Below are 262,135 nucleotides of genomic sequence, written 5' to 3'. Positions count from 1 at the left end.
GCACGCCTTTAATCCCAGCACTCGGGAGGCAGAGGCAGGTGGATCTCTGTGAGTTAGCCCCAGGACAGGCTACAAAGTTACAGAGAAACCCTGTCTCAAAAAATAAAAAAATAAATAAAAATGTATTGGAACAATGAACGAAATGACTCATGGGGCAGTCTCAGGTAGAGAGGGCACATTCAGAAGGGACATGAGCTATGCCTGCCCAGTTTTACCAACCCTACCGAGGCACTCTAACAATGCATTAAAAAATTAAAGGAACATGGGACTGGAGGAATAGCTCAGATTTGAAGAGGCAGAGGCAGGTGGATCTCTGTGAGTTCAAGGCCAGCCTGATCTACAAAGTGAGTTCCAGGACAGCCAAGGATAAGAGAGAGAGAGAGAGAGAGTGTGTGTGTGAGAGAGAGAGAGAGAGAGAGAGAGAGAGAGAGAGAGAGAGAGAGAGAGAGAGAAAGAGAGAGAGAGAGGCCATCCTGACTCAAAAAAAAATCAAAAAGCAAGCCTTATTCTTTCAGGGTTCTAGCCTAGCCTCCTGGGAAGAGAGGTACAAAGCATCTCGGGGGATTGGGTTGCACACACACACACACACATACACACACACACACTCTTCACAGCAGCCTCTGGCTGGGCTCAGATGTCCATCACAGGTCCCACACCACCCCTCTGTGCCTGCCTTTGCTCACTGTCTGAAGGCCTCAGAACAGACCAGGGGAGTAAGGAGTAGCTATGGGATGATGCATAGCCCGGCCCCAAGCTCCTCTTTTCTGTGGCTTTCTACTGTGCAAGACGTACAAAGCCGGGAGCAGGGGATGGGGGAGAAGATTGGCACTGTGCCACATAGGCTGCAGAGGCTGCTCTCATTCAAGTATGGCTCCTTTCTCTTCCCGAGTCACCACACATGCCCACCTGGCACGCTCAAGTGCAGATCCCCATGCTGAATCACAAACCCATAGCCGGATGTAATACCCACTCAACCCACTCATGCCCGTGCAGAAGTTGCCCCCCCAGGAACAGGAGGTCCCAAGTATCCCTGACCTTCAGTTCTCACCCCTGGAGCCCCACACCTCCCCAAGGCTGGGCAGCTTGTAGGAGATGAAGGCTGCTGTGGAGGCCAACAGCTGAATTTCCACCATGACTAGCAAGCTGGTCTCTACGCACTGGGAACTCTCCATAATCCTCTGTTCTTTCTGGGAGTTCCCGGCTTTCCTTCCAAATCTCCAGAGCTTGGAAAATTCAGTTCAGAGTCTGTAAGTCTAATGTCAATGAATTCTGAAGTGCAGATGGTCAAGGAAGAGGAAAAAACAGCTGTCAGTCTTAGGACTGGAGTCTTCAGGAGAGGTAAGAGAAAAGGTGATTCCTTCAGATCCCACCTCCTGACCATTCTGGGGAGAGGGCGCTGGCTCCTGGAGCTGAAAGCCTGGATCTCCAAGTCTGGGCCCTCCGGAAAGCCAGAGCGGGCCAGGAGAGCCAGGAGACGTGCTAGCTGGCACCACCAGCATAGCGTCCCCACTCTGGTCTTAATTCTCTGAAGGGAGCAACCAGGAGAGGCTGGAGTAAAGAAACAGGGAGAAGTCTGTGAGGGTAGAGAGCAGGGCTGGTCTATAGGGCAGGACTCAGGCCCTGGCCAGCACAGCAAGATAAGCCTGGGAGTGGGCAGTTTCTCTGCGCTCGCCTTCCTAGTTCATTGGCTCCTTGGAGTTCATTTATCTCCAGCCAATTGGCAGGGGCTTGGCCTAGTCCCCAGAAGCTTACAAGGAAAGCAGAAAAAAAAACAAAAAAAGGGGTGGGAGGCAGGACCGAGGGAAATATGCACAGAGAACCCACGAAGGCTTGTGCATGTCTGAGTTCTGCAATGTTGTCACCTACTATAACCTGGGAAGTCCAATAACTCCCTAAACCTGATCCAGCTTCCATAAAGGATGATGCTTCCAAAGACTGTCATGAGAACGCCACCCAGTCTAGGAAGAATCACAACAGTCATGATAGTCCCAGCAGGGGGGTGGCAGAGACAAGCCCATGGCCACTATAACTAAACTAGCCCCTGCGGCCCTGGGGTTTCTAAGTCTTTCTGAGGAGGCTGCTCTCTCCTGGCTGGCCTGCCTGACCTAGTTGAGAAGTGACCAGGAGAGAGAGATAAACACTCAGACAAATAAGGACCAAAATGAGAATAGAGATTGGGACAGGACAGCAAGAAAGGGTCTAGCACATAGCAGGGCAGTTGGTGTGCAGTAGACACGCAACAAGTGTTGGCAGAGTCAGTTTAGAGGCAGAAGAGGCGATGCCATCCATCTGGGCATCCTCAGGACAGGTTGGGCAGAGACATCAATAGCTCCAGGAGGCAGAAAGGATAGGGACTTAAAAAGAGCAGGCAACCCGGAAAAGCCAGAGCCAGATGCCATGAGGCTGCTTCAGAACCAGCCCCACTAAGGCAGCCTCATTCCGCGACCTACCCGCCTTGTCTGGGTCCCCAGGTGCTGTCATTTCTCAAATCATTTCAGTCTTCACTTTTATCCTGTCGTCTTCTGCTGTCACCTCCTCTGGCTCCACAAAGAGTTCTCCACCTCCTGCAGCATCTTGTGGAGTGGCGGGTCCAGAGCGGACTTGACTGACTTCCGCCTCCTGCTCCGGCTCCCGCTCCGGCTCCCGCTCCGGCTCCGGCAAGCCTGGGGCTTTCTGCAGCTCCATGTATAGCACGTAGGCATCACTGCGGGACACATACTCCCATCCAGACTCTTGAACGTGGAAAAGGTCCACTGAGCCCCCTGAATAAGCATCACGGTGGGTGGCATGGGCCACAGCACAGCGGGCCAGAGTATAGGCTTCCTGAATGGTCATGTCATAGTGGTAGCTACGGTCAAGCACACCATAGGCATACGGAGATCCAGAGCCCACAGAGAAGATGTCTCCCTGCAGACAAGTGCCATCGCTGTAGACATAGAAGAGGGCAGGGCCAGAGTGGTCCCAGCCACACAGGGCTGTGGCCACACACAGATCCAGACCCCGGTAGCGGGACATCATAGTTGACAAGAGTTTGGCTGTGCCCGCCACACTGGGCAGCTGACCTTCCCTCAGTTCCCGAAGTCGCAGCTCCCGCTGTAATACCCGATACCATGTGACACAATCAGCAGAGGTGCCAGAGGTGGTACCCAGAAGGTGCCGGTGCACAGGGATGACCTTTCGTGAGGCCGGACATGCCACATAGCTGCCACAGGAGGAACGAGTGTCAGCTGCAGCGATGACACCGTGAAGGAATCGAAAAGCCAGGGTGGTGGTGCCATGAGCCAGTCTGGGGCCATAGATCTGCAGGAAAGTTTGAGGGTCACAGCCCCGAGGCACAGCCCAGCCACCAGCCTCAGGCAAATGGGGGGATAGCCCCTGGGTATCAGGAACCTGCCACTTGCAGACATCCTGCAGAGCCATCTCTGAGGCTGAGTGTAAGTTGGAAGGAGTCAGGCAGCATTTGAGGCTTGGGTCAGAAGGGGAGAAGGACGCCGTTGAGAAGCTGGACCACAGCCAGAACTGGTGGTAAATGAGACTTTGTGAGGCTTTGTTGCTCCCGATCTCAAGTCAGGCTTCTGGATTGGTTGGTAAAGCATCTCCACCCACATCAGAGAACTGCCAAGAGGAGAGAGAATGTGCCAGCAGAGGTTCTGGCGCTGGGGAGACGCCACCTCTCAGTCACCTAAGAGTCTCCTGTCTGTCAACCTCTATCTGCCCAGCAGGGGTAGGGGTGGGGATTAGGGTAACTGCAGAGAAGAGTGGATGCAAGAGGAAGGAGCGAGGCTGCATCCTCCTTGGCTTTGCTGTGGGACATTAGGCAAGCAAAGACTTCCAACTCATGGCAAGATGGAGGTGTAACAAGCCGGGCGGTGGTGGCGCACGCCTTTAATCCCAGCACTCGGGAGGCAGAGGCAGGCGGATCTCTGGGAGTTCGAGGCCAGCCTGGTCTACAAGAGCTAGTTCCAGGACAGACTCCAAAGCTACAGAGAAACCCTGTCTCGAAAAACAAAAACAAAAACACAACAACAAAAAAAAGATGGAGGGGGCTGGAGAGATGGCTCAGTGGTTAAGAGCATTGCCTGCTCTTCCAAAGGTCCTGAGTTCAATTCCCAGCAACCACATGGTGGCTCACAACCATCTGTAATGAGGTCTGGTGCCCTCTTCTGGCCTTCAGACATACACATAGACAGAATATTGTATACATAATAAATAAATAAAATATTAAAAAAAAGATGGAGGTCTAACATGGACTGTGTTAAACACAGAAAAGACGGGAGTTTCTGTTAGAGGGAAAAGGAGAAGACTTCAACACCTCCCCGAAAATCAGGATACTGAGGGGTAAGAGTGCCAGAACATGAAAGTTTCTCTTCTGCTTTGGGGACAAAGGGGTCCTTCTGTGTGCACACAAAGATGGCATTCCTAGGTTGGGACGATCACTAGTAGGTAGATAAAAGCACTTGCTTAGCAAGCCTGGCAACCAGAGTTTGAGCCTCAGAACCCATATTGAAAAGCCAGATGCCAACCCTCAGGAGGCTCAAGGTTGGCCTTGAGCTGAGAGATCCACCTGCCTCTGCCTCCTGAGGGTTGGCATCTGGCTTTTTTTTTAAGATTTATTTATTTATTATGTATACAACATTCTGCCTCCATGTATGCCCACACACCAGAGGAGGGCGCCAGATCTCACTACAGATGGTTGTGAACCACCATGTGGTTGCTGGGAATTGAACTCAGGACCTCTGGAAGAGCAGACAGCACTCTTAACCACTGAGCCATCTCTCCAGCCCCGGCATCTGGCTTTTTCATGTTCTAAGGCTCAAACTCTGGTTGCCAGGCTTGCTAAGCAAGTAAATAATTTGTTCATTTTTCAAAAGATGGCCTTCCTAGGTATCCATGGAGCTTATAAGTGCAGTATTTGCCTAGATGCCCAAACTGGCATCACAAAAATGATAAAATAATAATCTGAAGGCATCCATATGTAATGATACATACCTATTATCAATTCCAGCATTCCAGGCTCAGATGGGAGGCTTGTGAGTTCCAGGCCAGCCAAAAGACTCTACCTCAGATAAACAAGTAAACAAACAAATAACTTTTAAAATAAATACTATAGGGAGCTGGAGAGATGGCTCAGTGGTTAAAAACACTGGCTGCTCTTCTAGAGGACCTGGGTTCAATTCCCTGTACCCACATGGCAGCTCATGATTGCCTGTAGTTCCAGTTTCAGGGGATCTGACACCTTCACACAGCAGGCAAAACATTAGCATGCACGAAATAAAAATTAAAAAAATACTACAAAGTTTCAGACTCTCTGATGTGGGATGTCCTTCTGTATATGTGTTGCTTTTATTGGCTGATGAATCAAGTTGTTTCAGCCAATGGCTTGGCAAAGTAAAGATAGGCAGGAAATCCGAACAGAGATAGAAATAGAGTAGGCAGAGTCAGGGAGATGCCGTGTAGCCACCAAAAGAGAAAGATGCCAGAACATTACTGGTAAGCCACAGCCTCTCATGGCGATACATAGATTAATAGAAATGGGTTAACTTAAGACATAAGAGCTAGCTAGAAATATGCCTGAGACATCGGCCAAACAGTGCTGTAATCGATATAAGTTCTTTGTGATTATTTGGGTCTGGGTGGCAGTCTCTGTTTACAGTTCTCTGTAAGAATGGAGTGAAATCCTCCTACCTCATGCCATCATCGAGTCGGGCCGGGACAGCTGATGGTCTCCTAAGTGGACACTCAGAGGCATGCAGATCTCTGTGAGTACAAGGAAAGCCAGGTCTACATAGAGAGACTCTGTCTCAAAAAAATAAATAAAAATAAAAAAAATAAAAGAAAATAAAATTAAAAAATAAGTCCACTATTGTGGAATATTTGTTTAACTAGGCAAAGATGTGTTACATTTGTTTACCATGCATTTGCCTAACTATGTAAAGATTCGTTTCATTTGCATTAAATAAAACTAACCTTGGCTCAAAGAGGCAGAATTGGCAACTAGCTGACAGGAAGTAGAAGGGAGAAGTGTAGTGTGGCTTTTGTTGGTTTGGGTTTGACTCTTGGAGACAGGGTTTCTCTGTGTTACAGCCCTGGCTGTCCTGAAATTCACCCTGTAGCCCAGGGTGGCCTCAGACTCAGAGATCTGCCTGCCTCTGCCTCCTGAGTGTAGGGTTTAAAGGTGTGTGCCACCTCCGCCTGGCAGTAGCATGAGTTTTTAGTTGGGGTGGTGTGAAAGAAGGAAGAGGAAGCCAGCAAAGAGAGAAAACTAGACAGCTGCTTCTCTAACTCTCTGAGCTTGCAGGTTTTCACCCTAGCCTTTGAATTTCAAGTTTTATTAGAATGATAGAGTTTTAGTTAAAGCTACCTTCAGCAGCAGAAACAGAGCCACCGTCTGGGGGAATGGAATCCACCCAGGCTAAGGCCTTAGTAGCCAGTGGCTAGTAGTTTAAAGGACAGCCACTGTGATAAAGGGAAAATAGCATTTTGGAGCTTCACATTGGGTGCCAAATGTAGCGGGCTTTCTTGGACTGCTAATCAGCTTCCAAATCATGACACCGAGATTTATTATAATTATGAATGCTCAGCCTTAGCTTATGCTTGTCCCATTAGCTCTTATAACTCATTTTAACCTGTCCGTCTTCTACATCTTGTCTTGAGGCTTTTTACCTTACTTTCATTCTGTATACCCTGCTCCTACTGCTTTTCCCATGTCTTACTGGCTGGTAACTGCCTGGCTGGCCCCAAGCATCGCCTCCTTTTCCTCCCTCATTCTCCCCTCCTCCTATTTATTCTCTCTGCCCAGCTGCTCTGCCTATTTCTCTACTGCCTAGTTATTGATTGTTCAGCTTTTAATTAAACCAAGCAAAGCAACACATCTTTACATCATTGAACAAATGCAATGTAAACAAACGTAACCCGTCTTTGCCTAGTTACAGTATATTCCACCACAGTCCACTATCGGCCAGTCCAAATCCATCCCACAATCTCTTTTCTTTCTATTCCTAGCACATTTTCTACTTCTGCTCCCCCTGTCTCCAGAATTTAAATCCTATTCCTCAATGTCTGGTTTAAGTGCCATGCATTCTGAAATCCTTCCCCAGTATGAGCTTAAAAATGTAAAGTTGTGGCTTGAAGAGGGGGGTTGATTTCAGTGTTTTGTTTTATTTGTTCGTTTGATTTTTAATGTGGAGCCAAGGTGCCTCTGTTCAGTTTGAGCTATCACAAAACTCACCGTGTAGTTAGCTAATTTAGATTCACTTTGAACTCTCCTTCTAAGCGTGTGCCATCACACCCAGTATTTCTCATTATTGCTGCTGTTTTGGGGAGTGTTGTTTTCTGTGGGTTTTGTTTTGTTTTTATTTGTTTGTGTGTTTGTTTGTATGGTTATTTATTTATTTATTTATTGTGTACTCTGTTATCACATATCAGAAGAGGGCACTAAATCTTGTTAGAGATGGTTGTCAGCCACCACATGGTTGCTGGGAATTGAACTCTGTTCCTCTGGAAGAACAGTCAGTGCTCTTAACCTCTGAGCCATCTCTCCAGCTCCCCCCACCCCATTTTTTTTGAGATGGTTTCTCTGTGTAGCTTTGGAGCCTGTCCTAGAACTCGCTTTGTAAACCAGGCTGGCCTTGAACTCATTGAGATCCATTTGCCTCAGCCTCCCAAGGGCTGGGAACAAAGGTGTGCACCACCACTACCCAGAGTTTTTCCTGTTTTGTTTTGTTATGTTTTTGAGACAGGGTCTCACTACGTGGACCAGTTGGCCTTGAACTCACAAAGATCTCCCTGCCTCTGCCTCACCTGTGCTGGGATACTGTTTTGGTTTTGAGGCAGGATCTTGTTCTGTAGATAAAGCTTGCCTTCAACTCCCTCAGTAGCCCATGTTTGCTTCAAACTCACTATCCTCCCGCCTCTACTTCTTTTTTTTTTTTTTTTATTGATTTTTCGAGACAGGGTTTCTCTGTAGCTTTTGGTTCCTGTCCTGGAACTAGCTCTTGTAGGCCAGGCTGGCCTCGAACTCATAGAGATTCCCCTGCCCCTGCCTCCTGAGTGCTGGGATTAAAGGCGTGCGCCACCACCACCCCGGCTCCGCCTCTACTTCTTAAGTGAAACTCTGTCCTCTGGACAGGATACAACTATTGCCTTCTTGAATGAGAGTAGATGTGATTGTTCATATGACATCCTCCCAAGATGATGAGAAAGGGAAACAGTGTTGGAGAGACCACAGGGAGGGGGCACACACCAGGCTCTGACTCTCCCAAAGGGACAGTAAGCAGTTCACAGTTGTGTATGTGTTTTTAAAACTAATTTACTCATTTTGTTTTATGTATGAGCATTTTGCCTGCATTTAGTATGTATACAACATTCATGCTTGGTGTCCATGAAGGTCAGATGAAGGCAATGTCTCTCCTGGAACTGGAGTTACGGATGGTTCTGAATCACCATGTAGATGCCGGGAATTGAACCCACAACCTCTGTAAAAGCAGACAGTGCACTTAGTTGCTGAGTCATGCCTCCAGCCCCCAGTTAACAGCTGTTGGGGAAAGAGACTATTATTTGGTAGTATAGCTTCTATTAGTTGCCCAGGTTCCTATAAATAACCACTTAGTCAGGCACCTCTAAGTAACCACATGTGAGCTCATTGGGTCACCATGCTAGACCTGGGTGACTAGTTCTTTGGTCTGTCCATGGTGCTCCATGTGGAGTGATAGACAGACATTTGTTCATATCTCTCCAGGAAATGGCATGCAACATGCAAACATACTGGTAAGGCTCTGATTTTGAGGAGCAATGGAACCCAAGTGGACCCCAGATCTCCTTATCAAAACCATTTGCATCACTTGTTCCAGTGGACCTGTATCTATACTGACCTCAACACCTCTGAACTAGAACACTTGTTGACGTCTTTGTAGGACAACAAGACTGAGTCTCCAGCTAATTAGTTAGAGAGTGACAACCTTTAGGACCAGGAAACTAGTTCAGGAGAGCATTTCAGGACCTAGGGACTAAGACACTGAAGGTGAGCTGGCAAGATGGCTTAGCAGGTGGGGGCTCCAGACACCAAGCCTGAAGACGAGCTTGATTTTCAGAACCCACATGGTAGATGGTCAGAAATGCCCCCTGCAAACTGTCCTCTGACCTCCACACCCCCCCCCACACACACGCGGGAAGAGAGGTGGGGTGAGAGAGAAATAATATGGAATTGAAATTTTTTGTTTGTTTTGGAGCCTGGGTCTCATTATGTGACTGTAGCTGGACTCAAATTTTCTAGTTAGACCAGGCTGGCCTTGAATTCACAGAGTTCCACCTGTCTGCTTTCCAAGTTCGGGGATTAAAGATTTAAAGCACTACACCCAGTTTAAACTTTAAAAAAAGAAAAAGAGCTGGGCAGTGGTCATGGTGCTTGCTTTTAATCCCAGCACTCGAGTGGCAGAGGCAGGTGGATCTCTGTGAGTTCAAGGTCAGCCTGGTAGAGAGAGAGAGAGAGAGAGAGAGAGAGAGAGAGAGAGAGGGAGAGAGAGAGAGAGAGAGAGAGAGAGAGAGAGAGAGAGAGAGAGAGGGAGGGAGGGAGGGAGGGAGGGAGGGAGGGAGAGAGAGAGAGAGAGAGAGAGAGAGAGAGAGAGAGAGAGAGAGAGAGAGATATCCAGGGCTGTTACACAGAGAAATCCTGTCTTGAAGAATCAAAAAAAAGAAAAAGAAAAAAAAGGAAGAAAGGAAAGAAGGGAAGGGAGGAAGGAAGGACAAACCATTCAAAGCAGTCAGAGGACTGGATACATTACAGAAGTGATTGCAAAGAACACACACGCAACAGGAACTTTGCCTCTCTTTTTCCCTGTGTGTGTGGCAGGGGTATGTGGAAGGCTGTGCATGTGTTGCGGGATATTCAACCACACTGTGAACCCTGAGTTTGCGTTTGTGTTAATTATATAAAATCAGCCTTGTGTCAGGAAGCAGAGCCAGTAACTAGCTGATAGAAAGTAATCATAGAGCCGGGCGGTGGTGGCGCACGCCTTTAATCCCAGCACTCGGGAGGCAGAGGCAGGCGGATCTCTGTGAGTTCGAGGCCAGCTCTGGTCTACAAGAGCTAGTTCCAGGACAGGAACCAAAAGCTACAGAGAAACCCTGTCTCGAAAAATCAAAAAAAAAGAAAAAAGAAAAGAAAGAAAGTAATCATAGAGAGTCTGAGGGTATCCGGAAGATGGGTAGAGATACACAGGAAGTAGTAGGGAGGAACTTTAAGCATGGTGGTCTTTTTTAGTGTGGTGGAGTGGAAGGATGCCCTCTTTCTGAGACACCAGAGAAGAGTGAAGGTCAGCTAGTTGCTCCTCAACCTCTCTGAGTTGGCAGGTTTTCACCCCAGTCTCTGACTCCCGAGTCTTATTGATAAACAGACTGACAGAGAGTTAGTAAAAAGTACATTTGTCAGGCGGTGGTGGCGCACGCCTTTAATCCCAGCACTCAGGAGAAAGAGGCAGGCGCATCTCTGTGAGTTCAAGACCAGCCTGGTCTATAAGAGCTAGTTCCAGGACAGGAACCAAAGCTACAGAGAAACCCTGCCTCAAAAAAACAGAACAGAACAAAACACTACATTTGGTGGCATCAGGAGGGGGATCCGGTGGGATGTAAAAGTCCTGCCAGGTGGCTGTCTGAGAAGCTAGTCGGGAACTGCAGAGCTGCCGTCTGGCTGAAGCAGCAGCTTCGGTGCAGCCACTGTGCGGAGGAAAAACAACATGCAGGTGTGTGCATGTGGGGGTCCATGTGGAACAGATTCCCATGTCCTGCTCTATCTCTGCACCGTATTCCTTTGAGATAGGGTCTCTCAACAAAACTAAAATGCTGGTTTTCTCCCCGTCTAGCTGACCAGCAAGCATCTGGGATCGACTTGTTGCTGTTGCCCAGCACTGGGGCTATGGGTGCTCATGCCCACACCCAGCTTTTTAGCTTAGTGCTGGGGCTCCAAACTGAAGTCAGTTCCAGCTCTCTCACTGTGTCCTCTCACAAGCCCTACCCTGCATTTCCTCCACTACCTAAGTGTGAGACGGATAAAAATCCTCTGGCTGTAGGATTCGGAAAAGGTTGCCAGGTTTCAGCATGGAAAACACTGCACATGCCAAGGCTGTAAGAGAGGACCGCCTGAGCTGGGCAATGAAGGAACACTGAATTTAGATACGGATAGCTGGATCCAACAAGCAAGGCTAGACGCCGACTTCATAGACCCACAAAGCAGGAAGCAACATTTCGTACACGTTTCTACTTCTTGACTTGTTATCATTCCCAAAAGTGTTGAGCGGTAAGGGTGGGGGGAGGGGGGAAGAAGAGGCCGTGAAACATCGCCTGTTCCTGATGAAGCCAATCTTGGCAGGCTGCAGTCGGATCTCCGGCTGCATCTTTATGGACCCACAACTCTCCTTCAGAGTCTCACATGTCAATTACTACTGATTTAATGTCAGGTGCGAAGGAAGGCATTGTGGCACGTGCCTTTAATCCCAACACCTGGGAGTCAGAGTTCAAGGCTAGCCTGGTCTACATAGTGAGTTCCAGGATAGCCAGAGTCACACAGAGAAACCCTGTCTTGAAAATATAAAAAACAAATAAAAAAAGTAGGCACTAAACTGAGACTATCCTTTTTCAAGTAACCAAATGGTTTGTTTTTCAATCTTTATTTTATTTGCCTTACAGGCAATCTATTACTAAAAATTCTCTGGGCGGTGGTGGCGCACGCCTTTAATCCTAGCACTTGGGAGGCAGAGGTAGGCGGATCTCTGTGAGTTCGAGACCAGCCTGGTCTACAAGAGCTAGTTCCAGGACAGGCTCCAAAACCACTGAGAAACCCTGTCTTGAAAAACCAAAAATAAAATAAAATAAAAAAATAAAAATTCTCACTAGAAGGTGGAAGAGAATCTTAGAAACTGGTTACTTTCAGCAGGGTGAGGTGAGTGCCTTTAATCCCAGCACTTTGGAGGCAGGAGGATCACCATGATTTCGAGGTTAGCCTGGTCTACATAGCAAGTTCCAGCCCTATATAGTGAGACACTGCCCCCCCACCAAAAAAAATAATAAATAAATAAAAAACAAAACAAAAGTCTTTGAAGGAATAGCGACCCTGGTGTGGTGGCTCAGGTTTGCAATCCCATAATTCTGAGACAAGGCAGGAGGGCCTGTAGAGTTGGAGGGTAGACTGGGCCACATTAAGTGAGTTTCAGGATATAGAATATGACCATTTCAAAAACCAAAAACACAAAAACAGCTGTGGTATGAATGTTATTTAAAAAGAAGCAGTGCTGTTGCTGTTTGTTTCCGAGACAGTTTCTCTGGGTAGCCCTGGCTGTCCTGGAACTCGCTTCATAGACCAGGCTGCCTCTGCCAACGGAGTGCTGGGGTTAAAGGCTTGTGTCACCGAGGAGGTGTCTAGTTTGTTTTTACCACAAACTAATGCGACTGAATTAATACCATAAGAAAATGGCCTGAAAACAATTATTTTAACCAGAATTGGGAAGGGTGACCTTAAAAAAAATGGCAACCCCTCGTTGACAGGGTTTTTAGAAACAGATGCAGCGTGTAACCTGAACCTGGGTCTGGGCGGCGACCAAACGCCAGAACCCAAGTTGGATTCTCAAGCAGTCACGCCCTTCTCAAAGATGGCCCTCACTCAACGAGAACGTAGCAACCACTCTCTAGGAATCTGAAGTTACTCTGTGGGTACTACCTCGATGACCAAAGTAAAAAACGGTAGTCGCATCCTTTTAGCGTTCGTTTCCGCCCTTCCTGGGTGAAATCAGCCCGGCGCAGGCACGTGGAGGCGTGGTTGCCCGGAGTAAAAATGGCCCCCTCCCTATAGACTTCCTGGGACGTGAAGCTGTGACAGGGCGGCGCTGCCCGTCCGTTCTTCGGAGGCGGTCTCAGAGTTAGTTCCTGTTGCCCTCACTAGAGATGGCGCTTGCTAGCGTGTTACAGCGGCCTTTGCCGGTGAACCAGCATGGGTTTTTTGGACTCGGAGGTCGCGCAGATCTGCTGGACCTGGGTCCGGGGAGTCCCGCTGATGGGCTGAGCCTGGCCGCGCCCGGCTGGGGTGTCCCCGAGGACCCGAGGATCGAATTGCTTCATGGAACCACCACCCTGGCCTTCAAGGTGCTCAGTCAGCCGCCCTGCGGCTCACGCCTCTCGGGCATCCCAGCAGGAACCGAGGCGGGCGGAGGTTCGGTCCTCTCACCCCGACCTTTAGCGGTTTCGCTGTCTGATAATCTTGAAAAAGGGGAGGTGGGAGCGGGGGCGGTGAGGGAAGGAGACCGGGACTGTCTGGGTCATGGCTCCTAGGGGTCCCCGTTTGTCCCTGTTCAAGAAGGAAAGCGGCGGTAACAGCGAACCGTGGCGGCGGAGGGAAAACTGTTGTAGTGGTTCACCAAAGGTTTTACAAACTGGGGGTCCCCTCCCCGGAGCTTGATGAAGTCCGAGCACTACTGTAGTGGGTGCCAAACAATTAAGGTCCCTGTGCCACCTCTAAATAACTAGTTGTGGCTCTTCGGCGAGTCTTTAAAGATTCATTTATATTTTAAATAATTTTATTTCATATGCATTAGATTTTGCTTAAATGTACGTCTGTGTGAAGGTGTCAAGTCTTCTGGAACTATAGTTACAGACAGTTGTGAGCCGCCATGTCGTGCTTGGAATTGAACCCAAGTCCTCTGGAAGAACAGACAGTGCTCTTAACCACTGCGCTATCTCCAGCCCGATTCATTCTTATTTCTGTGTGTTTTGCCTTTATGTGTATTCACTACGTGTGTAGTGCTCGCAGAGGGGAGAGAGGGCATCGGATTCATTGGAATGAAAAGTAAATAAGGCTTGTGCACACCCACTAAGGTGTACGTGTGTGCTGGGAACTGAACTCGACCCTGAAGAACAGACTAGACAGTGCTCTTAACCACTGAGCTAACTCCTAGTGCTCTTAGGGGAATCTTATTTCTTCATATGTGAAGTGAGTAATCTGGTTATTCTCAAATCAGAGATTGCTGTTAAACCCAAATGACATTTAATATGTGGACTCGATTACACAATCCAAAAAGATACAGAAAGATATTCTGGTTTTACATTAATACAAAAAGAAGTATTGGAAGTATTAGTGGTCTTATGTGGCCTCTTTTGTGTTTTCTCTGACTTGAATCAGTTTCGCCACGGAGTCATTGTTGCAGCAGATTCCCGGGCCACAGCAGGTGCTTACATTGCCTCCCAGACCGTGAAGAAAGTGATCGAGATCAACCCCTACCTTCTGGGCACCATGGCTGGGGGTGCAGCCGACTGCAGCTTCTGGGAGCGGTTGTTGGCTCGGCAATGTCGAATCTATGAGCTTCGCAATAAGGAACGCATCTCTGTCGCCGCGGCCTCCAAGCTTCTTGCCAACATGGTGTATCAGTACAAGGGCATGGGGCTGTCCATGGGCACCATGATCTGTGGCTGGGACAAGAGAGGCCCCGGTGAGTTGTTGGAGCTATGTGCTCCTTGGCGTGGACCCTACAGTGGGGCGGGGCTAAATGGATAGGTGAATTAAGGGCTTTTAGTGGATGCTGAGGATTGTGTGTTAACTGGGTTCTTAGCTTTTCCTTCCCTCTCCAAGGTAAGGTAGGCATTGTGCTGTATAGGAAAGGGCATGGAGTTAGACTTGCTGTGTCATTCATTGTCTCGGTCAGCTGACCTCAGGTTACCTTGTCTCTTAGCCTATTTCTTCATCTCAGCTGGTTGACTGAGCTGTCACAGTGGTTGAGTGTAGTGAATATAAAGCAATAAGTACAGCGACGGGCACATTTTCCTCCTTCCCCATACAATAAACTGTGAGGACTAGAAAACAGCTATATTTGAGAATTCAGTTGACTGAATGGATAAACTCTAGGCAGTTTTTTGGGGGGTTGCCGGGGGGTGGGGGCAGTTGGGAAAGGATTTCTCTGTGTAGCCCTAGCTGTTCAGGAACTCACTCTGTAGACCAGGCTGGCCTCAAACTCAGAAATCCACCTGTCTCTGCTTGCCGGGTGTTGGGATTAAAGGTGTGCACCACCTGGCAAGCTCGCGTTTTCTAACAGGACAAAAAAGTGAGCTGCACACATAATTTCAAAATTTCTCATGAGTACATATATATATATTAATATACTCTTATATGTTTTATATTAAGCTTTTTACATTGTTTTATTTTATGTGCATGGTGTTTTATCTGCTTATATGTCTATGCACCACAGTGCATGTCTAGTGTTCAAAGAGACTAGAAGAGGGTGTTGGATCCCCTGGAATAGAGTTACAGACAGTTGTGAGCCACCATAGAGTGCTGGGAACCAAACCAGGACCTCTGCAAGAGGAGCCAGTGTTCTTACCCATAGAACATTTCTCCAACCCCATTTTTAAAAATTTTAAGTTGGCAGAGGCAGATGGGTCTCTGTGAGTTTGAGGCCAGCCTGGTCTACAGAGCAAGTTCCTGGACAGCCAGGGCTACACAGAGAGATCCTGTCTCGAAAAACAAAAAAACAAACAAAAAAGAAACCAAAAACTTTTAAGTTACATTATTTATTTCTTATGTATATGTGAGTTCAAGAAAGCACCCATCCCAACACCTACATGTGGGATTCAGAGGATAACTTACGGGAGTCGGCTCCCTTATTCTATGGAATAAATCCAGGCCTTTGGGCCTGGCGGTAAACAGCAGTCACAGCTGAGTACCTCACTGACCCTCAACGTAAACAACAGAGAAGCCAAGTGATCACAGCTGTGATCTTAGCCCTATGGAGGCTAAAGCAGGAGGGTCAAGAGTTTAAAGCCAGCCTAAACTGTATCGAACCAGGACCGCCTGGGCCACACGGTGAGATTGAATCAGAAATATAGAAAGCTAGTGGAATTGGTTTATAGTTAATATCAAATTCCCAAACTATTTCTCAGTGGCGGTGGTTACATTCAGCCACTTGTCACTGTGTTGGTGGTAACACTCAGCTGTATAGTTGCCATCTCTGTTTCATTTAGTCTTTGGCCTAGAAGGAGCCCTCCCTTGCAGCCCTGGGGTTCTGTTTTAAGTGTTACCTTCCACCATGCCTGAAGGTCCTGTGTTTGGACTGTCCAGCACTCTTGCCTTTTGGACTTGCCGGTAGAACAGGATGGTTTGGATAATGGAGGAGAGATGGCTGGCATGGTGCTTGCACTCTGGGGAGCTCAACAGGAAATTTGATTCTGTCTTTCTCCAATTTTTAAAAAAATTATCGGTGGTGCTGCATATGCCTTCAATCCCAGCAATCAGAAGGAAAAGGCAGGCAGATCTCTGTGAGTTCGAGGCCAGCCTGGTCTACAAGAGCTAGTTCCAGGATAAGTTCCAGAACTATACAGAGAAACCCTATCTCAAAAAAAAACAAAAGAAAAAAAGTTATTTTGTTTCTTTGTGAGTTTCTCTGTGTGTGAGTGTTTGCATATGTGTATATGCATGTGTGTATGTGCACCGCTTATGAGTTTCTCTGTGTGTGTTTGCATTTGTGTATATGCACCGCTTGTGAGTTTCTGTTTTCATGTGTGTATATGCGTGTGTGTGAGTGTTTGTATGTGTGTATATGCACCGCTTGTGAGTTTCTCTGTTTTCATGTGTGTATATGCATGTGTGTGAGTGTTTGTATGTGTGTGTGTGTGTGTGCACCATTTGCACTTCCAGTGCCTAAGGGGGCCAGAAGAGGGCGTTGGGTCCCTAGGAACTGCAGTTACAGACACTTGTGAGCCACCCTGTGGGTACTGAGAACTGAACCTGGGTCCTAGCAAGAGCAACAAGTATTCTTAGCTGCAGAACAGTCTTTCCAGCCATTTTGTTTTGTTTGAAACAGGATTTTCTGTAGCACAGGCTAGCCTCAAACTCAATTCATAATTATGGCTGACCTTTAACTCCTGGTCCTCCTGCCTACACTGCCCAAGTGTGCTGAGATCCCATTATGGTGGTGGTGTACGTGCGTGCGTGCGTGCGTGCGTGTGTTGGTAGATAGAAATCAAACCCAAGGCCACCTGCACATGCAAGACCTATATTCTGCAGAGCTACATCTTTGTTGAGAAGATGAGAAATCGCCTTGGAAGATGAATGAGATAGCAAGGAAATGATGGTCTTTCTCCTTTTATCCCTACTCACCTCGTCTCCTTTTCCAGGCCTCTACTATGTAGACAGTGAGGGGAACCGGATCTCTGGAACTGCCTTCTCAGTGGGTTCTGGCTCCGTGTATGCTTATGGGGTCATGGATCGAGGCTACTCCTATGACCTACAAGTGGAGGATGCTTATGATCTGGCCCGCCGAGCCATCTACCAAGCCACCTACAGAGATGCCTACTCTGGAGGTTCAGTCAACCTCTACCACGTGCGGGAGGATGGCTGGATCCATGTCTCCAGTGACAATGTCGCTGACTTACACGACAAGTATAAAGAGGCTGTCTTCTGAAGGAAAGCGGATGTGGCCGTCTGCACCTGTTTGGGGGCTCCTACTGGTTACAATAAATAATAGCACTCGTTCCATAGTGAAGCCCACAGTTATTTCAGTACCTCTTGTAAAGCTCTGAAACATTGTGTGTTCACAGTTGATGGGCTCCTGATGGATGCATTAGCTGTTTGTTTTACTCTCTTGGATGCTAAAATTACACTACTCTTCAACCTTGGCCTCTGTTGCATCTTTTGTCCGTCCTTCAAGCACTTTACAGGCAAACGAGCCAGGACGGTGGGAGAGAAGGCACTGTAATTACAGGAGACAGCGGTGCGGAGTCGTGTCTGCTGCATACATAATGTCCTCGCTCATGAAGCTAATAGCGAGGCAGGAGAGCGGCAGGAGGAGGCAGAGGCTTCCTGCTTCAGTTTGTGCAGATGAAAAGTTGATGAGGTGGAAAGATACACAGGGATGTTCCAGCCCGGGCTGCAGAGGGGTGGGGGCAGGAGGACGCCATACACAGTGTAGAATGATAACCCCCACCTGGAGAGACGGGTTTCTTTGTGTAACAGCCTTGGCTGGCCTAGAACTTCCTGTGTAGACCAGGCTGGCCTAGAATTCGCAGAGATCCACCTGCCTCAGCTTCCCAAGTGTTATGATCAAAGGTGTGCGCCACCACACTCAGCCTAATCTGGGATCTTGGGAAAGAAAGGCTTGAGCCCCGAGAAAGTGGACATGTGGGCGAAGCAGAAGCCTTGGTGATGCTGTTCTGGATGATGAATGTGTGGCTGGAGGGGAGAAGGTGGGAAAGTCCCTGCTGAGCACACAGGAAGCTGACTCCACACACCCAGCTTTGAGGGGCTCTGTGACTCAGGATGGCAGAGGTGGGATATGAGAAAAGACCACCAGTTAGTCATATTCTGGTTTAGAAGGCAGGCAGGCTCTTCTCCCATCTCAGCAGGATGCAGTTTGTGTTCTGATTGATGAGGCTGTCCTTAGGAACTGATGGAGCCTTGTTAATTGCATTTGTCAAGTGCAGGGAAATTGTGAATCAGTGAGACTGGAGAAGAGAGTCCGGGAAACAAATGACTTGTGCCTTGGGAGATGCATTTTGTCGTGAAGTCTCTGGAGCCTGAACCACCGAGCATGGACCAAACAGACTGTACTTTTAAAATGAGACTATTTTGGCTGGGATGTAGGTCAGGTGGTGGAGTGAATGTCTAGCATTTGCAAAGCCCTAGGTTCAAACCCCAGCAGCACATAAAAACCAGTGTAGTTGTGGGCTTCTAATCCCAGCTCTTAGGAGGTAGAGGCCACTCCCAGCTACATCATAAACTGGATGTCAGCCTGATGTCGCGAATTAGGTCGGTACAATAAGTAACCGGGCTAGCTCAAGAGTAACAGGAATACTTTAATGGTTAAAGAGGGGAAACTTATACTATAAGAATGGGAGTTCCGAAATCCAGTAGGTACCGCGCAGAGAGAGCACCCACCTGCATCTCCTGGTTTTTCTACCTGGGCTCCAGGTGGCCACACCCTAACTAGATGTGACTGGTTGATAGTTTCCCCATCAGCCTGAGATACATGAAACTTTTTTTTTCCTTTTTCTTTTGGTTTTTCAAGGCTGGGTTTCTCTGTGTAGCCCTGGCTGGCCTGTAACTCATTCTGTGAACCAGGGTGGCCTCAAGTCAGAGCTCCTCCTGCCTCTGCCTCCCGAGTGCTGGGATTAAAGGTGTGTACCACCACTGCCTGGTTTTTATTATTATTATTATTTTTAATGATTTATTATTTTATGTGCTCTGCTGTTTTACCTGTGTATCTGCGTGAGGGCATCAGATTCCCTGTAACTGGAAAAGTTGTGAACTGCCCTGTAGGTGCAGAGAATTGAACCCCAGGATCCCTGGAAAAGCAGCAAGTGCTCTTAACCAGTGAGCCATCTCTCCAGCACTGAAACCTAGTCTTTAAATAAAAATAAATTTAGGCCAGGCAGTGGTTGTGCATGCCTTTCTTTAATCCCAGCACTCAGGAGGCAGAGGCAGACAGATCTCTGTGAGTTCGAGGCCAGCCTGGTCTACAAAAGCTAGTTTCAGGACAGACCCCAAAGATACAGAGAAACCCTGCCTCGGGGGGGGGGGGAAGATTTACAAAAAACAAGGGGCTGGAGAGATGGCTCGGAGGTTGAGAGCATTGCCTGCTCTTCCAAAGGTCCCAGCAACCACATGGTGGCTCACAACCATCTGTAAAGAGATCTGGTGCCCTCTTCTAGCCTGCAGGCACACATGCAAACAGAATACTGAGAATACTGCATACATAATAAAAAAATCTTAAAAAAAAACCAGCTGGTTAGTGGTGGCATACATCTTTGATCTCAGCACTCCTGAGGCAGAGGGAATTGGATCTCTGAGTTTGAGGCCAGCCTGGTCTACATAGCAAGTTCCAGGATAGCCAGAACTGTTTCACAGAGGAGAAACCCTACTTTTGAAAAACCAAAAATAAATAATTAGAGAAATAGAGTCTGTGATGGTTGCTCATGCCTTAAATTCCAGCACTTGGGAGGCAGAGGCAGGTGGATCTCCATGAGTTTGAGGCCAGTCTGGTCTACAAAGTGAGTTCTAGGATAGCCAGGGATGTTATACAGAGAAATCCTGTCTCAACAACAACAACAAAAATAGGACTGGTGCCGGGCGGTGGTGGCGCACGCCTTTAATCCCAGCACTCGGGAGACAGAGGCAGGCGGATCTCTGTGAGTTCGAGACCAGCCTGGTCTACAAGAGCTAGTTCCAGGACAGGATCCAAAGCCACAGAGAAACCCTGTCTCGAAAAATCAAAAAAAAAAAAAAAAAAAAAAAAAAAATAGGACTGGAGAGATGGATCAGGAGTTAAGAGCACTGACTATTCTTCCAGTGGACCTGGGTTCAGTTCCCAGCACCCACATGGCAGCTCACAACTGTCTGTAACTGCAGTTCCAGGGGACCTGACATGCATGGCAAAACAACACATATAATAAATAAAGACAAATTGACTCAGGTGGTGGTGCACACCTTTAATCTCAGCACTCAGGAAGCAGAGGGAGTTGAATCTGAGTTTGAGGCCAGCCTGGTCTTCAGCTAGGGCCGAATAGACCCTGTCTTGAAAAAAACAAAAAACAATAATAAATCAATATTTTGTTTGTTTTGTTCTTTTTTTTTTTTTGGGTTTTTCAAGACAAGGTTTCTCTGTGATTCCCTGGCTGTCCTGGAACTCTGTAGACCACACTGGCTTAATTCACAGAGGCTCGCCTGGCTCTGCAGAGCTGGGATTAAAATCCAGTGTTGCCACCACCTGGCTATAAATCAGTCTGTGCAGAGTCCTGTAGGAGAGAAAAGGAAAGCCTGTAGACCTGTGTATGCTCTTCTGGAACATCTCTTATTCTAACCCAGGTCTGTGGTACAAAGCCCATTTAGTGGAGGTCAATTGGTAGGTTTTCTGGGAAGAAATGAGGAGGTAAGGAAAGTCTGTTAGTTCTGTGAGGCTAGAGATGGGACTCAGGTTAAGAGCACTTGCTATTCCTGCAGAGGAACCTGGCTCAGTTCTCAGCACCCACATCAAGCCGTTTACAGCTTACTGCATTTCAGTGAATACAGTGCCTCTAGTGTCGAGGGTACCTGGTCTCACATGCACCTACCTACACGTACATACACAGTTAAAAAATGTTAGCCAAGATGGAGAGATGGCTCAGCGGTTAAGAGCACTGACTGCTCTCCCAGAGGTCCTGAGTTCAATTCCCAGCAACCACATGGTGGCTCCCAACCATCTGTAATGAGATCTGGAGCCCTCCTCTGGCCTGCAAGCATACATGCAGACAGAACGCTATACATAATAAATAAGTTTCTAAAAAAAAAAATGTAGCTGGGCAGTGGTGGCTCACGCCTTTAATCACAGCACTCGGGAGGCAGAGGCAGGCGGATCTCTGTGAGTTCGAGACCAGCCTGGTTTACAAGAGCTAGTTCCAGGAAGGCTCCAATGCTACAGAGAAATCCTATCTTAAAAAAAAATAATAATAATAAAATATTAGTCAAGTGGAATCATGTACTCATTTTATCAAAGAACTTGGGGCTGGAGAGATGGCTCAGCGGTTAAAAGCATTGCCTGCTCTTCCTAAGGTCTTGAGTCCAAGTCCCAGAAACCAGACTGTTTCCAATGATGGGATCTGTTGTCCTCTTCTGTCTGGTGCCCACTTCTGTCATTCAGTCATATATGCAAATGAAGTACTCACATACATACATAAATAAATCTTAGAAAACAAAACAGAAATAAAAATAAATACAATTTTTTTAAAATTGTTAGTTTCGGAACTGGAGAGATGGTTCAGTAGTAAAGAGCTCTGGTTGCTCTTTCTGAGGACCTGGGTTCAATTCCCAGCACCCCCCCATAGTGGTTCACAACCATCTGAAATACCAGTTCCAGGAGGCCCAACTTCCTTTACCTCTGCCAGCACTAGGCACACACCTGGCAGTACACGTACATCTATGTAGGAAAGATAGTCATACACATACATCTAAAAACAATGAAAGATGCTGCTTTCTAAGCCATCAGTAGCCCCCTTGTACGCCTGTCTGTTCTCGCTGGGGGAGACGCTGCTGTTGACTGCATGCACCAGTTCAGGGACTCTCCAGACTCCCTCCTGATACAGCGGGCCTGACAAAGGAAGATGGAAGAGAAATTGCCGTAATAACTGAAAGATTGATTTCTCGTGGCAGTTCACATTTCCGAGAGACAAGGCTCTTGAAGGGACGGCTGACATTTTTCCTCCCTCCACATATAGCTCAGTATCACCAAAATCTGAGTCCTCTGGGTTAGTCAGAGGTCTAAGCAGGATAAAAAAAAAAAAAAGCAGGCACTCCTGGAGGTCTGTGCACTCCCTCGCTTGCTTGCAAGCAGTGCAGGGTAAAGACTGGAAGTGCCTGACGGCAGCTGCACGTCAAGCAGGCAGGGGCTGTGGGGGTAGAGAGTGCTGCAGGGGACCACGGAGGGGGTGGGGCCTCACAGTTACTGAGTGTTCCCTAGTAGGCAAGACTGAAAGGTCACTGTCTCTTGATATCCTCCTCAGCTAGCAAATGAGAAAACTGTCAAAGCCATTTGGGGAAAGGAAAGTCACATCCTCTGAGGGGAAGTAAAACAACTGATTGATTCTGGCCCACAGAATCCACGTGGCATGCTGGGGGAATTAAGAGGAGAGATGAAACCTGGAGCCCTTGTGTCCCCTGTCTCCTAGCACTTAAGAGGTAGAGGCAGGCCGTGCAGTGGTGGCGCAGGCCTTTAATCCCAGCACTTGGGAGGCAGAGGGAGGCGGATCTCTGTGAGTTCGAGACCAGCCTGGTCTACAAGAGCTAGTTCCAGGACAGGCTCCAAAACCAAAGAAACCCTGTCTCAAAAAAGCAAAAAAAAAAAAAAAAAAAAAGGTGGAGGCAGGATTAGGAGCCCTTGTGTCCCCCTGTCACCTACCACTTAAGAGGTAGAGGCAGGATTAGGAGTTCAAGGCTGCCCTTGTCCATGGAGCAAGTTTGAGGCTACCCTGGGTTACATGAGACCCTGTCTCAGAAACAGTGGCAGCAAAAGAGGTCGCATGGAGAATAAACCTGAAGTGAGGCAGACAAGGGGGCTCTGCAGGGAAAATGGGGACAGTTGTGAGGGGAGTAAGGGGCTGTTCCTCTTGTGCCCAGAGTGACGGGAGTACTGGGTCTGTCACAATCTATTTTAGTGGGTACTATTCGGTGGTTTTGGTTTTTTTTTCCCTCTTATTTTGCTGTTTTCTTAGAAGATTCCCCTCCTGCCAGGGCCATAATACCAGAATAAAAATGACTAGCAAGCACTGACCGTATGATACAAGGACTTTATGATTTAAAATATACATATCTTGCAACCAAGCATTCCACAGCTTTGTGTTTGTTTCTTGCTTGTTTTAATAAGTTCTGCTTTCCTCAGGAAGCCAGAATCATATTGGGAAAGCTCAAGCATAGTAGGCAAGAAGAAAGTGCCAACACAGCAACCAGAACCACCCCAGGGGCAGCTGCTCCTTCTCCCTGACCCAGGCTGCTCCTCCTGTTTCCTCCTTAGCCTGTGGTGGTCCTCATCCCTCAGAGCTCCACCAGGCCAGGCCTCAAAGCCAAGTTCTGGCTTCCAGGGGCTATGCCCTACCGAAGCTTTAAAAAAAAAAAAAAACCTAAAATATCTGCTTAGCATTTGTTAGTGGGTCAGGCAGAAGAAATTCTACTCACATCAGCTTCTTGGTTTATTTAACTCAACTCATTTCTCCCAGAAGCTTTTTCCTGTGAGTTAGGTGCTTGACCTGACTCGGTGCTCAGCCCTGCCTCATTCCGGGTAAGCTGTCACTAGACACGAATTGCTGACCTAGTTTATTTAAAAGAAAGAAGATAGTCGTGGGTTCAAGGCCAGAGAGATGGCTCCCAGATGATGGATTACAGGCATCATATCCCCAGTTTCGGGGGATATGCTGCCCCTTTCTCCCCACCTCCCACCCCCAAATAAAAGAATTCTTTTTCTTTTTTCTTTTTTTTTTAAAGTATCCATGGATTCAGTCTCATCAGATGCCCCCCCCCCGGGTACTCGCCTTTACTTGATTTCCCCATCCTGCTCTGCTTTCTTGCTTTACCAATTTTTGGGGATTCGGGAGATGCTCATTGGATGCTTGGAAGCAAGGCTGATGACCTGAGTTGGAACCTCCTGGAACCCACATGGTAGAAAGGGAGAACTGACTCCTGCAAGTTGTCCTCTGACCTCCACACCAGCTGTATATCACACTCTCACACAATAAACGAAAACTAATTTGTGCATGTGTGTGTTGTGTGCGCGTGGGTTGAGGTCAGAGGACTTGGTGTGTGTGGGCTCCTAAGCCATAGTGCGCATGTGGAAGTGTGTCAGAGGACAGCTGGGGTGTCCCTCCTTCACTGTCTGGGTGCTGAGCCATCTCTCCACGCCATCCGTCTCTCTAACTGGAAAAAAAATCCTCTTTGGGGAGTGGAAGGGTGTAGCTCAGTTGGAGAATGTGTGCTTATTTAGCATGAGCAAGGCTATGAGAAAGAAAAAAAAAGCAAAACAATAAAAGTAGTAGTTTAGTCCACAGAATCTGTTTGTTTAGTGTGTGTGTGAGCCCATGAACTGGTGCAGGGTGTAAACATGCAGGTGGACATACATGCGAAGCCAGAGATTGGCCTCAGCAGCCATCCCTTGGTAGCTGGCCACCCGGCTTCTCTCACTAGTATCGCATAGATCAGGTTCCTAGGGCTGGGCCAGCAAGACTCAGGGATCTGCCACCTCTACCTCCACAAGGCTGCGGTTCTGTGTACAAAGCCATGCCCAGCTTTGTGTGTGGGTGCCAAGGATGGAACTCAGGTCATCTGGCTTAAGCAGCCTTTTCCTAGCCCCACTCCACAAAGTTTAAATAAGAAACAGTCAATAAGCAAGCACTGCAGGTAGATCTTAACAAGAAGAGGCGGTCACCACTCACTGTGGTCACAGAGGAAATAATGGAGGGCGGAGAAGGAAGCTAGACACATCAGAGGTAAGGACAGGAAAGTAACAGAGTAACGTGGATGTAGCAAAGATGGAGAGAGACCCTGGCAGGCAGAGCTGGACCAAGGGTTTGGGGGAGGGAGGTGGTAAGAAGACGGAGGATGGCGGCAGAGTAGACGCTAATGCACTGTGAAACATGTTCCCCTGGAGACAGATACATTGTAGCCACACATACTGACATGCCTGTGTGTACTGTCACAGTCCCTTATACTCTGCGAGAAGCTGTGTTAACACTGCTCGTGCCAAGTAGAAAGGTTTGTAGTTTGTAGTCCCTTTTCTTGCTCTTCTATGGCTGGTTGTCCTGGAACTTGCTCTGTAGACCAGAGCTGGCCTAGAACTGGGAGATCCACCTGCCTCTGTCTCCCGAGTGCTGGAATTAAGGGTGTGCACCACCACCGCAAGGCTAGTTGTTGGGTTTTTTTTTTTTTTGTTTTGTTTTGGTTTTTTTTCGAGACAGGGTTTCTCTGTGGTTTTAGAGCCTGTCCTGGAACTAGCTCTTGTAGACCAGGCTGGTCTCGAACCTCCCGAGTGCTGGGATTAAAGGCGTGAGCCACCACCGCCCGGCTGATTTTTTTTTTTTTTTGGATACTTTTGAACAGTTTATTGGGATGCTCCTAATGCCTCAGTATCTCTTAGCCAAACATAACACACACATAACTAGGCCCTTTTTTTTTGTTTTTAAAAAAATCTTTTAATGCTTTTATTTTTTTAAAATATTTATTTATTATGTATACAATATTCTGTCTGTGTGTATGCTTGCAGGCCAGAAGAGGGTACCAGACCCCATTACAGATGGTTGTGAGCCACCATGTGGTTGCTGGGAGTTGAACTCAGGACCTTTGGAAGAGCAGGCAATGCTCTTAACCTCTGAGCCATCTCTCCAGCCCTTAATGCTTTTATTTTTTAATTTAATTTTATTTTATGTGCATTGGTGTTTTGCCGCATGTAAGTCTGTGTGGTGTTTGGTTCCCTAGAACTGAAGTTACAGACAGCTGCGAGCTGCCATGTATGTGCTGGGAATTGAACCTGGATCCTCTCTGGAAGATCAGTCAGTGCTCTTAACCTATAAGCTATCTCTCCAGTCACTATATAATTTTACTTTTGATGTCTGTGGTTGTTTTGCCTGCAAGTACATCTGTTGGATGGGCTGGAACTGGAGTTACAGGTGATTGTAATCTGCAATACGGGTGCTGGGTAGCAGACCTGGGTCCTTGGAAGAGCAGGCTCTTAAGAGAGTGCTCTTAACCAGTGAGTCATCTCTCCAGTCTTCCCTTCCTCTCTTGAGACAGAATCTTCTGCCATAGCCAGGTAGCCAACCAGGCTGATTTAGAATTCAATATGTCGTCCAGATTGGCCTCGAACAGGTGACAGTAAACCTGTCATTCTCCCAAATGCTGGGATTACAAGATTCAGCCACCATACCTAGCTTCCCATTTTCTTATATAAACTCATAGGTCAGGGGTTCAAGTGAGGTGGGGAAGACAGGAAGTCCCAGGAAGACTGAGAAAGGCCATGGGTTCAGATACTAAAGAAAATAAATAGGTATAAGCAGGACTTGACGTTATCCTTGGGGACTAAGATGGAGAGGGTACCAGGTGTGGTGGCTCACACCTTTAAACCCTTCACTTGGGGGCAGGGCAGAGGTAGGTGGATCTCTGAGTTTAAGGCCAGCCTCGTCTAACGAGCTAGTTCCGGGACAGCCGAGGATCCACAGTGAAACCTTTTCTCAAAACAAAACAAAAAACAAACAAAAAAACCAACAACAACAACCGAAAGAATTTAGTGCCCAGTGGGAGACATCGCTTGCTCAGTTCGTGAAGGCCGTCAAACCTGCAGACTTGGCTTTTATCCTCTAGACCCACAAGGTGGAAAGGAGAGAACCGACTCCTGCAATTGTCTCCTTAGGCACACAGACGCTGCGGCACGCGAGCGCCCCCACAATAAATATCTGTGTTTTACGTTTTACGTGTGTGTGTGTGTGTGTGTGTGTGTGTGTGTGTGTGTGTGTGTGTGTGTGTGTGGTGCGAGCGTTTTAGAACAAGAAGGTGCGGTGAGACCAGTTTATGGGCTGCTTAAATCCAGGTTTAAGCAAGGGTCTACATACACGAAGACATTTCTGTTTCTTCAGAATATGGTGTTAGTCCAGTAGGGGACCGAATCTAGCTGGGGCTGTACAAAAACAAGCCCCAAAGTGTAAAGCCCGGTGTAAGGCTACTTTGCCTTTCACTTAGCCAGCGTTACACTCATCAGTGATCACGTAGAGGTGGGCTGCTAGGCAACATGTGTGACCCAGAGACATTGGGTTGAGGCCCAGGCCCCCCACCCTGACGCTCAATCCCAGTCTAGAAGGTCACAGGTAAGGAGCTACTTCGCCGAGTTTGGCAAAGTCAGAAGGCGCTCAGTCACAGGGCTGTTCTTCTGGGTCTGGTTTTACAGGGAAAAAGCGAGACACGAAAGGTGAAGGGTGAGAGAGGGGAGGACACAGCGCAGCGCGTCCAGGTCCGCGAGCCCGCGGCCCTCGGGGGCCCCCCGGGCGGACGCCTCGGGCGCGGCGCGTGTGCTTGCGGGCGGGGCGGCCGGCGGCCAATCCGGGGGGGCGTCCGGGAAGGGGCGGGGCTTGCGAGCTCCGGCTCCGCGAGTCCTCCTCTTTTGCACACACACGAATACAAAGAGCCATACGACCTTCGGGTATCCTTTTTCCATTTTTTTTTCTCCTTCATCTTGCGTGTGTTTTCAGATTTTTTTAAAAAACCGAGATCTGTGGCAGTGCTGGGGTGAGGAAAGTGTTGCTAAGGGGAATTTGCTCTTTTCCCCATTTCTTTTTCTGTCTCTCTTTCTCTTTCTTTTTCCTGGTCAAGGTTTAAAAATATACCAAGTTGAGAAGCAGGATGGTCGTGTGCAACCGTTTCCAGACAAATTTACAGAGAATTTTTTTTTCTTTTTGCTATCACATTTAAAGGACTGGTAAATTTTGTGCTTGAAGGATTTTAAATTTTAGTCGCTTGGGGAAGTATAGATTTGTTTTTAATCGGGCTAAAGGGATAATGTAAATTTCTACCACAGGCAACAGAGAGATTTGAGGCGCCCTCACAAAGCCGTTCCGGCATGCGTTTTACACACACTCCCTCAGAACCAAAACCAATTGGCGAGGATGTGGCAAGTGTGCAAAACCAATAGATTTAATATACTGGGATTTTATAATCGGGACACTCTTTTCCCTGGAGAGAAGGGAAAGCCCTCTGACGGTGTGTCTAGCACACAGAATTTCATGAGGACGTGTGTGTGTGTGTGTGTGTGTGTGTGTGTGTGTGTGTGTGCGTACTTAAAGCAAACCACTTCATACTGATTATTCTTTGTGTATATGTAAAGTATGTGTATATGTGCCATATCAGATTTTATTTTTCAAGTGTTTTCCTTTGGTTTTATGTGTGTAAAACAAACCCTACGATGTAATTTTTTTTTCCTCTTGTGTTTCCAAATGTGATCAAAACAGGATTTCATATGCCAAGTAAAGCTTAGAGGAAATCCTGCCCTTGGCTTACTTAAGAACTTCCATCCTATTGGAATTTACCTTATTTTCTGCTCCTCTTTTGCTCAGATTAGTGAATAATTAAATAATTGCCCCAAAGCATGCAGTCAGACTGCCTGGCAGATGATGGTAGGGAAGTTATTCGAGCTGTAAAGTCATTCGAGCCCCCTGCAATAGCTTGTAAGTGCTTTTGCCTTCTTACTGTTTCTCGTCCTTAAATGTACAGCTGTGTATGTTTTGGCCTCTGCCAGTAGTTTTGTAGAGAGATGTTCAAAGAGGAATTTTCTGGCTTTTTAACAAAGTGGACTTTTATTGGTTGGGATTTGTTTGAAAAACTCCAGAGGTAGGAAAGTGGGGGTGAAAATTGTCTAGTTCAGTTATCGAACTGTTTGGGGCGGGGCAGGGGGGCAAGAGGAGTCAACCAAAACATAGGAGGGATAAAAAATGCAACGCGATTTTATGTTCTGTAAATGCGAAGCTTCCCCCATATCTCGCAAGTTTCGGAAAAGAGTGCGTTAAAGTCCTCTTTCCCTGGGGCAGAGCCTCCCCTTCCTAGGCAGCTGTGTGGTGTGACGGCCTAATCAGGAGTTATACAGGATATACCTCTGTTCAGTCTGTATTTGAAAATTGTGTGAAAACATTAGTGTATGCGGAGAGACGTCACAGATGTAACCGGGAGAGTCAAGTCCAAGTTCTCACTACAGACCTCTTAGCTAAGTGTTGTATGCACAGTCTTTAAAGACACCTAAGCAACACCTGCAGTAAAATTGCTACCGGGTCTTAAATTCATAAGGAAAATGGCTTTGCTTGGATTCTATAGACTTTCTATTTATACTAAGTGCGTTTTTATTCCCCAACAAGACCTTCCACAAGTTTAGACTGGCATTTCTTTGAAATGTAAAAGATTCTATGGACCTTAATGATCACAGCAACGATGATAATTTTTATGCTACTCTTTTAAAATCTCAGGCACCACGGCAGGCTGTCACCTACCACGTAGTTCCTTAAGAGTAATTGCCAGGCAGCTTAGGCATTCGGATCTTGCAGCCTCGGCTCATCGCCTAGGAATCCCTCCCTCCCTCCCGTGGACTGGCTTGTTTGATATGACACTTTTACCAAAGCAAAGCAAATCTATAGATTTTGCTGAGAATCTAACAGTAAAAGATGCAAACTGAACTAAAGAGGAAGGAAATGCTACTTTGCAACTATTATCTAAGAGATCTGTAACTAAGGCAGGCAGGAACCCAAAATCAGCCCGGCCAAATGTATGAAAACACTCTGCGGCCTCCGTACTTCGGTCGTGTACACACAACTGTAGAGCAGGACGTAGCAAAAGCGAGTAAACAGCCAAAATGGCGCCTGGCGTCCTTGAAAAAGCCTCCTGGTCGTGTCCCTCCCTGAGAGGGCCCCTCCCTTCCCGGATAGTTGAGTGACAGGAAACTGAAGCCAATAGCGTCCCTGGTCCTGCACCCCTTTGGTTCAATGGCCTATCAGCGCGAGCCGGAGGGCGAGCGGGGCGGTGCCCCCACTCGTGTGTGCGCGCCGGCGGGTACACGGACGCCGCCTTGTCGCGCTCCTGCGGCACACGGGTGGAGCGGTCCTGGAAGCGTGGAGCTGGGCTCCGGGTGGGCTGGGCTGTCCTTGAGGTCCACTCGTGAGTCCCCAAGGGCGGGCAGACCCCGCCCTGGAGCTGCGCTGCCTCCCTGGGAATGCTGCGCCGGGGCTGCGCCCGTCTGGGTCAGCTTTGACCGATCACCACCATTAACCGAAGGCGCTGCGTGCACGAGATAAAAGCCCTGGGAGTTAGTTTCACATTTTTCCGTTTCTCCACAAATACAGTAAAGTCCTCAATGTCAGGTATATTCTAGGGAAACGGAAATCTTAATCTTACCTCGCTGCACTTTAGCCTGTTAATTTTTTTTTAAAGACTGCCATATTGACTTGAAAATTCTTGTGACAGAGCATAGTGCCTGTAACTCTAGCTCTTTAGATGCTAGTGCAGAATTGCCATGGTTTTGAAGCCAGCCTGGTCTGCGTAGTTCCAGGCCAGTAAAAGCTGGAGAGTTGACTCAGCCAACATATAGGACTCTGGTTTAGTTCCCAGCACCCACATGGTGGCTCATAGGCATCTGTAACTCCAATCCCACGGGAACCAGTGCCCGCTCTGACTTCCCTTGGGTACCAAGCATGTCTGTGGTGTACTTACATGTACATAGGCAACACATAAAAAAAAAATCTAAAAAAATTTAAGGAAAAAGGAATTACATGCTGAATTCTGTCACAAAAGAATGGAGGGGAAAGGCACCCCCCACACACACACGCAAATTCTTCTCTCAGGAGGAGAGAAAAGGAAGAGAATGCAGTTTCCAGATTACACGGAAGGCTGTAGTGTAAGAGCCGAGGCTCTGCCTGGCCTCTCTGTTTTGTGCTTGGTAATGAAGTCTTAGATATCTTGTAGATCATTAGACCCTTTTGTTTGCTTGTTTGGTTTTTGAGACAAGGTTTCTTTGTGTACTTCTGGCTTTCCTGAAACTACCTCTGTAGACCAGGCTGGCCCTCTGCTTCCAGAGTGCAGGGATTAAAGGTTTGTGCCATCACCACCCGGCCTAGACTGGTCACTCTTAAATTATAGAGAAAGTGTATTTTATGGTAACTGCTCATTTGCGGTTGTTGTGTGGTAACTCCTTTCTGATAGGAACGGGTTTTAAGAAGACCATTTTGTTCCTCGAAATGGAGGCAGCAGTACTGACCAGCTGAGGAGGAGCTTTAAGTGATGAGTTCCTTTTTATTTCCAATAGTGAAGATTATAATAGGAATTGCCTATCACATTTAAGAAAGTTCATTTCTGTCCTGACCCTGAATGAGTCAAAGGCGCCTTGTAAGAACATATGTCCGAAGAATACCAAATCACACCCAGCTATTAAATAGTGAAAAACCTTTTATTTTTCATAGTTTGGAGGTAAACTCAATCATGTAGAAAATTCAGACTCAGAATGAGAAGAAAGCAAGCAGAGGAACTGCGAAAAATACGATATATTTAGTCTGAACAGAAATGCGTGTGGCCTGGGAAGAAAGGGTAGTTCAGATGATGGATGGCCTCCCCTGAACTGTTGTACATAGAGGTGAAGTTTTCATTTTTTGTGGGTTTTTTGGCTTTGGTGTTGGTGGTTATTGTTGCTGCTGTCTTTAGTATATGTATATTTTTGTTTGTTTGTTTTGTTTTTGTTTTTTTTAGACAGGGTCTCTCTGTGTAGCCCTGGCTGTCCCGGAACTTGCTCTGCAGACCAGGCTGGTCTCAAACTCATAGAGATCCACCTGCCTCTGCCTCCTGAGTGGTCAGATTAAAGGTGTGCTGTGTGTGTTTCTTTTACTCTGGACTGTTCTGGACTGCGGCTGTTCTGCTCAGACTTGCTCCACGTTCAAGGCTGGTCATACCATGGCTGTTCTGTCTTCGCCTCCCTAGTGGTGAAACTACAAGGACTCTCCAAGCCCAACTCAATTCCTTTTTTCCCAATCCCAGTTTTCTCATCTCTGCCTGTTTTATTTGTATAGAGATTATAACAGGGCCTGAAGAGATGGCCCGGAGGTTAAGAGCACTGTACTCTTCTAGAAGACCTAAGTTCACATCCCAGCACCCATGTCAGGCGATTCACAACTAACTGCAACTTCAGCTCATGGTCCCAGTGTCCTCTCCTGCCTCCCAAGGAAGGCTACCATCCTCAACACACACGTACACACAAATAAATAATTTAAAAAGTTTAAAAAAGATTGCTCATATAAAAAATACCTACAGAGATCTATGACATACTGACAGAGGGTCAGTACCCCACAAATAACAGCTTGATAATATTATAGTTATTGTTCCTACCACCGACATCAACCCTAACTCTAATTTGCTTGTTCTGGGGGTTGTTCTTGAGACAGAGTTTCAATATATATCCTGAGTTGGCCTGGAACTAGCTAACATAGCCGAGGCTGGCATGGAGACCCACCTGCCTCTACCTCCTGAATACTGACTGGGATCGAGGACGTCTTGTCACCATGCCCAAGATGAATTTGTTTGAACTCCTACTGATTCTTTTTTTTAAAGATTTATTTATTTATTATGTATACAACATTCTGCCTCCGTGTATGCCCACACGCCGGAAGAGGGCGCCAGATCTCATTACAGATGGTTGTGAGCCACCATATGGTTGCTGGGAATTGAACTCAGGACCTCTGTAAGAGCAGTCAGTGCTCTTAACCACTGAGCCATCTCTCCAGCCCCTCCTATTGATTCTTTGTGGGTTTCACATCATGCACTCGGAGCTCACTTATCTTTGTCCCCTCGAACCTGCCCTCCCGACCCCAAAATCAAAACCAAGTTTAAAAGAAAAACTAGAAACAAAACCAAAGAAACAAAAACAAACAGCCGGGCACTCGGGAGGCAGAGGCAGGCAGATCTCTGTGAGTTCGAGACCAGCCTGCTCTACAAGAGCTAGTTCCAGGACAGGCTCCAAAACCACAGAGAAACCCTGTCTGGAAAAACCAAAAACCAAAACAAAACAAAAACAAACAAAAAAACCACAACAAACAAACAAAAAGGAGACTCTTGTTGTGAAAGCTTAGTGTGCCCGTGGAGACACAGTTCACCCTTTAGCAGCAGGACACCATACTGTTAGTAGACAAGTGACAGGAATCGGAGAGAAAAGGAGGAAACAGGTCTTCATTTTCTTCCGTGGTCTTTTCTTTCCAGGTGTCCTCTCTGTTCTGTCACCTGGGTTGCAGGGGGTGGGGGGTGGGGTTGGAGATGTCCTTGCTTGGGTGCAAGAATGCCTCGAATTCCCTGAACCTGTACTCATCAGAGTCTTTGCTCTGCTTCTATTTCAGTGAAGGCTGCTATGTATTTAGGAAGCACGGGACCCGCCAACAGAAGGCTGAGGAGGAGCAACCAGGGACTTTGAGTGTCTTCATCCACTAGCTTCCACAGATCCCACAGTCTGGAGCCCCAGCCCTGCTGACCACCTTCCATGAGAAGGGAAAGTGGATCTTGAGGCCATTGCTTACCTGGTGAAGGCCAGATCTCTGGAACGCTTGTGAGGCCGTCGGGCGGTGTACCCAGTTATCTGGAACGCTTGTGAGGCCACCCAGCAGTGTGCACCCGGTTATCTGCAACACTTGTGAGGCCGTCCGGCGGTGTACCCAGTTATCTGGAACGCGTGTGAGGCCGTCCGGCAGCGTGCACCCGGTTATCTGGAACGCTTGTGGCTGTCCGGCGGTGTACCAGGTTATCCGGAACCCTGGTAAAGCAGTCTAGCTGAGTGCACGCAGTTATCTGCCTCCATCAGCTATGTCCTTCAGCGCCACCATTCTCTTCACCCCGCCCAGTGGCAGTGAAGCCAGATGCTGCTGCTGTGCCTGTAAGAGTGAGACTAGCCAGGGCAGCTCCGGTTCTCAGGGTGGGAATCCTCCTGCCAGCACCCCTATCACAGTGACAGGACATGGCCTGGCAGTTCAGAGCACTGAACAGCTCCTGCATATTATCTACCAGCGGGTGGACAAGGCAGTGGGTCTGGCTGAGGCGGCCCTGGGTCTTGCTCGCGCCAACAACGAGTTGTTAAAACAGCTCCAGGAAGAAGTGGGTGAGCTACGGCAGGGGAAAGTGTGCACCACCGAAGAAGATGGGGAGAGCCGGGCCCGCAGCCCACCACCTGAGGAGCCTGGACTGCTCAAGGGGAGTCCGGGGGAAGCCTGCAAGACACTCTCTGCCATGGAGGAGGAGTGTGACAGCGTGGGCAGTGGTGTGCAGGTGGTGATCGAGGAGCTGCGGCAGCTGGGGGCTGCCTCCACCGTGGGGCAAGGGCCTTTGGGCTTCTTCGCAGCCCCCCAGAGAGATCTGCGGCTCCCGGGATGTGCTCTGGCTGCGGTAGAGGGAGCCCCTCTGCTCAACCCCGTAAGTACCTCTCACCCCCGTGTGGTTGATCTGCCCGTGGGGGATAATGAATCTATGCCCTCCTCTCTTTGACTCTTTAGCCCATTCTTTCACCTGTGTCCCTCATAACACATAAAACAGAAGAGCGCCCACCAAAGTTCCCTCCACTTTCATGAATATCATAGCCATATTTCCACCCAGAGCCTTTTGGCCGGAGGCCGTTTTTTTGGTGCAGGAAGTGACGTGGTGCTTCCCACCTTCTCAAGGGCTCCATCACGGCCTCTTTTCCACAGCAGTCCCGGCTGCTCCACCAGCTCCGCCTTTCCTGGCGAGAATGCCTGCCATGCACAGACGGCTCGTTCATATTTTATCACGGCCTTCATTTTGCCAAGAAGGGCTTCAGAGCAGAGATGAAGTGCGGAGAGGAAGAGGGGCCAGGGCGGAGCGCGCCGCGGGGTGGGGGTGGGGGAATAAGGATACTAAAGGCAGGTAAAGGGAAGAAGTGGAACTGTGGGGTTTGAAGAAGGAGGAAAAAGTAAGGAAGGAGCATAAAAGAAAAGTAGAGCTAAGAGATCAAGAGAAATGCTGGTGGCTTGAGAGATGGCTTCGCAGTTAAGAGCACTGGCTGAGGTCCTGAGTTCAGTTCCCAGCAACCACATGGTGGTTCACAATCATCTGTAATAGGATCTGATACCTTCTTCTGGCTTGCAGGCATAAATACAGACAGAAGCCGGGCGGTGGTGGAGCACGCCTTTAATCCCAGCACTCGGGAGGCAGAGGCAGGTGGATCTCTGTGAGTTCGAGGCCAGCCTGGTCTACAAGAGCTCGTTCCAGGACAGGCTCCAAAACCACAGAGAAACCCTGTCTCGAAAAACCAAAAAAAAAAAAAAAGAGCTAGTGCCAGGACAGGCTCCAAAGCTATATGCACTCGTACCTAAAAAATAAAAATAAAATAAATAAAAGAGGTAGATCTAAGCCTAGCAGTGGTGGCACATGCCTTTAATCCCAGTACTCTGGAGGCAGAGGCAGTGAATCTCTGTGAGTTGTAGGCTACCCTGGTCTACAATGTGAGTCCCAGGACAGCCAGGAAAACCCTGTCTTGAAAAACAAAATAAATAAAATAAAAGTAAAGTAGAATAAAAATAGAAAGAAGAAAGGTAGATCTATGTGGGAAGAGGAGGTACTGTTTATTTGATACTGCTGCTGTTCTCTAGCCCAGGCTGTTCTCAGACTTGGAGCAGTTCTTCCACCTCAGCCTCCCAAGTGCTGGAATGATGGGTGGAAGCCAGCGTGCCTGCTTCCGAGAGAGTTTTATCTGGGGGAAGATAGAACGAAAGGGTGGTGGCACACACCTTTAAAATATTTATTTATTTATTATGTATACAATATTCTGTCTGTGTGTGTATGCCTGCAGGCCAGAAGAGGGCACTAGACCTCATTACAGATGGTTGTGAGCCACCATATGGTTGCTGGGAATTGAACTCAGGACCTCTGGAAGAGCAGGCAATGCTCCTAACCGCTGAGCCATCTCTCCAGCCCTAGTTTTTTAATTTTTAATTACACATGTATGGGGGCAGTGTGGACGTGAGTGCAGGCGCAGGGGGAGGCCAGGAGAGGGCGGCAGATCTCCTGGAGCTAGAGTCATAGAAAGTTAACCAGCCCCTCAGTGTGGGTGTTGAGAGCAAACCCAGGTCCTAACCACTGAGCCACCTTTCTAGCCCCCTCTAATCCCTTACTTTTTTGTTTGTTTGTTGTTTTTATTTATTTTTTTATTTTTATTTTTTGGTTTTTCGAGATAGGGTTTCTCTGTGGCTTTGGAGCCTGTCCTGGAGCTAACTCTGTATACCAGGCTGGTCTCGAACTCACAGAGATCCGCCTACCTCTGCCTCCCGAGTGCTGGGATTAAAGGCGTGCGCCACCATCGTCTGGCGTGTTGTTTTTATTTTTAAGACAGAGTTTCTCTGTGTACTCCTGGCTGTCCTAGCTCTGTAGACCAGACTGGCCTTGAACTCAGATATCCACCTGCCTCTGCCTCCTCCTAAGTGCTGGGATCAAAGGTGTGTGCCGCCGCCGCCACCACCACCACCACCACCACCACTGGCTTAATCGCTTGCTTTTAATACCAGCATCCAGGAGGTAGAGGCAGATGAATTTCTGTGAACTGAAGACCATCAGGATGTACATGGTGAGTTCCAGGTCAACCAGGACCATGGGACCCTGTCTCAAAAAAACAACAAACAAACAAACAAAAACAGAAGACTAGGAACAGAGGACCCTTAGGAACATAGAGGTGGGGTGTGGCAGTGACAGGAGGGTCATCATGAGTCTGAGGCCAGCCTGGGCCATAGTGAGTTCCGGGCCTGCCTATGTAGAGATGCTGTCCCGCTCCTCCCCCCAAAAGAAAAATAAAATAAAATAAAGATTAGCCGAGGGGAGTCTGGAGTGATGGCTCTTGGAAAAGAATGCGTACTGCTTTTCCAAAGGACCTGAGTTCAGTTCCCAGCTTCCTTGTCAGGTGGCTCATAAGAGCCAGCTCCAAGGGGATCCGATGTCTCTGGCCTCCTGAGACCTGTGCTTACATGTTCATATCCACACACAGACATACACACATACACATAATTAAAAATAGTAAAAACGTGTCTTTTAAGAAGATTGGGGCAGCCGGGCGGTGGTGGCGCACGCCTTTAATCCCAGCACTCGGGAGGCAGAGGCAGGTGGATCTTTATGAGTTCGAGGCCAGCCTGGTCTACAAGAGCTAGTTTCAGGACAGACTTCAAAGCTACAGAGAGGGCTGGAGAGATGGCCCTGTGGTTAAGAGCACTGATTGTTCTTCCAGAGGACCCGGGTTCAATTCCCAGCACCCACATGGCAGCTCACAACTGTCTGAAGAGCCAGTTGTAGGGGATCTGACACCGCCACACCAATGCACATAAAAAATTAAATAAACTTAAAAAAATTAAAAAAAAAAGCTACAGAGAAACCCTGTCTCAAAAAAAAAAAGAAGAAGAAGAAGGAGGAGGAGGAGGAGGAGGAGGTTGGGGCAGAGAGTAGAGGAGGATGGAAATCGAGCATATTCTGGGCAGAAAAAAGACAGAAATACACAGCACTGTTTCAGTTTTTCAGTGCTCAGGGCCATCTGAAGAAGGAAAGCCTGACTACATAGAAGAGCTGCAGAAAGACACTCAGGGAAGGGTAGGAGACGGAAGGATGGCAGAGATCACAGAATAGGGAGTTACAGATGCACTGTGCTCAACAGCCAGAGGGGAGTCTTCAGCTCTCCCTGCTCCCTGTCTGCCCTCTCTCTCCAAACACACAGGGTGAACGAGAGGGTGGGAGGTCCCAGCCCATCTGCTGACTCTGAGGACCGAGCATCACTAGCCTATCATAGCAATTGGCTGTCGCTCTTCTAAAGGCTTCTCTTTGTAGTCATGGTCACTGTTCCTCACTCTGCCTGCCTGGCCTGGGCCCGAGACAGGAAATGGGAGGACACCCGGGCCAGGCAGTGCTCTGCGCTGGGGATGCTTTCAGGCAGGGAAGGCTTCCAAGCTGACAGGATGGAATTAGCTTTTAGATTTCACAGTAGGGAGAGCAGCTCACGGGTCTGTAAATCTCAGCTGCCTCCTCCGCGTCTTTCTGTACGTGTATGGTTCCCCCACTCTCACTGTTTTGTTTTCTTGGCTGCAAAAATCCCTGCTCCTCTCCTTCTCCCCGCCTGCTCCTGCCCTCCTTTTCCTTGCCCTGTGTGTCCTTCACTGCACAGGCTTCAGCAGGATGTTAAGGCTGAGACTGTGGGGTGTGGCCTGGTCCAGACCAGCTCCTCCGTGGAGCTAGAGGGTAGGGGAGGTGTCTGTTGTGTGTGTGACATCCCCTCTAGGGGTTCTTCACTTTGGGGTTCCCTGCTTTGCTCTCATCTTTTCTCTCATTTCCCTTTTTTTTTTTTTTTTTGGTTTTTCGAGGCAGGGTTTCTATGTGGTTTTGGAGCCTGTCCTGGAGCTAGCTCTTGTAGACCAGGCTGGTCTCGAACTCACAGAGATCCGCCTGCCTCTGCCTCCCAAGTGCTGGGATTAAAGGCGTGCGCCACCACCGCCCGGCTCATTTCCCCTTTTTATTGTAGTTACTGTTCGGTTTTCTTGTTCCTGTCCCTCTCCCTCTCCCCGTACTTTCAGACAGAGCGCTTAGCTAGATAAATTTCTTTTGTTGTTTGTTTTGTTTTCTGAGACAGGGTTTCTCTGGATAGCCCTGGCTCTCCTGGAACTGCTCTGTAGCCCAGACTGTCCCTGTACTACTCAGAGATCCACCTGCCTCTGCAGCCTGAGTGCTGAGATTAAGGTAAAGGCATGCGCCACCATTGCCCCCCAAGATACATTTCTTATACTCAAGAATATGCCATAAGTAACTGTTCACAGAGAAGGTCAAAGCCTGCCTCGTTCACGGAAGCTGTTTTGTGATAACAACCCAACAGTACAGGTCCTGCTCACATGAGAACAATCAGCCCAGGGCTGGAGAAATGATTCAGGAGCCAAGAACACTGGCTGCCCTTCCAGAGGACCCAGGTTCAAGTCCTTAGCACCCATATGGCGATTAACAGCCGTCTGTAACTCCAGTTCCAGGAATCCAACACCCTCTTCTGGCCTCCACAGGCACTGGATGTATGTGGTGCACAGACATACACGCAGGCAAAACACCCGACACGGGGAAAGGAATGATTTGCCGACTTGCCTGGTGTTCTCATAGACTCCAGGGAAATAAGCCATCGACATGACAGACGGCTGACCTGGCCTCCTCCTCTACTTTGTGCTCTACTCTTGGCCGAGAATGGTGGTTAAGCAGGTCCCCTTTGCCTGCCTGTTAATAGACTGTTCTTCTTGTTCTTAGATGGCGGACGATTATGTAGCCTCTGAGGGTGCAATACAACGAGTGTTGGTCCCTGCTTATGCCAAACAACTTTCACCAGCCACACAGCTGGCTATCCAGAGGGCATCCTCAGAGACAGGACCAGAAAATGGAGCCAAGCTCCCAGGAACCCGTCCCGAGGACATTCTCGGTTCAGCAGCACTGGACAACACCCTGGAAGAGTCGGTCCCGGGAAGCACTGGGGAATTGAGCCGTTCTATGGGATTTATCGGCTCCCCGTGCAGGATCCGTGGGACTGGGCAGAAAAACTCCAGGCGCAAGCGTGATCTGGTGCTCTCCGTAAGTGAGCTCGGTTTCAATCATTTTTTCTTTAGTTTGAAAGAGTGGATTGACTTTAAGCCTCCAAATAGAATGAATAGTGTCCTAAATCCTACTGAAATGGGGAGGATTAAAAGAGACATTATTCCATAACCTTGAGCATGGCAGAGCCTTTTCCATTGCCTCGTCTTTTAGGCTTGTCTAGATAGAATGGTGTCTCCCCTTTAAAGAGAAGAGAATTCTCTCTCTAGTGTTCTCGTAGTCCTGATGGGAAGATCTTAAAGGATTGAGCAGACTGACCACCAAAGGGTCACATTTTAGCCTGTGTGATGAGGGACATCTGTGGGATAGCTAGCTTGTCCTGAGCAGTGTCAAGCCCCACAGAGGCACTGAGCCACCAAGCTTAGTGCTGTCTGCCCAGCCACAGAGCTCTTGGCAGGGAGAAGGGACTGGCTAGGAAGACTGCCTGCCATCTTGTTGGAGAGACCGAGAGGCCCATGAAGAACTAACTGGTGGGGCGGTGGTTCTCAGCCCGGGGGAGCTGCCCTTCAGGGACACTTTGTAGACTGTTATCGCCGGTCGGTAGGCAGAGGGAGAATGCTTATATCCAATGGGTAGACGCCAGGTACTCTACAGCATGTTCCACAATGTACCTTTCAGCTCAACATGCCAATAGTGTAGAGGTTGGGAGACCTCTTCTGCATGAGTATAGTCTCTTGGATCAACGGTGAGCGCAAGAGCTTTGTGGGGCTTGGGGCCTTTGCTTTGTTTGTGTGAAACAGGATCTTGTGACACTCCGAGTTGCCTCAAAGTCACCACACACAGCTGAGGCTGGCCTTGAACTCACAAGTGCTGGCTGGAATTATAAACATATACCACACTCTGAGTTTATTTACTTATTTATTTAGAAGCAGTTGAAGTTTGTTAAGTATTAATCAATTAATAAGAGGTAGGGGCTCATTATATTAGCCCTAATTGACCTGTAACTCGCTCTGTACACCAGGCTGGCCTCAAACTCAGAGATCTGCCTGACTCTGCCTCCCTAGTGCTGGAATTAAAGGTGTGTGCCACTGCCACCTGTCAAAACTGGATCTTAATAGAGATTCTTAATGTTTTTCAATTGTATCTGTATGTATGTGTGTGTATACCACATGTGTGCAGGAATCGTCAGAGGCCGGAAGGTGGTATATTCCCTGGAGCCAGAGGTATATGCTGTTGTGAGTATCCCAGTGTGAGTGTGGGAACTGAACCTGGGTCCTCTGGAAGAGCAGCAAGGGATTTTAACTACTGAGCCTTATCTCCAGCCCTTCTTAATGCATTAAAATAAAAAAAAGGAGGACTGGAGAGGTGGCTCAGAGGTTAAGAGCATTGGCTGTTCTTCCAGAGGCCTGAGTTCAATTCCCAGCAACGACATGGGGGCTGACAACTGTCTATAATGAGGTCTGATGCCCTCTTCTGGCCTGCAGGCATACATGCAGACAGAACACTGTATAAAAAAGGAAAGAAGGCAGGCAGTGGTGGTGTATGCCTTTAATCCCAGCACTCAGGAGGCAGAGGCAGGTGGATCTCTGTGAGTTCGAGGCCAGCCTGGTCTACAAGAGCTAGTTCCAGGACAGGGTCCAAAGCTACAGAGAACTCCTGTCTCAAAAAACGAACAAACAAAAAGATTTATTTTTATGTGCATGCATGTGTGCATTGCGTGTGTGTATATGTGCTCTATGTGTGTTTAAGTATTCTCAGAGGCCAATAGAGGATCTCAGATTCCTTAGAGCCACAGTTTGAGGCAGTTGTGAGTCACCTGACATGGATGCTGGGAACTGAACCTGGTCCTCTGGAAAAACAGCAAGGTTTTAAGTACTAGTGTTGAGAGAAAGGAAGGTACTCAGGAAGACACACTTGGAGAACTCCTGTAATCCCAGCCCTTGGGAAGCCAGGGCAGGAGAATACCGAGTCCGAAACCAGCCCAAGCTGCAAGGTTAGTTTGCAGCCAGCCCTGGCACAATAGTAAGGAAGGCTATTTCAGAAAAAGAAAGGAAAACAAATTATTGAGCAAGACTCCTGGCTTGCAAGGGAAGAATGGTTTTAGGGCCTTACAGAGGTAATCTTGAGCTCTGGAAGGAGCCCAAGAGCTCACTGATCTGTTGGGATGCCTGTGGATGCTGCAGGGAACCCTGTGGACCCCAAGGACCAAACCAGTATCCTTGACTCTTTGGAATGGTGCGGTTGCCAGCCACCCTAGGGGAAGACTATTTTTAGCTCACTCAGGAGATAGATGAGCCAGGAGCCTTTACAGTCTTAACACCTACTGTCTCTACTGTCTAGAGTACTTTCCCTTTGTACTTCAAGCCTGGTTGGATTTTTTTACCACCTGATCTCTTCCAACCTCCTTGTCTTAAAAGATAGGTAACTCCTTTCTTTCTTTGAGAAGTCACACTTCTCACTTTCTATAAAATTGTTCACCGATTCCTTTGTGACTGCTTACATTTGGACTTCAGTTTTTTAAAGATTTCTTTCTTTTATTTTCTCCTTTGATTTTTCAAGACAGAGTTTCTCTGTGAAACAGTCCTAGCTTTCCTGGAACTCACTTTGTAGACCAGGCTGGCCTCGAACTCACAGAGATCCACCTGCCTCTGCCTCCCGAGTACTGGGATTAAAGGCATGCGCCACCACCGCCCAGCAACCCCACCCCCTTTTTCAAGATTAATTTTTTTTTTTTTTTTGGTTTTTCGAGACAGGGTTTCTCTGTAGCTTTGGAACCTGTCCTGGAACTCGCTCTGTAGACCAGGCTGGTCTCGAACTCACAGAGATCCGCCTGCCTCTGCCTCCCGAGTGCTGGGATTAAAGGCGTGTGCCACCATCACCCGGCTCAAGATTAATTTTTTTAAAGATTTATTTATTGATTATGTATACAACATTCTGCCTCCATGTATGCCCGCACACCAGAGGAGGGCGCCAGATCTCATTACAGATGGTTGTGAGCCACCATGTGGCTGCTGGGAATTGAACTCAGGAACTCTGGAAGAGCAGTCAGTGCTCTTAACCACTGAGCCATCTCTCCAGCCTCCAATAAAACTCTTCAACTAAAAATGTTCATTTGAGAGTCAGGCACGTCTTTAATCCCAGCACTCAGGAGGCAGAGGCAGGTGGATCTCTGTGAGTTTGAGACCAGAGTGAGTTCCAGGACAGCTAGAGAGATCCTGTCTCAAAAAAGCAAAACAAAAATATGCCATAGGACTCTCTGTGGTAGTGCGAGAGAGGCAGAGGCGAGTGGATGTCTATGAGTTTGGGCCTAGCCAAGACTACATAGATAGTTTCAAGCCAACCAGGGCTACATAATCAGATCCTGCTCCCCCCCCCCCAAATGTTCAGTTAGAATAAACTGGCTCAGAAAGGAGACAGACGGCTGGGAGACGGCTCAGGGTTATGGAGGGTGTGGGTTGGATTCCTACTACCCACATGGCTCACAGCCATCTATAACCATAGATCCAGGAGATCTTTTCTCTCTTCTGACCTCTGTGTGCTCCTGCGTACGTGTAATGCACATACGTATACTCAGGCACATACACACAAACGCACAATTAAGTCAATCATAAAGTTTTTGAAAGCAAGGGAATAGATGTGTATGAGGAAAACTAACAGCTGCTGGGTGCCATGGAAGGAAGGAAGTGCTGGCTGTCTCCAGGGAAGTGCTGGCTGTCTTCAGGGCGCTTCCGGGTGCCATGGAAGGAAGGAAGTGCTGACTGTCTCCAGGTTACTTTCCAGTTTCCATTTCTCTTGTTTTCAAGACTCATGTGTGCACTTCCCAGACTTGCGAGAATTTTTAATTGTCTTTCCAGACCGTCCTGAAACTTGCCCTGAGGACCAGGTTGGCCTCAAACTCAGATAGTCACCTGCCTCTGCCTTCTGAATAGTGAGGTTAGGAGAGATGGCTCAGTGGTTAAGAGTATTAACTGCTCCTCCAATGGTTCTGAGTTCAATTCCCAGAAACCACAAGGCGGCTCACAACCATCTGGAAATGAGATCTGGTGCCCTCTTCTGGCCTGCAGGCATACATGCAGACAGAACACTATACATAATAAATAAATCTAAAAAAATAAATAAATAAAAGCATGTGCCAACACACATGACTACTTGGTCATCAACTTTAATAGATAATTTCAGAATAGACTTATATTCAAAGAAACACAGATTATAGAGATGATAATCCCAGCATTCAGGTAACAAAGGCACAAAGAGCAGGAGTTTAGGACCACACAGGAAATTTGAAGTCAGCTTGGGGTATGTGACACTTTGGTTAAAAAGAAAAGCTAAAATTATACAGCCTTCGATAGCTCTTTGGTCAAGAAAGGACATATTAAAAAATAGTGCTGTGGCAGTTAGAACGTGTTCGGTTCCCACAATCTCATAGGGAGTCACTATTAGGAGGTGTGGCTTTGTTGGAGTAAGAATGGCCTTGTTGGAGGAAGTGCATCATTGTTGGGGCCGGCTTTGAGGTTTCCTAGTTGACTTCCTGTTGCCTTCTGATCAAGATGTCACCAAAACCATGTCTGCCACGCTCCGTGCTGTGATGATAATGAACTAAACCTCTGAAACTGTAGGGAGCCACCACAATTCAAAGCCGCCATGGTCCTGGTGTCTCTTCACTGCAATAAAAACTTAACCAAGACAAGTGCCTAGAAGCCGGGTGGTGGTGGCGCACGCCTTTAATCTTATCACTTGGGAGGCAGAGGCAGGCGGATCTCTGTGAGTTTGAGGCCAGCCTGATGTACAAAGTAGGTTCCAAAACAAACAAACAAACAAACCCAAAACCAATGGTGCCTAGGAACTAGAAATGGTGTGATTGGGACAAAGAAGAACTCACACACGGGGACCAGAGGAAAGTTTTCCTGTCTACTCCTGACCTGATTCTTTCTCCCTCCCCTAGAAACTGGTCCACAATGTGCATAACCACATCACCAACGACAAGAGATTCAATGGATCTGAGAGGTACGGGCTCTCGAGAACAAACAGCTCACCGGGTGCTGTGCTGAGAGGGAAGTGGGCTTGGGGGTGGCTGCTGGCTTCCGTCAGGCCAAGGAGTTCGCAACAAAGCTTATTCAGTCCAGGTGTCTGGTTCCTCTGGCTCCTCAAAACTTGTCTGCCTTATTCTTTTTCCTCCTTTGTGACAGCATTAAGTCGTCTTGGAATATTTCAGTAGTGAAATTCCTTTTGGAAAAGCTGAAGCAGGAACTGATGACCAGTCCCCACAATTACACAGATAAGGAGCTGAAAGGTAGGGGCTCCACCTTCCCTCTGCACATGCTCTCTGCTTGCCCCTTCTACTCCCTGGCTCTTTCTGGGAGGGAGGAGGCATGGGGATGGTTGAGATGGCAGCTAATTATGGTGCCTCACACCTGTGATCCCAGGGTTGGAGACTGAGGCAAGGGGACCTCTTCAAGTTCAAGGCCAATCTAGGCTATATACAGAGTTCTAGGCCAGCTTGAGCTATGAAAAAATGAAGGAAGGAGGGAAGGAAGGAAGGAAGGAAGGAAGGAAGGAAGGAAGGAAGGAAGGAAGGAAGGAAGGAAGGGAAGGAAGGAAAGAAGGAAGGGAAGGAAAGAAGGAGGAGAAAATAGTGCTTGTGCATTTAAAAACCTTATTGTTAATGTTCTCATCTAGAATTTATTAAGGATTACTTCAAATTGCCTTCTTCCCCTACTCAGTTTGGAATGATAATACTAAAAGGACTAGGGTTCTCTTACACATTGTGCTTCCATAGGGACTGAATGAATATGAGGTCAGGACTCAGGCTATTATTATTATTCTTAGGCCAGGGTCTCATTCTGTCACCTGCTGTCCTAGAACTGTTTGTGTAGACCAGGCTGGCTTTGAACTCACAGAGACCCACCTCCTAAGTACTGGGATTAAAGGCGTGCTGGCTTTGTTGTTGTTGTTTAAATTTATATTTCTTTGTTTTATGCTGCGTGTGTTTGCACATCCGAGTGTGTGCATGCGTATCTCTGTGTGCACAAGCCTGCTGAGGTCAGGAGGCACTGGATGCCCAGGAACCAAAAGGATAGATGGCTGTGACCTGTTGCATGGATGCTGGGAAATCAAATCCAGTCCTCTGGAAGACCAGCCCGTTCTCTTAACTGCTGAGCCATCTCTCCAGCCCCACTCCTTTAAGAAAACATATTACAATGCCAGGCAGTGGTGGCACACGCCTTTAATCCCCACACTTGGGAGGCAGGCCAGCCTGGTCTACAGAGCGAGTTCCAGGACACCCAGGGCAGTTACAGAGAAACCCTGACTTAAAAAATAAAAAACAAAACAAACAAACAAAAAAGCAAAACAAAACGTATTACATGTATGTATTTAGTCTGTGTGTTGTGTGTGCGTACAAATGCCCGTGTGTGATCATCCACACATGCATTATGCGCATGTATAACTCAGGACAACTTGTGGTAGCTGATTGGTGCTTCCAGGGATGGCCCAGGGCCATCAGGATGTCCGGGGAGAGATGGCTTAGTGGTTGAGCTCTCACTGCTCTTCCAGAGGACATGGGTTCAATTCCCAGCACCCACATGGCAGCTCACAGCAGTCTGTAACTCCAGTTCCAAGGGGATCTGATCCCCTTTCTGGCTTCCAAGGGCGCTGTACACATGTGGTACACAGATACACATGCAGGCAAAACACCCATACACATAAAATTAAATCTCGAAAATAAAAAACCACTATGCTCTAAGTTTTCTGCTTTGCTTCCTCTCTGTCACCTGTCCCTACGGCAGCTGCAGGGCAGTACTGAGGTTTGTTGGCAGGAGAGCAGTAGACTTGATAAGCAGAAGCAGTTGGAGTCGTCTCTTTGCGGTGAGGGAAGGGATATTTGGGAGGAGTTAGTTTTGGAGATGAAGATGGGCAAAGGACACTGAATCCAAGGGGACCGAAAGCCTGGCCTGCCAAATGGTGATTCTAACCTTCCACTCGGGAGCAGTGTGGGGGCTAGGACCTCCTCCTCCTCCTCTTCCTCCTCCTCCTCCTCCTCCTCCTCCTCCTCCTCCTCCTCCTCCTCCTCCTCCTCCTCCTCCTCCTCCTCCTCCTCCTCTTCTTCTTCTTCTTCTTCTTCTTCTTCTTCTTCTTCTTCTTCTTCTTCTTCTTCTCCTTCTCCTTCTCCTTCTTCTCCTCCTCCTCCTCTTCCTTCTTCTTCCTCCTTCCTCCTCCTTCTTTTCTTTTCTTTTCTTTTCTTTTTTTTGAGACAGTATTTCTCTAGCTTTGGAGCCTGTCCTGGAACTCACTTTCTAGACCAGGCTGGCCTTGAACTCACAGAAATCTGCCCGCCTCTGCCGCCTAAGTACTGGAATTAAAGGCATTTGCCATCTCTGCCTGGCTGAAGGTCCTGCTTCTTGTTGTCTCATTCCCCCAGGAGCCTGTGTGGCCTACTTCCTTACTAAAAGGCGAGAGTACCGCAACTCTCTCAACCCTTTCAAAGGCCTAAAGGAAAAAGAGGAGAAGAAACTTCGAAGTCGCCGATACCGGGTAGGTTTCTAGGCCTTCCTTTTGAGATTTAAAACCCTAGCCTAGATACCAACAAACTGTAATGTGAAGAGTATGCCAGAGAAGCTGAAAATATGGTTGACAGACTGGAGGGCAGACAGACAGACAGATGGAGGGTGAGCTAGCACAGAGATCTGACTTGAGGACTGGGTACATTTAGACACAGATTTTACATGTCCTTTCTCCCAACCTAAACTCTTCCTACAAACCCTGTTTCTCCTCCTAATCTCTGCTCTGGGTCTTACCGTAGCTTTTTGCCAACCGATCCAGCATCATGAGGCATTTCGGCCCTGAAGACCAACAGCTGTGGAAGGCTGTGACAGAAGAGCTGATGTCCGATGAGGAGGACAGTCTCAGTGAGCCAGGTGTGTGGGTGGCCCGCTCTCCCCGCTTCAGGGCCCAGCGCCTCACAGAGCTCTGCTACCATCTGGATGCCAACTCGAAGCATGGCACCAAAGCCAACCGTGTCTATGGGCCTCCCTCAGACAGACTGCCTTCCGTGGAAGCCCAGCTCCTTCCACCCGAACTTTACAATCCCAACTTCCAAGAAGAGGAAGGAGGTGGAGTCAACGAGAAAGGACCTGTCTCTCCATCCTTTGACCAGCCTCACAAGACCTCCTGTCCTGATCTGAACTCATTCATTGAAATCAAGGTGGAAAAGGATGAATACAGTCTCTAACAAGAGTGCCTCTGGCTCCTATCACTCTCCACAAACCAGAAAAATGAGGTGCCTCCTGCAGTCAGAAAAAGCAAATCTGCTTCTCTTAACATAGTGTCTACTTGAAGTGGAAGCCGGAGACTCTAGTGAGATGGCAGAATTCGTGTGGAAGGCAGGGGAGAGGCCCCACCCCTCCACACCAATGGCAAGACCGGAAATGCTTTTTCCTTAAGTATAAACAGTGCCTCAGAGGAGCCTGGGATGGGAAAGGGGAATGGGCCAAAGAAACACGAGGCCTTGATACATGTCCCGATCTCTGATTTTGTTTGCTCCCCTTTCACCCTTCATCCCCCCACCCCCTCCCTCTCCCTTCATTGTACCTACCGCTCAGGAGAAACACTGCGGGTCCTGTGCAGAACAGACCAGCCAGGGTGATACTGCCCCCTGGTGGGAGGTTTCAGTCATGGGCTTTCTCTTCTGAGCAAGGGAATATGGGCTTACTGCTGTTTGGAATTAGGGTCTAGATGTGATAGTTATTGTTTGAATTTTTTAAATGATAGTTATTATTTGTTGGATTATGTGAGAAAATTTTATTATTCCCATATTACATGTGATAAAATTAAAACTTAAACATTTCTCTTGTTGCTGGGCATAGTGACTCATATTTAGAATCCCAGCATTTAGGAAGCTGAAACTGGAGGACCACTGTGAGTCCAAGGCCAGCTTGGCTAGCCTGGGCTTCAGAGTGAAACCCTGTCTCAAAAAAAAGAAAAAAAAAACAAGCCAAAGCCAAGCAGTGGTGGTGTATGCCTCTAATCCAGCACTCAGGACGCAGAGGCAGGCAGGTCTCTGTGAGTTCCAGGCCAGCCTGGTCTATGTAGTGACAGTGAGACCCTCTCTCAACAAAAACAAGAACAACACAAGGAAACAAGCAAAAGGCCACTCCCATGTCTCGCTGACAGCTTCTCTTCCATTCTTGTGATCAAGCACACACTGTTTTGTCGCTATTTCTCAGTCTTGGCAGCCAAGCTGTATTTTTTTTTAAAATATTTATTTATTTATTATGTATACAATATTCTGTCTGTATGCCTGAAGGCCAGAAGAGGGCACCAGACCTCTTTACAGATGGTTGTGAGCCACCATGTGGTTGCTGGGAATTGAACTCAGGACCTTGGAAGAGCAGGCAATACTCTTAACCACTGAGCCATCTCTCCAGCCCCCAGCCAAGCTGTATTTTGAGGAAGGTGTACGCACATGCATTACAAATGGATTAAGAAGTAAAATGGCTTTAAACTCATTTTGTCATGCAGCAAATACTAAAACTGATTGAGATTGTCTATGCTTATAATTCCAGCAAGAGGGAGGCTGAGGCAGGAGGGTCAAAAATTTGAGGGACACTCTGTCTCAGGGAAAAAACAAAACCAAACCAAACAAAAACCAACCAACCAGAGATGGGGTGATAAAGGGAATGGTATCAGGAGACCAAGGTTTTCTCAGTTACATAGCCAATTCGAGGCCATCATGGACTATATGAGACCCTGTCTCCAAAGAGCAAAAGCCACAAGCTGGTTCCTTACTAGGTGTCATATACAGTGTTAGGGCCTTGGACACAAAGTTGCTGGGTTTAGATCCTTAGGTTTCATGGTACAGTGAGGAAGCTAGGCAACAGGATAGGCAGGTGAAAACCTCTGATAAGGGTGGTCAAAGAGGGAGGGCGGAGGACGCCAGTGGTGTACAGCTGGGTGGCTGACGCACTTTAGCAGTTGAGGATGGCCTCTCAGACAGTGCTGTTTAAAGACCTGAAAGAGGGGAGGCATTAACAAGGACAGGGGCAAAGGCCAGGAGAACAAGCTAAACAGAAGGTCAGTACAAAAGTCCAGAGGCAGGAGTGAGCGCAGGCAACTGTTCCTTCTACTGCAGATTTTTTGAGGAGGGCACCATGCTGAGCCAAGAGTCTGGAGAGCTTATGCTGTCTATAGACATAGACGAGCTGAGGGGGCAGTGAGAACTCACCGAGCCTCCTGCTTCTCCTCTCAGGTCACCTCGCTGGTTTTACACAGTGTTGTGAGTCGAACTCAAGGCCTCCTGCACACTACGCAAATAATTCCCCAAACAAGCTATATCCCCAGCCCCGGCTGGAAAGTTTTATTTATTTATTTATTTTTTTTTTGGTTTTTCGAGACAGGGTTTCTCTGTGGTTTTTGGAACCTGTCCTGGAACTAGCTCTGTAGACCAGGCTGGTCTCGAACTCACAGAGATCCGCCTGCCTCTGCCTCCCGAGTGCTGGGATTAAAGGCGTGCGCCACCACCGCCCGGCTTGGAAAGTTTTAAAGTCAGGAAGGGAGACGATCATTTCTGTGTGTAAGAATCACGTGGCCTCAGGGTAGCGCATGGCTGGAGGAAGCCAGCCTTGATGGTAGCCTGGCTGGAAAGGTGGTGGCAGCCACAACTGAGATGCTTAGGAAGCAGAGTCCATACGACGTGACTTACAGGATTGGGTCAGGTTTGAGGTCGAGAAGGAAGAGATGGCTCAGTAGTTGGCACCGACTGCTCTTCCAGACAACCCAGGTTCATTTTCCAGCATCCACATGGTAACTCACAACCGCCTGTCCCTCCAGTTTCAAAGGATCCGATGTCTTCTGGCCTCCTTGGGCACCAGGCATGCACAAGGTGTGCAAATATACACATTAAGTAAAATAATAGTTAGAGGGAGAGGTGTGGTGCGGAGTGAGGGAATAGGGTCAAGCTTAGGTTCTAAGTTAGGCAGCCTAGCAGTTTAAGGCTCTTGCTCAGCAGGAGCTTTGAGAGTGATTGCAGGCAGCCAGGAGAGGCCCCAGGTTAACAAAAATATTGGGTGCTTTTGAGGCTGCCAAGTAGAGGCATTAGCATGAATGTGGGGTGATTGTCATTGGCTTGTTTTTGTGGTACGGGAGGTTGACTTTCGGACCAAGTACAAAGTAAGCACTAATTGCACCACTGAGTTATTTTTTTTCTTTTTTTATATATTTATTTATTAAAGATTTCTGCCTCCTCCCCGCCACTGCCTCCCATTTCCCTCCCCCTCCCCCATCAAGTCCTCCTCCCTCATCAGCCCGAAGAGCAATCAGGGTTCCCTGACCTGTGGGAAGTCCAAGGACCACCCACCTCCATCCAGGTCTAGTAAGGTGAGCATCCAAACTGCCTAGGCTCCCCCAAAGCCAGTACGAGCAGTAGGATCAAAAACCCATTGCCATTGTTCTTGAGTTCTCAGTAGTCCTCATTGTCCACTACGTTCAGCAAGTTCGGTTTTATCTCATGCTTTTTTCAGACCCAGGCCAGCTGGCCTTGGTGAGTTCCCGATGGAACATCCCCATTGTCTCAGTGTGTTGCACCACTGAGTTATACCCTCAGCACTTGCTTTACCTTTTTTTTTTTTTAGTTTTTCGAGACAGGGTTTCCCCGTGTAATAGTCCTAGCTGTCCTGGAGCTAGCTCTTTTTTTTTAATTTATATATTTATTTGTTATGTATACAATATCCTGTATACATATACAGAATATGTATACAATATTCTGTCTGTGTGTATGTCTGCAGGCCAGAAGAGGGCATCAGACCTCATTACAGATGGTTGTGAGCCACCATGTGGTTGCCAGGAATTGAACTCAGGACCTTTGGACGAGCAGGCAATGCTCTTAACCACTGAGCCACCTCTCCAGTCCCCTGGAGCTAGCTCTTATAGACTAGGCTGGCCTCAAACTCACAGGGACTGCCTTTGCCTCCCGAGTGCTGGGATTAAAGGCATGCACCACCACCACCCGGCTTCTCTCTTTACTTTTTATTTTTAGATGAGGTCTCATTATATGGCTTGGGCAAGTCTTGACCTTATGACCCTCTTGACACAGGGTCCACCTGGCTAGTTATTTGAGTTTTTAGTTTGGGTTAAGAAACCATCTGAATATGTAGTTTTGAAGCTGGAGAAAGTTTACAGAAGTCAGGCCTGGTGGCACATGCTTGTAATCCTAGCACTCAGGTGGCAGAGGCAGGAGGATTTAGTGTTTGAAGACAGCTTGCAACAACCAAATCCTGTATCAGAAACAAAGGGCCCTGTGGATGACTTACTGGCTCCGCTGCCAAGCCGGAAAACCGGAAGACCTTCATGACAGCAAGAGAGCTGTCGACGTCCTTCACCTGTGCTCTCGTGCGCATGCACACACACCCACACACACACCAAACAAAGTGATAATGAAAAGTAGAAGAGGGTTTGTGGCGCTCCAGCACCAGTTCGGACTGCAGGGTGACCTCCCGAGGTCATGAGCACTACTGGGCCATACCCCACCAGGACACCTCATTGTCTTTTTTCTAGTTTCTGCTTCCTGTTATCCCCGTGAACAGCTGTTTGTCTCGGCTGCCCCCCCCCCCCCCAGTTACCTTTGAGTGGATCTTTTTAGGAGCTTCAAAACTCTTCCTAAGGGGCTGGAGAGGTGGCTCAGAGGTTAAGAGCACTGACTGCGCTTCCAGAGGTCCTGAGTCCAATTCCCAGCAACCACAAGGTGGCTCACAGCCATCTATAGTGAGATCTGGTGCCCTCTTCTGGCATGTAAACATACATGGAAGGAATGTTGTATATATAATAAATAAATAAATCTTTAAAAAAAAATACTCTTCCTAAGACCCGCTCTTTGGGGGCTAAAGAGATGGCTCCGGGATTAAGAGCACTGATTGTTCTTGCAGAGGTCCTGAGTTCCCAGCAACCACGTGGTGGCTTGCAACCATCTATAGTGGGATCTGATGCCTTTCCTGGCATATCTGCTCTATGCAGATAGGGCACTCATACACATAAAATAAATAATTTTCTCTTTCACCAGGGGTGACTTTAATCAGCACTTGGGAGGCAGAGACAGGAGACCCTCGGTGGGTTGAGGCAGCCTGGTCTACATGTCATTCCAGGATAGCATAGAGAGAGACTCTGTCTCAAAAAAATAAACAAAAGCTGGAGAGATGGCTTAGTGATGGCTCAGTGGTTGTGAGCTCTGGCTGCTCTTCCCAAGGATCCAGGTTCAATTCCCAGCATCCACATGGCAGCTCACAGCTGTCTGTCACTCCAGTTGCAGTGGATCCTTCACACAAACATACATGCAGAAAAACCACCAATGCACATAAAACAAAAATAGTTAAAAACAAAACCAATTAAATAACAATAAATTACTTTCAACTGCATTCCCAAAGGTCAAAACATACAGTTCAGAGATGCCTGGAGGAACCCAAATCCTCATTCTGTCTGGAGGGGGGTGAGGTGGGACCCTTATCTTGATTTTAAGAGGTTGCTCCTAGGGCTGGAGAGATGGCTCAGAGGTTAAGAGCACTGCCTGCTCTTCCAAAGGTCCTGAGTTCAATTCCCAGCAACCACATGGTGGCTCACAACCATCTGTAATGGGGTCTGGTGCCCTCTTCTGGCCTGCAGGCATACACACAGACAGAATATTGTATACATAATAAATAAATAAATAAATATTTAAAAAAAAAAAAAAAAAAAAAAAAAAAAAAAAAAAAAAAAAAAAAGAGGTTGCTCCTAACAGGTTGCAAACTGATATGTTTCCAGCCTGGGAGGAAATTTTTAAGATGAGAGAAAAGCTGTAGGCTTGACCAGGGACAGGCTGACTATCTGGGAGATGAGCTGTGGGAGAAAATGCAGCTTTTACAAAGAAACCACGTTCCTGCTTTCTATGTTGTTTGACGTGGTTTGGAGACACCGCGTAGCCCTAGCTGGTCTAAAACTGGCTGTGTAAGCCTGGCTGACCTTGAACTCACAGAGATCCTCTTGCCTCTGCCTGCCTCCTGGCTTTATTTGTGTGTGTGTGTGTGTGTGTGTGTGTGTGTGTGTGTGTGTGTGTGGAGAAAGAGAGAGAGAGAGAGAGAGAGAGAGAGAGAGAGAGAGAGAGAGAGAGAGAGAGAGTTATGTAGCCCAGGCTGTCCTAGAAATCACTACATAACCCAGACTGACCTCAACCTAGCCATTCTCCTGACTCAGACTTCTAAGTGTTGTGAATATATTCCTATGGTCACTGAAATTATATAGGTGTCCAAAATATTTAGATGAAAATAATATGATTGATTTCTGTGTGTGTATTCTTCATAGTACCAAATACAAAAGGAAGCTGGGTGTAGTGTATACCTTTAATTCCAGCACTTAGGAGGCAGAGGCAGGTGGATCTCTGAGTTTGAGAATGACTTCCAGGGCAGCCAGAGGTACACAGAGAAACTCTGTCTCCAAAGGAAAAAAAATGAAACAAAATAAAACAAACAAACACTTCAAATGATTTTCTTATAAGAAAAAAAGCAAAGAAAGAGAATTTTTTCATCACTTCCTATCTTTTACCATCCCATACACTATTTTGGGTAAAAATCAACTGCCTGGTGTTCATTTTTAATCAAGTGCGTCTTCTTTATTTTATTTTTTCCAAGTCAGGGTTTCTCTGTGTAACAGCCCTGGCTATCCTGGAACAATCTTTGTAGACCAGGCTGGCCTCAAACTCACAGAGATCCACCTGCCTCTGCCTCCCCAGTGCTGGGATTAAAGATGCACACCATCATGCTTGGCAAATATTTATTTTTATTTTATGTGCATTGGTGTTTTGCCTGCACGAATGTGTGTGTGTGTGTGTGTGTGTGTGTGTGTGTGTGTGTGTGTGTGAGACTGTTGTATTCCCTGGAACTGGAGTGCCAGACAGCTGTGAGCTGCCACATGGGTGCTGGGAAGTGAACCCATGTCCTCTGGGAGAGCAGCCAGTGCTTTTAGCCGCTGAGCCATCTCTCCAGCTCTCTGTCCTTACTGGTCATTATCTCCTCTTTCCCTTTTCCACCCTGATCACTTATATCTTCTATTCCCCCTAAGTTAATACATTTTCCCACCAACCTCTTGTGGCCAAGCCATGGGGGAGGATCAGAGTTAGTGTATGCTTGCCTGAAAATCACACTTTTGATCTCTAGCCACCTAAAATATTTACCAAAAGTTAGTTTCACTTCCCAACACCAGGGGGTGTCTCTCCCAGTTTATCTCTCTCTCTCTCTCTCTCTCTCTCTCTCTCTCTCTGTCTCTCTCTCTCTCTCTCTGTCTCTCTCTCTCTCTCTCTCTCTCTCTCTCTCTCTCTCTCTCTCTCTCTCTCTCTCTCTCTCCCTGTATCTCTCTCTGTCCGTCTCTGTCTCTGGTCTCCCTTAGGAGTGCATTAGTCCTAAACCTTTTCCTCCGTGTTGTTAGCACACACTAAATCTTTCTCTGTCCCTCTTGAGGCAGGGATCAGCCCCAATCATTTTCCCTGCACCTTTTCACAGGAGAACATAAATCTTGTATCCTCCCACTGCACCATCAAAGAACAGTGGGTCCAGAAAGTTCTTTTTATTATAGTTTATCTGTGTCATTCAGGCTCTCAGGACCAACTTGTCCTTTTCCTGTTGTAAGAATCCGTCGGTCCCTGCAGCTCCCACATTCGCGCCTGTGATTCATATCCTCTCAGAGCTATCTTTACACGCAGGTCTCTGAGACTCCTTTATAGCCTCCTCTCATCTTCCTGTTATGGTTACCTCCCTATCCTGTGCCATCTCTCTCCATCTCCCCCTCAGTCCTCACGTCTTGATGTCTGTGTAGAACATGCCCTTCTTCCCATCATTGGTGGATACATTCCACAGTGCCCCTCCGCAATTCCAACTGTAAACAAAGAGTTCCCTTTCACTCATCCCCTGAACTCTTTCCTGTTCTAACTCTTGAATCTTATGGTCGCAGCTGCCCAGTCTGCCCCTTGACTTTTCACGTCCTGCCGGCGGCCCTCCACCTCGGAGGCAATGTCCTTCCTGTGATGCAGAAATCCTTGCGCGGACACTCCAACCCCGGGTGCACACCGCGCTCCGCCCTTCCCGGAAAGTAGATCCGGCTAGGCAGACAAAAGTTTGGAGAAGTTGGGTCGGGGCGAGTGAGAGCCAGGGGGGCGGGCCGGCCGGCGGGCGGGCGGTGGCGCGAGCGGACGCGTGGATTAGAGGACGGCGGCTGCCTGCCGTGGGCCCTGCCAGCCGCGAGCGGACCCTCTTGCCGGGGCATGCTTCGGGATCGCGGGAGCCCGGCACCTGGGCCGCCCGCTGAGCCCTCGTGCGTCTCTTGCACCCCGGGAATCCGAGACCCGGGGAACCCAAGCCCGGCCTTGGGCCTTAACGCTGCAGCGTGCCGGGCGGGGAAGGGGCTGCAGGCCCCAGATCCGAGGGCATGGAGCGGTTAGGGGAGAAAGCCAGTCGCCTGTTAGAAAAGTTGAGACTCTCGGACTCCGGCAGCGCCAAGTTCGGCCGCAGAAAGGGCGAAGCGAGCCGGTCTGGGTCTGATGGGACTGCCGGAGCAGGCAAGGGGCGCCTGAGTGGGTTGGGGGGACCTAGGAAATCAGGACACCGAGGAGCTAATGGGGGGCCTGGGGATGAGCCTTTGGAGCCGGCCAGGGAGCCAGGGTCCCTGGACGCCGAGCGGAACGCACGCGGCTCCTTTGAGGCGCAACGCTTCGAAGGGTCCTTTCCTGGGGGGCCGCCGCCCACTCGAGCCTTGCCGCTACCTCCGTCGTTGCCTCCTGATTTTCGGCTGGAGACCACGGCCCCGGCCCTCAGCCCTCGCTCCAGCTTCGCCAGTAGCTCGGCCAGCGACGCGAGCAAGCCGTCGAGTCCCCGGGGCAGCCTGCTGCTGGACGGGACGGGGCCCGGCGGAGCCGGAGGTAGCCGGCCGTGCAGCAACCGGACCAGCGGCATCAGCATGGGCTATGACCAGCGCCACGGGAGCCCGCTGCCCGCGGGGCCGTGCCTATTCGGCCTCCCCCTGACTACTGCCCCGGCGGGCTACTCCTCTGGAGGGGTTCCGTCCGCCTACCCGGAGCTCCATGCCGCCCTCGACCGACTGTGCGCTCATCGGCCCGTGGGGTTCGGCTGCCAGGAGAGCCGCCACTCGTACCCCCCAGCCCTGGGCAGCCCCGGAGCTCTAGCCGGAGCCGTGGTGGGAACAGCGGGGCCCTTGGAGAGACGTGGGGCGCAACCCGGACGGCACTCAGTTACGGGCTACGGGGACTGCGCCGCGGGGGCCCGTTACCAGGATGAACTAACAGCATTGCTGCGGTTGACGGTGGCTACCCACGGTGGGCGAGAAGCCGGTGCCCGTGGGGAACTCTCGGGGATTGAGCCGTCGGGTCTGGAGGAGTCCCCTGGTCCCTTCGTTCCAGAGGCCTCCCGGGCCCGGATGCGGGAGCCAGAGGCCAGAGAAGATTACTTTGGTGAGTTGGAGAGATGAGGCTAGCTAGGGACCCAAGAGACCCGATAACGCATGCGGTTTCCCAACACCCCGACGGTCCAAATTGCCAGTGGCTGGGGGTTTCAGGCGGAGACCCCCGACTAAAAAAGAGGCCGGAGGGATGGAGGAGGGCCGACCCTAGAACACTTGCTCGTTCCTGCCAGGTTTTTAATGGGACCGGGCTACTGATCCCTGACAAATTCAACTCTGATTTTCTTGGGAGTCTTTTTTTTTTTTTTTCCAAGCGTCGGAGCACCTAGGCTTGTCGCAGTAGGAGGCCTTGTAAGGAGGAGGCGCTGCGGGGCCCGGAGAGCATCCTCCCGCGCCCCCCTCGCGGCTGGGCTCCTGCAAGCTCCGGCGTGCCGCGCCCCCACCCGCTCCTTGCTCCGCCCGTAGGAATTCAGGGAATGCGCGGGGGGCGGGGCGGGCGGCCGCGTGCGTGCCGACTCCTGCCCTGGCGCTCCAGGTGCCGTGGGCGGCGCCCGCCAGGCGGAGGGGTGGGGAGCTTGGGCTCGCGTTGGGGGATGTTTGCTAGCTCCGGCGTAGTCGTGGCTGCTGTCGGGGAAATGGAATCTGGGTGGGAGGCCTGAACTCCCTAGAATGGAAAGAGGGCACTCAAGTCTTGTCCCGTCCGCCCTAGTCCTGGTGGTGAGGTGTGTGCCGGGGGCCTTTTAAAATAGGCCAGTGTTAGGAATATTCTTATGTCAGTATTACAGCGAGTACCTATCAGCCTGTTTTCCCCAGCCTCCGAAAGTCTGGGCAAAATCAATGACCGCTTGGAGACCATTACCCCTGGATAGATACCTGCTTTGCGTGACTACCCGGCATTACCTGACTTTGAGTACCCCCTAATCTTGACCATCATTCAGGAAGAAATAGCTCTACTTTCCTGCTCCTGTTGAAGAAACCTGGCCACAGCCTCTTCTCCACTATTCCTTTCAAGAAGTAGTGATCGGTTGTTAAAGCTAGGCAGTGGGGTCTTATCAAACTCCACAGACCTTACTGAATTATTTAATGTAGTTCTGATTTGAATCGGGAGGAAACTCACTCCTGACTCTGGGGCTCTCAGGTTTTCCATGGACCCTCTGTTCCACACCCCTCTCCCCATGGCTAGAAATAAGAACAGAGAGAAGGATAAATGAAGAAGTTCAAAGGTAGTACCGAGGTGGGCTGGAAGGGCCTGAGAATTCAGCGCGCACACACACACTTTTTGACTTACTCGGGAAGGGGGGGAGCAGAGCAGATGATCTAAATCACTTTGCTCAAGGTAAACAGAGGCGATGTCCATTTAACAATTTCCTTTGGAGACCCACGAGAGAGCTGGAAAAGAAGTCTCATTGGCTAAAACGTCAGAGCCCAAAGAAAGCCACAGAAAGCACGGTAAAATGGCAGGAAGACGCTAGGTGTGGATGGTCTGTGAGCGGAGGTGAGGCAAACGTGCCCAAGCAGCTTCCTCTTTCCACAGTGTCCGTGGCTCTCACGGACCCCCGGCATGACAATCTTGGGCAGATTCCTCTGGTCATGAGAAAGGAGAACACCTTCTGAACTCAGATGAGGCCAGGTTGCCGCGACAGAGCCCCTACAGTAGACTGGCCTAGTAGTAACCTACTTTTACTGTTGTCTCTAGTTAGGGGGCCCTCTTGGCTTCAACTCTGCCCAGCTGCCTGAGGGTGGGAACAGGACAGGCCCGGGCCCATCAGTTGCTGCAGCTGCCGCACCAGCTCCCAAAGCCCCTGGGCAAAGACTGGGATGGGCCCCGACAGGCAGGGAGTGTGGCAGTTTGCCGAGGGGGAAAGGTGGGGCAGGCCCGTTGGGATCTGCTCCCCAAAGACAGGTCTTAGCCCTCAGTCATGGGCCTGGAATTGGGGAGTGGAGAGAAGGAAGAACACACCCAGGAAAGGCTGGTTCCAGAGCCAGGTGTATGCATGTTAGTGGAGAGTCCCGGGGAAGAGCGTCTAAGCCCTGATTCACGTGTCAGGAAGGCCATGGTACGGTCTGCCACACTCCCCCGCCCCATCCTATACATTCCTGGCCCCTGAAGCCTCAATTGTGTTTTTATTGATTTCCCTAGAGGACTGTTCACATGGCCCACCGGCACAGAAGACCTTCTGCTGGGCCAGATCGAGTTTTATGGGTGGTAAAAACTGAAGTTTTTACCTCGTGGGCCTGGATTGCTTTGGCTATGAAGTTTCTCCAGGTGCCGCAGAACCCGTGTGCTGGCATCTCCATCGCCCACCGCTTCTCGCTCACTTGTCCCAAAAGAAACAAAGCATCTTGAGCAATTATTTTTTTTAGGATTGGGTTCTGTGCTAAGCGCAAAATAGATTTTTCAGAGAATTTCCACTAATTAAGAAAGAAGATCTGCCTATTTTTTTCCTTCCTTTCTTCTTCTTCGTCTTCAAACAGGTCTCGTGGCTTCAACATAGGTTTCGACTGTTGTGTAGCCTAAGTAACCTCGAGCTCCCGGTCCCTCTCGCCTCTGCCTCTTGACTGCTGGGTGGCACTGTGCACTATCACAGCCATTTCCTTAGTGCCAGGGGTGGGACCTGGGCTTTACACACGGGAGGCAAGCATTCTACAGGTCGAGCTTGCGTCCCGTTTCTGGTTGCCCTCTCTTCTCAAACGCTAAGGGAGCGAGCTGTGGCCTTTGGCACGTCAGTCAAGCACATTTGAACAAGCTTGGGGTGCCTAGATCCGTGCTGAGGAAGGGGGGCGAGCCACTGACCAGCTCTTCCCTCGCAGGCACCTGCATCAAGTGCAACAAAGGCATCTACGGGCAGAGCAACGCCTGCCAGGCCCTGGACAGCCTCTACCACACCCAGTGCTTTGTCTGCTGCTCCTGTGGTGAGTGCACCTGCCACAACCCCCTCGCCCACCCCCCACCCCCACCCCCGCTGGACCCTTTCATGGAAAGGAACACCTGTCAGGCCCGGCAGCTGCCCTAGCTCCTGCATGCCTATCTGAGTGCTACCTGACTTCCCTCCCTGAGCTGGGTCTGCTTTTTGGAGTTCTCTTGTCTTCCAGCCTCCTCTCTTCTGTGAACCTCCCTTTTTCTTGTGCCTCCCTGCTGGCCCAGCCTTGGGCTCCCGCCCCACCTCTCCTCGGTGAGGTTTGGTCTTGGGCAGCAGAGTTGCCTGGGGCGACAGTGAAAGACTGGAATGTGGGAAGGGCGGGTGTGGGCTGGGGGAAATGGGTAGCTGGTGGGGGGGAGGGAGGAGGGTTTTCTCTTGGCTGGTCAGAGTTCAGCCACCTCACTAGAGTGGAGGCCACCAGGCCATGCCAAGCTGATGACATCACACTCCAGGAATGTCTGCCGCTGCTGTTAGCTCAGGAGGCCCTCTGTGGGGGTGCTCCCCCCCACCACACCCTCCCTCACCTCTCATTATCCCTTCTCCACTGCTTACCCATTCTGATTCTTTGGCTAACCCTGTAATCTCCTATCTCTGCCTGTCTGACTCCAGCGCTCAGCTTTTCTCTTCCTCCCCCAGCTTCTGCCTGCATCTCTCTGGGCTGTTCTGGCTGTCCTTTTCACTGGGCCTCTTCCGGGTATGTCCTCTCCTTTGGTCTCCCAAGTCATTTAAGTGAGCTTTTCTAGCCTATGGGACTCTCCCCCACCCCCACACACCTTGCTTATCTGTGACCACTTAGACCTTAGGGGGTAGCTCTGTGGAAGGTGGTCTAAAGGGAAATGATCCACCTGCCTCTGACCCTGGAGACGCCTGCATTCCTTTAAGCTCCCATACAAAGCGGTAACTCCCAGATGTCCTGACCGCCATAGGGGCAGCATGTGGCAGGAAGGAGCTAGACAGATGTGAGAGCCAGATACTGACTGGAACAAAGGAACCTAGGTTAGAGGTCCCAGAGAGCAAGGTCTGGGAAGAGTGCTCAGGCAAATAAATCAACCTGGTCTGAGCGCATCAGCCTGCCTGACCTTGGCTGGGCCCTGAGGAGGTGTGGGAAAGCAGGAGCTAGAGGAGCAGGGAAAAGAAAAGTTGTTGGGGGCACTGGAGAGAGATGGCTCAGTGGTTAAGAGCACTGACTGTTTTTCCAGAGGTCCCGAGTTCAATTCCCAGCAACTACATGGTAGCTCACAACCATCTGTAATGAGATCTGGTGTCCTCCTCTGGAAAGGACACTGTATACATAATAAATAAAAATCTTTAAAAAAGAAAAAAGGGAAAAGTTGTTGGAGCTACAATGAGACCAAAGCCAATTAGAATTGTATTATATGGGATTTTTTCCTTTTTTTTCCTCTTTGAGGCAGGCTTTACTATATAGGCCAAGCTGACCTTAAACTCTTGATCCTCCTGCTTCAGTCTCCACATGCACATGGTGTTTTTGTCTGGGAAGGAAAACTAGACAGTTAGAAGGGAAAGCTGTCTTGTGCAGCACTGGGGAGCAGGGACCAGAGGCGGAAAAGCCCTGCCTGAGGCCCCAAACCTAGGCTCCAGCCCTTTCTCTGCTGCTCCTAGGACGGACTTTACGCTGCAAAGCCTTCTACAGCGTCAACGGCTCTGTCTACTGTGAGGAAGATTATCTGGTGAGCCAGGAGCGTCGCTCTGCCTAACTCTGGGACAGTCTTGGGTTCCATCGTTTTTCATCTTGGTGACACCTTTTGTCCCTTCTCCAGTTTTCAGGGTTTCAGGAGGCAGCTGAGAAGTGCTGTGTCTGTGGCCACTTGATTTTAGAGAAGGTAAGAAATGCATCTCAGCTGAGACCTGGCCATGAGGGGAGAACTGGTGGCTTCGTAAGCATGAGAGAAGGTGGCTGAGGGACCCTGTCACTAGTGATCCATGTTCTCACCGTTCGTCCCCAGTCCTGCCCTGCGTTGCTACCTCTAGTCTCACCCTGCTGGGCCTGTGATCTGTTGCCCCCCCGACACACACACACACCAACTGTACAGACACAACCTGCCCTCCAGCCTGAGCTAGGTGAGCAGGCTCCCTTTTCTGCTACTGGCTGGAGGCAGGTGGAGCTCTGTGAGTTCGAGGCCAGCTTGATCTACAGAGTGAGTTCCAAGACAGCCAAGGATGTTATACAGAGAAACCCTGTCTTGAAATACCTCCCCGCCACACAAAAAAATGGCTCAAATTAGATTGGTGATTTTTGTTTGTTTGATTTTTGTTTTTCGAGACAGGGTTTCTCTGTGTAGCTTTGGAGCCTGTCCTGGAACTCTCTCTGTAGACCAGGCTGGCCTTGAACTCACAAAGATCCCACTGCCTCCGTCTCCCAAGTGCTGGGATTAAGGGAATGTGCCGCCACTGCCTGGCTAGATTGGTGATTCCTACCTATGACCATCTAGTAGATACCTGGGAAGGTTTGGAAAAAATAAATAAAAATTTTGGCACCTACCTCAAGTTGTAATAAAAAGTTAGGTGTGGCTGGAGGCGGCAGTTGTGTTGGTTGAGCGAATGCCTTACGTGAACAGCCTTGGGTTCCTCTTAGCACCGTACACCCCAGACTCGGTGGTACAGGCATGCCTGTTATTTCAGTTTTCTGGAAGTGAGGCTAGAGGGTCTAGAGTTCAAGGTCATCCTCTGCGTAGTTTTAAGGCCAGTCTAAGATACATTTGACCCTGTCTCCAAGAATTGACAAAAATCCACGGGCCTGGAAGTTTCTGAGACCTTTGTTAGGATTTTTTTTTTCTACCTTTATTTTAAGACTCCTTGGTCCCCTCAAATTATGTAGCATTCTTCTAGGAGGACAGGAGGGGGTTGGAACATAATGGGTAGCTGAAGCCCAAGACAGAACGGAGACTGATCCTCCTCCCACCCTGCGAGCCAGATCCTACAGGCCATGGGGAAATCCTATCACCCAGGCTGCTTCCGATGCATCGTTTGTAACAAGTGCCTGGATGGCGTCCCCTTCACAGTGGACTTCTCCAACCAGGTGTACTGCGTCACTGACTACCACAAGTGAGTCTGCCCTGGGGGGGCGGTAAGATGTGATCCTGGGCCCAGGGATCCCTCAGCCTCAGCTGATCAGTGTTCCTCTCTTTCAGAAATTATGCCCCAAAATGTGCAGCCTGTGGACAACCCATCCTCCCCTCAGAGGTCAGTGTGTCTGAGTTCCACAGGGCAGCCAGTACTGCTGCCTCATGGGAAGAGATGGGGACATGCAGCCTAGCCTCCCTTGGGAAGTGGTACTTCTGAGGAATGTACATTCCGGAAGATTCCCGTGTGACTCTGCTCTTGGGGTCACCACCCTGACCTAAACTTCCGGACCCAGGCATGTCCGATAGTCTTGCTGGGCCCAGGCTCCATATCTTCTGTCCCTTTCCAGAGAACAAGGCTCTCAAGGTCACCAGATACAGGGACTGAAATTACCCTTCAGCTGGTAAAAATGGGGTCAGAGATTCTTTAAGCTGTGTGCGGAGGAGGTATGCCTAGGAGAAAAGCCCAAGGCCTTTTTCTTAGACTGACTTGTGCCCAGCCATGTCTTTCCCCACTCCTCCCCGCTTTCCCTGCTTCTTTACGCACGTGAGGAGTAGGGAAGGCCCCGCCCCTATGTAGAGAGAGAGCTCAAAGCATGGAGGCTCCTGTCCTGGAGCAGTGCTGTGGTTAGGGGTAGCATTCTGGTAGGAGCTGCTAAAACATCTCAAAGCTACATGGGATTGTGTCTAACTACAGAGAGGCCTTTGTAGGATCTGCCTGTTGGAGCGGGAGGGTTTCTGTGGATGGGACGGTGACTTCGGGGACACTATGCTGCACTCACCCCCGTGGGGCTCTACATGTTTCAGGGCTGTGAGGACATTGTGAGGGTGATCTCGATGGACCGTGATTATCACTTTGAGTGCTACCACTGTGAGGTCAGTATCGATGTTCAGGGCTGATGGAGGGAAGTTGGGGTTTGGGAGGGGAACTGGGCATCTGTGGAAGTGATGCAGGACACTGTTGTGACCTGTGTCCAGTCTCTCTTGTCCTCTAGCAGCTACTCTTCCTGGTCCTGGTGTTGATGTGGTTTTGAATGTGGCTTCCCCAGAGTGAACTGACTGCTGGAGGTGGAGCTTGTGCCTTTGTCTCTGCAAACAGCAGCGACCCCTGGTGTCCAGGCGGGGAGGGCTTCTTGCGTTTTTGCTTCCACCCTCCCTGCCTGGCCACCATCTCCCAGGTGTTGGCTAGTCTGACATGACATTGAGCAGGACAGACTCCCAAGATGGCCTCAGTGTGGGGAGAAGCCTGGGCTGTTGTGAACTAGCGGTCTTCTTCCTTAGGACTGCCGCATGCAGCTGAGTGACGAGGAAGGGTGCTGCTGTTTCCCTCTCGATGGACATTTGCTCTGCCACGGCTGCCACATGCAGCGACTCAATGCCCGGCAGCCCCCTACCAACTATATCTGAGCTGTAGTTTCTGCTGCTACCATCACCACTGTGGAGAAATGCTCTGGCCAGCCGAGGCGAGGAATGCACTCTGCAATCCTTGTGAAGAGGTCTCTGGGGAGGCCCCAAAGGCCAGAGACCCAAAGATCCTAACATTCCAAATAGCCTTCTGATGGCCAGGAGGGTGGACTGGCCTTCATCCTGTGCCACCGCGATTGCCCCAGCACACACGGGCGGTGTCAGGACTTTCTGAACATTGGGTTCTGGTGTATATTTCCAGTATATGTTTCTGTAGAAGTCGAGCAACGTTCCAGCGCTGGCTGGATCACACAAGGGGGCATCACAAAAACCACCCCCAGTCTGTTGTACCCAATGGAAAGGGGCCAGCCAGGCCTTTCCCACAGTGTCCTATCTGGAAGCCCTGGACTCTATGATGAGTCATTTCTCGGCTGTCTCTCTAAGGACTAGAGAGCTCCCCGTCTGTCTGCTGGGATGGGGACCAGCTCCGGGGGGCCTGCTGCCTGTGTTGCCTGTTTCTCAGGGACCTGGGGAGGCTGAGTAGGGCCTGTCCTTGGTTGCTGTTTTTCTCAGTTGCTAGACATAACGAGCAGGTCTCTGTGTGTGATACTTTCTGGGTGGGATGTCCAGGAAGCTTCAGGCTAGCCCCACTGCTGTTTAAGTGCACTGAGCCCTCTAGCCAGGCACACGTGGATACATTTGTATCCCTGTGTGCAGCCCCCTCTGCAACCCCTTTTTTTCTCAGGTGACTTTTACACTTAGTTCCCTAGCAGTAGTTTATCATTTGAGGTCCACCTCTTAAAGGGATCGTGCATCGGATCTGCTACAGCCCTCCAGCTCCAGGCTTTGGGGAAGCTGGAGAGAATAAGATGGGTTTGACTTGGTTCTAGTCTAATTAACTGAAGCTCTAGTTAACCCAAGGCAGATGTGTTAAAGTAAGTTCGCTTGTTGGCTGAAAGTTCTGTTCATTTGTTGTCGAGAGCTCGGTCCCCTTTGAGTGTTTCTATAGCCGTCTAAGTGTGCTGTTCTTTGCATTGCACTGAGCACTCAGTGTTTCTGCCTGTCCGTCAAGAGTACTCCATTTATTAGCACCCAGCATTTACCAACCTTGTGGCACTTTGTAAGTGATCAGACTGCTCCCTGCCTCCGTGGGTGTCTTTTCCTGCTTCTCCAACACTTAAAAAAAAGTTTAAATCCTAGCAATAAATAATAATTGGTATGGATATTTAGTGAGTGTATTGTGTTTGTTTCTTACTTTGGTATTTGTTATAAGTTCATTTATCAATATGCCTTGGAGATGTAAGGGCGCAGGGTGGTGGTGGCACACCCTTTCATCCCAGCTCTGGGAGGGAGGCAGAGTCAGGTGGATCTCTTGAGTTCAAAGCCAGCCTGGTCTACAAAGCAAGTTCCAAGACTGCTGTTACACGGAGAAATTCTGTCTTGAAAAAAAACAAAAAGGAAAACAAGAAAAAACATAATTAAACTCCTTATAGTTTTGGTACATTGGTCTGACTTCTACATTTATTTTTATTTTTTTGTCTGTCTGTTTTCTGAGAATTGCAAGGATAGGGTCTCCAAGTGAGGAAAAGAACAGATAAATACAGTTGGGTACCAGCTGGAGGAAATTATTTTCGGAAAAACATTCTGAAATTTGAATTGCTTGTTGTTCAGCTGAGACTTTTGAACTATTATTGAATGAGTAACTACAAGGTCCTGGGCGAGTGGGACCCTTTCCCGCTAGGCTGGGGAAAGGCGAGCTTGTGGAGCTGGACACTCAGCCTCTTGGCTTCCCTCTGTTCCCACCCATGGCCTCCTTCCCCTCTAGGTCTGCACTAACACTGCCTGAGGCGCCCCGAGGGAGAGGCTGCAGCAGGGGAGCAACCAGCTAGCCTGTGTCAGCATAGAATGCCCAGATTGCCCCTCAATATTTATCTTTACTGTTTGCGATTGCTGGTGATTGGTAAAACAGTGTCATGGATACAGCAGTAGCAGCCCTCACTCGGCTAACTCGGACACTAGTTACTAACATACCAGTACTACAAAGGAGAAAGGGGAAGAATGCTAAATTAGGGTCTCTGTGTGAAGAAAGTTACAAGATAAGGGTTGTGCTTTGACAATTGATCTGAACTCTTTGCTCTGGACAGCTCTGGTCACAACCCAACAAGGATAAACCTGGGGGACCAGCGAGGTGGTTCAGTAGCTAAAGGCACTTGGCTGCCAAGCCTGGTGGCCTGAGTTCAATGCCCAGAACCCAAATGGTGGAAGGAGAGCCGACTCCCATGAGTTGTCTGGTCTCTGCTGGAGCTGTAGCATAGGTACACGGAATAAATATGTCTGCAAAAATAAGAGAGTAAGATGGGACTGGACCCATGGGCTGGTGTGTGTAGTTGCAGCATTCGGGAAGTAGATACAGGAGAACCAAAAGTTCAGGGGTCTGGAGAGATGGCTCAGCAGTTAATAGTGCTTGCTGCTCTTACACAGGACCCAGGTTGTTCCCAGTACCCACATCGTAGTTTACAATCTTTGTAACTCTGGTTCCAGGGGCTCCAATGCCTTCTTCTGACCTCAGATACCAGGCATGAATGTGGTGCATAGACACATGTAGGGAAAACACTCATAAGAATAAAAATAAGTAAAAATGTTGGCTTCTAGCATAATAGCATGTACCCGTAGTTCTAGCATGGGAGTGGGGCTGAGACAGGAGGATCAAAAGTTTGAGGTCAACCTGGGCACAAGGCCGATGGTTAGGTTGTATCTCTGGGACAGTGCTTGCCTAGTGCACACCCCATTACTAATGGGTGGAGGTAGGTATGGGGGGGCGATGTGAGTTTCAGTGGTTTTCTTTCTCTTTTATAGTCTTGACTGCTGCTACCTCCTGGAGCTTTTGGAGCCAGGAGATTGGAAAGATTGCACTTATAACCAGGACCCTTCAAGAGATAGTGAGCTGTTTCCCAGTGCATGAGCCTGCTATGTGCAGTTTTTCAGATTGTATCTTTTAAGCAAAAAGAGAGCAGCTGGGTGTGATGGCCCAACACTTAGGAGCGGAGGCAAATGGGTCTCTATGAATTCAAGGTCAGCCTGGTCTACCAAGCAAGTTACAGGGCAGCCGGAGCTATGCCAAACAGAACAAAAACAGCAAGACAAAACAAAGTAAGAAGCACAAGGACCGGAATTGGGGTTCAACCTGAAGGTCAGAAAAGCAAAACAACCAGACTCCTCAGTCCAAAATGGCAATCCTGCCTCCTGGAATGTCAGGATGAGACTGAGCCTGAGAGCTATCTCCTCCCGTTTTATATCCTCTCTCGTTCTGGGATTAATGGTGTGTGTCGTTGTTGCCTGGCCTGTAAGGCTGGCCTATGTGGCTGTTTTACTTTTCTGATCCTTAGGCAAGCTTTATTTACTAAAATACAAATGACTAAAATACAAATGCCACTACAGGAATGTAAAAAATGGGGAAAATAAAAGTTCGCCAAAACATTTTATTTTATTTTTTTTAAAAATATTTATTTATTTATTATGTATACAATATTCTGTCTGTGTGTATGCTGCAGGCCAGAAGAGGGCACCAGATCCCACTACAGATGGTTGTGAGCCACCATGTGGTTGCTGGGAATCGAACTCAGGACCTTTGGAAGAGCAGGCAATGCTCTCAACCTCTGAGCCATCTCTCCAGCCCCCGCCAAAACATTTTAAAACTCAAAAAATTTTTGAGAGTCTTTAATTTCTTTTTTTTTAACTTCATGTGTTTTGCCTGTGTGTAGGTGAGTGCACCACCACCTGTACCTGGTGCTCAGATATCGGGAGAAGAAGAAGTGCTCAGGTCCCCTGGCACTGGGGTCACAGACTTTTGTGAGCTGCTATGCAGGTGCTGAGAATCCAACCTGGGTCCCCCTGAAAAGGAGCTAGCACCCTTAACTGTAGGTGCTGGGAACTGAACTCAGGTCTAGGGGACTTAAGCATCCTGACCTCCTGAGCCATTGCCTCTCTATGACTGGAAAACATTTTCTCCTCTGTGTTTTTGAAGCATCCATACCTGAGGCTGACCTCACTCAGCTAGCTCAATGGCCTTGTGAGGAGGCTCCATAGGCATCTCATCAACCTCAGTCTTCTGTGTCCTGTCTGTCCCCTCTGACTTTGCTGATTGGGTCTCAGCCATGCCAGTCATAAAGGGATCCCAGTATATTCACTGTCAGTTTGGGCTATAAAGGAGTAACTCTTAAATAAGAGCAGATTGCTAGGCTGGGCATGCACTCAGAAGAGAGGCCGGGACGTATTGAAATTGAGACCAGCTGGGACTACATAGAGCGAATTTGTTTCTATTTTTAAAATATTTATTGATTTTATATGTATGCACCTCATGCATGCCTGATGCTGGCAGGGGTCAGAAGAGGCATCAGATCCCCAGGAACTGGAGTCACAGATGGTTGTGAGCCACCATGTGGGTGCTGGGAATTGTACCTAGGTCCTCTGAAAGAGCAAGAGCAATCAACATTCTTGATTTCTGAGCCAACTCTGCGGGTTTCAGGCCTTGTTTCTTTCTTTTTTTTTTTTTTTGGTTTTTCGAGACAGGGTTTCTCTGTGGCTTTGGAGCCTGTCCTGGAACTAGCTCTGTAGACCAGGCTGGTCTCGAACTCACAGAGATCCGCCTGCCTCTGCCTCCCGAGTGCTGGGATTAAAGGCGTGCGCCACCATTGCCCGGCTAGTCAGGCCTTGTTTCTAAAGTGAAATAACAATTAGCCGCTCATGACTGTCAACCATCACAAGTAGACTGGTCTAATGGTCTTTCTCCCACTAGCCCAGACTGACCTAGAAGCTGTAGCAATCTCTGATTTAGTTCCTCAAGTGCTGGGATTACAAACGTGTGTGCACATTCATCTTGGCACATTATTTCATTTTATTTTGATTTTTCAATACAAGGTTTCTCTGTAGTTTTGGAGCCTGTCCTATAACTAGTTCTTGTAGACGAGGCTGGCCTCGAACTCACAAAGATCTGCCTGCGACTGCCTCCTGAGTGCTGGGATTAAAGGCATGCGCCACCACTGCCCCGCGAATTCTTTCATTTTTAAAAAATGTAATTTTTTTTTGTTTTTGTTTTTCGAGACAGGGTTTCTCTGTGGCTTTGGAGCCTGTCCTGGAACTAGCTCTGTAGACCAGGCTGGTCTCGAACTCACAGAGATCCGCCTGCCTCTGCCTCCCGAGTGTGTAATATGTTTTTAAATTTAAAAATTTATATACAAAAATCTTGTCTGTATTTATTATGTCTGAGCACCATGTATGTGCAGTGTCCGTGGAAACCAGAAGATGGTATCCGATTTCCTGGAGTTAGAGTTACAGAGGGTTACAAGCTGCCGTGTGGGTGCTCTTTGCTTGACAAAACTTTTCCTGGGGAGATGCAACACGCACAGCTTGTCAGCCCAGACAGAAAACCCACGACAGACCCATGTACCAATAACACCAAAGTCCAACTTGGTCAACCAGGAGCCCTATTAGGCTTACTTAATGGAATGTGGGTGGAGTCACAGAAATGACTGAAGACAGCAGCATCACCAAGGCCCACCCCAGCATGCTCACAAAAGCTGGGAAACCTGGAACACACGGCACAGCCTGCAGGCAGCTCAATAGGTTAGGAGACGTCCTTTCCAAATGACTCTGGTCTACACCTCTTCCAGGCAGTTGGCTCTGCTCGGTTCTGTCTCTTCCTGGCAGCGGACTGGTCTCAGAGTCTTCTTTGCAGCTCAGATTGTCTGAAATTTGTCTGCAGTTCCGCCTCCTTTCATCTGAGAGAAGACTCAGCTTTTATCATTTACTCTGGCAGGGAGGAGGCTGGTGAATCTGGTTGGTTTCAGGTACTTCCTGAAGTTCTTTGGAGTTGTTACCTTCCTTGGCTTTAGGAGCTTCCTACAGGATGGAATGGTTCAATCTTCAAGGAAACCATTACATAACCATGCTTAGAACTGAATCCAAATCTTTTCTCTGCATAAACTGCCGCTCTCTAGTCCCTCCTGATTTTTTTTTCTTTTTGAGACAAGGTGTACTGACTGGTTTTGTGTGTCAACTTGACCCAAGCCAGAATCATCAGAGAGGAAGGAGCCTCAGTTGAGGAAATGCTTCCATGCGGTCCAGTTGTAAGGTATTTTCTCAATTAGTGATGCGAGAGGGCCCAACCCCTGGTGGGTGGGGCCATCCCTGGGCTGGTGATCCTGGTTCTATAGGAAGGTGGGTTGAGGAAACCACGAGAAACAAGCCAATAAGCAGCACCCCTCCATGGTTTCTGCATCCGCTCCTGCCTCCAGGATCCTGCCCTGTTTGAATTCCTATCCTGACTTCCTCAGTGACAGACAGTGATGTGGAAGTGTAAGCCAAATAAATCCTTTCCTCCTCAACTTGCTTTTTGGTCATGGCTTTTCATTGCAGCGATAGAAACCCTAACTAAGACATGAGGTCTCACTGTGTAGTCTTGGTTGTGCTGGAACTCATAATGTCGGCCACACTGGCCTCAGATTTCCTAGCGATCTGCCTGTCTCTGTTTTCAGGATTGAAAGTGTGCTCCGCCGTGCCTGGTTCTATTTTTATTTTATTTTTATAATTACAATTTTTTAGAAGGATTTATTTATTTATATGTATACAATGTTCCTCCTGCATGTATGCGAGCATGTCAGAAGAGGGCACCAGATCTCATCACGGATGGTTGTGAGCCACCATGTGGTTGCCGGGAATTGAACTCAGGACCTCTGGAAGAGCAGCCAGTGCTCTTAACTGCTGAGCCACCTCTCCAGTTCATAATTATAGTTTTTTAAATAATTATTTATTTATGGGAGAGGTGCCTGCCACCACCTGTGTGTGGAGGTCAGAGGCCTACCCTCTGGAGCTGATTCTCTCTTCCACCATGGTGGGGGGGGTGTCCAGCAATTGAATTAGGGTCATCAGGTCAAGTGCCTTTACCCACTGAGCCATTTTGCTAGTCCAGCAATTTTTTTTTACTGTGTATGGATGTGTATGGAATATTATTTTGTCTCCCCCTTGACTTGGAAAGGATGTGCTGGTTGTGCGGCAGGAGTCGATCAGGAGGAAGCTGATTAGCTTTAGTGGGTGAGAGCCAAACAGGGCATGGTTTTAGAGAATAGTCTCCTTCCTTCTAGAATGAAGACAGACGGGCTGGGGAGATGGCGCAGTGGGTGAGAATGCATGCTCTGGGCAAGCGTGAGGATTTGAATTCCAGACCCTGGCATCTGCTGAAGTGGTTGGCATGGCTGTGCCACTGCCACCCAAGCATGGCGGAGATGCCTACTGCATCTCTGAGGATCGCTGGCCAATCAGCCAACACCCAGCAGTTGCTGCTCCTGAAAGGTCCTGTCTGCAATTGATAAGACAGAGTAACAGAAGACGCTCTGTGACTTGGACTGTCCCTGTGTGTATATGGAACATACTCACGTACATGTGTCTCACACACACATCACACAAGCACACATATACAAACATCATATACATACACCATATGCACATACATATACACATATCACACTCATATAACATACACCATACACATATCCAAACACATACATCCATCATACACACCAGAAGCAAAAATAGCATGCCTTGGTGATATGACTCATTCAGGGTCAATGATGCTTTATGACCTCTGAAGATGAATGAGGGGCCTCTCACTTCTTCCTATCACTACTTACTATAGTGGTATCACCATAGGTAAATGACCCAGGCTTACTTATTGTAAGAAAAACACTTTGTTATGACAATTTTGGGAAACCAAGGGACACAAGCAACAGAAATTAAAACTCTGTTTTGGGGGGCTGGAGAGAAGGCTCAGAGTTTAAGAGCACTGACTGTTCTTCCAGAGGTCCTGAGTTCAATTCCCAGCAACCACATGGTGGCTCACAACCATCTGTAATGAGGTCTGGTGCCCTCTTCTGACCAGCAAGCATACAGACAGAACACTGTATACATAATAAATAAATAAAATGTTTTAAAAAAAAACAAAAAAACTCTGTTTTGGAGCTGGGTAGTGATGGCACACATCTTGAATCCCAGCACTAGGGAGGCAGAGACAGGCGGATCTCTGTGAGTTCGAGGCCAACCTGGTCTACAAGAGCTAGTTCCAGGACAGGCTCAAAAGCTACAAAGTTCTCGAAAAATCAACCGACCAACAAACAAAAAACCTCTGTTTTGGTCTGGGTCTGTTCCGTTGTTAATTAGAAGGAACTGTACTTTGAACAAAACATAGGAAATGCACTGCTGGAGGGTTCCTGCCCTTGAAGGGGAACAGTCTAGCCAAGGAGACAAATACACACGTAAAACGACTTGAGATTATAAGCAACTTGTCAAGGAGAGTGTAAAGTAATTGATTGGTATGAATAAAAAACCTAATAGCCCAGGGTACAGCGTGCTGATGAGCCAGGCTATACGGCTTGACTGCAGATCAGGAGGTTCCAGCCCACAGTATAAATCCTGTTGCCAAGTGCAGAATCTGTGTATAGAGAGTTTAATTGTTTTTATTAATGCCGGGGATTGAACCCAAGACCTTGTGCATGCTAGTACGAACTCTACTGAGTTGCACAGCCAGACTATCTGTGTGTTAGGAGGCAGTGGTTCTGGAATCTAACCCAAAGCCAATGCATCCTAAACATACCTCTCCCTCGTGTGTGTATGTGTGTGTGTGTGTGTGTGTTCATAGGAATCCAGCCTAGGGCATTACACATACTAGAGAACTGAACTATATCACCAGACCTTTCTTCCCTTCCCTTCCCTTCCCTTCCCTTCCCTTCCCTTCCCTTCCCTTCCCTTCCCTTCCCTTCCCTTCCCTTCCCTTCCCTTCCCTTCCCTTCCCTTCCCTTCCCTTCTCTTCTCTTTTCTTTTCTTTTCTTTTCTTTTCTTTTCTTATTCCTCTTTGAGACAGTTTCTCTGTGTAGCCCTGGATGTCCTGGAATTCACTCTGTAGAACAGGCTGGCCTCTTACTGCCTTTGCCTCCTGAGTGCTGGGATTAATGGCGTGCACCACATTCACCCCAAACCAGGCCTTTCTTTTTAACTTTTTATTTTGAAACGGGATCTCAATAAATAAATTGCCAAGCAGACCTTCAATTTATGATGCTTGTATCTCAGTTTTTTAAGTAGCTGAGATTTCAGGAAGGCGCCATTGGGCCGCTATGTTCTTATTCTGTCTCTCAAACTTTTTTCTTTTCTTTTTAAAAAATATTTATTTATTTATTTATTATGTATACAATATTCTGTCTGTGTGTATGTCTGCAGGCGGAAGAGGGCACCAGACCTCATTACAGATGGTTGTGAGCCACAATGTGATTGCCAAGAATTGAACTCAGGACCTTTGGAAGAACAGGCAATGCTCTTAACCACTGAGCCATCTCTCCGGCCCTCAAACTTTTTTCTTAAATTTTATTATTATTTGTTTTGTTTTGGTTTTTACTCTTGTCTTTTTGAAATAGGGTTTCTCTGTGTAACAGCTCCCTGGCTGTCCTGTCCTTAAACTCACAGAGATCCACCAGTCTCTGCCTCCTGAGTGTTGGGATTAAAGGTGTGTGTCACGCCTACCCTCCAGTTTTATTATTTGAAATTGTGTGTGTACAGACATGTGAGCGCTGACACCCACAGAAGCTGGAGGTCTTCGAACCCCTGGAGCTGAAGTTTCAGGCAATTGTGAGTTGCCCAGCATGAGTGCTGAGAACAGAACTCAGGCCCTCTGGGGGCTGGAGAGATGGCTCAGTGGTTAAAAACACTGACTGCTCTTCCAAAGGACCCATTCAATTCCTAGCACCCACATGGCAACTGTCAACTGTCTGTAACTCCAGTTCCAGGAGACTCAACACCCGTGGCAAAACATCAATGCACATAAAATAAAAATAAATAATATATTTTTAAAATGTCTGTATATGGGCTGGAGAGATGGCTCAGAGGTTAAGAGAGCTGACTGCTGTTCCAGAGGTCCTGAGTTCAATTCCCAGCAACCACATCTGGGTTCACACCCATCTATAATGAGATCTGGTGCTCAGAACACTATATACACAATAAGTTAAAAAAAAAGTCTGTATATTTATGAAACAAAAATACAGGAAAGAATAAAGAATATGTACTAGGGAACATGGTGGCCCACGCCTGTACCCGCGGCCCACGCCTGTACCCGCAGCCCACGCATGTATTCACAGCCCACGCATGTATTCACAGCCCATGCCTATACCCACAGCCCACGCGTGTATTCACAGCCCACGCATGTATTCACAGCCCACACATGTATTCACAGCCCACGCCTGTACCAGCGGCCCACGCCTGTACCCGCGGCACTTAGAATTTATGCCTAAGTCACAGTCACATGGGTCAGTCACAGTGAACTTGAATGTTGTAACTGCCTTAGCTATCACGGGTGTGGATGTTGTAAATTAGCTGATCTAAATTTCTCACTGGTAAACAGAATATGGAAAGTACACTCAATTGCTAGCTTCCTCTTGCTTTTGCTTTTTCTAAGACTTTACTCTCAGGAGGTGTTACAAGGTCACAATGTGAGTTCTTCCCAAGCATGAAACCTCAAGTGCCCTTGGAATGGACCGTGTCTCCCGGTTAGTATATGAATTTCAAGGGAGAACCTCTTCCATCAGCAACTTAGCTTGCTTACCATCTAAGTATCATCTATTTCTATCTATCTATCTATCTATCTATCTATCTATCTATCTATCTATCTATCTATCTTCTATCATCCATCTATCAACCATGTATCATCTATCTATCTATCATCTATCTATTTATATCTATCTATCATCTATCTATATCTATCTATCATCTATCTATATCTATCTAATCTATCTTCTATCATCTATTATCTATTTATAACTGTCTTCTATCATCTAACTCTATCTATCTATCATCTATCTATCTATATCTATCTGTCATCTATCTATATCTATCTGTCATCTATCTATATCTATCTATCATCTATCTATATCTATCTATCTAATCTATCTTCTATCATCTATCTATTATCTATTTTTAACTGTCTTCTATCATCTAACTCTATCTATCTATTTATCTATCTATCATCTATCTTCTATCTAGCATCTAACTCTATCTATCTATCTATCTATCTATCTATCTATCTATCTATCTATCTATCTATCTATCTATCATCTATCTTGTCTTCTATCTATCATCTAACTCTATCTACCATCTATCACCCATCTCTCTATAATCTATTTGTCTATCTAATGTGCATGGGTGTTTTGTCTGCATGTATTTCTGCACATCACGGAGATGCAGAGCCATGGAGGCCAGAGAGGGTGTTGGATCCCCTGGCACTGGAGTTGCAGAGTCTGAGCCACCATGTGGGTGCTGGGAATTGATCAGGGTTCTCTGGAGCAGCCACAGTGCTCTTAACTGATGAGGCATCTCTCCAGCCCCCAGGGGAATGCTGTCATTGACCTGGCGCAAGCTTTCACTCAAGTCACAACAGCGTGCACACGGTTACAGCAGGATCTGTGTGCAGTCTGCTTCATGCCTGGCTTTTCAAAAGCCTTCCTCTCTCGAAAAATTCCCCTGCACAATCTCATCGTCCTTAAGCAAAAATTGCTTCAATCTGTCCTATTTTTGAGCCAAATTTCTTTGCTTTTCTTTGAAATCTAAAATTTCTATCAGGGCTCGTTTATATTCCAGCTTTCCATACTGTCTCAGGGTGAAGGTGGGTGCGCTGCAATCTGTTTAGTTTTGGTGAACAGTGAGCAAGCCCTTGAAGCTATAAGGGGCAGGGCTTAAAATTCCCTCAGAAGTGCTAAACTGTGGCTAAATCGGTACATTATAAACATCTGTCTTGAAATTCATGTCATAGGTTGATTACATATTTTCTTTTATCTTCTTGTTTTCTTCTCAAACCGTGCACTTACAATGGCCATGACATTTTCTAGCTTAATCATGAATCTTTGTCACTCTGAATACCCTCATTTCCAGTGAATGCCTTGAAAACAGGTCCCTGAAACTTGCTCCTCAGTCCGTGACACATCCAGACACTCTCTGAGCGGTACATCTGATGTTCAGAACTTTTTCTGAGCAAGTGGTTTAAAAGCAGACTGATTCTGAAGATTTTATTGCTATCATTTGTTGTTCCTGGTTTTGTTGTTGATTTTTGTTCATTGGGAGCCACTGAGTCTGGCCAGTCTTTGTGGGTTTTTCTGTTTAGCCTTGACTGTCCTAGAACTAGCTCTGTAGACCAGGCTGGACTCAAACTCACAGAGATCTGCCTGTATTCTATTAGTGATACTAAATATTGGCTGGGACTCTTTCTTTAGAGAACCATTTTGTTTCCTGGATAGTATGGGAGGCAGAGTGCCTGCAAGAATCCTGTAAATTTCCACTCTTTTCTGCAATGTTAAACAGTGCACCAAAGGACTATCCAAGTCTAAAAGGTTCAGCAGACTGTTCTCAGATTCCCATTTACATGTATCACCAAGTTAAAATGCACAGAGGTCTTGTAATTTGTAAGGATTTATCACTTATTAATTTAATGAAATGTTGATTGCCCAGCAGCCAGGCAGAACGTATAAGTGGGGTGACCAGAACAGGAGAATTCTGGGAAGAGGAAAGGTTCAGTCTGCAGTCAAGTCACCCAGACACAGAGAAAGCAAGATGAGAATGCCTCACTGATAAAGGTACCAAGCCACAGGGCTAACACAGACAAGAATTATGGATTAATGTAAGTTGTAAGAGTTAATAAGAAGCCTGAGCTAATAGGCCAAACAGTTTATAATTAATGTAGACCTCTGTGTGTTTCTTTGGGACTGAATGGCTGCGGGACTGGGTGGGACAGAAAACTCTGTCAACACAAAGGTTTTCAGAAGCCTGGGTTGACAGCAATGTCTTGAGAACATGAACTGAGGACAGATGCTCTGACTAGGTTTTGTCTTGCACCGCCCTCCCCCACACCTGGCGGGAATCTAGCTGAGATGTATCAGGGCACATTCTTGGCTTCCTCATTAAAGAGCAGTTAAGAAATGAATGGTTGTGCTTTGCATGTGGAGTGTGGCAGAGCAAAAGGTGAGACCAAGGGCTGGAGAGATGGCTCAGTGGTTAAGAACATTGGCTGCTCTTCCAGAGGACATGGGTTCGATTCCCAGCACCCACATGGCAGCTCACACTGTCTGTAACTCTAGTTCCAGGTGATCTGATACCTTGACACCAAAGAACATAAGATAAAAAGTTAAATAAATTATATATATATATATTGGTCTCATATATATATGAGACCAATAGCACAGGGAAGATAGCAGCCTATAAAGGCCCAACACTGTATGGACCAATAAAGCAAGTTCAGAGGGAGTGCTCAAAATTCATCTGTCAACCAGTACGGCCCGCTACACCGTCCTGCTACGCTACATCCTGCTACGCTACATTCTGCTTATGGAGATAGGTGTTCTTGGGGAAAGGGAGGAGGTTTATAAATAAACCCAAACAAACTAAGCTTTTAGAGATTTCATGTTACCTTCAGAAACAATCAGGCTGTTCTTGGTGGTGCACACCTTTGATCTCAGTAGCCAGGGTCACAAAGCAAGATGTGTGACGTGTCAAAATAATTATGGTGAACAAAAGACCAGACACCCCAAAAGAACACAATTTATTATACTTACATAAGATTTTAGAAAAATTCACTTTGTAGACTACTCTGACCTCAGTTCATAGGATCTGCCTGTCTTTGCCTCCCAAGGGCTGGGATTAAAGGTGTCTGCCAGCCTATAGGTTTTTTTTTTTTGTTTTTGTGTATGTTCTTTTTGTTGTTGTTGTTTTTTGAGACGGGGTTTCTCTGCGTAGCTGTAACTGTCCTGGGACTTGCTTTGTAGACCAGACTGACCTCGAACTCACAGAGATCCGCCTGCCTCTGCCTCCCGAGTGCTGGGATTAAAGGCGTGTGCCACCATCGCCCGGCAGCCTATAGTATTTTTAATTTATATGCATGTATGTGTCTGTGTGTATGTATACACATGTGTGGATGCTTACAGAGGACAGAAGAGGTGGTGGGTCTCCGGACCTGGACTCCCAGAGCTCCAGGAGGTTGTAAGTGGCCCGAAGTGGGTGCTCAGAACAAAATTTAGGCATTTGGAGAGGGGGAGAGGGCAGCAAGTATTCTTGCTGAGCCACCTCTCTAGCCCTGTCTGTTAGTTTGTTGGCAGAGTCTCTCTATGCAGTCCTGACTGTTCTGAAACTCATTCTGTATTCCAGGCTGGCCTTAGGCTCACAGAAATCTACTTGCACCTTTGCCTCTCCAGTGCTGGGATTTAAGGTATTTACCACTCTGCCCACTATTTTTATTATGTTTTTATTTTAAAATTTGATTATTTATTTGGGTGAATAATCAAATCTGAATGCAGGAGGATCAGGAGTTCAAGGCTAGCCTTGGGTTACATTTGTAAGTTTAAGGCCTATCTCAAAACCAAACAAAACAGGGCTGGAGAGATGGCTCAGAGGTAAAGAGCATTGGCTGCTCTTCCAGAGGTCCTGAGTTCAATTCCCAGCAACCACATGGTGGCTCACAACCATCTGTATTGAAATCTGGCGACCGCCTCTAGCATACATGTGTGCAGGCATACATCGAGGCAGAATGTTGTATACATAGTAAATAAATAAATCTACAAATAAAACAAAACCAACAAGACAATCACATATGTTTGTATGTATGTGAAGATGCACGAATCTATTCAGGATAATGGTGATTGAGTCCAAGATGCTACATTTTCAAGAAGCTAGTTCTCTATCACTTGACAACATCCCCAAACCCTCTTTGGTTTGCTTTTGAGACATGGTCTCACTGAGTTGCCCAGACTGTCCTCGAGTTTGGGATCCTTCCTGCTTCAGCCTCCTGAATGTTGGGAATGGTGGTGTGGGCTGCAGTGCTGCTCAGTGATGTTCAGTAGCTGGCTCGTGACAGTGCACAGTGACAGCAAAACTCTTTAAATATTTTATTCCAAAATGCCTCAATGAGGCTGTCTTCTTTAAAAATACATATACACGGAAAGGAGGTTGGCAGGAAGCATGGGGCAGAGGTGAGGTTCTTGCTTAAGGTCTGATTTGAACGTTCTTTTGCAATTCTTTGTTGAATTTCCATTTTTGTTTCTTTTGTTGAGGCGGGGTCTCTCTATGTAGCCTTCACTCTCCTGGAACTCAGTCTGTAGACCATGCTGGCCTTGAACTTACAGAGACTAGAACTCTGTCTTTACTTCTCAAGTACTGGGATTCAAGTCTGTGTCGCCTTTGTGGCATTCCTGACTGCTAGGATGCCGCTCTAATCTTCCCAGCCCTCTAGAGCCTAGAGGGCTGACTCGTCTCAAAGAGAGCTCATCTAGAAACCCTTCCGCACAGTTTCAGATGGCCTAGTTCCTGGCACCTCCATAGCCCTTGTCTCTGCCTCAATTTGCTGGACTCTTTCATTTGTCCTAAATGTTTTCAATTTTTTTCTCTCCTTTCAGGTGCACTGGACATAAGATTGATTTCGTAGCCTTTCCTATCTCTTTCTGCAGAAAACTGTCCCCTCTTGAAGTTTCTCTGGTATTTATAATCTAAACTGCCCTTGCGACACCCATTTACTGCCTTGGATTATTTCCTTGCATGTGTATCTTCTCCTTAGACTGTGACTTTCCTCAGGGTAGGAATTAGGTCACATTTATCTTTGTGTCTCCCAAAGCACTTAATAAAACACCTCACTTTCATAGTCTTTCCCAGGCGCTTTCTGAGCCATTATCTCATTTGATCATTACATCAATGCTAAGAGATTGGAGTAACTAGAAAGATGTTATTGCCCCCTTTTGACAGGAAGGAGACTGTAGCCCCAGGTCTCCCGGCTTGAAAGGGACAAAGAGGAAAGAGATAATTGCCTGTGGAGGTCTGTCCAATGCCAGGCCTCCACCACTATCTTCTCCACCCTTCAGGAGGGCAGCCTTCCGTACCTTCACCTCTCAGGGCCTTGTATGCCTTAGAGTCGCTTCGCCAAAACCTTGTAGTCCAGCATTTAAGAACAACTTGAAGATGAAATTTCAGTAGATCCCTGGCCAGTTGAAAGTCTCCAAAGCCTGCTTGCTGTTTTGTTCTGAGCATGTCTGTGTGTGGGGGCCTGGTATTTAATGAGGCTGCATTGCAGAACTGAGGAAGCATGAACAATTTTTAAAAGCCTTGGAAAATGACAGCACTTCAGCATTAAACACGAAACATGGGTGCTCTGAGCAAGGGCATAAAATCTTTCCGCACCGGTTCATTCCTCTGTGTGTATACGACTGGAAGTCTCTACTTGTTTCTTTTCTTTTCTAAACAGGATCTCTCAAAGGAACCCTGGATGGAACTCTCTATGTAGACCAGGTCTCCTCAGACTGAGAGATTCACCTGCCTCTGTCTCCCAAGTGCTGGGGTTAAGGGTGGGCGCCACTCTGATCAGCCCTAGCTTGTTCTGAAGGAAGAAGTGAACAGTTCCATCTCCTAGAACACTTTGCCCCACCCCATCAATTTGTTCTCTTATGCAAGAGAGCTAATAATTGGGCGAGAGAGAGAGAGCTTAACCATTGCTCTTCTAGAAAACCTGGGTTTGATTCTCAGCACCTACAGGGTGCCTCTAACCATTTCTAGGGGATCTCAGAACACCAAGCATACAAGCAGTATACATACACGGAGGCAAAACACCTACACACACAAATAACAGCAAAATAAATAAAGCTTGAGAAAGAGACCTAATAACTTTGAAGCAGTTTACTTCATATAAAATTTCCATTCAGATGGGAGGCAGAGACAGGCGGATCTTTGTGAGTTCGAGGCCAGTCTGGTCTACAAGAGCTAGTTTCAGGGCAGGATCCAAAGCTACAGAGAAACTCTGTCTTGAAAAACCAATCAACCAACCAACCAACCAACCAACCAACCAACCAACCAACCAACAGTCAACCAACCAACAAACAAAAGAAAAATAAAAATTCAATAGCCAGGAGATGGCTCAGTGGTTAAAGAGCACTGACCGCTTTTGCAGAGGGTCTGAGTTCAAGTCCCAGGAGCCGCATCAGGCAGCTGACAAGCGCCCATAACATCGGCTCAAAGAGCTCTGACTCCATCTTCTGGTCCCTGTGGACACTGCACATTTGTGGCGCATGCGCGCACGCACACATAAATTAATAAAACAGCCGGGATGCGGTAGCGTGAGACTTTCATTTTGACACCAGGGAGGTAGATGCAGGCGGATCTCTTAGGTTCCAGCCAGCTTGGTCTATAAAGAGAGTCGGCCAGGGCTACACAGAGGAGCCCTGTCTTGAAAAACCAAACTAACTAAATAAATCTAAAACGACAACACATTCGAGAGGAAGCCGGTAAAGGTGCGATTTGTTCGAGGACCCCAGAGGCAGGCTTGAGCTCCCGGGCTGGGCCGCTCCTGTCCGTGCCTTAGCCCTCCCTTCCATTAAACGGGTACAGCTCCGACTTCCCGGCGGTTGAGTCGAGCGCGCGCTCCCGGGGCGCGCTCCCGGGGCGGGGTCTCCGTTCCCGCCCAGCGCAGCCCCGCCCCGCCCCGCCGCCAGGCCAATTTCAGACCCGTCCGTTCTCCGCTGGCGGGAGCGTCCACCCCCGGTAGCCCCAGGCTGCCACACCAGGCAGCCCCCGGCCTCGGCGCCCCGTCGGCGGGGTGTGCAGGTTTGCCCTAGACGTCCGCGAGCTCGCAGCCACGCCGCGCTCGCCCTTAGGACTCCTTGGCGGCCCAGACGGTAGGTCGGCGCCGGCGAGCGCGTTCTGCATCTTGATTATCTCGGGCCTTGTAAGGGTCACCTCTTGTGAGAACACCTGGGAAATCGATCTGTGTCCAGTGCAGCGTGCGGGACGGCTGGAGGGCTGGCAGCTGGGCACCCCCGGGCATGGGACCCCGGGTGCCTGCGCAGGGTGGGGTGCAGCCTGAGGTCACGTCCTATGGCCACTGAAGGCGGGCGGCTCCGCTGAGAACCCCGGGCCGGTTGAAACTGGCCTGCAAAACTTTATTTGCAGGAGTAGCTCAACCATAAACTGAATTGGTAAAACTGAACTTAACTAAATAGCTTTTGTTGACAAGTCGATTGTTATTCATTCTTCATGTTTAATCGTTATCGCGGTTTTGCAGGCGGAAGAGGGTTGGCACCTGAAAAGTGTTTCCCTTAGACTCACAGAGAAACATCAGGTGGCAGAGCCACAAACTAAGGCCTCGCATCGCACCTCCTCAGCTGCGTCCGCGTTACAAAACAAACGGCTACTTGCTTTCACGTGGGTCTGAAGCATTAAGCTCTAATAAGCTTCAGAGTCAGCATTTGGAGGAGAGGGTGGGGCAAAAAACAAACAAACAAAACAAAACCAAACAAAAACAAACCGGGAATGAATGGGCAGGCAGTGTTTGTGTTCCTGTTCATTTTCTCACTGCCCTCTGGTGAGGACGCTCCTTTTCGAGTTACCCTAGGTTCTGGCAAAACACCCATAGCTGTGTCCCCTTGCCTACTACTGTGCCCTCTACAGTCCACTATGGTGTCCTTACCCCTAGGTGCACTTCCGAGATATGGGAAAAGCTGTTGTGGTTCACCTGTCACTCCTGCCCTGACCAACAGCTCTTCCATAAGGGAACACGGTCAGAGAAGCACTAGAAAATCAGAGAGATGCTCCTACAACTGAACTGTCACTGGGGAAAAGGCACACTTGGGCCCCCTCCCGTTCCCCAGTCTCCCGGGAACATGAGTGCCACAGTTTGTAGGCGCAATAGTAGTGGGAGGGGCTGCCTTCCATTAGACCTTAGTGGATTGGGTGGGGGGCCGGGTGGTGTCTTTAGAATGAGTCATCTTTTGGACAGCTCGGGAGATGATTTGTTCTTGGAATGTAAGGTGTTCTGGTACTTCATCTGTCTATAAAACGCTGAAGAGTTTGGGATCCTCTCTGAGCAAGATGGGGTGGTGCACTTGGGTGGCAGAGGCAGTTGAGGATCGGAAGTTCAAGGCTTGCCTCCCTGGCCCAGAGATTGAGACCAGCTGGGCTTGTAAGGCTGCCTGAGGCAGCGCCGCCTGGAGCAGCCGGGGGTTTGTTCGTCTGGCAGTTTCTTCCATTTGGTTCCGTACAGGATAATATCCAGACATTCAGATGGCCTCTGGAGATTTCTGCTCACCTGGAGAAGGGGTGGAAATACTGCAGCAAGGTAAGGGTAGCTCTCCGCGAAAGGTTTGGTGACTTTTCCAGGGGTCTTGTCTAGGTCTTTGCTTCTGTGATGAAAAGGGCTCACCCCGTTTCTGAGGAAAGTGAAATTCAGGAGATTGAGGAGGACTTCATTGGAGAATCAGGTTAGACCAACTGTTCACACAGATTCGGTATCTGCTTCTGCAATAGATGCTGCGTGCCATGCTGTATTGGTAGTCTGTTGCCAAGGTAACGGTGGCTGGCTTGTCCATTAAAGGCTTCTTTCCTACTTGTGTTTTCATGTTTTTCCTGTAGCCCAGGCTAGCCTGCCTCCACCTCATAGTTTGGAGATTATAAGTGTGCACCCGCCACACCTAATTTTATGCCCGATAATGAAAATAAAAGCTTTCTTAGTCTCTAAAATGACTTTGGATATAATAGTCCAAGGAGTAAACACCTTGGTGTTTGGTACGTAATGGTAAAAGCCCTGGGAGAGCGGTGGAAAAGAAGGGGCCTTGAGCAGACAGGGTAACTGGAAGCCGCTGCCCCCTTGTGATAACGTGCCCATGCGGGTTCCTCAGCTCTGCTGGAGTTCTAGTGGTCAGCTGCTTTCTTCTGCCTTTCCTCAGCTTTGCTTATGTGACTGACTGAGGTCTCTTCCACAGTTGGAGTTTGCCACGTCTCTTTCCCTCTCTTCCTCAAGAACTCTAATGATAATGGCCTGGCTTGATGTTGCATGCCTGTAATCCCAGCATTTAGGTGGGTGAGGCAGGAGGATCACAAATTTAAAGCCAGCCTGGGGCTACATAGAAAACCTTGGGGAAAAAAAAGGATTCTAGTAACTTCGTATTAATGAGGTCTTTTGGTTACTGGTGGTTCATACTAAAAGGTCTCTCTCTCTTTTTTCTTCTCTTTCTCTCTCCCCCTCACCCCGCTTCCTCTTGGAGCTGGGAAGCAAACCAAGTCCTCAGCAAGCACACACTCTACCTCTGCTCCTTGCATTTCCATTCACTTAACTCTAGCATTGGAACTGGGGCTGTAGCTGATGGTTGAGCCTGTGCTTAATGTGTGCAAGCCCTGGCGACCTTACTTTATTAGATACTCGTTTTCCTTTGATCAATAGCCTTATATATAAAGTAAATACTTTAAATACTTTTAAGTATCATTTCTGGTTTATTTGTGATTTCTATTTTGAGGCAGGGTCTCGCAGTATAACACAGGCTCCCCTGGAAGTCACGTAGCCCAAGTTGGCCTCGAACTCCAAGTTCTCCTTCTCCTGCCTCGATCTCCCTGATGCTGAGATTCCAGGTGTGTGCCGGTGTGCCACCACATCCAAATTTTCGCTGTTTTGTTTGTTTGTTTGTGTGAAGGCTGAAGTGGGCGATCAGAAGACATGTTTCAGGAGTGGGTGCTCTCCTTCACCATGTGGTTTCCGGGGCCGGACTCAGGTGGCCAGGCTTGGTGACAAGAGCCCTGACCAGCGGAGCCATCTAAATGGCTGCTGTTTGTTTTTGACATTGTCTCCCAGTGTTGTCAGGCAGTCTTCAATGTCTTGGCTTTAAAGGCTGCTCCTCCCCAGTCTCCTGAGTAGCAGGGACTACAGGTGTGTGTCACTGCCCCTGGCTTCATTTTCCCCTTTAAATCGCATTCTATTTAGAGGATTTTCCTACTCAGAGCCAGGGTTGTCATTTTGTTTGTTTCAGAAGTGATGCCCATTGTTGCTTTGTCTGTCATTTTTTAAGTATGTGTCAAGCAGTTTCCTCCCTGTGCCCTGACTGAAGAGGACCTGATCCAGAACCCGAATTTTAGCAAGCTATTGCTGAGTCTCTCGCAGCACATGGACGAAAGTGGTTTAAGCCTCACCCTGGCGAAAGAGCAGGCTCAGGTAAGGCCCCCAGGAGAAGGGATGGCAGAAGGAAGATAAAGTCCTTGAGAGAGAAGAGTCTTAGACAGGGATTTTGTTTTATTTCGAGGTATGGAATGAAGTTAGGCTGCGTAAGATGGCGTGGCTGAGGTACGAGATTTTACAGAGAATCATCCAAGAGCTGCTCGTGGACTATTATGTGAAGGCACAGGACAAAAATCTGACATCGGAAGACAAAAAGGTGAGGTCAGAGAACTGGGGGTGGTGGTGGTTACGGTGATCAGAACTACCGGGGTAGGCAGCCGTGGGAGGCTCTGGACAGAGCTCAGTGCAGAAATTGAGGCCAGTCTCGGCAACACAGTGAGACCCTGTAGGAAGAGAGGAAAGGAGGAAAGAAAGAATGGCCTGGGGGCAGGAGGGGGAGAGGAGAGGGACATGGAACCCTAGTCTTCAGTTAAAGTGGTGACTCACTTGAGGACTTGGAGAAAGTGTGAGAAGAGGTGGTAATGACATCCTTTTGTTTTGTTCTTTTGAGACAGGATGTAACCCTTTGTAGCCTTGGCTGACCTGGAACTGGCCATGTAGACCAGGCTATCCTCAAGCTCACAGTCTGCCTCTGTCTCCTATGTATGAGATTAAAGGCCAAGTCAAAAGTGGTTTTTTTTGGGGGGGGGGGTTGAGACAGGGTTTCTGTGTAGCCCTGACTGTCCTGGAATTCACTCTGTAGACCAGGCTGGCCTCAAACTTGCATAGATAGACCTGCCTTCTTAGTGTTGGGATTAAAACATGTACCACCACTGCCCAGCTAAATCAAAAGTTTGTTTTCTGTTGTTTTGTTTATTTGAGACAGAGTTTCTCTGTGTAGCTCTGGCTGTCCTGGAACTTATTTTGTAAAAGAACTCACAGAGATCCTCCTGCCTCTGCCTCCCTGAGTGCTGGGATTAAAGGTGTGCACCACCACCACCCGGCTCCCGTTGTCAGTTTTATAGTCTGGTTTTTTTTTTTTTTTATTCTCAGTTTCATGAGACCCTCGAACAGCGGCTGCTTGTAACCGAGCTGGCACAGCTTTCGGGTCCCGGCCAGGAGACCGAGATGCCCCCGCTGCTAGGGTTCGAGAAGGCCGACCTCCTGGAGCTCATGCCACCCTCACAGGTTGGAAGCAGTTCTCGTATCTGTTGTCTGTCTGTCTCTCCATCTCTTTCCTCAGGTTGGCCCTGAACTCTGGATCCCTCGTGTTATGCCTCCCACGTGCTGGGCTGCAGATTGCTTGAGTTATGAGGTCCTGGGAGTCAGACCCAAGGCCTTGCTATACCAACTGAGCTACAGCCCCAGCTCAACATTCCTTTTCTTTTCCTTTTTTCTTTTATTATTCTTGTTCTATGTTTATGGGTATTTTGCCTAATTGTATATCTGCGCAGCATATATGTGGAGTGCACACGGAGGTCAGCAGAGGGCATCAGATCCCCTGGACCTGGATTACAGTGAGTCACCATGTGGGTGCCGGGACTTGAACCCAGGTCCTTTGGAAGAGCAGCCAGTGCTCTTAACTGCTAAGCCATCTCTCCAGCCCCTAACTTTTCTTATTAAGCTTCACTATTTTTCTAAAAACTACATATATCACCTGGTCAGACTCAAAAGACCGTCACACCCAAGAACGGAATATCTGAAATGCTACATCTAGAAATTTTGTTTTTCTTTGAAACTATAGCGTTTATGTTATGATGGAGGCGCTGGGTTCATCACTGCCCTCTTGGGTTTAGCTGGTAGTGTTCCTTCACAGAGCCCACGTCTGAGACCATAACAGACAATTTCAGATGTCCCATTTGCCCAGCCCTGGTAGTGTTTCTGTCAGTCTTGGTGTTCCAGGCCTCAGAGTCAGCACAGCCACACAGCGTGTGCATCCTCGTGAGGTGCTTCTCAACACAAAGTCCCCATTGTCATTTTGCTCTGCCCCTCAGTCAGAGACTGGAAGAGTGGAATGCAGTGTTTGTATAAACAGCCCGTGCTGATATTATACTCTCCTTGCTCGCTCTCTTGTTTTAAGATAGATACGAATGCTTTGCCTACATGTGTATCTGAGCACCACATGTCTGAAGAGACTAGAAAAAAGTGTTGGATCCCCTGGTGTTGCTTTCCCTCCAGCACCCTGGCTGACGTGAACCTGCTGCCACCTCGCTCCTGAGGCCGAGGCCTTGGTGAGCCTTGTGTCCTGCTGCTGCCTCTGCTGCTGCCTCCATGTTGGGAGCCAAATGTTGGTTTTTTGACTGAGACACTATCAGTTGCTGGATGAAAACCTCCTACCGCAAAGAGGCAGAGGAAGCAGCCGGCCTACCTTCCCCTCTCATGGTCATCTCAGAAAAAGTGTTTCTCCCACACTGTCTGAAACAAAAACTCTTCCAACCAGATGTCCCTCCCCTCTACTTCCTGTGTCTCTCTCTCTCCCAGACCTCCCGACTTGCCCTCACTCTATGATTACTTCCAGTCAACTGATTGCTTGCTCCGCCTTTTGACCTATGATTGATTTTATTTAAATGATGCAATCTCGGGGTTCACAGTGTGATCAACTATCCCACAATACCCTGGAGCTGAAGTTATGGCTGTTGCAAGCTGGGAAGCAAACCTGGGTCCTCTGGAAGGGCAGGCAATGTTCACCACTGAGCCTTCTCTACAGTCTCCCCACTTTTGAAAACATTTCTGGGAGACAAGGTTTAACTGTGTAGTTGTGGCTGGATGTGGGTGAGGCTGGCCTTGAACCCACAGAGATCCAGCTCCTAAGTGAGCACTGCAAATAAAGGCGTGCTCTTACCCCTCCTGATGTTCCTGGTGTTCCAAGACAGGGTATCACTCTGTAGGCCAGACTGGCTTCATCCTTGGTGACTTAGTTAAGGCCTGCTTGGGCTACACAAGACTGCCTTTAAAGCAAAAGGACCCAAATTAATAGAGGAAATTCAAGAGTAGAGGCTGGGGCTGGAGAGGGGCTCAGTGCATGAGTACATATTGCTCTTGGAGAGGACCTGATGTTCAGTTCCAAGAACCAATCTGGGGCAGATCATAACTGGTTGTAACTCCAGCTCCAGGGGTTCTAACAACACCCACTTCTGGACTCCATGGGAACCTACACTCAAACACGCACATCCCCCCCCCCCCGACATATATATATATCAGTAAATCTTTAAGAAATGCTAACACTCAGGAGGCAGATGCAAGTGAATGTCTGAGTTCGAGTCCAACCTGTTCTAAATAGCTAGTTCCAGGCCAACTAGAGACATGCAACACAGTAAGACCCTGTCTCAGAAACAAAATGAGTAGAGGCTCATGCTTATAAACCCAGTACTTGAGACTGAAGCAGAGGGTTGTGAGTTCAAAGCCAGCCTGAGTCTATGTAACGTGTCTATCCCAGAAAACAAACAACAAAGCCAGATGTGGTGGTACAAGCCATTAGTCCCACACCTGGGAAACAGGCAGGTGGATCTCTGTGAGTTTGAGTCCAGCCTGGTCTTACACAGTGAGTTCCAGGACAGACAGGGCTCTGTACAGCGATCCTATCTCAAAGAATCAAAAACAAACAAGCAAACAAACAAAAACCCAAACAAACCAGAGAATAACAGCAGAGATAAATAAAATGATACCTCCAGTAGCACTCTGAACATTGTCTAGGCTTGAGCCATGGGGAGTTAGCTCAGCGGTGGAGCCCTTGCCGAGCATGCGCAGGGTCCTGGGTTCCATCCCCAGTGTGAAAGAACAAATAGAACCACTAGTAGGATTCCATTGTGAGGATATAGCGTAATTTGCTTTCTTAGTGTTAGGATTTATGTTTTTGAGACAAGGTCTTATGCAGTCTCCGGCCTCTGTCCCCCGATACTGCCATTTCTTTGGTTGTGAGACCATCTGTGTCCTTGCACCTGATGGAGAGGTCTGTGTGCTCACTTCAGGACTTCGTGTGGATGAGAGATCGGCTCCGGCTGGAGGTGGAGGAGCAGCTCAAGAGGAAGTGCTTTACTCTGCTGTGCTACCACGACCCCAGTTCAGGTGAGAGCTGCCTCCCCCTTCGTGTAGCCTTCAGGCTCCTTATAGCCTGCGTTTCCATTTTATGTGAGTTTGAAACAGGTCTTTGTCGTTGTTTTTGTTTTTCGAGAAAGGGTTTCTCTGTGTTGTCCTGGATGTCCTGGCACTCACTTTGTAGACCAGGCTGGCCTTAAACTCAAAGAAATCCGCCTGCCTCTGCCTCCTGAGTACTGAGATTAAAGGCGTGCGCCACCACTGCCAGGCTGATGAATGCCCCCTAGGGCAGTAGCTATGGGGACTTCCTGTGCTCCTGTCTCTGCCCAGACACTGATGGAGAAACACTGAAAGCGGCAAAGGTGTGGAAACTGCCAGAGGTCCTGGTAGGAGAGAAGCAGCAGTGCCTGGAGGCCAGGAGCCAGCAGAAGGAGCAGCTAGTGCTGCTGGAGAAGAAGAGAGCCACCTACTCCCAGGCGCTTCTCCGCTGCCTCACCCTGCTCCAGAAGCTTCTTCAGGAGCACCGGCTGAAGACACAGTCTGAGCTAGACCGCATCAATGCCCAGTACCTGGAAGTCAAGTGCAGCGCTATGATCCTTAAAATGAGGTGAGCTGTGAGCCCACTGGTCAGAGGGATTCTGTCTCACTCGCCACTCCTCCACCCTGCTTCCTCATCTCTCCTGCCTGGTACCAGTGGGTCCCTGGAAGTGCCAGTGCCACACGGCACTTTAACTAGCCTTTTTTTGTGTTAATCGAAAGTTTTCAGCACTTAGAAGTGTTTATTTACGGCCTTCTGAAATAGGTGCTGTACTCTGAGGTCACTTGCTTGGGGACTCAGACTCACAGTGCTTTGTCTATCTCCTCTCTATAGCTTGACTACGGCTAGCTACTCTGGATTTATTTATTTATTTATTTATTTGATAGCATCTCACTATGTAGTCCTGGCTAACTGCTGGCCTGCAATTCACTACGTAGGCCAGGCTAAGTTTGAACTCAGAGTTCCATCTGCCTGTGCCTGTTGAGCGCTGGGGTTAAAGGCATGCACCACAACAACAGAGTTAGATGTTCCTTTTTAAAAATTCTGTTTCAATTTATTTTTCTTTTGTTATAATTATGACAAATAGGATTGTTTGAATGACCTCTGGTGGCCACAGAGATCAGAAGAGGGTGTCAGATTCCCTGGAACTGGAGTTACAGGCAGTTGTGAGCTGCCTTGTGGGTGCTGGGAATTGAACCAAGGTCTTCTGCAAAAGATGCTCCTATCCACTGAACCACCTTTCCAGGCCCCAGCTTCTTGGCCACTCTTTACTGTATTTAAAAGGCGTGTGTGAGGGAATATGTGTGTGTGTGTTGGGGTGGATGTGTGTACGCACACGGGTCATGTAGAGGTCAGAAGGTGACTTTGTGGATCCAGTTCTCGTCTTCCACCTTTATGTGGGTTCCAGGGATTGAGCTCAGATCGGTAGGCTAGCACACCAAGCACTTTTTATCCCCTGAGCCACCTTGCTGGCCCCTAAACTCTTTGATTTGGGATCTTCCATATAACATCCCTTCCTCCCCTGTGTCAGGATGGAGGAGGTGAAGGTTCTGTCTGACACCTACAGTGCTGAGAAAGTGGAAGTGCATCGTCTGATTAGGTAAGAACCCCAACAGCTGGGCACCGCTGGGCCTGGCCTGGCCCCAGCCTCGTCAGATTTGCTCCGGTCTGGTTTCTGAGGACTCACAACTTCTACTGAACTTTCTCTGCTGGGGCTCTTAGGGATCGTTTGGAGGGAGCCATTCGCCTACAAGAGCAGGACATGGGGAAAACGAGACTGGTCCTGAAAACCTATGAGGTCCTTGGAGAAGACTTTGAGAACCTGGTAAAGGAATACACTCAGCTCAAACAGGCAACTGAAAACAAGCGTTGGGCTCTCCAGGAGTTTAGCAAGCCCTAACCACTGAGTTGAGTAGGCAGAGCCAGGAAGCATGGATTCTACATGGCCACCCTCTCTTCCTGTTCAACAGACTACCTCTACTATTAGGGAATACAGGGACACTTGCCGAAACACTGCAATCATTATGACACCCTCCTGGTTTCCTTGTCTACAATGACTGGTTCTTTTCTGGGAAATGTAGCTATCAGATTTATATAATTTTATGTGTATCTGTTTGCACCAGCCCTGTGTAATATTATTTCCTGAATAAAGTAGTAATGTTGCATCTTGGAATTTCAGTCATTTTCCTTGGCAAAGATGGAAAAAGAACCTTGAAGTTGTGTGTGTGTGTGTGTGTGTGTGTGTGGCGGTTTGAGTAAGAAAGGCCCCATAGGCCGATATATGAATGCTTAGTCACCAGGGACTGAACTCTTTGATAGAATTAGAAGGATTAGGAGGTGTGGCCTTGGAGGAAGTATGTCACAAGGGGTAGGCTTTGACCCCCCCCCCCACCACCACCACCACGGGCTTTCTCAGTAGCTATGGAGCCTGTCCTGGAACTAGCTCTGTAGCCCAGGGTGGCCTCGAACTCACAGAGATCCGCCTACCTCTCCTCCCGAGAGATTGGATTAAAGGCATGCGCCACGACTGCCCGGCTGGCTTTGATGTTTTTAAGCCCGTGCCAGGTCCAGGTTCTCTCTGCTTATGGACCAGGACATAGCTGTTCTAAGCATTGCTGTGGTTGTGTCTCTTCACAGCAATAGAATAGTGGCCAAGACAGGTGAGGCAGAAGAACTCAGTGGATCCGAAAGTAGAGCTGAGCTTTAAAACTTTCCAAATAACGGAAGGTAGACGTGCCAGCTTGTCCTCATGACCTAGAGGCTTCACCAGCAGAGAGGAAGTGGATGCATGGCCCGTCTGCACTCCCTAGAAAAGTGCTAGGTGCTCAGGAAGACTGGAAGCTATTTTGTCACTGTGGCTGCTGGTGGGACAATCACAGTGAAGCAGTCAGGTGCTGCTTTACCTTTGCCCCAGTGTCAGGCAGCCGTAGCCTGGGGGAAAGCAGCGTGTGCAAAGGAAGAGGCTTCTGGGGACACCAGCAGAGAGAAAGCCAGCTGCTGTTCTGTCTGAGCTCTCTTGAGTTTGCACCGAAGCCTTTGAATCTCAAATTCTATTAGAGCAGTGGATTTTTAGTTAGAACTACCTTTAGCAGCAACAGAGCCATCGTCTGGGGGAAGAGAATCGCTTCCTGCTACTTCCTGTCAACTAGTTGCTAACCCTGCCTCTCTGAGCCCAAGCTAATTTTATTTATTAATGCAAATGCAACACATCTTTACATAGTTAAACGCATCAAGGAACAAATGTAACGCATCTTTGCCTAGTTAAACAAATGTTCCACAACAGCCAGGCATCCGGCTCACCTTAGGAACCAGCCACTTATGCTCCTGTAGCACAAGGACTTGATCCTTCCAAAAGCAAAGAGTGGGATAGAAACATGACTACAAAATTCTACAGTCCTAGCTGAGGTCAGGCAGAGGTCTGGCTGCTGTCAGCTTGGAAGCAGGGCAGGGGCAGAAGGCTTCTCTCAGAAGCTACCCAACTGTGGTCCAGAGCAAGCAACTGGAGCCTTCTGCTGAGGTCAAATGACCATCAGAATTGGCCTGGGTAGAACTAAGGTATTGTACTTTAAAACTTTCTGTAGAGGCTGGAGAGATATCTCAGAGGTTAAGAGCACTGCCTGTTACCTCCAGAGGTCCTGAGTTCAATTCCCAGCACCTACATGGTGGCTCACAATCACCTATAATGAGATTTGATACCTTCTTCTGGCATGCAGGTGTACATGCAGATAGAACACTGTATACATAATAAATCATAAAAAACCAGAAACCTTTCTGTAAATGGTGCCAGTCACTATGTATGTAAATGCTGACTATGTGAAGCAATTTCCCTTCAAAACTATTTAAAGTTTCATCTATAGAAAAATTGAAAAAAATAGGATAAATACCAATATATTTTAAATCTACATTTGATATTGATAACAATTTGCTTTTTTTTTCTGTCTCCCTATTCCTTCCTCTTTCCCTTTTTGCTTAAAACTTATTCTTGGGGGCTGGAGACATGGCACAGTGGTTAAGAGCACTGGCTGCTCTTCCAAAGGACCTGGGTTCAATTCCCAGCACCCACATGACAGCTTACAACTGTCTGTAACTCTAGATCCAGGGGATCTGACACCTTCACACCAATGCACATAAAATAAAGTTAATTATTAAAAAACAACAACAACAAAAACTATTCTTGGCCAGGTGGTGGTGGCACATGCCTTTAATCAGGAGGATCTCTATAAGTTCAAGGCCAGTCTGGTCTGCAGAACTAGTGCCAGGACAGCCAAAGCTACACAAAGAAACCCTATCTCAAAAAACAAAACAAAACCAAAAAAAAAAACAAAAACAAAACAAAACCCCAAAACAATTATTCCTGTTCAGTATGTGGGTGTTTCGCCTGCATGTAGCATGTTTGTATGTGTATCATGTGCACGCCTGGTGCAGACAGAGGCCAGACGAGTCTGTTGGATCCCCTGGAACTGTGAGCTGCCACGTGGGTGCCAGGAACTGAACTCAGGTCCTCTGGAAGAGCATCCGCTGTTTCTGGTTGCCAGGAACTGAACTCAGGTCCTCTGGAAGAGCATCCGCTGTTTCTGGTTGCCAGGAACTGAACTCGGGTCCTCTGGAAGAGCATCCGCTGTTTCTGGTTGCCAGGAACTGAACTCGGGTCCTCTGGAAGAGCATCCGCTGTTTCTGGTTGCCAGGAACTGAACTCGGGTCCTCTGGAAGAGCATCCGCTGTTTCTGGCCACTGCAGCATCTCTCCAGTCCCCGTTTTTTCCCCCTTCTCTTAAAGATTCAAATATAAATACATTTTCCCTGACCCATTTTACAGGAAGTTACAGATTTCAGGAGGCAGCTACTTTTTCTTTTTTAAAACAGTGTAATGTGATCAAGGCTGGTCTCAAATTCATGGTCCTTCTGCCTCAGTCTCCTAGAATTGGGATGGTGTGCATGTAATTCCTCTCCTCCCATTTGTTCATGTATTTACTTAATGTAATAAGGTATTGCTATGTAGCCCAGGCCAAGATTCAGTTTATCCTCCTGCCTCTGCTATGTGCTGGAATTATAGGTGTGGAGTGTAGGGCCTGGGTCTACCCTTGTTCCTGGGGTTCATCTTGAGGACAGTTTCTGGTTAGCTAACTAAAGCATCCTGTTTGTTCCTGTGCTTCCCCTGCCCCGCCTGGTGATTAGCTGTAGGGCATTGTTGACTCCATCTTTGGTAATTTCCCACCTGCGTGGGCAGAAATCCTAGAGCAGCGGAGAGGCTTTGAAGGATTTCCCCAAGGTTGAATAAAGGGCATTCAGCTGATCTCCTTTTGAATGACCCAGGTCTCTTTGTGTGTTCTTTCAACCTCCAGGCCCTCGACCGACTTGAGCACAGTACAATGGCCGCAAACTGTATCGTGGGGGTAACACTGAATAGGGTGTTACAGTGGAGTTCCTGGTTAACTTTCCTTCTCTCCTTCCTCCCTCCCCTCTCTACTAGGGAGTGAACTCAAGAGTCTTGTGCATGCTAAGCAAGCTGCAAACAGGTTTTGGGGGGGCGATGTTCTTTGGTAGAAGGCAGAGGCTTGTTTTTAGTTTGCTGGTATGCATGTATGTCTATGCACCACATCTATGGCTAGTGCGTGTGGAGGCCAGGAGAGGGCATCAGATCCCCTGGACCTGATGTGAGCTGTCCTGTGAGTGCTGGGAACAGAACCTGGGTCCTCTGGAAGAGCAGCAAGTGCTTTTTGTTTGTTTGTTTGCTTGTTGAGACAGGGTTTCTCTGTAGTTTTGGAGCCTATTCTGGAATTAACTCTTGTAGACCAGGCTGTCCTTGAACTCACAGAACTGCCTCTGCCTCCTGAGTGCTGGGATTAAAGGTGTGCATCATGACTGCCTGGAGCAGCAAGTGCTCTTAATTCCTGAGCCATCTCTCTAGCCTTTCTTTCTTTCTTTCTTTCTTTCTTTCTTTCTTTCCTTCCTTCCTTCCTTCCTTCCTTCCTTCCTTCCTTCCTTTCTTTCTTTTCTTTCCCTTCCTTCCTTCCTTTAGTTCTTTCTTTCTTCTTCTTTTCTTTTCTTTTTTTTTTTTGAGGTAAGTCTCATTTGGTCAGGCTGATCTTGACTTTTGGCAATCTTAACTTCTGCTCTTGTTTCTCAGACAGAATCTCACTTTGCACCTCTGACTGACCTGGAACTCACCATGTAGACCAGGCTGGCTTCAAGCTCCAGAGATCCACCTTTTACCTCCCTGTAGGAGCGAAGGTGTGCACTGCCATGCCCTGCTGGATTTCTTTAGTGTAGGAAATCAATTTCTTGAGCCTACCATGGTGGTAAACACCTTTAATGCCAGCTTTTGGAGGCAGAGGCTGGTAGATGGTTGTGAGTTCCGTCCTTGTCTCAAAAAAAAAAAAAAAAAAAAAAAAAAAAGAAGCCCAGCATACTTTGTTGGGGCTCAGAAGTTGGGCATTGTCTTCCAGAGGACTGTGTTTTCCTAACTCTTGCTCACAGCGAGTCTAGACTCTTTTCTGACTCTTAGGGCATCTGCAGACACACAAGAACACATACATATAAATTAAAAAAAAAAAAAAGTAAATCTTAAAAAAAAAAGCCTAAACACAATTTCTCTTGGTAGTTAGTAGCATCTGAAAATCAGCTTCCAAATCCCACACTAGTTCTTCCTGCCATTCTGACAGCATGAAGCTTTCCTATTTAGTTAGATGGTATCCTAAATCAAACTAGATTTTGGTATTTGAAATAATAAGGATGAAAACTTAAAAGAGAAATGGGCATGCCTGAGAGATGCTTCAGTGTGCTTCCTCTCGCAGACTCCCAGCACTCACGCTGGGAAGGCACAGCTGCCTGTCGCCCAGCTGCAGGGAATCCGATGTCCTCTTCTGGCCTCCGTGAGCACACAGATACACATGGTATACTCTTATTCAAACACACACATACACATGGTATACACTTATTCACACTCACACACATACACATGGTATACACTTATTCACACTCACACACGTACACATGGTATCCACTTATTCACACTCACACACGTACACATGGTATCCACTTATTCACACACAAGTACACATGGTATCCACTTATTCACACTCACACACATACACATGGTATCCACTTATTCACACTCACACACGTACACATGGTATCCACTTATTCACACTCACACAAGTACACATGTATACACTTATTCACACTCACACAAGTACACATGGTATACACTTATTCACACACACATACAAACATTTTTTTCTTTTTTCTTTTTTTTTGGTTTTTGTCGAGACAGGGTTTCTCTGTGGCTTTGGAGCCTGTCCTGGAACTAGCTCTGTAGACCAGGCTGGTCTCGAACTCACAGAGATCCACCTGCCTCTGCCTCCCGAGTGCTGGGATTAAAGGCGTGCGCCACCACCGCCCAGCCACATACAAACATTTTTAAAAATATTTATTTTATGGGTATGAGTGTTTGTGCCTGGTACCCACAGAGGTTATAAGAGGGCGTGGTACTGGAGTCATAGGTGATAGTGAGGAACCGGATGTGGTGCTAGGAACCGAACTCCGGTCCTTTGGAAAAGCTGTCCAGGATTTTAGCCGCCGAATCGTTTTTCCAGCTCTTTGATTTGGGTGCTGCAAATTTGAACTCACATGGTTGCACGGCAAGTGCTCTTAGTGCCTGAGCGGTCTCCCTAGCCCCTGCCTTTTGCTCTTTGGAGGTATTAAACATTAATGTGTTCGTTAATTTTATGAAAAAATAATTACTGAGCGTATGAATATGGTTATTCGGGGTGGGGATTGTGTGTGTGTCCGGGATAGGGTCTCACAAGGTAGCTCTAGCTGGCCTGGAATTCGCTCAGATCTTCCTGACCCCCAAGTACTGGGATTAAGGGTGTACGCAGCCACACCGGACATGAATTCAGTTTTGTAGGAAAAACAAAACCCTTTCAGAAAATCAGAGGAACAAAAGGCGTGCCTGCTCCTGAAGGAAGCACTGCTTTGTTTCCTCTCAGCTCTCCCACACTTTGCCCTGTGGTGCTGCCGCGGGCTAGTGAAAAGGGACCTGGCAGGCAACCAGACAGCTAAAGTCTCCTAGCCACCATCTCCTCACAGTGCCCAGGAAGCATGTGCTGTTTCCCCTCCACTCTTCGGTGGTCTGAGATCCCTTTACTCGCCTCCTGCCTGTCAAGTGAAGGAAATCACCTCCAGAAAGCGGAGTAAGATCACACAGGTAAGAAAACACGTAAAATAACGTGTTCTCAAGGAAGGTTGAATTTGAAGCCTACACCTGCAGGATTCCAGGCACTAAAGGTAGGAAAACATTGCCCCCTAGAGGTCAGCCTGGTTATCTTCAACGCTGAGCGGGATCTCTGGGGCCCAGGAAGACACTGTATCATCAATCCTGAGGCACCTCAGCGGGCTTTTAGGAAACAAGTAGGTTTCCTTATACATTGCGGGAGAGATATAGAATTGCACAATATTCAATTTATTTGGGGCCTTAGCAGCAAAAGTGTGGCCTAGCACCAGGAAAACCAACTAGATGGCCACAGTTTGAGTCTGAAGGAGAGGCGTTTTCTTAGTGGATCAGGACCAAAGGAACTTTGCTAGGTTATCTTAAGCCATTAGCAAAGAATCAGGGACATTTCTGGGACGGGTGTGGCTGCACAGTTCCCACTCTAAGGGCTCTGCGGTTTAGAGTTTGCTTGGAAAAGACGCAGTCTAGCTCTGGGTGAGTAGGGCAGCTAGGACCGAAAGGACTTCAATAGCTGGACCTAGTGGCTCAAATTGTAATCCTAGCATTTGGGAGGCTGAGGCAGGAGGATCGTGAGTTTGAAGTTAAGCCAGGAGGGAAGATGAGGGTTGAGTATGATGTAGGTATAGTGTACACATGTATAAACTTATCATAGAATAAATTTAATACACAAGAAAAAGAAAAGAGGGGGAGAAGGAAGCAGGCTGTGCTTGTGCATAACTAAGTCTGTACATTTTTTTTATTACAGGTTAGCCAAATCAACGTTTTAAACTTCATCATCAGGCTGGAGAGATGGCTCAGTGGTTAAGAGCGCCATCTGCTCTTCCAGAGGTCCTGAGTTCAATTCCCAGCAACCACATGGTGGCTCCAAACCATCTGTAATGAGATCTGGCGCCCTCCTCTGGCGTTTGGGTATACATGGAGGCAGAAAGTTGTATACATAATAAATAAATATATCTTTAAAAAAAATAAACTTCATCATCACACACAGGGTTCTGGTTTGAAAGGGATACCAAGCTAGCGTCACTGGGAAAGTAGCTGGGGTTATACTGGGGCCAGAACAAACCTTGGTTGTGATCTCTTTCCATTAAACAAGGCTTCAAGAGGCTGGAGACATGGCTCAGCAGTTAGGGGCACTTGTGGCTCTTGCAAAAGATCCTGGTTCAGTTCCCAGCACCCAATGGCAGCTTGCTGTCTGTAACTCCTGTTCCCAAGGATTTGATCCCCTTTTCTGGCAGTCAGAGGACGGTGCACATACATAATGAGACAAAACACTTACACACAGAAGACAAACTAAATAAACCTAACAAGCAAATAACAAGCCCAAGGCTCTGAAACTTTTTATTTTTGTTTTTGCTCAAGACCAATGTCTCTCTGTGTAGTCTAAGGTAGCCTTGAACTTGTAGTAATCCTCCTGCCTCAACCTACTAAATCCTGGGACTACAGACATGAGCCACTACCCCCATCTTGCACTCTATCAATAGACGTTCCCCACATTAGACCTGAGCCAGGCTCTGTCTGGTACCCAGGAGGGTGGGGCCAGCCTGAGCTTCATAATCTCGATCCTAATTCAAACAAACAAGAAATACACACATCACCACCACCTCCACCATCTCCACCACCACCACCTCTACCACCTCCACCACCTCCACCACCTCCATCACCACCACTATCACCACCACCTCCACCATCTCCACCTCCACCACCTCCACCACCTCCATCACCGCCACTACCATCACCATCTCCACCACCACCACCTCCACCACCACCACCTCCACCTCCACCACCACCACCTCTACCACCTCCACCACCTCCATCACCGCCACTACCACCTCCACCTCCACCACCTCCATCACCACCACCTCTACCACCTCCACCTTCACCACCACCACCATCTCCACCACCACCATCTCCACCACCACCATCTCCACCACCTCCATCACCACCTCTACCACCTCCACCTTCACCACCACCACCATCTCCACCACCACCATCTCCACCACCTCCATCACCACCACTACCACCTCCACCTTCACCACCACCACCACCACCAAACTGAGAATATTTAAAGATGTTTGTAGGCTGGGTATGGAGGTTCACACCTGTAATTCCAGCATTTGGGAGACAGAGGCAGGAGGATCATGGTGAGTTAAAGGCCAGCCTGTGCTACATAGTCAGTTTCAGGCCAGCCAGGACTACATAGCAAGAGCCTGACTTAAAAAACAAAATAACCAAAATTGCTTCTTAATTCATTTCTCGTTTATATGTATTTATTTTTATTTTATACGTATGGGTATTTTCCTGCAGACATGTCTGTGCACTATGTGCACGCAGTGCTGGAGGAGGCTGGTAGAGGGCATCAGATATCCCAACCCCATCCTGGGAAACAGCTACAGACAGCAGCGTGTGGGTTTAGAACCTGGGTTCTCTGCAAGAGAAACAAGCGCTGCTGACCACTCTACCACCCTCCACCCTCCAGCCTCTTATTACTTCCTTTTTTTTTTTTTTTTTTTTTTTTTTTTTGGTTTTTCGAGGCAGGGTTTCTCTGTGGCTTTGGAGCCTGTCCTGGAACTAGCTCTGTAGACCAGGCTGGTCTCGAACTCACAGAGATCCGCCTGCCTCTGCCTCCCGAGTGCTGGGATTAAAGGCGTGCGCCACCACCGCCTGGCCTTATTACTTCCTTTTTAAAAAGCCCATTGTACCTTCTTCCTCATTGCTACCTGGAGAAATGGTTGTCATTTTGGCATCATGGTTGTCACGAGACCACTTGTGAAGCCTAATTGTCAATAAGAGAACCAAGAAGACCCATAACTGGTAAGCACCGGAGTCAGAGACAGCAGGGCGTGGGTACTACTCAAAGGACCAGAGCCCAACGTCGGATACACTCCTGGGGAGACAGAGCAAAGTGCACACAGCCTGCACCTCCCCAAGTTCTTGGTCCACAGCATCTAGGATGTCAAAGTGCTGCAGATGTACTGAAAATATTATTATTATTACTATTATTACTATTTTCCAAGATAGAGTTTCTCTGGGTAGCCCTGGCTATCCTGGAACTCACTCTAGACCAGGCTGGCCTCAAACTCACAGAGATCTGCCTGCCTCTGCCTCCCTAGGCTGGGATTATAGGTGTGTGCCTGGCTTCTTGGACCACATTTTGACAAATGCCACTGTAAAAAAAAAATAATAATAATGACTGGCCTTCGAATCAGACGCTCAACTCTTTCCCATCGGGCTCTCCCAGAGCTAAGTACCGCTTCACTCAGGGTTCCTGTGTCTCTGTTTTCTTACCTGTGAGATGGACATTCACAATTATGACCTGCACAATTATATCTAGAGGATGGGCGAATTTGTGAAATGCCTGGTGTGGTAAAGCTCAATAAATACCTGTCTGAGGGGGATGATCATGTTCTTAACGGCTGAGGTCAGACAGCCACAGATGCCCACAGAGGAACGGGGTGAATGAGGCAGAACGGCCAGGAGCCAGGCCTGTGTTCATACATACCTTTAGAAATGTTGTCAGTGTAACACAAACATGCTCACCGTTGAAAAATCGGGGAACGTTATTTTCCCCACACAGCTGAGGTCATTCTGCACGTACGGTTTGTAATCTGTGTCACGTAATGGTACTATTAGGAGCACTTCCCTGCATTATTCAATTTTCTCTGGCAACATTGACTTTAATGGCTGCGTGAGACGTCACTGCATGAGTGATTGACTTAACCATCGCCACTCTCTGTTCTCTAACAGCTTTGTGGTTTTAAAAAAGACTTTAATGAGGGCCTGGAGAGATGGCTCAGTGGTTAGGAGTACTGCTGCTCTTCCAGAGGTCCTGAGTTCAAGTCCCAGCACCCACGTAGTGGCTCACAACCATCTGACTGTAGTCCTTCTTCTGGTGTGCAGATGAACATGTAGACAAAACATACAAATAGGTAAGTAAAGGGGCACTAAGACTTTCTCCTGGTCAACCTTTTGTTCTTGTGCGTGAAGAAGACCACTGGGGCTAGCTTTCTAGAAGCAAATTATAGAAGATATATACATGGGGTGATTTGGATAAGGATGGCTCCCGTAGGCTCAGCTATTGGAATAATTACCAGGGAGTGGAACCATTTGAGAGGGATTAGAAGGACAGGAAGGTGTGACCTTGGAGGAAGGGTGTCACTGGGGGGTGGATTGGAGGTTTTTAAAAGCTCACACCAGGCCCAGTGTCTCTCAGCTGCTGCTCTATTGCCATGCATGCGCCTCTGTGCTCCCACCATGGTCCCTACCACACTAATAGTGGACGAAGCCTCCGAAACCATAAGCCAGCCCCCAATTACATGCTTTCTTTTAAAAGAGTTTCCTTGTCTCTTCCCAGCAATAGGACAGTAACTAAGATAATATATCTTTTTTTTTTTTTTTTTTTTTGGTTTTTCAAGACAGTGTTTCTTTATATAGCTTTGGTGCCTGTTCTGGAATTTGCTCTGCAGACCAGGCTGGACTCAAACTCAGAGATCCGTTTGCCTCTGCCTCCCGAGTGCCAGCACCACGCGGCATACATGTTCTTAACCACTTAGCCACCCATTTCTCCAGCCCCCTGACAATTTATCTTTTATTGGCCATACTCAAAATATTTTACTGTAAAACGTGCTGCAGACTGATAGATAGTTTTTCAACATTATTGGGCACAAATACTGTTGAGCAATGCGCTGTCACCAGGATGTGGCTTTGGTGGGAATTTCAGTAACCTTAGACTTCTAGGAAAGCTGCAACAGGGAATAGAAAGGAAGGAAGGCAAGGCATGTCCGAGGGTGCTGGCCCACCCGTGGCCAGGCAGAAGTGAGGCAGGCTGGAGAGAAAACCCCAACGGCCCCCAGGGAAGGATACTACTTTGGATTCCTTGGCTTCAGCTCTTCAGCTGTGCTGTGCAGGGAAATGTTCTTTTGGTGTTTACAGATGTTTATCATTGGACCAGTCACAGTTGGAAGGAAGAAGGGTTCGCAAGTGAGCTTCTCTTGTGATTGAAGCTGCAGGTTGCTCCACATGAACTCACCACCAGAAAGTCTTTAGTTTGGATTTGGAATCTTTGCCCCAAAAGCTGAACCCACCGTTAGAATCCACAGCTGCGAGATGCTATGGACCAGATGGAAGGCAATGAATTCCTTCATTCACCTGTGTAGTGCATGTGTGTCGGTGTGAAGGCGTTGGATGCCCTGGAACTAGAGTTACAGACAGGTGTGAGCTGCCAACTAGGTGCTGGGAGTTGAGCCAGGATTCTCTGGGAGAGCAACAAGTGTTCTTAACTGCTGAGCCATCTATCCAGCCCCACATAGATGTCTTAAAGAACTGAATTATTGGTTCCATTGGATCAATGACATTTGAAGGTGAAATTACCTTCTGCTGGATCTGGGCAGCTGATGTTGTGAATAAAAGTTCTCCAAAACCAATTGATTTATTGTGTTTGTTTTTAAAAATAGCCACACATGGATGCCGGCATTTCATTGGGGGCTCTGATGTCCTGAATGTCAAAGGCTGCTTCTCTGATAGACAGTCAAATGCCTCTGGAAGTGGCCACAACAGCCATCAGGTATATCACACGGTACCTGCCAGACCATCGTAGTAACTGATAATCAGTTATCCCAAACTTGGCAGTCTTATCCCAGATCTTGCTCATCACTGTAGTTGGGGGCTTTGATCCAGTGTTTCGTAGGTAGAAACAGGAGCATTCTACTATGATCTGGGTGGCCCTGCCCTGGGTGCTGTTCAGGTCTCACATCTGGCCTGTCTTATCACACGATGCCGTGAACACGTTGCTCCTTCTCTCACTCCAGCAGGTGTATCTGCTGGGCTTTGGGAATGGTCTGCCTGTTGTCTTGAACTTTCAGAAGCAAACCTCATTATCCCATAGTCCTGCAATAGGAAGTTCCCCTGTGAGATGGGTAGGCTGGAAGACAACGACGCTTCATGAGGAGAAGACATTAATGACTTCAGTGTCCTTTGCTGGACTGAAGTCATCTGTGGTTGTGGTTCTGCTGGTTACAAAGCCAGAGGCTGAGCCAAACAGACTGTTGTTGGCTGGTCTGGCGCTGGGCAGAGAAGGGTGAGAGTGAAGTCAGGAGACTCAAGAGGGCAGAGATGGAGACTGCCTTGTAACGTGTGTGTGTGTGTGTGTGTATGTGTGTGTATGTGTGTGTGTATGTGTGTGTGTATGTGTGTGTGTATGTGTGTGTATGTGTGTATGTGTGTGTGTATGTGTGTGTATGTGTGTATGTGTGTGTGTGTGTATGTGTGTATGTGTGTGTGTATGTGTATGTGTGTGTATGCGTGTGTGTGTGTGCATGTGTGTATGTGTGTGTGTGTATGTGTATGTGTGTGTATGCGTGTGTGTGTGTGCTCATTATTAGACCCTGGCTTCCCTGGAAACTTCTATGTGGTCTAGCCAGTCCTGGAACTTACAGAGATATACATGCCTATGCTTTGTGGGTGCTGAACTTAAAGGGATCCCAGATGGTGTGTCTTTTTTGTTTATTTGTTTGTTTGTTTGTTTTCTTTTTTCTTTTCTTGAGACAGGGTTTCTCTGTGTAGCCCCTGTAGTAAGGAGGTTGCTTGTTTGGTTCCCAGCCACCCAGCTAGCTTAGACCCAAAATAATCACACAGAAACTGTATCAATTAAATCATTGCTTGGCCCATTAGCTCTGGCTAACTCTTACATCTTTAGTTTAACCCATTTCTAGTAATCTGTATATCACCACAAGGTCGTGGCCTACCAGCAAAGTTTCAGCATGTCTATCCCCGGCAGTGGGTCCATGGTATCTCTCTTAACTCCTCCTTACTCCTCTCATGCCAAGCCAGTTTGCTTTATTCATTAACCAATAAAATCAACACATAGACAGAAGGCCCTCCCACACCATAGCCCTGGCTCTCCTGGAACTCACTCTGTAGACGAGGCTGACCTCGAACTCACAAAGATCCGCCTGCCTCTGCCTCTGCCTCCCATGTGCTAGGACTAAAGGTATACACTACCACTGCCCGGTCTAGGATGATGGGTCTTCGGGCTAAGACAAAAGGCTCTGGAGGCAGGTGGCCTTGGTCTGCAGCAGCTAAGCCACCTGGCCATCATTTCCTTCACTCTTGTGGGAAGAACACTTACTTCCTATGTCACAGGGTTCCTGTGAATGTGCAGTGACTTTCATAGAGCGTGACACACAAATACAGATCTTAGAGCTGGCGTGGTACCTGGACCCTGAGATCCCAGATGCTGGAGGACGAGGCATGAGCATCTCCAGGAGCTGCATCCACTCTGCCTCAAACCCAAAGCAAACCAAAACTCAATGCTTAATAAATACAACGTTTTTGTTTGTTTGTTTATTTGTTTTTTAAAAAATCAGCTAAAAGGCAGGTTTCCCAGCCCGGAAGCGAATGCGAAGCAGCAAGCATGGCGTCGGCAGTGCTTGCCCTGAGGATGAGGGCAGAAGCCCTTTTCAGCCCCAAGACAGCTGCAGCTCTTGCAGTCAGATATGCGTCCAAGAAGACAGGTGGCAGCTCCAAGAACCTGGGCGGGAAATCACGAGGCAAACACGATGGCATCAAGAAAATAAAGGTCACTATGTTCATGCTGGGAACATCCTTGGCACTCAGCGGCAGTTTCGATGGCACCCAGGCGCCCATGTGAGACTTGGAAGGAACAAGTGCCTCCATGCCCTGGAGGAGGGGATAGTCCGCTACACCAAAGATGTCTACGTGCCCAATCCCAACAACTCGGAAGCTGTGGATCTGGTCACCAGTCTGCCCAAGGGGGCTGTGCTCTACAAGACTTTTGTCCACGTGGTTCCTGCCAAACCTGAGGGGACCTTCAAACTGGTAGCCATGCTTTGAAGTCCCTTTGAGACCACTGGATGGGGACTGGAGCCAGGTCACAGGGCCAGATTGAGGACATGGTCCCCAGAGAAGAGGCCTTGGATGGTGACTGCTGGAGACCCTTTGGTAGCGCTGATGTGAGCATCAATAAAGCTCGCTGGAGCCCTGCATCAGTGCCATCTGGGGACAAGTCCAGATGGGGCTGCTTATTGCTCTAAAAAAAAAAAATCAGCTAAAACAAGTTTCCATTAGAATTGCGATTGAGGGGCCGGGCGGTGGTGGCGCACGCCTTTAATCCCAGCACTCGGGAGGCAGAGGCAAGGCGGATCTCTGTGAGTTCGAGACCAGCCTGGTCTACAGAGCTAGTTCCAGGACAGGCTCCAAAGCCACAGAGAAACCCTGTCTCGAAAAACCAAAAAAAAAAAAAAAAAAAAAAAAAAAAAAAAACAAAAAACAAAAAAAAAGAATTGTGATTGAGGACTGAGGAGCTGACTGGGCAAACGGGACACTGCCCTGACAGTATAAGGAGCAGTATTAGTGTTCAGATCCTCAAAGTTTTGTGGATAGGTGGGTGGGTGGGGTCATAGGGCAGCCTGCCTGTGACCTTAGCACTCTGCATGCAGAGACAGGACATCCTTCAGCAACCTCACTCAATAAAGTGGGCAGTGATTGACACCCAAAATCAGCCTCTCATCTCCACACACACGTGCATGTGGGTCTTAGGCACATGTGTGCCGACATACAGCTGAACATACAGAACACGTGTTTTTATTTTTTTGAGACAGTATGGCACGTGCTCTCAAAGTTGCTTTGTGGTGGAGAACGACCTTGAATTTCTGATCCTCCTGCCTCTAAACGTGTGTGTGTGTGTGTGTGTGTGTGTGTGTGTGTGTGTGTGTGTGTATGTGTGGAGAGAGAGAGAGAGAGATACAGAGTGATAGTGTCTCATACTGTAGCCCAGGATGGCCTTAAACTCAAGGCAATTCCCCTGCCTTAGCCTCCTAAGTCCCTTGCCAGTGCCTGTTCTCAAAAACAAGAAGAGATACACATAAATATGTATATTTATGTATCTCATATGTCTATATATCCTAATACCAAATTTTGTATTAGTTTTTGGGATAAGCACTATTTGGTTGTGTTATATAATCACTACAGCAATATATTGATTTTAATAATTCTAAATATCTCAGGAGTTTTATATCCATGAGATAAAACTGGCCTAGAGCCTTTTTGAGTGCTGCTTTTGACAGTTTTTGGTACTGGCTGTGTTTCTGCTTCATACATAAATTGAGTTGCTTTCTATCTTTTTCTATGTTTAGAACAGCCCCTGCTTCCTATTTGTCTTGGCAGATTAATACTGTATAATAGAGATGACAAGGAAGGAAATGCAAATTGGCACAGATTATTTTGCCTCAGTAACTCTGCCACTTTCACAGCCAGAAATTGTAAAGAAGCAATTTGGAGCAAGGGAGGGGGTCAAGCAGGCCATTCTGGAGGTGTCGGAGAGTGTGGGGGAGCTGGCGCAGAGGTGACAGCGGTGACAATGGAAAGAGCAGCGCAGTTAAGATCGGCAGGTGGCATTTAAACAAACAGTAAATTCAGTCAAATAAAACTGAGCCTGAAGACAGAATACTGGCAGCAGGGAGTGGGAGTGGGTGCTATCTGGGAGTGGGCACCTCTTCCCTTTTCCTTCACTCCTCTTTCTCTTCCCTTCTCTAATGCTCCAATCTGTTCTCATTATTGTTCTCATTATTGTCTACTGGAAAGGTAACTCTATTAATTAATTTATTTTTTTGCTCGTTTATATTTACTTATTTTCTATTTGGGGTTTTTCAGGACAGAGTTTCTCTGTGTAGCCCTGGCTGCACTGAAACTATAGACCAGGGTGGCCTTGGCCTCAAACTCAGAGATCCACCTGCCTCTGCACCCCCCCTTCCCTAGTGCTGGAATTAATGATATGCACCACCATTGCCCAGCTGACCAAAGTCAATTTGAACAAAGAACAAAGACAGCACAGATGGAAGGAATTCTGCCCCATGGGCATCCATGCTCCTGAAAGTCATTTTAACTGCAACCTTATTTGGTCTTTTTTTTTAAAATTATAAACTGTTTGGTCTATTAGCTCAGGCTTCTTATCAACTTACATCTTAAATTAACCCATAATTCTTTTTTTTTTTTAATTTTTTTGTTTGAAATATTTATTATGTATACAATATTCTTTCTACATGTATGCCTGCAGGCCAGAAGAGGGCACCAGACCTCATTACAGATGGTTGTGAGCCACCATGTGGTTGCCAGGAATTGAACTCAGGACCTTTGGAAGTTGGAAGAGCAGGCAATGCTCTTAACCGCTGAGCCATCTCTCCAGCCCCCTAACCCATAATTCTTATCTGTGTTAGGCACATGGCTTGGTACCTTTTATCAGTGAGGCATTCTCATCTTGCTTCCTCTGTGTCTGGGTAATGACGGCAGACTGAGCCTTTCCTCTTCCCAGAATTTTCCTGTTCTCTTATTTGGCCTCTTCTTCCATGCCTGTCTTCATCCCAGCAAAGCCAGCACCCACTCCCACCCCAGTCCTGTTATACAACTAAGATCTGCAATCTTCTGCAGTCAGAGAGGACAACTTTTGGGAGTCAGTTCTTTTCTTCCTCTTTGCTAAGGCTCTGTGTGTGTGAGAGAGTGTGTTTGTGTGTGTGAGTGAGTGTGTATAGTGTGTGAGAGAGAGTGTGTGTGTGAGTGTGTGTATGAGTGTGTGTGTGAGAGAGTGTGTATGGGTGTGTGTGAATGTGTGTATGAGTGAGTGTGTGTGTGTTTGTGTGTATGAGTGAGTGAGTGGTTTCAAGAGACCTTCCTTCCAGACGCAGTTTCCCAGAGAGCAGGGGCTGTAGGTACACAACTACATCTGGTGGGAGACACCGGAACGCTCCTCCCGGCAATGCTGACACTCAGCACAGAGTCATGCTGAAAGAGCTCACCGCTGTTATTATGAGATGGAAATGGCATGAGGCAGGGTGCTTGCTGGGAGTTTGAGGCGAGCCTGGGTTACACGGTGAATTCCAAGTCAGCCTCAGCTACAGAGGAAAACCCTTTGTCAAAAACCCAAGAACGGGGAAAGAAGGGAAGGAGGAATGGAGGGAAGGAGGGATAGAGTGGGAGAGAAGAAAGAGGGAAGAGCCAGGGAGAGAGGGAGGGAGTCTCTGAGTCTCCTATCTCTGATTTTCTTTCCCAGTGTAATCATGAGAACAACACAAGACAAGTTCCAACAGAAGGGCATCTTACAATATGCCTGTGTGATGGTGTGGTGTGCTGTGGTGTGGTGCTGTGGTGGTGTGCTATGGTGTGGTGTGGCAGTGTGGTGTGTGGTGTGGTGTGGTGGTGTGGCGGTGTGGTGTGTGGTGTGCTATGGTGTGGTGTGGCGGTGTGGTGTGTGGTGGTGGTGTGGTGTGGTGCTGTGGTGGTGTGTGTGGTGTGGTGTGGTGTGGTGGTGTGCTATGGTGTGGTGTGGCGGTGTGGTGTGTGGTGGTGGTGTGGTGTGGTGCTGTGGTGGTGTGTGTGGTGTGGTGTGGTGCTGTGGTGGTGGTGTGGTGTGGTGCTGTGGTGGTGTGTGTGGTGTGGTGTGGTGCTGTGGTGGTGTGTGTGGTGTGGTGTGGTGGTGTGCTATGGTGTGGTGTGGCGGTGTGGTGTGTGGTGATGGTGTGGTGGTGTGGTGGTGTGTGTGGTGGTGTGTGTGGTGTGGTGTGGTGTGGTGTGGTGGTGTGTGTGGTGTGGTGTGGTGTGGTGTGGTGTGGTGTGGTGGTGTGTGTGGTGTGGTGTGGTGGTGTGGTGGTGTGGTGTGTGGTGGTGGTGTGGTGTGGTGGTGTGGTGTGTGGTGGTGGTGTGGTGTGGTGTGGTGGTGTGGTGTGGTGTGGTGTGGTGTGGTGGTGTGCTATGGTGTGGTGTGGTGTGGTGGTGTGGTGTGCTATGGTGTGGTGTGTGGTGATGGTGTGCTGTGCTGTGGTGTGGTGTGGCGGTCATAAGGTGTGCAGGTGGTAGTGTAGTTGTACAAAATCATCCTGGCCTCTCATGGTCCATTTTCTTGGTTCTCCGGTTCCTGACTGTCCTTCTTAGGGGTGTGGGGGAGTGAGACTTCCATCACCCAGGGCTCCTTAGAGCACATCCAATCCGCATCTTTCCTGTGTTGCCAAGGGCACTGTCTCCCAGAATCCACGATGATCTCACTAGTCAAGCCTTCTCGTCTGGAAACTTCCAAACATTGTCTGGTCCAGATCATTGTTCATGCACCTCTCTATTACACAGCACCCTCCTGATGACCAGTTCTACACACCCGAACCCCAGATCTGGTTCTCCCTGAATGCTCCCACTGCAAAGACAAACCGCTGGATGTGTCATCCGTATCCCGCACCCCCCCCATTCCCCCCCCCCTGCTCCTCGGTTCCTTGCTACTGAGTGAGCCCCTGAATTCTGTCAACGCCTCCTTGTCCTGGTTAGTTTTTTGTTTTTGTTTGTTTGTTTTTGTCAAGCTGACACAAGGCAGAGGAAACTTCAGCTGAGAAAATGCCTCCACCAGACTGGCCTGGAGGGCCCTCAACATTTGTGGGCTTCTTGCCTTCAGGTATGTGTTTCCTATTTCCCTCCCTAGGTCCTTCCTTCCTTTGTCATTTCCTTCTTTTCCAGCTGTGGACTGGAAGAAATGCGAAACAGTTTCATGATTCTTGGGCATCGTAACCTCCACTGAATTCTTTTTCTCTGAGGGGAGTGCGCACGCGAAGATGTTTATTTACATCTGTGTTTGAGACAGAATCACTAGGAATTAGTGGCTAAGTTACTACGGTCTATTTTTAAGTGTAGCATAGTACTGAGACAAAGCTCATCTTAATAGTCCAATCACTGAAATTTTCATGCTCAGATTCACTTAATTATATAAGCCGCTTTGAAAAGACGAGAGAGAAACGCCAGCATGCTTTCGCTGCAACACCCAAGCATGTTAAGACCTGAAGTTGACAGCGTGAACAGAGTGAAGGAAATAAAGCGGTTGAGAGACAAGGAAATAAAAATACGTCTAAACTCGTTGTTTAGGAACAAATTCTATTTGCAAGGGACGCAAATAAAGGAGTACCAGTCCCAACGAGCCAGCCAGGAGTCGAACCTGGAATCTTCTGATCCGTAGTCAGACGCGTTATCCATTGCGCCACTGGCCCGCAGACATTCTGGCCTGGCCCAATGATGATCCTTCAGGCTTATGCTGCAGGGTTGCATGGGACCTGTAGTCTCTCTGGAGCGCTTCAGACCGACAGGGCATTCTGGGAGATTGCAGGACGTCACCAGTGCGAGGTTGTCATTGGTAGAACCAGGGAGCCACAGCTACGTCACCGTGCGGCCTGTGGATTGGCGGGAGCGGCCGCAGGGTCCCCTCCGCCTCCGCTCTGGAGCTGTGAAGACGCTCTGGTTGTTAGGGCGACTTGTCCCGCCTCCCTGGGACTCTTCTCAGCTTTGTGATTGGTCCTTAGTATCAAGGAATCCCGGCGTGGGCCGCGCGAGGGAAAAGATGGCGGCGATGGCAGTCGGAGGTGCCGGTGGCAGCCGCGTGTCCAGCGGCAGGGACCTGAATTGCGTCCCCGAAATAGCTGATACACTGGGTGCTGTGGCCAAGCAGGGGTGAGGGCTGGGCCTCCGCCAGAGGAATACGGGATCCAAATTTGGGGACCAAGGAGGGCAGACTAGTCCCCCGCTGGGGATGAGGGCTTGAGACACCATTACTCCTTGAGTGGGGAAGACTTCGGCCCGAGGACGAGAGGATGAAACTCTGGGAGGCGTGTGGTCACCGAGTTCAAAAGTCAGGGGAGTTATTGGGTAAATTAAAAAAGGGACGCAAGTCAGCCCATCGAGGGCCTTGGAGGCCGAGATTGAGAGTAGAGGGAAGTATGAAGGGGCAAGCGAGAGAAGAGGTTAATCTGGCTGGGGAGGCATGGGCACTACTGAAACAAATCTGGATTCCACAGTCCTGGAAAGCCAGTGTTATCAGGGAAGGAAGAATGCTACTTGACTTGGTTTTCCATCTTTTCTCATTCATCTTTCTCTTGACGGTGTTTTGGGAAGAAAGGAACGTACAGTGTAGTGAAAAGTGTGTGCCCCAGGCTGGGCTGAACTCAGTAGCCCGCGGGGTGATTGATGGTTTTATAGAACTGTGCAAAATCAAGACAGTTTAAACCCGGTTGGTTGGATCTCCGGGTCCTCACTTTACATGATAATTCTGAGTCTCTCTCGCGGTTGTAGGTTTGATTTCCTCTGCATGCCTGTCTTCCACCCGCGTTTCAAGAGGGAGTTCATTCAGGAGCCTGCTAAGAACCGGCCTGGCCCCCAGACGCGATCAGACCTGCTGCTGTCGGGAAGGGGTAGGGACCATCCCATGTGCCCTTAATTATTATTAGAGGCAGCAATGGCTTCTGCTTTATAGGCCTTCATTTTCCTCCTTTTCTGACTTGGTTATATTGGTTAGTCCTGCGATATAGGTAACTCTTGTTTCCTCCATGTTTACTTAGTAAAAGCTGCAGTCCCCATTCTTTATCTGAGAGAAAAGACTTGGTTTCCCCTCTACTCTTTATTTCCTGCCGAGAACTAGAAATTGAATAAACGCCAGACCTCAGTGAGTCTTTGTCTTTTCTCGGGTGGGGATGTGCAGACTGGAATACGCTCATTGTGGGAAAGCTTTCTCCGTGGATCCATCCCGACTCGAAAGTGGAGAAGATCCGAAGGAACTCGGAGGCGGTAAGGCAATTTGATTTCTCTCTGGGGCCCTTTTGACCATTCGGTCTGATGTAGGTATTGTGGCACCTGCCTGTAATCTCAGCATTTGGAAGACTGTTCCACATTGGGGAGACAGTGAAAAGGAGGATTGAGAGCTCCAAGCTAGGAAAAGAAAAGGAGAAAAAAAATAAAGAAAGAAATTAGTTCTGTCATCAGACTGGGTTAGAGTAACTGCCACTCCCTAGAACTTGGTGAGTCAGAGTACAGTTAAATGTTGGCTGTGGTGGTCACATCTGTAACTCAACAGATCTCTGAGTTGACTACATAGAGTACCAGGCCAAGTCAGGGCTACGTTCTAAGACCTTGTTTCATTCTAGTTTTAGTATATGTGCTGCTGAAGTGAGCATAAGGCTCTGATTCAAAAAATTAAAAAAGTTTGAGTTCAAGGCTAGCCTTGTCTATATAGTTCTAAGATAGCCAGGACTATGTAGACAGACCCTGTCTCAAAATTACAAAAATCACTGAGCGGCAGTGGTACACTATTTAATTTATTTATTTATTTTTAGTTTTTCGAGACAGGGTTTCTCTGTAGCTTTGGAGCTTGTCCTGGCACTAGCTCTTGTAGACCAGGCTGGCCTTGAACTCACAGAGATCTGCCTGCCTCTGTGCTGGGATTAAAGGCGTGCGCCACCACCGCCCGGCTGGTACACCATTTTAATCCTAGCATTTGGGAGGCAGAGGCAGGCGGATCTCTTTTGAGTTTGAGGTCAGCGTGGTCTACAAGAGCTAGTTTCAGGCCTGTGGAGGCTGAGTGAGGAAGATTGAATGTCAAACTGACTTAGAGTGGCGAATTCCAGAACAGCCTGGGCCACAGTGTTCGATCCAGTTTTAACTCCTCCCTACCTCAAAAGTATTTGGTCCTAGCTCTCAGTGGTTTTCTCGTTCCCTGTGTTCCAGGCCATGTTACAGGAGCTGAATTTTGGGGCATATTTGGGTCTTCCAGCTTTCCTGTTGCCCCTGAAGCAGGAAGATAACACGAACCTGGCCAGAGTTCTGACCAACCATATCCATACCGGCCACCATTCTTCCATGGTATGGTTTCTTGTGTGTGCTGTGATAGTCGGCTGTGAGACCTACTTTTGCTGGTTATGCCCCAGTGCGTTTGGCTGAATTGAAATGTCAGTACTGCCCACCTTCCACACCCCACCCCACCGCCCAGCCTCAAAGTGGTGTAGAGAGTTTCAGAACAGAATCTGTGGGGCGAGTGGTTCTGGGTGAGTCTTACGCTGTAAAACAAAAGCAAGTCATAGAAAATACTTGATTGTTTCTAGTTAAAATAAAAGATAAGTTAGGTGTCTGCATAAGGATGTGTAAAAAATGCTGGGCGGTGGTGGTGCACGCCTTTAATCCCAGCCCTTGGGGGCAGAGGCAGGCGGATCTCTGTGAGTTCGAGACCAGCCTGCTCTACAAGAGCTAGTTCCAGGGCAGGAACCAAAAAGCTACGGAGAAACCCTGTCTCAAAAATAAAAAAAAAAGGGGGGGCTGGAGAGATGGCTCAGAGGTTAAGACCTCTTCCAAAGGTCCTGAGTTCAATTCCCAGCAACCACATGGTGGCTCACAACCATCTGTAATGGGGTCTGGTGCCCTCTTCTGGCCTGCGGTCATACACACAGACAGAATATTGTATACATAATAAATAAATAAATATTTAAAAAAAGGGGGGGCATGTAAGAAAATATTAAACACAGATGTAATTAAATTTAAAAAAAGCATATGAAAAGATTGTAATCTGGATCAAGGTCTTTTGAGGAAACTTTCTGGACCCAATTAGTTGAAAACTAACTAATGGTACCTGTTCGTATGCAGTTCTGGATGAGGGTGCCCTTGGTGGCTCCAGAGGACCTGAGAGATGATGTCATTGAGAATGTCCCAACTTCACATACGGAGGAGTACAGTGGGGAAGAGAAGACGTGGATGTGGTGCGTCGTCTCTTCCTGCTCATCCTGCATGGGGTTGGGGCACTGGAGGACGAGCTCCTTGAGCTGTGAGTCACGTGCATTTGACGCCATTTTGTTTCTGATTCTGGGCAGGTGGCATAACTTCCGGACTCTGTGTGACTATAGCAAGAGAATTGCAGTAGGTAAGTCCACAAGGGTCCTGGGATAGGAGGCTGGGCGTGGCTGGGCGTGGTGGCCCACTGCTTTTCATCCCAGGGCAGGGGAGGCAGAGGCAGGCAGATCTCTTTGAGTTCAAGGCCAGCCTGGTTTACAGAGCTAGTTCTAGGATAGCTAGGGCTGTTACACAGAGAAACCCTTTCTCAAAAAAACCCCAAAAACCAAAAGCCAACAGTCTTAGGATTGGAGCGATGGTTCAGTGGTTAAGAGTGCTTACTGCTCTATTTTGAGGACCAGAGTTCAAATCCCAGAGCCCACACTGGATGGCTCACAACTGCATATTAACCCTAGCTCCAGAGGACCTGATGCCCTCTTCTGGCCTCCATGGTACCTGCACACACATGGTATATGTACATACATATATGCTTGTGACATAAATAAAAATAAAAAAACAAAGATCAACAGTCTCGTGAGGTTGGGAATGTAAGTCAGTTGGTAGAGCACTTGCTTGCTTATATACACGAAGCCCTAAGTAAGCTCCATACCACACACAAAACCAGATGTAAAGGCACGTGCCTGCAGTCCTAACACTCAGGAGATGGAGACAGGAGGATCAGAAGTTCACTGAAGTCCAGTGTTATACTGGGCTACTTGAGACCTGCTCTGCAAACAGAACCAGCACTGGCCAGTCTAGTTTCTTGCACCTTTTTTTGGGGGGAGGGGTCAGTTTTCAAGACAGGGTTTCTCTGTGTAGCCCTGGCAGTCCTGGAACTAGCTTTTGTAGACCAGGTTGGCTTCGAATTCACAGAGATCCTCCTGCCTCTGCCTCCCGAGTGCTGGGATTAAAGGCGTGCGCCACCACCGCCTGGCCTGTTTTCCTGCACCTTTAATCCCTGAACATAGGAGGTGTATCTCTGTGAGTTTGAGGCCATCTAAGACTATACAGTGAGAACTTGTCTAAAAAAAGGGAGAAAGAAGTGAGTTCTATGTGTGTGCTGGACATTTTGGCTGCTTTCCTTGGGCTCAACCACCAGTTTTCAACAGAAGGAAAAAATAAACTTGTACCCAGTAAAACAGGGTTCCTTGCCGAAACCTTCCACTGTGTAAGGCAGGGTTCCCTGCCGAACCCCAGGTGATAGGCCTTTTTCTTCCTTTGTGTAGCTCTTGAAATTGGGGCTGACCTCCCGTCTAATCACGTCATCGATCGTTGGCTTGGAGAGCCCATCAAAGCAGCCATTCTCCCCACCAGCATTTTCCTAACCAACAAGAAGGGATTTCCTGTTCTTTCTAAGATGCAGCAGAGGCTGATATTCCGGCTCCTCAAGGTGGGTAGCCCAATGGCATCGCCTGACTCACTCACTTTTACTTGACTTTTTTCCCTCTGGAAGAGGGACAGGTGATTGTTCTCTTTGTGATTTCTGGAGAAGGAACCAAACTTCATGAGAAATGTGTTATATAAGTATTTAAAGTAAGAGGCTGGGTGTGGTGACTTACCGTTCATCCCAGCACTGGGAGGCAGAGGCAAGCAGATCTCTGAGTTCTCAGTCAGCCTGGCCTTCCAGGACAGCCAGGCCCTGTTTGTCTCAAATAAACAGGCAAACAAGTAAGAAGTTAAAGGTCCTTGTGTGTAGGGAGTGTGGAGTCTTTGTGTGTAGGGAGTGTGAAGCTCATTGTACTCACAGTTCACCAGAGAAACCAGGAATGTTAAGCATGCAGGATTGTCTTTTCAAAGGGAAGGAAAAAATTCAGAAAGCTTGGACTATAAGTGATCAATAGCTTGGAGACCATATCAAACTTGTACAGCCAGGACTAGCGATGACTAGTAGTCAAACCACCCTTACATTATCTGTGTAGCCAGGGATTTCCCCAAGCTCTCAGATGTGGCTAACAGCCCAAATGACCTCTGCACTATCTGTATGACCAAGACCAGGCCAGATCCTTTCCTTAGGCCTTTAAGCTAGTACAGGTAACCTATCTCTAGAACCCATCTTGGAAGAAACGACAGATGCTTTGAGTTGAGTTTTGATGTAGTTACTCCTCCTTGTGCACCAGGGATTGTATTATCCCAGCAAACATTTTCTCAAATTCTACTGTGTTTAAGTATGTTGGCAATGAACCGCCTGGCGTCAGACTCCAGTCAGGCTGAACTGGGTTTTCATTCTTACCTCTTTGGGGATTGTGTTCCTGCCTGCCATGTTCCTGCAGGGACCCCCCTCACTTGTGGCCCTTTGAGTCAGGATGATGCTTTTTTTGGCAAATGAGGACTTCATAGATTTATCAAAGCCCCACCTTTTTTTGGCACCGGTAATGTCGCTGGAGAACTGGGGTGTGGGTCTTATTTTATGATAGGGGTTTTGGTCATAAGCCGTAATGTCTAAGGATCATGGTTTGTGAGCTGGGCCTAATGCTCTGACTTCCTCACAGTTGGAGGTGCAGTTTATCATCACGGGCACCAACCACCACGCAGAGAAGGAATTCTGCTCCTACCTCCAGTACTTGGAATACTTAAGCCAAAATCGTCCTCCACCCAATGCTTACGAACTCTTTGCCAAAGGCTATGAAGATTACCTGCAGTCCCCACTTCAGGTAGGTTTGGTGAGAAAAGGGACCAGAGGTTATTCAGCAGTTAAGAGTACTGACTTCTCTTCCGGAGGACCTGGTTTGATTCCCAGCACTCCCCTGGTGGCTCACAGCTATGACTCCAGTCCCAGATTCGGGTGCCCTTTCCTCAAGCACTGCCTGCATGTGGTATACTTTTCAACTGAAAAAATAATCTCACAAAGCCATAATAATAATAATAATAATAATAATAGCAAGAACTATCTCTTGAGAGTAGGTGATCCAGGATCCTACTTAAAATTCATGAAGCAATGGAGATTTTTTTTGATATTTTGGCCATTTGCCAAAAACTGGCCAACTTGTTCTGTCTTCTCATTTATCAGCCACTGATGGATAACCTGGAATCTCAGACATACGAAGTATTTGAAAAGGACCCCATCAAATACTCTCAGTATCAGCAGGTATAGTGTTGGCTTCAGGGTGGCAGGGCACAGGGTAAGATAGTGAAGAAGGGATCATAGCTGTGATCTTTTCTGTCCTCCCCACCCCCCAGGCTATCTATAAATGTTTGCTAGACCGAGTACCAGAAGAAGAAAAGGAGACCAATGTCCAGTGAGTGCTTTTCTTATGTTCCCGGGGAGCTCTGGGCCTGTATCTCCATCTGCTCAATTTGCTTGACTCTCTCTTTCCTTAGGGTACTGATGGTGCTAGGTGCAGGCCGGGGTCCCCTGGTGAATGCATCTCTCCGAGCAGCCAAGCAGGCTGACCGGCGGATAAGGCTGTATGCTGTGGAGAAGAACCCCAATGCTGTAGTGACGTGAGTAGCAGCCTGCTCGCTGGGTAGCTTGTCCTGGGTCCCAGTGTCCAGCTCCAGTGCTTCCTTTTTATCACCTCTGTTTCAGGCTGGAGAACTGGCAGTTTGAAGAATGGGGGAGCCAGGTGACGGTTGTCTCTTCAGACATGCGGGAATGGGTGGCCCCAGAGAAAGCGGACATCATTGTCAGCGAGCTTCTGGGCTCCTTTGCAGACAATGAGCTGTCCCCTGAGTGTCTGGATGGAGCACAGCACTTCCTGAAAGGTTTGTCCATGTCGGGTGGGAGGCGGTTGGTTGGTCTGGGAAGCAGCCTGGGTAATCGGATCAGATCATATGGCCGCAAACTGCTGCTTGCTAGACTAGAAAATGATACCCACTATCAAAACTTCAGAGAGCTAAAAGTGGGGGGAACTAGAGATTCTTTACCTGAGGTCTGTGGACTCCTTGAGTTATCATAATGTGTATGCACTTGGAGGGCCAGGGAGTAGGATCTAGCTTAGAGCATTTACCTAAAAGGAGGCTCAGGGTACAACCTCTACCATAGGGTGGTATTTGACTTTCATGGGGCGTTATGATCCCCACAAAATTTCAAAACCATCAGATTACAGATACCCGTCAGTGGTGGGCTATGTACATGATGTGGTCCCATAGGATTATGTCATCAGGGACATAGTCACCTTAGTTTGTGTAATGACCGTTGTTTTTCCATAGTCATTTAGCAGTCACCGCAGAATTTGTTGTTACTAAGTAGTGTACGACTCTATGGCTCTAAATTAGTCTAAGAGTGGAACCCTATGGCAGGCACATCAACCTGCCTTCCTGCCATGCCCACGGCAGCCTTGACTTGGCTTGTTTTATTGTTGGAGCCTTCAGTCAGTGCAAACATGCTATTTCCCTCCAATTGGAAACTGATTTGACCCTGTTGCTCTGCAGATGATGGTGTGAGCATCCCTGGAGAATACACCTCCTTCCTGGCTCCCATTTCTTCCTCTAAGTTGTACAATGAGGTCCGAGCCTGTCGGGAAAAGGACCGTGACCCTGAGGTAAAGAGCTGCTTTTCTAGAAGGTGGGAATATTCTTTAGTCTTCTCTATTTTCTTCTGTGGAGCAGATGAAGAAGTGAAAGAAATTGGGACTGAAGGAGGTGGTTGAAGAGAAACAGTGTTTTTGTCTGTTTCTTTGATCCTGGGGTTTGAGCTCCCTCTGGGGAAGTTGGTACCTCCTGTCGGTGTCCTCTAGTTCTTGCTCTCTTCCTCTGTGCGGGCACAGTTTGAGATGCCTTACGTGGTTCTTATTCTGCAGGCACAGTTTGAGATGCCTTACGTGGTTCTTATTCTGCAGGCACAGTTTGAGATGCCTTACGTGGTTCTTATTCTGCAGGCACAGTTTGAGATGCCTTGCATGGTTCCTACTCTGTGCAGGTACAGTTTGAGATATCATACGTGGTTCTTATTCTGCAGGCACAGTTTGAGATGCCTTACGTGGTTCGGCTGCACAACTTCCACCAGCTGTCTGCACCGCAGCCCTGTTTCACCTTCAGCCATCCCAACCGAGGTAAGTTCTCGCATGGCCATCCTGATTGGGAAGGGTGTGAGCTGTCCTGCTTCCTCCCTTGTTATCCAAGTCTGCGCATCTAGTCCTCTGGGGCTAGATCTTACTCTACGTTCACCAAGTCGTCTAGGGTTTCTGGTCCCTTGTCATCCTCCCTCATCTTTCCTATCAGATCCTATGATTGACAACAACCGCTACTGTACCCTGGAGTTTCCCGTGGAGGTGAACACGGTGCTGCATGGCTTTGCAGGCTACTTTGAGACGGTGCTTTATCGGGACATCAGTCTGAGTGAGTGACTGGGACAGTATCAGAGGGCGCCACAGCATGGGTGGCATTTGTTCAATCTTACGTTCTTGGGGCTGCTCCAGAATATTCCTTCAGGTCCAGCACACTAATTTAGCAGGGGCCCAGAGTCAGGGAGTGGAGATCTTTGATTCTTCCTTTCGTGATCACAGAAGATCATAGGTGGGAGGGAAAGTGGAGCCTTGAGGATGCCGTTGTTTCGTCTCCACAGGTATCCGTCCAGAGACCCACTCTCCTGGGATGTTCTCATGGTTCCCCATCCTCTTCCCCATTAAGGTAGGAATCACCTCTCTGGCTGTAGGCTGAGGGAGAATGCCTGCCCGTCGGCTAGGTTGCTGTAACCCATGCTCTGCTCTGTCACTTGCTCTGAGAAGTTGGTACATCTTGGTTGGGGTTACCTAAGTGACTTACCTGGACTCCCCGCATCTCTGACCACTCCTGCCCAGTCTTTACCTGGGACAGGAATCACTTTTTACGACTGTAATTTGCATTTGTCTCACTATTTAACCCCTTCAGTGCCTTGCCGCTGCCCTCAGGTGAAAATCTGGAATGATGTTGTACGGGTTGGTTTGGTGGATTTTCCTGTCTCCCAGCTGTCGTCGCTAGCGTTTATTCCTCTCAGCTTTGCCTGTGAGGGTCTTTGCTCATCTAGCCACCCTGCTAACTGACCTAGTTTTCCGGGAACATTCCTACTGTCAGATCGTTTTCCAGGCCTCCTAGCGTCTTAGGTGTTTTCATGGCGTCCCGTCCATACTCATAGAATCACTACCCTTTGTCGCTAAGTGTTCCATATTTTAACACAGCAGGTAAGTTGTGAAGGTCAAAATATTTTGCTGTGTTTATCTTTTGTTGTTTGGTTTTGAGATAGGATTTGAAATTATGGCCCAAGCCGGGCGGTGGTGGCGCACGCCTTTAATCCCAGCACTCGGGAGGCAGAGGCAGGTGGATCTCTGTGAGTTCGAGACCAGCCTGGTCTACAAGAGCTAGTTCCAGGACAGGCTCCAAAACCACAGAGAAACCCTGTCTTGAAAAAACCAAAAAAAAAAAAAAAAAAGAAAGAAATTATGGCCCAAGTTGGCTTTGAATTCCTGGTCCTCCTGCCTCAGCCTCTTGAGTGCTGGGGTTATAGGTTTGTACCCCACATTTGTCATCTAATCTCTGCCTAGCCTAGTATAGTTTTCTTACCAAGCATCTCCCTAACCCTCCCTGTCTTTTCCTTTACAGCAGCCCATCACGGTGCGTGAAGGGCAGAGCATCTGCGTGCGTTTCTGGCGATGCAGCAATTCTAAGAAGGTGTGGTACGAGTGGGCGGTGACAGCACCAGTCTGTTCTTCTATTCACAACCCCACGGGCCGCTCCTATACCATCGGTCTCTAGCCCTGTGTGCAGTGTGAGAGCCGTGGAAGCGCTTTGAGTTCTGTCCCCACAGCACAGAAGGTGCAGGACATCTGCTGGATGGTTCACCTGTGAGCCCCCCTGCCCGCCCGCCAGAGAGGACCGCTTCAGTCTGCTTTCCTACCTTCTGTCACGGTGGGCGAGGGGTAGGCATTCCAGGACTAAGCATGCTGGTGCACACCTCTGATCCCAGCACTCTGGACGCAGAGGCAGCTGATCTCTGAGTTCAAGGCTAGCCTGGTCTGCCTAGTGAGTTTCAGGCCAACTAGGGCTGCATAGTGAGACCCTGTTTCCCAAAAGGAAAAAAAAAAAGAACGGGACACAAAGCACGGACCTCAAAGGCCTCTGGCTCGGGCAGGAAGATTAGTAGTGCAGGGTGTGAAGCAGCATGGACGGGAACTCAGCCTTCAGAGCAGGGCTCGGGGGAAGCAAGGTTTGTGGAACAGCCCCGAGAACATGCACTGAACACATTTCCAGCCTTTGCCTTATTCTGTTGTTTGGATGGCTTTGTGTAAGGAGGAAACATAAATAAAGTGAAGTTATGGCCTCTGCTACTTTCTGCCTGTTGTCCTCCGCTTCCTGTAAATCTGGGCATGCTGGGTCTGCGCTCCTGCCTTACCTGGGATCCAAAGGACCTAAGAAGCTGAGTGAGAGCTGGGCGTGTTCCTGGTAGAGCACACAGTATGTGGTGGTAACCTGTGAGGTCCTGACTCGGACGTCCCCTGCCCCCACACCTCCACACACCCCTCCCCTGGGGCTTCTGGGTGTCGGCTTTCTGACTGGTCCATTAGGCCCATCAGTCTCTTCTCTAGGAAAGAGACACAGCCTTCGCTGTTAGTATTCAGGCATCTGCACTGGCCTGCCCTTGGAGCCTATGTCCTCAGCTGTAGCCAATAAGCACCTCCTGTGCACATTCACTACGGTCCCTTTTAAAAGGGCCTTGCCTGTCTCCCATCCTCTCTGTGTCTCTTTGCTCTTCTGTCACTCCTGTCCCCAGAGGCTGGCCTCCCCCTCCCCTCCCCACTTTTCCCCTTCACTTTCACCCAATAAAAAAAAAAAAACCTCCACCCGAGCTCTGCGGGTGGCCTCTTTCTCCCTTACACCGCTTTTTCTAAATTTGCCACTCTGGGGGAGCATGGTATGTGTAAAGCTGGCTAGCTTCTGCCCGCCTTGGATGGACTGCCGGCCATCTCTAGTCCAATTGTCCATTTCACAGAGGGGAATTAACTTCGGCTCTAACAGCAGTGACTTGGGGGTAGTGCACGATTGGGCACTGAAGTCCCCAGGAGTTTTGGAGTGAGGGTTGGCACCATCAGCTCATAGAGAATACTTAGTGCAGCATCCGTGTCACCGAGGAATGACCTCAGTTTACGCTTGCAGTAGGGGCAGTATGGGGTGCTGATTCGGACAGCAGTATAGCCTAGGAACCTGTGGCAATATTCAAGTCCCAAGTAGTGAGGTCAGGAGGGGCAGTCTGGACGGTTGGGTAGCTGCCCACCCAGGATGGAGATGTGGGACTCTAGAAAACCATCTCCAAGAAAACAGATTCTATCCTCTTCAGGTGCCCAAGCTGTTGAATGAGGTACCATCAGCATCTGTATTGGGGAATGGAGTTGTTTGGAACTCACTGGGAGTGGGTCTGAGGTTTCCAAGAGCCCAGGACAGGCCCAGGTCTCTTGTTGATCTGAGCAGAAAACCAACCAATCCCTGAGCATGTGATCTCGCCAATCTGAAATCTGACCGATTTCCACCCTAAAAAAAAAAAGTCTCTGGAAAAACTCCATTCCTAAGAAGCCCTGTATAAGCCCCGAACCTGTCCAGTTTGCTGCTGCCTTTCCCACCCTTGCAGAGGCAGACCACCTCCTGGATTCTTCCCTCCCAGTAAATCTCTTGAATGAGATTTGCGGAGGACCAGGTCAGAGACCCAGCCTGGGCAGAGCAGAGCAAGGCTGTAACACTTTCTTGGTGGGAAAACCTTCACTTAGCAAAACCGAGTTGTTACACTTCCTCCACCGGATCAGAACTGTTACAACTTCACCAGGAAAGCCGTCCCCTGCTGGAGTAGAGCTGTTACACTGGGGAAATCTTTCCCTAGAGCCGGGCTGTAAGTTGCTACACTTACTGTGACCTGTAGTATTTTTGACTGGAGATTGCCAGAATACTCTTCCATCTGAGCTGCAATGCTTATCTTTTCCCTGTTATATATTATGTCCAGTGACTTTTTCCCTTTTTTTTTTTTTTTTTTTTTTTTTTGGAGACAGGGTTTCACTGTGTTGTATAGTCCTGGCTTTCCAGAATCTCATCACTCTGTAGAACAGGCTGGCCTCCAACTCAGAGATCTGACTGTCTCGCAAATTCTGGCATTAAAGGCATACACCACCACCTCCCAGCTGACTATGTTTTACAAACAGTAAGCAAAGCACCATCTCAGCCAGGAGGTACCTACACGCCGAAGGACCGTGCATTTAGAATGGGAGGGGACTTGGGGGGAAACACTGGTAACCTGGTGAAAATAGAAAGTCACTTTACCCCAGACCTACTGCCGTTTTTTCCCTCTCCTGGGAAAGAATGTCAGTGGAATAGATATTGGTAGCTGATGTCTGTAGTTGTCTTTTTTTTCCTCTTTGCCATTTTGGGTGCCTGCCACCCAGCTCCTAAATAAATACACAGATACACAGAGACTTATTCTTACTTATGAATGCCTGCCTTATCTTGGCTTGCTTCTTGCTATCTTTTTTTTTTAATGTGCATTGATGTGAAGTTGTCAGATCCCCTTCAAATGGATCTTCAAACAGTTGTGAGCTGCCATGAGGGTGCTGGGAATTGAACCCAGGTCCTCTAGGAAGAGCAGTCAGTGCTCTTAACCACTGAGCCATCTCTCCAGCCCCCTTGCTAGCTTTTCTTAACTTATCCTGTCTATCTTTTGTCTCTGGGCTTTAACTTTTCTATATTCTACATTGCTTCCTTTCCTTTCCTTCCTTCCTTTTTTTCTTTCCTTATTTCTTTCTCCAAGTCTGGCTGTCTAGCTGGGTGACTAGCCCCAGAGTCTTCCTCTCCTTCTCCTTCCCCCTCCCTCTTCTTGTTCTTGTTCTCTCTGCCTGGCAGCCCCGCCTGTTTTCTCTCTTCTGCCTTGCTATTGGCTATTCAGCTCTTCAGTAGATCAGTCAGGTGTTTTAGACAGGCAAAGCAACACAGCTTCGCAGAGTTATCTGCAACAAAAGAATGCAACACATCTTTGCATCATTAAACAAATGTTCCACAGCATAAACAAGTGTAACATATCTTCAACTAATATTCCACAGCAGATGGCTAACATCAACGTTTACGGTTCTGATCTCTTCCTTTGGGGCTGTTTTCCTCTGTGGGGCAGTTGGGAACTTGTTAGGTAGTTGAGAGCGCTTTTTTCCTTGCCTACCCTTGTTCTCTGCTCAGTGGGTTAGTGGTGGTGAGACATCCTTTGCCCTCTTCTCAGGATGAGTAGCAAAGGTCAGAGCTTGCAAACGACTCTCCACTGCTGACCCCCAGCAGCATTAGTTGCAAGGCAGTACTGTAATAGTGTTAAACCCAATGGAAAGATATCCCAGCAGCTGGGAGCCAAGGCTACCACAAAGTCACAGTGCACGACGAACCTTACCGAGCACTCGTGCCTCTCGAGGGACTTGCAAGTACTGGTCGGAGGCTCCACTACTGAGGAGACAAACAGCCAGTGTGGCCAAAAATAAAAAAAATAAAATAAAATAAAGGGAAAGGAGACAACTGTGACTCTGTGACTCTGGAGAAGCAACTAGAACATAGAGGTGGATGTTCTTTTTTTCTTTTTGTTTTTTTTTTAAATATTTATTTATTTATTATGTATACAATGTTCTGTCTGTGTGTATGCCTACAGGCCAGAAGAGGGCACCAGACCTCATTACAGATGGTTGTGAGCCACCATGTGGTTTCTGGGAATTGAACTCAGGACCTTTGGAAGAGCAGGCAATGCTCTTAACTACTGAGCCATCTCTTCAGCCCCCTCTTTTTTGGTTTTTAAGACAGTGTTTCTCTGTGAAATAGTCCTGGTTGTCCTGGAACTCCCTCTGTAGACCAGGCTGGCCTCGAACTCACAGAGATCCACCTACCTCTGCCTCCCAAGTGCTGGGATTAAAGGTGTGCACCACCACCGCCCAGCCAAGGTGGGTGCTCTTAACTTCTGAGTCGTCTCTTTAGCCCTACCCCCATTTTGAGACAAAATCTCACTAAATAGCCTTGACTGGTCTGAACTCTCTATAGAGACCAGATGGTGGTTTGAAAGAAAATGGCCCTCAAAGGAAGTGGCGCTATTAGGAGGTGTGGCTTTGTTAGAATGGGTGTGGCCTCGTTTGAGGAAGTGTGTCACTCTGAAGATGGGCTTTGAGGTCTCATATATACTTAAGCCACATTCTTGAGTCAAGATGTAGGACTCTCAGCTACTTCTCCAGCACCATGTCTGCCTGCATGCTGTATATGGAGGTAGAGTTTTTCTTTTATCCCGACTGAGCCTGGTCCCAAATAATCACACAAAAGCTTATATTTATTACAAAATATTTGGTCTATACTTCAGTCTTATTACTAACTAGCTCTTGCAACTCAAATTACCCCATTTCTATTAGTCTACTCTTTGCCTTGTGGCTTCGTGGCTTTTTCTTGCTTCTCCAGTGGCTGACTTGCCTCTCTCAACCCTGCCCTTCTTTCTCCATGGATCTCTGTTTGGCTTTCCCACCTGACCTTATTCTGCCTTGCTATAGGCCAAAGTAGCTTCTTTATTGACCAATGAGAGGAGTCCATATTCACAACATACAGAAGGATTATCCCACAGCAGCATGCCACCATGTTGCTCCATGAAAATAATGGACTAAATCTCTGAAAATGTAAGCCACCCCAATTAAATGTTCTTCTAAGAGTTACTGTGGCCACGGTCTCTCTTCACAGCAGTAGAAACCCTAACTAAGGCAACCAGGCTGGTCTTGAGCTCACAGAGATCTGTCTGCCTCTACCTCCCAAGAGTTGGGATTAAAGGCACGCGCCATCACCACACCCTACTTTAGGGGTGGGTTTTTAAAGACACGTTTATATAGAATTGGTATATTGTGGGGCTCAAGAGATGGCTCAGTGGTTAAGACAGCTTGATATTCTTCCAGAGGACCTGAGTTCAGTTCCCAGTACCCATGTCAGATGGCTCACAACTGCCTGTAACTGACTGTAGGAATTCAGTGCTCTCTTCTGATCTCCGTGGGTACCACACACAGCTGGCACCCACTCAGACATACACATTGAAGCAGTCCCTTCATCCTGCAGGACCTTTGCATTAGAAAAGCATGATGGATGAGACGAGAGAGCAAATCAGTGCTGGACACCTTTCATCTTTCCCCAGCACCATAGCAGAACTGTTTTCATTTCTGTTCTTAGGCTGCCAGCCACTGGATCTATTCTCTGGATTTAATCCAGGGAGCGTACATCCCTACAGCTGTTTACAAGTCTAAGGGCTGGGAGACAAGGTAGACTATGTGATATTGTAAGACTTGCTCACCTCCGAAGCATCCGGTAGGCAAGCCACATATCCTACCCAACCTGGAACCGTCAGTACTACATACCAGCCTGGGAACAGGTAATACCAGAGTAAACAAGGCCGTCTGTTGGGCTAATTGCTCCAGAGTGGCAAGTACGTTTAACTCTCGGTGTGACCTAGATGTGGAAAGGCTTCTGTTTTTGCCTCTTAGGTCAGCAACCTTGACATATCAGCAGGAGTCCCAGTACACACTAGGTTGCTGTTGTTGTTGCTGCAAGAGACTAATGAGGAAAAGCTCTCTGTAGCCGCTTGATCGGAGATCTCGTGTGTGCATGTCGGGGCGGGTTCTGTCTGAGCTCGAGTAGTAGCTGAGGTCTAGCACCCTTGAGTCTGAGACCTTGACTTGGGAGATTCCTGATACTTGATTGAGTACTAAAACTTAATTGTCCTTAGAGATGAATTAAAAGCCTGGGAATCTTTTTGGTTCTTAACTTGTTTCTCGTTTATGTATGTCCATGCTGAGATGGAACCCAAGGCTTTGTGCATTCAAGGCAAGCACTCTACCCATAGGCCCCTATGTGTCTTCCTCCTTTTAATTAATTTTTATTAATTTTAATTAATTTTTGTTTTTTTTTTCAAGACAGGGTTTCTCTGTGTAGCTTTGGAACCTGTCCTGGAACTCATTCTGCAACCCAGGCTGGCCTCAAACTCACAGAGATCAGCCTGCCTCTGCCTCCCGAGTACTGGGATTAAAGGTGTGAGCCACCACTGTCCGGCTTGTAGTTTTAATTTTTTTTTCTTTTTTTAAATATTTATTTATTTATTATGTATACAATATTCTGTTTGCGTGCATGTCTCCAGGCCAGAAGAGGGCACCAGACCTCATTCCAGATGGTTGTGAGCCACCATATGGTTGCTGGGAATTGAACTCAGGACCTTTGGAAGAGCAGGCAATGCTCTTAACCACTGAGCCATCTCTCCAGCCCCCTTTTTTTTAGTTTTTCGAGACAGGGTTTCTATGTGGCTTTGGAGCCTGTCCTGGAACTAGCTCTGTAGACCAGGCTGGTCTCAAACTCACAGAGATCTGCCTGCCTCTGCCTCCCGAGTGCTGGGATTAAAGGCGTGAGCCACCATCGCCCGGCTGTAGTTTTAATTTTTGAGACACAGTCTCACTATGTAGCCTTGACTGGCTTGGCTTGGAGCTCCCTCTGCAGACCAGGCTGGCCTTCTGTAGGCCAGGCTGGTCTTTCACTCACAGAGATCCGCTTGAATCTGCCTCCCAGGTGTTTGGATTAAAGGCTCATGCCTCCACATCCCCAAAAGATTTCATTTTATTTTGTCAGATTTATTTTATGCGTGTGAAGGTTTTGCTTGTATGTGTGTCGGTGTACCAGATGCTCTGGGAGGTCGGAAGAGAACATCAGATAGATCCCTGGAACTAGAGTTAGAGACAGTGGTGAGCCACTGTATGGGCGCCAGGGGACTGAACTCTGTTTCTCTGCAAGAAGCTTATTCTTTGAGCCACCTCTCCAGCCCCCAAAGATCTGACTTTTCATCACGTGTGTGTGTGTGTGTGTGTGTGTGTGTGTGTGCATGTCTGTGTAAATAAATGACATGTATGTGTGTGGGTGCCCTAGGAGGCCAGAGGCATCAGATCCTCTGCCTGTGACCGAGTTACAAATAGTGATGAGAATTGATCAGGTCACCTGGAAAAGTAATACTCTCTTAATTTCTGAGTCATCTCTCCAGCCCCTGTATACCTACTTTGAAAACGACCCAGCAGACTAGATTTCTTGCAGGTCGATAGTCTTTTTTCATTGTTTAGGGTCTCAGTGGAGCTGGAGGAAAGTGATTGTCACCGTATTAGTTAGATGTAGCGATATTTCCTTTGTATTTTAATAAATAAAGCTTGCCTGAAGATCAGAATGTAAAACAGCCACATTGGTCAGCCATACAGGTCAGGCAGTGATGGCACACACATTTAACCCCAGGAGCCACACTAGTTAGCCGTAGAGGCCAGGTAGTGGTGATGCACACCTTTAATCCCAGCACTAGAGAAGAGTATAAGGCGGGATGAGACAGGAACTCGCTCTCTTTCAGTCGAATGAAGATTTCATAGAGGTAAGAACTGTCTGGTAGGGCTGGAGAGATGGCTCAGTGGTTAAGAGCATTGCCTGCTCTTCCAAAGGTCCTGAGTTCAATTCCCAACAACCACATGGTGGCTCACAACCATCTGTAAAGAGGTCTGGTGCCCTCTTCTGGCCTGCAGGCATACACACAGAATATTGTATACATAATAAATAAATAAAATAAATATTAAAAAAAAAGAACTGTCTGATAGTGTGGCTGCTTTGCTTTTCTGATGTTCAGGTTGAACCCCAATATCTGTCTCTGGGTTTTTATTATTCGTGCAACAGTTAGACAGGTCCTGTTCAGGGAACCATTATGGAACAATGGAAAATTTAGGCTACATTTCCTGGGAACAGAAAGTTTGTGCCATAGCAAGGATTTGCTTGGGCAAGCAGTTGTGCTGGGGATATTGGGGCTGAGGAAAGTGAAATGGGCTTGGGGAATTTGTGTGGCCAGGGAGATGGTTCCTGATCCTGAGTGTGCCCAAGGAGCCCTGCAACAATTAAACTTGCTGGTCTGCCTGTGACTAAGAGGGTGGATGATGGCTCAGACATCACTTTTCTGATGGGGACCAGGGACCGGATCTGGTGTCAGCAGGTGGATATGTGTAGCTTGGGGCCAACCTGGCAGAAGGTAGAGTGTTCCCGCCAGGTGAGGAACATGGAGGAGGATTGTAGATGGAGACCTGGGACTTAGCTCCTGCCACTGCTGTCATTTATATCTGAGTAGAGCAGTTCCCCTGGGCCCTGACCCCAGTGGTTCCTTTCTTTACAGGGTCTTTCGGTGTATCCCTGGCTGTCCTGTAACTCTATAAAGACCAGGATGACCTCGAACACACGGAGATCCGTTGTGTCCTGTTTGCACACTGTGTGAAGATGTATTGCTATCATTGGTGTAATAAAGAGCTAAATGATCAATAGCTAGGCAGGAGAAGACAGGTAGGCTTTCCAGGGATGGAGTGGGGGTGGAGGACTCTGGGGAAAAGGCGTTAATAGCCAACAAGAGACGGAAGAGGAAACAGAAGGTATAGGATGAAGAAAGGTAACACCACACGGCAGGACATAAATGAATATAAATGGATTAATTTAAGTTTTAAGAGCTAGTTGGGAACAAGCCTAAGGTAAGGCCAAGCTTTCATAATTAATAATGTTTCTCTATCATTGTGAGCTGGTGGTCCACTACTCATGTCTGTCCCTGCATATCGTCTCCAAAGATGACTTTGCTCTTTCTCGACATCCCAGTCGTTTCTTCATCTTCCCCTTGTTGCTAAGACCACGATCAGTAACTAAGGAAACTAGCCTTTATCCCATAGGCTATCAAGAAAAGCCTGTAGGACTTCTGAATGGAAAAGATATTGGAGCACGGGATTGGGCTTTGACACCATGGACCTGCTGTAGGCTCGGCTTCCTCTTCTGCCAAGCAATTGGTGCCTAGGGGGATCTAAGGAGTTTAGTGAAAGGTGGAATCTGTCTTTCTTCCTGTGCACACTGGCCCTTCTTCATCAGCCCGACATTTGACCCGGAGTCGGAGCGCTGAGTGGGGCTGCTACTCTCCATTACCTGCTGTGTCTCCGGTGGCCTCGATCCTAGCAGCTGAAGACATCCCTTCTTCTCTGTGAGCTCTTCCCACTGTATGTTAAACCAGGGGTCCACATTCATGCATACAAACATGCCGAGACTTCCGCAACAGGCCGACTGGCTCCCCTTGCGATGGCTCTTGTCCACCCGGGTGTGGTCTTAGTTGGGACACCTATCTGATGTTAACTTCTGCGCTAAAATCTTGATGGTTAGGGTGTTAAAAGCTTTGGTAGCACCATTTCACCCTCTTCGTTGTGCTTAGCCCTTAGGAAGAAAAGTGCACAAAGGTTTCACACCCACGTGGAGTTTCCCATTGGTATCTGGGTTACATTCTCAACCTCTTGGTTCCCTGCATTATTTTAACCGTCTTTGTGCCTTTGCACACTTTGACACTCCCAGTCTCTTCCTCGGGGCCTAAAGACAAATCTTGTCTTTCCACCAGGTGGCAGTGTGGCGTTCTGTGAGCCAGAGATGCCCCTCAGTTTAGGCTCCTAGCCCAGACTGCCTTTAGGCCCGACTTTTGACCTGTAGTGAGAATCCCAGCTCAGTATCCAAAAAGGCTTGGGCACTGTACAGCAGGGTTCCCCACACTTAATTGATCTCTACAACTCTTTCCTCTTTGCAAAAAGTTTGTGGGGTGTAGGTGTGTCCTCTGGAAGAGCAGTACGTACCCTTGATCTCTTAGCTATCTCTCCAGCCCCTACAGCTGCCTACTAACTTGCTGATTAATTATAGACGGAGAATTGGAACTTAACCCCAACCCTTGCTTTTCATGTAGCGCCACCTGGGATAACAGATTTGGAAGCCAGTAAAGCCCAGAGCATTGAGTGTTCCAGGACTAGGTCTGCCCAAGAGAGGGGCATCCTCCTCTTTCTGCTTTGCGTGGCATGGCGGGGTTAGGAGCCAACCTAAAGGAGAGGACCTGAATTCAGGGGCAGGGCTCTGTGGGGCTCCTCCATTCTTTACTGATCTCTATGGCAACAGAATGCTAAGACTTTATCATGCTAAAAATATGGATAATTGCCGTTAGCTTTTAATTTGTCAGCTTTCAGGCTTCTGGGTGGGGTGATGGTTGTGTGGAGATGTTAGCCTCTGGAATTGCTTTCTGCGCTAAACCACAGTACCGGGAGCTGGCTGGTGACATAGGTTAGCTCTGACTGGACTCGGTTAGCTCCTGACTCTTGGTCGGCAATCTCACCTGTGGCTATTCTTCTCACTGCCCCCTCCCCTGCTCAGTCATATCCTACTTTACTCTATGGGAAGGGAACAAAAGAACGCTAACTATTTTGGGGTGGGAGCTGCTGGCTATGGCCCAGTCCCCTAGAGTTATTGATTTGGAGGCTAATGTGTCTTGAGCGGTGCCAGGGACCATTTTCTGTTAGTCATCCTGGGGCCATGAACCTGAGCCAAGGCTGACTTGACTCTTCTAAACTATTAGACTCACAGGGCATGTTTCCAGCCCCGTCTCAGAGGGGCCCCTATTTCTGTTTGACTTCCCTAATGTCCCCATCTCCAGCTAGTTGTCCTTTCTGAACACTGGGTCGTCTACCTTGTCCTGTTATTACTCCATTCCAGCGCTTCTTGCGGAGAGAAAGACGAGATGGGTGTAAGGAAAGCTTCAGGACAATTCTTGCTGTACTTTTACCCCATATAAGGTGGCGATGTCTAGTCGGGAACAGCTGGTGTCATGGTGTGTGAGTCAGTGCTGTTACTCATCCCTCCATAGGGGTGGTTAGAGTAGGGGAGGCAGGCAATGAGCAGTTTCTGTCCAGGCTAAGATGGAAGAAACCTCCCTCCAGTTCTCCCACCTGAGCAAGGGTGGGTGGGACTGTGACCCAGATCCTTTCCCAGCAGGGTGAGAATTTTTTTTCCCACTAATTCTCAGTTCTAAATAGGCTTCTCACTTGACTTTGGGCTGTTGTAGGTTGGCTTACTATTGTTTTGATTAAACACTATCTGCAAGGGGCTGGAGAGATGGCTCAGTGGTTAAGAGCATTGCCTGCTCTTCCAAAGGTCCTGAGTTCAATTCCCAGCAACCACATGGTGGCTCACAACCATCTGTAATGAGGTCTGGTGCCCTCTTCTGACATACACACAGATAGAATACTGTATACATAATAAATAAATAAGTATTAAAAAAAACACTATCCATAAGCAACTTGGGGAGGAAGGGTTTTATTTCTTCAATGACGTCGTCCACCATTGAGGGGAGATAAGGCAGGCACTTAAAACAGAAACCACAGAGGCACGGCTTTCTGGTTTGCTCAGCTACGTCTCTTATATAGCCCAGGCCTATTTACCTAAGGATGGCACCTACAGCGGGCTGGGCCCTCCTACCTAAACTAGCAATTGAGAAAATGCTTCACAAACATAACTAGAGGCCAGTCTGATCCAGACAATTCTTCAGTTGAACTTTCCTCTTCCTGGGCGTGTGAAGAGGCTGGCCAAACTAACCAGGGCCGTCTCATAGTCTATGTTTGCATCTCCTCTAAGGCAGCCACTACACCTTTGATTTGCTGTGTGCTGGGGCTGGAGGGCTGGAGGGCTGGCTCAGCACGTAAGAGTACTTCCTATTCTTCCAGGGACCTGAGTTTAATGTCTGCCTAGCACCGTGGTGAACAGCTCACCACTGCCTGTAACTCCAACTCCAGGGGATCTGATGCCCTTTTCTGACTTCCTAGGGTACCCCACACACATGTAGCATGCACACACACACACACACACGCGCGCGCGCGCGACAAATCTTTAAAAACTATGTTCTTTTGTTTGAGACAAAAATTTGCTGTGTAGCTTGACTGCCCTCAAACTCTTTAAGTCCTACGCCAGCCTCTTTAAAATGTTTTCATTTTATATGTATGGGTACTTTGTCTGCATGTATGTCTGTGTACCATGTGTGAACCTGGTGCCTGAGGAAGCCAGAAGAAGGGATCCTCTGGAACTGGAATTAAAGATGGTTATGAGACACCATGTGGGTGCCAGGCACCAAACTCAGGTCCTATGCCAGAGTAGCCAGTGCTCTTAACTGTTGAGTCATCTTTTCAGCATCTTGAGTTCTGGGATTAGAGGGATGGTCCACTAGGCCGGGCTTCTGCTGTGTGTTTGTGTGTGTGAGCATGTGCACACATGTGCATGTATAAACAGAGCCTCACACTGTACTACAAAGCTTGCATAGAATTCACTCTGTAGCCCAGGCTGGCTCCCAGCTTGCTGCAATCGATATCTGTTGGCTTCCCAAATGCTGAGTTTCCAGCTGTTTGCCACTCCGTCTGGCTTGCTGTATTTTCTGTCTGTTTTGAGTCAGAGTCTCACTATGCAGTCCTGGCTGTCCTAGAATTTGCTATGTATACTAGGCTAGCCTCAAACTACAGAGATTCACTTGCCTCTGTTTCCCAAGTATTGTTGGGGTTAAAGGTGCACACCATCTTGCACTGCTAAGAGAATAATTCTAGCCACTGTGCTTATCCACTTAATTTTCACAACTGGCTGAGGGGAATTGTCTTCTCTACAGTATAAACAAGGAAACAGGTGTGAATAGATTAACTTTAAAATGTTCTGTGGATTTAGTAAAAACTTCACCAGCAAGAGATGTAGAGAGACAACCAGACAGAGACTTGCTTCACAATCTGTTGGCAGATTTGATTCCAGTCTGGTTTAAGATCCTCTAAGTAGCCAGTCACTGGTGGCGCACGCCTTTAATCCCAGCACTCAGGAGTCAGAGGCAGGTGGATCTCTTGTGTTCGAGGCCAGCCTGGTCTACAGAGCTAGTTTCAGGATGGCCAAGGTTACACAGAGAAACCATCTCAAGAAACAAATACGCAAACAACAGAAGATCCTCTAACTATTAACTATTCTCTCTGACTTGTTTATCAACACCACCGTGGAAGCCTTGTGGTCATGGGGCCAGCGTCACATTTATTCACATCTACTGCTCTTGGTTGACTCTGTGTGTGTGAGTGTGCGTGCGTGCATGCATGTGCGTGTGTGTGAGTGTGCATGCATGAGAGATGGGGGAAAACTTGGGGAGTCAGTTCTCTCCTTCCACAGACATCAAATTCAGATCTTCAGGGCTGGCAGCAGAGGCATTTATCTACTGAACCAACAACTCCCAGCTCCTTCCCGCCCTATGCAGGGGATTAATCCAGGGCCTCAGCACAGGATAAATGGGCACTCTCGCACTAAGCTCCACCCACCTCTGACCCCACTTCCTTCTGCCCTCTGCTGGTCAAAATCCAGTCCTGCATGAACACAGCTCCTAGCTGGAGTTACTATGCCTTCCCAGTGTTGTCTATCCTGGGTCTCATTCTGTGGTTAGTTGCTGGTGAGTTTTGTTGTTTTGTTTATGAACTAATGAGTTTAATGAGTGTTATGTTATGGATTGGTGAGGGGTTATTTACAGAAGCACAGGTACCTCACCTTAGCTACACCACTGAGGAAAATGTCTCTCCTTTCCCCAGCAACTATTAACTACCATCGCTCCCCTCATAAGCACTTTTCTGTGTGTGTGTGTGTGTGTGTGCGTGCATGCGTTCAAATGGCTCTGCATGCCTGTGCATGTGTGTGGAGACTAGAGAATGGCCCAGGGTCCTGGTCTATCACTCTATGCCTTATTCCATAGAGATATGGTCTCCCACTGAACACGGGGCTAAGCTACCAGCCAATAGTTGTGTGTGTGTGTGCTGGAAGATGGGGGAACACGCGTGGGGGTCAGAAGACAACTGTGGGAGTCAGTTCTTTCTTTCCACTATGTTGGCACTGGGTGTTGGTTGTCAGGCATAGTAGCAAGGGAACCACCTCACCAGGAAGTTTTGAATTTTTGAGGTACAGTTTTATGGCAGCAGAGGCTGGCCTCAAACATTCGGCGGGAGTCCTACCTCGGTCCCTGAGTGTTGGGATTGCAGGTGTGAGCATTTACAGTTCTTTGCAAATTATTCTTCAATAATTACAGTCTGCTTAAGATATACACATCTTTTTCATTATGTCTTCTGCTACACGCATAGGATATGGATATGTCTCTTGGACTGATTCCCTCTCAAAGTTAGAGGCAGGCTTTCCAAAAACTCCCTCCTAGCTTCGTTTCCCCCAGCAGCTTCAGCCATTCCTTTTCCTCCAGGAGAGAGGATACATCGCTACTGTTTTTGGTGTTACCATGGTAGCTTGTGATACTTCTAAAGTGCTGCTTGCCATCCACCAGAGACTGATATTTCCATAGCAACCAGGTGAAGGCTCTTGCTGGATGAGCTGGATACAGGAAGAAATTTGGTCTGAGTTGTGTGTCTGAATCTTCTAGCTCCGGTCTTTCTTTTTCTTCGTTTGCAGCATCCAGAGCTGGCTTGCTTTTGAGACTTTTTTTTCTGTTTTGTTTTTGTTTTGAGACAGGGTTTCTCTGTGTAGCCCTAGCTGTCCTGAAACTTGCTCTGTAGCCCAGGGTGGCCTTGAACTCACAGAGATCCGCCTGCCTCTGCCTCCTGAGTGCTAGGATTAAAAGGCCTGTGTCACCACCAGCTCCAAAACCACTTTTAAAGCTGGGTGTTCTGCTGCCTGTTCTAGATGATCGGGAGTCCTGGGCAGTTGGCTGAGGTCACCGCAGAGCCATTAGGCACTGTTGTTTTTAGAGCAATGGGTAGATGGACGAGGCTGCCTGAAGACTGGAAAGGAGCCAGTCAGCGTTGGTTTAGAAAGGAGAAACCATGACCTTGGAAATCAGACACTCGCCAAATGTGTGCCAGCGTTCTGGAAAGTATACATCCCAGTCAGTGCTTGAGCATTCAGAAGGCTTGGTGTTTAGGTAGAGGGTGCTGGAGTTTAGCTTCCTCTTCAACCTTACAGTGAAGACAGTTAGCCGATGATAGCCCTGTAGACAAACACCAACTGCAGGGTTATTTGCAGGCACCCAGAACTGCATGTTTCGGGGTCCTCTTCTGTCGTCAGTAGCTGACTAAGCTCAAGCCTTTCATTTACCTCAGATTCCCCGTCTGTAAAGGGAAATGTGGTCATGCCTATTTCATTGATGTGTTTGTTCTGAGGACAAAGAGAGACGCTCAGTACACAGTGCTGAGAATGTGCTAGTCTGGTACGGTCATCGTCCCCTCCTCTGGATGCTCGCTCAGTTGACTGCCCACTGAACATCATTCTCACTTCAGAAAATATGCAAAATAGCTGAGTGGTGGTGGCGCGCGCCTTTAATCCCACCCAGCACTTGGGAAGCAGAGGCAGGTGGATCTCTGTGAGTTCGAGGCCAGCCTGGTCTATAGAGTGAGTTCCAGGACTGTTTCACAGAGAAACCCTGTCTCAAAACAAAACAAAACAAAAAAGAGAATACTCAGAATTTACAAGGAGAGAGGGTGGATGGGGAATATGAAATTAATGAGTTTCCAGTTACAATCTCAAGTTCTGTATGTGCGCAGCCAGACTAATTAATAGAAAAACAAATCCCACTAACCCGACCATTCTATGCCTGAAACTCTGTACAGGCAGATCACAAGGAAGGCTTTGAAAACTCAAGGTAAAGCCCCTCAGTATCTAGTGTCTGCTTTGGTTGGCCATGAAGGAAGAAGTCTAGAGTACTGTTACAGTCTTTTTCTAGTAGCCTGCACACCTTCCACAAACATACAGCACTGCCTGTAAGTTCCCAGAGCCTGGTCCTACCCTGGCAAATTTTTTCTATTTGTTTGTTTGTTTGTTTGTTTGCTTTGGTTTTTAGAATCAGAATTTCTCTGGCTGTCTTGGAACTGGCTCTGACGATCAGGCTGGCCTCGAACTCACAGAGATCTGCCTGCCTCTGCCTCCCAAGTGCTGGGATGATGTGGGAGTCCCCTCTGTGTGCTGTGATTACCATTAATGAATAATGAAACTACCTTGGTCCGTTGATAGGGCAGAACTTAGGTAGGCGGGGAGGACTGGACTGAATGCTGGGGGAAAGAAGGGCGGAGTCAAGGAGACATCATGGAGCTGCTGGAGATAGATAGACATGCTGAAACTTTGCTGGTAGGCCATGACCTCGTGGTGATATACGGTAAGAAGCTAGTGCTAATGGGCCAAGCAGTAATTTAATTAATACAGTTTCTGTGTGGTTATTTCGGTTCTGGGCGGCTGGGACAAATAAGTGGCCTCCTTCTACAAATTGCTGTGGGACAGTGATTTTATCCTGTAAACATTTGTTTCTTATACTTGTTTAATAAAATGCTGATTGGCTCAGGCAGGAAGTATAGATGGAGTGGCCATGCAGGAAGTAGAGGCGGGACAATGAGAAGAAGAGAATTCTGGGAAGAGGATTCTGCAGTCTGCAGTAATGATCCAGACACAGAGCAAGCAAAATGTGACTGCCTTGCTGATCCCCCCTCATCCCACCACCGCCCAGCTAAGATCTCTGCTCTTTTACTTGTTTTCTTTTTTTTTTATTTTTATCCTCCTAGTGTTGCTGTGGAACCCAAGGTCAGTGCATGCTAGGTGTTGACTGAGGTTTTCTGTCCCTCTTGGTCCTGCAGCCATTAAGTCCCAAAGAATCACACAAAGGTCTACACTAGTCATAAACTGACTGGCCCATTAGCTCAGGCTTCTTATTAACTAATTCTTTTTTTTTTTAGCATTTTTTTTTGTTTTTTCGAGACAGGGTTTCTCTGTAGCTTTGGTGCCTATCCCGGAACTAGTTCTTGTAGACCAGGCTGGCCTCGAACTCCCAGAGATCCGCCTGCCTCTGCCTCCAGAGTTCTGGGATTAAAGGCGTGCACCACCACCGCCCGGCAAGCATTTTTTTTTTAAATTTTCGAGACAGGATTTCTCTGTAGCTTTTGGTTCCTGTCCTGGAACTAGCTCTTGTAGACCAGGCTGGCCTGGAACTCACAGAGATCCGCCTGCCTCTGCCTCCCGAGTGCTGGGATTAAAAGGCGTGCACCACCACCGCCCGGCTTATTAACTAATTCTTATAACTCACATTAGCCCATAATTCTTGTCTGATTTAGCCATGTGGCTTAGTACCTTTTTCAGTGAGGCAGTAACATATTGCTTCCTCTGAGGCTGGGTCACGACTGCAGACTGCAGAACCTTCTTCCCAGAGTTCTCATTACCCCTCCTTTATTTCCTGCCTGGCTATTGGCCAATCAGCTTTTTATTAAAAATAATACAAGTGACAGGATAAAAGACCATTGTCCCACAGCAGCTAGGCAAGTGCCGTACCAGCTGAGTTACGTCCCCAGCCATGTGTGTATGCGTGCGTGTGTGCATGCATGTGTGTGTGTGTACGTGTGTGTCTGTGCATGTGTGTGTGCGCGTGTGAATGTGTGTGCATGTGTGCATCTGTGCATGCATGTGTGCATCTGTGTGTGTCTGTGCGTGTGTGTACGTGTGCGTCTGTGTGTGCGTGTGTGCATCTGTGCATGCGTGTGTGCGTCTGTGTGTGCATGTGTGTGCGTGTGTCCACATGTGCAGGCCAAAGGTCAACTGCAGCTGTTGTTTCTCCAGTGCCTCCCATCTTGACCTTTGAGCAGGGCTGCTCACTGGCCTGGAGCTCACCAATAAGGCTGGCGGCTGGCCAGCAATCCCACAGATCCACCTGTCTCTGCCTCATTCCTCCCCATGCCACCCTCCCCACTGCCCTTGTATTTAGTGCTCACCTTTCTTTCTTCGTGTTATACTTACAGTGGTATAGATGAAGTTGAGAAGCATAAAGAAGGCAACGTCCTGAGTGCTAACTGGAAAGCCTGCAAGGCTGAACTGAATTCATAATTAAAGCTTGAGTTTTACAAAGCCAGCAAGCTATGGCTGCCTGACATCTGTATTCCAATGGGTGAAGTCAGGCTGATGGTATAGACCATAATCCCAGGGATTGGAGGATGAGACAGAATTTTTGCAAAGTCAAAGTTTGCCTGGGCTATAAGGTGAGTGAAAGGCCAGCATGTTAGTTAGACCCGGTCTAAATATTTTTGAAAAATTAGAAATAAAAATTTCGAAATTAAAACGACACATATAGGGCGCTCAGATGGTCCAGCAGGTAGGTGTTTGCTGCCGAGCCTGAGGACTGAGTTCTATCCTAGGGAACCACACAGTAGAAAGAGAGAACAGACTCCCACAGGTTATCCTCTGACCTCTACATGTATGCCATGGCGTGTATGTGTGCACGCATACACACAGCCCCACCCACAACCCCCACACTCATGTAAATAAATGTAATAAAAGTAGCTGGGCAGTGGTGGCGCACACCATTAATCCCAACACTAGGGAGGCAGAGGCAGGTGGCTCTCTGTGAGTTTGAGACCAGCCTGGTCTACAAGAACTAGTTCCAAGACAGGCTCCAAAGCTACAGAGAAACCCTGTCTCAAAAACAAACAAACAAACAAAAAACAAACCACCCAAATAAATAAATGTAATAAAAATAAACATTATTGCTTAATTTTTTTCTTCATAACAAACAGGGACATCCAGGTTAGTAGCAGAGTGCTTGCCTAGCATGTCTCGGACCCTATGTTCAAAAGAAAAAAACAAATATATGGGAAGGAAGGAGCTTGGGCAATCTCTCAGTGTGCCAGGACAAAAATACCGGGAAGGAAGACGCCCCTGCCTGTTTCTTAGACTTCTGGACAACTTGGCACGACCATCTACCCAGATCTTATTGCCTTCCGCACAGGAGTGAAGGGAGCTCCTCCAGGTACTTTCTTATGTTGTTTTTGTTTTGTTTTATCCAGACAGGGTTTCTCTGTGTAGCCCTGGCTGTCCTGGAACTCACTCTGTAGACCAGGCTGGCTTTGAACTTAGAGATCCCTCTGCCTCTGCCTCCCGAGTGCTGGCATTAAAAGTATGGGCTACTACGCCTGGCACTTGTATATTTTACAATGAATGTTTTTCTCTTGTCAGTCTGTACTGTGTGTGTCTGTGGTGTCTGTGTGTATTTGAGACACAGTCTCACTATACAGCCCTAGCTGTCATGGAACTCACTCTGTGGCCCCACATCCTGAATATCCTTTTAGGTCTAGTTCCTAATTCTAGAATACCTAGAGCACAAAGCATAGCCCGCAATTACGAGTGTGGTCTAGTGGCTGCTATTTTTGACCTGTTTTGGCATGGTCACCATTGTGCCCACGTTTCCAGCTTTACCTGAAAGCTCCTTGAGGCTCTGAGATGGTGCACGTGTCTGTCTTCCCAGCACAGTGCATGGCATATTGCATATGCTTACTACTTGAGGGGAACAAAATGTCTTTAACACTTGTGGTTGAAATATTAAATTCCCAGAAAAACATACTGAAGACTGGTGTGGATTGAAACTGCTAGATTGACAAAGAAGATGTGTGGGCTTCTTGGGATTCCCAGAGGACTTCTCCCCCACAATGCTGGCATCCTTCCAGAAAGGAGAGCCCCTCTTCTAGTTCCTAGATGGGGTTTGAAGCAGCAGAGCCTCAAGTCGTAACTGTAGCAAAAGCCTGAAATGGAAAGACACCTTCCTTGACCAAAGAATTGTCCTCTTTCTTTGGCCCCTCAAGGGAAAGCATACAAGGACATTGAGGAAGCCTTACGGACAGAGCTACAGGAATAGTAGGGGATGGGAAAGGAGCATGGACTTCAAGACCTGACTACCCTGGTTGAGAGCTCTGTGGGCATCTGACTTGGTCACAGGCAAATGGGCCCCAAGACCAGTTGCTGACAGTTTGTGTCAGCCCAGGCCAACAACTCTACTTTGCCTTGGGCAACGGGATGATGGCTGGGCTCTCAGAGAAGACCTTACCTCGCCCAAGTCTGGTGGAAGCCTGGCTTTAGCTTCTATCTGTTCTGAGCTCTTTCCCGTAGGCGGCTGGAGGGAACACACAGATGGGTCTGGCTGATGGGACCGGCTGAGTTGGAGGGAGGGAGGTTTGTACTATGTGGCTCTCCTCCTGGGGGAGGTCCTGCCATCGCCTTCAGTGTGCAATATTCATGCTTGAAGCATCTCTCTCCTGAAGGCACCAGTCCTTTGTTGTTCCTTATCCCTTGCTGACATCTGACTAGCGATGCTCTTCTTGTGTGCCCAATCCTAGTTCCTCTACCACATGGTCCTCTTTTCTCTGTAACATTCACAGTTCACTTTATTTGTATATTATTTAATAAGTTATTTATCTCTTTCTTTCTTTTTTTTATTTTTTTAGACAAGGTCTTTCTATGTAGCCCTGGCTGTCCTGGAACTTGCTTTGTAGACCAGGTTAGCCTTGAACTGAGATCTGCCTGCCTCTACCTCCTGAGTGCTGGGGCTAAATGCATCTCCCATCACACTGAGCCAGACAGTTTATGTTAAATTATTATTATTATCTGTTTGTTTGTTGAGACAGGAATACTTTTCAAGTCCAGGGACCACAGGCCTGCCCTTCATGCCTGGTTTTGGTCCATCCTTATTTGGTCTTCGAACAAGCAATAAATCCTATGGTTGAAAATCCAAGGCTAGGGGTTGGTCTGGTGAGAGGGCTCAGCAGTTAAGAGCACTGGCTGCCCTTCCAGAGAACCTTGGTGCTGTCCTTAGCACTCACATGGTGGCTCATAACTGTCTACAACTCCAGTTCCAGGACATCTAGTGCCCTCTTGTGGCCTCCACAGGCATTACATGCACACGATGCACTGACATATATTTGGGCAAAACACCCTTTCACAGAAAATAAGAATAAAATATTTTTTTTAAAAAAAATTCAAAACTAGATGTGGTGGTTCACACTTGCTGTTCCAGGAGGCTGAGACAAGAGGATTCCTGGGAGTACAGAGCACCCTGGACTGCAGTGAGAGACCCTGTCTTAAAGCAAAACTAGGGCCTGCTGAGATGGCTCAGTGGGTAAAGGCACTTGCCACAGCCTGATAGGCCCAGTCAGTCCCCAGGACCCTTACGGTGGAAGGAGAAAACCAGCTCCTATGAGCTGTCCTCCACATGAATGCCATGGTTTGCTTATACTCCAGCAGACAGATAAACAAAATAATAAATTTTATTAGTTTATTATTTTATGTGCATGAGTGTTTTGCCTGCATGTATGCCTTTGTACCACTTGCATGCCTGGTCCCCACAGGGATCAGACAAGGGTGTCCAATCCCCTAGAGCAGGAGCTACAGACAGCTGTGAGCTGCCATGTGGGTGTTGGGAATCAAACCTGGGTCCTTTGGAAGAGCAGCTGGTGCTCTTAACTACTGAGCCGTTTCTCCAGTTCCAATTAAAAAGGAACCAATTAAAAAGTAAACCAAGGCTGGGGATGCAGATGAGAGAATGTTTTCCTAGCATGCATGAAGCCTCAGGTTCAATCCACAGTACCTAATAAAGCCAGGCATGGTAGTTGACACCTGTGATTGAAATACTTGGAGGTAGAGGCAGGGGGATTGGGATACTAGGCAACCCTTGGCTTTGTGTAGATCAGGCTTGACTTAAACTCATGATCCTCCTGTTCGGTCTCCTGAGTGCTGGACTAAGTACCATAATGTTGGATCTTCCAGCCCATGCTAGGTGTGATTTCTACTGACGCCGCCTAGCATGGCCCAGCATCACCTCCATGTGTATCCCTGTTCCTAGTCCTAGTATGGCCCAGCATCACCTCCATGTGTATCCCTGTCTCTAGCCCTAGCATGGCCCAGCATCACCTCCATGTGTATCCCTGTTCCTAGTCCTAGTATGGCCCAGCATCACCTCCATCTGTATCCCTGTTCCTAGTCCTAGCATGGCCCAGCATCACCTCCATCTGTATCCCTGTTCCTAGTCCTAGCATGGCCCAGCATCACCTCCATGTGTATCCCTGTTCCTAGTCCTAGTATGGCCCAGCATCACCTCCATGTGTATCCCTGTCTCTAGCCCTAGCATGGCCCAGCATCACCTCCATGTGGATCACTGTTTCTAGCCCTGACGTGGCCCAGCATCACCTCCATGTGGATCACTGTTTCTAGCCCTGACGTGGCCCAGCATCACCTCCATGTGGATCACTGTCTCTAGCCCCTGAAGTCAGTTCCACAGTTCTTACCGTTCACTGCTGTCCCTGTCTGTGCACAACTCTCCCGGCCTCGTATTCTCCAAGGACCATGGCTAGCATGCTACACACGCAGGGACCTTCAGGGACTCACTTCCTGCAGTTAAGCACAAACTCCTTTGCTGACATTTAAGGTCCTTCGTGGTCGGGCTCCAAATCTTTCTATGCTCATCTCTTACCCTCCTCTTCATGTCCCTGAGGTTTCAACCCAAATGCACAACCATCTGGTCCCTTATTGGCCCTGTGTGTTTGCCTGCAGTTTAAAATCTGAACTTCCTCTATTTATGGTCTCCAGAGTTCCAGGTCTTCTCACTGCACCATTGCTATAGCCAGGCGATACCCCTGACTTTCACCACGGCCATCCCATGGCTCTGCCCTGGGATGTCCCTGCGTCTTCTCTGCTGTTGAACTGCAGATTTACAGCTAGAATCAAAGCAACCAACAGGTAGAGACCGCACCCTAATGTTTGCAGGGTGATTGCAAGCAAGCTGCTGAAACTGTTCCCTTCACTGTAAACAGACAGCCACGCCTTAGAAGGTCTTTAAAGAATTAACAAAGTTAAATCTGTTCCTAAGGATAACTTAATTATTTGTATTCTCATCTCATCCTCTGCTGGGCTGCTCTGCTCCCTAACTACAAGGACTTAAGAAGGCTCCTCACCTCTTTCTACCAGGTTCTAGGATGCTGCCTGGGGTGGGTTGGAGGCCTGGCTTGCCAGCATTCAAGTAGCTGAACTAAATGTCTAGAGGTGAGGAGAGCTGCTGCCTCTGCTCTCTTTGTTCAAACTCATGGCTCAGGCAGCAGCAGGCGTGGGTGTCCCCAGGGGAGGCAGTGACAGCTTCAGTTCTCACACGGGCTTTGCAGGTGACAGCTGGAGCTGTCGGGCCCTGCCAGGGAAGGCACAAGCCCACCCTAGCATGCCCCAGCTAATGGGCATCCCTGGGGGACCTCGCCTATACCCTGAACCAACCCAAGTCAAAGCTGGGTGACTCTGGTTGCTCCCTGTAGGATGGGGTAGGATAGAGTTGGAACCCAGAGCTGGAGCGTGGGGCTCTGGTTATCACTTAAGTGTTTCTCTCCAGGCCTGTTGTCTCAGTGTTGAGGGCCTGCCCCAGGACCAAGTCTGCTCCAGACCTTTCTTAAAGATGTCCAGTCCTCACTTTTCAGGCCTCCCAGTTTTCCTGCCTGTAACTGAACCTTCCCCTCACATCTCCTTCTCTGGGAACCACCAGAACAGAAAGCCAATATCAACACAGTGCAATAGAAAAGAATTTTATTGGAAAGAAAGTCCCTTGCTGGTGCCTTCTAGGCCCTGGCCAAAGGGGTTGCCAGCACTCAACTCTACTTCAGGGCATCTAAAGGCAAAGAGTCTGCCCACACCTTAACTTCAATAACCAGAAAGGGAGGGAACGTGCCATAGTAGAATAGTAAATCAGAGTCCAATCTCAAGAATAACTTCCAAGGCTCTTTTCTTTAACAAATTCTTAACGGCAAAGTAGACCTGGGCGGCGGATAAGAGGACATTTTCAGTTATCTCTGGAAGAGTCATCTCTGGGTTTTTACCTTTAAAGTTTGCTTAAAGGTAAGGCATGTTCAGAGTAGTACCAAGGAGGTCAGCTCCTTGGTAAAAGTGCTACAAAGAACTTTTCCAGTTCTTGTTTTTGAAGTCTCTTGCCAGGAGAGGTGGCCTCCTGCGAGTTAATAATAATAATAAAAAATACCTTGCAGCACGAATTTCTTCCCTGACTCGCAGGTCTTGAGGCGCTGTGGGTGCTCGGCAGTCCAGACCGGGCGGTGGAGGCGGTGGACAGACCAGCCACCCGGCCCCGCCTCCCGCTCACACCAGGGCATCCTGGGAATATTTGGTTTCCTAGATGGACAGGAGAAGGGTGAGGGGGCGAGCGGAGGGCACGGTGACCATGGCGACTGCAGTGGCCATGGCGACCGTGGCTCAGAGCACGGAAAGGTCGTGACACGACCTGGAGCGTTGCTTGAAGAACTTGGCGTTGCGTGGCACCAGGTTGGCGAGGAAGCGCTTAGCCTTCTTGGTGAGGCTCTCGCGGCGCGTGGGCGGCGCGGGGCCGTCGGGGCTGCCAGGCTCGGGTCTCTGACCCCCGACATGGCCCCGGCCCCGCCGCAGCCTGATCTGGCGCACAGCGCCCTCGAAAAGCTCACGAGTGTTGTGATGCAGTGCGGCCGAGGTCTCGATGTGCTTGCAGCTCAGCGTCCCGGCCAGATGGCGACCCTCTGCAGGAAGGAAGCAGCTCAGGCACCCGCCCCACGGGCAGCTTTGCCGGGGCTAGGGTGGGGCGGGAGATGGGGGTGGGACCACCAAATTCCAACTGAGAACTGGGTTGGGATCCAATGACAAAGGCGCAAAAGGGAGGGCAAGGTGCTTAGAAGGAGCAATGAAGGCTAGTGAAGGACCCCAGGAGCTGGGTAGTGGGGCTCTTCCCTGACTCAAGGACTAAATGCAAGAACTTGTGCGCCAGTGCGGGTAAAAGGCCTCCTCGGGAAGGATGACCTGGAGAATTATCTCTTGAGATTTTAAGTACGGAACGGGTCCAGGATACACACCCTCCAATGACACTTCCCGGGAGCGGGCCAGGTCACTCTTGTTTCCCACGAGGATGACAGGTAGGTCGTGGTGGGGCCTTCCGGCCCGGAGACGAAGAAGGGTTTCAGGAACTTTGGAGAAGCTTCGTCGATCTGTGACTGAGAAGACGATGAGAAAGGCATCCCCCGTCTGAAGACAATGGTCCTGCAGCCACCCTCCTGCATCCCCCTGCAGATGAGCAGAGGGCCATGAGATGCTAGAGCTGGAGGCATAGAGACTGGTACCTGCATCTCAGCAAAGAGGAATCCGAATGTGAGGGAAGCCACTTGCCTAGTACTAGGAGCTAGTTAAATGCAGAATTTTGATACCCAGGGGCCTTGAGGAGGATGGAGAAGTTAGTGATGTGAGTCCCACGTGGGAGAACTGGGGAAATGGGATCTCAGAGTAGAAGAATATGGAAAGTCTTGGGGTGTAGCACACCTGTACAGTGCTGGCCTAGTATGCACAAAGGCCTGAGTTCGATTCCTAGCATGTTATAAACCTATAATCCGTCACCCAGCAGGCTGAGGCCAGAAGAGGAGTTGTGCTTTCCAGGCCAGTGTGGGCTACACTGTGAGACCTTGTTCCCCAAACTAAGGAGCTAAACGTTTTAAAAATGGCAGAACCTCGCCACAGAAACATGTTCAAGCACTCAGAAGCCCCCCCACTCTCCTCCTTTTACTGATTCTGCGGAGCCCTTCTTCCTGTCGTATCAGACTTCCAGGCTGCCGTATTTACGAATGGGTTAGTTTCTGTGTGTTTACCCTGACTGGATGCTGAAGAGTTTGTCAAATTCAGATTCTAACGGTGGGTGTCACAACCGCGAGCCATGATAAGCATCCCAGGGTGGGCCTTTGCTCCAGGAGATAGGCCAGTGCTAAGGTATATAGTCATCCATGTTGGAGCCGGGATCGGTAATGCCCTTCCCCAGTCCCTGCAGCCTCACCTGCTCCCAGATGTCGTAAACAATTAAAGTCACTTCTTCTTTGTCCACCATGATTCGTCTCTCGTAAGTGTCCTCTGTTGGGAAAGAGGGAATGAAACCTGTGAGGCCTGGTAACCAGGAACCCCTTTGCTCCCAACAACAGGGAATCCCCTCCGGGGTCTGTTCAAACCAGAAGCACTTTCAGCCCTTCGAGGTGCCCCCAAATACCTGAGTTCTCCATCTCGTGAGCACTGTCTCCCTGGAGACCCCCAAAAGTGCCTGCTAGGGTGCTCTTGCCCACGCCACTCTCCCCCAGGAGCATGACCTTAAAGACACCATCCTTTTGGGCGGGGCCTGTGTCCGCTGAGCCCAAAGACTCAGAGGACCCAGAGGAGGAGGCCTGAGGTGGCCAGTCAAGTTCATCGACAGCTTGTCCCCGCCGCAGCTGGTGTTTGTAGGGTACAGGCATACTTCCTCTTCGTCTGGGGGCCCCAGGGACAGGAGGTGGCCCACCCCGGTCCAGCTCTGCCAAGAGTTTCTCTGGCTTCTGTTTCAAAAGTGTATTGTCTGCTTCTAGAGAGGAACAGAAAAGGAAGCTAAGAGTAAGGTATAATGGAGGTAGCTGCTAAGTTTATTTGCTTCTTTAGAGCAGATAAAGACCAGGATCCCAGAAGAACTGAGAGTCATTAGTCCAGTCTCTTGTGCCAAAATTACCTAGAAAACCCAAAGTGAGGAACTCTCAAGGAGCTAGCATGATGGTTTCCCCTTGTAGATTCCAACCACAGCCTGTTCAAAAGGTATGCCGCGTGGGGAGGCTCTGTGCACAGGGTTACACACCACTCACACCATGCCCTGGCGTAGGCACACCCTGGCTAGGCCTCTGGACCAGGTGGAACTGAGAAGCAACCCATCCTTCCACGGCTTGGCCCTCCCTCCTATTGCTTCCTGTACTGCAGTCCTCAAACGGAGCTGCTGGCAGGTGTGGGCAGAATCAAAAACTTTCCAGGGGCCTTGTTCGCGGGGCTGGGTGCTGGAGAAGGAGAATGTGCCGTTTTCTCTGTCCCCGCAGGTAGGTGGGCATCCCCAGCGCATGTTTGTGTGTGAGGGAGAATCCTCCTGGATTTTTGCCTGTCCCAGTGAGTGGGAGAGAATATCGTGTTTGTGAGGAGGTAGAGGTGGAGAGAGTGTAGAAGACGACAACCCAAGGGTTGGGGCAACTAGCGGAACAACAACAGACACAACAAAGGGGGATGCAGAGAGGCTATAAATAGCACAGGATCAATATTTGGCAGGCAGCCAAAGATGGAGCTAGAAGAAACCCTTACAACAGGTCCCCAGGGAAGCCCCCTCCACTGGTGATTCCTAGGTTTGCGGGCTGCTCCTTTCCTTTCCCCTTCCCTCCTGGCCGGCTCTGCTTCATCAGGGATGAGGTTAACCTAGGGGCCAAGTACTAGTTTCTCTAGCGAAGCCCTGGGCGTGTTGGGGGAGGGGCACCTGGGCAGCTTTCCCCCTCCCTCTTGGCCGTCCAGATCTCAAAAGTGCAGGGGGCTCCTTGGCTGCACTGACTCTACCCTCAATGAACCTTGGCACTGACCTTCCCACAAAGCTTCAGCTCCCGCACCCATGGCTTCAGCCACGTTCTACTCCGATTAGCCCTCACCTGGTGTGGGTGTCCCTGATGGGGAGGCCTGGCGGCTGCTGGAAGAACAAAGTGCTGTGGTTTCTGTGTCCGTGTCCATGTTGGTGTCAAGGTCCGTGTGCTTCGGTGTGTTTGTGCAAGTGCAGCCCCGCGGCTCCCTGCACCGGTCCCTCACTCAGCAGCACAGTCAGCTCTTCCCTTTAAATACCGCCCCCCCTTCCCCTCCCTCCCCAGACACCTGGGGAAATTGTCCCGCCTCCTGATGAGGTCACATATGCTAATGAGGAGTGATGTAAGCGGGATTCCCTCCTTCTGTCCCCCTCCTTTTTCTTTGTGTCACTTCCCTCTGGGAGCAGACTCAGCGTACAGGCACAGCCTGATTAAAGCAGAACAGAGCAGCCATAGAGCAGAAGAGCAGATTTCAGAGGGCAGCGTGGAGGAAGGGGGCTGTGGGTAACGGAGCTGAGAGTGGCAGGGGTCAGGGACCCTGAGAGCCAGAGGACTTTTTGCTTCAGAGTCCAAGACTATACACGTTGTCTGTTGCTTCCAGCCCCCATCTCGCTGTCCAGCTTAGGGTGGGTGCTTAGTGGCTAAAAAGAGGGTGCCAGACTGACTAAAGGCTAACTTGATAGAGGAGGAAGCTGGGGCATGGCACCCTCTTTCTGTCTGCCTCCTCCACTCTGCCTCTTCTGGAGTAAGAGCTACAGAAGTCCGCAGGCAGAGGAGAGCTCTGAGGAAGCTCTTTGTGCAGCTTCGGTTTGCCTTCACTTTCTCTCTCTGCTAGGTCCGTGCAGCCAGTGTTAGCCAGCTGCAGAAGTGAAGACAAAGCCGACTGGAGGACAGCCAGCGTCTATGGGAACAGGCAACTCCTTGACTCTTCCTCCCATTCGGGTTCTGCATCCCCTTAAGCACCCAATCACCTCCTTGCTTCGCCATATTTTGCCAAGTACTCTTCTGTTAACTCTCTTCCTTTTCATGACAAAGGTTTAGGGTGGTTTGGTGAGTGGCCTGTCCCCAAAGCATTCAGACAAGTGTCACTAGGTTTCCCGTCCTTATCTTCTCAATGACAAGACAACTCCCACCCCCAATTCTACATAAAGCTGCTTGCCTTCTCTGTAATATCTGCAGCCTTTTAAAATAATTTATTTTTATTTCATGTGCACTCATGTTTTGGCTGCATGTATGTCTGTGTGAGGTGTTGGATTCCCTGGAGCTGGAGTTACAGGCAGTTGTGAGCTGCCATGTGGGTGCTGGGAATTGAACCTGGGTCCTCTGAAAGGGCAGTCAGTGCTCTTGGCCACTAGTCATCTTTCCAATGCCTCCTTGCAACCTCCTTTTATTGGTGATTATATTTTGGCATTCTCAGTGGAGTTTTCCTTGGAAGAAGCGAGTAGCAATCCTGGGAATATGTATAGTGCCACTAATCTGGAGATCAGCCCCAGGGCAGGATCTGAAGGAGCTACCACAGCGGGCACTTCATTCTGTAGAGCACCCGATCAGCTTCTTGTTCTAGCTTGCTTCTCTGTTGCTGTGATAGAACCCCAAAACAACCCAGGGAGGAAAGAGTTTATTTGGCTAACAGGTTACAGGGCATCATCAGGAGATGCCAAGGCAGGAACACAGCCAGGAGCTTGGACAGAATTCATGGAGGAAAGCTGCTTACTGAATTGCTCAGCTAACTTTCTTTTATAGTCCAGGGCCCCTGCCAGGAGAGCACTGCCTATAGTGTGCTCGGACCCCACAGATGTGGCCACAGACCAAACTGTCAGGCAATCCCTCGGGTTAGGCTTCCTCTTTCCAGGTGTATCACTTTTGTTAGTTTGGTCTGGTTTTTTTGAGACGGGGTTTTTCTGTGTAGCTTTGGAGCCTGTCCTGGAACTTGCTCTGTAAAACAGGCTGACCTCAAACTCACAGAGATCCACCTGCCTCTGCCTCCAGAGGGATTAAAGGCATGCACCACCACCGCCCGGCTCCAGGTGTGTCATTTTGACAACTGAAACTGACGTGACAATTATTTTATCCACAACTTTGGTCTACGAAGTATATTCTGTAATGGAGGCACACTTGGAGCCGTGACCTTGGTAGCCATGGGTTTCTGAGCCAGATATTTGCAGCCCTTTGGAAAGTCTTACATTCCAGATGTGTGTGTGCCACATGTACTTAGTTAGGTGCCTGCAGAGGCCAGAAGACGGTGTCAACCCCCCTGGAGCTGCTGCGATCTGAGAGCAAACTCAGGTCTTCTGGTGCTTTTAACCTCTGAACAACCTCTCCAACCCCCCTCCCCACCGTGTGTGTGTGTGTGTGTGTGTGTGTGTGTGCGCGCGCACGTGTCTCCTGAGTGCTGGGGTTAGACACAGGTGCCACCATGCCTGGATGTTTTTCTTTTCTGCACTTACTTTTTGTGTATGTCTATGGATATACATATACAGCTGCATTCATGTAGAGGTCAGAGAGCTCTCTCTCCTTCCACTGTGCATTCTGGGGATTGAACTCGGGTCGTCAGGCTTGGTAGTAAGCACCTCTACCCACTGAGCCATTTCACCAGCTCGGCTTATCATCCATGTATTCCAGTTCTAGGAATCAACCCTAGGATGTCCTAACTGTGAGATAAGCCTGACACCACTGAGCTGCTTCTCCAGCTTTGGTTCTAAAGTCGCTGGGCAGCACTGCCCTGTACTGCCAGGACAGTGGCTCTCTCCTACGCTGCTGCTGGCACTGCAGTACGGCTCCCCATGCTGTGCTTACCCCTGTCATAAGATTAGTTTTTTAATTTTTAAGGTTTATTTTATGTGTATGAGTGCTCTGTCTGCATGTCTGCCTGCACAGCAGAAGGCATGGGATCCCACTGCAGATGGCTGTGAGCCACTGTGTGGGTGCTGGGAATTGAACTCAGGACCTCTGGAAGAGCAGCCAGTGCTCTTAACCTCTGAGCCATCTCTCCAGCCCCCCAAATTATTTTCATTGCTACTTCATAACAGTAATTTTGGTAGTTGTGAATAGTAATATATTTTGTGTTTTCTAATGCTCTTAGGCAACCCCTCTGAAAGGTCATTCAACTCAAGGGGGTCATGACCCACAGGTTGGAAAACACTGCTTTGGAGGCTGAGGCAGGATCATGGAGTTGGGCCTAGCCAATGAGACCCTATCTCAACATTAAATTCAGAAGACCCCCTAAAGACGCAAGCTTTACTTACCTCAGACACACTTAGGTGCTCACATTCATTTCTCTGGTACTCCGTAACAGGGAGTCAAAAATTGCATACCTGGTGAGGGTCCCACTGGGACTCTGCCGCCTCCTCAAACCACTCTTGGAGGTTTTGGACATTTTCCTTTTCTTTTTTTGTCCTGTGGGAGGGATGTTGAGACGGGGTTTCTTTGTGTAGCATTGGCTGTTCTGGAGCTCACTCTGTAGACCAGGTTGGCCTAGAACTCCTGCCTACATCTGCCTCCTGAATGCTAGGATTACAGGTGTGGCCATCAACACCTAGCATAGAGCATTTTCTTAGTGATTGATGGGGGAGGGCCCAGCCCATTGTGGGTGGTGCCATCCCTGAACAGGTGGTCCTGGGTTCTATAAGAAAGTAGGTTGAGCAAGCCATGAGGAGCAAGTCAGTAAGCAGTACTCCCCCTCACCCCACCCCAGGCTGCTGCATGTGCCACTACTGCCTGGCCTCCTGATTTCTTTCAGTGATGAACGGTGATGTGGAAGTGTAAGCTGAATAAACCCTGTCCTGTCCTTCTTAACTTGCTTTTGGTCACGGTGTTTCATCACAGCAATAGGAACCCTAATTAGGACAGCCTCCAAGGGAGACGTGGCTCCCTGGCCTCCTCCTTGGCCCTACAGTTCACATTAGTGAGTGATTTTACTATGCCTTGAGTTTCGGCCATGATGTGGTGCTCCTCTCGTCAGGGCAGCATCATAGAGCAAACTCTCCAGACTACTGCAAGACAAGATAACTGGGTGAGGTCTTGTTGCATTAGCTTAGGTTGGCGTTGAACGCATGACGATTTTTTTTTATGTGCATTGGTGTTTTGCCTACATATATTTATCTGTATGAAGGTGTCAGATCTGGGGTCATAGACAGTTGTGAACTGCCATGTGGGTGCTGGGAATTGAATCTAGGTCCTCTGGAAGAGCAGCCAGTGTTCTTAAGCACTGAGCCATCTCTCCAACCCGAATGTGTGATGATTCTGCCTTTGCCTCCTTTGCATGAGCTAAGGTTATATGCGTGCACACCCTTACCTTCTTTTTGTAAATTGGTTGTCTCTGTTGTTTGCTACGGTAACAGTAACACAGATTAACCACCAATCAGACCTAGCAGGTATGAAGCCCAGGCTTCAATCCCCAGCACTCTATATACCTGGTATGGTTACTTGCCTGTGATTCCAGCTCTTGATGGGTCTGAGATAGTCTTTTTTTTTTTTTTAAGGAAAAAAGAAAGGTGGTGTGTGTGTGTGCTGGAGAGATGGCTCCACTGAGTTAAGAACACTGGCGGCTCTTTCAGAAGTCCTGAGTTTAATTCCCAGCAGCCATATATAGGGTGTTCACAACCATCTATAGTGGGATCTGATGCCCTCTTCTGGTATAAAGTCAATAGAGCACTCATATACATAAAAAAATTATTAAAAAGGGAACTTAGTGACTGGATCTATTTCCTATCTTCCTATATTGTCTGCACAAGGTCAGTTCCTGCTTGTACCGGAACAGGATACACTCCTTCCAGGTACCTGATCTACAGGCCTCCCCTATGAAACTCTGCTTTCAAGGGTTCTAGTCAATGTGTGGGTGCATCCTAAGTGAGCACCCTCACTTTAATCTCCGTCCAGTTTTGCATTACAAATACCCAGGAAGGATTTGAAGGAGGCCAAGGGATTAAGGTATCAGTCAGCAGGGTCCGAGGTGGCTGCTGCAGAACAGATGACAGCTATCTTTGCAGAGGATGAGGTCAAAGTTTAGGGCATCCCTGATCCCAGTTGTTGAGGGTCCTAAGAGGGGAAACTCTGGGGCAGTTTGCTTACTCCAACACCCCCCATCTCATCCCCTCATCTACTGTCCCCAACAGCTTGGGCTCTGTGGAGGCTGCGTCTAGCCTCCATGTTTACTTTGTCCTGCTTAGAATTTGGCCGGCAGTGCGGTTGAGAACTCAGCTTGGACCCTGCTCCAGGAAGACCCCCTGCCTGGCTGGGATGGAGCACTAATGGCTCCTGGGTTTTGTCAGGGAACAGACCGCTGCTGTGCTCTGTGCTACAGTATTCCATAAATGGACCCTTTCTTGACTTCCTCGCTCAGCTGGCTCCAGCTTCTGGCCTGCAGTGAGGTCAGGCTTACTGCCGAGCCTCACAGCAGTCAGTGTAGGGCTGGGCCAGAGGCTGAAGGTGGAGACAGTTAGTCCTCACCAGTCTTGAATTACGCTGCCTCCTAAGTAGCACGGTAACGAAAGGCAGGCGGTTGAAAAACAAATAGGAAGAGGGCAAAGGTAGAAGGATGATCCACAGCCTCTGGAGGAGGAGCAAGTGAGAGGGAGAGATGGGCAGAGGCAGGGTGGAGCTCATGGCTAATTTACCAAGGCTGAAATTTATGATTTATTTTTATTTTTTCCTTGATTTCTTGGGCAATGATGCAGCGAGTGGACAAAAGCACTTGTGTTCTCTAAGTGGGCCAGGCACCACAAAGATGGAGGCTGGCAAACCCATCACCCTGGCCACATCCTCCCCTTGGGGGCTAGAAGATCTCTAGGCAACTGCAGTCTGGTATTAAGGCCACTTTTGGGTGGGGAGTTGGAAAGGATGGAGTGTCCAAGCCTGTGATCCTCCGGGAAGGAGGATGGGCAGAGGGTGGAAATTGAGTCTCTTTCTCGTCACACACAGAAGAGGCTCTCGGGGCTTCCTCTCCACCTGAGGGACACCTAACTTCCTGTGCTAGACACATGAGTGCAGAAGCCGAGCCACTTCCAAAGGATCAGAGCCTTGTGTCTGGAGCCCCAAGGCGGCCAGGTCCCCTTAGGCAAGCAGTGGTTCATCCTCTGTCTCAACTACCCAGACCTGTGGCTCAGCCAGTGGCATTAACAGCACATCATCCTCATCCTCTGGGGCCAGGACTGTTGGGTGAGGTCCAGCTGGGGTCCAAGTGGGTCCTGGGGACCACAGGCTGGGAAGGAGGCGGCCTCGTAGGACCTGGACAACTCCAGACAACAGTGAGGGTTCTAGAGGCACTGAGGGTAGCGGTCCTGGGGGCTCCGAGATGGTCGCAGGGGCCGGAAGTGTGCTTGGGGTTGGGATGGGGGCCTTGGTGGGTAGTGGAGGGGCCTGCTCCCCATCCTGCCCTCCTACTGCCCCAGCCTCACAGGGCTGGCTTGTGCTGTCATCCAGGGCCTCAGAGGGAGCAGCAGACGCTGGGACCTGGGATCTGGTCTCAGGGGCCCGAGCTGGAGTATTGGTTCGAGGAAGCAGGCCCCAACGCCGGAGACGGCGAACCAGACGACGCACTGAGCGGCCCCGCTGGCGACGGCGGCCTCCTGAAGGACCTCCTGGACTAATATCTTGGCGCAAGATCTGGAGCAGAGAACGTAGGTTCCCCAGCACAGAGTTCTGCAAGGACAGGAGGCAGACATCGGAGCAGGGGGTCAAACGGGTGGAGTCACAGTAGGGTACAAGGCTGGCACCACAGGTCCAGGCTTGGAGGAGTTACTTACATCATTAGGGTTCTCTGTGGGGAAGTCTTCTACAGGTGGGATGGCACCCTGGGCAATAAGCTGCCCGTAGGAAGGAGGTGCTTGCTGCTGCACGATCTCAGCCTCCATCCGGGAGAGGGGGGCAAAGATGCTGGAAGAAAGGAGGACCGCTCAGTCACTAGTCCTCCCAGTGAGGGCAATGTGCCTCAGCCTAGAAGGCCTCTTCCCTCTACACCCAGGCCAGGCCAGATGGAGTTATGCTATGGTTTGTCCTAAGTCATGTCCCTTCCTTCCTGGAGACTACTCTCACGAACTGGTCATAGGAACCACTCCTCAAGGTGGACCTGCTCAGTCTCCGGGAACAGCACGGGCCCCACTCACCCTCCGCCCACTCCGCCACAGCCGGCCTCACTCCGACTGACCTGTACTCCTGGGTGCGAATGGCATAGAGCTTGCAGGTGCAGCCCAGGGCGATGACCAGCAAGAGGCCACACACTAAGCTGCCAATCACCGCTGCTGTGATGACCTTGCGGGGCAGGGCGTAGGAGCAGTCCCACTCATCGCTGCCGTCAGTACAGTCGGGCTGCCCGTCACACACCCACGTCTCATACACACACTTTTCGTCCCGGCATCGGAAGTTGCCCGGCTGGCAGTGCCGGCAGCGCCTCTCATCAGCTCCATCGGCACAGAACGTCTGGTAGTTGCAGCGGTCAGCAGGCAGGTAGCAGGCTGTGGCACCAGGGGTGCCAGCAGCTCCACAGGGGAAGTGCCCAGGTGGGCAGCCAGGGCAACCCTCCTCGTCTGTGCCGTCGGCACAGTCCCAGGAGCCGTCACAGCGCTGGGCCTCACTATAGCAGCGCTCACCTAGACTTTCGCTGGCCCCCAGGCCTGAGCCTAAGCCACAGGGTCTGTCCCAGGGCAAACAGTATCCCCGAACATGGTAGGTAGCATTAAAGCCCCGACCACTGCTCCAAGCAACTGTGTGGTAGGATACAACTGCCTGACCAGACAGAGTCTCCACGGTGACAGCCTTGCCATTGCTGAAGTGGGTGAGACTGCGTAGCAGTCGAGGGGTCTCGGGGGGCCCGGCACCATCATATACATGCACTGCATCTCCATAACCCAAGTCCAGGGCTGTGAAGCGCACTGCCAGCCTCCTGCCATCGTGGGGGTCCAGCAGCCACAGGCAGGATTGGGGGTGGGAGACTGAGGCCAGGTGTGAATATCCAGGGGAGGAGAAGACCCCGTAGAAGTCCTCCAAGGTGAGATTGCAGAGTGGAGTTGGGGCAGGGGCCGGGTTCAGGTTAGGGAATGGATCTGAGCTGCAACCTGCCTCATCGGAGCCATCGCCACAGGCATCGACCCCATCACAGCGCTTGGCGGCTGGTATACAGCGGTGGTTCAAGCACTGGAACTCTCCCTGCAGGCACAGGAGCCAATCTGCAGAGGCATCAAAGAGACTGGGAAGCACCAGAACTCCCGGGATCCTGGCCTCTTCCCTGGGATGCCCACTTCTTCTTCTTTTTTTTGTTGGGTTTTACAGACAGGGTTTCTCTGTAGCTTTGGAGCCTGTCCTGGAACTAGCTCTTGTAGACCAGGCTGGCCTCGAACTCACAGAGATCCACCTGCTTCTGCCTCCCGAGTGCTGGGATTAAAGGCGTGTGCCACCACCACCCAGCATGGGACACCCACTCCTAATGGTCCCAGGGCACTCCCTGTTTAGCCTACCTTGACTATAAGACAGCAAGAAGCCCTGGCCCATGGGTGCTCTGGCTCCAGCATAGCTGTAAGTGATGGTGGCGTTGCCCCCTGGAAGCTGCAAAGGGCTAGCAGGAGCCTCACACAGGGACACTGGTGGCTGGAGAGGGGAGTGCAGGATTAAGTGTTCTGAGCCACAGGCCAGGTGCAGCTTCTGGAACCTATAAGGGAGAGGAGAGCAAGACATGAGAGGTTTTAGATTTTTGCTAGTCCCCTCCCCTCTTGATGACAGGACCCTGGCAGCTCAAGAAGCACAAACACTTGCTTAGCCATGATTCAAAGATCCAAATGAAATCAGCCAAGCCCTTGGCAGTAAATATCATCAACAGGAAAAGTTCCAGCTGAGGCCAGTGCACCATCAGGCCACAGAACCCCTCCTAGAACCTTCTGAGAGAACTGACTACACTCAGACACTGACCAGGCTTGTTAAAGTAGTAAGTAATAAGACCTCTCTCCAGCTGCTGCAACAGCACAATCCAGGTACAGTGCCCAGCAGCTGGCTGACACAACGTCATCCTGTAGTTCAATTAGCCACAGCAGCTCAGCTTCACAACCTGAGAGGTAAAATCTGTGCTCGCCATGGCTGTCCCCTGGGTTGCCACACCTTCTTTAGATTGTTCTCTTCTTCATGCACCTTTCTGGATATATTCTTTTTTTCCCCCAAGACAGGATTTTTCTCTGTGTAGCTCTGGCTGTCCTGGAATTAGCTCTGTAGAGCAGGCTGGCCTTGAACTCAGAGATCTGCCTGACTCTGCCACCCAAGTGTGGAGATTAAAGACACGCACCACCACTGCCAGGATCTGAGGCAAACTGCTAGTTGACATAGGCCCCCAGTGAGGAGACTTAGAGCGTTAGAAGATTTGGAGTAAGGGGCTGAGATTGTTGCTTAGAGATAGAGTGCCCACTTAGGGGGTGTGAAACCCTGAGCTGTATTACTGTAAGCCAAATAAACAAAAAAAGAACCAAAGAAAAAAAAGAAAAGAAAAAAGAAAAAATACTGGGCACGGTGATTCCACAGGAAACCCCAAATCTTGGAAGGATGAGATGTAGCACAAGATTAGGGCAAGCCTGGGCTACATAGTGAAATTCTGTCTCAAAAACAACAAATGGAAAGAAAAGAGATTCAGGGAGGAAAGAAAGGAAAACAGGAGGGATGAAGGAAGAGACGAGAAGCCCAGGAGAAAGGTGAGGGTAGAACAGAGGGGAAAGCCAGAGTGTGGAAGGAACAGAGCGATGCAGAAAGGCAGACCTGGGGAAGGGTCGTTTTGGTAGGGGCTGAATCCCTGCACACCCTACACAAGTGTTCCACCAATGAGCTAGAAACACGATCCCGAGGAAGGTCAAGTAGGCTATGCTATGGATCAAAGGACTCATCACAAGCCTAGCTGAGCCCAGAATAATTCCTAGAGTCTTTTGGAGACGGTCAGTGCCCAAGCTAAACATCTCACCACAATCCAGCTTCAATTGGCCACGGCTGACCCAGGAGCCAAGCTTTTGGAGCAGACCAAACCCAGATCTGGTCTTCTGCTGACCAGGATGCAAACACCATAGAGCAGTGATATTTTCCATGGGAGACAGAAGGGGCAGGGGAGAGAGATGGGGATTCGCCTTATTTCTTACCTGACAGTTACTGTCTGTTCCTTGCTGCCCAGGATAACCCAGGTGCAGTTGGCAGAGGAGCTGCGGCTGTCCCTGCCCAGAGGTCTCTGCAAAGTGCCCTGTACATCCAAGAGCACTGCTGGAGGGGTCTCACAAGCTGGAGGGAGAAGGTGGGGGCACTGGTAGAGTTTTTTCACGCTGGGCCCTCCCCAGGCTCCCTCCCTCTGGATGCCTCAAGGTAGAGAGCTCGCTTTGCCCATCAGTTACAGCCCAATGATCCCTCTCTTCCTCTCCATTCTTTTGTTTGTTTTGTTTTTCAAGACAGAGTTTCTCTGTAGCTTTGGAGCCTTTCCTGAACTAGCTCTTGTAGACCAGGCTGGTCTAGAACTCACAGAGATCTGCCTCTGGGATTAAAGGTGTGCGTCACCACCGCCCGTTCCCTTTTTTTTTTAAGACAAAATTTCTTGTAGCCTAGGCTATCCTCAAAGTCACTATGTGGCTGAGGCTGCCCTTGTACTGATCCTCCTGCCTCTGTCTCCGAGTGCTGGGAATTACAGGCGTGGGCCACCCCCATTCCTTTTCATACTTTGTGTTAAATATCAATACCGTAAGTAATGTTGAGGTAGCCTTTGTGCCAGCCACGGGGCCAGTAGGCAGAAGAAATACTGTTTCTACTCTCAGGAAGACCCTACTCTAATTAGGGAGACAAAACATGGAAATTACACGTAAAAATTGAGATGGTTCATAACAACTACCAGGTGTGTACTCAGGTGCGTTGGGCCTCAGTTTCCCTTCTTGTAAAACAATGGACGGTTCCCATTCTAAAATTACAGTCTATTTCAGAATTCAGGGGTTCATCTTCATTCCCAAGCCCCAGAACACTAGGAAACACTAGGCGCTCCCTCTACTCACCAGGACTTGGGAAAGTGATCCGGTCTGGACGGGCCAGAGCACCTCCTAGAGGGGGATCGAGAGAGGGCAGCAGAGTGAGTCACAAGTTTTCTTCACCTGGGCAACTCCAGAGGGAGGCCCAGCTGAGACTTCCGGGTAGTTTATAGGAAGAGAGAGGTAGAGGAGCCGGAAGGAGGTGCGTGACCTCGCTGAAAGGTCGCCTTCCCCGGCTGTGGGTGGGACGGATGGTGTGGGAAAGTCCGACGGGCCAAGGCTCGACGGGCCGGCGGACGCAGGGGGCGGGGGTCGCCTGGAGGGTGCAGGACGGCGGGCAGTGACACCGGGGCGGGGACTCTTACCGAGGAGGAGGAGGTGGAGGAAAAGGGGGAGGGCCAGCAACATCCTGGGCCGAGCAGGGGTGCCGACAGGGTCCTGGGACGCCGCTCGTCTACCTGGCAGGGAGCTCCGCGGGGCCGCCTGGCGGGGACTGCATAGCCCCGGCGCGACCCGGGCTCGAGATGCCAGGGCTGGACGCGCGGCGGAGCGGAACACGGGCGTCACCTCTTGCCAACTTCAGAGTTGATCGCTCCTCGCCGGTGCCCGGCCGTGCTCGCCCGTAAGGCCGCGAGCGCCCCGGCCAGGCCCAGCCGCACCTGCCGGGCTCGACGCTGCGTTCTCCGCGGACCAAACTTTGTGGACTGTCCGTCTCCGAGCCCGCGCGCTGCTCGGTCCCCGCGGCCCTCGGGAGCGGGAAGGCGGCTTTGCCCAGCTCACGGTTCCCAGTCGACCCCGGCCGAAGCCCAGCAGCCGGCGACGAGGGGCGCGGCCAGCCTGGCCCCACCCCTGCCAGTCACCGCGCGGTCCCGCCCACCCGAGCTCAGCCCCTTTCCGGGTTCCTTTTGCTGTCGCTCTCCGGTTAGCCCTTTGCCCGCGGCCCGCGTTATTTTTCGGGACGCGTCCTGTAACACTCTTGTCAAAGGATGTCTGCTGTTAAGTGTCTTTGGACACTTAAGTCCTCAGTACTTTTCTTGACCCAGCGCCTGAGATCCAGTGGCCCTTCTGGCCTTTACTGTAGCAATTACCAGGCGCTATTATAATTACCTCTTACAGTGTTTATTCAACACTCCCGCCTCCGCCTCAGCTTTGGAAACTGACACTTCCTGTAGGCTGGGGCCTAGACTGTGTACCTTTTCCCAACAGTGCGGCTTACTCCCCTGCTGAGACTCGGTAGGATCGCAACAAATGGTAAAAACATAATATGGCTTAATCATTTGCTGGGTCCGTGAACGTGAGAAAATTACTCCTCCGTTCAGCAGTCCTACAAAACTGAGGTTCATGACAGTGCAACTCTCTGCTATGGTACTTGTGAACACTTAGGGAAATAATGCAGACTGAGCCCTAAGCGCGTTGGCAGACATAGGAAGTGAAGTGCCCAATCCTACAGTAGCTACTCTTTTTAGTCACAGGGAATGTTATTAAAGTTTGTGGGCTTAAGGTTACCGGTTTCCTGTGGCACAGGTGGGTAATAGTTACAAAAAAGAACAAATGGAGGGGTTTCCACATGTCAGGTTTATTCCTAGGTAAAAATTTAGTACACACAGAGTAAGTACTTAACTGGGAGATGTCTGCTCCTCCAGCCAGCAGTCCTGGTAGGTAAATTTGGTGGTGACTTCCATTTTACAGATAAGGACAGGTAGGCATGGAGAAGTTTCCCCAAGATGGACATCCTAATCTGAAAAGTCAACTCCAAAACACTCCCACAATTTTAAATTATTTGAGCACCAACCTAGTGGCACAGGTGAGAGATCCCATCTGCAGAATTGCTGAAGTATATTGATTAAATTTATCTTTAGGCTACTTGCAAGGTGTATATGAAGCATGAAGGAATTCCATCTACCTGTGTGCTGTGGCAAACATGCAACCACGTACAAGTACACATATATAATAAAAATAAATGTCAACAAACATTTTCAGTACTCCTAAAATTCCTCACATGTGCCAGGCATTGCTCATAGCATTTTACATATATTTACTCAATGACAGGTAACCACACCTCCGGGAAGTCGGTGTTATTTTTAATCTTCATTATATAATTGAGGAAACTGAGTCAGAAATAGTTGCAATAACTTGTTCTAAATCATACTCTTAGCATGAGCTACACTCAGTCAACAAGAACTCAGTCAAGTTGTCTGTACCAGGCTGCCTGCTGTCCAACACAACGTGGTACATTCTAGAATCTTCAGATCAAAGACTTTGTCTTAGGAAGGGTCTCTTGTATCCTCTGCTGGCCTGGAACTCCTGATTCTCGTGCCTTTATCGCCAAATAATGAGACTATAGACACGTCACCATTTCTAGCTAGAACAAAGATTTGTTTATTTTTTTTAGTTTTTCAAGAAACTTTAGTTTTTCCCTTCCTTCCTTCCTTCCTTCCTTTCTTTCTTTCTTTCTTTCTTTCTTTCTTTCTTTCTTTCTTTCTTTCTTTCTTTCTCTGTCTCTTTGGGGCCTGTCCTAGAACTAGCTCTTGTAGACCAGGCTGGCCTCAAACTCACAGAGATCCACCTGCCTCTGCCTCCTGATTGGAAACTTTAGTTTTTCAAGACAGGGTTTCACTGTTTTAACAGCCTTTGCGGTCCTGGAACTCGCTCTGTAGACTAGGCTGAACTTGAAGTCTTAAAGACCCGCCTGCCTCTGCCTCCTGAGAGGTGAGATTAAAGGCATGCGCCACCACCACCGTCCAGCTAGAAGGATGATTTTTTTTTTTTTTTTGGTTTTTCGAGACAGGGTTTCTCTGTGGTTTTGGAGCCTGTCCTGGAACTAGCTCTGTAGACCAGGCTGGTGTCGAACTCACAGAGATCCGTCTGCCTCTGCCTCCCGAGTGCTGGGATTAAAGGCATGCGCCACCACTGCCCGGCTTAGAAGGATGATTTTTAACATCTAACTACTTTCTAGAACAGATTCTATCTTAAACAGCTGGTGACCTTGGTGCAGCCATTAGTCATATTCAGGAGACAGAGGCAGGTGATCTCTGTGAGTGTGAGGCTAGCCTGGTCTACCTACTGAGTTCCAGGCTAGCCAATACTACATGATGAGAGCCTGACTAAACCACAAACAAACAGAAAATCCAGACTTGTTTTGTGAAGAAGGCAAGAGGTAATCTGTCAATTTCTCACCGTTTTCAGATTCACGCTCTACCTCTTTGTGCATAGTGCATTTCCCAGGTTCCCTTTCAGAGTAATCTTGGTCTAGTCTCAGCTATCAGGGGGAAGCCCGGGGCAGGGAGGAGGAAGGAGGATCCAGGATGTGCCCGATACCCTGCTTCAGTTTGGGTGCAGCAGGGGCTATCTGTCCTTGTTCCAGCTCTGGTTGAGTAGCTTAGCCTCTGGCTACTCTGGTTTTTACCACCTCCTTCCTTGGTCCCTCAGCTTCTCTGACTGTCTCCTTTTAATGTTTGAACAGTTTAACCTTATGATATGTCCATATTTCTCTCATTCACTTCCCACTTCTTTTTTTATGCCCAAGATTTATAGTTATTTACGGACTTGAGTATGAGGGTCTGTGCCACTATGTGTGAATACCTGCAGAGACCAGAAGAGGGCATCAGATCCCCTGTGGTGGAGTGACAAGCTCTTGCAAGTAGCCAGATGTGGGTGCTGAGTACTGCCCTCGGCAAGGGCAGCAAGCCCTCTTAGCTGCTGAGCCATCTCGCCAACTCCTTCCTCTTCGTAGTGTTTTGAAGCAGAGTCTCATGCAGCTGAGCCTTGAACTCCTCATCTTCTGCCTCTGCCACCCCAGTGCCAAGATCACAGATACGACTTTAGCCACAGCCATGTGCAGAGCACCTTTAGGGACTATGGAAGCTACCCAGCAGGGAGGATGCTTCCTGCTCAGTACCAACTTGATTTCTCCTCGTCTTGTAACCAAAGTGTGTGAGCCCAAGCTACTGGACTAATTTGAATGTCTGTTTCCTTGACCAGCAGTGGTCATTGCTAGTAGGTGGCATAGTTCACAGACACATTCTAAAATAATTCTCTTTCAGGGAGTATTACTTGTAATATTATTAGTATTATCATAAACTAAGACTATCTGATTCGAGCCAATAGGAAGAGAGATACGGGTTGAATGATAGGACAAGTAACAGTCTTAGGTTGAACAATGTATACAGAGTAAACACATTAGAATTGATGCCAATTAGGAGAGCCAATTAATGTATAAACATTAGAGACTGAGGAGATGGCTCATCTATTAAACCCACTGGCTGCTCTTCCAGAGGTCCTGAGTTCAGTTCCCAGCAACCACCTGGTGGCTCACAATCATCTGTAATAAAATCTGGTGCCCTCTTCTGGCATGGAGGTGTACATGCAGGAGAAACATTAATAAATAATAATTAATTATAAAAAAAATACCAGTTTACTAAAAGGTGAGCTGAGGGGTTGGAAAGACAGATTAGTGATTAAGAGCACCATCTCTTTTTCCAGAGGACCTGAATTTGATTTCCAGTCCCACGTCAGGTGCTTTACCTGTAAATCCAACTCCAGGGGATCCGACACCATATTCTGGCCTCTGTGGGGATCTGCACTCATATGTCCATTTACTCTCTCTCTCTCTTTACTCTCTCTCTCTCTCTCTCTCTCTCTCTCTCTCTCACTCTCTCAAAAAAATAGATAAAAGTAAAAAAAAAAAAGTTAAGGTCCAATGACTTAAGTGTTGTGTGTGGAAAGACAAGTTAGAAGTCAGACAGTGGTGGCGCATGCCTTTAATCCCTGCACTGGGGAGGCAGAGGCAGGTGGATCTCTGAGTTCAAGGCCGGCCTGGTTTACTTAGTGAGTTCCAGGATGACCAAGGCTACACAGAAAAACCTGTCCTGAAAAACAGCAACAAACAAACAACCCCCCCCCAAAAAAAGAAAGGGAAAAAAAAAGGAAGAGGGGAAGGAAGAGAGGCAAGTTAGTGATGCATTTAAGTGCGCCTGAGAGTGCACGTGCTAGCTGGGTGTGCCAGCGCACACCCACAGTCCCATCACTCAGGAGGCTGGACTGCAGTCACCTGGTCGCAGGAGTTGAAGACTAGGCTGGCCAACATGGTGAGAACCTGCTGCAGAACAAGAGCAAAAGTAGGGGTTGTGAAAGTAAAATGCTTCAAGTAGCACTCATGAAGGCCTAGGTTCCTCACCTCAGCGCCCCAGAAGCCAGACATGATGTGTGTCTGTCAGAAGCTCTAGTCCAGTCTGGCATACATGGGACTCTGCCTCAGTGGGCCAGAACACTTGCTCTGCAGAGTTCAAGTTCCCAGCACCTACAGAAAAAGCTGGACCTTGCAGTTCAGGCCTGTAATCCCAAGACTGGGGGGCAGAGACAGATGGATCCTCAGATTCACTGGTTAGCCAGCTAACCAAAGTGGTGGGTTTTGGTTCCGTAAGAGAGATTAGAAATAAGGAGGAGAGAAGCGGAAGAGGACAAACACTTCTGATCTGGCCATATGCAGCACACACCCAGGCACAGAAACACACTGCAATGAGAACAGCTTCCTTTGTTTAGTATTTGGTCGCCAGTTGCTGGAACTGTTTGGGAAGGATTAGCGGGTGTGGCCTTGTTGGAGGGGTGTATGTCAATGGGGGTAGGCTTTGAGGCTTCAGCAGATTCCGTTGCTATCCAGTGTCTCTTTCTCTGCCTCATGGCTATGGAACAAGATGTGTACTCTCAGCTGTTTCTTTGCTCCACCATCATGGGCTCTAAACCAACCAAAAGCCAAATGAAATACTTCCTTTTCTAAGCTGCCTTGGTTATGGTGTCTTATGACAGTAGCATTAGAAAAGTAACACACACACACACACACGTGTACATACACACACGCGCGTGCACATGCATACACACACAAGCTAACATACTGGAAATAGTACTGGACTCTGGAGCCAGACAGCCTGTCTTTGTTTTTCATTGCAGCCATCTAAAGGTTTGACTGGGGCTGGAAACTACATTTCCAAGATAGTTCATTTCTGTGCTTGACAGATAGGCAAGATGCTGGCAGGAAGACCCAGTCCTTTCCGTGTGAGCTTCTTCACAGACTGAGTGTCCTCATGCTGTGGCAACTGGCTCCTCCAAAACGAAGGATCCACAAGGGAGCAAAGTGAGGTACCATGCCCCTAACATCAACCTCGACAATCACAGTCCAAGGCTGGAGATGCAGTTCAGTGATGTTTTCCTGACGGTATGGTTGGTTTCAGTCAGCTCTGCATAATCCTAGACATAGCTGGAGGGAGGGGATCCCTTTGAGGAATTGCCTCCATCAGATTGGCCTGGCAGACATTTTCTTGATTAGTGATCGGGTGGGAGGGTCCAGCCCATTGTAGGAGGTGCCACCCCTGGGCAGTTGGTTCTAGGTTGTTTAAGGGCTGGCTGAGAAAGCCCTGAGGGGCAAGCCAGTAAGCATCTTACCTGTATGGTTTCTGCCTCCAGGTACCTGCCCTGTTTGAGTTCCTGCCTTGGTTTTCCTCAATAGATTGTGACCTGGGTGGGATGTGTAAGCCAAACAATCCTTTCCTCCTCACGTTGTGTTTGGTCAGTGTTTTATCACAGCAATAGAAAGCTACTAAGGTCTGGGTGTCCAACCAAGTGTGCACAGGCCATCTGTGATTGACAGTGAGAGCATCCCTTAGTTCCCTCTCTGACTGGACATAAATACAGTTTGTATTTACAGGTGAGAGCTAGGAGAGAGATCATGCTAATGGAAATTGTTACAAAAAAGCAAAACACTAATACAAAACCAAAACAAACAAACAAACAAACAAAACCACTAAGAAGGCCATGTGTGGTGTGTACACCTTTAATCCCAGTACTCCAGAGGCAAAGATTGGTGGATCTCAGATCTGTACTAATTCAAGGCTGTTCTAGTGTACATAGTGAGTTCCAGGCTATCCAGGAATACAGAGGAGGACCTTGTCTTAAAAAAGCAAAACTAACTATCTGAATACCATACGTTGTCATTTTCACAGCATCCAGATCCCTGGGTCCACCCTGAAGCTGCCTACCATAGTCTACCCTCAGTTCCCCACAGATCCATGTCCCACACACACAGATGAGCATAGCGCTCCAGAGGCACTCAAAGGTTCAAGCTATCGTCAAATCAAGTCTGAAGTCCAGAATCTTGTTATTTTAAATAAGCCTAGGCACAGTGGGTTCTTGATTAGTGCCTTATAGACAGCTCGTTAGTTAGAACTTAAGTCCTATGAACACAACAGAATCCTTGTGCTCCCTGCTCCTACCCATTCCCAACACCTAGCGGCAGAATGGGAAACAAGGCAAGCACAGGAAAACTTCCATGGCTGTTCCCATTCACGAGTCCAGAGATTCTCCAGGTCCAGGAAGGGACAGCTTGGCTGTTGATATTAGATTTCAAGACCTGAGCACAATTTTTCAGAGTGCTTGCCGCCTCCAATAGTGGATTCTTTATGCTCCGTCTTCTGTCTCCTTTTTTGTTTTAGAACTCAGTGGTCCAAAGGTTGCTTCTCATTTTGTATCATTTTTGCTTCTTTCAAACAAAGCCAGCAGGGATTCTGCCAAATAATTCTTTCAAACGTCTGTGATCTTTTATTGGTGAGATGACTGAGTGGGTAAAGGTGTCCGCTGCTGAGCCTGAGCCCGAGCTCAAGCCCCGGGAGCCGCACGCTGGGTGCAGAGAACTGACCGCCTCCCGCAGTTGTCCTCTAGCCTAAACCCACACACACACATGCAAAAATAAAACCATTTAACTTTTTTCAAACAAAACTTGTGTGGATTCCCCATGAACCATACTGGGGCTCTGTTAAAAGAAAGTTGTACCCACAAATGTCCTTGGGATAATTTCTCTTCTCTGAGAATGCCAAAGAACAGTGGTGTTCAGATTTTTTTTTTATGGTGGTAAGGGTGGTGCTTGGAACTCAACTCAGGGCATCATGCATGCAATACCCACATTCTACTTCTGAGATACATTCGAAGCCCTATTCAGTTTATTTTTTTTAAGCTTTATTTATTGTATTGTGTGTGTGTGTGTGTGTGTGTGTGTGTGTGTGCACTCATAGAGATCTAAGGCTCCAATCGACATACAGGAGTTACAGGTGATTGTGAGCCACTTAAAATGAGTGCTGGGAACAGAACTTGGGTCCATCTGGAGCAATAGAAAGTGCTCCTAACCACTGAGCCATCTCTCCAACACCTATTGTTTTAATTTTTTCTTGAATATGGGTTGGACTCGGTCACTCATTCCTGCAAGGACCTAGCAGAAGTGACAGCATATACTCCAAGAGTAATACAGAACAGGTGACAATGGTCTTCCACGTTGCTGTCTTTGGGATTGCTCCTTTGAGGAAAGCTAGCTGCCATGCTTTGAGACACTCGGGAAGCCCAACAGGTCTTCAGTCCAGGAACAGAAGCTCTCACCATTTCCAGAGAAAACTTGCCTGGCACAGGAGGGGTGAACCTTCTGGATGCCAGCCTTCAGAAGACTGTAGGTCCAGCTGAGATCGGGACAATGGTCAAATGTGAAGACCTGGGCCAGGACCACAGATAGCAGGCACAGATGCCTTCAACAATCTACTTGAATCTTCCTCAGTTTCATAGCTGCTCTCCTTACTTTCTGCACAACTCCAGAATAACAAGCATAGCCTTTCCTCCTGCTCAAAACATTCTCCCTTTCCTATAAAATTTCACTTCTGCCTTTAAGATAACAAAAGAGTTACTTATTTTACCTTTTTTAAAAAATTATTTATTTATTATTTTACTACGTATACAGTGTTCTGTCTGCATTTATCCCTGCAAGTCAGAAGAGGGCACCATATCTTATTATAGATGGTTGTGAACCACCATGTGGTTGCTTGGAATTGAACTCAGGACCTCTGGAGAAGCAGCCAGTGCTCTTAACCTCTGAGCCATCTCTCCAGCCCTTCTTATTTTATCTTATGTTTGTACCTGAGTGTATGTATGCATGTGACATGCATGCAGGTGTCTGTGGTGGCCAGAAGGGTGAGGGCACTGGGTCCTTGGAGATGGAGTTGACAGGCAGATGAGAGGGCTGAAAACAACCCAGATTCTCCGCAAGAACGGTAAGTTCTCTTAACTATTAAGCTCTACCCACCCCCCAAGACTTCAGTAAAGACCGTCGCGGATCTCAGACCTCCTAAAGCTACTCTCAGGCACATGGGTTTTCATTAACACTGCTCTCAGTCTTTAGCTTCTGAACGGGAAGCATTCTGTGGCAGCGGTCGTTGTGCTCCCAGCAGACTGCACTGGATCACTGATAGAACACTATTCGTAGTGCTAAAACGGCCTTGCCTTCCTTTCCTCCACTTCAAAGGCTCCCATGTGTCAGAATAAGCCTAAGTTTTTGCCGGACATCATGGTGCATGCCTAGGATTCCAGCGCTCAGGCATCTGAGGCCTGAGGAATAGTTCGAAGTCATCCTCAGTTACAAAGTGAGTTCAAGTCCAACCTTGGCTACACAAGACCCTGTACCAACAAAACAAAACACCACCAACAAACAAACAAACAGACTAAAGCCAAACTCTTTCCAGTGACCTACAAGGAACCATGGTCTCTCGCCCTGGTGCCCTTCTTTTTTTTTTTTAATATTTATTTATTTATTTATGCAACATTCTCTCTGTGTGTGTGCCTGAAGGCCAGAAGAGGGCACCAGACCTCATTACAGATGGTTGTGAGCCACCATGTGGTTGCTGGGACTCAGCCCCTCTGGTGCCCTTCTTACTTCCACTCTTTTTGCTCCTTCTGTCCAGCCGCACTGCCTTGTTCCCTGTGGACTTCACGAGAGCCATGCTGTCATCTCAGGCTTTTGGCAAGGTCTTCCTGAGAACTAACACCAACCGTGTTTGCTGATAGCCCAAGATTCCAGTGGAGCCTTCTCTAGCCACACCACCTAAAATTGCTTTGAAACAATGTCTTCCTTCCCCATCCCAGATGTCCCCTCATGGGGTTGCCATCCAGTCCATTATATATTTTCCTAATTTATCACATTTGCTGTTCGCTTCACTCACAAGAACAGCTGCCTCAGGAGATGGAGACCATTTGCTTTCTGTTATGTCTTTGGTACTATGAGTGATGCAGGCGACGGCGTGCAGGGATTACTCGCGAAGCGAGCAAGTATAAAGGAACGCAACAATCAGCAAGTCAGCGGCTGCTGGTCACAGGCATCTCTTGGATGATGTCTTTTCATCTATCCGATAACACACCCTTTGTATGACTAGTTGCTCATTGAAGATGAGGTAGAAAAGCTGAGGGCTTGGGTTGGAGAGATCGCTCAGAGGTTAAGAGAACTGACGGGTGTTGCGGAGGTCCTGAGTTCAATTCCCAGCCACCACATGAGGGCTCACACCCATCTATAGTGAGATCTGGTGCAAAGAACACTATATACATAATAAATAAATTTTTTAAAAAAAGAAAGAAAAGCTGAGGGCCTACGTTGGTTAGGACACCCGTTGTCGGGGTCTTTGGTGCGCCTTCACAACTCCGTGACTCTTGGGTGACAGGATTGTCTAGCTTCACAGAAGACAAAGTTTATGAAGCAAGTTGTGCTAGATGCTAGAGAGGGTTCAGGAATACAGTCATAAGTGGACTACCGACCCCGGGGTCCCAGACACAGACCTCGCAGAATGATCAGGTTCTATGGAGTCCACGGGGAGGGGGCAGTGTGACAGCTCTGAGGAGGGTGCAGAAGAGCCTCCTCCTGCCGACCTATGCCCTCACCCCCTGCACTCTCTGCTCCTGAGTTAGTGACGGCTGCCAATCAACCCCCGCACCGGGACTCAAGACAGGACAGCGACGGAAACTCTGACCTTTTGTCTCGGTGGCTGCGAGGCTAAGAACAGCTGCGGGCCTCGTCTGGCCCATAGTTCCACCCCTTTAAGTACAGGTGTCTAGAGCGGAAACAGGGAAAGTGGGAGGGAGGGTGGTGGTTTCTTTAACTCCGACCAGTTTTACCCTGACTAAATTCTGGCTTCCCCAGGGTCGACTTCCAGTCCTAAAGTCGAACACAAGGGGGCGATACCACCCTGCAAACCCTGCCCAGTTGGTTTCTGCTGTAGAAATGGGCGGGCCCACAGACTGGGATGGGTGCTCCCCTAGCTCCCTTCCCGGCTTCCCTTCTGGTAGAACTTGCAATTTTGTTCAAGGTGGGTAGGGGGAGGGTTGGCCTCTGTGGCACAGGGCAGCACAGGGTAGTGAGACAGACAGTTGGAGATGTTTGCCATACACGTTAGAAGAATGTGGAAAGGGAAACTCTGTTGGCCCTCCAGGGTTGGGTGAGAACTGGCTGGCTGTGGCACTTGAAGGCCACAGTGAAATCTCCTCGAGAGCTGGGTCAACAGAGCCTAACTCCCAGGTTAAGGACAGGCCGGGGATGGAGGGGCTATATCCCGGAGAGACAGAGTAGGGTATGAGCTTCTACCCGGATTTATTTCTTTTTGTCATATTTCCTTTTTCTATCCTAGGAACCTAACCCAAGAAGGCCCTTCCTCATGCTGGGCAAGGGCTCTACAACTGAGCTACACCCAGCCCCATTTATTTATGCATGTATATATTGATTTAGATGCAGGAACTCATGTTATGAGCTGCAGGTCAGATTCTGTCTCAAGAGAACAGAAAAAGGGTAGAATCAGAAATTCATGGTTATCCCTGGCTACACAAGGAGTTGGAGGCCAGCCTGGGCTATTTGAGATCCTGTCTAGATTGGTAGGTGGATAGATAGACAGATAGTAGATAAGAATCCTCTGCCTTGTTTGGATATACTCACAGAGGCATTCTTGTGTCCAAGGCATAGCTTCAGGACAATCATGCTCCTAGCATAAAACCAGACACTAACAGATGCAGAAAACATTTTTGGGGGACTGAACTTGTCCTCTGGCCCACTGCTATATGCCACTGGATGCTGAGTGAAGGGGGACTCTGATTGCAAAAGGACCAAAGTGACTGGAGCCTGGGGCATGTACATGAGTCTTCTAAGTCTTCTGAGGCATCGGTCTTGTGTTTTGCTTTTTTTCCCCCCAACACTGAGGTAGGATTCACATTAAAAATATATAAAAAGGGCAGATGAGACGGCTCAGTAGATAGAAGCATTTGCTCTGCAAGCCTGGCGTGTTGAGTTTGATCTCCAGAACTCATGCAAAGGTGGAAGGAGAGAGCCATCTCCACTTGTATGCTGTGTATACATGCCCACCCCTGTTATGCTTGTGTGTGTGTGTGCGCGCACACGCAGCAGTCAGGCCTGTAGTCCCAGCATTTAGAAGGCTGAGGCAAGAGGATCAGGAGTTCTTGGGCAGCTTAGGTTTCATAGTGAGAAACCTATCTCAACAGAACAAAACAAAGACTGAATGAGCAAAAAAGATGCTTAACCTCATTAGGATTTACAGAAATACAAACTAAAATGACCGAGCTATTGCTCCACCCCATTAAGGTGATCAAGCCTGGTGAATCCACATCCCAGTGAAAATATGAAGCTATAAGACTGAGATATTTGTACAAGGGAATCGGATACAGCCATTAAGTGAAATGTGGCTACATGTACCATCATGAGCAAAGCTCAAAAACATCAGGGAATGAGCAAGACAAACAACAGGGAGCCCATCGAGACAACCAGGAAAGATCAGAGTTGGAGAGATGGCTCAGTGGTTATGGTTACTGGTTGTTCTCACAGAGGACCTGAGTTCAGCTCCCAGAACCCACACAGAGGTTCACGACTGCCTGTAACTCCAGTTCCGGGAGCTTCCATGCCCTCCTCTGGCCTCTGTGGGAATCAGACCCACATGTGATAATCTTTACGCGCAGGCAAAATATTCATATACACAAAATAAAAAATAAATATTAAAAATAAAGAAAGGCAAGGAAACATCACAACACTCAAGGACTTGGTACCTCTATGGAGGAAATTTGGGAAACACACAGGGGCCCTTTAAAGATATTGGCTCAGGCTGGAGAGATGGCTTGGCGGTTATGAGCACTGACTCCTCTTCCAGAGGACCGGGGTTCAATTCCCAGCACCCACATGCAGACATAAGGGTGTGTAAATCCAGTCCCTGGGCAATCTGACACCTTCACACCGTTGCTCATAAAAAAAAGTTAGCTATTGGGTCTAATTTCTGGTGTGATATACTAGACATATTGCCATTTATTCTTTTTCTCTAACTTGCAATGAGCCAGTTGTTGTCCCCCCTTTTCTTTTGTGGGCAGCCTGGCCTTTCCGCACTAGACCCCATCCTTCCCGGAGTTAGGGAAGTGCCAAGATGGGAAATCCAGTGAGTAGCAGGATATGACCCATACTGAGGCCCATCTGGTCCCTGAGTCAGTGAGCTACTTCAGGCACTCAGAGGATGCCCTTCCGACATCCACAGTGCTGCCTCTTCTGTCTGCATGGTCTACACTCATTTTCTTCTTTCTTTCTTTTCTTTTCTTTTCTTTTCTTTTCTTTTCTTTTCTTTTCTTTCTTTTTGAGACAAGGATTTCTCTTTGTAGCTTTGGAGCCTGTCCTGGAACTCTCAATGTAGACCAGGCTGACCTTGAACTCACATTCGCCTGCCTGCCTCTGCCTCTCAGAGATTAAAGGCATATGCCACCACTTCCTGGCCTCTACTGTCATTTTCTACCCAGGTGTAGGTCACTGTTTTTAGACAGTGTCTCATGTAACCCAAGCCGGAACTTCTGATATTCCTGCTTCCATCTCCAGAATGCTAGGGTTATGGATATATGCCAATATACCTTATTTTGTGTGGCATCAGAATCCAACTCAGGCAAGGCAAGACCTCTACCTATTGGGGTTCATCCCTGTCTAGAAGTGGGTCTTTGTGAGCTAGACGCAACTGATCTCTTTTAAGCCGTGAAGGTCTTACTGACTGAGGATAAGTAGTTTGTAGGGGACCTGGCCTCATCATGGATGCAGAGGAAGCTGCCCCACTGGTCTGAAGTATCTGATGGTCCTGCTGTGGAGCCCCAGGACTAGTGGCAAGGGAGGATGGAGGGGGCTGAGCCTGGCTGGGGAAGGCAGGCTTGGAAGGAGCTAAGCCATTGGCGCTGGGCCAGCATGGAAAGTATGTGTGTGAGCTCACTGGGAAGCTGGTTTCTGTCCAGTCAGGCCTGCCTGCCTTCCAGGCCCTAGCTGTTTAGCCCCAATGCAGGCTGCCACTGGATCTCCCTAACTCCCCAAAACTGAGGGGGAAAGAAAGCAGGAAGTCCTAGGGGTAGGACTAGGTCTCCTAAAGGAGATGAATTTAGATTGGAGTTGGGTCCAAAGTGTGTACAGGGATGGTAGGACAATAGCCTGAGCTAAGGCTGAAGCTTTCTAGAGGTTCCTGGGAGTGGCAGTCATCCCTCTGAAGGCTGTGGTGTTCTTTGCAGAGCTGGCAGCCTCTCTAGTGTCTGAGTCTTTGCAGCACCTTTCCTCCCTTCAGAACACCAGCTCCTGCCCCTGAGCAGCAAATGGGCTTCCTGTCTGGAGGAGCTCCTCCCATCCCCCTCTTCCCAACTCTGGTTGCCTCCACTCAACTGCTGCGTGGCACAACAAGCAAGCACAGACATACTGACAGTTCCCCAGAACACATTCCCGTGAAGTTACCCAGCTGCTGGGTCCACACTGGAAGAGATGCTTAAGAAACCTAGTCAGAATATGCTCGCATAGACAAACAGCCCAGTGAGGTTTGGGTTTTAGTTTCGTTTGGCAGTACCGAGGACCAAACTCAGTACTGCTCCTGTTAGGCAAATGTTCTACCACTGAGTCCAGCCCTAGTTCCTGCTTTGGGGCTTAAATTTGGACTAAAGAACTGTGACCTGCAGGGCTCAGTTCCTCTGTCTGGGTCTCTGTTGCTCTGTATAGTGAAGGCCTCAGCAGTTGGTGTTCTCCAGCCTGCAGCGAGGGTAAGGAGGATGCTGAGGGGAAAGATGCTGGGAAGTCTATGAGACTGTGGGGGGAAGGCACTGGGAGAGAGGCAGGGAAGGACCAGCAGGCTAACCAGATTCTAGAGGGGGGCAATGCCCCTCTGCCCATACTCTCTTTCGGAGGGTGTGGCTCCTCCAATGTCTTCCCTGGTCTGGTCCGCCAGGCTGGCTGGCAGTCCAGGAAGCTTTGGATCCCTGGAAAAGGGGAGCGATGGAAAGAGAGGCCCCCACCTCCGGTTGTGGGGTGTGTTGGTGGACAAATCGCTTGCCCTTTGTTCCCACTCTAGTATCCTTTTAGACCAGTGTCCCCAGCGCCGCCCAGGCCTCCTCACATATTCCACTTGGCTCCTCCTGGCTGCCCCGGCTCACAAGTGCTGCTTTCGAATAAAGGAACTTGGAACCATAGAAACTGGGTCAGGCCCAGCAGAGAAATCGGCCAGGCCAGTGCAGTTTGCAGGTCCTTGGGAGCCAGAGGGCCCTCGGCCTCCTGACATGGTGGCTCACTCAAGCGGGGCCTCATGACCACTAAAGCACCTCCCAAGGTAGCTGGGCAATCTCATGGGGTCCAGCGGGCAGGTCCAAGTGTATCGTCAGCACCAGACCCTTCTGCCTCCACCCCACAGTCCCGTCTGTGCAGAAGCAATCTTCTAGCTCATCCCCCTTTGTCTCCAGTTCTGCATTCCCATTTCTTCCCCTTGGCTTCAGAGAGCATCTTGTGATTCCAGAATCCTAGCCAAACAATTTCCTCGTGATGGGGAAACCGCACTCCAGCCCTGGGCTCCCCTCCTCTTCCCTCTGGCAGTCCCCCCTCCTGGGCTCTTCCACTGGCTCCAGCTGTGTTTTGCAGAATTCCCTCTGGACAACATCTGTAATTGCCTCCATATGTGGACCACAAAAACACAAAGGGCCATGAGCTCATCTTCTGAGTTTTTTGTCACATGCACGGACTTGACTACCCCTAGGTGCCCCCGATTTCCCCCAGGGCCACCTTCTCAGTTCCAATCCCTTATGGTGACGGTGGTGTTGGGGGTTGTGCCTAACTTCACCAAGACACAAAGGCCCTGCCAAACAGCTGTTGGCAGGGGAGGCACAGGTGACCATGCCTGGGGTCAGGGTTGCTGGCTGGCAGGAAGGTTGGGTACCCCATCTGCCAAAGTAATCATGCCAGCCACCCTGCAGAGCAGTTGGCTAGAGGGGTGGAATAGGTGCGGCCAGGCTCTGAAAGGCAGGCTGTGGAGGACCTGGGCAGAAACCCAGTGAAGCCTGGGCTGAGGCAGGAAGGGAAGGCGGGAGAACGGGGCTGCTCTCCTCCAGCTGAGCTGACTCAGCAACTGAGCTGACCCCTCCCTTCAGGCTGGTTTCGGAGGAAGGGAGGGTCAGCAGCCTGGGAACCCTGTCTAGGGCAGCAGTTTCTATGGAAAGTGGAACAAAGCCTTGTTATTCTACCCTTGCAACCTGAGGGTCCTGGGTCTCCTGGGCAGCTAACAAACACTGTGCTACCAGAGGTAGGACACGCCTAGTAGATGGGGCCACCTCCCCCCACCTTCCTGATCTCCTAATCCAACATCAGAGTCCCAGGCCGGTAGAAACCACCACCTTTTCCTTTTTTTTTTTTTCTTTTTTAGGCAGGGTCTTACTGTGTAGCCCCAGCTGGCCTAGAACTTACTGATGTAGACTAGGCTGGCCCAGCAGTATGCCGGCCTCTGTCTCCAGAGGGCTGAGAGTATAGGTATGCATTGCTATGCCCGGATTTTAAAGACCCTTCTTAGGTCTGTCACTGAGCTTCAGTCTAATGTGATCATGGGAATACCCTTGCTGCGGGGAAACTCGAGTGTCTGTGGCCAGGTCACACGGCAGAATAATGCAATTTAGAAAGATTTTCCAAATAGTCTCAGCTTGACCACTTCCTCCTATCTCTGGCAGCTTTGACACGCAATGGTAGACTTTTAAGGATTTGGGGGAAGGACGCTGGGTTCTGCCGATCACTCCTCTAACCTCTAGTGGGGTATGCCTTGCTTCCAACTCCAGCCCTTCAATCTCACCGGTCCACTAAGAATAAATACTCATGACACAGACTAAGCCCTTACATCGTGGGAAATACTCTTCTCAATGCCTGCTCTTCCTGGCCCTGCTTGGCCACATCCAGTTCACCCCTAACACCAAGCTATAGTCACACAAAGAATGTGAAACACAGTTTATTCTTCGTGGAAAGGTTGAACAAGGTCAAAAATGTCCTTAGAGGGCACTGACCCAGCCCCGCCCTGCAGGTTTCTGAGGTCAGTTGCCTCTGCCCCCCTCCCCCACCCATCCCCATGCCCCTTGTTAACAAAAAGGAACGATTTGAATGGCATTCATATATAATAATTATAATAAAAATATACATTAAACAAAACAAAAAACCCAAACAAGACAGAAATTTAGCTGGGCTTCCAGCACCGTTCACCCCGTTTTCCCTAGTCCCAAACCCCACCCAGACACTTCTTTCCTCTCACCCCCTCCACGGGGTGTCACTCTCCCTCCTGAGTCCCCAGTACCTTGACCACCTTCAGTGGCTGAAGGAGACTTTCAAATGGGTTGGCTGGGTGGGGAATTGGAAGGGCAGGACACAGGTAAAATGGACTGAGGAGTGCCTGCATCAGGAGAGGGAGGGGACCACCCGGCCCACCCTACCCAGGAGCACCCAGACACTTGCCTCACTAGTGCAGTGAGACAGACTGAGCAAGGCTAGGCCACTGCCAGCCTGGTCTGGTCTCTATGGAGTCCCCAGTCCCTGTACTATAGGCTCTTCACTCCTGTAGCCACCCTTATCCTTCCTGTCCACAGTCGGTAAGCAAGGAGACGAAAAGAGGCCAGTGTGGCTTCCTTAAAGCCCTCTCTGAGACCCAATACAATGTGCACGCTCCTGGGTACCACAGTGTCATACGTGTACCCTGCAGTCTGCCCAGACTCCCAGGCATACACTGCTACCTCCACACCTCATTTCCTGTCCCCTTGGACTGCTGTCTTTGGGTCCCAGCCCCAGCAACTTGCATTTGAACCGGTCTTTTTCTACTCTGAGCCATAAGGCTCCTTTCCCCCATGTTCCAGATCCCACTGTCTCCCCTTGACCGCTCTGTACCCGGGCCCGTTCCCCCTGCTTTCAGCTCTTCTGACCTTGAACTGGACATCCAAGGCTATTCAGGAGGGACCAGTTTTGCCAAAAGTTTCCTCAAACCCATTTAGTCCTAGATGGCTCAGGCTCCTTTGGACGTTCTCCAGGTTGGGTTGGATAGAGGCAGATCTTTGTGGAGAGAAACTTGGTTGTTCAAGCCACCAAGACCCTCATTGAGCGACTTTTTTTTAAAACCAAAGTCTTTAGAGTAGCTGAGCAATCTTTCCACCTCCAACATACACTCTCAGGTTCCTTTTAGTCGGTGGTGGGAGGGCTGCCAACTGGGTACACTTGGCACTTAGAGGGCTCAGATGCCCAGAGCCTCCTGAGGTCAGAGTTCAGAGATTTAAGGTATGCAGTTAGGGGATGGAAAAGAAGCGGGTGACCTCATTTGGCCTTTGCCCATGAGGTCAGAGGGTCTTGCCTTCAAGTGCAGAGCCCTGAAAACATTCAAATAGGGTTGGACACACACCAAGCCGTGAGGTTTCCCCTGAGGGCTAGAGGCAGGAAGAGACCACCTTCCTGCTCAGCCCTCAGGGGACCCACCTATGGCTGAAGCAATGCTGGGTGAGGGTAGGAGAGGCCAATTAGGGACTGAGAAGGGAGGCCGGAGGGAGAGAGGGCTCAGGATGGGTGTGAGCAGCCCACCTGCCACCACCTGCTGCCACTGGCCTTCAGGGGCAAAGTTCTTGTGGTAGAAGCGGGTGGGCCAGCGGTGGGGGTCAGACCTTGTCTAGCAGTGAACGCTGGCAGTAAAGCAGTCGCTTGGGGGTCCCATGGCGTCTGAAGAAGAAGACTGCAAGGCCCACTGCCAGCACCAGGAGCAGCAGCAGCACAGGTAGGACTACGGCGGCTGCGCTCACTGCTCCGCTGCCCTCTTCGTCCACCTCGATGATGATCACCTCTGTCTTGTCCTCAGTCCCCTCACCCGGGCGGCCTCCCGAAGGGCAGCCCATCCAGTCCCGCAGAGCTGACTTGGGGTACCCTGGCTCTACTTTCAGCTTCTGGTTGTTAAATTTCCAGTATTTGTTCCCCTTGTAGAAGTAGGTGAAGACTGAAGGGCACCAAGAGGACGGTGGAAGATGACAAGAACCAGGATGGGCAGAGTCCATAAAGGCCCCAAAGAGAGAAAAGAAGAAAGCACGGTTAGTGCGATGGGCAGCTAAGCTTACCTCTCAATCTTCCTCAACGTTTGCTTCCTCAAGTGGAGAATGGAGATGATTACAGCACCAGGTTGGAAAAGTGGCCAGACCGAGGATGGTATTACATACTCAAACACCGTCAATGTTTTCCACTAGACACTCTGTCTTTCTGCTCTTCCTCGGCTCCCCGTGCCCTTCCTTCTCTACACAGTTTCCCTTGCCCACTCACCTTCATCGCTACCCATGAATGACCCTCTGGGAGACTCAGGGATTCCTTCCCAGACTTTGATGTTTTTAGGGTACTCGCTGTCCACTGCTCTGAACTCCTCACTGAAACGGTAGTACCTGGGGGAGGGGAGAGAAACGGAAGCGGCTGGATACCGGGCATGCCTTCAGAGGTTAGCAGACCCATGACAGAGTGCACCGGGGAACAAAGGGTAGCCATGGACATGGTTGGGGACGGGGGTTTTGAGTAATGAGGGCCTGCAGCTGAAAGAGGCGGAAGGAGGAGGTGGAAGGGAGGGTCCAGGCTGTAAGGAGCCACCAGCGGCCCTTAATGACAGTGCCTGGTGGCTGGGGTGGAGACACAGTGCTGGGGGCAGGAGGCATCAAATGACCAGGTCTGAAATGGTGACCCGGTCACATCCCACGCACGCAGCACTAAGAAAAATTGCCAATTGCTAGGCAACATAAAGACTCAGCCAGTTCCAGGGCAACACACCTTGGAGGTGGAGGGGAAGTGGGCCTTTCTTCAGAATGTGGGGATTAGGATATTTGGGGTGGCAGTGGAGAGGCTTGGGGCGAAGGGTTGGAGATCTTACTTATTTCCCCTGAAGAAGTAGGTCTTTCCATTGGGCATCCAGAAGAGAGCTGCATCAATCTTGTCAGTCGGCAGTCCTCGGCCTAGCTCCTTAATGTGCTTGGGGTATCCAGGTTCCAGGGAAGCCTCATCAAACACCCAATGCTTATCCCCTGGGATAGGACAGAAAGGAGGAATCTGGACTCAACTTGACTCTGAGGTCTTTGGGAATGACGCGGAATCAGCTCATCCACGGAGACCCTTCAACTTCCCCAGTCCACGAAATGCCTGGTTACCTTTGAAGAAGACAAATTTGCCATCCTTTCTCTCATAGGCAGTATTGATGGATGCAGGCAGGCCCCTCCAGAACTGGCCAATAGGCATTGGGTATCCATCCATCACTTGGTTATTCCTCACCCGCCAGAACCATCGCTCCTAGAAACCAGTAAAGGTGGGATCGCATTATGCCTTGTTCTTCTGCAGCCCCCAAAGCGCCCCCACTGCCTTCAGCCCTGTGCTCCTAACTATTACTCCTATTACTATTGCCACCCAGCTTCCTTGCTGAGAGCCCTTCTGCCCCCTTCTCTTCCTCCTCCTTCTTCCTTTTGCCTTCTTCTATCTCTCACCTTGAAGACAAACATCTCTCCTCGGAGCATGGCCACGGTATCAAAGTTACCATCACAGATGTTAGGTCCATAGCTGGGGTTTCTGGGCTTATCCGGGACAGAGGGCCGAGAGGTAGTTCTGGGTTGAGGGGGCATCTTGGTGGGTGACCCTGACTTACTCCCTGAGGAAGAGAACAATAGGGTACTTCAGATTTTGAGGTAGAGGACAGAAGGATAGACAGATAAACAGACAGCAGCACCCTTAGAAAGCACGAAGAGAGTGGGGGTGATCCAGAGATGGCTCAGTGCTTACAGCAATACTGCTCTTGCAGAGGATGAGAGTTTGATTTATTAGGGGGCTCACAACCTTTAGAAGCTCTGTGGACACATACACACCTCTCATAAAAACAAGTATCTTTTTTTTTTTTAGTGTGAACAGGTTTTTGGAGGTTAGCTTGGTATGTTCAAAAGGTATGCATGAAAGTGGGAGCTGCGGAGCTGGAGACGCGGCTGACTGATTGGGAACACTTGCAGTTCCTACCGAGGACCCAAGTTTCATTGCCACCACTCACCCGGCAGGAGATTCAATGCCCTCTGCTGGCCTCTATGGGCACCAGGCATACATAGACGTGGTACATGCATACATACATATTTGCAATATACTTATAAAAAAAAAAACTGAAAAGAGTTGGAGCTAAGAGAGGCGGTGAAAGGTGGTGCGTATGTACGTACAGCCTTCACGGTACGCCGTGGGGAAAATGCAGACCAGAGACTGGAAAGGGACAAGAGCAGAGGCAGAGGAGCAGGAAAGCGGATGGATAACTTGCCATAAAGTTGCTGGATGCCGCGGCGGTCATCGTCAGGCAGCACAAAGTTCTCTGTGTCCATCCACTGGTAAAAGGGCGCCATGATGGCAGAGGGGTCGTTAGAGTGCTCCAGGCCGAGAGCGTGGCCCAGCTCATGCACAGCTACCAGGAAGACGTCATTCCCTGGAGGGATGGAGATGGTGAGAGTTTGGGACCCTTCGTAGGCTTCCTGCTTCCCCTCCAGAGACCTCAGGTTCACAGATAAGCCTGCCGGTCGTGTTTCCCACCTAAAGGGACCAAATCTTGAGGGTCAGTTTCCTGTCTCTTCTGGGTGGGGCGGGGCGGGGCGCCCTGGCGCAGGATTCCAATCCCAAGAAAACCTACATCGTGGAGCTTAGTTGCCTCTAAAAGCTAGGTAGGCATCGTGTTTGCCTGGAGAAGTGGGTGAGAAGGAAACTTTTAAGTCTGTGATTGGCAAGGTAGTGACAGCAGACCAAATATACAGACATAAATAGCTTAAAATGTAATTCCTGTTTTCACACTAGGCTTGTGTGGCTAGTATTTAGCTGTTTTTTTTCTTTTGTTTTTTTGTTTGTTTGTTTTTTTTTTTTTTTGAGGCAGGGTTTCTCTGTGAAACATCGCTGGTTGTCCTGGAACTAGCTTTGTAGACCAGGCTGGCCTTGAACTCACAGAGATCCGCCTGCCTCTGCCTCCTGAGTGCTGGCATTAAAAGCATGTGCCACCATGCCCTGCTTTATTATTATTATTATTTTTAAGTTTTAGTTTGTTTTTTGTTTTTCGAGAAAGGGATTCTCTGTGTAGTTTTGGCTGTTCTGAAACTCACTCTGTAGATCAGTTTGGCCTCGAACTCAGAGATCTGTCTGCCTCTGCTTCCCGAGTGCTGGGTGAGATTAAAGGCCTGTGCCACCATTGCCTGGCTTTATTGTTTACTGAGGCAGGCCTCAAACTCACAATCCTCCTGCCCCAGCACCTAGACTTATTTTTTAATTTTATTGATTTGTAAAACAGGGTCACACTACTGTAGCCCTGGCTGGCTGGAACTTACTATGCAGACCGGGCTGGCTACTACATACTGCTATCTTGGCTTCTGGAAGGAGACCCCTCTATAAACAAGGGACAGCACACACTACCCAGGGTGGAACTCAGGGTTCCCTTACTCACCATTTAGGTCCTCATTTTGGACAGTCCAGGGCTCAGCAGAATCAAAGTGGGTGTCCCCTCCAATACTGGGGCCTGGGAAATAGGCATGAGCCAGGAAGCCCCCTTCACCATCAAAGGGTGTACTGTCACCGTGGAAACCCTCAGCAAACAAGATCATGATGTCAGCCTGCTTCTCATGACCCTCTCGGATGTAGGCATAGGGTACTTCACGGAAGCGCAGTGGCGTGGCACTCTCCCATACTCGGAAGGCCTTCCTAATGGCCTCGAATGTGGCATACTCGCCCACCTTGGGGGTGTAATTCTGGATGCTGACACCCAGATATAAGGGTAGAGAAGGGAAGCGTTAGGATAAATGAGGCAAAGTTCCCTGTGCTCTCCCAGCCCTGGCTGAACTGCCCGGCCACCTTGCCAGACCTGCTGTCCTTGCTAGTGCATATTCGATGTCTCAGCCCCAAGAACCAAAGTCTTGGGGGTGTCCGCACTAGTGTATCCCCCAGATGGCTGCGCTTCTCTGCAAGGTTAGAGCTCTTTTCCTTCCCACTCCCTAAGAACGGAGGAGACTAGTACAGGCCACCCCTGCCTCTACCTTATCCAATTAAGAGGGAAGGGTAGTGGACGCGAGAACAATCTCTAGTTGTTGGACTCACCAGAAAGTGATCTCGTTGTGCTGCCATTTGAGGCCCTGAATGGCATAGCGCTTCCTTCGAACATTGGCCTTGATCTCAGTACCAAACTTATCTGGCACACCACAGCGAGGGCGCCTCATGGCCCTGGGGAGGAAACACTGGGGTCAGCATAGTACAAACAATATAAAAGCACCGGGTAGTGGTGGTGCACACCTTTAATCCCAGCACTCGGGAGGCAGGGGCAGGAGGATCTCTGCAAGTTCAAAGCCAGTTTGGTCTACAGAGTGAGTTCCGGGACAGGCTCCAAAGCTACAGAGAAACCCTGTCTCGAAAAACCAAACCAAACAAGCAAACAAACAAGTGAGTCTTCAAGGGGAGAGAGTGGAGTGCCACAGTTGACCCAGGGTCTTGGCCTCTGCCCCCAGGTCAGTGTTGGGTGAGGCCTTGTATATGCCAGTGTAGAGAAAGGCAAGGTAATGATACCAACGGGAGAGGGTTGGGACACTGGCACAGGGGCAGGTTCAAGTGGCAGCACTTCTGGTATTCGGTGTGCTCAGTGGACATTAGGAACTTACTTCAAGGTGTCCGAATCAGCCTTGCCTGTCACTTGCAAACCATAGAACCTTTGCATGGCGGCAATGGCAGCTGAGAGTGACTGGGGGGAACGTTGTGTGTGGGTACGCAGGTCCCCTGGAGGTAGGTAGCCATACTGCTGCAGCCAGGCCTGTAGGGAGAGGGATGTGGCTTAGAGAATTTTCCACGTGGTCCAGGGGGCCCACTTGCCTCTCCACAGTGCCTGGCAGATATCCTTGGCTCAATGAGAAATATGATGGGCTCCCATTCTGGTTCTGCCAGGAACTTTCAGGCTAAGGGCTGACTTATATTGATCTAGATCCCAGTGTGCCTGTCCCCAAGGGTGATGGGGAGCAGACAGCTATAAGGTTGGAGAGCCATTGGTCCTGACTGGTTGTAGTACTCTAGTAATTGAGAGCATTAGTGGACTGAGAGAGTCTTAGGATGTTTTTGGTTGGTGCTTACATGCATGTGGAGGTCAAAGGTGTATTCCTTGGGAGCTGTCCACCTTGTTTTTTTAGGCAGGGTCTCTCACTGGAATCTGTGGCTCACTGATTAGGCCAGGCTAGATGGCCAGTAAGCCTCAGGGAACTGCCTAACTCTGCCTCCCTCACGCTGAGATTACAAGTATGTGCATCTTGTCTGGTGTTTGCCATGGGTACTAGGGTTTAAATTCAGGCCCTTAAGCTTGCCGCAAGCATTTTACTAAGCCATATCCACGCTCCAGAATGTCTTCTTAGAGCTGGCATTTTCTCCAAAACTTTTCTCCTCTCTCAGTCCTTGCAAAGATGGCATGTCCCATTGGAAAGTGAGTTATGTCCACGATAGGTAGAATGATGGAGTCGAACAGGGTGAGGGGGTTCCTGCAACAGAGGGGCCACACTTCTAGGGCCCTCAGCAGGAAAGGAGCCAGGGTCGAGGCTGGATGCTGACGGGGAAGTTGGGCTCTTTGGAGGTGGTAGCTAGTCAGCCAGGACCCCAAATAAATACTCTATGATCTAGCGATCTAGCCTTGGAAAGTCAAAGAAGCCATGCTGTGTATGGACTGTGAAGATGCTTAGATTCTTCTGTAGGGAGCCAGGATCCAGATAGAGCTGGGCCTACTCCAGTTTTACCTTATTTAAGGAGTTCAGAGGGGGGCTTCAAGTTGCCTAGAATGGGCATTTGGAGGGGAAAGGGCAAAGCTGCCTTGGGTCCTGCATCTCCTACCGGTGGTCATTAGGATGGATTTATCTCCACATGATGCTTCCCCGTCAGGGCTAGGCAAGGGTGGTGGAGCAATGTTCTTGTGTGGGGTCTGGGGGTGATTCAGGAGCAGCTGACTTAGGACCTGAGCCCAACAGGGGCAGGAATTGCAACACAGTTCCAGGAAGTGATTCCCCTCAAGGCTGACGGAGTTAGGGCCTGAGTTGTAAACAACCCAGCCTTTCCCCCAGCCAATCAGCCTGGCCAAACTTCCCTAGCATCACCTGTTAACCAAAGCCCTTCCCAAGGGCTCAGGAGTTTTTAACCCCTTGTATGTCAGAGGGCCCTAGCAAGGTGGGTAAATCCAGAGCGGTTCCCTCATATCTGAAGGCTTGCCCTGACCTGTGCTGCCTGCTGTGGCCTGTGCCAAGTATGCAGGAAACTCCCTTTGCACCTAGTCTCACCTGTAGACTCTGACCCCTGCTAGGGTAACAGCTGCTACAGGGCTTACGGGGAGGATGGGAGTGGCCTGCTCCCTCCCCCCATAGCTGGAAGTCAAGAGGAGTGGAGGGTTTTTTAGCCAAATAGAAGGAAATGCTCCTACAGGAGGATGGAGAAACTGGTGGGAGAAACAGCACAGTCAGGAGCTCTGGGTAAACCCCTCTCCTCCGGGCCTTTCAAGAGATAGACAGGTCTAAATAAGCACACTCATAAACCCTGCCCTGTACCCTGTGGAGAAAAGTGGATGCTTTGTCAGGAAAAGGACTCCCCGGAAGAGTATCACAAAGCCAGAAAAGAAAGCGTCCCCATCATTTTCTTCCTTTCCCGGACTGGGCAAGTTTCTTTCTCCATCTCACAGAGCCAGGCTCTGAGCGAAGCAAGAACCACAGACTATGATTCTGGAACCACAGGAGAGGACTCTGGTGTCTGCGGCTGAGTGGGGGAAGGGTGATGCCCTAGACACACTGTTCTGGAGTTAGTGTGGAGCTATGGAGGCCTGGTGAAAGGGACCGATCTAACTGCCCGAGGCCAGCTTGGCCTGGAGAAGGAACAACTATCTTGGCATTGTCTTGATCAGTAAGTGCAGGGTATTCCCTATGAGAAAGTCAAGGAACACCTCCCACTGTAAGAGGCCAAGAGGGTGGGGGCTCTCCAGCTCCACATCAAACCTTGGATCCTGGCCTCTTCTGGGGCTGCCCCGCCCTCACTCAGCTTCCCACCCGACTGTGTTCCAGAAGCAAATGGTGGTTCTGGCTCTGGGACGACCATGACCCACTTAAAGTGGAGCCAGGGCTGCCGCCCCTCCCCTAGGGGACCTAGTGGAAGCTGGGGAGGAGAGAAAGAAGTTGGCAGTGGGCAGTCTTCCAGGGGTTCCTTTTGTTAGACGCTCTCTTTGGGGCTAAGATGGGAGCTTCAGGCCTGGGAAAGTCACCTCCTGTCTGACATATGGGTTTGGTCTCCAGTCTCAGAGAGGATTTTACTCTTTCTAGTCTCTATGCACAGTGTGACCCCACTTCTAGGGTCACACTTGTCCCTTCAGCCCCAGGTCTCTTCAGGGGCACAGGCAACGTGTGCCCCGTGTGCCCAGGAGACATCACCTCAGAGGGTGTGATCCGGCCTGGGCCTGGGACTAGAGTAGAGGGAATCAAATCAGACCATATCCTGCCTTTTGGGCCCTTCCCTGCCCTTCCCTACCACACCCAGGTCCTCACCAGGATGAGTGGGTTGGATGGCCCAAAATAAGAAGCTGATTAAATCCATCTCCCACCTTCACCCCAAAATAAGAGAGGGAGGGAAAACTTCCTCAGACTACTCCCACGCTGCTTCCTTCAGACCGGGGTGGGCTACGGTCATGGGAGGGCTGGGGATGGGGGTGGGGGCGCCCAAGCAAGTCGGGACGCTTGAGGGTGACCCAGGCCAGCCCTCAAGTCGCTCGCTGAGCAACTCCACCCCCCAAATCTCTCCGCAATTAACTCAGAAAAACAATTAGCAACAAAAAGCCCCCCGCGCCCCCCCCCCACGCCGGTTAGGGTGAGGACGCGGGGAGGTGGTGGCCAGGCTGAGCCCAGCGGCTCACAAGCAGAGCTTTGTGTGAGCGGAAGTTCTGCCCGTCGCGATCCTCGACGCCAGGGCCCGAGGCCCGCACCGAGGGCGGTCCAGGGAGGCAGGTAGCGATCGGCCGCCCCCCGACGCCCCACTTGGTACAGATGCGCCCGTGTAGGGCAGCGGGCACCTGAGCGCAGCCAAACTGGGGGAACAACTCGGGTATGACACCGGCCCGGACGGCGCGGGATTGGAGCGGAGTCCAGTGTTTGTGAAGCTCCTGCCTGGCCAGAGTGCACAGAACCCGGGAGAGCGAGGTCCGGGCCCCGCTGCAAAGTTCTTCCAGGGAAGGGAGGAATGGGAAAGAGGCGGCGGCGGCGGAGGAGTTAGGCTGGAGGCAGGCAAAAAGTTGGATCGACTTGCAAGTTTGCAGATAAGGAGGGAAAAGAAAGGCCGGAGCAGCAGAGTGTAACCTCTCGCCGCCAGCGGGGCTGGGGGGGGGTTTCTCAGCGGGGGCTGTCCCCTTGGAGACCCCCGGACTCGCCTACCCGGCGGGCGCAACCCCGGGAAGGGCGGGAGGAGCTCACTTACTTCGGGGCTAAAGTTGCTGCCTTGGGCCCAGCCGAGGGAGGCGAGCACGGTGCCGAGCGTGAGCAGGGGGAGCAGGAGGCTGCGGGAGGGTCGAGGGGCGGGAGACATGGTCCGTGGCGTCGGGGCGCCAGGCGGTGCGGGGGGCTCCGCGGTGGGGCCCACGCCCTGGGGTCGCGCCGCTGCTCTCTTTGGGCGCCTTTGTCTTCGGTAGGCAAGGAATTTGGATTCCTAGAGTGCAGCCGGCTTGGAGGTGAGGGGATTGCTCCTGAAAGTGTCCGTTTGCTCTTCTCTTTTCCGTTTTTTGATCTTTCTTCTGCTTAGTCGGCGAACTGAGTTGGAAGCCTTCTCTGCTCTCTCCTTTGGTCCCTCCCTTCTCCCAAAGCCTCTCCTCTGCCCCCGCCCCAATGCCCTCCTTTCCTGGTGGGGACGTGGTTGTTTCAGCCTGAATCCAATTACAGCCAAGAGTAGGAGAGAAGGGGGGGGGGTTGTCTTTCTGTGGTGCAGGCTGCCATCTGCAGGGGTTGAGGCCACAGCTGACAACTAACTAGGAGACTGGGTGTCCCAGGGGACGGATGCGGAAGACTTTCTCTTCCTAAGCATTTTTTGGGTGGCCTGATTCCCGTAGTATTCAGCATATCTCACTTCAAGAGTGTTAAGTGTTGGGAGGTCTGATGGCTAGGGAAGGTGGTGACATGACGTTTTCAATGCCTCGCGAGGAAGGGGCATTTACTAACAAGGGGTGTGTGTGCTGAGACCTGTGGACAGCCTCCTTCTGCCCCAGACTTACACTGTAACAGAAGCCATTACCAAACAACAATCACAATTACTTTAAATTTTGGGGCCCACTGCTTTATTAATGGCTTTTGCAATCTAGCTGTTCCATTAATTGTGAACTGCAGGGGCTAGTAGGAAAAAGGTTCAAGGTCGGGGAAAGCCAAATGGAAGTCTGATTAAAATTGTTGGAAGAGGAAGAAATGGGAGTTAGGATTCTGGAGTTTTTGTCTTTACACTGGAGACCGTTCCTTAGAGTACAGCTTCCTTGCTGGTGGGCTGGGAGAACAAAAGGAGAGGTATGCAGGGGAGGGGAGGACAGGCTGAAGCTGGCAGTAAGAAAGACAGATAGATAAGAGGTTGAGAATTAGATCTGGAAAAACACCAAGCAGTGGGACAGAGGCAGGAAAAGAGTGGGAGACAGAAAACTCGACCATCAGCGAAATGTAAGCTCCAAGAATTGCGTTTGGTCAGCGAGAGGAAGGAGGTAGTGGGGAGAGGAAGGGAGGGAAGGCAGTAGAGGGAAGCAGCAGAGCAGAGGGTAGAAATCAGGCCAGGTGGGAAACTCCTGAAACCCACAACTACCGAAAGCGTTTATGATGGGAAGATGCAAGCCCAGCATCCAGTACTGGTGGGGAACAAAAGTCCTTGCCTTCAGAATCCGGGGGAGGGCTCATGACCAGTGAAATGAAGGGCTGCCAGGTCACTGGCAGTTTCCAGGTGCACAGTGGGTATTAGTGCCACAGGGGCATTGTTAGGGGTGAGGAAATACAGAACCCTCTTCAACCAACCTCTGGAATTCAGTCAGAACAGAACTCCTTCAGCAGAAGACTAAATATACAAGTTCAATTCTTCCTAGGTCTGCTTTCCAGAGTGGGGGCTTCCTGGACCGTGTATCTGGACATGAGTTGATGGTTAAGAAAGAGACTTCTGCCAGGTATGGTGGCACATGGTTTAAACCCAGACAGCGGCAGGCGGATTGTGGCGAGTGCAAGACAGCTTGGTGTCCATGGCCAGTTTCAGGCCAGCTGGAGTTATAGGCAGACCCTATCTCAAAAAGAAAAAAACGATCTCAGATGGGAAACCCGTCTTTCTTTTCTAAAAATCTACAGCAAATTTCCTCTTTATTTTTATTCTATGTGCATTGTTTTGCCAGGGCTGTCAGGAAGTTACAGACAGTTGTGAGCTGCCATGAGGGTGCTGGCAACTGAACCTGGGACCTCTAGAAGAGCAATCACTGCTCTTAACTGATGAGCCATCTCTCCAGCCCCTGGGAAGCCCTTTTCATCAAAACATTTATTGAATGCCAACTGCACACAAATGAGCTGTTTATGGGCTAAGCCGTGACTCGAGGAGGACAAGGGTAAAACCAGGAAAACTGGTACTGTCCCCTTTTCTTCCTTCGCAGAGCAGCCACTGCTCTTTAGATGGGTTGGCCCCATGGCAAGCATGGCAGAGATTAAAATCCCAGAGCAACAAGGCTAAGTGGTAGGGTGGTGGTGTCCTTAATTTCCACAGGGCTCTGGGTTTGTTCTCTACAGCAGGGGCAAAATAATAGCCCCAGAGCAAGATCTGGCTGAACTGGAATGGAGAGCGGACTAAGGGCACTGGGCCAAGCCTCACAGGCAGTGATTTTAAAGTTCCTCTTGGTGCCTGAGGTCTTTTATTGTCAATACAAATGGCGGGAAAAATGACTTCATTCTCATGGGATAAAGCATTTGGTGACAGAAAAGAAAGGCAGAGAGTCTGGGAAAGTGAGAATGGAGCTGTTTTTTATTGATGTGGAAGTGGACTTCTCAGTGAAATCCCCTTGGGTTTAAGACCATGTTCCTGCTTCCTTTCTTCCTCCAACTTCTGCTGCCTGAGCTTCCATGCCTGTAATCCAGCATCCATTTCCTGTGTCAGCAGTACAACTCGTCTCTGAAACGGCAGGAAAAGAATAAATAACATCTGGGGCTCAAGCGGACCGGACCGTTGAGCAGATATCCTTTCTCTCCAGAAGTCAAAGGATTTCAGCTGGATACTGATGCTGTTGACTGGCATCAGACCAGCATTTGCCTGACAGAAGGGAGCTAACAATGTGAAGGGAAGGTCTGTTATTGGTTTCTGCCACAAGCCCCCTACTCCAGCCATTCCTTCTCACAGTGCCATTAAAACATTCGGCTTGGGCAGGTAGGGTGGTCCATCCTTTGATCCTAGCACTAGGGAGGCAAAGGCAGGCCCATCTCTTGTGAGTTTGAGGCCAGCCTAGTCTATATATCATGCCTAAATGAATAAATAAGTTATCTGCTGTCAGGACTGGAGACGCAGCTGCTGGTGGTACACTTGTCTAGCGCCCATGGAGCCCTAGGTTTGCTCCCAAGTACCGCCAAACAGCAGCTCAGGCACGACACAACCTAGAACAAATTATAATAACCGAGATGGCTCAGTGGTCAACAGTACTTTCTGCTTTTACATGGGACCCAGATTCAACTCCCAGCACCCACATGGCCGCTCCCAACCATCTGTAATTTCCGTTTCAGGGGATCCGACACCCTCCTCTGACCTCTACAGGCACCAGGCACACATGTGGTGAACAAACATTCATAGAGGCAAAACACATACATATAAAAGTCAATCTTAAAGAAAACAAAGAGAAATGATGATCTAAATTTTCCTCCTCCAATTAGAAACAATGCAGGCCTTGCTGGAGTTCCAGCTACTCACTGCAAGCTTCTCCCTTTGAGCTTTTCTTCGAAGTTGGCCTTTCATTGGGGGAGCAGGACGGCCATCTACAGAGAGAGGAGAGAAAAAGGGAAGTGGTAAATGTGGCTGGGCCATCTTCTCCAAATACTATGATGTGACAGGAATTATTATGACAGGGAAATACTAGCTCCCCTCTTCCAGTTCACACCCACCAGGGCTGGGGTGGGGGCTAGCATGTAAGGCCCAGGTTCAAGTCCCAGTTCACACCCACCAGGGCTGGGGTGGGGGCTAGCATGTAAGGCCCAGGTTCAAGTCCCAGCACTGTCCATCAAAAATAATACTGAAGAGGAAACCAGTTCACAACTACTCTAGCTTAGTTTTGTAAAATTCATCGAGCATCTTCAATGGTGAGGTACAACAGTCATGAAAATGAGTTCCAAAGCACGTTCCTATTATTTCATTTAGTCATGTGATTAGCATGGAATTAGGGTCATTTGCAATGCTGAATTCACTGCTTTTGTTTTGTTTTTTGAATTCTTGAGACATGGTTTCGCTGTAGCTTTGGAGCCTGTCCTGGAACTTGCTCTGTAGACCAGGCTGGCCTCGAACTCACAAAACCCCGGCTGCCTCTGCCTCCAGAGTGTTGGGATTAAAGGCAAGTGCCACCACCATCTGGCTCACCTTTGATGTAAGGTCTCACTAGACAGCCAAGGCTGTTCCCTAGCTCTCAATCCTTCTACTTTTGCCTTCTGATTACAGGCATGTGTCATTACTCTTTCCTCATTTTATGTTTAAAAAAAAGTTTTATTTTTATGTGAATGAGTGTTTTGCTTGCACCGTGTGGGTGCCTGGTGCAGGTGGAAGTGAGAGAGACTGACACCACATTTCCTGGAACTGGAGTTACAAAGAGTTGTGAGCCACCATGTGGGGGTTAGGAATAGAACCCCAGTTCCTCTTGAAGAACAGTCAGTGCCTCTGAGGCATCTTTTCCAGCTCATAACCTTTTTTTTTTTTTTTTTTGAAAAAAGAGAAAAGCCTTCTGGATTGAGTCTGCCATCTTCAGTCTGGTAGGGATCTTCGGCGTTCCTTTCAGCAGCTTTCCAAATAATTCCTTGTGTATGTGGAGTCAAATTCTAAAAATGCATTTACCACACATGCCCCCTTCTGAAAAGCTAAGAGCCACGCACCCTTCCAGCCCCAGGACAACCTAAGTTGGAATTACATCTGTAAGTCATGATCCCCTACTCCCCTTCCTTAGCCAACTTACTATTTATTTATTTATACACGGGGATCTTACTCTGTAGTTCAGGATAATCTGGGACTCACTCAGAGGCACATACTTCATTGACCTCACAGTGATCCCTCTGCCTCAGCCCCCAAAAGCTAAGATTTCAGGTGCGAGCTGCCACACCCAGCTCTGTAGTCAGACAAAATTAGAGTTCCTTTCTTCAAACTCTTGCCTAAGTAAAAGGTTCAATATTTCCCAGACACGCCCCCAATCCCTACCGGGGGTGGTCTCCTGGAGGAAAAGGAAAAAAACCTGACATCAAGGCTCACCGGCGAAAGACCAGTCAGGAAGCTCCGTGAGGGGCCCATAGCCGGAAGGGTTGGCAGCCAGTCCCTGTCTGGGTGGGGAAACACAGTGGGTGAGGGCTCGGCCGGCTTCCAGGTCCCGCCGCGCCCCCGCCCGGCACTCACTGAAGTCGCCACTGGCCGCCGGCCCGAGCCGCAGCGCTGCAGTGCAACCTCCGGACACCTACTGCAAGAGCCAGGAGTTAGAGGGCAGCCCGCCCCCGGGATCCCGGGTCCCCAACCCCACAGTCACTCACTGGACAGCCAAGACCCCAACGCAGCCATGCCGTGGCTAAGGGACCGGAAGTGGGCGTGGCCCCGATGGCCACGCGCGACGCTGCGGGACAAACCGGAAGCCGACATCTTGAATGTGGTTTTCATTCGCGGGTCCCGCCATCTTGGCTCAGCGTACGGAAGTCAGGGTCAGCTGCAGGCTGGGCGCTTTGGCCAGGAAGATCTATCCCGCGCGTGCATCTAGGCTTTGGAATTTGGGGATAATTCAAAAGAGAAGCCTCCAGCGAACCTCTTTGTGCAGCACTCTGCATGGTTTTTAACACTGGTTTTCGGATCAAGACATGATCAAGTATAGAACGAACCAGAAAAATTTGTTTCTCGTCCAACCAAACCGAAGAAGTAGTGAGTGGGTTTAGGAAGTTGTAAGGGTAGCTAAACCAGTTCGTCAGTTAGAGCGTTGGGTCTAGAGAAGGCAAATGGTCACAGACATGACTAATACTACAGCCGAGTGCTGGGAAGGAAAAGTGCATGTTATTTGTGAGAACATTTATGGAAATAGGGCTCAGAGGACACCATTAGGAAGTTGTACTGGTGCAAATTTTTTTTTTTTTTTAGAGTTAACCTATGTATCTCTGTCTGTTTTGGAACTTAGTATGTAGACCTGGCATTGAACTCTGCCTCCAGAATGCTGGGATATAAGGCGGCAACTCTGGTCCCCCCCACCAACCCCTGGCCCCCCACCTCTCGAGACACGTTTCTCTGTGTACCTCCGACTGTCTTGGAACTAGCTGTGTAGACCTGCCTCTCCCTCCTGAGTGCAGGGGGATTAAGGGCACGTGCCACCAACATCTGTCTCTGATTTCTGTTTTATTTATTTATTTATTTATTTTTTATTTTTGAGACAGGGTGTCTCTGTGTAGTTTTGGAGCTTCTCCTGGAACTCGCTTTGTAGTCCAGGCTGGCTTTGAACTCACAGAGATCTGCCTGCTTTTGCCTCCTGAGTGCTGGGATTAAAAGCTTGTGCCACCATCGCCCAGCTTCTGAGTCCTCTTTTTAAAAGCGTCCAAAATATATTCTCATGAGTTAAGTATACTTTGAGTGGGCCAGACCTGAAAACTGAGCTCTGAAGTGCTCCAAAATCAAGGAAAATTCCACACCTGGTGTCATGAAGAAACTTTAGTCCAAAACCAGGTGTACTAAGGACTGGTAATGTTGCTGGTGGTGGAGTGCTTGCCTAGTGGGCTTAGACTTTGGGTCCATCTCCCACATACACAAAAATAACATGGCCATAACTGGGCAATGGTGGCTAAAGCCTTTAGTTCAAGACCAGCCTGTTGTCTACAAAGTGAGTTCAAGGACAGCCAGGGCTGTTACACGGAGAAACTCCTTCTTGAAAAACCAAAAGCTTGGCAGCTTAAAACAAGGGCCTTGGGCCTGGAGAGATGGCTCAGTGGTTAAGGACACTGGCTGCTCATCCAGAGGACTTGGGTTTCATTCTCAGCACCAACATTCTGTAACCTCAAGATCTGACACCCTCTCACAAACATGTAGGGAAAAGGCCAATGCACATAAAAGCAGACAAAAACCCAAGGGCCTTATGGCCTTTTTTTCCTGCTTGTAGGCCTCCTGCTGATGGACTGGCTCCATCAATTCAAGGTTAGATAAGGACACCTTACAAAGCAGCTGTGGGTCAATCATCCATCCTGTCTTCAAACTGACTAACCGTAAATTAGGGGAGGAAAATTCTTCAGAGAATTAAAAAATAAAACAAACAAAAACCCAGACCTGGAGAAGACACTGGGTTTTTGTCTTTCTGAGTCCCCCCATTCTCCTTTGCATAAGGCCTTTTCCCTCTGTGTGTCTGACTCATCTGTTTCTTCACTCTAATAAAAGCCTATCTTCAACTGCTGATTCTGTCTGCTCCTGTTTATTATGGTTGAGATGTCTCTGCTCCTACTGTAATGGAAAAATTAAAAATGCTGCAGGATCCCTGGTGGCAGCAGGTAGCAGAAATGCTGTAGGTCCCCCAAGCAGTGGTAGTGGGGCCATGTGGTGGCAGGCAGCAGGCCCTGAGAGCAGCCAGTCCCAGGCAGAGATGGCTGCCAGTCCCTGACCAGTGGCTGGTCCCAGGCAGGGAGACATGTGTCAGGCGGGCAAGAGACAGAGACATGGATAGGTATGCCATGCAGAGTGAGATTGGATATTTATTCAGGGGGTTATGGAGGGGCAAGAGAGAAGGGGAGAAGAGCAGAGAGAGACTGAAGCAGGGGACGGGGAGAAGTGGAGAGAGAGGAAGACAGAAAAAAGAGAGAGCTCAGGCCAGAAGCTGAAGATCAGCCTGCCTCAGTGGATGGGGGAGGGAGTGGGCATGGCTTGTCTCTCAAAGAAACAGAACAATCATTACACCTACCTGTTACATTTGAGATTTTTCTGAGTTTTCAGAGGGTTAATTCCTTAACTGGCAGTGGAAATGAAACTGATTAAGATCCCTTGATGCCTAGCCAGGACACGCCTTTAGACAGAGGTAGGAGGATGAATTCGAAGCCAGCCTGGTTTACAGAGCAAGTTCCAGGACAGCCAGGAATACACTGAGAAACCCTGTCTTTAAATGCCAAAACCGGGATCTGGTGATATGGTCCAGGGGTTAAGAGCAATGGCTGCTTTTCCACAGGTCCTGAGTTCATTCCCTGCAACTACATGGTAGCTCACAACCATCTGTAATGGGATCTGATGCCCTCTTCTGGCATGCAAGTATACATGGCAGAATACTTACACTAAAAAAAAAAAAAAGACCCCTACCTCCGGGCGGTGGTGGCGCACGCCTTTAATCCCAGCACTTGGGAGGCAGAGGCAGGCGGATCTCTGTGAGTTCGAGGCCAGCCTGGTCTACAAGAGCTAGTTCCAGGACAGGAACCAAAAAGCTACGGAGAAACCCTGTCTCAAAAAATCAAAAAAAAAAAAAAAAAAAAAAAAGGAAAGAAAGAAAGAAAAAAAGACTCGTAGATGTTAACAGTACCAAGCATTCAAATACAGGATACTAAACCTTTAAAGCTAGCTCTGCCTTACCTGCCCACCACCGCTTTTGAGATGGGGTCTTGCTATGCAGCTCTGAATGACACAGTACCTGCCAGGTAGCCCTGGCTGGCCTCAATGTTTCAATATCACCCCTCAGAATACTGGGATTACAGGTTTTGAATTACCGTACCTGGTTTTGTTTATTTTCCTTTGATATTTATTTCAGCCTTTGAAGGAGTCATTTTCCCTTCCTTTCCCCTCTCTTTCTTTCTCTCTCTTTCCTTCCCTCCTTCCTTGCCTCTCCCACTTCCATTTTGAGAGCCATGCTGTGTAACCCAGGCTGATTTAGAACTCTTGAGCTCAGGGTGATCCTGTAAGTCAAAGTCCTTATGGTAAAACTACAAATGTACCCATTAGTGGGTTACAGTTACAAACACGTGCTGACAAGGACAAGAACATGAGAGAGTGGTATAACGGCTTATCTTCAAGCTTCCGTTTCCTTCTGTAAGACTGGGAGGCTTTTTTTTAAAAAAAAATATTTATTTATTTTGATTTTTCGAGACAGGGTTTCTCTGTAGCTTTAGAGCCTGTCCTGGAACTAGCTCTTTTAGACCAGGCTGGCCTCGAACTCACAGAGATCTGCCTGCCTCTGCCTCCTGAGTGCTGGGATTAAAGGTGTGCGCCACCACTGCCTGGCTGACTGGGAGGTTTTTATACTGGAGATGTTTCTGAGTTGTACTTTGAAAGAAGGGAAAGGTAGATCCTGGTTTAAGAAGTAAAACCTGATAACAAGAATGATGAAGGATGGGACTGAACTAAAAAGAGGGGATGGGAACAAAAAAACGTTAACTAGTTGCCCCAGATTGCCACCCTGCCCCAAGCAAAACAAAATAAAGCAATGGAGGGTTGGGTGTGGAGACAGGAGCATGCATGGGGGGAGGCAAATAAGAGAAGGGATTCAAGGCCAGCCTGTGGTAATGGAAAAGTCAAAACACTACACAAAGTTAGAGCAAAATAAGGCAGAGACATAGACTACTACTCTATTGTTGCTCCATAATCTTTTTTGCCTATATGTATGTATGTGTACCATATGTACGTGTGGTGCCCACGGGAACCAGAAGAGAAGGCATAGTATCCCTTGGAATTGTAGTTACAGAACATGACAGCCATCCTGTGTGTATGTGTGGTGGTTTGAATGGAAATGCCTCCCATAGGTTCACAGAGAGTGGCACTATTAGGAGGTGTGGCTTTGTTGGAGTAGGTGTGGTCTTGTTGGAGGAAATGTGGCACTTGTTGGAGAAGGGGCAGAAAGCTCCAGCCAGGCCTAGTGGCTCACGGTCACTTCCTGCTGCCTGTGAATCCAGATGTAGAACTCAGCTACCTCTCCAGCACCACATCTGCCTGCCTGCTACCATGCTTCCTGCCGTGACAATAGTGGACTGAACCCTGGAACTGCAAGCCAGTCCCAATTAAATGTTTTCCTTTATAGGAGTTGCTGTGGTCTTGGTGTCTCTTCACAGTAACAGAATACTAAGAAAAGGTGCTAGGAACGGAACAAACTTCTACAGAAGAGCAGCCAGCACTCTTGACCATTGAGTTGTTTCTCCAGCCCCTTCCACACCCTTACTTTTCAAAACCACTTCTACCGCTCTTGCAAAGAACCTGAGTTTGAGTCTCAGAAGCCATATCAGGCACCTCAGAATTATCTGTTCCAGGGGTTCTGACCCATGTAGCCTGCACTCAAGTGCACACACCCACACCCACACACAGACACACACACATAATTAAAAACAATAAAAATAAGCCTTTCAGACCACTTCTACATAAGTACTTTCATACGTTTTTCCCACAAAGGAGATTAGACAGTGCTGGAGCAACCATCACACAACTTTTCTTGATGTTTTCATGGCCCAGGAGACGGATGGAAATGTGACTGTTGGGATTGTAGCCCACTGGTAGTGTGTGCACTTGCCATATGTGAGGCCCTGGTTTGATCTCTAGCAACACACACACACACACACACACAAATACACACACACAAATACACACATACATGCAGAAAAAGACCCATGGATTTACTTTTTTTGCAGGTCGTGTCAGAATAGAGACTGAACAACACTTCTTTTCTTCTTCTTCTTCTTTTTAAAGATTGGATCATTCTCTTTTTTTAAAAAATTAACTTCATGTGAATTGGTGTGAAGATATCAGATCCTCTAGAACTGGAGTTACAGACAGCTGTAAACTGCCATGTGGGTGCTGGGAATTGAACCCAGGTCCTCTGGAAGAACAGACAGTGCTTTTAACTCATGAGCCATCTCTCCAGCCCCATGATACTGTTCTTAAGTTTGTCTTACTAAGCCTTTGGCAAAAGTCAATATTCTTTAGCAATAAGAAAGATGGTATCTTCATAAGTCACCTTGGGGAATAATAATATAGACAATAACACATGGAAAAATGGGGATATGTGCCAGGTGTGATAACACTCACGTTGAATCCCAGCATGTAGAAGGCAGAGGCAGGCAGATCTCTGTGAATCTGAGGCCAGCCTGGTCTGTATAGTGAGTTCCAGGATAGTCAAGACTACACAGTGAGATCCTGTCAAACAAAACAAAACAGCAAAAGCCATGTCTGGTCATTCAGTAGAGAAATACCTAGAGGATTAGGGGGACAGGATAGGAAGTTTGATCAGAACTCCAAAATAGAGAAATTCTAGGAAGGGAAGGCAAGTCCAGCTTTTGACATGATTAGCTTGATCAACAGGTGCAATCCATTGATTATAAATGGACTGCAGCTGGGAGGTGGTAGCAGAAGGCTTTCATCTCAGTATTTGAGACACAAAGGCAAGCAGCTCTCTGAGTTTGAGGCCAGCCTGGTCTACAGAGTGAGTCACAAGACAGCCAGGGCTACACAGAGAAACCCTGTCTTGAAAAACCAATAAATAAATAAACTGCTAGTATTGCAGGTTTTTTTTGAGACAGGGTCTCTCTGTGTAGCCCTGGCTGTCCTGGAACTCACTCTGTAGACCAGGCTGGCCTCAAACTCACAGAGATCTGCCTGCCTCTGCCTCCTGAGTGCTGGAAATAAAGGTGTGTACCCTCATACCCGCTGCCACCATTCTTTTTAAAAAAGCTTATTTTTATGACTGTGTGTGTACCATACATGTGTGTGTACCTGAGCGCATGCATGTGTACCATGCATGTGTGTGTACTTGAGTGCATGTATGTGTACTGTGCATGTGTGTGTACCTGAGTGCATGTATGTGTACCATGCATGTGTGTGTACTTGAGTGCATGTATGTGTACCGTGCATGTGTGTGTACCTGAGTGCATGTATGTGTACCTCGGTCCGTCTGCAAGGCAGCGAGTGCCCTTAACTGCTGAGCCATCTCTCTAGTCCACCAGCTTTGGAACATTATGGAACAGTTGAGTCTGGCATTGGCTCAGTCCTCTCTAGTGACTTACTCAGCCATCTCAACCACAGGAAAGTGGCTGTCTTGTCACACTGAATGTCCTCTGTGCTTCATCTGAGAACAGCGGAATCCAGCGCTATAGAAAATTGACTGTGAGATTCTTGTGTTTCTCCTAGACTCCTTTGCCATTCAAGTCAAGGATGCCAGGTTCCACATTTAGCTTTTGCATTTTGTTATGCACTCCCCTGCCTCCCCCATCACTGTGCACCCAGTGTTATCCAAACATCTCTCTGTTCTGTGGGTCTAGACACTGTTACTTTTGCTCAAGTCCACTGCTCTGTGAAATTAGATGCCCCTTTTGTTACCTTTTTTTTTTTTGGCTTTTTGTTTTGTTTTGTTTTTCAAGACAGAGTTTCACTATAGTTTTAGAACCTGTCCTGAAACTAGCTCTTGTAGATCAGGCTGGCCTCGAACTCACAGAGATCCGTCTGCCTTTGCCTCCCGAGTGCCGGGATTAAAAGCAAGCACCACCACTGCCTGGCTACTTATTTTTTTTTTATTTATAATCAGAATTTAACTTTGCCGTCCAGTTAGACTTTCAGGAGAATATGAAAACCAAAGGCCTGCAGTGCAAGTGGTTTAGATGCACGCAAATGTCAGAGCCGTTTCCAGTGGGTGATGGAGAGCCTCTTGCTGAACTTGCTGTTCCTGGTCTGAAAGCACTCCTTGTCTTCTGCAATGCTCATGCCATCTTTCACCTTCCTGAAAGGTCGCATCCCTGCCGTATGGGCACTCAGGACTCAGGACGTGCAGATGAAAAACTGGGAACCATCTGTGCTTGGTCCAGCATTTTCGATGGACTAGATGCCAGAATCTGTTGGTTGACATCATGGCAATCATGATGCCATTGTGACATCACAACCCTGGCTCATGAATCCTGGACTGATTCTGTGAGAGTAGGCCATGTAACTGGATTGGTTCCCTTCAGTGTTCCTTAGCACCCACCTGAAAACCAGGATTGGCTCCATGAACCTACTTATTATCTTCCTATGGGGGAACAGAAATAGGCAGGTCCTGGGAGCTTGCTGGCCAGACAGCCTAGCAAAACTGGTGAGCCTCAGGTCAGCGAGAGACCCTGTTTGAAGGGAATGAGATAAATAGCAGTAGAGGAAGACACCTAAGGTACTCCGGTCTCTGCTTGTCTGAACACCCCTACCCAATCCCACACACAGGTTCATACATACATATGCCATTCAGTACAGACACTCCTCCCTGCTCTCCTCCCCAAGACAGGGTTTCTCTGTGTAGCCCTGGCTGTCCTGAAACTCACTCTGTAGAGCAGGCTGTCCTCGAACTCACAGAGATCCTCTTGCCTCTGCCTCCCGAGTTCTGGGATTAAAGGTGTGCACCAGCACCGTGCACCTGATAACAGACACAAATTTTATCATGCCCTCTGTGAGTTGAACATGGAACTCAAGGCAAGCACTCCCAATGAACTATATTTTTGGTTCTTCAAAACGCTTTTTCTTTCAGTCTTTTTCTTTTTGAGCCTGGCGGGCCTTCAGTTTGCTATATAGCCAAGGATGGCTTTGAACTTCTGGTCCTCGTGGCTCCACCTCCTGAGTGCAGGAATTACAAGCGTTTGCCACCTCGCCAGGTTGAGGTTCCCAATCTGTCTGGGCCTGGGTCTGATGAAGGTGCACTGGGAAGTTCAGTCTTCGTTCTACCCTTGCTGCCTCTACTTTTGGTTAAGTGCTGCCTCCTGGCGACTACTCAGGACACCTTCGGGGCAACCTGGCCATTTTAATTTGGGACCTTGAAGATGATGCAACAGTTCCCCGAGGGGGCGGAGAGTCTGAACAAGAAGGCTGGCAGAGAAGTCCGGGAGACCCCGCCCCTGGCTGCGGGCTGGCACCGGCCCTGTCTCCGGCTCTCCCAGGGGCTTCCCGGCCTGGTCTGCTTCTTGGTTGGAGGCAGAGCCGTCCGGGGTTGGGGCTTTTGGTTAGACCGCGGTCTGGCTGCTTGCTCTGGCTGGATTGGGAGGGAGGGAAGAGGAAGCTGAGTATGCCTGGGCAGAGGACACGTCTCTAAGGGTATCCGCGGTCATTTCCCGGGGACCAATCTTGCAGGCGCCGGGTCGGACTAAGGCGGCGGGTGTGTGTGTGTGTTGAGGTTCCCAGACCTTTGCTGCCTTCTCTTTTATTCACCACAGTTCCTTCTTCTAGAGTATTTTAGATACAAGGGAAGGGAATAGAAGGGACGCCTGGTAGGGTGGAGTGGAGTCCTGGTCGGCACCTGCTCATTTGAGGGCATTGAGGGCATTGTGGCTAGGTCAGGTATTGAGCGGCCCAGATTTTAGGGCCACAGACGAAGAGAAGAGGAAGAGCCAACTAAAGGGAGGTGCCTGTGAGGCCCCAGTGAAATGAGAGTGACTGGAGAGAGAGCGTGGGAGAAAGAGGCAAAGGTGAGGCAGGTGGTAGAGGGGGATGGGCGCATCTACCTGGGGTCCCAGGAAAGAACGTTAGGTGTGGGCCTTTTAGTTTTTCCATTAACTAAACAAAAGCCAATTTCGTTTCTGGTGTGCATGTATGTTGAGTGTGGTGTATGAACACGTGTGTGGGGGTGCTTGTGCTGGAGTCAGAAGATGCAGAGTATGCACACTTGATCACTACTGGTTCCCTTGAGACAAGGTCTTTCACCCCATTTGGAGCCTGACTGGCAACCAGCAAGACTCAGCAATCCTCCTGTCTCTACCCAAAGTAGCTTTTTTGCCTGGCATTGGGATTAGAACTCAGGTCCTGCCTGCTTGGGCAGCCATCGATCTTAGCTACTTAGCCATCGCACCCAGCCAGTCCTCCGCCAGTCCTCCCCCCCCCTTTTTTTTTTGGAGACTGGACCTTTGCAGTCTAGCCTAGCCTCAGATTCGTTAAGTATTGAGGCTGACCTTGAACTCCAGATCCTCCTCCCTGCCTCCACTTTCCAAATGCTGGGTTTAGGCTACCATGACTAGCCCTAAAACTCTCGTACACCCACTGACTGCAAGAGATGGAACCCAGGATCTTGTGCTAGGTAAGTGCTCAGCCACCAAGCTCTCTAAGAGTAAATTTCAAACTCTTTTAGGCCTGTAAAAATGAAAACCACACCCCTCCCCTTAAGGCCATTAAGATGGAAAAGATTAAGTGTCAGTGAACTGTCCTGACACTAAGTGACCTGCCCACCCAGGAGCCCAGCCAGCTGAGAAATCAGCATTGTTCACCATTGGACTTATTTACCCAGCAAATGTCTGTTGGTGGTTTGTGTGAGCCTCTCTCCCCCGCAGGGTACAATGGTGGACTGAGTTCTTCTGATGCTAATCTCCTATTGACTGAGCAATAAGCGATGACCAACAAATAATACCAGGAATGAAAAATGTCGTAGAAAAGAATGTTCCTAGCAGGAAGAATAGTCAGACTGACGCTGCCAAAGCTCTTTGGTGGGAGTGAGGTTGTTGTGTGGTCCCAGGAGAGAGGCCAGACTTCTGTGATAGAAAGCAGGGGGACAACTCTGTCTCTCATCTTATGACGGCCACCCCCCCTCCCAATAACCTGAACCTGTCCCCAGACTAAGACTAAAGGGCCAGTCAGGCAAGGAGCAGCCTGGATCTAAAAGGACATTATATTTTCCTTGGAATAATTCTGATTTGGTGCCAGTGAATTCTGATTTCTGCTTTTTGGTGCCGTGTGATTTGGCTCCTATCTCGTGATGCAGCCAGGATTATTTTTGACATTTGTTTTATTCCTTGTGTGTGTGTGTGTGTGTGTACGGACTGTGCATAGTACCGCACAAGAACGCGAGTGCCTGCAGAGGCCAGAGAGAGTGTCAAATGTCCTGGAGATGCAGGCAATCAGGAGCTGCCTGACGTGTGAGGTGGCTCTGGAATAGCAGCACGTGCTCTTAACAGTGTCTTCTCTAGTCCCCAGTCAGAACTCTCGAGTCCTCACCCGGACCGTATCAGGAGTAATTCGCAGGACGCAGGTGCAAGTTTCAGGGTGAGGACTGGAGACCAGCGGGCTGATGGCTGCCTAAAGTCAGCTGTCACACCTGGGACTGTGCAGCTTCTGGTGCTGTGAAGCGGCTCTCTCCTGCAGGGAGATTTATACCTTCTACGTTTTCAGTGGCTTACTACGCCTACCAAAAGATGCAAATGACATCGCTAACATAAAAAGGCTCATGTAGTTTTTAAACATTTTTATTTGTTTGTTTGTTTAAGACAGGATTTCTCTGTGTAACTTTGGAGCCTGTCCTGGAACTTGCTCTGTAGTCCAGGCTGGACTTGAACTCACAGATATTCACTTGTCTCTGCCTCCCAGAGTGCTGGGATTAATGGCGTGTGTCAGCAACACCCGGCTAAACATTTTTCTTTTTTGCTAGTGTTATGTACCTGTGTGTGAGTGTACAGGTGTACGCGTGCCACAGAGCAAATATGCGAGAAGACAGTTTTTTTTTTCGAGACAGGGTTTCTCTGTAGCTTTTGGTTCCTGTCCTGGAACTAGCTCTTGTAGACCAGGCTGGCCTCGAACTCACAGAGATTCGCCCGCCTCTGCCTTCCGAGTGCTGGGATTAAAGGCGTGCGCCACCACCGCCCGGCTTCTCTGTCTTTTTTTTAAGACAAGTTCTGTGTAACCTTGTCTGTCCTGGAACTCATGTAGGCTAGTCTGGGTTCGAACTCACCCAGCCAGAGGCCAGCGCTTTCAGGCCTCACATTCCCTTTCTCCCCCAGCTTCCAGGGCTAGGAGCAGCTTGTCAGGTTTCAAAGGCAAGCACTTCTACCTGTAGAAACATCTCCCCACTCCTATTTTTTTATTCCAAGATCACATTTCTCCCATTTCTGAAAAGTCATCATTCAGCAGATATTTCAATAACAGTGGCTTGAACGGCTGCCAACTTAGGAATGTGCCCAGGGTGGCACAAAACTAGTTGTTTTTTACCTAGCAGCTCAGACTCACTGTTAACAACTCCTCAGCCAATTAGGGATCTGAGCTGCCAGTGGGCTGGTTGACATCTGGGGACAGGCTTGGCTGTGCCCACAGGTGGCCTTCATTGCTATGCCTTGGCTTCCTTGGTTTGTTTGAGAGGCTAACAGGGCACTGGCTCTTGAGGTAGGACTGAAGAATTTCACTAGCCTGTCGCTGGAAACAGAATGAAGGAGAGGCAGGGAGGGGCTCAGGAGGGCACTTTACATTGCTGGGTGCACTAAAGTTCTTAACAAGCTAGGGCAACGAGGAAGACCGGGGGCTGCTGTGGGGAGGAGGAGCCTAACAGAGGAGAGGATGCCTAGGTGCCAGCAGGCTCGAGGTTCTCTGGGTCTGACCAGGCAGCCTCAGCTCCAGCCCGTCCTCTGGCCCCTCCCCACTGCCGGCCAGAGTCGCACATGTGTTTTCCTGTTTTCCATTTCGGTCCGTCACCCTCTGCTCTTTCTGCTTCTCAGAGTCAGCAGCTGCTGAAGTCACACCCCTGATTCTCTTAACGGCACCCCCTCACCCTAGTGTGCTGATAGCCCCCTCCTCCCTGCACTTGCTCAAAGGTCTCCAGACAGGTAAGAGGCGGGGAAGCAGGGAAAGAGAATGTGTGGGAAGCCCAGGAGGAGGATGGAGTACCTGAACATTGCCCAAGGAGAGACTTATTTCTTGGCCCCTAGCCCTGGCCCTGTCTAGGTAGAGCCTTCTGCCGGGAGACTTCAGCTTTTGGTTAATGGGAAGTCCTGGGCAGAACAGTAAACAGTTTCTTTATTTAATTCATTTTTTTTTTTAAAGGGACGGTCTTAGTTAAGTGGGATATAGAAAAACAAATGGAGGAGCTGGAGAGGGAGGGGCTGAGCGGCTATTGTGGAGGGATGAGGACTCTAACCAGCACCAGCCTGTATCTGTTTTGTTTCTGTTAAGGGAGGCACAGGGACGAACCCGTTGGGTAGCAGAAAGCAAGCCCTGGGGTCTCAGGCAGAAAGTGTATTCTTACCATAGCTCATAAAGCGTGGTGGTTGAGGAGTCAAGACTCTGAACTGCGGGCAGGTTCCTGGAGGAGAGGAAGAGTATTCTAGTGTTGCTGTTGGAGCCTAGAGCGTGGTCATTCAACACTGGCCGGCTGCTCTGGGAGGCACTTCATGCCCGGTATCCACTTGCGAATGAAAACTTCTCTAGGCTATAGAATGAGCGTATTTTTTTTTTCCTGATAGCTATGATGTCCTCAGAGATGAGCACACCAAAGGACAGGGAAAATGACAACCTGTTTTGGCTGAGCTCCTACAAGGAGAGCCTCGGGGAATGCTGCTTTACCGGGCTGCCCTAATGGGGCAAGCATTACTCTGAGAGCCAGGGTCTCAGGGAAGAAAGTGAGCTGCCAGCCCTGGTGACTTCTTGTCTTTGGTGTTAGGCAGTGGTTGAGAAAAGCGGGGAGGTTTCCATGAATGGCAGCCTCTTGTGCCTGCCTGTCTGGCAGGCTGGGAAGATGAACCTATTTGTAGTACTTCCTGGTGAGACCACTAGGGCATGCTGTTTGCTGGGGTGCGGGTTCTGTCCTGGGCTGACCTGGCTCAGCTCCTTGAGGATTTCACTTTTATGCCAGCCATGAACTCAGGCTCGCCCCCCCCCCCCCATACACTTCCTTTCCTCCTTTCTTCTTTTCTGAATTCATTATTATTATTATCATTATTATTGATTACTATTATTATTATCATTATCATAGACTTGGGTTTATACTCCATTGTTGCCCGTGTATTTGATCCTAAAAGGCTGTGTGTTTCTGTGTTTTTAGTAGTGGGCACCCTAGATGTCACATCACTCCCCAAATGATCAAGACAGGAGCAGCCCGAAGGCAATGGCATGCTTTCTTTCCCCCACACTGCTGCCTAAGACTGTAGGGGCTTTCTTTTCAGTCTGATCGCAGACTTCTCTAGGTAACTCATTAGGGGGCCCCCTGGAGTGGTTTCCTGTAACCAGGGACCAGCAGGGCCCACAGCTGGAAGTTGAGAAGATAACATAGCTCTGTGATCTTTGCTGCCTCCCCTCTGCTTTGGCACCCCACAGAGTGTATGGTCCCTGCCTTATGGGGGTGCATACAGTTCAGTGAGATGATGCCCTGAAACACGCAGCAGCATGTCTGATCTGGGCAAGAACTCAAGCAATGCTAGCACTGTTTTTCTGGAAAGCATAAAAAGCATTGAGGGATGCTGGGAGAAAAGGAGTGTCTTCTGGGTGAATTTCAGACATATGCGGGGCTGTCTTGTGAGAAACATGAGCTTTAAATATTTTTAAATTTTATTTTTTCATATATGGGTATTTTGATTGCATATGTCTGGGTACCATGAGTGCACAGTGCTCACGGAGCCAGAAGAAGGCATCAGAGCTGGAACTGAGTTGCGAGCCACCATATGGGTGCTGGGAATTGAAGACTGGTCTTCTCAAGAAGGGCCAGTGTTCTTAGCTGCTGAGCCATCTCTCCATCCTCCAGCATGGTCTGTGGAAGGCCTACACTCAGCATTCCCTCTTGGTTTATCTAAAAGTTTTAACAGGCCGGAATGGGAAGGTGAGCCGTAGAGATAATTAACCTTCAGGATATTTTTGTAGAATAATCAAAAAAGGGGTAGGAGGATAGAAGAAGGGACAGACAATTCGGTGTCTAAAAAGACTCAATACCGTATTTAAAGTAGATTCTAAAGACAGAATAAACTGTGGTCTTCAAAATGCGGAACCTGTTCTGTTGATCCTGGGCCTGCCTAGCATAGCTCATGAAACCTTATTTGCACACTTGTGTGTGTGGGTAGGTTAGCACTCTACCACTGAGTGACACTCCAGCCCTCCGTAGATATCTATATACACTCATTGATTCCTTTATTGTTTGTTATTATTATTGAGACAGGGTTTCCCTGCACAGCCTTGATTGTCCTGAAACTCACTCTGTAGACCAGGCTTCCTTTGAACTCAGAGATTTGCCTCCCAAGTGTTGGGATTAAAGGCATGCACCATCACCGCCTCTCATAGAAATTTTTGGATGTTCCAGAGGTTTCCCTAAGGACGAAAGAGCTCACTGGTGGGATGGAGTTGTACCCAGAAGTTTGATCTCATTTCTGAATCTTATTTCTTTGGAAATAACTTGAGGCGCAAGCTGTCATCCAGGGGAATGGCTTGAGCTTAGAGGTTGTTGCCCTTCTCCCCTCATGGGGAAGTGTACAGAACTCTCTCTTAGGACGCCCACACAGGGCGTCTGAGCCGCTCTCACACTTCCTGTAATCTCGGCATATGAACAATGGGTAGCATTCTATAGCCCTTCCTGCCTTTTTTGTTTGGGGTGAGAGAGAAGTGAGGTTTGGGTGGGACGTGGCGGACCTGGAGGTCTGTGCTACTGCTCTCCCCGTGCTGACTTGCTGGACACTCCAGGATTGCAGAGAACACACCCAGTTGGCTGTCCCTTCCCTCTGGGCCTCCTGTCCTGGGGCAGAGCTGACAAAGGAGACTCCTGAGCGAGCACCTTCTTATCACAGAAAGTGCTGAGCCAAGAGCTCCAAGCTGCCCCTTTTGCAGATGTGAAAGGGCCTGTGAACCTTGGACCCAGATGGTTGCTTAACACTCCTCTCCCTTTCCCTCACCCCTTCCTTTTCTAGCTCCCTCACCTCCTCCTCCCTTCTTGACCTGACTTAAATCCCGGAGGCATTTGTCTAGGCTTCCCTTTGACTGCAGGAGGAAGGAGCAGGCCAGACCACTGTTCTTGGAGGGTACACGCCTCTTTGTCTGCTGCTGACCATTGCTGTGGGAACCCACTTCTATCCAGAGCCAGGGAGTGAGTGTGCCCCACCCTGTCCGCTTGCTAACCCCTTTCTGCTGTTCTGCATGTCCCGTCACTTCCTCAAGCTCCAGCGCCTCTTGCTCTAGTGTTTCCCCATTTGTCTGACTAAGCTTTCCTAGTTTGTGCAGCTGTCTCTAGCTCTGTGTTTCCAGGCATCTGCTGCCCGGCCTTAGCTCTTTTCCTTGGTTTTGGCTGGTATGTCTCCAGCAGTTTTGTGGTGGGTGGGCGGCCACCACCCACTGCCTCCAGTCACCTCTGGGTCCTGCTGTGTATTTGGGCCACTCTTCTGAAAGGTCGTTCCTACTTTTTGGCTGGTGTGGATGTGAGCAATTCGGTGGCAGGAACCTGGGATGGTAGAGGCTGGGACAGGTATCTGGGAAAGGAAAAGCAACATAAAGAGAATTGCCCGTCTTTTTTCTGGATGGATGGGGCTGCTTGGGCTTTGCCAACATCGAAGATGCCAGCTGACCATTTGCTAATGGATGTTCCCAAGTAGGGAGGTGACTGTGCGTCCCTTTGAAGGAGTCAGGGGAGCTAGCAGCCTATCAGCAAAAAGAGGATCCAGCAAATTAGTCTCTTGCAGGGCTGGTTCCTCATGCAGGCGTCTAGCTCAGCAGAGTGACATTTGAAACTGAAATCGGAGGGAAGACAGACTTCTTTGGGGGTGGTGGGAGTGGGGAGGCAGAGAAAGGTTCAAACCACTGTGGTTATACGGAGAGCTACTCAACTGCCTCCTGCCTGGCCCTTGTCACAAGGGACTGAGAGACCGGGATGCTTTTCTTCTGGGGGAAAAGTCCAGTTGGGGTCATTTTTACAAGGCTTGAGGGAAGTCGGAAGTGAGAAAGGTCTCTGAATTGGTGGGTGCTGACCCTGCGGCGTGGGAGGGAGAGATGCTGTGCGGTTGCCAACCCTGCCTTCTTTCTTCCTTAGAGGGCAATGCAAGCAAGCTGGTGAAGGCCTTCCTCCTCTCCACCATGGTCGACACTACCAAGTATGAAGCGGCTGCCCAGCACGAGGCAGATTCCCCTGCTCTGGAAGATGGGGCCAGCCCAGTGGCCGAGCAGGTAAAACTGAAGAAGGAGATCTCACTACTTAACGGCGTGTCCCTGATAGTGGGGAACATGATTGGCTCCGGCATCTTCGTCTCCCCCAAGGGTGTACTCATGTACAGTGCCTCTTTTGGCCTCTCGTTGGTCATCTGGGCCGTTGGGGGCATTTTCTCCGTCTTTGGGGCCCTTTGTTATGCCGAACTGGGTACCACCATTAAGAAATCTGGGGCCAGTTACGCTTATATCCTGGAGGCCTTCGGAGGATTTCTTGCCTTCATCCGCCTCTGGACTTCTCTGCTCATCATTGAACCCACCAGCCAGGCCGTCATTGCCATCACCTTTGCCAACTACATGGTGCAGCCCCTCTTCCCGAGCTGTGCTGCTCCCTATGCTGCTGCCCGCCTGCTGGCTGCTGCCTGTATCTGTAAGTAGGAATGGGGCAGGGAAGGGGATGTGTGAGCCCAATCAAGAAGAAGGAGTTGGGGCATGAATGCCCATGACAATTATTTTAATTGTAAAAATTAATGTATACTGTGGGGGTCTAGCTAAATAAGCCCTCGAAGGGAGGCTCTGAATTCAACAACCAGTACTACCCCTAAAAAGTTTTGTGTGAAAATTCAGTTCATCTTAGTTTAAGGGTTGGTGAGGTAGCCCAGTCAATACAGAGCTTGCCTCGTGTGCGTGCGGCTGTGGTTTTGATCCCCAGCTCTGTGTAAACTGTGTGTGGCGGAACCAGAAACCCCACCACCTGGGAGACAGAGGCCTCTCGAGAGTCAGGAGTTCAAGGTCATTTCTTAGCGAGTTTGAGGCCAGCCTTGCAGACAAGACACCCTGTCTCAAAAAGCAAACAAACTGGTTTTTTTTATGATGGAGCATACCTTTAATTCCAGAAGGCAGCGAGATAGCGTTCTAAGGCCATCTCGGCCTACACAGTGAAACCCTATCTTAAACAAACAAGCAAAAAGTTTAATATAGTATTAAAAAGTAAAGGAAGAGCTGGGTGGTGGTGCATGCCCTTAATCCCAGCACTTGGAAAGCAGAGGCAGGCCGACCTCGTTGAATTCCAGGTCAATCTGGTCTACCGAGCTAGTTCCGGACAGTCAGTCAAAGTTACACAAAGAAATCCTGTCTCAGAAACAAAACAAACCTCCTCAACAAAACAAAACAACCTCCTCAACACCCCCACCCCAAAACCCAACCAACTAACCAAGCAAGCAAGCAAGCAAGCAAGCAAACAAACAAACAAAAAACAAAAAAGAAGAAAGCAGCCCACCTCTCCTTTCCCTAATTCTGATTGCTTGTCGCAATTGTTTTTATGTGCTCCTGCTTGTTCCCCTTCAAGAACAGTTTTTTTTTTTAAATGAAGTGGGACAATACAACTGTACCTGTAATTCTTAGCCTTTATCAGATTACCTAGATGCCAGTCCTGTTCCTGGCCTTGTACGCTAGTTCCAGTTTCTCGGATTTGTAGGTGGTCATGGGTAATGGTGTACTGCAATAGTTACCCACTGAGTTTATGCACTTTTCCTTCCTCTCCTCCTACTCCTCTTTTCTGAGACAGGACGTTGCTGTGCAGCCCACATTGACCTTGAACTCACGTCACTCAGTCTGACCTGGAACTTAGGATCTTCACGGGTTGTAGGCCTGGGCCACTGTGCCTGCTTACGTGTGTATTGGTACATAGTAACTGTATGTATTATGGGATGCAGCGTGGCATCTTATGTCTTTGGCTATGAGCCTAGCCTTTAAGGGCTGAGGCATCTCCCCAGCCCCAGTTGTGACTTGTAGCCTGTGTGCACAGCATGGACGATCAGCCGGGTAGCTGGCGTTTCTGCATCTCGTCCTGTGTCATCACGCTCAGATGTCCTGAAACATTCAGCAAACTGTTGTCAGCCGTCATCTGACTGCTGTAGGACCTTAGAAGTTATTCTCTTCTCCAGTTCACCCTGTGCTGTCAGTCTTCCAACCCCTACGTCCTGGGAATCCTTCTCTTCGTCTTATTTTTTTTCACCAATGTTCTATTCTCCTTTTTATTTTCTATTTTTTAAAGTTAAGACAGGGTCTCACGGTGTGGCCTTTTCTGGCTTGGAACTTGTTGTGTAGACTAGACTGGCTCCAAACTTGTGTCTGTCTCCCAAGTTTCACTTATGTTCCAGATTGCTCTAGCTATTAAGCCTCCCTGCTGCCCAAGAATTTTGTGATTTAAAAACAAAAGCTGTGTGCACAAGCAGAGCCCAGAGGGAGATGTCAGGTGTTCTGAGCTCTTCCCGTCTACTGTACTCCACTGAGATGCACCGAGACAGGGTGACTTTCTGAACCTGGATTGAAGCTGGTGACCAGCAAGTCCCGTGAGGCTTCTGTGTCTGCCACCGACAGTGTGCCCATGCCCAGATTTGTATGTGGGTTCTGAAGGTTTGAACTCAGGTCTTTATTTCTCTACTGGTTGCAATTGTTTTTCTCCTTCTGTGAGGAACGTCATTGTGCACTCTGCACTGACGCTGTAGGTTGTTTGGGTAATACAGACATTTTAGCGCCGTTCTTCAATCCGTGAACATCTTTCTTTTTAAACAAGGCCCCTTAATGTAGCCCTATCTATGTGGGAACTCTTTGTAGACCAGGCTGGCCTCACACTCACAGAGATCAACTTGCATTTGTGCTAGGATCAAAGGACCAAGACCCCACCATGCCTGGCTCCTTTGTGTATGGTGTGTGTGTATTCTCTTTAGCTGTAAGTGTTGTTTTGTGACTTGTAGAAATCATGAATTTCATTGTTTACATTTGTTTCAAGGACCTTATTTGTGGCCGCTGTTGTGAACGGGAGTGGATCTTGATTTGTCTTCCAGCAATTTCAGTATTGGTGTATAAAAGAGCTAATTATTTTTAAAATGCTGGTTTTATAGTTTGCAACCTTACCGAACTTGTCAGTTCCAACAGTTTTTGGCTGGAGTCCTGAGTTTTTCTATGTATGGCTTAGTGTCATGTGCAAACAGGCACAGCTTGACTTCCTCTACCCTGTTTCAGTGCTCCTCACTTCTTCACTTGCCTAACTTCTGTGACCTTACTTCTCACTCCGCACTCTGCGAGAGCCCGCAGGCATGGTGGTGCACGCTTGTAATCCCAGTCCTTGGCAGCGGTGGTGTGCAAGATCAGGAGTTCAAAGTCGTCTATGTTTTTGAGATGAGGTCTGACTACGTAGTTGAGCCTGGCCTCAGTTTGCTTTGTGCCCTAGCCTGCAAGCATTGTAATACGTGTATCTATTGTGTGTGTGTGTGGTGTGTGTGTGGTGTTTGTGTGGTGCGTATGTGTGTGGTGTGTGTGTGTGTGTGGTGTTTGTGTGGTGTGTATGTGTGTGTGTGTGGTGTGTGTGTGTGGTGTTTGTGTGGTGTGTATGTGTGTGTGTGTGTGGTGTGTGTGTGTGGTGTTTGTGTGTTCACCTTCACATGTGATGTGGGTGTGTCTGTGCCATAGTTTGTGAGTGGGGTTAGAGGACAAATCAGGAGTTGGTCTTCGCCATCTGCTTGAGGAAAAACGTGTCTTTAAAAGTATGACTTTTCTGGTAATTCCATACATTTATATAACACATTTGGGTCATTTTCGCTTTCTGCCGCCCTCTCTCCTCCCCGCCCACTCTTATGAACATCGTCTTTTTCTCAGCAAGTCTCCTTCCCACTTCACATCCTTTTTGTTTGTTTATTTGTGACCTGCCAAGTTTAACAAGGATTGCTTGCACTTGGGGAGTTATTTACTGTGCTTGGGCGAGACCACTGAAGAAAGTAATGAGCTCCTCCTACTCCTCCAGCAACTTTAGCACCCAGTGGGACCCGAGCCGGCCCTAGTCCTGATGCCGTGTGGACTGACTCACCTTGAGCAGCTCCTGCTGGAGTTCATGAGTGCAGTGACGTTACACAGCCCCCACACCCACCCTCCAGATCGTCCATTTCCCCCACCCTCTCTCCTGAGACGTTCCTTCAGCTTTGGCGCAGGTGACATAGATGTTCCATTTGGGGCTGAGCACTCAGAGCCACTTGTCCTATGGACATTGACCAGCTGGGAGTCTGCTTTAATCATTGTCCAGAGCAAAAGAAGCTTCTCTGACCAAGGTTGAGGGCGGCACTAATCTACGCGTATGCATATTAACATTTAGAAGGCAGTTGGCTACCATGTCTGTTTAGCAACCCAGCAGTAGCGGGTTTTCCCTAAGGCCTACGATCTCCTGTACCATAGGCTTTAGACAAGGGTTACAGTACCAGGCGCGAATTCCCTCCCTCCCGGAAAGCCTTCGGGCCTCAAATCCAATCACACAGTGGTCGGTTAAGCACACAACAGTCACATCCCCTGTTGTGCCAGAGGGGCAGCTTGCCTGGTAGGTGGGCTTTGTAGCAGGCGCGGTTCTCAGCTGGGTGAGATCACTGAGAACTTTTTCTTCTCCAGCAGTGGATATGGCACCTTCGGGTGCTATGAAAACTACCTAGCTGGGGGAGGAAACTTGCAACTCTGTTCCAGCCCGGTGTCTCTCACTATGCAGCCCTAGCTGGCCTAAATAACATGTTCCCCTCCCCCACTGCCCCCCCCCGTGTGTGTACACGTGTGTGTGCTCCCCCCCCCCCCCCCGTGTGCGTGAGTCGGGGGAGTGTTGGAGCTCAGGGATAAACCTTGGGTTTCATTCTTCAGGAGCTATTCGCCTTTCTGGTTTTTTTAGCCTTATTTAATTTTATTTTGCGTGAATGACTGTCCTGTTCGCATATGCATATGTGTTCCATGAGCATTGCCTGGTGCCGGAGGAGGCCAGAAGAAGGTGTCAGATTCCCTGCAACTGGAGTGACCGGTAGTTGTGAGCCACGTGGATGCTGGGAATGGAACCTGGGCCCTCTGAAACAGCAGCCAGTCTTAACCCCTGAGCCATCTCTCCTGCCCTTGTTTTATGAGATGGAAGCTTACCAGTTAGGTTAGGCTGGCTGGCCAGGGGCTCCAGGTGCTATTTTCTCTCAGCTTTTCAGTGCAGGGACTACAAGTGTTTACCACCACAACCTCCTTTGCTTTTTTGTTCTTTTGGATGTTTTTATTTTTATGCGTATGAGTGTTTTGCTTGCATGTATATAAGTGCACCTGTGTGTTGTGCCCAATGAGGCCAGAAGGCAGAGTCAGATCCCCTGAAACCGGAGTTTAGGTGGTTGTAAACCACCTTGTGGGTGCTGGGACTGAGTCTGGGTCTTCTCTGAGAGCAGCAAGTGCTCTCACAAATTGCTGAGCCATCTCTCCAGCCCCACGCCAGGTTTTTTCTTAGTGTAGGTGCTAGATATCAAATTTTACTAACAGAGCTATTTCCCACTCTGTGCTCTGCTCCTGAGCTATATTATCATCTCCTCATCACCGACTCGGAGGATTTTTTTCTTTTGCATTGACCATTTTTCCCCATGATACTGATTGAGCTCCCCTCCCTGCTTCTCCCCTCCCCCTTCAGCCCTCTCCCAAGGTCCCCATGCTCCCAGTTAACTCAGGAGATCTTGTCTTTTTATACTTTCTACTTCCCATGTAGATTAGATCTATGTAAGTCTCTCTTAGTGTTCATATTGTTGTCTAAATTCTCTGGGATTGTGGTTTGTAGGCTAGCTTTCTTTGCTTTATGTTTCAAAACCACCTATGAGTGAGTACATGTGATAATTGCCTTTCTGGGTCTGGGTTACCTCACTAAAAATAATGTTTTCTAGTTCCATCCATTTTCCTGCAAAATTCAAGCTGTCATTATTTTTTCTGCTGTGTAGTACTCCTTGTGTAAATGTACCACATTTTTCTTATCTATTCTTTGATCGAGGGGCATTTAGGTTGTTTCCAGGTTCTGGCTATGACAAACAATGCTGCTATGAACATAGTTGAGCACATGTCCTTGTGGCACGATTGAGCATCCTTTGGATATATACCCAAAAGTGGTATTACTGGGTCTTGAGGAATTAGGTTGTTTCCTAATTGTCTGAGAAATCGCCACACTGACATCCAAAGGGGTTGTACCAGCTTGCATTCCCACCAGCAATGCAGAAATGTTCCTTTTTCCCCACATCCTCTCCAGCATAAGTTGTCATCAGTGTTTTTGATCTTGGCCATTCTTACAGGTATAAGATGGAATCTCGACTCTGAGGATTTTTATTATAAAATAATGTTGGTTTCTGCATTGATTGGATGGTTAATATACTTTTAATCTTCACTTTATTAATGTGATTGATATATCAGATGTACTGATTTGCATAGCTTTTAAAATATTTTACATTTGTTTACTTTGTATGTGTGCATGTATATATGTGTGCTGGTAAGCTTTTATCCTGAGGGTCCTGGGGATGGAACCCAGGTCGTCAGACTTAGCAGTAAGTGCCTTTACCTACTAAGTCATCTCTCCCTACCCTCGTCTATTTTGCTACTGGGAACTGGACTAGGGGCTTTGTCCATGCTGAATGAATGCTCTGCCACCAAGCTGTATCCCCAGCCTGACTGTATACTGTATATATTAAAACATTTTTGCATCCCTGTATATTCCCCTTTGATATTGTCTATAATCTTTAAAATTTTAATTTGAGACAAGGTCTCACTGTATAGTCCTTGCTGGGTTGGGACTTGGAATGTAGCTCAGGCTGGCCTTGAACTCACAGAGGTCAACCAGTCTCTGTCTCTTGAGTGCTGGAATTGAAGGTGTTTGCTACCATGTCTGACTTTTTTTATTTTTTAAAATTTTAATTTTTTTTGACATATCAAAGGCTGTGCAGTCATAAATTGGCCTTGAACTGGTGATACTTTTGCTCTTGCCTTATACTCTTGAGTACTGGGATTACAGGCATGCACCACCATGTTTGTGGGCTGAGTGAGTGGTTCAGCGCTTGAATGTTTGTTTGGGTAGCATTTGTGAGGTGCTGGATTCAGTTCTTGGTACTGCAGCCTCCTTCAAACAAATAGTAACAAAACCAGCTGGCGATGAGCTGTGCCCCAGCTCAGAGGTGGGACACTTGCTTAGTATGTTTGTGGTCTTGGGTTCTGTAGGACTTAGCAGCAAAACTGTCTACTAGTGGGCTGCCTTCCTTCTTTCTATATATAAATATATTCAAAAGTGATTCAGTGTGTGTGTGTGTGTGTGTGTATGTGTGTGTGTGTATGTGTGTGTATGTGTGTATGTGTGTGTGTATGTGTGTGTATGTGTGTGTGTGTGTGTATGTGTGTGTGTGTGTATGTAGGTCAGAGGACAACTTGTGCGAGTCTGTTCTGTCTTTCCACCATGTGGGTCACAGGGATCAAACTCAGGTCAGCAGCACCATTTTGCTGGACAGGAGTTTTTTCTTGAGAGACTTTTTATCTATGATTCAATCTTATTATCAGTTAGTTGTCTGCTTAGGTTTTGTATATCCTCACAATTCCACCTGCAGATTATATACGTTCAGAAATTTATCCGCTTCTTCTAGGTTTTCCAATTCATATTCATAATGATCCCTGATGACCTTCTGTATTTCACTTATAATGTCTTCCTTCATCTCTGATTTCACTTATTTGGGATTCTCTTTTTGTCTTATTTAGTCTAGCCCTTGCTAGATACCAGAAGCTAACAAAAAGCCCAGTGTTAGGAATGGGTTATACCTTTTAGAGTTGTTGGCCCAGTGAGTAGAGTAGACTTCCCGACATTCCAGGCTGTTGCCAATGACATTGGTCGCCTTCAGAATGCGATGGTCAGACACCAGTGCCAAAGACACGGCATGCAGTGTCAAGCTGTACTGACCTGGGAGTTTCGTCTCTGCAGGCTAGCTTTCCTAGTGCTGTGTAGCTGGACTTTTCTGTCCCGCCAGCCCACTCTCAAATAACCAAACAGACACAGAGACTTACTGTTAATTAGAAATGCTTGGCCAGTAGCTTACTTAGGCTTGTCTTCAGCTACCTCTTATAACTTAAATCAACCCATTTCTATTAATCTATGTGCTGCCCTGAGGCTTGTTTACCTCATCTACATAGTTCCCATCCTGCTCACTCTGTCTCATGGCGTCTTCCTCTGACTCTGCCCTTATTCTTCCTAACATTCTCTCTGCCCCAAAATCCTGCCTACTAGCCATCGGCCAATCAGCTTTATATTAACAATGTGAGCAACACATCTTCACAGTGTCCAGAAGGACTTTTCCACAGCAGGGCTGGAAGGTGTATGGCATACTCCTGGAGGGGAGAAATAATGGTCAATTTTACCCAGCTATGAACCTGAGAGCTACAGTAACAATCTGTCTGGCAAGTTAAGTGCATCGTACAATAGTGGCACAACTGTTACAGGAATAACCAGCTACCTTCTGATTGGATTTAAGCCTGATCTAAAGGACTAGAGCGATGGCTCAGCAGGTCAGAGTATTTGTTAATCTTCCAGTGGACCCAGGCTTGATTCCCAGAACACACATGGATGCTCAACAAACAATAGTCTTTAACTCCAATTCTAGCAGATCTGAGGCCTTCTCCTGACCTACATGGGCAGCAGACACACATGCTATATACAGACATACATCAAAGCACTCATTCACATTAAAAAAAAAAAACCTATCCCATGTCACTATTATCAGGGTTATGACCTGTGACTGGATAGGTCAATGGCCTTAGGGTGGCCCTACTATTATTATTCTGCTAGATGGATATAGCCTTGAACTGACTCCTGAAGACTTACTGCAGATTAACAAATCACATCAGCTCCTTTTCTGTTGTGTTGTCAAGACACTGTGACCAAGGCAAAATATAAATGAAAGTATTTCATTGGACTTACGATTTCAGATAATTGCCGTCCATGATGGCCGAGCAAAGGCATGGTGGCAGGAAAACCTGAGAGCTCACATCTTGATCTGAAAGCAAAGAAATAATTTTATGGCTGGGGGTCACCACAACATGAGGAACTGTATTGAAGGGTCGCAGCATCAGGAAGGTTGAGAGCCGCTGCCCTCGTCCCTTGCTTCTAGCTCCTGTTTCAGTCTGGGTGAGCCTAAGACCTTGGAGATTGCTCTGATCCCCAGCTGTGAAGTGTAGACATTCTGTCCGTTTATGCAGCAGCAGCAGCAGCAGCAGCAGCAGCAGCAGCAGCAGCAGCAGCAGCAGCGTGCAGCCCAGCGTGTGTGGGAGTTTTACACCAGTGCAGCGGTTCCTTGGGCTGACAATTAGCAAAAACCCAACTCTTATTTTCTCTTCTTTTCCGCTTTCTTCATTGCTCTTGTTCCCCAGCTTCTTCCATTCCCCTGCTTTACAACGGACAGTTTCTTGCGATTTACACACCCATGTTTGTGACTGACACTGATCTCTGCATGGGGATGTTGGTCCTGCAAGGCAAGTGTTAGGAAGGCCAGCAGACACTCTTGGGGAAGGAAGCCGTTCCCCGAGGTCTCAGATGTGACCTGTGGTTTTTCTTGTGTCGCTTTCATGTGATCTGGTAGCTCACTGACTGATGAAACCCCTTTCCATATTTGTTGGTCTCGGGCTCTCGAATGTGGTATGAAGTACCGTGGCTTGTGTAGAGAGGGTTATTCTCGTAAGTGATATTTTTAAGGTGACTGCATCACTGTAAGCACCAGGCCGCTATTATTTTTAACCACTTTTGCTGACATCTCCTTAAAACCAGTGGTGCATTTGCTTGCCTTTGTAATTTGACATTTCTTTTGATGACTCAGGGCTATTATTGCGCAGCCTCCCCCCTCTTCCCTCCCTTATTTTCAAGACAGGGTCTTGCTAAATAACAAAGGGTGATCCTAAACACATCTCAATTTTTTTTTCCTGAAACTGTGAGGTCTTCTTAGGCCCCTTGATAGGGAAGAACATTTGCTTCCTTCGTGGCTACCGACTGCTGGCTCGACTTTAGTCCTCTGGGTTTTAGTCTTTCCTGTGTGTGCCGTCTGTGACAGCTGCCTGTCATTTCTTGATTTTGGCATCATGCCCACCTACATCTGTCACTCCATCTGTCAGTCACCCCCCTCTAATTTGCTGTTTCTAATCTAGGAATAGAAATGTACTCAAACCCTTGAACACCCGCACGCACACGCGCATGCACATGGAAACATGCAAAGCAGCCACAGTTACGAAGAATCTTTGGACTTCCCCAGTGAGTAAAAGGCACGGGGTTTGCATGTGGGTTCAGGGCGTGCCTTTAAGACTACCCTGTAGAGTGAAGAGTGTGCTCCATGCGTGTTTGAGGCTGAGCTTCACGGTGTAAGGGGAAGTGACTCTACCTCCGGTACAAGGTGAGAAGGAACTGAGAGTCAGGGACTCCAGCTGCTGTGACGTCACTACTCCACACACAGAGGCAGGATGACTACTTGAGCCCATGGATTCCCGATAACATATTTCAGAGATTTGGTGAAAAACAGCTGGGCACGAGGCACCTGTCTCCCAGTTCAACATTTGGAAGGTGAAAGTGGATGTTTCATGAGTTCCAGGTCAGCCCAGACTACCTAACAAGACCCTGTCTCAAAACCAAACAAACCAAAAACCAAACCAAACCAACCAACCAAACAAGCAAAAAACCCAAAACAAACAGAGTGTGCCTTTAATCCTAGCACTCTGGAGGCTCTTGCAGGTGAACTGTGAGTTCGAGGCCAGTCTGGTCAATGAGTTCTAAGCCAACCAAGGGTACACAGTGAGTGATATTTTGTCTCTAAACAAACAAAAGCAGAACCCATCTGTAAGAAAGATTCAACAAAAGCCATACATTGAACTCAAGTGTAAGGTATTGATTTTTATTATGATTGAAGCTACTGTCAGGTATTTGTAGCCGTTGACTTTTCTTGCAGTTTGGTCCCATTCATGAGATACTACATAGGTAGCATTATGGTAAAAGTAAATGTTGCGCATCCCCAAGTGGCTGCAGTGGGCAGCGGGCCATGAGACCATGCCACAGGTCCCCGTAGTGGCTGCCAAAGTGGTGGCAGGCAGCGGGTCCCAAGAGCATGCCACAGGTCCCCAATGTGGCAGATAGTGGGCAGTGGGTCCTGAAACCATGCTGCAGGTCCTCAAAGTGGCAGTGGGCAGTGCGCCATGAGACCACACCAGAGGTCCCCGAAGTGGTAGCAGGCAGCAGGCAGAGGGTCCTGAGAGCAGCCAGTCCCAGGCAGGGAGCCACGTGGTGGGACACGAGGAGAGACAGTTGGATGGACATACCATGAGACCACACCACAGGTCTCTGAAGGCGGCTGGTCCTGGGCAGGGAGCCACGCAGCAGGCAAGAGACAGAGACATGAATAGGCACACCATGCAGAGTGAGGTTGGATATTTATTTAGTGGGTTATGGAAGGGAAAGGGGAGAAAAGGAGAGAGAGAGAGAAACAGGAGGAAGGGGAGAAGTTGGGAGAAGAGAGAGACAGAAACTGTTTCCTTGAGAGGGAGATGGAAAAGGAAGGGACTCAGGCTAGAAACTGAAGATCAGCTTGCCTTGGCAGATGGGGGGGAGGAGCGGGCATGGCAGCTGGACTTTGTTCAGCAAGAGATAGAGATTGGGAAGATGGTTCAGAAGGGCAGAGAGTAAGAATTTACTGTCATGATTCATGATTTCAGTTCTTCAGTCACTGTTACATAAGCTCATAGTACAAGTAAGTTGCTGAGGCCTTTTGTCAGAAGTTCCTGTTCCACCAACAGCTCCCAAATAAACACACTGAGGCTTATATTAATTGCAAAATGTTTGGCTAATAGCTCAGGCTTGTTACTAACTAGCTCTTACATTTAAATTAACCCATGTTTCTTATCTACCTTCTACCACATAGCTCATGGCTTGTTACTTTGTTTTCTACACATTGTGTGTCCTCTGTGTCTGCTGGTGTCTCCCTTGGTTTTGCCCTTCCTCATCCCAGCATCCTTAGCTTGGTTGCCCTGCCTATACTTCTTCTCTGGCTACTGGCCAGTCAGCATTTTATTAAACCAATTCAAGTGACAAATCTTCACAGTGTACAAAAGGACTATCCCCATAGCAGAGGCCTGGAAGGACATTTTGGTTAGCCTATGTGAGGACTCAAGCTAAATCTTCATGTTAACACAAGAAAGGCTTTAACACACAGCTCTCATCCATTCTCATCTTCAGAAAGCATGATGAAGGCATATTATGTGCAAGATATTTTATTTGGTATTGGGAAAGGATAATGGCGCCTATCCCTTTCCATCCAAGAACTCATATGGCAGGAGGAGACAGATGCTATCATATAGCATGCCATGTATTGGAAGTGTAGTGGCAGGCGTAAGAGACGCCAGTAAGACAACTGGAGCTTTGCTTTTTGCTTTGAAATGGTTTCCCTATGTAGCCCAGGCTGCTCTCCCGATTGCTGGTTATTACAAGTGTTTACTGTTCCTGGCAGAACGTTCTGTGGGAGGAGAACTTAGGAAGGCTTTTCAGAGAACAATCATGCTTAGTTCAGACACAAGTCTGAGCGCTACACAGCTTCTCAGAGAAAACCGCATTTGCAGCTTGTGGAATGTTCAGAGAATCCTAGGTAGTTGGAATGTGGGCTGGTCAAGGAGATGGCCCAGGGTGAAGATGGTTCTGCCTGGTGCCTAATATGGGCTCAATCTCAGCTGTAAGGGAGCTTTTGGTTTCTCGAAGCCTGTGAGCACTAAAACAAATGCAGTTGGCTCCAAGGAGAACTCTGGTAGCTATGTGAAGAGTGATTTTGGAAAGAATGTGAGATAGAAGATGGCGAGAAAGGTTTAGCACTAGAAACCTGAGTCCTGGGACTGGAGAAATGGTACAGTGGTTAAGAACACTGACTGCTCTTTCAGAGGACCCAGGTTCAATTCCCACCGCATGGCAGCTAACAACTGTCTGTAACTCTAAGATCTGGCAACCTCATACAAGCATACATACAGGTGAAACACAAGGCACATAAAATAAAAGAAATAAAATTTAAAAAAAAAGAAAGGAAACCTGAGTCCCCATGGAGAGTACTGAGTGGTCTTAGGGACAGAGGTACGGGGTTGGATAAACTGCTGGCACTTCTTTAATGAGATGGGAGATCTCAGAAGCAAACAAGGGGCTTGAACGTGAACAGGGCAGCGTGGTGGGGACACCTGAGTAGAGGCTTCCGGGCTTGTGCTGGTTCCTACAGTTCTTCTGTCAACAACAGCAGGAGTGAGAAGCCCAGATCCACACTGCAGCTGCAGCAGCCTGAGAGTTCTTTGCAGAGTTCCACTCAGGTGAAGCCAGGACTCTCAGCTTCACCATGGAAAGTAATTCAGTATGGGTCAGTATGAAGCAAAGCTGGCGTTTCTTGTGTATACATACATACACATATACACACACATACTTAGATATACACGCACATCTTAGTCTCTCTTTCACTGAGACCCACCTGCCTCTGTATCCTGAGTGTTGAGATTAAAGATGTGACATCATGCTTGGAATACAGAATTAAAAAAAAAATGTAGACCAGGCTCAAACAAACTCATAGAGGTGCACTTGCTTCAGCCTCCAGAGTTCTGGGATTAAAGGTATGTGTATTTGGTTCTTCACTATATAATAATAATAATAATAATAATAAGTTTTTAAAGATTTATTTTCTTTTTAATTATGTGCATGTATGTTTACATATGTGGATAGGTGCGTGTGCATGCAGGTCCCCAAACAGGCCAAAGGCATTGGATCCTTGTAGACCTGGACTTATAGGTGGTTGTGAGGCACCTGAAGTGGTACTGGGCATAACACTTAGGTCCCTGCAAGTCCAGCACACACTCTAGTCCCTGAGTCCTCTCCCCAGTCCTAAAAGTTGGAGGTTTTTTTTCTTTTTAAAGATTTCATTCACTCATTCATTCGTTTGTTTATTTATCTATTTGTGTGTGTCTATGTATGTGTGTGTGTGTGTAAATCTGTGTACACAGATGTGTGTGCAGGTGCCCATAGAAACCAGAAGAAGTTGGAGTTAGAGGTGTTTGTGAGTCAACTGATGTAGGTTCTGGGATCTGAACTCTGATCCTTATAAATTGAGCAGCAAGTGCCCTTAGCCATTTACCCATCTCTCCTGTCTAAATTTATTTATTTTTTAATTTTATGTGTATGAGTATTTTGTCTGCATGTATGTAAAGTGCACAACTTGCTTGCCTGGTACCCAACAGAGTCAAGAAAATGACTTGAAAGTGGTTGAAGGTAGTTGTGGGTGCTGGGAATTGAACCTGGGTCCTCTGCAAGAGCAGCCAGTGCTCTTAACGGCTGAGCCATTGCTCCAGCCCCCTTCCCCCAAAGTTGGAGGTTCTAAAGGTTTTAACATAGGTTTGAGCATGACTCTTGCAGGGAGGGAGAGATGCTCAGGAAAAGGGGTTATTTACCCAGATGTGGGCGGGCCTCTCCAGAAGAGTTTGCTCTTGGGCTCTCAACAGTATCCATTTATATAATCTGCATGGTTTCTGAAGTTACGTGGTTCAAAGAGTTGCCAAGAACTTCCCCCTCCTTTTTGGAAAATGAGATCATAGGGTGGTTCATGACTTACAAGGGAGTTAAGAAGTGTGTTTGGTTATAAACAAAGTGAATAATCTTATTAGTGAGATCCTCAAAAAATGACAGGTTTGCATCTGGGTAAAGACAGAGGTTAAATTAAAAGATTGTGTAAGCATGGTCCAGTTTTATTTTAACATTTGAATTATTTCTGTTTGGAAGGAATATTGTTCCTTTAGGTAATCTTTGTGGCCAATTTTCTCAGTCGTGTCAAAATTCTCAACCTTCAGCTGGTGAGGGATCTCAACCGGACTCTGGAGTGAGGGCTGCTTCTGTCTCATTTCCCCTTCATTCCCCCAATCCTTTATCCTGTCTTATTTCTATATGCAATGCCTTATGGGTTACTATGACCCAGAGTTGGGTCATTTTCTGGGGAGCTGAGTCATGTTTGCTTTCAAAAGAAATAGATGCATCAGGTGTTAGTTACAGTGCTGAGCATGTTGGATCCGGTTTCTTTTGCTGTGAGGAGACAGCATGACACAACAACTCTTTTTTTTTAAATTATTTAATTTTATGTGCATTGATGTGAGGGTGTTAGATCCCCTGGAACTTGAGCTATAGGCAGCTATGAGCTGCCTTGTGGCTCCTGGGAATTGAGCCTGGGTACTCTTATCCACTGAGCTTTATCCACTGAGGTGTGTGTGTGTGTGTATGTGTGTGTGTGTGTGTGTATGGTGTGAATGCCAAGTGTGTGCAGGTACACTCAGAGGGTATACCAAGAAGCATCAGACCTCTTGGTACTTGAGTTACAGGCTGCTGCATGTGGGTGGGTCCAATTGAATGCCAAGTCTACAAGAGCACCAAGTGTGCCTAATCACTGAACCGTCTCTCTAGCCCTTCCCTAAAAAAATTAAAGATTGCACTTATTGGTGGTGTGTGTGTATGTACACACACGCCATAGCACACGTGTGGAGGTCAGAGGACAACGTGCAGGAATAAGCTCTCTCTCTCCTTTCATCATGTGAATTCTGGGGGTCAAACTCAGGTCATCAGGCCTGGAGAGAGAGGCCTTTATCCGCGGAGCCATCTCGCTGGGTCCCTCTTCTCTTTCTGTACCTCCTTCTCGTCTTTTTGTTGTTTTGTTTTGCAGGCCTGGGATCCATGCCAGGCAAGCACTTTCCTACTGAGCCACGCCCCAGCTCCCTGTTTCATTTTTCTCTGTGGCGCTCATTATCACCAAGCATCAAAGATTTATTGTTTATTGTCTGGTTTTTCCTCTACAATGCAAACATTATGGGAATAAGATCTTTATATTGGTTATTGTTGGCTCTCTAGCACTTTCTTCTTCTAGGTACTCATTAAACCTTTTGAAAAAGGAGGTGTGACTTTCTAGACACAGGGAAAGGCAATAGGAAGACACACGGGTGAGAAAAAGTGCAGGGTATGGGTGTTTATTGGAGACTGTGGGATAGAAAGGAGAAAACAAAGCACAGGGCTGGAACTTGAGCTGTACCTTCCTGAGGGGTCAGAGTTACCCTAAAGCATGGGGGTGGGCAAGGATTAAATGGGACCAATAATCTGGTGGCACACACCTTTAATCCCAGCACTCAGGAGGCAGAGGCAGGCGGATCTCTGTGAGTTTGAGGCCAGCCTGGTCTACAAGAGCTAGTTCCAGGATAGGCTCTAAAGGTACAGAGAAACCCTGTCTCAAAAACCTTAAACGGGACCAATATGGCTGGACTGGAACAAAGGCAAGGCCATTGGCAGACATACCATTAGGAAGCTCTTTCAGGGGCTGGAGAGATGGCTCAAGTAGTTACAAACTCCTGTAGGGGACATGGTTTCTAGTCCTAGCACCTACGCTGACTCACAGCTGCCTAACTCTAGTATCCAGGGTATTTGACCCCACAGGCACCAGGCATGCATGTGGTACAGATATGCCAGCAGAAAAAACACCCAAGTACGAGAGAGAGAGAGAGAGAGAGAGAGAGAGAGAGAGAGAGAGAGAGAGAGAGAGAGAGAGCCTGCACTAGGGAAATGACACTTGGGTGGACAGAATGATGGCTCTGAGAACAGTTTAGAGGTTATAATTAGTGCAGCCAGTGAGGGTTTTGCAGTGTCTTTTATTAGTTATTCTACAATTTCATATATGTAAACAACTTCTGCTTGTTTGTTTTTATTTTGGAGGCAGGCTCTCACTGTATAGTCCTGGCTGACCTGGAACTCTAAGATCTGCCTGTCTCTGCTTTTGGAGTGCTGAGTTACCACAACTGATTTGTTTTATTTTTTTAGGAGTGAACAATAACTAGTGTGTACCTGGTGCCCAAGGAAGCCAGAAAAAGACATCGTATCCTCTGGGACCTGATGTTACAGACAGTTGTGAACTAGCATAAGGGTGCTAGGAATTGAACCTGGGTCTTCTGCAAAAGCAACAAATGCTCTCAGCCACTGAGCCATTTCTCCAACCTTTGTTAGTATTTTTAGATGAAATATCTTTAATTAATTCCTTGACAGTTTCATCTGTGTAAGCAATGTGTCTGATCCCGTCTAACCCCAGCCCTCTCTTTCCTCGTGATCACACGTCTTTGTCCTCCCTTCATCGCCTCCCCTTCTTCTCCCCTCTCTCTTTTCTGTAAGCTAGGGAGTCCAGTTAGTGTTGTCTGTCGGGTGGATGGAGCTTGTGCAGGTAGCCACAGCTGCAGGGAGCTCATGAGAACAGTGTCCAGGTCGTGACCAGAAGACAGCATCCCACAGTCTTATCTTCCACCTCCAACTCTTCCATTCTTCCTGGCCCCTCTTCCTTGGTGTTCCTTTGACCTTGGGGAGAGGGATTGAGGTAGCTATCTCATTTAAAAATGAATACTCATTAGTCACCTATTTTCAGCACTTTGACCATTTAGTAAGACAACAGTAGTAGGTTCCACTTGAGGGCCTGTGACCACCTCAGCTGTGGGCTTTTGACTAGGTTCATAGTACCAGACAAGAGATCCTTCCTGTGCAGCAGGCATCAGATTCAATCATAAAGCAGTTGGTTACCTTCGTAACCTTTGTGCCACTATTGCACCAGCGGTTTTAGAGTATTCAGGGCTTACCACTGAATAATACCATTGAACGCTTTTTTTTTTTCCTCCCACTGGCCTGCATAGCACCTTCCAGCACCATCAAAGCTAACCAGAAGGAGGAAGTTTTGGGGTCAGTTCCAGCGTGAGATTTTTATGTCCTGTAACCCATGTGTACTGTATCTACAGTAATCGGGTCTTATTCATTGGGAGATCAAGAGCAATAGCAATAGCCTGTGTTGTTTCGAAGCTTCTGGGGCTTCCTTAAGTGGTGACTTATAAGGATGTATTCCATGCCTGGAACTGAGATTTTTATTAAAAAACCCGTGTCTTCTGGGGTAAGCATTGTTCACCCGTGCAGGGTTATTGTGTTCAAATTCCCTTTCTCTAAAAAAAAAAAGTATTAAAACAGTTTTATTTTTACGTTTTATGGGTGTTTTGCTTGTGTGTATGTCTATGTAACATGCATGTTTTACTTGCATGTAAGTCTATGTAACACGCATGCAATGCCTGTGAGGCCAGAAGCAGGTGGCGTTACAGGTGGTTGTGAGCTGTCATGTGGGTGCTGGGAATGGAACTTGGGTCCTCTGGAAGAGTAGTAAGTGGTTTTCATCACTGAGTCACCTTTCCGCCCTACAATATTATAGTTTTAAACTAGATTATAAAATAGTAGATTTCCAGCCAGGCGGTGGTGGCGCACACCTTTAATTCTAGCACTCGGGAGGCAGAGGCAGGCGGATCTCTGTGAGTTCGAGGCCAGCCTGGTCTACAAGAGCTAGTTCCAGGACAGGAACCAAAAGCTATGGAGAAACCCTGTCTCGAAAATCCAAAAATAAATAAATAAACAAATAAAAATAAAAAAATAAAAAATAAAAAAAAGTAGATTTCCGTAAGGGATTTTCATACACTCTTAGTTTGAATTAATCTCCCTCCCCCGAGCCCCTCCTCTCCTGTGTCCTCCGTACCCCCCCCAAGTCCTGCTTATACTTTTAACCCCTAGCATTCCATTCAGTCCTCTGTGTCCTCCTCTCCCTTCATCCTTTAAAAGCTCTTCATCTCCCCTGTCACAGGTTCTAGCCTCCTGAGCGCCACAGACACTCCAGATTAAGTGGGGTTCTCTGTAGACTCCCCAGGGTGATGGTTCCTGTAATGATTTTAGGAGGAAATTGGCTCCTGACAGAAACCCAAAGCTAGGATCCACATAGAGACAGCACTGCTTATGTCTGCTTATTTCCTTAGTTTTGGCCAGGGTGACTTGTCATTTGTTGGAGGTGGGGTGCTGAAGTCTACCACTACGGCTGTGCTGGGGCTAACCTGTGTCTAACTTCCATTAGTTCCTGTTTTGTGAAATTGGCACTCCTGTGTTTGGGCACATACGCTTAGAACTGTACTGTACTGTGGCTAATCGTTCCTTTAATCAGTATGAAGGGCTGTCTTTTTTTTTTTTTTTATTTTCGAGACAGGGTTTCTCCGTAGCTTTTGGTTCCTGTCCTGGAACTAACTCTTGTAGATCAGGCTGGCCTCGAACTCACAGAGATCCGCCTGCCTCTGCCTCCCGAGTGCTGGGATTAAAGGCGTGTGCCACCACCGCCCGGCTTGAAGGGCTGTCTTTATTCTTTCTCACTAGTTTTGCTTTGAAATCTACTTGTCTGATATCAGAACAGCTCCAGCCGCTTCTTTACTAGGTCCACGTGCTTGGGAATCTTCTCGAGGCCTTCGACCTGCGGTAGTGTTTGTCTTTTGTGCTGAGGGGAGTCTTGGCTGTAAGTAGATGGCTCCTGTTTCTCCATCCAGTCTTCCAGTCAGTGTCTTTTTCTTTTGATTGGGAAGAGAACACAAATATTCAGTTATTATTGGAAGTTGTTTATCAATTCCTGCCATTTTGTTCATAGCTTTTTTTCTTTCTCTGTTATTCTAGTGTAGTTTATTTCCTGTAGCTCTTGGAGGGATTTGACTTTCCTTCCAGTCTGAAGAATTCTTCAAGTACTTCTGTGGAGTTGGCAGAGTGTCCATAAATTCCTTTTGTCTATTTTGTTTTGTTTTGTTTTTGTTTTATTGAGATGGAGTTTCTCTATGTAATAGCTCTAGCTGTCCTGGAACTAGCTCTTGTAGATCAGGCTGGCCTCAAACTCACAGTGATCCACCTGCCTCTGCCTCCTGAGAGCTGGGGTTAAAGGTGAGCCCCACCACTGCCTGGTGCTTTTTGTCTATTATTTATTTATTTATTTGGTTTTTTGAGACAGGGTTTCTCTGGCTGTCCTGGAACTAGCTCTGTAGACCAGGCTGACCTCGAATTCACAGAGATTACCTGATTCTGCCTCCTGAGTGCTGGCCTATTTTTATATTTTAAAACTTAATATGTGCCGGGCGGTGGTGGCGCACGCCTTTAATCCCAGCACTCGGGAGGCAGAGGCAGGCGGATCTCTGTGAGTTTGAGACCAGCCTGGTCTACAGAGCTAGTTCCAGGACAGGCTCCAAAGCCGCAGAGAAACCCTGTCTCAAAAAACCAAAACCAAAAAAAAAAACTTAATATGTATGTATGTATTTATTTTCATTTTTCAGGCAGCATCTTTCTATGTAGCCCCTGGCTGTTCTGGAACTATCTATGTAGATCAGGCTGGCCTTGAACTCACAGAGCTATACCTGCCTCTGCTTCTCAAGTGAGATTAAGGACATGCACTATTATGCCTGACTTCTGTAGTTTATTTTTATTTTATATGAGTGCCTGCATGTATGTATGTGTACCATGTACATGCTTGGTACACATACAGGGAGGCCAGGAGAGTGTGACAAACTCCCCTGGAACTGGAGTTACCAATGTTTGTGAGCTGCCCTGTGGGTGCTGGGAACTAGACCCAGTTCCTCTGCAGGAGCCAGCTCTCCAGCCTCTCTTTAATTTATCATGAAAAGTTTTTAGTTTATTCATTTAAGATTTTATTTTAAATATGTGTGTGTGTGTGTGTGCGCGCGCGCGTGCGTGCGTGCGTGCGTGTGTGTGTGTGTGTGTGTGTGTGTGTAGGGGTATGTGCACAAGCGTGCAGGTGCCGTTGGAAGCCAAATGTGTTGGTTCTCCCTGGAAGCAGAGTCACAGGTGGCTGTGAGCCTCTTGATATGGTGCTGGGAACTGAACTTGGGTCTTCTACAAGAGCAGCTCATGTACTCAACCACAGAGCCATCTCTTCAGCCTGAAACTCTGTACTTTTGAATCTGTGATTTTTTTTTTAAGTATACAGGCCACAGCAGAGAGATAGTTATGTATGCTAGCTGATCCTGTGGCTTGGACTAGAATCATGAGATCATGGTTTTGGGATAAGGGTCTGGTTAGATCTGATTGGCTGGGGCCGATGATGACAAATGGTGAGTGCTGATATTGATCACGTATTTGAGGAGGAGGAGTTTCGAGAGAATTGATGGGATTAGTTTTCAATATGTTGAGTTGGAGATACTGTGCCAGGCACCATCCAGTAGCGATTTTATTTTTAAAGCTTTATTTTTTTTTAATTTATGTACATTTTTCTGTGTGAATGTATGCTACATGGGTTTGGGTACACGCAGAGGCTGGACGAAGGTGTAGGGTCCCATGGAGCTAGTAATACAAACAGTCGTAAGCTGCCCAGTGGACCTGAGCCCTGGTCCTTAGGAAAGAGCAGCAGGCACTCATAACTGCTGAGCAATCTCTCCAGTCCCTGTTAGCAGTAATTGACTCATCGTGTTTATAGGGTCATGGTAGCTGGCTGCTGTTATACTTTTGGGAATGTTATCGTGTTGTAGTAGATAACCCCGGGCACAGGGCACAGAGGAGATGACCTTGGGCTGTGGTGGTGTGGGAAAGAGGGACACAGAGGAAGGGCAGCGTGCTTTAAGGACAGCTGGTGTGTTCATACTCAGAGTAGTCTTTCAGGAAGAAACGTGAAGAAGGAAGGCAATATTGTTTGGAATGAAGAGATCCCAAGCAGGAGCTCAAGGAAACTTTGGCCTGATGGACAAGGGACACGCGATGCAGGACTGCCTCGTAGGGAAGGGAATGAAGATAGTCTGTCTTTGTCTCTTTCTGTCTCTGTTGTCTCTCTGTTTCACTCCAGATTCTCACTGGCTGGCCTGGAACTTGCTATGTAGACCAGGCTGGTCTAGAAATCATTGAGACCCGTCTGCTTTGGCCTCCTGAGTGCTGGGATTAAAGGTGTGTACCATCACACCCAGTAAATTGTGTGAATGTGTGTGTGTTTTGGGTGGGGTGGGTGCAGCCAAGGGAGAGGCTGGGTGTTTGGTTGATCAGTAGAACTCTTTCATGACTAAGGACCTAGCCTGGCTCGCCAGGAAAGGCTGAGAGATGGCTCAGCGGGTACAATGCTTGCCCTGCAAGCATGAGGACCTGAGTTTGAGCCCCAGCACCCCTGTAAAAGCTGAGTGCTGGCTGAGGTGCAAGTCTGTAACCCTGGTGCTGGACGTGGAGACAGGAAGGTCCCTGGAAATCACCAGAGGTAACACCTGCTGTCAGCCCCTTGCTTCCACACCTGAATTGGCTCTGAAAGCAAGGAGGACGTCAGCGGGAAGAATAAAGACCTCCTCTGGCTTCGGGTGCCCTTAGCAATCGCTCTTCTTGGAATGGTCTAGAGATAGCCTCCTCCCTTCGGAGGAATCCATGCATAATGGTTAAGGGACTGGGCTTAATCTTAAGCCAACTGTATTGGTTTAGGGTTTTCACTTCTCAGAATAAGGTCCTTATCTCTTGAAGGCATGACCAGTATTTCAACTGCATTTTCATTTTTTCCCCATTCAAACAGCAATAATTTCAAAACAGCAAACCGAATTTCTGTTCCTTATTGGCCCTTGTCAGGCGCAGTCCCCCAGTGGGACTGTTGCGGTGCAGGCCGGTACTGCTGATAGAACTTGAAGCTGCTTGCTGCTTATTGCTTGGGCAGCTTAGGGTGTCTACCCACTGCTGATTCCTTCTTCAGGGTAGTGACATGCTGCCGGCTCTGGGAGAAATACCGATGCATGCAGCAGCAGCTTCTATGCAGCGATCCCTGCAGTCCCAGGCTTGCTCTCAGGGACTTTCCCGGCGCTCAGTTCTTAGAATTGGCTGTGTTCTGTTTTTCTGTGAGGGCCAGGTTTGCAATGTCTGAAGCACAGTGGGAACTCAATGTGGATGCTTGTTGAGTCATTGAATGCTTAGTCCAGTTCAGGCTACTAAAAAGGATTATTTTCCCAATCAGCTCCGTCTGAGGGTGGCTGTTCTGGTTTCTCAGAGCTGTGTGGATTGCTGTGGTTCTTTGCAGGTACAGTCTGCATCATCATATAGAATTCCTCCTCTAGGCCTACATGTTTGTACAAAAGGGAGAATGTGGTGTGGTGAAAGGGACATAGACTTAGGGCTGATTGCTGACTGAAAGATGTGATTTTTCTTAGCACTAAGATAATGACAATACAACTGGATTTCTTGTTTTTTTTTTTTTTCGAGACAGGGTTTCTCTGTGGCTTTGGAGCCTGTCCTGGAACTAGCTCTGTAGACCAGGCCGGCCTCGAACTCATAGAGATCCGCCTGCCTCTGCCTCCCAAGTGCTGGGATTAAAGGTATGCACCACCACCGCTCAGTTTACAACTGGATCTCAAGAAGGCTCAGTGCTTAGGAACGAGCTCGCCTTGGATCTTGATGACTTGAGTTTGATGGTGACCCATGTGGTGGAAAGAGAGAATCAATTCCTGCAGGTTGCCCTCGACCTAAATATGTGTGTTATGCATGCACTCCTAGCAAGTAAGTGCAATAAAAATAATTTAAAAATAAAATCTATTGTCAGGCTACATTAGAAAACATGTGTACACACACACAGGCCTGGAGCATACTTGGTAGTAAGGCATACCATTTACTTCTTTTAGTGTCTAAAAATTTTATTTTCTGCATTCTGTCTTTTTAAAACCTAAAAACAGTTTTAATTTTGTACTATCCCAGAGAGCAGAAAAGAAAGCAGAGGGGGCTGGAGAGATGGCTCAGTGGTTAAGAGCACTGGCTGCTCTTTCAGAAGACCCAGGTTCAATTCCCAGCACTCTCATGCTGGTTTATGACTGTCTGTAACTCCAGTCCTCAGGGGTCTGGTGCCCTCTTCTTGTTGCTTTGTGTATCAGGCTCACACAGGGTGCACATGCAGGTGAAACACACATACACATAAACTAATAAAATAATTTCAAAGAGGAAAGCTGGGCATGGTGGCACACGCCTTTAATTCTAGCTCTCTGGAAGCAGAGGCTGGTGGATCTCTGTAAGTTTGAGGTCAGCCTGGTCTACAGAGCAAGTTCCAGGACAGCCAGGGCTACACAAAGAAACCCTGTCTTGATAAACAAACAACAACAAAAAAAAAAAGAGGAAAAGAAAGCTGAAGCTTTTCTTCTGTCAGTTCTGCAGAAGAGGCAGAGGTAGAGCTTTCTGAGCATCCAGAAGTCAGTGCCTGTCCGACTGACCCTTTCTCAGAGCTGGCATGCTCCGGCCACTGTTAGCAAGGTTGGACACTGCTGTTCCTGCCTATTGTTGCTCACTGCAAACTAGTTATTTTGGTTCAGCTTTTCCCCTCTTGTTAACAGGACATGTCTTTAGCTCACCTCCTGCCCCAGTCATCCAGCAGCGTTTGCTGAGGGCCGTGGACAGGGCACCTACCGTTCTTTGGGGAGCAGGCAAATGTCTTTGCGTGTCTCACTTTTGGCCCTACTGAACTGTATGTGCTAATAGGAGCTCCAGGAGATGTTGGTTTGCTGACTATACAGAAGATAGAACTCGAGATTCAGCACCTTTGAGACAAGGCATTTCATGCTGTGAACTCTTGAGAGTTGGGCTGAGGCCTGAGGCTTCTGTGGAAGTGGACTGGCAGAGGGGAGGGCGGGCAGGCACCAGGAGCTGACTGGCGCAGGACTTCGGATCTCTGTGCGTGTCTGTCTGAGATCTTTGACCATGTGTGCAGTTTTTCCTGACTAGAATGACTGATCTCATGAGCTTGTGACTAATGAGGTGGGACAGCGGGGCATCCGACTGACTTTTGCCCCTTGAATTCCTACTTTCCTATTTTGGAAAGGTTTTCCCAAGAGCCATCTTAAGTTAGAGGTGAGGTCATGTCCCACAGTTACCTTAACAATTAGGGTGGCATCAGAGTCTTGGGTTATTCCTAGTATAGGATCAATATGAATTTGGGAGCAGAAGTGAAGGGGCGGAGCTGTTCTAGGGCTTGGTTGATATGGATTTTTAAAAAAGATTTATTTATTTATTATGTATGCAGTGTTCTGCCTGCATGTATGCCTGCACATCAGGAGACGGCACCAGATCTCATTGTAGATGGTTGTGAGCCTCTGTGTGGGTGCTGGGAACTGAACTCACAACCTCTGGGAGAGCAGTCAGAGCTCTTAACCTCTAAGCCATCTCTCCAGCCCCGATACAGCTCTTAGGGGTTTATTCTTGTCTCTTTTCTCTGTTACCTTTGTCTCCACTTCAGAAGTACCAAGAGAATGGTCTAGAGGAGGCGGAGAGAGAAGCTTCGGACAGTGGGCCTGAATCCGGACTGTACAAGGGAATTATCCAGAGAATTTTAAAAAGTGCTTATTTTGTGTGTATGGGTGTTTTTCCTGCATGCGTATCTGTGCACTCTGTTGGTGCCTGATGCCTAAGGAGACTGGAAGAGGGTGTGGGACCCCCTGGAATTGAAGCTACAGATGGCTGTGAATTACCATGTGGGTGCTGGGAATCAAACCTGGTTTCTCTGAAAGAGCATCTAGTGATCTAGTGCTCATAGCTGCTGAGCCATCTCTGTGGCCTCCTTGGTTTGTTTATTTATTTATTTATTTTTAAGACAGGGTCTCACTATGTAGACCAGGCTAGCCTCAAACTCATAGAGATCTGCCTTACTTAAAGGCATAGGCCACCACTCTTAGCTCATCTAGAGAATTAAAAAAAAACCCAAACCCCAAAGCATCCCTTGCCGATTCCCTGCCTGGAAGTATCTGAGCTGTCAGAGAAGATGGGAGTCTGTGGGAAGACAAGACTTGAGGAAGCTAAACCACTGCTGGAAGTCTCCCGTTGCAGGAGGCAGAAGAGTAGTTCTCAGTGTTGTCATGGCTACCTGGAGCTTTAACAACTTGACAGTAGAGGTTCTGGCTTCATTGCTGTGGGGGGCACCTGAGCTTGTCCAGTGATGGCAGTGAGCTGCAGGGACGGAGGGGCCCCAGGTAAGCGAGAGCTCAGGCATGCTCTGCTCCAAGTTGGTCTGTGTGTGATTATCTTGCTGGGTGATTACCTCAGTGAAAAACAGAGTAGTTGTTTGTGTGTGTGTGTGTGTGTGTGTGTGTGTGTGTGTGTGTGTCTGTGTCTGTGTGTGTATGTGGTGTGTCCCCCACCCCGTCACCATACTGCCCTGGGAAACCCTGTCCTGAATCAGAACTCCAGGAGCCTCCATGTGGCAGGAGATTCTTAGGCCTGCTCAGGCCTCATGCCTGGTTTCTGAGAATTTGAACTGAACTGAGAGCTCAGCAAACATTAAGGATCAGGCTACTTTCAAAAAATTGCACTTTATTTATGTATTGTGTGTGTGTGCACAAGCGCGTGTGCGTGCATGTGCACACGCACCAGGGTGTACCTGTGAAAGCCAGGGGAAAACTGTGGGTGGGATCTGGTTCTCTTTCCACCATTCTGGTCCTGGGGATCAAATCTGGGTTGTCAGGCTTGGTTGGGTGCAGGCACCTTTATTTACCCACTGAGTCGTCTTGCTTGCCCTCTAGTTGCTTTGAAAAGGGATGTACAAATTCTGTGCTTGCTTCCGCAGAGATGTCAGAGCCTTAGGGGTTAAAATGCTGACTGAGTTTCAGGAAGAACACGGGAAGGGGGCTGATTCAGTGACCCATGATCATTTTGTGTTTGTGTCTTCTTCACCTATGAGGCCTGAGTCAGTGAAACTCTTCTGAAGCTGGACTAGCATCTGGGAGGAAATCACGTGAGAAAGCCAGAAAGAGAAAACGTGATCTTAAGCCAGGCATGGTGGTACAAGCGGTAATCTCAGTACTGGGGAGGTGGAGGCAAGAGCATCGGGAAGTCAAGCCAGACTCAGTGAATTTGAGGTCAGCCCCAAGATCCAAAGTAGCATTAGGAGGAAAACAAAACAAAACAACAAGAGGAAAGGAGAAAGAAGAAGAAAAACAGTGACGAGGCTTTTTCAGATAGCTTACGCTAGGCCTTCTGGAAAAACAATGTAGAATGTTTAGGAGCCCTGACCATACCAGACACAGGGCATGGATGCTTCCCTGAGTACAGCTGGTCTAGTGCAGGGATGTGTAGTTTCTGCACAGTGTGATGGGGCTGTGCTCGGGACAGCTAAGCCTATGGACTGCCATCCTTCTGCAGGTTGCTATGGGGAAATGATACCACCTATTAGAAGATGCCAAATAAATAATAATAATAATAAGCCACTGGCCGCGCTGACACTCACGACAGCAAACTGAATTCTGTGGAGTGTTCATTGTCCTGCTTATCAGCTGAAGGACGTGCTTGTGAAGGAATGAAGAGCGCACAGCAGGAGGCTGGAGAGAGGATGGCTCAGTGGTTAAGGGTGCTTGCTGCTTGGTTCCCACTCTCTTGTCAGACTGCTCACAAGAGCCCGCAATGCTAGCTTCAGGGGATCCGATGCCCTCTTCTGAAAAAAGGATGCAGCCCACACAGTGCTTGACTGTAAACCCTCCTGCCAGACAGAGTTGGGGTAGGGAATAGAGCAGGTTCACATGCTTGGTAGAGAGAGGTTTATATTTGATTTTACCTAAGAAGCCGAGATGCAATAGGAGAGATGTGTTTAAGGGAGCGTTAAACTGAAATTGGAGGCAAGGAGAAGCAGGGTGAAGATGGGAAAAGGTGAGCATGTTCTGTGTGCATGTATGCCCTGCCCACGGCAGATGCTCTTCTGTATACTTCCTGCTTCTTTTCAAACACGCTCCCACCGAACCTGGACCTGGTGACGGGAAGCCCAAGGACCCTTCTAGCTGTGCCCCACACGGCATGGTTGCAGTACACTGTGCCTGACTTTTGAGGTTGGTGCTGGAGACCCAAACTCAGATCCTCTTGCTGGCTCCTGCTCATCGAACCCTCTCCTAGCCCCAAATCATGAATATTTCGAAGCTATCTGGTGCTGCACAGCAAGATGGATAAGGCTGAAGGAATTGCTCCATAAATCAGAAAGAAGCTAGTGACTTGTACCTACAATTACCCTAAGCAAGACCGGGAAGCATCTTTGACTTTTTACTCCAAGAAGACGCTAGCAATCATTATGGTACTTGGTTAGAGTCGAGCAGTGAAAGACGATAATTGGATGGATTTGCTAGGATTGGGGTGTACGATCCGAAAGAGAGGTTTGTATGAGGCTCTACCATAAAAAGGTGTGCCTGCTCCCTCCGTCGAGGTCATAGTTGTTGTCTTTGATTGTGGCAAGATACTGAGGCCTGCCTAGAGATTTTACTTCTTTTTTTGTTTTCTAACTAGTATAGTGAACAGTTCCGCTGAGTACTCCCAGTTCTCTGCCTGCATGTAGGGAGTTAAGAGATGTGGCCCATATCTTAGAAGGGGTGTGAAGATGCCAGCCTCGTAAGCGTGTCTTCCTACCTTAAGGAGAAGGGTGGCTAACAACACTCTTGGACTCTTTGGTTCCATTTGCAACACTTTTTCTAAAGTGCGCTCTCTCTCTCTCTCTCTCTCTCTCTCTCTCTCTCTCTCTCTCTCTCTCTCTAATTTGAGGCAGGGTCTTACTATGTAGCCTTGACTAGCCTGGAACTCACTATGTAGACTGGACTGGCCTCAAAATCAGAGGTTCACCAGCCTCCGCCTCCCCAGAGGTGGGACTAAAGACCCGCACCACCATGTACAACCAGGTCTGCTATTGTAATTGTGCATGAAAATCAGGGCAGGGGAGAGCGCTTGCTGCTCTTGCAGAGGACCTGGTTTGCACTACAATGAGTGGCTTGCATCTGCCTGTAAGTCAAGCCTCTGGCTTTCCCAGGTCATGCTCTGGTGTGGTGTCCATGCAGACAATGGGGCACTCATACACACACATACATATACATACACACACATATGAAAGTAAGGAAGTAAACACTTTAAAGAAAATAAATGCCTATGGTGAAGGACAAGTCGTGCCGAGGAAAACAGGCCAGGGCAGATGCAGGACCAGAGAGAAGTTCTGGAATTGTGGCATGTGGTACACGTTATCAGATTAGAAAAAGAAACAGTTTGCTTTCCTAATAAAGATTATAAAATTTGTACAAAATGGAAAAAGAAGCATCGACTCCTTGAGCATCCTTTGCTAGACACCACCTCTCTATTACTGAGAGACATGTATCAATGCAAATGCAGAGAGAATGGCAGGATGATCATGGGGGGTTCCAGCCCAGCGTGAACTGTCCTCACTGCCCTGAGACTACTGAGGCTTATCTAAGGCATCATTAACATTTAACTTATAAAGACTTCAGGGTTAATCTCTACAGGATAAGGACTTACAGTGTGTTTGTGGGACTTTAGACTATTTGGAACAAACCTGGGCCTTGATCAGAGCAGCTAAAGGCATTGATCCTTTTTGAGTACAAACTATTTTATGTATACCTGAGTGTATGTATGTGTCACCTGCATGCAGGAACCTGCGGAGCTCAGGACAGTGTGTATGGTCCCCTAGAACTGGAGTTATGGGTGAGACACTGTGTGGGCGCTGGGAACCTGACCTGGGTCTTTGGCAAGAACAGCAAGTGCTCTTAATTGCTACACCCCTCTTTGTTCCTCTTCCAAACAACCGGAACTGGGAATTTCTGGTTTGTTCTAGTGCTGGTTCTGTACCTCAGTGGCAGAGTCAGCCGCCTCCCTGGGATATCTGGGATGTCCTATCCTGGAGTGCCTCTTCAGGTTACAGGAGTAACATCTGGGCAGCAGCTGCTTTCCCCCTGAAGTTAAAGCGGGGCCGGAGAAGCAGCTGGGTCAAGGTTAAAGGTCATTTAAGTCAATCCTTCCATGGACTTGGCTCAGTGCTGGGTGGGGACTGAATTACTCCCAGAGGTAGAAGGTTCAGGCATCCGTCTGGAGGTTAACTTATAGTTAACATCTGTGTTATCCTACCCCTACTTTTCCTCTTGTGTCTCTGACACTGAGGCAGGAGGTTGGGCTTTGTTTCAAGAGCCATGCATTTGGCCGAGCTCTGGGGACTCTGGTCAGCTGTATCTGTTACGGGTGGGGACAAAAAGCCTGCTCAACCACTGAGGCTTGCCTTATTCATTTCCTGTTCTCAGGGCCAGGAGCTCTGGAGGAAGCAGGGAGCTGTGGAAGGGGCAAGCCAGCAGTTCTCAGTGCCTCATTCTCTGTACAGCATCCAGACTGAACCTCCCTCCCCAAGGAGTAGAGCAGGGCATGACGCTCTGTCTGTGGCTGAAACAAAAGCATGGTAGCAGGGAACATGGATGTAACAAGAAGGATGAAGTGAATGGGTGGAGAAGCAATAGGGATCAAAGTATAAACAACCTCTACTTCAGTGGTTTTCAACCTGTGGGTCACGACCCCCATGGCAGGGGTGGGCTGGGGTGTCGAATGACCCTTTCACATGGGTCACACATATCAGATATCCTGCATATTAGGTATTTATATTGCGATCATAACAATAGCACAATTACAGTTATGAAGTAACGATAGAATAGTTTTATGGTTGGGGGTCACCACACAGAAGGAACTGTATTAAAAGGTCTCGTTAGGAAGGTTGTGAACCATTGCTCCACATTCTCATGGCAGGGGTTGCTGTAGGAAAGGGGAGTGAGTTGTCTGTTGCTACTTTTCTGTGCTTATGTCCACAAATGGAACTGAGCCAAGAGCCCTGTGGTGTAGAACTGCAGACACTGTGAACTAGAACGATTCCCTTATATCTATTCCAGTTCCATGCTGTGACCTATAGTTACTCTGCAGCCCAACCAGGAACTTGCTATGTTACCAGAGTTGCTAGGGGAAGACGCTGGGCCCTGGAAACCTTACAGAGCGAGGCTGGACCACCCAAAGTAAGAGTGGAAATGGAGGGAGGAGACAGACTCCATATGGCTGCACTGGGAAGGGAACTAGTGAAGAGGTCCTAATTGAAGGTTTAGGCTTACATAGAGGGTAAGAGGTACACACAGCTAAGTGGTTCCAGTAACAGTGATTTGGTTCATCCTGCCCCCCCATTGTCTTAGCTCTAGTCTCTCTTGCAATGTGGTCTGAGAAGTTATCAGAACTGTGTGAAATCTCTTAGAGCGAGACAAGATTTTCCTCCCGTTGGCACCAGGCTTCAACCTTTTTCTTCTCCCAGCATGAGACTCCTACGGAAATTCCAACTTCTTGGAGACCATTGCTTCAATAGTTGGCTAGCCACGTTGGGAGGGGCAGAAGTTTCACTGTAGAATGTCTTCATCTCTGCCGGGGGGTTCCAGTCCTAGGGGATCCCTCCCACTCTCCCGGTCAGGCATACGGCATATGTGCTGGTGTTTCCTAAGGAAACCCGGTTTGTGTTGTGTTTCTAAGTCAGAGCCGAGCCTGAAGGTAAGGATTAGAGATCACAGGGTGGGGAGACCTGCTCCAGGCAGCTGAGGGTGGAAGTCCAGTGGGGAGGAAGGGCTGGGTGACTGCTGAGGAAGATCAGCCTGTGTCAGGCTGGTGGAGGGCAAGAGACAGGCGCTTCATTCTGTGGGATTACTGAGGAGTCAGTCCACTTGTGCCTTTAATTATTAACTTAGCACTGGGCTGACCTGGAGATGGGTACATGTTTGCTCAGCTTTCTGATAAGGTTCGGTTGCTTGTTGTCATGTCTATTAGGCACGGAGATATGTGTATTTGATAGAGTTGGAAAGCCCCTCAGTAAAATTAGAAAACAATGTAGGCGATTAATAGAACGGAAGCAGAAGGGGGCACCCCCGGAGAGATGGCTCACTGGGCAGAGTGCCTGCTGTTCAAGCAAGGAGACCTGAGTTCAGATCCTCAGCACCTGCTGAAAATGCCAGGTTGCCCAGTAGTTGGGGAAAGGGCAATGCGCTCCTGGTGCAGCGAGAATATCTCCGAAAAGGAGGGCGGAGAGTTGGCAAGCTGGCTCAGTCAGTAAAGGCTCCTGTCACCAAGTAAAAGGAGATAACTGTCTCCCTCAAGTTGTTCTCTGACCTCCATGCGTGCTGTGACATGAAAATAATTATAACAAAACATAAGGCGGAGACAGGATCGTGGAAGACACCCGACATTGGCTTGCATATGTGCCTGCCTTAGTGAGCGCGCACACATGTGCATGCACTCACGTGTGCGTGCGCCCACACCGGTTAGAAGGAGATTGGAATAGAAGATGGCTGATTTTCCCTGCTTCCTAGTGCACTGGCCTCTGGGTTAAAATGAGAATGAAACTAGGGGCTAACAAACAGGAAGTCTGCGGACCCTGAGGGTTTAAGGTTGCTTTCTTTCCTTCTGAGGCGAGGTCTCTGTAGCCCAGGCTGCCTTGAGAGTCACTATGCAATCCAGGCTGGCCTCAAGTTAAAATTTGTAGGTATGTAAACTAACAACACGACTGCTCCATGGTGTGGTCAAGGGGAAGGTTTTCCTTGTAGATGAGGGGCGCGGGGTCCAGAGTAGAGACGGGAAGAAGTAGACCGAACGTGGGCAGAGACTGGACATGGACAGAGCTATCTGAAGAGAGGGATAGCAGGGGATAGGAATAAGAAAACAGTGAAAGAAGCAGGAGAGAGAGAGAGAGAGAGAGAGAGAGAGAGAGAGAGAGAGAGAGAGGAGAGAGCATAGCGAGTATAGTTGGGTTGTAAGAAGTATAGGATGGGGTGGGGAGTAGGGGGAGGGGGAGGGAAAAGGGAGGCGGGGAGGAGGAGGGGAGGAGGTGGAAAATTTTTTTTTAAAGATTTTATTTATTATGTATACAATACAGTGTGCTGCCTCCATGTATGACTGCAGGCCAGAAGAGGGCGCCAGATCTCATTGTAGATGGTTGTGAGCCACCATGTGGTTGCTGGGAATTGAACTCAGGTCCTCTGGAAGGACAGTCAGCGTCCTTAACCTCTGAGCCATCTCTCCAGTCCGAGGCGGAAATTTTTAATAAAAATAAATAAATAAAAGAGCAGTGCAGAAGATGGAAGCCTAAATTGTAAAATTTCAGAGAGACTATTAAAGACTCTATCGAGTCCAAAAAAAAACCCAAACAAACAAAAAAAAAAAACAAAAAAAAAAAAGAAGTAGGACTAGCTGAAGGGAGAGGGAAGCCCATGAACTGGAGGGAATTTAGCGTAGGGGAGAACGTGAGAAGGGTTAGGATACTTGGGTGGACTTTGAAATGTGTGGCAGGTACCTGTGATACTGAGGGAGCCTGGAGGCCTTAGGATGCTGATAAGATCCCACAGGTAGGGGGAAATGACTTCTTTTGGTGGACTGCACTGGCTTCACAAGTGCTCGAGGAATGTTGGCTTTTATCTAACCTCCAGAAATCCCCCTATGGTTCAGGTTGAGCTCATTTCCGGGTATTTGGACTGCTTTTTGCAGGTTTGGGAAGTGATTCTCCTTTGGAACTAATATTAGGCAATCTTCCTGTCTCAGTCTTCTAGGTGCTGAAAGTCTTGAGCCACTGCCCTTGGACTTGGAAAGTTTGTTTTTGTTTGTTTTGTTGTTGTTTTAATTGTGTTGCTGGCTTGGATCATACAAGACCTCTTTCTTACTGGCAAGGCTAGCTTTTCTCTGAGAGCCTTGGTGGGGAGACTTGCCAGTCAGGTACTCCGCGGGGGACTTCCTGTTGCTGAGCTAGAAGAAGCTGTGCAATCTCTGGATTGTTTGCCCTTTCTTCCTTCCGGATCCAGAAGCCCTGGGCTGCCAGCCAGCCTCACAGCGTGCGTGGGCTTCCCTTCTTGAATTTCTTCCAAAGTATTGGATTGTAACTTTTGGGCTAATGAATTTTTCTGAGATCCCTATCTATCTATCTATCTATCTATCTATCTATCTATCTATCTATCTATCTATCTATCTATCTATTTATCGGGTGAAAAGATTTGAGCCTAGGGCTTCATGCATTTCAACACACTATCTACCACAGAGCTGAACCCCCTGCCACTACTCTGAGCGTCTGATGAAAGAGATTGGCTCTTTTTAGGGAAATGTGTATGTTCATATGCCATAACCCTTTGTGAGAGACTGTCATGCCCTGTTACAAACACTTCCTCTGAGGTTGGTCTGTGAACTTCTCTGAGTTCATACGGGTAGAAGGGTAGAAGGGCTTGAGGAACGGCCAGGCAGGAAAAGTGCCCTGCCCTTTTTCTATAGGAACTTGTTTTTGTGGGGGTCAGCCATGATAATCTAAGTCTGGGCAGGTCACACAAAGGAACTTCTCTACTTCCAACCATTATCACCTGGGACTCTGGCCACAGATAAATTTAAGAGGCCTGAGTCTCAGTAGTTTACCCTGAAGCAATACCTGGTAGCAGGAAAGAACCACAAGCTGAGATAATGCAACCCCCACCCAAGGGACCCCCACCCAAGGGCAGACCATTCAAAGGAAACACCTGACATTCCAACCGCTGTAGATAAGATCACCTGCCAGCGCACCTCACCAGGACACCCCTAGAGAAATGTCAGCCAGTCAGGGGTCCTGAACCTCAAAGACCCCTCACCCCCACTTTACTACTATAAAAACCCAATTCTAATTGAGCTCGGGGCTCTCTGGATATTCCAATACGTTGGACATGCGGAGAGACCGAGTTTGCAAACTTGATTAAAATAAAGGCTCTTTGCTTTTACATAAGGGACTTGGTCTCCTTTGTTGGCTTTTGTGGGGACCCCATGGATTTGGGCATGACATTTTTAGCTGCAAGAATTTTACCAAGCACAAAACAAATAGTGGGGTCGGTGGGCAGGGGACAGGAAGTTTGGTCTTCATCCTAGTCCTTGGACGTGCCCGCTGACCTGCTGGCCGAGACACTGAATAAGTTACAGCAGGATTTGTCAGCGTTAACAGCAACAGCATAGAGCCAGGATGTTGGGTATTAGACCTGTGTGTGTGTGTGTATGTGTGTGTGTGTACACGTGTGTATAGAAAGGAGAGACTGACTTTAAAGAGCCTAGGACCAGAATACATCGCTGATCTGTACAACTCCCAGGTGCCTCCCTCATCTGTGGCCAGGAATTTTGCCACCTTGCTCTGTGACTCCAGTTTGAGATACTAGGGTTTGGGAGTGTCGCTGTGGAAGAGGAGGTGTTCACCAAATGCCTTGCAGTGATGACACTGAGGTTAATGGGGGCGAACAGGCACAGCCCAGATACACAGCTGACTTCTTGATGGGTTCATCTTGACGTCTAGTGCTGGAAAAGTTGCTTTGGAGTTTGAGGCCCTCCAGGTGGGAAGGGTAGGTCACCATCAGTATTCTTTTTCTTTCAGGTCTCTTAACCTTCATTAACTGTGCCTATGTCAAGTGGGGAACCCTGGTCCAAGACATTTTCACCTATGCTAAAGTGTTGGCGCTGATTGCGGTTATCATTGCAGGCATTGTTACACTTGGCCAGGGTAAGGAAAACAATCCCAACTAGCAACTAGTTTTTATTTAAACATTTCCTTTTTTTTTTCTTTTTTCTTTGGAGTGTTGGGGATCAAACCCAGAGTTTTGGGCCATGCTGGGCAAGCCGTAGATCTCAGATCTACAACTTTGGCCTTACTTGAACATTAGGAGCTGATCACTTGCCTTATTTAAGTCTCCAAATACCGTGTTTGGTAGGCACTATTATTATTCCTTTTATATAGGTGAGGAAACAGGCCCCAGAATGACCTGTCTTATACCGGGCAGAATGAGGTGGCAATCAGAGGAGCAGGAGTTAAAGATCACCCTCAGCTAGATAGATAATTTGAGGCCAGCCTGAGACACAGAAGACCCCATTCAAAATAAAAACAAAAAACTGGGTGCTTTATTATTCCAGCAGTCAGAGGTAGAGTGGATCTCCGAGTTTGAGGCCCACACCAGCCAGGATACACGGTGAGACCCTATTTTAAAACAAAACAACAAAGCCCCCAGACAGATCACCCAGACGATCTTCCTCAAGTCCCTAATGGTAAATTAGAAGACTTGAAACGTGTGCTCCACAGATTGACTCCAAAGCTGGTCCTTCAGCTTCTACTCTGCTGCCCCCCACAGGAAACTGACCTTGGCAAGGAGGCTGCTTGCCCCGCCCCGGGGATTGGCTTTTACAGCTTGCTGGGCCCAGTGCTATTGCTCTGCCATTTCTGCCCTCGGAAGTGAGCGGTCAGAAATGCAGTCCTTGTGCTCACCCTACCTGGTTTCCAGGTATGAAGCCTCCTACAACTCCACTGACCTGGGCATCCTGAGCCCTGTCTGGCCTCTTCCCGCATTGTCCCTGTCTAGGGTTAGAAAGTGGCAGCCCACAGTGTAGAGCAGAACCCCCCATGCTAGCCCCTCTCAGCTCTGTGGTAGTTTCTTAGCCTGGACTCACCGGAGTTCTTCCTGTGAGACCACAGCAGTGGTTCTCTGCCCGGCAGCTGTCTGCTGATGGCTCTTCTGTTGCCGCCCCTCGGGGTCCCCTGGCAGGGCACGTTACCTGCCGATATCACCACATGCCTTCTCCCCTGCGCAGGATTGGCCATTAACTCTTGTCTTGCATTGTCCTCACCTTCCAGGAACCACGAGTCACTTCGAGAATTCCTTCGAGGGTTCATCGTTTGCAATGGGTGACATCGCCCTGGCGCTCTACTCAGCTTTGTTCTCCTACTCGGGCTGGGACACCCTTAACTATGTCACCGAAGAGATCAGGAATCCTGAGCGGTAGGTACCTTACCATCACCCTTCCGGACCAGGGAGCCATGGCTGACTGAGCTTCTCTAAGCTGGCCTTCATGCCTTCTCCACTCTGGGATTCATTTCATCAGCCTGATTTTAACCGAGTCAAGACCTAGAGATGTTCCTGTCCATGATTGTAGTAGCTAGGCTAAGATGTGCGCTTGCCCGCCTATGCTTTGTAATCTTTTTGGAAAACGTTTGTACATTGATTGATTTCTACATTAAATAAAGCAGGTTATATTCATGCTTCTATCTGCTTTGAAGGACCCAAGGTCCTTGCCAAGCTATTCAGAAGGCTGAAGCAAGAGGATTACTTTTGCCCTCAAATTTGTAAACTGATTTGAGCAACATTGTGAGAATAGTGTTGCAATGCCTTATCTGTCTTCAGACCTCCACTCTGCTTTATCCCTACGCAGCAGCTAACTTCAGGTCATAGACTTCCTTCTTCCGCCTCCCTCCTGAGCCTTTCTCTTTGCCCCATTTCACACTGCCAGGGTGGAATCGTTCCAGCCATTCACCGGATTGCCCCGGCGGTGTTGCTCCGCATTGCCTCAGAGTGGTGCACAATAGAGAGCCCTGGACCGGGAGCCTCAGGTCTTGGAATTGGTGTTCCCTTTCTTCCCTTTATTAGTTAGAGGTCCAACAGCTGCCCTTCCTTTTTGCAGTCATGTACTTGCTGTTCCATGTTCTTTCTTTGTTTTGTTTTGAGATAAGCTCTCACAGCGTGGTCCTGGCTGGCCTAGAACTCACTATGTAGATAGTCCACCCTGGCCTCAAACTCATAGAGATTTGGTTGCTTCTGCCTCCCAAGTGCAGATCAAAGGTGTGCACCACCACGCTGGCCCTTCCAGTTTTCTTTACCAAGACTCCTTTGTTTTTTTTCTTTCTGTGACAGCATCTTACTATGTATGTAGTCCAGGTTGGCCTCAAATTTGTAACCTTCCTGCCCATGCCCAGCTTGCCTGGTACTCTCTTTGTGTATGTGTCTGCTGTGTGTGCACACATGCTTGTGGAAACCACATGGGCGTTATTCCTCGGGTACTGTCTTCTTAAAAAATATATTTATTCTCGTATGTATCTGTGTGTCTGAGTGCTTGGGTATGCACCACATTGGTGGAGGAGCATCCAGAGGTCAGAAGAGGCCAGAGTTATGGACAGTCGTGAACCACACCATGAGCATTCACAGGACAAACCCCCCCCCCCCCCACACACACAGGGTTTCTCTGTAGCTTTGAAGCCTGTCCTGGGACTCACTCTGTAGACCAGGCTGGCCTCAAACTCACAGAGATCCGCCTGTCTCTGACTCCCGAGTGCTGGGATTAAAGGCGTGCGCCACCACCAACCAGCAGAACACGTGTTCTTAACTTCTGAACCATTTCTCCAGGCCCCCACCTTTCTTTGTTTCCTTTGGAGATTGGCTCTTTCACTTGCTTGGAGCTTGCTAATGAGGCTAGGCTGGCTGGCCATGGGACCCCAGAAGTTCCTCCTGTCCCCATCTCCTTAATTCTGGGGTTACAAGTGCACACTATCCTCCACAGAACACCCAGCATTTGCCTGTAGGCTCAGTTCAAACTCAGGCTTTCCTTGCAAGGCAAGCACCTTCATTGACTGAGCCATTTCCTTAGCCCTTGCCTTCTTCTTTAATACAAAATGAAGGGGTTGAATTATAGAATTTCCATGGCCTTTCCTGACTCTAAAATATTATGATCCTAGAAACTAAAACATGCCAGGAAACAATTTCCCTAAATTATAACAGTTCCTGTACCAATCAACTTTTGACTTTGACAAACAAAAAGCCTTTCTGGTACACATTTGCTGGCTATGGAGGAGCAGGGCTACTAGATCCAAGTGGAGACTAGGGAGTGGTGCTTCCACCTACTGGCCAGAAGCTGAATGGCTGGATTATTTGCAATCTTGCCTCATGGAGGTTTGTAACCCCCGCTACTCTGGAGGCTGAGGCAGGAGCATCACAAGTTCAAAGGTCAGGTATAGAGTGAATTCAAGGCCTCTCTGGGAAACTTAACTGAGATCCTGTCAAAAACAACAAAAGAGGGCTTGGGTTGTAGCTCACGTAGAGTATTTGTTAGCATGTGTCCTTGAGCCTAGATTCAATTCCCACTATCAGAAACCAGATGCAGCCCAGGTTTGTTCGGTCTCATTGTCAACGGCATTTGTATAGACAGTGATCTTTTGGCACTCTGGAGGGGTCTTTGTGTCTTTTTCTTGGCTGTCAGTTAGGATGGTACCTAGTGTTCTCTGAAATGACATCCTGGTTTGGATGCACACACTGGTCTTTCTGCTGAAGATGTGAGATTCCACAGTCTGCCTCTTGCTTCTTCTATCTCTCAGTTTGAAGACACACTTCCCAGTGCTCAGAGACTGAATCCTGACCCTGGCCACTTGGTCATAGAAACAGACCACGGCCACCTTCCTGTTGTTATACTGGGACATGGGGCAGCTCTGGGTCAATTCTGCCTTTCATTGTTGTCTTTTTGGTGGCACTGGAGCTTGAGCCCAGGACCTCAGGCATGCCAGACAAGTTCTTTGCCAGCAAGCTCTACCCTTAGCCCTTTTATGTGAAGAGTTGTGTATGGGTGTTTTTCTGTATACATGGGTGCACAGCATGTACACCCAGTGCCTCAGAGGCCAGAAGAGGGGTTCAGCTCTTCTGGAATTGGAGTTACAGAAGATTGTGGGCTGCCATATGGGTGCTAGGAATTGAACCCAGGTCTTCTGCAAGAGCAACAAATGCTCTTAACCACTGAGTCATCTCAGGCTTGTTTTATTTTGAGACAGTCTCTCTAAACTGTCCACACAGGTCTTCGACTTGGGATCCCCCTACCTCAGCCTCCAGAGCAGTTGGGATTACAAATAACACTGCATGCAATGTCACTCTTTCCTGCATAACTTTTCTACGGGAGTATTTCTTCCCCCTACTACTTTTTAGTTTCTATTTTTTTTTTTCCTGAGACAGGGTTTTGCTGTAGCTTTGGTGCCTGTCTTGGAACTAGCTCTTGTAGACCAGGCTGGTTGAGAAATCACAGAGATCTGCCTGCCTCTGCCTCCTGAGTGCTGGGATTAAAGGCGTGGGCCACCACCACCTGGCTCCTTTTTAGTTTTTAAGAGTTCAGCGCTTACGCCAATACTTCAGGCAACCTCAAAAGCAAAGGAACTGGGGAGCACAGACATCTGCATTCCTGGAGAGAACGGCGTGGCAGAGTCTGTGGACTGAGAGGTGGGGATAAAACGGTAGGACTGACGTATCATTTTGTTTGCTTGGCTGTAGGAACCTGCCCCTCTCCATTGGCATTTCCATGCCCATCGTCACCATCATCTACCTCTTGACCAACGTGGCCTATTACAGTGTGCTCGACATGAAGGACATCCTGGCGAGTGAAGCTGTTGCTGTGGTAAAGGATTTTCACTAGCATGATGAGGGTGTGTTGCGGGCTTCTGGAATATTCCAGCTTCAGTCCTGGAAAGGGAGTAGACAGCCTGATAGGGGTACATTTAGGGTAGCGGGCTTGCAAGGCCTGCTGCCTTCACTGTGGCGAGCACTGGGCTCCTGATGGCGGATTTGGACATGTGCCTGTGCAGGATTTCCATCCCCTTTAGGATCTGCTAATAACTTCTATTCCTTTCTTTTAGACCTTTGCGGATCGGATTTTTGGAATATTCAACTGGACAATTCCAGTGGCAGTTGCATTATCCTGCTTTGGTGGCCTCAATGCTTCCATTGTGGCTGCTTCTAGGTAGGACTGTCATTTTTTGCGGGTATCAGGAAAAGTTTTGACGGAGACAGTCAAACATTAGTCAAACTGGGATTTCAGTGGCCAGTGTTCCCCAGTCCCTTTCTTCTTGTTACTATTAGCAGCTTCCACTTCTAAGCTGTGAACTGAACTCCTTTTGAAGGGATTGTATTGCAGAGGGAGGCTGAGGGGACAGGTGACCCAGGCTGCCCTATGTGTCCCACGGTTTGGTCACCCTCTCTTATTTTACCTCAACAGGCTTTTATTTGTGGGCTCAAGAGAAGGCCACCTCCCTGATGCCATCTGTATGATTCATGTTGAGCGGTTCACACCAGTGCCTTCTCTACTCTTCAATGTGAGTGATCTTGGGGATGACACTGAGAGCCGGATTGCGGGAAGACGTGGTTGTACTAGACTTAGCTACTCTAGGTTCTTGAAGCCAGAAAGGGGGTTCTGGCCTAAAAAGTATTGATGCATTGTGCCAATCACTGATGAAGTTCCTAGCCTCAAAACTGTGAGAGGTGCTAACTCCTATAGTCTAAGGTAAGGAGTAAGGCACGCAGACACTCTAACGATTAATTGCTATGACGGTCTGTGATGCACCCTTTAAGGGAAGAACGGTCACTTCCAGGAGGGCAGAAGTTGGCTAAGAAAAAATTTGTGGAGAAGGGCATTTTAAGATGGAGTATGATGGTCAGGGTTGCCGAGATGGGCTTTAGGTAAGGGAGGAAGCATCTCAAAGTCCTGCAATAAAGCTTTGTGGAATTTTGTCATAGAACTAGGCATGTTAGTTGGGGACATTACAGGGAGGGTTTGCCCAAGACTTCTGTGGACTTTGAACTGTTAGAGTTAACTCGGCGAAGGTGTGATGAATACACTAAAATTTTAGATGAGAGGCAAGTGTCTCCCCGTCCTCCACCCCAACAGGGTTTCTCTGCCTAAGTTCTTTTTTCTTATAATTTATTTAGTTTTATTTTTATGTGCATTGGTGTAAAGGCATCAGATTCCCTGGAACTGGAGTTACAGTTTTGAGCTGCCATGTGGGTGCTGGGAATTGAACCCGGGTCCTCTGGAAGAGCAGCCAGTGCTCCTAACCTCTGAGCCATCTTTCCAGCCCTGTCTAACAGTTCTTACTGCCCTGGAACTCACTCTGTAGACCAGACTGGTTTTGGACTCACAGAGTGAGCCAGTCTGCCTCTGCCTCCTGAGAGCTAGGATTAAAGGCGTGTGCCACCACCCCCCCCCCTCTCTCTCTCTCTCTGTCACACACACACACACACACACGTACACACACACACACCCTACTTCAGACAGGGTTTCTTTGTGTAGCCCTGGCTGCCCTGGAACTCCAGTAGTCTAGACTGGCCTTGAATTCACAGAGACTCACCTGCCTCTACCTCCCTAGTGTTGGGATTAAAGACCACCACCACCTGACTAAAGGCAAGCTTCTTTTAATAGAGGAGGAATTAAGTACCAAGAGTGCTGCAGGGTTTGGAGCAGAAGGCAAAGATGGAGACTGTGAAGATGTGGCCTGGGATGGGCCTGGGAGGGGTTGAGCGTGGTAGAAAGCACCTAGAACAACCAGGGCCTGAGAGGAACTGACTTGGACTTGTATCAACAGGGCATCTTGGCACTGGTCTACTTGTGTGTGGAGGACATTTTCCAGCTCATTAACTACTACAGCTTCAGCTACTGGTTCTTTGTGGGGCTTTCCATCGTGGGTCAGCTTTATCTACGCTGGAAGGAACCTGACCGGCCTCGCCCTCTCAAGGTAATCCATTTCCCTTACCCCACCTTTGTTCCATTTAGTGCAGCTAGAACTGCTGCTGCATGCATCTTACAAGAGTTTATTGTACATCAGGCATAGCGGCATGTATCTGCAATGAAAAAATCATGGGTTAAGCTGGAGAGGTGGCTCAGAGGTTAAGAGTACTTGATGCTTTTGCAAAGTACCTGGGTTTGATTCCCACCACCCTTATGGCAACTCACAATTGTCTGTAATTATAGTTCTAGGGGATCCTCTGTGGGTACTAGGCACACATATGTGCAGGCAAAACACTCAGACACATAAAATGAAAATAAATAAATTGTTAAAAAAACTAACAACAGGGGCTGGAGAGATGGCTCAGTGGTTAAGAGCACTGATTCTTGAAGAGGATTCAGGTTTCCCGGTACCCACATGAAGGCTCACAAATGTAACTCCAGTTTCAATGGATCTAATATCTTCTCATTTCCTCTGGTACCAGACATGTATGTGGTGCACAGACATACATGCAACAAAATACCTATAGGAACTAAAGAAACAAAAAACTCAATGTCTCTAGGAAAGAACAAAACCCAAAACCCACAAGGGTTGGGGAGCTAGGCATTGGTAGCATGTAAAGGCCGGTGAGCCAACAACCCCACAAACAACCTAGCAATGATTGGGTATCCAGCTCAGTGGTGTATCCTGTTTTGCACAGGCCTTGGGTTGGATCTTGAGCAGTCTCACTCCACTGCCCTAAAATAACCAACAAACAACGGTAGGAATTGGTATGCCTGCAAGCAGACGACAGAAAGGAGGCGGAGTAATTATGTCCGGCAAGTGCTATACCACTGTGTTCTACCTTCAGCCCTTCAGTGTTTTCATCTTCAGGGGATTAGGATTATCTAGGCTGTCAGCAATTCCGAGCTGGGTGTAGCAACCTCTGCCTACAATCCTAGCATTCATGCTGAGGCAGGGTCATGGGTTTAAGGCTAGGTTGGGCCACAAAGGGAGACCACCTCCAAACAACCAAGAGCATGCCGAGCTAACTCCCGGTTGTTCTCTGTCCCTAGCTCAGCCTTTTCTTCCCCATTGTCTTCTGCCTATGCACCATCTTCCTGGTGGCCGTCCCACTTTACAGTGACACCATCAACTCCCTTATCGGCATCGCCATTGCTCTCTCAGGCTTGCCCTTCTACTTCCTCATCGTCAGGGTCCCCGAGCACAAGCGACCTCTCTGCCTTCGCAGGATCGTAGGTAAGTCTGGATCTCCCAGTTGCTCAGCTACCTCAATAGACTGGTTTTGTTTGTTTGCCATTTCCTGCAAACCTAAGCTCCCAAGTCCCCCTTACCACAACTGGTATCTTTTTTTTTTTTTTTCCAAGACAGGGTTTCTCTGTAGCTTTGGAGCCTGTCCTGGAACTAGCTCCTGTAGACCAGGCTGGCCTCGAACTCAGAGACTCACCTGCCTCTGCCTCCCGAGTGCTGGGATTAAAAGGCATGCACCACCACCGCCCGCTGTGGTACCTGTTTCTAACCATATGGCTTAGCTTGTTTCAGGCCCAGCCCCCTTTGGTGCCGCAGAACTCAGCCCCCTGAACCTGTTTCTAGTTTTAACTCAGATTTCTCTTTGTAGCCTCCACCACACGGTACCTCCAGATCCTCTGCATGTCAGTTGCTACAGAACTGGATTTGGAAGATGGAGAGATGCCCAAACAACAAGGTCGCAAGTCTAAGTAGAGCTTGGAATTCTGAGATGTGGACAAATGGGTGCTTCTTACGTCCCACTGGCCAGAACCTCTTTGGAGGTACTCCATCCAGGAGCCCAGTCTCGGCAGCTTCAACTTTGAACTTGCTTTTGAGGGATGAAAAATAATTTATTTGTTTTGGTATGTGTTGTTTCAGACTTCATAAAGGGATAATGCAGACTGTGGCAGGAAGCAGGCCACTTCTGGGGCCTGGTTCTGGAAGTGCCTGGGTGTGTCTACCCACTCCTTTCCTTCACAGGGACCAACAAAGCTCCAAACTTGTCTCCTTTAGAGGGACACAAAACTGTCAGAGTTGCAAAACAATAAAAAGGTTATGTTCCTACAGTCTGAGTGACTTTCTTTACTTAGTGACTCTGGGTACTTAGCAGTTTAAAGACAGACTCGGAAAGTAAATGAGTCAACTTCTCCCTCAGGAGCCAGCCGCCCAAAGGTTATAAAGCCAATTTTTATAAAAACATGTGAACTGCCGCACTACAATGTTGTAAATGTAAAAAGCGAGTGCATAAGAACTTCCCCTTTTCCTGTGTGCTGCGTGTGCAGAAGCCGGAAGACACTAGGTGTCCTGTCTGTCACTCTCCACCCTATTCCCCAGAGACAGGGTCTCTCACTGAACCTGGCGCTAGCCCAAGTAATCCTCCTGTCTCCACACCCCACAGAACTGGGATTAGAGATGTGAGAACAGGGCCACGCCCAGCTTTTCACATGGGTACTGGGGATTTGAACTCTCACCTGCTGAGTCATTCCCCCTTCATTCTTCCAAATCACCACTCAGAATCCCAACACATCTACTTCTTAAAAAAACTGTTTAGGTAATCTTGGGGGGTAGGTCAGGAAACACGGCTGAGGGCTGGAGATGTAGGGTCAGTCCCCAGTACAAGAGACCGACCACCACACAGTCTTGCCTATCATCTCTACAGTGCAAACGCAGATGCAGACGGACAACGTGGGAGGCAGGTCTGAGCTTTGAAGCTCAGGTTAAAACCCAAAGCTCCTTCCCAAGAGCAAGGGTGAGTGAGGTTCTGCAGCACCATTCCCTTTCCGTATTTAACAAACAAGAAGCCCAGACAAGACAGATGTTTACTAACGCTGGATGAGAAGGTGCTTCCTTTCTAGTGCTCTTTTATACACAGGAGGAAGTCTCTTCAGTCTGTGGTACAAACAATTTTTAAAACGGACACTTCCAAATCATGGAGTTCCCAAGTTTGGGGTGAGGGCACAGCATCAAGTCTGTGTGCAGGAGTCCGTGAAGATGCGGTTCTTGTCAGAATGAGCACAGGACAGCAATCAGCCGAGAGTGTCCTTCCAAGGCTTTGACTTGGGCTTGCTGCTGCTGCTGTCGGGGGTGTTGGGAGGGTGACTCGGATCACGCTGTAGCAGAGGGTTGTGGGTGAAAGTCTGTCGTAAGGGACCTGGGAGAAGAGAGAACAAATCTCAGTCAATAGAGAGAAAGAAGAAATGGAAGAGACTCGGGCCTGAAGGGCTTCCTCACCTCTGGCAGCCAGGTCCAGGTGTTTCTGCATTCGCTGTTCACGCTCTCGGAGCTGATGTGCCAGTTCAGCGTTCTTCCAGCCTGTGTGAGGAGAGTTCTCTCATTTTCAGGCTACTTTCTCCTGGTCCTGACCGCCCATCCCCTTCCTTTTTGAGAAAAGTCTCAAGTTCCATAGCCCAGGCTGGTCTTGACCCACTATGGAGCCTCGGGTGGCTAGGCAGTGCAATCCTGCTGCGGCTCCCTTGCTGGGATTACAGGTTTCCTCACCACACCACACTGCCCGCCCGCTACCCCTTACCTGTTTTGAAGCTCTTCAAGAAGCCTTCCCGAGGAGGCAATTGGTCAGGGTCGTGTACGACACGCTGGGGGATTTTAAGCACTGTGCGCACAGCTGGAATCCGGAGGCAGGCCACTTGGCACAGGGAGAACACGTTGGAGGACAGCCAGTACATGAACACTGCCTGCGTGAGCGAAGAGAAGACGCTCAGAGCTCTGTCGAGTCACCTTGTTCAGAGGCACTAGGCGGAAGGACTTGGAAGCAGCACAAAGCCGTTACCTACCGAGGGGAAGTGGATGGTCACGGGCAAGACCACTAGTGGCATCACTCTGATAATATTCCTCATGAACTGGAGGTCAGAGCTCTGCATGCCCGTCTCTGCACCTAGCTGCCCGAAACGGGTTGAGGAAAAGAACAGTGAATTCCAATCTCTCACCCGTCAACTCTACTCTTCCAGGGAATGGAAGGTACATTCTGCATGGCACTTTATCCCTTCTCCCTGTGACTGGCAGGTCTCACACTTGGCTAGCCCCAGCTTACCTCAAGGACACCCCACATTGTAGCAGTGACTACCAGTGGCAAGACGTAGATGGGATCAGATACCGTGAGATCTTGGAACCACCAGAGCCCACCTGTCTGTAGGCTGGGCACAGGCAGGTTGGCCATCTCTCTCAAGGCAATAAAGAAGGAGATGAAGATGGGGGCCTGTTACAGAGGATAAACAGTCAACACATCTAATGGGTACATTTTCAGAACCCCATTACTAAAAGCCACGCACATCACCATCCCCTGCTTTTCTGGGGATCTTGGGACATGGGAAGCAGGACAGAGCTTACTGGGTTCAGGATGGATAAGCTCACCTGAGTGAGAGGCAGGATGAGCGGTCTGAAGAGTTTAATATCATGCTTTTTCTGATAGCGTGTCATCTCTATGGTGGTCCTGTAAACTGCGCGGGGAGGGAAATGAGTCACTGGGTTAAGAGTGACATCGGTGAAGGTGAACAACTTCATCTTGGGCCCATGACCTTTCCAAGGAAAGGCTAAACCTTTAGCTTTACCAGAACCGCCCAACTGCAGCACCTGCCCCTCTCCCACAGCAGAATGTCTCTTGTCAAATGTGCTTCTCTCCCACACTTGCCCAGGAGCCGACTCACACTCTGCCTGGTCTCCTGCCAACTTGGCCTCTTTGATTCGGGTGGAAAACTTCTGTATCACTGGCATGTGGTTGTGGATCTTGGCTGCTTCTCGCTGGCCCTTCACAATCAGTGGAAAAATGAGGCAGCGGGCAACGACCGTACCTGGAAAAGACAACATGGGCTTGGAGCGAAATGAAAAGCTGCTGCAGCCAGAAGAATGAAGGTTTCAGGTCCTCACTCTAAGTCTTATTCCAGTCTTTTCCATACTGTGGCTGTCACCCAAGGGGCCCAGAAGTAAGGACAGGGCACACCCAGCTCTTCAAGGCTCAGGCTGCTGCCATAGAATACAAGTTCAGCATAACTTCTCTAAGCAGACGAGCAGGGATTTTTTTGTTTCTACTGTCTGCCAGCAAGCAAACTTTCCTTTTGTATTTCAATAGGCTCCAACCTTTCTATCATCAGTGGAGACCCTTTCCTCAACTGTTCACTCAGATGAAAATACACAAACGAAGTCACCCTTGATAAAGGGAGAACATCTACCTTACCTTTACCCTGCTCAGCACCTCTCCAGAACTGAGTCTTAGAATGAAGTATGATTTTATTTTCTGAGACAGGGTCTTGGTGTATACGAGCTGGCCCTGAACTCATGAGCCTTCTCTCTCAGGCTCCCTAGTGCTATAAGCACAGCTATTTGCCATCATACCCAGGTTAGAACAAAGCTGGCCAGTCACTTTTACAAGTCCCTAAAGTAGTAACCCACCACATTCTGGTGGCTTAACCTTTTCTCTCTCCTTACACACACTCCTGACTACTGGCCATGCCAAAAAATACTTAGTTTACGCTATCTGTGGCCTGGGCTAAGAAGGAAGCAAGGACACAAGATGGAATACCATCCATGAAGAAGGGTGAAGTTAGGCAAGTGTAGTTAGAAAACAGGAAATTAGCGGGAGAGGACAGGAAAGATTGCGACAAAAGCCAAAGCTCTAGTGTGTCAAATGCAGGAAGGTTTATGATAAGATGATTCAGTAATGCCATCACTAGCAGTACACTGAGGTGATCTTAGCTGAGGGTCAAAGACTAGAAAGAAGTGGGTCCACTGGGTCCCTCAAAGAACACACAGTCATGCTAAAGCTGTTTATATACTTAGCATAAACGGAAGGGACTGAACCCAAGGACGGCGGGTGTGCTTCTAATCTCAGCACCAGAGGCCAAGAGTATCAAGAGTGTGAAATCTTATTGTCCCACACAGTAAGACCTTACTTCAAAAAAAACCAAGGGGGTGGGCTGGAGAGAATGCTCAGTGGTTAAGAGTGATTGCTGTTTTTGCAGAGGACCTGAATTGTACTGAATCCCAGTACCCATGTGAGGTAGTTCACAACTGCCTCTAACCCCAGTTCCATGGGATCCAATACCCATTTGGCTTCTGCAGGTAAGTGTACAGACTCACAGGCAAATGCATGCATGCACACACATTCATGAGTTTTTTTTAATATTAAATTTAGTGCATGCATGATAACATTAACTCTTTTTTTTTTTGTTTTGTTTTGTTTTTTGAGACAGTGTTTCTTTATAGCTTTGGAGACTGTCCTGGAACTAGCTCTTGTAGACCAGGCTGCCTGCCTCTGCCCCTCGAGTGCTGGGATTAAAGGCATGCGCCACCAATGCCCAGCTTAAAATTAATCTTAAAAAAACAAACAAACAAAAAACCCTGGGCTGGACAGATGGCTCAGAGGTTAAGAGCACTGACTGCTCTTCCAGAGGTCCTGAGTTCAATTCCCAGCAACCACATGGTGGCTCACAGCCATCTATAATGAGATCTGGTGCCCTCTTCTGGCAATGCAAGCATACATGGAAGGAGTGTTGTATACATAATAAATAAATAAACCTTAAAAAAAAAAACAAACCCAAAACCCTCAAAAACCAAGGGCTTGAGAATTTGGCTCAGTGGTAGAGCACTTGCCTCAGAGCTGCAAGCTGGCTGCATCCGGGCCTTGCACACACATGGTGCACAGGCATGCATTCAGACAAACACTCATACATACAGAAAACAAAAATAAAGTAAAAACAAAAGATTCATTTTTATTTAATGTGTATGGGTGTTTTGCCTGTCTGTATATAAGCTCATGAAGGACAAAAAGGCATCAGATCCCCTAGAGCTGGACTCAGACAGCTGTGAGCCACCATGTGGGTGCTGGAAATAGAACCTGGGTTCTTTGCAAAAGCAGCTGTGCTCGGGGGCTGGAGAGATGGCTCAGCGGTTAAGAGCATTGCCTGCTCTTCCAAAGGTTCTGAGTTCAATTCCCAGCAACCACATGGTGGCTCACAACCACCTATAATGAGATCTGGTGCCTCTTCTGGTGTATATATGTTAACAGAACATTGTATGCATAATTAAAAAAAAAAGCAGCTGTGCTCTTAACCACTGAGTCATCTCCAGCACCCCCTTTTCCCTGGGTTTCTATTACCTTTGCTAGCTTGGAACTTGTTATATAGTTCAGGCTGGCCTCAAACTTACAGAGATCCTCCAGTCTTTGCCCCCCTCCTCCAGGGAATAATGGTGTATACCACCACATCTAGCTCAAGGTTGTTGAAAACTCTTTTTCCCAAGACAGGGTTTCTCTGTATAACAGTCCTAGCTGTTCTGGAACTTGCTTGGTAGACCAGGCTGGTCTCAAACTCACAGAGATCCACCTGCCTCTGCTGGGATTAAAAGCATGTGCCACCACCACCTGGCTTTTAAAAATCCCTTTAAAGGCTAAATTTAATGAAGCTCAGGCATGGCGGCTTGAATAAAAATGGCCTCCAAAGTTCACATATATGAATGCTTACTTATTGGATGTGGCACTATTTGAATGGCATGAGGAGGTGTGGCCTTGTAGGAGTAGGTGTGGCCTTGTAGGAAGTGTGTCACTGAGGGTGGGCTTTCAGGTTTCAAAAACTGACTTCTCTCTCTTGTCTGCCTATAGATTAGGATGTAGCTCTCAGCTCTTTCTCCAGCACCACGCCTGTCTTCATGAGGACATGTTCCCCACCATGGTGACAAAGGACTAAGCCTCTGAAACTGTAAACAAGTCCCCAGTTAGGTGCTTCCCTTTATTAAGAGTTGCTGTGACCACGGTGTCTCTGCACAGCACTAGAACAGCGACTCAGGTCTGAGCTAGCCTTGAACTCTTTATTTAACGAAGGACGTCTGCAACCCATCGACCTCCCAAGCACTGGGGTCAGATGAATGCTAAAACAGAGTCTTACTATGTAGCCCGGGCGAGTTTTGTGTACGGCAGGCAAGTGCTCTATAACTGAGCTACAGTTCTACACGTAACCTAGCTTTTGATGATAAAAAGTCCTACTGGTCTCCCCAGGAAGAAACAGGACGAAAACACAGTTTCAGCTTTTTTAAGAGCAATGGGAACAGTTTTCTAATTTGGGAGTGTAAGTACCTGACCCAACCTTCTTTCTGCTAAGTCAGGGTAGCTTCATTACTTTTAATATATATGGTTCCCTACTCCAACTCCCGGGTCACATTCAAATAGCTGTATGTTCTGAATCATACACGACACCTGGTTTTCCAATGCTCTTTAGGAAGTAAAGGTTGAATTATCTGCTTTTCTGACCTTTCACTGTCTGCACCTGTTTCTAATCCACTGACTGAACTGCTATTGTTGAGGTTCTGCCCCCATTCCCTCTGCCCTCCTCAGGATGCACTCTTACACGTGGCGATGGCCCCCCACCAAGGCAGGCCCAGGTCAACATGCATAAATTCCAAGAGGTTCTGGATGAGCCCCACAGGGGTGTAAGACCCGAGTCCCAGCTCAGCGAAGCTCTGCTCTGCAGCGCACTGGGCTACATCTGCAGCTCCTCCAGAAGCCACCTCAGGTACCGCAGGAGGGGTGGGGGTAGCAGGAACCACAGGGGGTGCCTGGACCTGTGAGAAAGGAGACCAAGAATCATCATAAGCAGGATGCACAAGAGGCAAGGTTCCCTTATACGAACCAGTTCTGGGTTACATTTTCTTGCTTTGACTTCTTGCTCTTCCAGATGCCCAAGGAGGTCTATACATTCCTGCTTTTACCACTAGTATAAGAACTAGAGTGTCTCAGGGTTTCCCCCAGGGGAGGCAGGGAGATTGCTTTTCATGTCCCGCTGCCCAGACTTTGGTCTTTGGAGCACCACGGTCACCATCCTTTTTATATTCTGAAACTACAGCGCTTGGGATTCTTTTCTGTTGTTTTGTGCTGGGCACCGAATCCAGGGCCTCACCCACATCTGACAAGTACACAGACCACCCAGTTAGTCCGCAGCCCACAGCTCCTCTTTTAAGTCAACTCAATTTTTTTTTCAATTTCTTTTTTTGGGACGGTGGGGGTGAGTTTTGGAGGCAGGATCTTGATTGCTCTGCAGCTCAGGCTGGCCCTGTGCATGCTAACCAAGAGCTCTATTATAGAGTTTATCCCCAAGAGATGGCTCAAGGGTTAAGAGCTCTGGTGGAGGATCCAGTTTCAGCTCCCAGCACCCTTGTAGCAGGCAGCACACAACCACCTGTAACTTCAGCTTCAGGGTCTCTATTGCTCTCTTCGGGGTGTCCATGGTCACCCAAGATCACATGGACACAGTCACACACATACACATACAATAAAATCAATCTTTAAAAAAATCAACAAACTTACTTAGTCTTCTAAGAAACAGTATTCACAGAAGCACAAATATTAGTATGTAAATACACATCCCCATAATCACAGTTCACATTATTGGCTTGCCACCACTCTGGTAATCAGTGTCTTGGATATAACACAAAATTTAAATTAATTTAGTATTATTGTGCATGCATGATGTGGGTAGGCACGCACGCCATGGCATGTGTGGAAGTCAGAGAACAACTTTGTGGAGCCAGTTTTCGCTTTTCTCCTTTACTTTTTTTTCCTTTTTTTCCAGACAGGGTTACTCTGTAGTTTTGGAGTCTGTGCTGGAACTACCTCTTGTGGACCAGGGTGGCCTTGAACTCAGAGATCTGCCTGCCTCTGCCTCCCGAGTGCTGGGATTAAAGGCAAGCGCCACCACTGCTTGGTTACTTTTTTTTTTTTTTAAAGACAGGGTCTCACTATGCAGCCCTGGCTTGCTTTGAACTCAGAGATCTGTCTGCCTTTGCCTCCCAAGTGCTGGGATTCCAGGGACTCTATCACAACTGGCTCCACCTTTACTGGGGTTCCAGGATTGGCACTCAAGTTCCCAGAGTTGCAAGGCAAGTGCACATGCACTGCTTGGCCATCTCACCAACCCCACAAATTTCTCACGTACTTTCAAAAGTTTCCCCGCCGAATTACTGAGACTCTATTTCTATTCCAAACGGAGAGGCTAATATTATTAGGAACCGTGCGGAGTGTGAAAAAGAACTCTGCTACACATTCCCTCTCTCAAAATGACAAAAACACAGAACAAAAGAAACTGGCCAAGAAGCTGCGCTCCTGGCAAACGTGGGGACTTCTTACCTGGGCTTCTGCAAAGAAGGTGGCAGAAGTACTGATGCAGCGAGGACTTAGGGCTGTGAGAAGAGCAGAGTGTGGCCGCCCACTACCCAGGCGGACTGCGACGAGGAGCTCGGTGGCCAGCGGTTTCAGGGACCCTGCGACGCTGTGGAACTGACCGTGTGAAAGGAGAAGGGAACCCCTTGAGTCCCAGCGACCCCGCTGTCCCGCAGACAGTCTGCTGCAGCAGTCGGGGCACTGCAACTCTGCTCGCGCAGTCTGCAGGCCCAGAAGGCGTGCACCGGAGCATGCAGGATGCAGCCCGGGACCCGGTCTCCCGCATCCCGTTCCTGAAGCCAGGCGACGGGGCTCAGAGGTCAGGGATCAGGGTCGAAGGCAGCTCCCAGACAGCTAAGAGAAACCGGGCCACCAACCCCTGGACGTAACCCTGCTGCGTCCTCACGCGACCCGAGGTCACGACACGCAGGTTACAGTGACCGGGTCAGCGTCTCCTCATGACCTCAGCTCGGGTGACAGGGACAAGGCAGCATGCCGGCTGTATAGACGCAACCTTACCGAACGCTGGGGCCGTAGGAGGCGCAGAAGCTGCCGGCGGCCGCATACTAAACTCATCGCCATTTTGCGGGTTAGAGAGCTTACTTTCGCGCATGCGCACTTAGAACTTCGACGCTACGGGAGCGGCCATTTTGGAAATGGGCAGGAAGTCTGCCATGACGTCTCAGCGGCGAGGGAGAATGAAGCTAAGGCGGTCATGTTTGAAGTGGTTAAGAAGCCTCAATAGGGGACGTCGGCAACAAGATCGCGAAGAGATTAAAGCGTAGAGTCGAGGTGGTGACCTCTGTTTAGTGGCAGTGTAAACATGGAATAGTTCCCATGTTGCCCTTTATAAATTTTATAAACCGTAATTGTCCCCTGATTTCTTGGGTTAAAAATAACCTTCACGCTTGCAATGGTCCCAGCCATTTGGGAGGTAGAGGCAGGAGTATGGCCAGGAATTTGAGGTCAATTTGAGTTACCTAGTGTGTTTAAGGCCAGCCTAGACTACAAGAGAGAGACTCTGTCACCAAAAGAAAGCAAAGAAGCAAAATCGCCGACCAGAAATAACCACACAAACAGGCAAACCCGAGAAGTCAAAACAGAACAATAGCCGTCATATCTGTGCTTGGCATGGGTTTTTTCTCTTGTTCATTGACAATGGATTCTTAATGAAAGATAATACTGTAATTACAGGTCCAATTAAATTCAAAGGTAGCCTGGAATCTGACAGAACTGTAGGGAAGGCAGCTTCTAGGAAGTTGAATATGATGTCATTGATCTGCTGCTTCGAGCTTGTTATCAACTATTTGTAGACTATTTGTATTCGTTGTGTATTTCTTGAAACTGAAAGCCTCCCTAAGTGTAAGGCGAAGCAAGCTGGGCAATGGCATCTCACGCCTGTGGTCCCTGCCCTGAGGAGGAAGCTGACAGTGGTCGGAGATGATGAGTTCAAGGCCAGCCTGGGTTAAGAATAGAGAGCTTGTCTAAAAGAAAAAGATATGTAATGTGAAAAATAAATTACTGCTGAGAAAGGTGGGGTTGATCATGTCGAGTTCTCCACACGCTACCAGACAGGAACTGCTAATTCTCTGGGGGAATAAAGACTTCTTTAACCTTTAGCTGATAGGTTTTTTACACACACACACACACACACACAGACACACACACACACACACATTTTCTGAGGCCAAAAACAGGCATAGGATTTCTCTGAGCTGGAGTTAGAGATGTTTGTTATATGAGTTCTAAGATCTGAACTCTCATCCTCACC

General features: G+C 48.5%; 12 protein-coding genes, 1 non-coding gene and 2 pseudogenes across 24 annotated transcripts; 7 read left to right on the top strand and 8 right to left on the bottom strand.

The window, feature by feature from the left end:
• Window positions 1–2,484: 2,484 nt before the first annotated feature.
• Window positions 2,485–3,420, bottom strand: Psmb11 (proteasome subunit beta 11). The gene has a single exon (XM_075950173.1). It carries the CDS (start codon window positions 3,418–3,420, stop codon window positions 2,485–2,487), a length of 936 nt encoding a protein of 311 aa, XP_075806288.1.
• A 9,482-nt stretch (window positions 3,421–12,902) lies between these two features.
• On the top strand, window positions 12,903–17,646 carry Psmb5 (proteasome 20S subunit beta 5). Its single transcript, XM_075949654.1, has 3 exons — window positions 12,903–13,128; window positions 14,162–14,468; window positions 17,146–17,646. The coding sequence occupies exons 1-3, from the start codon at window positions 12,931–12,933 to the stop codon at window positions 17,430–17,432; spliced, it is 792 nt and encodes a 263-aa protein (XP_075805769.1). The 5' UTR covers window positions 12,903–12,930; the 3' UTR covers window positions 17,433–17,646.
• Window positions 17,647–27,595: 9,949 nt separating this feature from the next.
• C15H14orf93 (chromosome 15 C14orf93 homolog) lies at window positions 27,596–48,419 on the top strand. Of its 3 annotated transcripts, none has more exons than XM_075949748.1 (7): window positions 27,596–27,671; window positions 33,382–34,444; window positions 39,299–39,616; window positions 44,520–44,581; window positions 44,764–44,867; window positions 46,995–47,107; window positions 47,376–48,419. In XM_075949748.1, the coding sequence occupies exons 2-7, from the start codon at window positions 33,842–33,844 to the stop codon at window positions 47,802–47,804; spliced, it is 1,629 nt and encodes a 542-aa protein (XP_075805863.1). In that variant the 5' UTR covers window positions 27,596–27,671; window positions 33,382–33,841; the 3' UTR covers window positions 47,805–48,419. The 3 variants fall into 3 exon arrangements, with proteins under 3 accessions (XP_075805863.1, XP_075805862.1, XP_075805865.1); XM_075949747.1 differs by having other exon boundaries at window positions 27,620–27,757; XM_075949750.1 differs by lacking the exon at window positions 27,596–27,671 and adding an exon at window positions 30,044–30,369.
• Window positions 48,420–55,706: 7,287 nt separating this feature from the next.
• Ajuba (ajuba LIM protein) lies at window positions 55,707–65,881 on the top strand. The gene is made up of 8 exons (XM_075949576.1): window positions 55,707–57,050; window positions 59,810–59,911; window positions 61,540–61,607; window positions 61,698–61,760; window positions 62,852–62,982; window positions 63,069–63,120; window positions 63,807–63,875; window positions 64,281–65,881. Exons 1-8 carry the CDS (start codon window positions 56,012–56,014, stop codon window positions 64,404–64,406), a joined length of 1,650 nt encoding a protein of 549 aa, XP_075805691.1. The 5' UTR covers window positions 55,707–56,011; the 3' UTR covers window positions 64,407–65,881.
• A 16,050-nt stretch (window positions 65,882–81,931) lies between these two features.
• Window positions 81,932–91,622, top strand: Haus4 (HAUS augmin like complex subunit 4). The gene is made up of 9 exons (XM_075949621.1): window positions 81,932–82,132; window positions 83,497–83,571; window positions 85,292–85,434; window positions 85,523–85,654; window positions 86,431–86,565; window positions 89,346–89,442; window positions 89,743–90,019; window positions 90,981–91,049; window positions 91,172–91,622. The coding sequence occupies exons 2-9, from the start codon at window positions 83,517–83,519 to the stop codon at window positions 91,347–91,349; spliced, it is 1,086 nt and encodes a 361-aa protein (XP_075805736.1). The 5' UTR covers window positions 81,932–82,132; window positions 83,497–83,516; the 3' UTR covers window positions 91,350–91,622.
• Window positions 91,623–102,992: 11,370 nt separating this feature from the next.
• Window positions 102,993–104,847, bottom strand: LOC142836125 (mRNA export factor pseudogene; annotated as a pseudogene).
• Window positions 104,848–105,069: 222 nt separating this feature from the next.
• Window positions 105,070–105,725, top strand: LOC142835718 (large ribosomal subunit protein bL27m pseudogene; annotated as a pseudogene).
• A 4,221-nt stretch (window positions 105,726–109,946) lies between these two features.
• Window positions 109,947–121,545, top strand: Prmt5 (protein arginine methyltransferase 5). Of its 3 annotated transcripts, none has more exons than XM_075949289.1 (17): window positions 109,947–110,123; window positions 111,785–111,903; window positions 112,191–112,276; window positions 113,213–113,347; window positions 114,122–114,234; window positions 114,346–114,395; window positions 115,531–115,694; window positions 116,794–116,955; window positions 117,312–117,389; window positions 117,482–117,540; window positions 117,623–117,745; window positions 117,831–118,006; window positions 118,676–118,785; window positions 119,202–119,295; window positions 119,465–119,581; window positions 119,808–119,872; window positions 120,821–121,545. In XM_075949289.1, the coding sequence occupies exons 2-17, from the start codon at window positions 111,801–111,803 to the stop codon at window positions 120,971–120,973; spliced, it is 1,788 nt and encodes a 595-aa protein (XP_075805404.1). In that variant the 5' UTR covers window positions 109,947–110,123; window positions 111,785–111,800; the 3' UTR covers window positions 120,974–121,545. The 3 variants fall into 3 exon arrangements, 2 of the variants coding, with proteins under 2 accessions (XP_075805404.1, XP_075805403.1); XM_075949288.1 differs by lacking the exon at window positions 109,947–110,123 and adding an exon at window positions 110,868–111,166; XR_012907915.1 differs by lacking the exon at window positions 109,947–110,123 and adding an exon at window positions 111,013–111,166 and having other exon boundaries at window positions 119,808–120,492; window positions 120,671–121,545.
• Window positions 110,637–110,709, bottom strand: Trnar-acg (transfer RNA arginine (anticodon ACG)). Its single transcript has one exon. It is a non-coding gene; the product is annotated as a tRNA-Arg (tRNA).
• A 22,889-nt stretch (window positions 121,546–144,434) lies between the features above and the next one.
• On the bottom strand, window positions 144,435–148,531 carry Rem2 (RRAD and GEM like GTPase 2). Its single transcript, XM_075949859.1, has 5 exons — window positions 148,354–148,531; window positions 146,922–147,266; window positions 146,715–146,788; window positions 145,750–145,957; window positions 144,435–145,419 (listed from the first exon to the last, which is right to left on the bottom strand). Exons 1-5 carry the CDS (start codon window positions 148,430–148,432, stop codon window positions 145,124–145,126), a joined length of 1,002 nt encoding a protein of 333 aa, XP_075805974.1. The 5' UTR covers window positions 148,433–148,531; the 3' UTR covers window positions 144,435–145,123.
• Window positions 148,532–153,918: 5,387 nt separating this feature from the next.
• On the bottom strand, window positions 153,919–160,066 carry Lrp10 (LDL receptor related protein 10). Its single transcript, XM_075949267.1, has 7 exons — window positions 159,611–160,066; window positions 159,273–159,317; window positions 158,382–158,517; window positions 156,732–156,922; window positions 155,426–156,443; window positions 155,025–155,154; window positions 153,919–154,920 (listed from the first exon to the last, which is right to left on the bottom strand). The coding sequence occupies exons 1-7, from the start codon at window positions 159,651–159,653 to the stop codon at window positions 154,333–154,335; spliced, it is 2,151 nt and encodes a 716-aa protein (XP_075805382.1). The 5' UTR covers window positions 159,654–160,066; the 3' UTR covers window positions 153,919–154,332.
• A 16,266-nt stretch (window positions 160,067–176,332) lies between these two features.
• On the bottom strand, window positions 176,333–187,213 carry Mmp14 (matrix metallopeptidase 14). Its single transcript, XM_075949104.1, has 10 exons — window positions 186,859–187,213; window positions 183,042–183,190; window positions 182,488–182,610; window positions 181,841–182,148; window positions 180,676–180,841; window positions 179,874–180,030; window positions 179,544–179,682; window positions 179,270–179,420; window positions 178,678–178,793; window positions 176,333–178,360 (listed from the first exon to the last, which is right to left on the bottom strand). The coding sequence occupies exons 1-10, from the start codon at window positions 186,964–186,966 to the stop codon at window positions 178,029–178,031; spliced, it is 1,749 nt and encodes a 582-aa protein (XP_075805219.1). The 5' UTR covers window positions 186,967–187,213; the 3' UTR covers window positions 176,333–178,028.
• Window positions 187,214–189,380: 2,167 nt separating this feature from the next.
• On the bottom strand, window positions 189,381–192,225 carry Mrpl52 (mitochondrial ribosomal protein L52). Of its 4 annotated transcripts, none has more exons than XM_075949776.1 (5): window positions 192,144–192,218; window positions 192,013–192,073; window positions 191,872–191,939; window positions 190,336–190,400; window positions 189,381–189,549 (listed from the first exon to the last, which is right to left on the bottom strand). In XM_075949776.1, exons 1-5 carry the CDS (start codon window positions 192,169–192,171, stop codon window positions 189,403–189,405), a joined length of 369 nt encoding a protein of 122 aa, XP_075805891.1. In that variant the 5' UTR covers window positions 192,172–192,218; the 3' UTR covers window positions 189,381–189,402. The 4 variants fall into 4 exon arrangements, with proteins under 4 accessions (XP_075805891.1, XP_075805893.1, XP_075805892.1 ...); XM_075949778.1 differs by having other exon boundaries at window positions 190,329–190,400; window positions 192,013–192,070; window positions 192,144–192,215; XM_075949777.1 differs by having other exon boundaries at window positions 192,013–192,070; window positions 192,144–192,211.
• Window positions 192,226–201,592: 9,367 nt separating this feature from the next.
• Slc7a7 (solute carrier family 7 member 7) lies at window positions 201,593–252,271 on the top strand. Of its 5 annotated transcripts, none has more exons than XM_075948965.1 (10): window positions 203,969–204,119; window positions 208,292–208,834; window positions 243,279–243,404; window positions 244,527–244,671; window positions 247,972–248,095; window positions 248,334–248,437; window positions 248,693–248,789; window positions 250,056–250,205; window positions 251,252–251,435; window positions 251,815–252,271. In XM_075948965.1, exons 2-10 carry the CDS (start codon window positions 208,336–208,338, stop codon window positions 251,916–251,918), a joined length of 1,533 nt encoding a protein of 510 aa, XP_075805080.1. In that variant the 5' UTR covers window positions 203,969–204,119; window positions 208,292–208,335; the 3' UTR covers window positions 251,919–252,271. The 5 variants fall into 5 exon arrangements, with proteins under 5 accessions (XP_075805079.1, XP_075805080.1, XP_075805078.1 ...); XM_075948963.1 differs by lacking the exon at window positions 203,969–204,119 and adding an exon at window positions 207,215–207,355; XM_075948961.1 differs by lacking the exon at window positions 203,969–204,119 and adding an exon at window positions 207,993–208,206.
• Window positions 252,272–253,006: 735 nt separating this feature from the next.
• On the bottom strand, window positions 253,007–261,011 carry Oxa1l (OXA1L mitochondrial inner membrane insertase). The gene is made up of 10 exons (XM_075948966.1): window positions 260,884–261,011; window positions 260,332–260,481; window positions 258,557–258,770; window positions 254,867–255,010; window positions 254,574–254,659; window positions 254,254–254,418; window positions 253,997–254,101; window positions 253,735–253,897; window positions 253,437–253,517; window positions 253,007–253,356 (listed from the first exon to the last, which is right to left on the bottom strand). The coding sequence occupies exons 1-10, from the start codon at window positions 260,944–260,946 to the stop codon at window positions 253,232–253,234; spliced, it is 1,296 nt and encodes a 431-aa protein (XP_075805081.1). The 5' UTR covers window positions 260,947–261,011; the 3' UTR covers window positions 253,007–253,231.
• Between the last annotated feature and the right edge of the window lie 1,124 nt (window positions 261,012–262,135).

Source organism: Microtus pennsylvanicus, chromosome 15 (genome assembly GCF_037038515.1).
Source record: "Microtus pennsylvanicus isolate mMicPen1 chromosome 15, mMicPen1.hap1, whole genome shotgun sequence".
In the NCBI taxonomy this organism is placed as follows: Eukaryota; Metazoa; Chordata; class Mammalia; order Rodentia; family Cricetidae; genus Microtus; species Microtus pennsylvanicus.
The sequence above is the reverse complement of the archived record's forward strand: the minus strand, read 5'-3'. Positions and strand labels throughout refer to the sequence as shown.

Bases quoted from the DNA above. Each gene is read 5' to 3' on its own strand.
- Psmb11 (XM_075950173.1), bottom strand. From the start codon at position 3,420: ATGGCTCTGCAGGATGTCTGCAAGTGGCAGGTTCCTGATACCCAGGGG.
- Psmb5 (XM_075949654.1), top strand. From the start codon at position 12,931: ATGGCGCTTGCTAGCGTGTTACAGCGGCCTTTGCCGGTGAACCAGCAT. The intron at 13,129-14,161 runs GTGCTCAGTCAG...GACTTGAATCAG, and splicing joins CCACCACCCTGGCCTTCAAG to TTTCGCCACGGAGTCATTGT. The intron at 14,469-17,145 runs GTGAGTTGTTGG...CTCCTTTTCCAG, and splicing joins CTGGGACAAGAGAGGCCCCG to GCCTCTACTATGTAGACAGT.
- C15H14orf93 (XM_075949748.1), top strand. From the start codon at position 33,842: ATGTCCTTCAGCGCCACCATTCTCTTCACCCCGCCCAGTGGCAGTGAA. The intron at 34,445-39,298 runs GTAAGTACCTCT...TCTTGTTCTTAG, and splicing joins GAGCCCCTCTGCTCAACCCC to ATGGCGGACGATTATGTAGC. The intron at 44,582-44,763 runs GTACGGGCTCTC...CCTTTGTGACAG, and splicing joins AGATTCAATGGATCTGAGAG to CATTAAGTCGTCTTGGAATA.
- Ajuba (XM_075949576.1), top strand. From the start codon at position 56,012: ATGGAGCGGTTAGGGGAGAAAGCCAGTCGCCTGTTAGAAAAGTTGAGA. The intron at 63,121-63,806 runs GTCAGTGTGTCT...TACATGTTTCAG, and splicing joins AACCCATCCTCCCCTCAGAG to GGCTGTGAGGACATTGTGAG. The intron at 63,876-64,280 runs GTCAGTATCGAT...CTTCTTCCTTAG, and splicing joins TTGAGTGCTACCACTGTGAG to GACTGCCGCATGCAGCTGAG.
- Haus4 (XM_075949621.1), top strand. From the start codon at position 83,517: ATGGCCTCTGGAGATTTCTGCTCACCTGGAGAAGGGGTGGAAATACTG. The intron at 85,435-85,522 runs GTAAGGCCCCCA...TTTTATTTCGAG, and splicing joins TGGCGAAAGAGCAGGCTCAG to GTATGGAATGAAGTTAGGCT. The intron at 89,443-89,742 runs GTGAGAGCTGCC...GTCTCTGCCCAG, and splicing joins CTACCACGACCCCAGTTCAG to ACACTGATGGAGAAACACTG.
- Prmt5 (XM_075949288.1), top strand. From the start codon at position 111,057: ATGGCGGCGATGGCAGTCGGAGGTGCCGGTGGCAGCCGCGTGTCCAGC. The intron at 114,235-114,345 runs GTGCGTCGTCTC...GATTCTGGGCAG, and splicing joins GAAGAGAAGACGTGGATGTG to GTGGCATAACTTCCGGACTC. The intron at 119,296-119,464 runs GTAAGTTCTCGC...CTTTCCTATCAG, and splicing joins CTTCAGCCATCCCAACCGAG to ATCCTATGATTGACAACAAC.
- Rem2 (XM_075949859.1), bottom strand. From the start codon at position 148,432: ATGGACACGGACACAGAAACCACAGCACTTTGTTCTTCCAGCAGCCGC. The intron at 147,267-148,353 runs GTGAGGGCTAAT...GTTCCTCTCTAG, and splicing joins ATCAGGGACACCCACACCAG to AAGCAGACAATACACTTTTG. The intron at 145,958-146,714 runs GTGAGGCTGCAG...GCTCATCTGCAG, and splicing joins TTTACGACATCTGGGAGCAG to GGGGATGCAGGAGGGTGGCT.
- Lrp10 (XM_075949267.1), bottom strand. From the start codon at position 159,653: ATGTTGCTGGCCCTCCCCCTTTTCCTCCACCTCCTCCTCCTCG. The intron at 159,318-159,610 runs GTAAGAGTCCCC...ATCCCCCTCTAG, and splicing joins CCTCCACCTCCTCCTCCTCG to GAGGTGCTCTGGCCCGTCCA. The intron at 155,155-155,425 runs GTCAGTCGGAGT...CCTTTCTTCCAG, and splicing joins ATTCGCACCCAGGAGTACAG to CATCTTTGCCCCCCTCTCCC.
- Mmp14 (XM_075949104.1), bottom strand. From the start codon at position 186,966: ATGTCTCCCGCCCCTCGACCCTCCCGCAGCCTCCTGCTCCCCCTGCTC. The intron at 180,842-181,840 runs GTGAGTAAGGGA...CCATCCCTCCAG, and splicing joins CCAAAATGAGGACCTAAATG to GGAATGACGTCTTCCTGGTA. The intron at 179,683-179,873 runs GTGAGAGATAGA...ACTGGTTTCTAG, and splicing joins GAGAGATGTTTGTCTTCAAG to GAGCGATGGTTCTGGCGGGT.
- Mrpl52 (XM_075949776.1), bottom strand. From the start codon at position 192,171: ATGGCTGCGTTGGGGTCTTGGCTGTCCA. The intron at 192,074-192,143 runs GTGAGTGACTGT...TGGCTCTTGCAG, and splicing joins GTTGGGGTCTTGGCTGTCCA to TAGGTGTCCGGAGGTTGCAC. The intron at 190,401-191,871 runs GTGAGCCTTGAT...CTCTCTCTGTAG, and splicing joins TCCTGACTGGTCTTTCGCCG to ATGGCCGTCCTGCTCCCCCA.
- Slc7a7 (XM_075948965.1), top strand. From the start codon at position 208,336: ATGGTCGACACTACCAAGTATGAAGCGGCTGCCCAGCACGAGGCAGAT. The intron at 248,096-248,333 runs GTAAAGGATTTT...CCTTTCTTTTAG, and splicing joins CGAGTGAAGCTGTTGCTGTG to ACCTTTGCGGATCGGATTTT. The intron at 248,790-250,055 runs GTGAGTGATCTT...TTGTATCAACAG, and splicing joins TGCCTTCTCTACTCTTCAAT to GGCATCTTGGCACTGGTCTA.
- Oxa1l (XM_075948966.1), bottom strand. From the start codon at position 260,946: ATGGCGATGAGTTTAGTATGCGGCCGCCGGCAGCTTCTGCGCCTCCTA. The intron at 260,482-260,883 runs GTAAGGTTGCGT...TCACACGGTCAG, and splicing joins TCCTACGGCCCCAGCGTTCG to TTCCACAGCGTCGCAGGGTC. The intron at 253,357-253,436 runs GTGAGGAAGCCC...CTCTTCTCCCAG, and splicing joins CCTGGACCTGGCTGCCAGAG to GTCCCTTACGACAGACTTTC.